We start from the raw sequence: 288,358 nt of genomic DNA on the forward strand, positions 1-288,358 counted from the left end.
AGAGGCTATGGAAGTGGGTGAGGTTCTTCAATGAATATTTCTCTTCTGTATTGACCAAAGAGTGGGGCCTTGATGATGGTGAGGACAATATGGGTGGGGTTAATTGATATTAAGAGAGAGGATATGTTGGAGCAGTTAAAATTTATAAGAACAGATAAGCCCCTGGGGTCTGATGGAATATTCCCAAGGCTACTACATGAGGTGAGGGAGGATATTACTTTCCTCCACAGGAATGGTACAGGAGGACTGGAGGGTGGCAAATGTAATCCCCTTGCTTAAAAAAGGTCAATGATGACATCCCAGGATGTTAGTGGTGGGAGATTCAAAGATGACCATGTCTTTGACTGTAAATGACCTATCTACCAACTGTGTCACTTTGACAAGATGTAAGAAAACCAAAAATAAATGTTCAAAATACTTTAGTTGGAGAAAGCAGCCTCTCAGAACTTTTCTGTCAATCCTGTGTAACTAAACAAAGCTGCCTCTTAATCTTTTAAACTCTAGAGGGAATAGGAAAATCTTTCTCTCTTCCAAATCAAATGACAACGTGTTTGCCTTAATGCAAAAAGATGGTAATCAGTGCTGTACTAACTCCAAATGATGTAGATATATATTGCCCTTCTCATTGGATATATCCAATTAACTTTACTGTCATTGAACGAAATGAAAACCATTCTGTTTGCCACTTGTACACCTGCTCAGTCCGTTCTTGGTGGATTTTATGGTGGTAAGTTCCTCATTATAGCCTGATGCAACTGCATTAGCAAGGTCCTGTAAGGTGTAAGTGTTCCCAGCATTAACATGATGAAGCCCAGAGTAAACCTGACGGAAACATTAAACAAAAGCTTTGACAGCTGACTGATCCATGACTTCTGGCTTTATTTCATTGTCAAAACTGTTAAAAGCTGGGACTCTTTTTGATGTTCAGAAAAATTCAAAAGCAATCAAAAATCTTCAAAGGTGAAGCAGAATTAAAACACGGAAAATAAAATTAATTGATAAGAACCTGAAAAAGAATTCAATCATATTTAATTATAAACAATGTAAATTTCTTGCAGACATGCAGACTTTCTTCCATGTGGAAATCTCTAGAAGTGCAGATTCTTTTGTTGATCGGTAATAAGATGGATAAATATGGTGTAAAGATTCCATATGTATTAGATCAGTGGTTCTCAACCTTTTTCTTTCCACTCACATACCACTTTAAGTATTCCCTATGCCATAGTTGCTCTGTGATAGTAAGGGTTTGCTTAAGGTGGTATGTGGGTGGAAGAATAAAGTTTGAAAACAACTGTTTTAATTGTACCTAATTGACTCATTATAGCACAGTTTCATAACTCCAAAGGAAATGGGCCAATGACAATTTTTCTCAAGCAAATTATTTCAATAACAATTAAGACTAGAACAGTGATTCTCAATCTTCCCTGCCCACTCACATCGCACCTTAAGCAATCCCTTACTAGTCACAGAGCGCTGATGGCATAGGGATTACTTAAAGTGCTATGTGAGTGGACAGAAAAGGTGGAGAACCATTGGTTTAGACACTTGATTCACCAGAACAGTGGCTATCTCAATCTGATTGAAGTGATTTTATTTTTGTTGCTGCAAACAATTTGTTCACCTTTGCTTCTGAATTTCATATTGCTAATGGAGCATGCAATCACTAAACCATATGAATTGATGACCCTGGGCTTGGTAAGATAAGATCAGTCAATTTTATGTTAGCGTGGAATCAGTGCAAGTGGAATAAGAAAATATTGTTCACCTGATTCAAGTTCTGGAGTATATGACAAAACAGCACAGGAACAGATCCTTTGTCCATGATATTTGTGCCAAAAACGTATGCAAATGATCTTTCTTTCTGTCAAATTTATTTCCATAAATACACAACAGAATTTTGGATTCTTTAATTCCACTTTTTATTTAAGTTATTAACTGTCACAAGCCAGATTCAGAGTGCATTTGATAACTATAATTTCTGTAAATTATGTTTTGATTCTTCTGGCTGCAAGAATTGATGAAATTTTTTCTTCAACAATGCAATGGAAGCTTGCACAGATTTTGCATTTATTTGAGAGAGGCATCCAACCCCAGAACCTGGTATCCGCCAGTATTTGAGGATACAGTTCTGAAGGAGAAGTGATTTTATGATGAACTTTCACTTAAGAAAATGCATGCCATATTGGGTATCATATGATAGTGTTGGAATGAAACTATGTTTTGATGCAGCCAAAAGAAATATGCAGAGAAAACATAACAGGGACGAGTCTTTGGCGAAGTGACCCATTCATGATTTGTGTAGCATAACAAATAAAGGATTGATTTCATCACTTTAATTTACTTAATTAGCAGCCCTAAATATACAAACTCCTCATTTGGAGTCATCAATCATTCATCCTGATGTCAAACCTTCTGAGAGAGTTCAAAGATTATGGCACAAATTTATGTGACACGTTAGATATGCTCTTTAATGCTATGAGGCTGTTATGTTCTATGCAGTTTCATTAACTATTGATCATAGTTTAATTTTGTGCTCCTCACAGATATTGATATCAAATTTAAAATGCAAGATAAAGATGTTTTGTATTATGTGCAAAATCAGAATTTACACATGGATTTTAATTGTGTTGTTAATTAAAATTAATATTTATCAAATGTGGTAAAATTGTTATGCAAATTTACTATGAACATATTTGCCAGATATTCCTTTGTCTTACCAAAGACATTATCCATTGCAACAATTACACAGAAGAACTTTGATTAAACACTTCCCAGAAGTCGATTTCTTGTGCATTATTATGATAAATAAAATAAGTGATGAAAACAAAAAAAAAGAAAAAATATAGATTTCTTGTCTAAATCCCATGCCCTCTGTGATTTACTTCATGGACACTGCTGGAACTCATTACTTAATATAAAAGGTAAACCTACAGTGAACATATAAGAGTCAAGAACTAGATATTAATATCTACTTTCAAAAAAAATCAAATATACCCTTCCCATTGTTGCTGTTGGGCTAGTTGAGTATTTCCTGGATTTTCTTGGGTTTTTTTTCAGAATGCCAGCATCTATTACACTTTGCTCTTTAAAACACATTTTTCTTTTCAACAAAGTGAAAATTGTGGCCTTTCACGAGTATATACGTGTTTGGAAATTTTTTTTATTAACAAATGAAGTTTGAATAATGGCCAGAAGGAAAACTACAGCAACAATAATGAAATACAGCATCGTAGATATAGATCAATAGCTTTTGTGACAAATGGGACTGAAGGGTTAACTGAGTCCGTATCCAGATCAGCCACAACCTTGTTAAAAAGGTACAGTAGGCTCGATGGGCCAGATAGAACATAGAACATAGTACATAGAACATAGAAATCTACAGAACAGTGCAAGCCCTTTGGTTCACAGTGTTGTACCAATCTAATAATGTACTCTATAATGACAGCTGCCTTGAAGTTCCTAACTCCATAACCCTTTATTTTTCTCAGATCCATATACCTATCTAATAGTTTCTTAAAAGACCCCATTGTACCTGCCTCCACATCTTTGCTAGATTTCAGATTTATTGTGAGAGTACATACATGACATTACATGCAACCCTGAGATTCTTTTATCTGCGGGAGAGGCAGAATTATCTCTTATTGGTTATAAAAAAAAACTGTGCACAGCATATACATATAAGCAAATAAAGGACTGTAAACAGATGATGAATGTAAACAAACTGACTGTGTAATACACAGAGAATTTTTTAAAAATCAATAAAGTGCACAAGTGAGAGTCCTTAAATGAGTCCCTGATTGAGTTTCACATTCTCATTCATCAATAGACAATAGGAGCTGGAGTAGGCCCTTTGGCCCGTCGAGCCAGCACCGCCATTTTACAGATCATGGCTGATCACTACCATCAGTACCCCTTTCCAGCCTTATCCCCATAACCCTTAACTCCTTTGCCCACTACATCATCTCATTACTGGCAATCCTGCACTTTCCTTGCAAGTTAAGTCATATTGTTGAGGAGTCTGATAGAGGAGGAGTAGCAGTCATTCCTGAACCCAGAGGTGGTGTCTGTGGCAACTATACCTTTTACCTTATGGTAGTAGCGAGTATAGAGCATGTGCTGGGTGGTGTGTATCCATGATGATTGCTGCTCCTCTCTGACAGCACCGCTCCCTGTAAATGTTCTCTATAGTGGGGAGGATTTTCTCTGTGTTGTCCTGAGTTGTGTTCACTACTTTTGGAGGGCTTTATGCTGAAAGGTATTGGTGTCCCTTTACCAGACCATGATGCAGCTAGACAACACACTTTCCACCACACCTCTTTAGAAATTTGCCAGGGTTTCTGATGTCATACCAATCTGCCATAAACTCCTAAGGAAGTAGAGGCGCTGATGAGCTTTCTTCATTATGCCTTTAGTGTGTTAGGTCCAGGAAAGGTCCTTCGAGATAGTGACTTCCAAGAACTTAAATTTACTCACCCTCTCCACCTCTGATGCCTCAATGATCACTGGATTGTTTTCATCTGGCTTTCCCTTCCTGAAGTCACCAATTAGATCCTTAGTTTTGGTGACATTGAGTGAAAGGTTGTTGTTAGTGCACCATTCAGCCAAGTTTTCAATCTCCCTCCTGCATGCTGACTCATCACCTTTCTTTATACAACCCACTACCCTGGCAAACTTGGCAAATTTGTAGATGGTGTAATTATCATATCGAGCCACACAGTTGAAGGGGTCACAGGAATAGAGCAGGGAACTAAGAACACAGTCCTGTGGTTCTCGGGTTCTGATGGAGAGTATGGGTGAGATGTTTTTACCAATCTTCACTGATTGTGGTTTGGAGGTGAGGAAATCCATGATCCAATAACACAGTGGTGTGTTGAGTTCCAGGTCCTGGAGTTTGTTTTGAGGGGATAATGGTGTTAAATGTCAAACTGTAATCGATAAAGAGCATCATGATGAATGCACCTTTCCTGACCAGATGTTCCAGGGCTTTGTGCAGAACCAGTGAGATGGCATCCACTATGTTGACCTGTAACTGCAATAGGCAAACTGGAATGGATCCATGTCACCGCTCAGGCAGGAGCCGATCTGCTTCATCACCAGCTTTTCAAAGCACTTCATCACTGTTGATGTAAGTGCTACTGGTCGATAGTCATTAAGGCAGATTACTACACTTCTTCTTGGGAACAGGTATGATTGGCGCCTGTTTGAAACAGGTGGTACCACACCTTGCTGGAGTGAGATATTGAAGATATCCATTAATACATTGGTAATTTGGTCAGCATATGGCTCTCTAATCCAGGCACCCTCTCTATAGTATCCACATCTTTCTTGCAGTGAGGTGAACAGAAATAAACACAATGCAGTATTCCAAGTGGGGTCTTATCAAGGTCTTGTATAGCTGCAACATAACCTTATGGCTCTTCAACAATTCTATCAACCTGTGCAGCAGCTTTGCATGTTTTATTAATAAAGATCCAAAGATCTCTTAGATTATCCACACTGTTCAGAGTCCTTCCATTAACATTGTATTCTGCCTTCAAATTTCACCTACCAAAAGGAATCACTTCATACTTTACTGGGTTAAACTCCATCTGGCACTTTTCAGCCCAGCTCTGCATCCTCTCAATGTCCCTTTGTAACCTCTGGTAACACCCCCCCCCCCACCCCACTTTCATTTTATCCATAAACTTGCTCATACTTCCACTTCCTCATATTCAGGTCATTTAGAAAAATCACAAAGAAGAGGGGTTCCAGAACAGATCCCTGTGGAACACAATGGCCACTGACCTCCATACATCCACATCTACAGCTATCCTCTGCCTTCTCTGGGTAAGCTAATTCTTTATCCACAAAGCAAGGACTTCGTGGATTTCATGCCTCCATAACTTCTGAATGAACTTTGTATGGTGATCATTATCAAAAACCATACTGAAATCCATTTACACTACATCAGTGTCTCGCAAACTTTTTCTTTCCACTCACATACCACTTTAACTATTTCCTATGCCATAGATGCTTTGTGATTAGTAAGGGATTGCTTAAGGTGGTAGGTGGGTGGAAAAAAGTTTGAAAACCATTGTTTTAATTGTACCTATTCGACATGTTATGTGCACGCTTTCATAACTCCATAGGAAATGGGCCAATGACAATTTTTTTCATGTAAAATATTTCAGTAACAATTGGGTGTAGAGCAGTGATTCTCAACTTTTCCTTCTCACTCACATACTACCTTAAGCAATCCCTTACTAATCAGAGAGCACTGATGGCATAAGGATTACTTAAAGTGGCATGTGGGTGGAAAAAAGGTTGAGACCCACTGCACTACATCCACCACTCTATCTTCATCAATGTTCTTTGTTACGTCATCAAGGAATTCAATCAGGCTCATGAGACATGACCTTCTCTGACCAAAACATGATGACTCTTTCTAATCAGATGATGCCTCGCTAAATGCTTGTAAATCCTGTCTCTAAGGATCCTATCCAACAGCTTGCCCACCACTGAAGAAAGGCTTACTGTCTATAATTTCCTGGGTTATATCTACTCTCTTTCTTAAACAGGGGAGCAACATTTACAACCCTGCATCCTCCAGTACTTCTCCTGTCCCTAATTATGACATGAAGAACATCGGTGGTGACTCAGGAGTCTCCTCCCTCGCCTCCCACATTAGCCTGACAATTATCTTTCATTTTAAAATATTTTTGTTGATTTTAATAAAGAATTTATACAAATAAAAAGGTGCAATTCAATAAGATAGTATGTACAGTTACATAAACTAAATAAGATATTCCATATATTGTAAATCATATCCATAATTCACATTCTAAATAGTATATACCTTTTTAAAAAAAACTTTAGTAGTATAAAAAAAAGGAAGAAAGAAGAAAATGGTAGCGGAGAAAAACTCAAATCCCTTACCTAACTGCGTTGCCAGATGCTATATCTGACTAATATTTAAAGAAAATCTAAGGTTAAAAAAAATTAAAAACATGTAAAAGATACAAGTCGGACAATTTAATTACATTGGAGTAAAATTATAAAGAAAGATAGTGAGTCATAAATGACCCCATAAATTGAATAACAAACCTTTTCCATATTCAAACAGGACGTGATGCCATGTAACCATTGATCATGAGTAGGGAGCGCAGCATCCTTCCATTTAAGTTAAATTGCTCAGCTCATCAAAAAGGGGGAGGGGGTGGCAAAAGAAGTTGGGCCACTCTGAACCAGAGAGAAAGAAGAATAATTTCCTCCCGTTGTGCCAAAGAGGACCACCAAAAGATTCCGTGTTAAATCTATATTTAAACTTTTTGACAAAAGTATGGAAAACCACTCTCCAGCATTTTTCTAGGCCAGTACAAGTCCATAACATATGAATCAATGATGTTTCTCTGCTTCAGTTTTTGGTGGTGTGGATCCATGATGATTGCTGCTGCTCTCTGAAGGCAATATTCTATGTAGATCTTCTCGATGGTGAGGAGAATTTTGCCAGTGATGTACTGGGCTCTGTCCACTACTTTTCATAGGGTTTTCTACTCACAAATATTGGTGTTATTATACCAGGCTGTGATGCAGCTAATTAGCTCACTTCCACTATTCATCTGTAAAAGTTTGCCAAGGTTTCTGATGTCATACAAACCTCCGCAAACTCCTGAGGAATTGGAGGTCCTAACGACCTTTCTGCATGATGGCATTCGTGTGTTGGGTCCAAGAAAGGACCTCTGAAATAGTGGCTCCCAGGAATTTAAATTGGCTCACCTGCTCTGCCTCTGACTCCCAATGATCACCTCTAGTTTTCCCTTCCTGAATTTCACAATCAGCTGCTTGGTTTTGGTGACGTTGAGTGCGAGGTTGTTGCTAGTGCAAGATCCAGCTGAATTTTCAATCTCATCACCCCCTTTGAACAACTTACCATCATGATATTGTCAGCAAATTTGTAATTGGTGTTGTCATACTGAGCCACACAGTCATGGGTGTAAAGTGAGTCGAGCAGGGGGCTAAGTATGCAGCTGTGTTTTGGTATTGAATGAGGTATGCTTTGCTAAGGAAAGATAGTCCTTCATAATTTATCACTTGCAGAGATTTTGTGTTGAAAATCAAGCCGTGTAAATAATTGGCAGTGATCCACAACACTGGCCTGGGTTGTAAATTAGCCCAAGTGCATTCTTTAAGGAAAGGTGAAGGAAAGCAAAATAACTTGTTCTCTTTTGTAAAAAAAAAGAGATTCACCAAGAAATAAAGCAGAATGAAAGTTCAGATTAGAATGTAACAATCCAATTTCCCAAAGTCTATGATTGAAACTAATTTTCATTTATTTTGTGTCCTTAAAAAGATAGATTCAAGCAGGTTATGACAACAGATCATCCAACATTGTGGTATCCAGGCAAGATCTATATACTAATTTATGGAATATGGACAAAAAAATTATTTGTCCATTTTACATTGCTAGATGTTGTACATGAATTTGCCAGTGACTCCATGGTTGTTGGAAGAGTCACAGACAGCAATGAGGAAGCATATAGGAGTGAGATAGATCAGCTGATTGAGTGGTGTCACAACAACAACCTTGCACTCAATGATAAAAAAAAAACTAAGGAAATGATTGTGGGCTTCAGGGGGGAGAAATCAGGAGAACACAAACCAGTCCTCATCGAGGGGTCAGCAGTGGAGAGGGTCAAGAACTTCAAATTCCTGGGTGTCATCCTCTCTGAAGTTCTATCCTGTGACCTTCATGTTGATACAATCATGAAGAAGGCCCGCCAGTGGTTATTCTTCATTAGGAGTTTGAGGAGCTTTGTCATGTCACCAAAGACTCTTGCAAAGTTCTACAGTACTTGGGGGAGCATTCTGGCTGGTTGCATCACTGTTTGGTATGGAGGAGGCATTATACAGGACAGGAAGAGACTACTGAGAGTGGTGAACTCAGCCAGCATCATCATGGGCATTAGCCTTCTCTCCATTAAGGACATCTACAAGAGGCGGTGTCTCAAGAAAGCAGTCTCTGTCCAAGATCATGCCCTCATTTTTGTTACCATCAGGAAGGAGATACAAGAACCCTCAAAGGTACGAAACAGTTTTTCCCTTCCACCATCAAATATCTGAATTGGCAAGAACCACAGACAGTACTTCTTTTTTTTCTCTTCTTTTGTACTAATTTATTTATTTTATTAAAAAATGTAATTTATAGCAATTTTGCACCTGTAATGGTGCTGCTACAAAATAATGATTTTCATGACACATGTTCATGACAATAAATCCTGTTTCTGAAATACAACCATAGTCTGTTAGATAAGATGCTTCTGGATTTTAAAAAGTGACAATGACTAAATCCCTACAAAATACTAATTAGTCCCCAGCCAGTATGTTCAGTGCACAGTTCTGATTAGATGAATACAGGAAGCATGTAAAAATACCAAAGAAGATGCAGAGAAAATTTAAAAGGAACTTTTTCCATGGCTGTAGAATATTAGCTATGAGGAGATTGGACAGGCTAGGTAACTTAATGGACAAAATTATTACTACATAAGATTAGTAAAGAGGGCTCCTGTGGCAGAGGGGTTGTTAACTGTGCATGTGGAGTTAAGGAAATGGTTAAAAGATTTAGAATGAGTTGAGAACATTTTTCACTCAATATGTGATGGGTGTTTAAAGCTCACTGGTGGAAGAATGGCAGAGTCAGAGATCCTCATCTCAAAATATAGAGCACATCCAGTCCCATTAATATAGCAGGCACTGAGAAGCCACATTTGCTGAATTGGCTCTTTCTAATAATTGCATAGAGATGATCTGCCTCCTTCTCTGCCATAAAATCTGCAGTTTCATATATTAGTAGCCAGGACAGTTAGTGTAACAGTTTTTGAAGTACTGTTACATTGCCAACAAGATGAGGTCAAATCCACCGTCATTTATAGGGAGTTTGTATGTTCTCTTCTTTACCACATGGGTTCCTTCCACGTGCTCCAGTTTCCTCCTGAGTTCCAAAGACAGTAGGGGTTAGTAGGTTAATTGGTCACTTGAGTGTAATTGGGCAGTGTGGGCCAGAAGGGTCAGTATCTGTAAATAAAAAAAATACAATTTTTTAAAATGATGGAACAGACTTCTGAGACTGATTGGTCTACTCCTTTCCATATGTTAATCACATTAACTCCATCTGCCATACATTTCTCTACTCATTCTGTGCCTCAAAAAAACTTGCGGTCACCTACAGCAACTTCGTGAGCTGGATTTATCTTAACTTAGGTCACATCTTGGGCTTATTTCTCAATGCCACTCCTTCAGTGAAATCTCCATGCCATTTACCATTCACAGCTGCTTAGGTCCAATCAAGCTTGAAGCCTTGTCCTGTGAACTGCAATATTGTGGCAAACCCCAGGAATCAGCTGGGACTGATGTGATAGATGCCTGAAAACTTGTATTTCTCACGATCAGTAACATTTAGAAAACGTTGAAATTGATTTAAGAATGTAGAACATGAATTTCAAGTATTAGTGTCAATTATAATGAAGAAAAAATAATTGGTTACTTTCATTGACCTTTCTATCTACATCAGCGACCCCATTGAAAAAAATGTGGATATGTCAGCAATGAGGGGCTCAATTCTAATCTTTGCACTGTAATGCACAGTTGTGGAAATCAAAAATTTGTTGACCCAGACAATGCAGGAGGTCCCCTGGGCTTCATTAGTCGTAAAAGTAATCAATGCCATATGCAGTAGCTCAGTTGTAGTTTGACCTAATGAATGGGTGTTTCATTGATACTGTAGCGACTTTCTTCCTATTTACTTATATAATTATTTGTAGGCTAAGTTAAGGGTTTATCTGAGATGAGTTTTCAATCATTTCCAGTACAAGTTCAGTTGTATTTAAATCCTTTATTGTTAACGCATAAAGCTTGTAACCTTCTTTCTTGATATTCTATTTAGTAGATTCTTAACACCAAAATATTAATATAAAAGTTAACAGGCCTAAACGATGCTGAAATGGTTCTTAAATACTCAAATGATTCTTAAATGGTCAACAGAAATTGTCGACCCCTAACTTACCCTACTCCAGTTTCCAAACTGTAGATACACCCTAGCAAACTTCCTTTTAAACACCCAAAACCACTGCTCATACTCCTTTGAACGTGTTGACTTCCAGCTTCAATTGCTAACACAGAGCCAAGCATGCATGCTTATTGAAGGACACACTGCCACTCGCTAAACTGCTTTCTGCCAACACTGAGCCAACCACACATGTGTCGCCATGCTCCTCCGGTACTGCAATGATGGCGACCTGTGCGCATGCACCTGCCGGCACCTACACTCAGCAGTCAACATGGCTGAGCACAGCCTACTAATTTTCAGGATGTTCTCGACACCTGTGGGGACCAACGGGACACTGCCCAACCACAACCAAAGGTTCTTACACATGCCCCTAATTATTATAATATGATAGTATGGCTATAATCATAATAATTACTATGATAAAGAAAAACAAATGCACAATATATCAATATAATAAACAATTAACTACATTACATTCAGAACATTATGCGAGTCTTCTTTCTTTGTCTTTACCACCACCCTGAAGTCTGTGTATGGACAATGAACAAAACACAAAATCCAACAAAATAAAGTCAGTATGTGCTTATTTCCTCCATCTTGTGTAGAATCCATGAGCTAAAATATCAACCAGCAAACCTTAGATCCTCCACAGATGGAATAGACACATTTAGCTTAAATTTAACATGAGGTATTTCTTCAGAATGTCATTTGGATTTCTTCCTTTCTTCAGCATTCTTGCTCATCATTGAAAGAAGTTGAACTATTAAAACCAAATTTTGAAAATTTATCTGATCCTCTCAATTTTAATAAACGATCTCTTGAACCTTCCCTGCAACAGGTTTGTTCGTCTTTTTCTTTTTCAGCAGTTGGTTATAAATAAGGTTTAAATGACATTATTTCTTCATCTTGTTTGTCACATTGTTGAAATGCAATTTATTTTTCTTTCTGAATTGTTAGTAACTGATCCTTCAAATTACATACTTGTTTTTCTTCTGTCATCAACTGTTTTGTGTTTTAACCAATGACTTGTTCTCTTTCAAAAATGAATCTCTTCCTTCAGTCTTTAACATTTTGATAATACTGAATCTCTTTCCTCAATAACTGTATTCATTTCTTCAGCAGTTACTTTTTTCTTCAATTTTCTGACTGCAAATTTTATTTACAATTAAATCTTTCTTCTTGTCAATCTCTCTCTGGACCTTTCCCTCAGTCACTTTTGAAACTGAAGAATCATTGGATTCATTCACATTATTTTGAAATTCAGTTTTGTTATCAAGTACAAATTTAAAAAACATTCACTTCACTGTTTTTATGATTATCCAATATTTCCAAGCCCTTTTTCAATATTTTATTCTCTGAATGTAATTGCACCAAATCATCAGTCAAATGTTCTTTTATTCTATCAGTGCAATTCCCTGTGTTCACCAGTTTTACAGCATTAACTTTGTCTACTGTAATCTCTGAGCTACAAAAGTTACTATCAAATTTGTTTTAATCCTGCCTCAGATTCAATTACACGGATGTGGCCACTGGAATCACAGTGGTCATGACAAAATAACCACACAAGGTGTTTCTGGAGTGAATCAAACAGATTTACTCTTCATCACGCAATATTTTAAAAGCCAGAATCATGCGCTCGACACGTGCTGATGTCATCACGCACTGACTAAATGACATGGCCGGCCAGTTCAAGCCTCCTAGGAGTTGTAGTGCCACCATAGCACTGCCACTCAGCAACCCCCCTCCCACCCCAGAAATGGCAGAAAGGTTTATCTTTCTTTAGGTTGTTGACCTCTATAATGGAGGGTTGGTTGCTGCAGTGGAGAAGTCTTGTAAACATGAGCTGGTTTAAGCCTGTCATTAGTGAAAGACTGAGGCTTCCTTTCAATGTCCAAAATACAGGTCAACTTAGTTTGTCTGAGATTCCTATAATGTCCTTTGTAGGGCATCTGTAAAGGTCGACCAAGTGTTCCCCTTCAGTTGAAGACATATTCACAGTTTTTGAACTCTTCAGGTACAAAAGAAGAGTGTTCTCCATGTAATGATGGTGGTATAGGGGTCAATTTTCCTACAGTCTCCCTTAGCCTGCTCAACAGTTCCTTAGGATTATCACTGGAGTTGGAATGGTAGGGGACAAACTCCCCTAGAACCACCAAAGGTGAGCTGTACATGAGTTCCACAGATGAAGATTGAAGGTCCTCCTTTGAAGTTGTTCTAATGCCCAGTAATACTCAGGGCAGCTCATCAGTCCAGTTTGGGCCCTCTAACCGAGCCATCAAGGCTGACGTGAGATGTCGATGAAATCTTTCCACCGTTCCACTGGCCTGGGGATGATAGGCATTTGTATGATGAATTTTTGTACCGAGAAAATGAGACAAGGACGTCCACAGCTAGAAGAAAATGGTGGTCCCCTATCCAAAGTAACATGTGCCATTAAACCAAAACAAGACACCCAGGAACTGAAGAAAGCTTGAGCACAAGTGTCTGTAGTAGCATCTACCATAAGCAAGGCCTCGGGCCACTGTCTATTGCTGTAAAGAGATAGCGATATCCTCTTGAAACAGGAAGCAGACCAACGATGTCCATGTGGACATGAGCAAAATGCCGAGTAACTGCTGGGAAGGAGATATATGCCTTAGTATATAAAAAAAGAGAACTTTTGCTTTTTGGCAGGCAATGCAGGACCTCGCCATTTGTGTAATGTCTTTTTTAAGACCTTGCCACTCGAACCTGTCTGAAACCGTACAAACAGTTGATATAATTGATGGATGTGAGAGACCACGCACAGAGTCAAATACTTGACGTATCCATGATGCCGGAACTACTGGCATGGGTGTCCCGTTGATATATCACAGAGGAGTAGTTTGCTATTAAACTCCAAATTAGACATCTTTCAATTGCAGGTTGATGATTGCAGTCTGATAAGCATTCATCTCATGGACGTATTCTTGGCTTGTGACCAAATCTGTGTCATCAATACCTTGATCTACAGATGAAACCTCGAGTGGAGCAGAACAGGAAAGTGCATCAGCTACTACATTGTCTTTTCCAAAAATACGTAGTATTTTTGTAGAGAATGCTGAAATGAATGATAATTGCCATTGTTGTCGAGCTGACCAGGGCTCTGCGTCCTTGTAAAATGCAAATGTTAAGGGCTTGTGGTTGGTGTACATAGTAAAATCTCAGCCCTCCAAAAAATACCGGTGTTGAATAGGAAAGTAAATGGCCAAAAGATCCTTATTAAAGGCATTGTATTTTTCTATGCTTCACAAAGATGGCAGCAGAAGAACCCTAACAGTTTCCATTGCTCGTTGACATATTGATGAAGTGCACCTCCTACGGCCATACTGGAAGTATCTGTAGAAAGGGCGGTGGCTTCATTTAAAACTGGGTAGTTGAGCATAATGGCATGAGTCAGCAAATCTTTTATCTTCAAGAAGGCATTGTTTCCCTCTTCGTCCAATGGATGGCTCTGGCATTTCAGGACAGTAAATTGAAAAGAGACTTCATGAAATGAACTGCTCCCAGAAGAAACCAATGGTAAAATAATTGCTATCCCCAAGAATTTCTGCAGGCTTTTAACCGTAGCAGGTCTTGAATACTTGGTAATGGACTCAACTTTGGATGGCAGCAGAGTCTCACCTTCCTGAGTAATACTATGCCCCAAGAGATCAATAATTTTCTGTCCAAAAAAGCATTTATCCAGATTGATGGTCAGTCCAAACTCTTGAAGATGAATAAAAAATGTACAAAGATACTCTAAATGTTCTTCCTTAGTTGCACTGGCCAATAAAATGTTGTCAAGGTAAATGAAGACATTGGTCATACCACGTCCTAAAGCATCCATCACGCAATGCAATAATTGAGCAGCATTCTTTAATATGAATGGGATTCGTAAAAATTCGAACCACCCAAATGGGGTAATTATTGCTCTTGTTAGAATGTCTTCTAACTCTACTAGTACTTGGTTATGGCCACGCACCAAGTCTATTTTGGAGAAGATCTTCATTCCCTGCAAATGAGCCTAGAAATCCTGAATATGAGGTATCAGATAATGAACTGGGATGGTGGCATTGTTAATCCACCTGCAATCTCTACGTGGTCACCAACCTCCATCGTGTTTTGGGACCATATGTAATGGAGATGCCCAGGGACTGTCAGGCCTACGAATTATGCCTAGTTCCTCCATCTTGGCAAACTCTTCCTTAGCTAAGTGCAGCTTCTCTGGAGGCAAGTGACACACTTTAGCATGGATAGGAGGGGCCTTAGTATAAATGTGAGAAACACCGTGCTTTGCAGTGAAGGCAGAAAATTGTAGAGTAGTAATCTCAGGGAAATCTTCCAACATCTTTGAAAATTCATCCACTGGTTTACTTAATGTTTGAAGGCCCAGAGCAGGGGTTATAGGTGTCTGCCAGAGTGATAATATGAAAAGTAGTTCCATTTATTAGCTGATGCCCTTTTAAGTCAATGAGGAATGAATGAGCCTGAAGAAAATCTGCACCAAGCAAAGGTGGGATACTGCTGCTATAATAAATGGCCAAGTGTAGAGATGATTCTCAAACTTGACATTCAACTTCCTGGTGCCAAAGGTTGGAATGTTGGAACTGTCAACTGCTCATAGTTGCAGGTCTGGGGTCAGATGGTATGTGTCAAAACCAGTGGGCGGAAATACACTAACTTCTGAACCTGTGTCCACCATAAATTTTCATCGGGACAACTGGTCCTGTACATACAGTAGACTTGAAGGATTGTTGCCTACTGCCACAGCCGTTACTGGTGTTTCCCGCAAATGGGCAGGGTGGAAGCGCATGCAGCTGTGGTAATAATACCAATATGAGGTGTCCACAGGCTGCTTGCTTGTCTTGGGGTGTTGCTTGCCTGTAGGGAGTGATGTTCTATGAGCACTAGAGTGTGACATGGGGTCAATATTGGAGGGGTCGGTTGTGCAGACTAGTCTTTCCTCGCTGTGCTTTTTAGCCAGCCATAGAATGTCTGCCTCCGCTGCTATAGCCCTTGGGTCTTCAAATGAACACTTGGACAAGAAGAGCCTAATTTCCCATCTAAAAAGAGCTGCTCAATAACATATTGGGCCCTTTGCCTGCTGCCAGGAACAGCATTTCATCCATTAGTTCTGAAGGGGTTTGGTCTCCCAACCCATCAAAATGTAGTAGTTCAGCTGCCCTTTCCCAAGATCATATACACATAATAAAAGTGCTTTTAAAGCGTCAATATTGCTGGTACAAGGTGGATCCCGTATGAAGTTGCCGATCCTTTTAGCGACGGCCTGGTCCAGGGCACTGACAAGAAGGTAATAATGAGTGGTGTCCAATTCGACTTTGCGAAGGTGAAATTATACTTTAGCCTGTTGGAACAACAGTTCAGGCTCATCTGCCCAGTCAGGAGGTAGCTTCACAGCAACGCCTGCAAGAGTCCATGTTTGTCAAAAAATACTTTTTTGGACACATCGGGGTCACCATTTGTGGCCACTAGAATTGCAGTGGACATGACAAAATCATCAATCATCAAGGACAATATTAGGAAATACCTTGAGGTGCATGGCATGATAGACCCAAGCCAGCATGGTTTCATGAAGGGAAGATCCTGCTTGACTAACCTATTGGAATTTTTTGAGGAAATCTCAAATAGGATAGTCTTCATGCATGATAACCTAAAGGTTAACCACCATGTTGGATCGGCAGTAAAGAAAGCGAATGCTATATTGGAATTTTTTTCAAGGGGAATAGTACATAAGAGTAAAAAGGTGTTGATGAGGCTCTGTAGGGCACTGGTGAAACCTCATTTGGAGTACTGTGGGCAGTTTCGGGCCCCTTATCTTAGAATGGATGTAATGTTGTTGGAGACAGTTCAGAGAAGATTTCCCAGGATGATTCCTGGAATGTATGGGCTAACATATAAGGAACGCATATTCATTGGCGTATAGAAGAATGAGAGGGGAATCTCATAGAAACATTTCAAATGCTGAAAGGTTTGGACTGAATAGATGGAAATAAGATGTTTTCCTTGGTGGGTGAATGCAGGACAAGAGGGCCCAGTCTTAGAATTACAAGGTGTAGAATACATCGAAAGAATCAAAGGCTTGTTGATCCAAACCAAGGCTTTTATTAACTAGAAGACTGGAGCATATCACATGTAGGTCGACCAGTCCGGAATGATCTGGTCTGGCTAGGAGTAACCCTTTAAGACCTGCCAGTAGGCGTGGCTATGCTCTCAGCCAATCACAATCATCCTACACTACAATCTATACATATAGACATTGGTGATAGAATCTGTACTATCATACAAGGTACCCATTTAAAACAGAGATTAGGAGAAATTTCTTTAGCCAGAGGGTTGTGGAGGCTGGATTGTTGGGGGAGTTTAAGGGGGAGATTAATAGGTATTGAATTCGTCAAGATATCAAGGGATATAGGGAAAAGGCCATAACTTGGAACTAGATGGAAGAACAGTTTAGTTCAGGATGGATTTGCGGAGAAGACTTGATGGGATCTTATGATTTTATGAGTATTTTCCACATCTTCTGATACTTCATTTTCATCTATTTCTGATGAAAATAATTCCTTCAAAATTGGTTTAGATACCTTTGATTTATTTTCACATTGATTTGTTTGCTTTCCTTCAGCAGTGAATCTCTTATTTACAATCTTTTGCTGTTCCCACAACTCATCAAATTTCACAACCGAAATCCTGTTGACCCTTGTCTCTAACTGTTACTGAGCAATATAATTATATCCAAAGCTAATTTTAACAGCATAAAATCCATCTTCCCTACTTTGTATTACTTCTAGTGGTTCCAAATCCTTTGGTACATCTGAACCAATCAGCATTTCTACCTCAGATCAACTTCAGGTATCTAAACATTCCACAGATAAGAAAACTGATGGATCTCATTATTATGTGGGATGTTTCCTTTGTGCACAGGAATAATCCTCTGAGTGTATAAAATTGGAAGATCACAAAATTCTTTGTCACGCAATCCAGCAACCTCTATGCCTGAAACAATGGTGGTTTCAATGACCTTTTCCTGTCCATCCTTTTCAACATAATCTTTGACTTTGTTCATTAGTCCCACCATGGAAAAAGATGCAATACTGCCTGGGTCAAGAAATACATGAATAGCCTCTCTTGACCTTGACTTGTACAGACACTATTGAGAGTTTGTTGTGACCTTACCGGCTCCATTAAGACTATTTGTCTGAAGAGAGGCTGTAACATTGTTTTTGCTCCTTCTTTTGTTTCTGTTTGCTCATTTTCCAGTTCCTTATTCCTTTGGTGAATATGCAGCGTTCTTGGATGCTTCCTATTGCATGCATCATAGTTGAGTCACTTCTGGCAGTTTTTACTGATGTGTCCTCCAGCCAAACAGTTTTATTTTAGAAAAGCAATTTTGTCATCACGCGACGTCTTTTCAAACTGTGCTCATTTTCCAAAGTATGATCATCTTGATAGAACAGACAGTTTTTCTCAGCAGGCAAACTCTCGTTTGCCTCAGTTATTTTGTCCTTTTCCTTACTTGCAACTGGCAAATTAGTGGCAAAGATACTCTTTCTCAATTTCAGACTAGACTGTGGCTTGAACTTCTTTACAATGCTCATTGCTGGAGTGTCCTTGATGTTCCCATATGCTGCTACAGTTGTGATCTGCACATGCCATTCAACGAAATCCACAATATCCTTCAGCCTTTCTGTTTTGTCTGGTTTGCAAACTCTTGTTCTCCACAAATTCTTCAACTTAAAAGGCAATTTGTTTGTGATTATTAACATATTAGAGGCTAAGTTAAGCTTGCTCATGTAGCTGATATCTTCCGTAACATTACAGCATCCTCTTATAAAGGGGGCATATGCTTGTAAAGCTTTTGCATCCTCCAATTTTATAGATGACTGTAAAGGAACCTTATCTATATAGGCCCTGGCAAATTTATGCTCTTTTACAAAATGATCCTGTAGTAGTGCCTTCACCTTTGCAAATCCCCTTTCTTGGTCCATATGCAAGCAACTCCTCACTAGTTCTTTTGGCCATTCTCCAGTCTACTGTTCTAGGTAATAAAGACAATCTCTGCCATTTTTATTCTTACTTTTGATATTATGTTCAAAAGATTTAATGAATGATTGATACTGAAGTGGATTTCCATTAAAAACTTGAATGTCTTTCTTGGGTAAGGAATGGAGACCTTGTTGTTGCATTAATAAAGTGGTAATTTCATTTTGTTTTGCCCTGATTGACAATATATTGCTTTGTTCACTGTGGCTTATGACCTGATGGTAGTGAATGGAATTCTGGGTGGATAGACTGAAATCCACTCATAATCTCTGTCTAAGGTGGTGACCATTGGTGATTGAGCCCCGGCAACATCATGTTCAGGGGGGAAATTCATCCATATATATTTATGCCTTGTGACCATGGAACAAAAGGTTCTGCTTTAGCATCAAATGCTCTCATTTCACGTAATGACTTCCCACCATCAGACCTCCTAGATAGATCGTTTCGAACAACAGATCCTTTCAAACTTGTCTGTACCTTCTCTTCACCCTTTTTACCAACAAGTCTTGATTTCAGATCCCATTGTTCCCTTTTTTTTCTTATCTTCAATTGTTGCTTCATTTGCTGGTCCCCCTGTTCTATCCTGTTGCTTCCTTTGCCACTTCGTTAGCAACTCCTCTTCCGCATATTTCTTCTCAAGTGCATCGTGCTTGTAAAACAGCTAACTCAGCCTGAGCCCTTATACATTGAGATGAAGTGCTTAAAGAGAGGAAGCCCCAGAGCCCACCTTGGAAACTTTTTTGCTTCTTCTGCTTCCAGCATTTGACACACTGGATTTACTTATGTTGCCCCGAAGTCTCACTCGAATTGTACGCTTTCTTCCTTTCCATCCTCTTTGCCGACACATCTTTAGCCATTTCCGTACAACTGACACTAGAATAAGCTGACGTCATCCGCAGTTCTTTCGTGAAGTCTTTATTCTCATCAACCAAAGATGTCTCTTTTTCTTCTTTAATTGTCAGCCTCAGTCCATCAATGACAACATTTTTTACACCACTTGTATCTAGTTCCCAATGCCGCAGTTCTTCTCTGAGATTCGCATCTTTCGTGTCTTGAACGCGTTGCTCCGCAACACCGAAGTCAGCAGCTGCTGTGGCCATTTTTACTTGCCCTCTTCTACCATCCATCAGGCAGATAGAACACAAGCCAAATCAACTGTCCCCAGAGGATAAGCAGCTGCAAAATCCAAACTGTGTTCAAACTTTCCACAAATATACAGGAGTCCACACATGTTTGCCTACTCTTCTAATGGCTCTAATGTTCTGCTATTAACAAGCGAGTTTCCACCACAGCATCCATCAATCACAACACTTATTTTCAAGAAATTCAAGAAACTTGGCTATTAGATTAGAAGCTCAGAATCCCTCTCTGTCCATTACTCAGGGCAGATAGATGTGGATTACAAACTGCCCCAAGCTTAAGAAATTTCCAAGATGGCCACCATATTATTTTCTATCTTCCATTCTTCTATTTTCCTCCTTCTGGTTTCCAATAATATTTCTTCTTTGACTAAATACAACAGTTTCTGTTGACTTAATTTCTGTCTATCTATTACAACAAATTTCTATCGACTTACTGTAACGACTTCCTTCCTATTCACTTAAATGGTCACTTGTAGGCAAAGTTAGGGGTTTGTTTGTGACACGTTCTCAATAATTTTCAGTACAAGTTCTGTTGTTTTTGAATCCTTTATTGTTAACACGCAAAACCTGTAACCTTCTTTCCTGATATTCTATATAGTAGATTCTTAACACTGTTTCGCCTCACCAGCAGCAATTGAAAGATGCATAAGTTTAACTCAAAATTTATTAACAATTATCAATAATATAATTATCTCAATAAACTCAACTCCCAAACATAAGACTTTATGGCAACTATATACTATCAATGGATATTTATAGTTTGTACGTGGAAAAAAATACTCAGACCATTACAGTCTAAGCTGAAATGACAATAAATTCCCACAACAAAACCCCAAGTTAGTCTTGCCAAATAAGTCAGTCAAAAGAACAGTTCACAGAATCTGGTCTCCAGGCTTAAAGTTCAGTTGTGCACAGGACTTTGAGTTGATCGTGAGGAAATATGACTGTTGTCACTGAGCAGGTGAATACAGGAGACTTTCCTTAGTTTATCAGGTGGTAATGACCACCTTCAGTCTTCTCACTAGGGAGTTTCTCACCATGACCTCTTAGTAACTAGCACAAAGTCCGCTCCTCTGAAAGCCTCTTTGGGGTTGCAAAAGTGATCCTCTGTCACACAAAGTCTTCTCCGCCAAAACCCTACCATGTGACTTCTGTCACACAAAGTCCTCTTCTCAAAAGGGGACTGGAGAAGCACAGGTCGGACACACACTCTGGGAATCAGAGTGTAAAATCTGCTGTGAGAACAGTAGTGCTGGCACCCGTAAACAGGGCAGCTCGGCCTCCTGCCTATTTGCAAGAGCTGTTGGATGAACACACTGACAGTTCATTCCTCAGCACACTGGATAGTTTTAACTGCTGCAGTGTGTGTCTTCAGCACTGATTGGAGGAGAGGCATGGACAGCAGCGGGCATTCTCTCAGCAAGCCCACCGGCTTCAACACACATCTCTTGGGCTCCACGCAGAGCATGCTCCTTTTTTCCTGCTGCACAGTCAGTCACTGTCACTGGTCAGAAATAAAACTGTCAATGGTTCATAACAACACTAAAACATTCATATAAAAGTTAATGATACAAATATTTAAACGGTCAACAGAAATTGTCGACCCCTAACTTACCCTACTCCAGTTTCCAAACTGTAGACATGCCCTAGTGAACCTCCTTTTAAGTGCTCCCGAAACCACCATGCATACTCCTTTGAACCTGCTGGTTTCCGGCATCAACCACTAGCCGCAGGCACAGACCCAAGTGTGCATGCTTATTGAAGAATGCGCTGGCTCTCACTAAACTGCTCTCTTCCGACACTGACCCAACCATGCAGGCGCTGCCATGTTCCTCTAGCACTGCAACAGTGCCGGCCTCCTCGCATGCACATGTCGGCACCCACACCCAGCAGTCAACATGGCTGAGTGCAGCCCACTAATCTTCAGGATGCTGTCGATGCCCATGGGGACCAATGGGATGCTGCCCAGCGACAACCAATGTGCTTTTGGTTCTTACAGGTACATTTTCTACAACTGCTTTAGAATAGTTGTTAACATATTGTTAGTTTTCCATGGAACCATGAACTAACCATGAGCACAATCCACCCGATCAAATCTCCATAGTCCATTTATTTAGTCATATCTTTCTAAACCTTAACTGATTCTTGATATATAAATTCAATAAAGATTAGATCTTTAGCAAAAATATGTGAGCAATCATTCTAAAGCAGTTGTAGAAAATGTCCCAATGAAACACTAGTCCAATAAGTTAAGCTACAACTGAGCTACTGTAAATGATGTTGATGACTTTAATGACTAAAAGGAACCTTCCTGCATTTAGTCCATCATGCAGGAAGCAGTTTTAAAAACCTTCATCCCATTAGCATTAAAACCTTCCTTAAATAGTACAAACAGTTTTGTAGTAGTTCCTCTACATGAAGGAGATCAGTCGAACAAAAGCAACATGGTTTATGGAATAGAAGAGTAAAATGGAAATAATAATATAGAATGAAATTATACAATTAGTAATTTCTAAGATCTTTCTTTCAGCCACAGTATCTTCTGGAGCAGGGGTAGCCAACCTTTTAATTTTTAATCTTTAATTTAGACATACAGCACGGTAACAGGCAATCTCAGGCCACGTGTCCATACCAGGAGTGCAGGTTAATTGGGCTCCACGGACACATAGGCCGAAATAGCTTGTTACTGTGCTGTATGCCTAAATTAAAAATGTAAAATTAAAAGGTTGGCCACCCCTGTTCTGGAGACATGACATTGAGTTGAGAATCCTGAGGATCCTTTCATCACTTCTATGTACATAAGGCTCATTTGCTTCAGAATCATTGAGACACAGCAATGGCCTTCTGACAAAGTCAGTTTGTATCCCTTGATTCTTTTCTCAGCATCTAATTCTGAGTGAAAACAAATTAAAACATCATTAGGAAATCCAAGATCAATCTAATGGCCCAGATAAAAAATATTATCAATTCCTGAAGGTCAAGATTAGTGAATTAATTGTGTCCAGTATTATTAGGAACATTAGCCTTTAGCCTGCATAATCTATTTGCTACCAAGCAAATCAAATCCAAACTGAATATTGGTGCTTACCTCTTTATATTTTACTTACGTTTACAAAAATATTTTATATAATTTCAGAACTCATAATTCTTAAAACACTAATTCAATTGTGTCACGGAAAGCACAAGGGAGAATTTGAAGTGGAATGTAGGATATGTAGGGTCCTGTTAGCCTTGAGTGTCTCACCTAACATATCCTTGCAGCTTGTAGTTAAATCACTTTTTAAATCAGAAATACCCATAGATATGAAGATAAGGGAATCAGAAATTCTTGTTAGGAGCGCCTTGAAGGAAAATGGAGGCTCAAATTACTGCAAGTATAATGAAGGTGGGCTGCAGTCAGCATTCAATTATTGTGTTGAGCAGGAAATGTCAGCTTGAAAGCCACAGAAGATAAGGCTCATTAATAAATGTACTAAGCCATTCCGTTTCTGCAATAACTTATGCCTGCAATTGCTGATTCCATCAGGTTAATGTTATTCATGTCAAGAAGCACAGCATTTGCAGGTTTGATAATATATTACTCACTGCATTAAAAATGAATATATAATTGAAACAGTTTTTGTTCATATACTGGGTAACATCTGGAGAGATGGAGGTGCATCATTATATTATGTCGAAAGGTTAACTGTGAAGATTATCTCTTTGGGGCCAATTAATCATTAAATGATGGAACATCTTTGATACATTCTGATAAAAGTTTCTTGGTTCCTGCAATACCTTTCTCATGGTAGTAACAGAAGGTAAAATGAATACACAATATTCTTCATAAGACTGTTGAATGATAAACTTCCTTACAATTAAAAGGACACTGTTGATTTACTACATAAGCAATCTGCTGCAAAGGGCACACTATAGCCTACATCTAACAGAAGCAGAAATTATCCAAATTGCAGAGGGTTAAAATTCTATTGTAAGAATGATAATCAAAATCTCTTGTAATTTGGTCAAATTATAAAAAACAAATCTAGTCCTGGCAGCTATACCTTAGATTGCTAACATAAATAAATGCAGTTTGACTTTTTATTCAATCCTCTGTGAATATTAGATGGAGGCCAGAGGACTAAATATTTTCAGCTATATCATATTCAAGAAGGAAGAAGATGGTAGATCATGAAATTACCAACTAACCAGCCTAAATTTAAAATATTTTCTGAAAATGATACCTGAAAGAGAATTGAAAATATTCACTTTGATAGGTGAGGTCTTCCAGCAAAATATAAATACTTTGTTTTAAAATCTAAAGGAAAGCCATGCAGAATAGATGTTTTTAGTTTTACTGATGTGCCTTATCATTAAATTGTAATGGCCAACTAGTCATTCAGAATAAATGGGAAAACAAATCCTGTTTTCCTTCCTATTAATATCATGTTGCTTCTTGCAAAATGCTGGAGGAACATAAAGGTCAGACAGCATTTGTGGTAGGTAATAGATAAATTACATTTCAGGCTGTAATCCTTCATCAAGAATAGCCAGAAATGGGCTGAAGCCCAAATAAAAGGGTTGAGGAAGAGAAAGGAGCACAGGCCATCCGGTGATAGTGAATATAGGTGGAAGGGATAAGAAATTGGAAAAATAAGAATCTTGGACCTGAGAGGAGGAAGAAGCCGAGGACTGAGAAAGATGAACTCTGAGAGGAGGAAGGAAGGGTTGGGGAACTGGAAGGTGTGGGTGACAGATGAGTCAAGGATGGGAAGGGGGAAGAGATGGAAAAAAGATGGAGGAATGGAACCAGAAAGATGGGGTAAGCAAGGAAGCGGGGGTGTGGGGTGGTTTACGAGCAATTAAAGGTTGATGTTGATACCATCTGCTTGGAGACTGCCAAAGGAAACATAAAACTTCACAGCATAAAAACTGGCCCATCAGCCCTTCTAGACTGAGCTGAACTATTTTTCTAGTCTGTGCTGAACCACTTTCTTTGCCTAGTCCCATTGACCCTGCAGCAGGGTCATAGCTCAACCATACCTCCCCCATCTCGGCACCTATCAAAATATTTCTTAAATATCAAAATTGAGCCCACGTACATTAGTTCAGCTGGCAGCTAGTTTCACATTTTCACCACTCTCTGTGTGAAGACATTCCCCCAAATGTTCCTTTAAGCATCTCACCTTTCATCTTTAATCCATGTTCTTGTCTTACTTAACCTCAGTGGAAAATGCCTCCTTGCATTTATTCAATCTATACCCCTCATAATATTGCTTACCTCTATAAAATCTTCCCTCAATCTCCTATGGTCCATGGAATAAAGTTTTAACCTGTTTAACCTTTTCCGGAAACTCAGTACCTCAAGTCCTGGGCACATCTAAGTAAATCTTGCCTTGTAAATATTCCAAGACAGAACTTAAGGTGCTGTTCCTCTAGTTTTAGCTGTAAATAAAATTAATGAAGGTATGTTATCTTTGTATTATCCTCCCAGCAAGTTGCTGACTGGACTTCCTCAAAAGGGGTTTTAATGCTAACATCTCTGAGAGGTTTCTAATCTAAGGAACATGTCAAAGAGACATCATTTAATAATATTGGACATTCCAAACTCCAGCATCTTTGATGAGGAGCTTCACTGACTGGGAATGGGTTTTGGAAATCATGGGCAACCTGTATGTAAATGAGTGAAACACGAGAATCTGCAGATGTTGCGATTGTAGTAAAAACACACAGAAATTCTCAAGGAACTCCTATGGAAGCAGCGAAATCAGCTGAGTTCCTCCAGCATTTCTGTGTGTGTGTTTTTAACCTATAATGTATATTTCTGCTTAGTTAAGCAAATGGACAGAAATTCAGTTTATTAACAAATGTTCTGCCCTCAAGAATCGACAGAAAACACCAGGTAACCGTCACTCTCTAGTGAATAAAAAAGTAAGTGCTGGGTCACTTTCACTGGGTCATGAACAGCCAGGAAAGCCCAAGTCCCTGATAGTTACTAGGACTGCAAGTTCAGTCCTTGAGGGTGGAATAATTTATAGTAAATGTTTTCCAACACAGTCCTGCTATTTCTGAACCAAGACTCTCTGTGCAAATTCTTGTTCAAAGTATTTATCCAACCAATCATTCCACAAAATAAATCAGAGAGATCTTTGAAATTACTGTTCACTTTGATATTTGTAACTCATTATTAATTTACTTTATCATTATTATCATATGTACTTACATATTTTGCATATCTTAAAACCAATAAAAAAGATTGAAAAAGAAAGAAATGACCTAAGCATGCAAAGTTTAGAAATAATTAAACACACTTCCGTTCACTTCAGTTTTTGTTGTTAACAGGATGTTGCGCAGACAGTGTTTCCATTCAAAGGGGTATTGATTTTCCCAAGGTTTATTTCTCCTGGAGTTCATTCTATTTTCCTTGCCCTGTAAATTTGAGATCAACTATCAGTTTGGCAGTAATCTGTTGTTGTATACACCCTGCTGCCTCCCTTGTCTGAGTTCTTGTTCCAAGTTTGTAGGGGGGGGGGGGGGAAACTTCAAGCATTCTTTCATCTCTAAAACAGGAGTTAGTTACCAGCCCTGAATACAGAGAGACAGCACAAAACCATCAATCAATGCTCAGGAAATGCTCTATTACAAACAACAAAGTTTTAGGAAAATCTACTATGGGAGTGAGGGTACTAAGATTCTATTCAGTTGTTCATTTAAAACAATTTGGTCTATTTTTCTTCTCCTGTTTCTTCTACTGATTTAATAATGACAAGTCCAATGAGTGTTGTTCCATTTAATTTGTTATTAGCAGTGATGTTTCCATCATTTCTGTTTCACATAATTTAAATGGTGTTATATGAGAAAACATGAGATCTAGAATTTGATTATGTTTTGTAATCAGATGCTTCTACCATTGGAGTTAAAGAAAATGATAAGCATACTGTATCAGATTCTTTACAATGTTTCTCAGTCCACAGTGACAGGACTACTTTATTTTCCAGACCGTCTTAACCATTTTTTCATAACCATTATCACTGAATGAGATAGCACCTCAGTAAAAGTGCAGAATAAGTATGTTATGCTTAAATGCACTTTATATTCAGACAAATTAGATAGGACACTCCTCAGTCGTGGTGTAAAAAACAGACCATTATGAACAAATAAAAGCAAAACTAGGTATTCCTTTGCGAACTGACAGTGCTAATCCAGCATTTGTTAACAGATTAGGATGAATGGGGTAAGAAGTAATGCAGACTTGAATGCAATACACAAAAGAGCTGGAGAAACTCAAGAGGTCACACAGCATCCAGAGGAAGCAAAGTAACCAGTGTTTCAGGCCTGAGCCTTTCATCAAGGTATGAGTAGAAAACAAGCAGGTGCCTGAATAAAGTGGCAGGGTAAGCAGGGGAGGTGCACAGGCCAACTGGCAAGAGGCCATAAGTGGAGGAACGTTGGGCTGAAGGACCTCTTCAAAGTGCGGTCAAACTTTATAACTCAGTAGGCCTTTTTACATAGAAACCCCACTTAATTGGCATGTGAATAACCTGTCTTTAAAGATAGCTCTGGTCATTCATACTGAACCAAGAAATGCTGGGTCAGTGCAAACTTTTACATAAGCAAGCCGGCATCCTGGAGCAAAAGAAGGTGACCTGTAGCATTACAGTATCAGTGTCCTGTGTGATGTTACATTAGAGCACCAGCATTCTATGTGAACTCTTTTAGACAGAAGCCATTTCAAAATGCATTGGCTCCTATACTACATACCTTGATCTTGTCAGACATGGGATGAAAATGACCCCCCATCCTACCTTTGTTGCATTTATACAGGTAGGGGAAGTGGTTAAAAGGCAGTTAATTCCTGTCTTAATAGCTGTGTAAAAGGGGCTTCTGACTCTCAGTGATTGATTTTAGTAAAATACTTTCATATTTGCAGGTTACAATGTTTACCATGGAATTGGGCATATGGTGAAGCAAATGGTATGCTAGTTCCTAAAGGAAGACATATATGGAAAATAAAATGATCATCGTTCACCTAGATGTAGAAGGTTGAGAATATACAACATATCCAATGCAATACTACCTACATGCTGGAATCATACGATGAAGAGAAGAATTCTTCTACACTCCAAGGCGGTTTAATCTTTCCCTATAACCCAACTCCTGAAGACCTGGAAACATCCTAGTAAATTTTCTCTGAACTCTTTCAATCTTATTGATATCATTCCTGTAGCTCAGTGACCAGAACTGCATACAATATCCCAAATTTGGCCTCGCCAATGTCTTATACAACCTCAGCATAATATCCTAACTCCCATACTCAGTACTTTGATTTATGAAGGCCAAGATGCCAAAAGCTTTCGTTACAACCCTGTCTACCTGTTACACCATTTTCAGGGAATTATTATCTGTATTCCCAGATCCCTTTGTTCCTCTGCTCTCGTCAGTGCCCTACCATTTACTGTGTATGTCCTACCTTGGTTAGTCCTTCCAAAGTGCAAGGCCTCACACGTGGCTGCATTTAAATTCCATTTGCCATTTTCTGTACAATGTTTCCAGTTGGTCCAGATGCCTCTGCAAACTTTGGAAACCTTGTCCACAATACCTCCAAACTTGCTGATCCAATTTACCACATTATCATCCAAATCAATGAATATAAAAAAACAAACAACAAACAATAATTGTCCCAACATCGATCTCTGAGGCACACCACTAATCACAGTCCTCCAGTCTGAAAAGCAATCATCCACTACCTCTCTTTGTCTTCTCCCATTCAACAAATTTTGAATCCAATTTGCAGCCTCTCTCCATGGATGTGTCTGAACCTTCTGAACTGACCTCCTATGTGGGACTTGTCAAAAGCCTTACTAAAGTCCATATAGACAACAACCATAGATTTTCCTTCATCTACTTTCCTGATAACCTCCTCAAAAACCTCTACAAGATTTGTTAAACATGATCTACCATGCCCAAAACCATGCTGACTATCCTTAATCACTCCTTGGCTGTCCAAATACTTGTAAATCCAATCTCTCAGAACACCCACCAATAATTTATCTACTACTACCGGCCTCTTATTTCCTTGTTTACTTTTGGAGCCTTTTATAAACAACAGATCAACAGGAGCTACCCTCCAATCCTCTGGCACCTCACCCGTGGCTAATGTGATGGATTATACCATATTTTATATTGAATATAATTTTGAAGGTGATAGATTGTAAGTACAGGCTCTGAGTGCCTTTGCAAAAACTTTGAATAATGCTTATAGAGACTTCTGAAGTAGGTGTTAATTGGACATGCTGTGGAGTAATGGATTATTGTTTTGAAAGCAATGGATGAATGGGCTCAGAAGTTCAAGTTCAGTGCCACGATTTGTCTGGTTGCAGTTTACTGTTCTAAGGAGGTCATGTGATTTTGCAAGCAGCGAGAGAGAAGAGACTAAACAGGCTTTCTCTGAGAGGAAGAGAATCAATTTTCTGCAGTGGCTTTTGGAGGATGCCAAATAGCAAGCTGGAAGGCTTGTTTAAACCCCAATTTGAAGATGGGCTATGAGTTCTGATTTCAGCCTGTTGAAAATCCTTGTGGTTCATACGAAAGGAAATGGCTCGCTAGAGTGTTTCACCTGAAATAATGGAAACAAAAGTGACTCTGTGGTGATCTGCAGAAGAAGAGTTTATCATTTGGAAAACCATGAAGGGGCAAGTTTCTTCAGCAAGACACTGAAGTGGCTGATGGGAGGGAATCAGTTTGTGTGTGTCCAAAGAGCAAGAAATCTCTCTCTGAAACCAACAAGAACCTTCCTGAGTGATATCCAATTACCTTTAAGCACCATAGCTTGGTGAAAATTTATAAATGTTAAATTCTGTGCACAGTATAAGAAAATTACCTGATACCGGTGAACATGGAGGAGAGAGAAGTGAGATTGGACTGTGAATCAGAGAACTTTTCTGAACTTATACACATTATATTCATGTACACTTAGAATTAGAAGGGGGTTAAGTTAAGTTAATTGTAATAAGTTAAAGTTTGATCCTGTTTTTATATTTAAATAAAATTAAAAATGACTTTTGTTTAAGTAACCATTTGTTTTGGTGAATTTCTATTGCTGCTGTTGGGTTTTGGGGTCCTTTGGGTCCGTACACCAAAGACATTTTAAATATTTTTGTTAGGGCCCGCTGCAATTTTTACACTTGTCTCCCTCAAGGTCTGAGGGAATATCATGTCAAGCTCAGGAGATTTATCTACCTTTATTCACTATAAGGCAGCAGGCACCTCCTCCCCTCTAATCTCTATATGTTCCATGACACTACTGATTGTTCCCCTTCCTTCCTTATACACTATGCCAGTTTCCTGGTAAATACTGATACAAAAAAACTGTTTAAGATCTCCCCATTTATGAGGCTCCACACATAGACTAACTTAGACTAAACATACTTGTAGAAACCCTTTGTGTTTACCTTCACATTATTTGCCAAAGCAACCTCATGTCTTCTTTTTGCCTTTCTTATATTTTCTATACTCTTCTAGTACCTCATTTGCTCCTTATTGCCTATACCTGCTATACAACTCTCTTCATCTTAACCAGATCACCAATATCCCTTAACAATCAAGGTTCCCTATGCCTGTTAACTCTGCCTTTAATCCTGACAGAAACATGCAAACTCTGCACTCTCAAAATTTCATCTTCCACTTACTGAACACATCCTTGCCAGAAAACAACTTATCCCAATCCACTCTTCCTAGATCCTTTCTCATTTCCACAAAATTGGCCTTTCTCAATTTTAGAATCACAACTCGAGGACCAGACCTATCCTTTTCCATAATTAACTTGAAATTAATGACATTATAGTTACTAGACACAAAATGTTCACCTACACAGTCTTCTATCACCTGATCTGTCTGGTTCCCTAATAGGAGATCAAGTATTGCATCCTTTCTCGTTGGTACCTCTATATGTTGATTTAGAAATATTTCCTGACTGCATTTGACAAACTCCAAGCCATTCAGCCCTTTACAGTATTGGAGTCCCAGTCAATATGTGGAAAGTTAAAATCTGTTTGATGTGCGATCAATTACGCAAAATCTGAAGTTAGTGGAACTGAAGGCTTTTATTAGCAAGAGATGGACGGCATCCCTTGTGTTGCTGGCTTACACTGACCTGGGTTCAAACTGGGGTCAAGGATGTGGCATGATAGACTTTATAAGGGATAATGGGGAGGAGTCACAAACCAGCCTGTGAGAGTGGGGTGAAACATAAAAGGTCATATCATTTACATACACAATAGTGGTTTCACCACACTGCTATTATCACAACTTCCTGCTTCTTACATCGGTCTGCTAGCTCTCTACTGATTTGTTCCTTCAATTCTCTCTATTGGGCAACCTATAATACAACTCTATCAGCTCCACCCATATGGCCTCTGTTGTCGAGCCCTCTGGGCTGTCCTGTTTAAGCATAGCTGTGACATTTTCCCTGACCAGCAATGCTACTCCTCCCCCTTTCAACCCTTCCCGTCTTCCCTCTATCACATCTGAAACAACGGAATCTGGAACACTGAGCTGCCAGTCCTGCCCTTCCTAAAATCAAGTTTCACTAAGAGCAATAATCCCATGTGCCTACCCATACCCGCCTATCCACACCCTCAAGTGTCTGAAGCTGCTGCCAAATTTGGGCTGTTGTATCAACCTCGCAAAATTAGACTAACTGCGGTGCACTGAATTCACAGTAAACACCAATTAAAATAATGTATAATTCTGCCTATCATAACAGTTGTTGACTGTGTTAAATGTTAAACTGTGCATATTTAAATGAAAGCTTAATGCAATATCTGTGGACAGACAATGGGCTCCAAGGTGTGTTCCTTTTTAAGGGGAAGCAGTCCTGTATATAGGGCATGGGGGTACTTTTAAGAACTCTGTCAACACCTATAGTATCATTTTTGATACCAGACAGCACATATATAGTTATTTGAGGGTTGATTACCCTCTGTTAAGGATGTTTTTGTCAGTAACTCTATTCTTGGTACTTGTCATGGCAAATAAAAACAAGGAAGAGGCCACAAACACTATAATCAGTGCATGTTGGCTGGAAGTAGGCTGGATGCAGGCTCAAGCTTTAACTGGTGCTGTAAACTTGTGGTATTATCCCTTTACTGATGTGTCCAGCAGTGAAACTAACACTCCCTTTCACACTGATACCTTGTCCCAGTAATTGACGGCCAATCTACCAAGGGTCTAGTGTACAAACTCCGTAATCGGCACGCAGGGATTAAATCACACTGGGAGTGATACTACTTAGGTAGGTAGTATCATCCCTGGTGTCAGATGAAGCCTGTGTGCCCATTAGCCTCATGTGAAAAGGTCATAGGGTGTCCTGGGATAAAGTAGTGACATGTTACTTTTTTTGTGTGAGTGCAGAAATGTGAAGGTAACATTAGATTAAAAAGAAGGTATGAACATTGCTGACCTATATAAACCTTCATAAATTTCTAAAAGATCATGGGAAAGTCACAACAGGAGAGAGAGATGGTGGATCTGCCCTCCCAAAATTCCGTGTGGCAGAGAAACCCCTCCGTGAGTGCTCCATGAGTACTCCATGCATAGAGGCCTTTCTCTGCCACATGGAATTCTGGGAGGGCAGGTCTGCCATTGCTCTTTTCCACATTCTTTCTTAATTTTTATGCGCTATTGACACTCGGACTTTCCTATGTCTTTATAAATTGTGTGATTATGTGTTTTATGACTTTTCTATGGTTTTTCATAAATTTTAAAAGTTTTATATAGGGGCTGAAGGGCTCATACTGTGCTGTACATTGCTTAATTAGGTATAATTAATTTGGTTTAAATGCAGAACAGAAAAATCACATAAGTTCTATGTAAAAAATGTGTCTCAGACAACTGAAAAATTCACATATCTAGCATCTGCCATCTTGAAATAAGCACATTTCAAAGCCTTCAACTGATTGAATTTATGTTCCCTCCACTGCCTGTCCTTCCTCACCATCTCACTGTATATTGCATCAATCTTCCCATCATCTCCCCTATTCTCTGCCCAATAATTCTGTTGAATTTCCCCGCTAAATTAATTTAAAAGCTCTTCAACTGCTCTAGAAAATCTGTCTGCTAGATCAGGTGCAGCCCATTCTTCTTGTACAGATCATACTTCCCCAGAAGAGAACCCAGTCATCCAGAAATCTGAACCCCTGTCCCCTGCATCAGTCACATATTCATCTGCCATATCATCCTATTTTTACCCTCACTGTCACATAGGACAGGCAGAAATCCTGAGATTACTACCCTGGAGATACTGTCTTTCAGCTTCCTACTTAGCTCCCTGTATTCTCCCATCAGGAGCTCATCTCTTTTCTTATGTACGTCATTGATCCCAATATGTACCACAACTTCTGGCTATTCATCCTCCCTTTTCTGGATGGCACGGACCCAATCCGAGACATCCCTGAGAGGCAACAAATAATCCAGGTGTCTTTATGTTTACAGAGTCTCCTGTCTGTCCTCCTCTCTATACTGCTCTCCTTTCTCCATCTTTCCATTCTGAGAAACAGGGTTCAATGCCAGAGACCCAGTCACTATGGCTTTCCTTGGTACGTCAACCCCCACAGCAGTATACAAACCAGTATACTATACAACTGAGGGGTACCCTGCACTACCTGCCTGCTTGACTTTCCTTTCCTTCTCCTGACAGTCATGTAGCTTCCTGCTTTTACGGATTATGTTATATTTTATATTGTATATAGATATGTTTTAAAGGAGATAAATTGTGTTTTTTTTAAGTGTAGATCACAAACAAACACAAACACTTCACAACACAGATCTCATTTTAAATGCCAGAGCTCTGATCAAGCCAGACAGTCCAGGCTCCCAATGCCTAATGGAAGCTGCTTTGCTGAAGGACTTCACAAGTAGGTGTTAATTGGGCATACTGTGGAGTAATGGATTATTGTTTTGGAAAGCAACAGATGAATGGACTCGAAAAATTAGGTCTGTGTTCAGTTTACTTTTCTAAGAGGGTCATGTAGTAGAGAGCGAGAGAGAGAGAGAGAGAGAGAGAGAGAGAGAGAGAGAGAGAGAGAGAGAGAGAGAGAGAGAGAGATAGAATTCAGTTCTACAGTTCAGCAGCAGCTGCAACTGGAACAATATGGATTGCCAGTTCTTAGTTCAGCCTGTTCAAAGCCCTTGTGATCCATACAAAAGGAGAAGACTGTCTGCATAATATTTCACCTGAGATAAGAGAAACAAAAAGGAACTCTGTTGTGAACTGAAAGAAAAAGGTTATCATCTGGAAAACCATAATAGGGCAGGTTTCTTGGGTAAGACACTGAAGTGGATGATCGGAAGGAATCAGTTTGTGTCCAACGAGCAACAAATCATTCTCTGAAAACCAACAAGAACCTTCCTGAGTGGTAACCATTTAACTTTCAAGCACCAAAGCCTGGTGAATATTCATAAATGTTAAATTCTGTGCACAGAATAAGAAATGCCTAATACTGGTGAACTTGGAGGAGTGAGAAGTAAGATTGGACTGTGAATCAAAGAACTTTTCTGAGCTTGTATACACATTACATACACGTGCGCTTAGAATTAGAAGGGGGTTAAGTTAATAGTAATAATTTACAGTTTGATCCTGCTTTCATGTTTAAAAATTATTCAAAGCAATTTTGTTTAAGTAACCATTTGTCTTAGTGAATTTCTATTGCTACTGGGTTTTGGGATCCTCTGGGCCCATCACACTGCCTCCTGCAGCTTTGGTGAGACTACCTCCCTGTAGCTCCTGCCCATAAACTCCTCATTCTCACGCATGAGCTGAAAGTCACAAACCCCACTTCTAGTTCCCTAATGCTGTCTGAAAGGAGCTACATCTCAATGCACTTCACACAGATGCAGCTGTCAGCAAGATGGCAGGTCACCCAGAATTTCCACATTTCACATGTCGAACACTCTACTAACGCCACTGCCATGCTATCTACTCCACCTTGCCACTAACACGAGGTCAAGGAATAATTAATAATGAACTCAGATTCTCACCTTAGCCTTCACCTCTTCTTGTTAAAGCCTCTAGAGCAGGTCACGCAGCATCCATAGCTGATTTTCTCCAGTTCTTTTGTGAGTTGCAGCCTAAATGTTCTACTTTGATCCCATAAAGATAGCAAAAAATCAGGAGGCAAGATTAGCTGAGATTCCCACTGTCCCCCACTTGGCCACATTCTCACCATGTCACCATAGTTAATTCTGAGAGTGTACAGCAAAAATGAGGGGGACGATAAATGACATTAACAGGTTGTAATTAAATCAGAATAAAGAGAAAGGAAGAGTATGGCTGTCTCCATTTTGACACGGAAGATATTTTTCTCTCGAAATGCAACAAAAATATTTTGAGTTTGTGCTGATCACTTAACTTTTCATAGTAAATTTTTGTACATGTTCAAGGCTTCAGGTCAAAGAGCTTTCTGTGCTGAATTACGTGCCAATAATTTGGATGAGAGAATGACATATTATTTCTAAGTTGGCCAAACCCATCTGCAGATGATGCATTAGCCTTGGACCCCCCCCCCCCTATTTCTGTCCTGACCCATCAAGGGAACAATGTCAGTCTGTTGTTCATTGATTTTAGATCTGTGTTTAACACAATGTAGCGTGAATAAAAGTTCCATGAAGGGAGAACAAATAATTTTATGGGTAGGGTTTCACAGTAGACTTTCGAAGGGCTCTGGGTTTAGACGGGAAACCAGAGTTATATGTGAGCAGATGGAGATGGAGCCATCTGCTCATGGAGCCATCAATACAACACACGACCAGTGAATCCCAGTTCACTGCACACAATCAAACCTCAAATCCCATCACAGTGAACTCTTGTGCACCTCTGGGCTGTGTGCTCAGCCCACTACTGTTCTCATTGATAACTCATGTCTGTACTGCCAAATTCAGCTCTAATAGAATCATCAAGTAGTTGGCCCTCATCGTCAGCAATGATGAATTGGCTCACAGGGAGGAGGTTGAAAGACTTGTAGTTAAGGCAACTGAGATGATTGTGGACTTCAGGAGGACCAAGGACCATTCCCCACTACATATCAATGGTTCCTTTATAGAGAGAGTGAAGAGCATAAAGCTTCCTCTCACAGCCAGTGAGAATCTTGAACAATCAAAGGTACTGCAGACTCTAACCATCCGAGCATTTGAACAAAACATAATTATTTATTTATTTTTAGAGATATAGTAAAATAGTTGTCCTGAATATGTATTATTTGTCTAACGTGCATTATCTCCAGTTGTGTGTCTGCATGTTTTGCACCGAGGACCAGAGAACGCGGTTTTGTCAGATTGCACTTGTACAATCAGATGACAATAAACTTCATTTGACAAAGTTCCTTGGCATCCATTTAAAGGACAACCTATCCTGAACTCAAAACACCTCCACATTACAGCAGTGCTTACACTTCCTAAGGACATTGAGGGAAGGCAAAGCTACCAGACATCATCTTAACCGCATTCTACATGAGCACAAAAAAGAGAGTTCTGGCTGGCTGTATCATAGCAAAGTATCAGATCAGAGCTCAGTACAGACGGGTGATTAAAAATACAAAGAAGATCACTTCCTTCTAACGATGATATCTATAGAGAACAGCGCTTAAAGAAGGCTCGAAGTATCATTGAGGACCCTTACTATCCAACCCATGGTATCTTTGAGACAGTACCTTCAAGGAAGAGGTACGGGAGCATAAAAACCAGGACTGCCAGGCTTGAATCTTCATCAGACAAAGAATTGATGGAGGAACTCAACAGACCAGACAGCATCTATGGTAGAAATGCCCATGGAACATTTCAGACACACAGTACATCCTATTTTCTTTTTCTTTCTTTGGCTTGGGTTCGCGGACGAAGATTTATGGAGGGGGTAAAAGTCCACGTCAGCTGCAGGCTCGTTTGTGGCTGACAAGTCCGATGCGGGACAGGCAGACACGGTTGCAGCGGTTGCAGGGGAAAATTGGTTGGTTGGGGTTGGGTGTTGGGTTTTTCCTCCTTTGCCTTTTGTCAGTGAGGTGGGCTCTGCGGTCTTCTTCAAAGGAGGTTGCTGCCCGCCAAACTGTGAGGCGCCAAGATGCACGGTTTGAGGCGTTATCAGCCCACTGGCGGTGGTCAATGTGGCAGGCACCAAGAGATTTCTTTAGGCAGTCCTTGTACCTTTTCTTTGGTGCACCTCTGTCACGGTGGCCAGTGGAGAGCTCGCCATATAACACGATCTTGGGAAGGCGATGGTCCTCCATTCTGGAGACGTGACCCATCCAGCGCAGTTGGATCTTCAGCAGCGTGGACTATATACAAATGACATACTACATTATATATACATCAGTCATCACTCAGATGCTTTGCCTTTCGTTATGGCCGATCATGACTCTCCATCCATAATGATCTCTGCCCCACCAAATTGTAGTTGTTGCCTCCCCTTTTCTTTGGTAAAGACCCCATCTTTGAGCTGAGACTATAGTTGATGTTGAGTTCATGATTATACAAGGGAATAATATTGAAATAGTTTCCTGTTGCCTTCTTCAGTTACAGTGTCCATACTGGATGGGTAACTCTGGCCATTGATCAGCAGATTCAACTGCCCAGCGATTTTAGTTATTTTATTGTGTGGGACTGTCCCTTTAAGAGAAAAGATTAAACAATGTCTGCAGGATTTAGAGTGACTGAAAAGAGCAGCAGGGTTTGAAGACATTTTGTTCCTAAATGGATACATTTGAAGAGAAGCAAGGCAGTGTGTCCAAAAGGCAGGTCCAGAGACCATGTGGCCAATAGATTAAGACAGAATAAAAGGGATTTTAAAGTTTGCAGAAAATACTGCACTCTACTGATCCATGAAAAGAGTTCTAATTGCTGAAGAAGGCACTCATCTAAAACAGACATTTCTCTGAAGCTCCTCAACCAGGGTATCATGAGTAATCAACCTTCTGTCACCCCAGTCTCTTTCACCCACTTTAGGAAATGCTGACTTCATTCTATGGCCTGTGTGCTTCAACCATTTAAAGTCTGCGTGTCTCACCATTCATCTAAGGTCTGCATGCCTCAACCATCTAATGTGTTGCATCAATCTCAAACCAACACATCATCACCAAATTTCTGAACTTTGAACTTTGAACTGCCTTCCCAGAATTGACCCTTGAGCTGTAGTGGCTTGGGGTATTCCACACACACACACACACACACACACACACACACACACACACACACACACACCAATGTATTCACGCATAGTTAAAGTTTAAGTTAGATAATTGTATATACCTTTAGTTAAGTTGTTTAGATAAGTTAGTTAAATTAGATTAGGTATATAATTGTTGATTAATAATTTAAAATATTATTTTAAATATAACACAATCTGGGCTAATTTTTAATCGCTGCTGTCGTGTACATAACAGGAGAAGACTTTTATTATGCAACCGGAAAGCAAGTGTGTCCCAGAGAACGAGCTGTGGCAAAGACATATGGCAATGAGGGGTTTTTTTGGTTGAATTACAATAGCTTTGATGCAATGGAAAGACCGCGAGATCAAGCAATTTATTATATCTACCATCACCAACATCTCCAGTCATTTTTCAGCCAAAATATACAACATGTACTGCACTAAAGAAAGAAATCAGTACTAGTAAAGGAATCTACCTGTGACCTCCAAAGATTGTATTATATCCTTCACTGTGTCGCAACACATAATGTTCAACTAGATTTTTATCCTGATAGTAGCTATGCATTCTTTTATAATGGTACATGGAGAAAGAAATTATTCTAAAAGTTCAAAGCTCAGCACCAAAAAAATGCTTTTGCAAGGAAATAAAATCTAATCTTTGGTCATCCTGAAAATTTTCCATTTGATATTTTAAAATGGCTCCTTATCAACCTGTAAGTATTTCAAATAATGTGTGGATGAAATTGTGAAGGTAATATCAAGTGGGAAAAGACATTGGTTCAAACTCTATTAAATTATTAAAATACTTTGTGTCAGTTGAGGTGACAGTAATTATCTTTATGTCATCTTTGACATTCAGCACACTATAATTTTATCCTGCAATAATGAGTGTTTTCATCTTTCAATTAAATTGGAAAAGGATAATAAAGCTAAAATAAAATCCCCTTCCTTGTTGACTTATCATACCATTATTGATATATGTTGAAATTAGTGCATATGAAATTTAAATTTTCTTGTTAGGTTTCCAATATTTTAGTATTTCTCAAGTTTACATAGAATGTAATCATGACATGCTTCATAAGAATTGTAATATAATAGGATTTTACGGCATGAAAAGTAGTCCCTTAAGGCCATTCTACTTCTAAATTGAACCATTGTGTTAGAATTGTTCTTCTGTCTTTACACTTCAAATTTCATCCTCATTTATCACACAATCACATGTCAAAAAATCATACTTTACCTATGAAGGATTGCAGCAAGTCACAGCAATGTTTTATTAATGCACACAACAAAAAAACAACCATAAATTTCTTCTCAATTTCAGATGTGAATGAATTGCAGTGATCTGATGGTGCAGGTTCAAGGGAATGATGGCATAGAAACCATGATTCCAACCAATAGGTCTACATCAGGTCCAATTTCAGTCCAGCAAAGCTGCTTTATCATCCTGACTCTTCTTTCACAAGTCTGCATCCCATTGAAGTGAAACCAATCTGGAGGATTGTGGTACGCTGTTAGCCAGAATCAGACACATACAAGGTAAAGACTGTTCAACAGGCTTTAATCCACAAAGACTTCCACAGAGCCAGGCTGGCTGTAGCTGCAGTAACTCTGAGTGAGGCTTCAGGAGGCCGGCGCAGGCTTATATCCCGGAGGGTAATTGACACCCGACCGGGTGGGGCTTGATCCATTCAGGCCGACTGATTGACAGCCGGCCATTTGTTGTCCTGTCCCCTTTACACTCCTGCAGGTACAGAGGTTGCCCCCTGCAGTAGGCTGGTGGTGTACCACCACAAGGATATGTGAGAAATTATCCAACTTAAGTCACCTTCGCTTCAATATTGAGATCACCCCACGTGAGTGGTCAAAGCTGCAGTGCACAGACAACCTTTGCATTTGCGCACATTTAGAGGCCACTTTCCAAGTCACCACCAGCTACTCACTGAGATAGAGGATAAGCCTTATACTCAACATTCACAAAGTAAGGATGCCTCATTGTATAACACTGAGCTCCAAAAATAAAGATTCCTGATAAGGCCCTGGAAAAAATAAAACAATTCCCATCTTATAAGCCATTTTTCTGTAAAGGCAGAGAAATTCACCATTGTCTTCAGTACACCAGCATGTACTTGCAGTGAACTCGCTCAGATACCTGGCTCCTCCCCTGGCTCCACCCTCACCCAAATATAAACCTTGGTTTTCCTGCCTTACCTCAGATTCACATAAGGACTATTATATCTACCGGCCATTGATCGTAAGCTATTAAAAGCGTATTTGTTCTCCTCACAAGTCTCTGAGTGCAATTAGTCGCATTACAGTATTTTCAGAAAAGTATGTTCGGTGATCAAGACCATAAACCCACTGCAAAGTCCAGGGTGATTCCTGCCCTCCTATGTGTTTCTCAGACTTGACATCCTCAGCATGTACTTCAAAGTATTGGAGAGAATTCACCAGGACTATGTCTGCAAAACTCTCAAATCCACCTTCAGGATAAGTGAACCAATTTCAGCAGCTTTCTCGCAATGAAACCCCCGTTATAACTATTGACATTTCCCCAATGCACACCTTTATTATTACATGTTCTAATTAGTGTATGTTAAACATTTTTCTTCCTAAGTTTCCTGTATTTCAGTATTTTTCAAGTTAATATAGAAAGTAATCCTGATTTTCTTAAGTAACATTATAATACCATAAAATTTTACTTCATGGAATGTAGCTCATAAAGGCCACACAGGGCAAACTGTATTGTTCACCAACCAACACCAGATTTCTGAAACAGATAATGTGTTCTGAGATTTGTTACTGAAAACATTGGTTGTTTGTCAGAGGAAAAGATTCTCAAAACCTATGGTCATTGACAGATCAGTGGATTGGACAATTTGGCCCTTGAAGAAGATCTTGATGTCTCAAGAAGCAGCTGTGTAGGGAGTTTAGCATGTGTTCTCCTGATACAAAATGTTGTAATAGAGGAAGTACAAATGAATTCCTACATTTAGTTTCAGTGCAGCCAGTGTTTATTATACTTTTATAATACAGCCCAATCATCTGTACATAGCTACCAATATATTAATTCCAACGATGCTTGATTGACAATAATTGTTGCATCATTAACACCAGACAATATCAATAAACCCACCACAGGAGGTCATTCCATTCCTGCCACAGTCCAATTGTGCAAATGTTATGGAACTGATCCAATATTGCAGGCATTTTCTGAATGATCAGGGAGCTGAGAGCAGTCTACGCCATGTTAGAATTTATTACAATTAACTGTCTGCTCAAGTGACAAATGGCTGCAGCAAAAAAAGACTCATGTCCTTGCTGATAGACAATATATTAATGTGATCAAGTGCACATTCATCCATCCTTATTTTAAAGGCTCAAAAATGCTCAGATTATAATTAATTTCATCAGTTCAAATTTTTAAAAAACAAATAAAAATTGATTTTGTGCTGAAGACAAATGGATTTAATTTTTATTTAGAGCATCAGTTCCTGACTTTGGTCACGACCTCAATATTAGAGGGGCCAATGTAATTTCAATGCCAAAGTGTAACTGACTGCATTTTTGCAATGTCGTGAAAAATATAGCTGACAAATTTATTATGTGTCTCATCACACACCTTCAGGTCAGCAGTGAGCTGACAAAGGGGAAAAAAATATGCAAATTCCCTCTGATACTCATGACATTATTTTCGTGACTTCTAAAGACAGCCAAAAAAACTAGGATTTCAGAAATATATTCATTTATTTTCATGGAATTTATATATCATTTATCCATTTCTACAGTATTATGCTGTATGGCCAACACCAAACGGTTCAAAATTTAAATAAATCATCCAACTCCAGTTAAACTGACATTAAAATGGTTTTACCCAGGTTTGTCTTGGAAGGTATTTCAGTTCCAAACAATTAATCATGTTGGTAAAATCATTGCTTTTATTATGTCATGTTAAATTCTTGTGACATCTACTGCCAAAGTGCAAGTAACAGCAGAACTTGAATTCTTCTCCACAATTTTCCCTTCAAATGGAATGGATTGAAGCAGAGGACAAAATAAAATGCAGCCGTTAATTTCATAAATTTTGATTTTGCTCCCCTTGGTCCTGGTGGGATCTTTGCATACCAATCTTTTATAGTTACAAAATGAAGATGGGGGGGGGGGGGTTGATTGTAGTGCTGTATTAAGTCCTGGAAGCAGCACTAAAAACCGTGAGTATTGATAGGATGTTGGTTCTCAATTGTCGACATTTACCGTTTGAAGAACTCTATTTTGTCCGGAGCTATACTGAAAAGACAGATTACAAGGCCTTTCCAAGCTTTTAAGACCCTCAGTGATCCATTTGACTATATCTGTTCTAACTTGGAACCAATAAGGATTTCCATTCTTAAACTCAAATTAAAGGCAGGAATTCAACCACAACATATGAAATGAACCTTAGCAGGAATCTGAGCTGGTGCTTGGCAAGAGTGTTGTCCTATCAAATCTCTGAAGACAAGAGAAAAATCTCCCAACACTTGGAAAATTTGTAACAATGGGACAAGATTGGCATCTTTACAAAGTTTAACATCTGTATAGGGTCACATTGCAAATTACTGGCATCTTATGTACTCAGGATAACCGAAGAAGTGAAATAAATTGAAGTTTTTTTCATTAGCTAACACAATGTCTACAAATATCTAGGTGCTCAGTGCATTTGAGTTATCAATCCAATATTTCTCACATGAGAACAAATATGCCTTGAGAAAATATTATTTTATAATCACATTTACAAATTCACTTTTTATATATGAAATCTTCTTGTATACCTTTTTATGTGATTATTCATGTATAGTCATTAAATTCATATCAAATATTATAACTTAAACTGCTTACAATGTACTTATTTTATTTAAATGTCATGGTCCTGAAAGTTTTTCAGAACTTTTTAAGAGCTGCTTTCTCATTGGCTGACAATCTTGAGCGAGGAGCTTTAAGACAAAGTAAATTTCACAACTGGAAGTACATGCAAACAAGTGAGAAAATTTAAAGAGACCTTCACAAGGGGCCTTTAAAACCTTCATTTGACAGAACTGAGTAAGCCACAAAGACCAAATACTTATGAACTTAGCCAAGAAACATGAGCAAAATTCTCATAACTGCACCGATAGCCTTTTGAGAAATGTATTGAAAATACCCAACATTTTCATCATCATCCAACAAAAGAGACGTTCATTGTTTGGCCACAGATTTTGAAGAAGGAGATTAAGCAAAACAACATCGGGTTTCTTTCAGATCTACTGTGTATTTTTGGCCACTTGATTTCAATGTAGACTTTTTCTATTTTAGCTTTTTCTCTTTTTATTAGTGTTTTTTTTTTAATCATCGGCAAATGATGGGGAAAAAAAATCAGTTTCAAATAAACCACTTTTTCCCTGGGGAAAGTGATAATATTTATGAGAATAAATGGAAAGAAGTCATGACATACCTACATTCTCTTAAATTTTAATCCATTTTAATCATTTCAAGCCAAAGTCTTCTCAATGTTTAAATCCAATAAACAGAACAGTTCTCCACAGCAGCAGATGTCAGGATGGGGAAATGATCCATGATATTTGTCTTGATAAAATTGATTTAGGAGATTTGCATTATTTAATCAAATATACTGGGAGCAATGAAACAGCACAAATCAAAGATCTGCAGCAACTGATGATTAAGTTTCAGATGACTTGAGGTATTAAGCAATCCCTTGTGCCCAGATGCAGCCTGATGCATCAATATGATGCACTTTTCTGGTTCCTTGTAACATAACATAGCATCCTAAATAGGAAAATTCTCCTGTAAAGTAAGAATAAATATTAGGGCATATTTATGCAACTCACAGGCAAAGGCAGAATAGAGTTCATAATGAAATGAACTTCGGGCCAATGACAGATGTTTAATCAGAATGTACAGAAAATGTTCAGCACAGACACAGTTGTTCTGTCTGTAATTTTTCTTGTTATTTTAAACCCAGAGATTAATTTTATCTCATAAGTGCATGTTGGTTCAGTCTAATGGCACGTGTCCTAGTTTAAAGAATTTTATTATGATTTTATTTAAATGGATGCATTTATTTCCATGAGTGGGAGTAATCTGATTTTTTTTTTAATTTAGAGAGATACAACAAAATAACAGGCCCTTTCAGCCCACAAGCCCACACTGCACAAAACTAGTGTGGTGGCCATTTCAAAAGAGGGCATGGTCATATGTTACTATATATAAATAACGCACACATATACACAGTGCGTTTGCATTTGTTGTTTTTGCAATACCGTTCAATTCAAAAGGTACTTCTAAAACAAGGTAGCCTATGACCATGTCCTTCTTTGGAATGGTCACCCAAACAAAGACACCCATGTGACCAAGCAATCTACAAGCTCTTTGGAATATCAGAGGAAGTAGAGCACCCAGGTGTGGACACAAACTGCTTACAGACAACACTGGTTTCAAAGCAACTGGCAATATAATATAGAGTTGTGTGAACTGCTACACCAACTGTGACCCCTCAAACCTCAGGTACAGCAGGAACAAAAGGACATTTTCTTGGTGTTTTAATGTGAACCCTCATAGTCCATTCAGCATTTCTCCTCATTTCGACTTCACCAGTATCTTCTGATTGTGAAATAAACAAACTATTCAATCTATTACACTGTCAGACCAGACGTTCCTGGTTCACGAAAGATTTTATATTTGTGATTGTGCAAATTTCAAGTGAAATTTGAAATTTCATATGGAAAACCAAAAATCTATAGATTCTGCTCATCTTCTAGTACTGGCTGCAAATAGGAATGAAAATCACAAAACTAACTTTGCTCTTGACTATTACTTGCTCTTCCAAAAATCCTCAATAAGCTTAGTTCAATATTTTCTAAACTAATGGATGGAAAGTCATGGGATTATGCAGCAACATTGATTATAAGGCATTGCACTGAAAACAAGCATCAAGAAAATTTGCTCAATCATTTCAAATGGAGTCTAACCAGGTCTTAATATTTTCGGAGAATTTTTAAAAAAATTCTTTATATGGTTTATTTCTTGCAATGAAATTCTCTTTGATCATTATTTTGTATCTATGAATCCGCCTTCTTTGTATATGTGCACAAAATCTCTGCGTTGCACTTCCTCGGTTAATTATGAATTTCCACCTACTTCTCTTACAACAAAAGGGTTCTAACGCACATTTTGTTGGGATTAGTTATATCTGTCATTATTCAGCCAACTCACTTTAACTAGCTCCCCAGTTCCAATTTTCAGCTTTAATTTTCACACATCTTTTACTCTGCTATCATTCATAAACTTGGACAAACTCCCATCTATTATAAATTCTGACAAATTATATTGATTATATTATTTCTCAAATAGCACTCATTCTAGGATGCTTGAAATCAGTGGAGGAATGAGCAAAAGGTGCATGAAGTATTATGGATACCCAGAATAAACCAAGACTCCACCACTGATCTTGAAAGGTGCTGCTTAACATTTTAAAATTGGCCCCTTTCTTAATTAAGTTCCTTACCTCCAGACTCGCTGCAGTCAGCCGCTCCTATCCATTGTAGCTACTGTACTCGCCACACCACTACTGCACATGTGCAAGTCCCCACAAGGTGTGGCAGTTAAAAACAGAGCTTGGTTGATAGCAGACGCCATTATGAGAACCTCCCATCATGCATAGTGTTATATGAGTTTAACAGTAAAGTGTTGACTAAGATTACCACTTGCTTATTCAGTGTAATAACAAACATGGTGTCAGAAGTTGGATCACGTGCATCCCAAGTCTGAAATCTTCAAGGGAAAAGTTTGTAACTGCACCGTAGAGCCGGATGGAGATGTTTGAGAGTAATATGGCTGATAATTCATGTGTATTCAAATGAGAATATTACATTTTCATTGCAGAAATGCATATTTATAAGTCTGCCCGAGTCAGTGTATATTTTATTAAATTTGGTGGGCTCTGAGGCCATCACAAAGCAAAGGCCATTCATAGACACAAATGAGGTGCATGAAGGGGGTATCATTATCAGCCCAGCTGAGTCAAGAGAAGGACCCGAGTGTTTAAAAAGAAAATTTCGAGAAATGTGGAATCCACAAAGAACTTAACGATGGAAAGGCACAGATTTCATTCCAGAAACCAGTGCCCTGGTGAGTCGATTCACTCATGCATCAGCAACCTAAAAATCAGGGCAAAGACGTGACTTCAGAGCGCTCTGTGAAGAGCTGATTAAAGACGAGATAGTCTGCGACATCTGCTGCTTGACAGTGAACTAAGGCTCGCAAAGGCCATCTCCAGGTGTCTGGCCTATGAAGCCATAGAGAACAGCATAAAACTGCAAGGCACGAACATAGATGCAGTCCAGGCAGGACCTGCAAACAGGCATTGGCCGAACCCAACTACTAAACAGAAGACTAACACAGAAAAGGTGCTACAACAGAAACAGCTAACCACTCGAGCCATTAGTAGAAGGGTACATCATAAGGATGCAGACTCCACAAGGTTATGACTGCATGGGCATAGTCAAAAGGAGCTGCCAAGACCCAAAGTCATACTTTGTAAAATCAGGAAGAAGGCTGCATCAGAGAAACACATCCTACCTGTAAGGGAGCCATCCCTATCCCAAACAATTCCTGATGAGACTATATACCAGGATCTGAAATGAGAACCCAGGGTAGGCGGAGCTCCCTCAGCACAATCCATGAAGCAAATGACCGCACCCCTGAGACCACGGATGGCTCATCCTCTCAAGATGAAGGATCCCAAACATCCACTTCCACCAATAGCTACTATGTACATGCGCTGGACATATTTGTAAGCCCAACCCAAAATATCAGGACTAAACTAGACTGGCTGTTGATTGCTGAACTGTAACTATTGCAATGCTCAGCTCCAACTTGAATTGTGGTATGTGGGGAGTTGCTCAAGAGAGTTGCTCCCATCGGCTGCTTTGCACCCACTGCAATGGTGTTGCAGCCACTGAACTTGTCACAGCACTACTGTGAATGTGTGAGACCCTGTGAGGCATGGCAGATAAAAACATGACTTGACTGATAGCAGACTCCGTTACAAGAACCTCCCATTATAAATAGTGTTGTTTGAGTTTAACAGTAAAGTGTGGACTAAGGTCACCACTTGAGTTGTATGCTTATTCGATGCAATAACAAACTCTCACAGACTTTCAATTCAGAGTTTGGAGGGGTTTCTTTACATAACTTGTGTCCTAATTTTAAAGAGAAAACTCTTGAATGAAAGTTTGTTGAATGGAACATAAGATAGTAGAAATAGTTTGGGATTGCTTAATGGACTAAGTTCCCTGTATGACTCCAATATTTTGCTTATACCAGTTTAGCCATGATGTTCAACCTGGGAATGGGATACTGAGGAGATTCCCTGTCTGCCAGGGGAAGGATATGATGGATTTTTGCTTAAAGATAAAGAGATTAGAACTATAGAATGCTACAGCCTAGGAAACAGGAACTATGTGGCTCTTTTAGTCTGTGCCAACCACTATTTTGTTAGTCCCACTGACCTCCTCCCATTCCATAACCCTCCAGTCTTCTCCCATCAACGGATCTATCCAATCTATTTTTAAAACCAAGATGGAGCCCACATTCACCACATCAGATGGCAGTGCATTCCACACTCCCACCACTCTATGTGAAGAACTTTCCACTAATGTTCACCCGAAGCCTTTCCCTTTCAGCTTAAAACTAGGACCCCTCATAGTCATCTCCCCTAATCTAAGTGGAAAAAGCCTACTCACATCCATTCTGTCTATACCTCTCATAATCTTGTAAACCTCTATCAAATCTCCCCTTTTTCTTCTTCACTCAAAGGAATAAGGTCCTAACCTGTTTAATCTTTCCCTGTAACTCAACTCCTGAAGACTCAGCAACATTCTAGTAAATCTTCTCTGTACTTTTTCAACCTTATTGATATCCTTCCTATAGTTAGGTGAACTGCACACAATATAGATTTATGTCTACTTATCTACAAATTCAAAGGTTTTAGGGCAAAACAGTCAGCTCAGGGTGATGTCATGCAAGTTCTTGCTAAGAGGATCACATGAGATGTAGTTGTTTCAGAAGTTAAAATTTAGTTCAAGGCTGTGAATTCTAGTTTGTAAACTCCAAAATAAATATTGACAATTAAAAGGTGACATTATCATTTATTTAGGAAAGAAGAGTGTGGCAAATGGTTGTGTTAGTGGACTAGAAAATACAAGGTGCATAGTGCATGTGCTACCCTGAAGTATGGGGAAGAATGACACACACTCAAGAAGTCAAAGACTGGTTTATTACACTGGAAACCTGGCTTTTATTATCTCCACACCACTGAAGACAGGAGTGACATCACGGCAGAGCTGGCCTTGGATTGGATAGCATTCCTGTCAGCTGGGACAAAGGTCATTGGCCCCCGCAAGGCTTGCGCGGTTGCTGTGTTCATGAGCCATCTTGTGTACTGGGTCGCATCTTGGTTAGCGGGCCACTCCACATGATTAATGTGCAAGTGGATTTTCTTGCACCTCATGCTGGTTAAGGACAACCAGTCCAAATATTCCTCAGATTTAGAAATTCAGAAGATACAAATTCAATCCCATCATGTCAATTTGACCTGATTTTTTAATTCAAAAGACTAGGAATAAAAAAGTTGATATGGAAAAGATGGTGTCAGTTGTTTGAAAAAAGGCTTCTGGTTAGTTGGGGAGAGGAATCAGGCAAACTTACATGCGACTACAATTGAACATTAATATGATAATTATTATGTGGCACCAGGCAGAGAAGGATGTGCTCTTCTTGACACTGTCTTACACGTGATAGGGGTAAGAAAACCAAATGTTTTGTCTTGTCCTTTGCAGAGTGAGGAATTGAGAGAAAAAAAATCTGTTGGTTGGAAAATATTTCAAAACTTTTGCACCCAATACATTCAGAAACAGTGTTCATGATAGGTAAATTCATGATGAGAAGATGAATATTATTTGTCTCCATTATTATTATTGGACTCTTTCAATTTACAAGGCTGGTACTCCAGTGGGAGTTCGCATTATGTGAGAATAGTTCATATTCATGCAAAGTATGGGAAGACTTGGATCTATTATATATATAACCTACAGGCTTCTAAGGACAAGGTAATTGTATAATTTTACAAATACCATATGTGTGAAATAATGTATTCTGTTGAATTTTATTTTAAACTATCTTGCCTAATATTCTTGAAATGCTAAGTGCATACGATATTAATGCTATATTCTTAGAAATAAGATGAGACAGAAAGGATACTACAGTATTAATCTTATTATCATGAGAGTTGCATGCATAGTTTCACCATCTTCACAGTAAAAACTATTTCTTGACAAGCACAAAAGCATTGTAACTGGATTTAGTTGTGATTTATTGAATAATGTTTAAATTCACAGGGCTAAACCCATACCAGAATGTTTCTCATGTGGTCCCTGAACTATCACACGGTATAGAGCAGCACCATGAGATGTGCTGAGATCATTTAGGAGTGATAGATGAGAGAAAAAAAGACTTTATTGCCAGCAATGAGAAGTACACATGAGGTGGAAGAAGCCTGGGATGTGGGAGAATTGAGACTTCAAGAGCCATTTCAGGGCAGGTAATGTCATGGTCAGCACAAGAGGAGAGGGTGGGGGCTGGGATCACTACTGGGAGAGCATTCAGGTCACAACGATAGCCAGAGTAGAGAGCTCAAGACAGGAGTGATAGCTTTGAATGTTTTTATTTACTTAAAGCTGCCTCCCAATGCTGGAGCTCACAGGCTGCTGAGGGCTTTCTGCTTTAAATTGTGTCAAAGCATGTTATATGGGACCTGCACTTGCAGGATGGTCTGTGCTATCTGCAGGGGCAATTCAAGTTCATGGAATTGTATATCATGTTGAAGTGATTTAGTGCTCTGGAACACAGAGCAACTTCAAGGAAAATTATAGATTTGATGAACCATACAGTAAATACTGAAAATGGTTTTGCAAAGAAATTTTTTTCACAAAATGAAAGTATATGTTTGTCCCTTGACTGAAATGAACATTAATTTTGAAAAAGCATTTTGCATGGCTCTGCTCCATTCATCATCTGAAGTACTTACAGTTTGGAAGTAGCCTATTCAGCCCATTCTTCATTTAATTCCACTAAATGGCCTTCTGTTCCTTTCTCTGTTAAGTCCTCGTCCAGCCTCCCTTTGAATGCTTTAACGTCAGAATGCAATTTGGTTTGGAAAAAAATATGCGCAATAAACATGATTTAAAAATGAGTTTATCCCCCACTAAAAAGGAGCATGTCACAAGTAAACATTGAAATTTTTTGGCAGAAGTTCAGTGCCACAGTTTTACAGCTGGAAAGATCATTGGAGGAAGTTTAAATTTAAATTTAGACATACAGTCATTTTGGCCCATGAGTCCGTGCCACCCAATTTACATCCACACTACCTATATGTTCCAAATGGTGGGAGGAAATCGGAGCCCCTGGGGAAAACCCACGTAGGTCAGAGCAGCAAGTCATCCACAGGCGCAATTTTCGACTGGAGCAAGGCTGGTGTGGACTTTCTTCCATCAAAGTTGGGAGCCTGTTTTCAAAAATATTAAAGTACACAGTTTATTTTAAATAATTAAACAATAAAACAAATTTAAAGGATGAAAATATAAAAATACATTAAATTTTAAAAAATAAAAGTGCGAAAGAGAGCAAAAAAAAGGAACTTACCTTTGCTATTTAATCTATAGGTTGGGGAATCTCATCTTTGGCCTGTGAACCAGATGTTTTGCTGTGTCTGTGCCTGTGCCCAGAGAATCATCTTGAAACCTCAAATGTGAGAAGAAAATAATCTGAAAATGCTGAAAATAATCTGGTCAACTAGCATTTACACAGAAAATCAATATTATGTTTATTTTAGATTAGTATGTTTAATTCCTGAATGGTACCACATTTGTAATGGTATGGTGTGCAAAGGTGGGAAACATAGAGGTACACACACACACACACACACACACACACACACACACACACACACACACACACACACACACATACACACACACACACACACACACACACACACACACATACACACACACACACACACACGCACACACATGCACATACACACACACACACACATGCACGCACGCACACACGCACACACATGCACACACACACACACACACACACGCACACACATGCACATACACACACACACACACACGCACGCACGCACACACGCACACACATGCACACACACACACACACACACCTCACTTTTCTTTTGTACTATTTTATTTATTTTTAAAAAGTGTTATTTATAGCAATTTTGCATCTCTAATGCTGCCACAAAGCAATGAATTTCATGACACATGTTAATATAACCATATAACCATATAACCACTTACAGCACAGAACAGGCCAGTTCGGCCCTACTAGTCCATGCCGTAACAAATCCCCACCCTCCTAGTCCCACTGACAAGCACCTGGTCCATACCCCTCCAGTCCTCTCCTATCCATATAACTATCCAGTCTTTCCTTAAATGTAACCAATGATCCTGCCTCGACCATGTCTGCCAGAAGCTCATTCCACATCCCTACCACCCTTTGCGTAAAGAAATTTCCCCTCATGTTCCCCTTATAATTTTCCCCCTTCAATCTTAAACCATGCCCTCTAGTTTGAATCTCCCCCACTCTTAATTGAAAAAGCCTATCCACGTTTACTCTGTCTGTCCCTTTTAAAATCTTAAACACCTCTATCAAGTCCCCTCTCAATCTTCTACGCTCCAGAGAAAAAAGCCCCAGTCTGCACAACCTTTCCCTGTAACACAAACCTTGAAATCCTGTCAACATTCTCGTGAACCTTCTCTGCACTCCTCTATTTTGTTTATATCTTTCCTATAATTTGGGGACCAAAACGGTACACAGTACTCCAAATTTGGCCTCACCAATGCCTTGCACAATTTCATCATAACCTCCCTACTCTTGAATTCAATAGTCCGATTTATGAAGGCCAACATTCCAAATGCCTTCTTCACCACACCATCTACCTGAGTATCAGCCTTGAGGGTACTATTTACCACAACTCCTAAATCCCTTTGTTGCTCTGCACATCTCAATAGCCTACCATTTAATGCACATGACCTATTTAGATTTGCCTTTCCAAGATGCAACACCTCATATTTATCTGTATTAAATTCCATCAGCTATTTCTCAGCCCACACCTCCAGCCTTCCTAAATCACCTTTTAATCTACGGTAATCTTCCTCACTGTCCACAACACCACCAATCTTTATATCATCCGCAAACTTGCTTATCCAATTCTCCACCCCAACTTCCAGATCGTTAATATATATAACAAACAATAGTGGACCCAGGACTGATCCCTGAGGAACTCCACTAGTCACTGGCCTCCAATTGGACAAACAATTTTCTGCCACTACTCTCTGACACCTCCCATCCAACCATTGCTGAATCCATTTCACTACCTCCTCATTTATACCTAATGCCTCCACATTTTTTCCTAACCTCCTGTGGGGAACTTTGTCAAAAGCTTTATTAAAGTCTAAATAGACAACATCCACAGCTTTCCCTTCATCAACCTTTTTTGTAACCCCCTCGAAAAACTCAATCAGGATTGTCAAGCATGATCTACCCCTGACAAAACCATGCTGATTACTCCCTATCAATCCATGTACCTCCAAATATTTGTAAATACCATCCCTCAGAACACTTTCCATCAACTTGTCCACCACAGACATCAGACTCACGGGCCTATAATTCCCACATTTACATTTAGACCCTTTCTTAAACAGCAGAACCAGATGCACCACCCTCCAATCTTTTGGCACTACCCCCGTGGCCAGTGACATCCAAAATATCTCTGTAAATGGCCCCTCTATCTGTCCACTAGCCTCCCTGAGTGTTCTTGGGAATATTTTGTCCGGTCCTGGAGATTTATCCACCTTTATCTTTTTCAACACAGCCATCACTACCTCCTCGGTTATCCTTATATGCTTCATTCCCTCCCCACTATTTTTCTTTACCTCAACTGGTTCAATATTTTTTTCCCTAGTGAATAGCAAGGCAAAGAAATCATTCAAAATTTACCCCATTTCCTCTGACTTCTCACTTAGCCTACCCTCACTATCTTCAAGGGGTCCAATTTTATCCCTCACTAATCTTTTACTTTTAATGTACTTATAGAAACCCTTTGGATTTATTTTTACTCTGTCAGCCAAAGCCTCTTTGTGCCTTTTTTTGGCCTTTCTAATTTCTTTCTTAAGATTCCTTTTACACTCCTTGTAGTCCTCCTTCAAATTGTCAGCTCCCTGTTCTTTATACCTCTTGTACACCTCCCTTTTTCTCCTAATCAAATTTCCAATATTCCTCAAAAATCAAGCCTCCCTATGACTTCCAGCCTTTCCTTTGATCCTCACTGAGACATAACTACTCTGTACCCTCAAAATTTCTTTTTTGAATATCCTCCATTTTTCATTTACACCCTCACCTGAAAATATCCTGTCCCACTCAATACTCCCCAAATCCCTTCTTATTCCTTCGAAATTTGCTCTTCTCCAATCCAGAACCTCAACTTTAGGCCCCTCCTTGCTCTTCCCTAAAACTATCTTAAAACTAACAGAATTATGTTCACTAAACCCAATTGGATCTCCAACATTAATATTTGATATCTGACCTAGCTCGTTCCCTAACAGGAGATCCAGTATTACACTGTCCCGAGTCGGTTCTTCTACTAATTGATTCAGAAAACAATCTTGAACACATTTAATGAACTCTAGCCCATCCAGCCCTCTAACTGTATGGGTATCCCAATCAATGTGAGGGTAGTTAAAATCTCCCATGATCACTACCTTATGATTCTTGACCCATTTGGTGGTCTGTAATACACCCCTATTAGCACCTTCATGCCTCCTTCACCCCTCAATTCCACCCAAACAGCCTCACTGGACGATCCCTCCAGACCATCTTGCCACTTCACGGCAGAAATGTCCTCCTTAACAAGCAGAGCAACTCCTCCCCCTTTTTTACCCCCTGATCTATCACATCTAAAACAAATGTATCCTGGAATGTTAAGTTGGCAGTCCTGCCCCTCTTGTAGCCAGGTCTCACTAATTGCCACAATATCGTGTCCCCAAGTATCTGTCCATGCTCTAAGCTCATCTACCTTGTTCACTATGCTTCTTGCATTAAAATATATGCATTTCAGAGAATGACCCTCACATACATTCTCTTTTCTACCTTCTGCCCTAATCTCCATCCTAGCTTTGTTATCGTTTGTATTCTTTTCTAGGTGACAACACATTTTGATTCTTATTTTGAATTCTGAACATTGAGAAGGTTAGAGAGTGCCTACTGGGAAAAATAACTATAAAACAGAACAAAATAAAGCAATATCTTTTGTGTTAAGTTATGCCAACCTCAAGAAAATAAGTGTATGGATGAGGGCAACTTGATTATTTAAGGCCTTGTACATTAAATCAACACAGACACAATCCACCTTGGAGCTCCATATAAAGAACATAAGATTCGGTATATAGAACAGTGCAGCACAGAACAGGCCCTGAAGCTCAGCATGTCTGTGACAACCATGATGCCAATCAAATCTAATCCCTTCTGTCTTCACATGATTTGAATCCCCTTATTTCATGTTCGTGTGTCAGCTTGCTGCCTGTTCAACATTGCTATTGCATCTGATATTACCACCTCCCCTTGCAGCACGTTCCATTCTCTGTGTTAAAAACTTGCTTCATGCATCTCCTCCATTTATTCATCAGCATGCCTTAAATCTATACCTTCTAGTACTAGAAATAATGAAAGATCAGTGGTGTGATTGCAATTATATTGTTATCAGGATTGGATCAGACAAGTCCTAAATCATAGATAACAGCAGAATATGGATAACTATTGCCCAGTGCCAATATTCATGGCTGCTGACCTCAGCAAGACTCCCAACCTGATAACTGCAATACTCTCTGGCTCAAAACCTCACCACTATGCTGGTCACCATTCTGCCATAACACAATTTGAAGGAGGACTACAAGGAGTGTAGAAGGAATCTTAAGAAAGAAATTAGAAAGGCCAAAAAAAGGCACAAAGAGGCTTTAGCAGACAGAGTAAAAATAAATCCAAAGGGTTTCTATAAGTACATTTACACAATGTATTTTCATATCATGGTGCAATCTAATTTTTTCATTTGCAATTAAATAAAAGATGTCCAAAGATATTTTTAAATGTTTAAATAAAAAAAGGAATTGTATCTGATTCTTGTGACTGAATATTGGAGGAAAGTTTTCTGGAAGTGTTTTTTATTTGTTCAAATCTGTGTTGGAATCATTCACGTAAAGTAAATGCATGTAAAACAATCAGGCATGATTTTACACTCTGATGCTTCTTTAATAATAATCTTGGCTGAAAATAAATCCTTCATTTATATTGGAATAACTGCAGCAGTTCAAGGTAGTGATTCATTATTCTCTTCCTTGGGCAATTACAAAACAGTAGTTATGGCCATTCCATTTTCATCCTAGTCCCATAAATGAGTTGCAATATCAAAAAGAAAGTCACCAAAAAATCTGCTGGAAACCTGGAATAAAACGAGAAACTACTGCCAAAACTCTTCAGGTCAGCCAAGTGCCAGTGGAAAGAGAAACAGTAATGATGACTTGGATTTGATGAAGGGTGTCCAACCTGAACTGCAAACTGTCTCTCTTGACAAATGTCACCTGGCCTGCTGAAGTGTTTTCAGCATTTCCTGCACTATTGAAATGCAGTCCTCAATGAGGGGGTCAACAGTGGAAAGAGTAAAGAACTTGAAATTCCTGGGTGTCAACATCTCTGAAGACCTATCCTTCATGCCGATGCAATCATAAGGAAGGCTCACCTGCAGCTATACTTCATAAGGAGTTTGAGGAGAGTTGGTACATCACCCAAATTCTGCACTGTGGAGTGAATTCTGTCTGGTTGCATCACTGTCTTGTAAGGAGGTGCCAACGCACAAGATAGGAAAAGGCTATAGAGAGTTGTGAACTCAGCCAGAAGCATCATGGGTATTAGTCCACTCCATTAAGGACATCTAAATGAGGCAAGGTCTCAGGAAAGCAGCCTGCATCATCAAGGACCCTCACCACCCAGGCCATGCCTTCTTTACACTGCTACCATCAGGAAGAAAGTGCAGGAGCCTGAAGACAAATGACCAATGGTACAAAAACAGCTTCCTCCCCTCCGTCATCAGACTTATTAACAGACAATGAACCACAGATACTACCTCACCTTTTCTCTTTATTTTACATTCATTTATATTTTTTAAAAAAAATAATTTATAGCCATTTTGCACCTGTGATGCAAAATGAATGAATTTCGTGAAATGTTCAAGACAATAAATTCTGATTCTGTTTCTGAAAAGGACACTACTCAATCAAAAGAGTCAGTAAGATCCACTCCCCTGCTTTTTCCCTATGTTCCTGCAATTCTTCATTTCAACTATACATCCAGTTCCCCTCTGGATCCTGATCAGACTGTGCATAACATTCCATCACAATGTTTAGCACAAAGATTTTCCTCATGTCATCTCTGTTTTTCACATACCTGTCTCTGCCCCTTATTCTCTTCTCTCTCTTTGGCTTGGCTTCGTGGACAAAGATTTATGAGCCCTTTAAACACCAATAACAGTAAGCACAAATTATCAAAGCAGTTCATAGGGTAAATGTCCAGACATTTGTCTCTGTTTGGTAGCACTCAAGTAATGATCTATTAAAGGCATTACCCTCTGCTGTCAGAAAAGTTCCATTAAGTTCAATGAAACTTGAAAGCAGCACACCTACCACCAGACTGAGGATGAATTCCCATGCTATGGAATTTAGTGTTGCTGAAACAAATTAAAATCATAATTTATTCTCTTGATCATGTATCACAAAATTTGTGGTTTTACAGCAGCATTACCGGTGCATAAAACTGATATATATTACATTTTAAAAATAAATCAATTCATGGAGTGAAGACTAATGTCCATGAAGGCACAGGCCAAGTTCTTCTTCTTTGGCTTGGCTTCGCGGACGAAGATTTATGGAGGGGTAAATGTCCACGTCAGCTGCAGGCTCGTTTGTGGCTGACAAGTCCGATGCGGGACAGGCAGACACGGTTGCAGCATTTGCAGGGGAAAATTGGTTGGTTGGGGTTGGGTGTTGGGTTTTTCCTCCTTTGTCTTTTGTCAGTGAGGTGGGCTCTGTCGTCTTCTTCAAAGGAGGTTGCTGCCCGCCGAACTGTGAGGCGCCAAGATACACGGTTTGAGGCGATATCAGCCCACTAGCGGTGGTCAATGTGGCAGGCACCAAGAGATTTCTTTAGGCAGTCCTTGTACCTCTTCTTTGGTGCACCTCTGACACGATGGCCAGTGGAGAGCTCGCCATGTAACACGATCTTGGGAAGGCGATGGTCCTCCATTCTGGAGATGTGACATACCCAGCGCAGTTGGATCTTCAACAGCATGGATTCGATGCTGTCATCCTCTGCCATCTCGAGTACTTCGATGTTAGGGATGAAGTCACTCCAATGAATGTTGAGGATGGAGCGGAGACAACGCTGGTGGAAGCGTTCTAGGAGCCGTAGGTGATGCCGGTAGAGGACCCATGATTCAGAGCCGAACAGGAGTGTGGGTATGACAACGGCTCTGTATACGCTTATCTTTGTGAGGTTTTTCAGTTGGTTATTTTTCCAGACTCTTTTGTGTAGTCTTCCAAAGGCGCTATTTGCCTTGGTGAGTCTGTTGTCTATCTCTTTGTCCATCCTTGCATCCGATAAAATGGTGCAGCCGAGATAGGTAAACGGGTTGACCGTTTTGAGTTTTGTGTGCCCGATGGAGATGTGGGGGTCTGGTAGTCATGGTGGGGAGCTGGCTGATGGAAGACCTCAGTTTTCTTCAGGCTGACTTCCAGGCCAAACATTTTGGCAGTTTCCGCAAAACAGGACATCAAGCACTGAAGAGCTGGCTCTGAATGGGAACTAAAGCAGCATCGTCTGCAAAGAGTAGTTCGCGGACAAGTTCACAACTCTGTCAAAACGCATAAATAATGGAGGAACCCAGCTGGTCTCGCAGCGTCCAGAGGAGGCCAGAGGCCTTTCTAATTTATTTCTTAAGATTCCTTCTACACTCCTTGTAGTACTCCTTCAAATCGTGTTATGGCAGAATGGTGACCAGCATAGTGGTGAGGTTTTGAGCCAGAGAGTGTTGCATTTGGGGTCTGAGCCCTTCTTCAAACTATGAGTGAAAGACAGGTGTCTGAATTAAAGGTTGGGGGAAGAATGTGAGAAGGAGAAGGACAGAGCAACAGACGAAAGGTGTTCGTTGGATACGATAAGAGAAAAGGTGAGAATTGATTTTTGCTCTGTGAAAGGAAACAGAGGAAAAAGGGAAGAGAGTGAGAGCCAGAGCTAGAGGAATGGAGAAAGGAGACAGGGGAAGAAGATTAGGGAGAGTGGGGGGGGGGGAGTTTCAATGGAAATCGTTGAAGTCAGTGTTAATGCCATCTAGTTGGAGGGTGCCCATTCAGAAGATGATGTGTTATTCCTCCAATTTATAGGTGGTAGTGCATGAGACCATGGACAGACATGTCAACTAGGGAATGGGGCAGGTCTGCAGCTTCAATCTGTCCTGTGCATTGGCACCACCATACCAGGCAGTGATGCAACCAGACAGAATGCTCTCCATGGTACACCTAGGAATTTACAAGAGTTTTTAGTGACATACCAAATCTCCTCAAACACTAACCAAAGTATAGCCACTGGCAAGTCTTCAACATGAAGGAACCAGGCGAGATCTTCAGAGATATTGACACCCAGGAATTTGAAGTTGTTTACCCTTTATACTAATGACCCCTTGATGAGAATTGGTTTGTGTTCTCCTGATTTCCCCTTTCTGAAGTCCACAATCAGTTCCTTTTTAACAAAATTAAACTTAGACATACAGCAGGGTGGCAGGCCATTTCAGCTCATGAGTCAATGCGGCCAAATTTACACTCAATTAACCTTCACCTCTGGTACGTTTTGAATGGTGGGAGGAAAACGGAGCCCCTGGAGAAAACCCATGCAGATATGGGGAGAATGTACAGACTCCTTACAGACAGCATGGGATTCAAACCCTGGTCCCAATCGCTGATGCTGTAAAAATATTTCACCAACCGTGTTGACTTTAAATTTGCTAATGTTAAGTGTAAGGTTGTTGTTGTGAGCCTACTCAACTCACTGATCTATCTCGCTCCTGTGCGCTTTCTCATTGCCATCTGTGATTCTGCTGATGACCGTGATGTCATCGGCAAATTTGTTGATGCCATTTGAATTGTGTCTAGCCACACAGTCATGGGTGTAGAGAGAGTAGAACAGTGGGCTAAGCACACATCTTGTGTTGATTGTCGGTGAAGAAGAGATGTTGTTATCGATTCACACTGACTGTGGTTTTCCGATGAGAAAGTCAAGTATCCAGTTGCAGAGGAAGGTGCAGAAGCTCTGGCTTTGGAGCTTGTTGACGAGAACTGAAGGGAGGGTGGAGTTGGCAGTTGAGCTATAATTGATGAAAAATAGCCTGATGTATGTGTTGCTGTTGTCTATGTGATCCACGTCTCAATAGAGAGCCAGTGAGATTGTGCCTACTGTAGAGCGATTGTGGGATAGGCAAATCACAGTGGGTCCAAGTCTTTAGTTAGGTTCAAGCTAATTCGGGCTAGTATTTCATCACAGTAGATGCAAATGCTGCTGGGCAATTGTCATCAAGTTCACTCTGCTCGTCTTGGGCTCCGGTGCGATTGATACTTTTTTGAATCAAGTGGAAACCTCCGACTACAACAATGAGAAAATTATCCATGAAAACTGCAGCTAGTTGGTTGGCACAGATTTTCAGTACCCCACCACATATGCCATCAAGGCCTGATGTCTTGCGAGGGTTCATCTTCTTGAGGAATGTTCTGTCATTAGCCTCAGAGACAGTTATCACAAAGTCATCAGCTTCAGCAGGGATTCTCATTGGTAGCGTTGAATTCTCCTTTTCAAAGTGAGTATAAAAGATGTTCAGCTCATCGGGTAGTGAAGTATCATAGCCATTAACAATGCTTTGCCTTGTAAGAAGTATTCACCTGCAAGCCCTGCCTTAGCTGGCAAGTATTTGGCTCTGTTTCTAGCTTCTCCCCAGAATGATGGAATGCATCAAAGCGCATCTACCAGAGACACTGGACCCATTTCAATTCATGTATAGATGGAACCATTCCAATGATAATGCTATAGCCTTGTCCCCAAAGGTGCAGTGCTAATTTTTAGGTGCCAGAGATCCCCAAAATGGCAACGAGGTGCAGAAACCACTGAAGGAGGTGACAGAGCTGCCCCCTGAGGTGTCAGAATGGCACTCTGGTGAGCTCCGGCAACACTGCATCCCTGTTTGTCCCTCCACTCCATCCTGTCCCACCTGCAGTATGACACCTCTTGTGCCAAGCTGCTGTTCATAGACTTCATCTGTCCATTTAATACAATCATGCCCCAGAGGCTTGTGAAGAAGCTGTCCTCACTGGGACTCAACTGCCCTCTCTGTATCTGGATTCTGGACTTCTCTAACAGAAAGACCCCCCCCCCATCTGTTCAGGTTGGCAGCAGAATGCCAAGCACCACCACGCTGAGCACTGACGCACCTCGGGTCTGTGTGCTCAGCCCGCTCTTGTTCACGCTACTGACCCACGACTGCAATGCCAGATCCAGCTCCGAAAGAGTCATCAAATTTGCAGATGACATGATAGTAGATGGCCTCCTCATCAACAACGATGAGTTGAACTTACAGAGGAGAGGTGGAAAATCTCTGCAGTGGAGAGAGTGGAGAGCACCAAGTTCCTTAGAGTCCACTTAAGTGACCTACCTTGGACACACAACATTTCATTTCTCAGTGACTGCACTTCCTGAGAAGGCTGAGATGGGCAACCCATCTGGCCACCATCATGTCAACTTTCTACAGGAGCTCTACAGAGAATGTCCTGGCCAGCTGCATCAGGGTGTGGTATGGTTGATGTAGAGCATCTGATTGGTGGTCAATCACAGCGGCAAAGAGGATCATTTGGATCTCCCTCCTCCCTATCAAGGGATATACTGGGATCATTGTCTAAAGTGGGCTCACAAAATCTGTGAGGACTCCTACCACCCTGCATGCACCATCATCAGCTACTCAGAGCCAGAACCACTAGGCTGAGAAATAGCCTCTTCCCACTGGCAATGTGACAGTTGAACAACTGATGAACTGCTCATACAAACCCTCCATGACTCTACTATCTATTTAGCAATATTATTTATTAATTTTAATATTTGTAGATGCATACTGAGTATATGTGCTATGTCTGTATGTGTTTTTGCATTGTTTTGCATTGAGGTCTGGAGACTGCTGTTTCGTCGGGTTGAACTTGTCAATCGGATGACAAATAAATTTGAACTAATTGGAATATCCTTTAGAATACCTAGCAAAATCATAATGTTCTGCATGGTTATCTTCTAATCTATTCAACTGAATCTATGTTCTGTGTTAAAGTCAAGGACAGTCTCCCACTGTCTAATCAAGACCAGAATGATATTTGCAGAAGCATATCATGTGAGTAAAATACAAAAATCTGCAGACACCATGATTAAAGTAAAAACACAAGGCTGGAGAAGCTCAGCCGGTCAAACCGTGTACTTTATATCTTAAAGATAAAGATACATAACCAGCATCTTAGGCTTGAGCCTTTCATCAAGGTATCTCGCTCTAAACGGTGGTTATGTATCTTCATCTTTGCGATATAGATTACACGGTTTGGCTTGCTGATTTTATCCAGCATTGTGTTTTTATGCATATCATTTGAACCTTGCAACACTTTATTTAATCACCATTCAACTGTATATACCACCACATCTCATCCTCCTTCGATATTCACAGGGGCATTCTTCTGCCAATTCAAATCACTCAACATGCAGTCAAGAAATGGCCAAGAACACTGGACACACCAAGAATGCAACTTCCATCAACAGGCCAGCTATTGAAAGTCAATTATCACATCCCAGTACAATGTCTCAGGCTCCAACATCTCCAGCTGCTTTCCATCCTGATGATGGATTCCATTTGCCTCAGATGGAACTGCGCTTCATGTCAGCTTGCTACAAATCTAAATAACATTCAGATCTCAATATCAGTCTCAAATAAAGAGTCACAACCTGAAATGTTGACTGGCCCATGAATGCTGCCTGACCCGCTGAGATGGTCAGGTGTAGACTGAAAAGTAGCCAGTAACACAAGTATCTCAGAAGTGCTGGGATATGACTATTTCCAGGAACAAAACAAGGTGCAGTGGCACGATCATTACAGAATTCATAGCATCAGCATCAAATACAACTGGAGCACTCCATTAAAACCTTCAACTGCCACAACTCACTTCTTGGCACCCAGAAGTCTAGTCAAGTCAGAATCCAGCAGAATATTTTTGACTAAATTGTATGAGTGCAGCTCCAACAACGCACGAGTAGTTCAATTGCATCCAAAACAAAGCTGCCTGAGTGATTGGCACCCTGTGTCTCCCTACCACCGCACCCCCCCCACCCCCAACTTGACTTGCACAGAACGAACCACCAGTCCACTGCAGCTTGTGTGCCTGTCAAATGCAAAATGCCTTACAGAAACTCATTGAGACTTCCTTGATAAGAACCCCCAAACCTGCAAAATGTCATATTCCAAGGACAATGGCAGCAGGCATATAAGAATTTAATCTTTCAATGATACCTCCAAATGACACATCCATCAACCACAATGGTTCTTGCATATCTTTCATGACATTTGCATTTGCCGCTACATCTCAGCCTGCAACGTGTAGCATTGTCAGGATTAGCAGTAGTTGTCCTTCCACAGTGAACACCACTTAATCTACACTTCATTCATAGCAGTCATAGCTTTCTCTGGAACACTGGCGAAATAGATATTAATTGCCATTGACACTTCATTAAATAAAAAAAATCTCAGGGACAGCACTTTCTTTCCGTGGCTTTCTCTGTGGAGATAGATAATCTCTGGCAAGTTTTACACTAAACAATGCTGCGAGAACATAAAAAGCAGTCAGATCAATGAAGATGGCAAATGGCACATACATTATAGAAACATAGAAACATAGAAGATAGGAGCAGGAGTAGGTCATTCGTCCCTTCGAGCCTGCTCCGCCATTCAACGAGATCATGGCTGATCTTAAAGTTCAGTACCCCGTCCCCGCCTTCTCTCCGTAACCTTTAATACCCTTATACTGAAGAAATAGATCTAATTCCCTCTTAAATATATTTAATGAACCTGCCTCTACTGCCCCCTGTGGCAATGAATTCCACAGATTCACCACCCTCTGGGTAAAGAAATTCCTCCTCATCTCGGTCCTAAATGGTTTGCCTATTATCCTCAAACCATGGCCCCGGGTTCTGGATCAAACAATTTCACAAACAACATTAGACTGTTGCATATCACACCTTTAATGCCCCAAAAAATAGTGTAGAGCAATTTTGAGTCCAAAATTCAAAGTTCAAGTTCAAATTTATTGTCAGGTCCATTGAAAGATTCTTTTTCTTGTGGGCCAGGTAGACTTTTTACTTAGCTGCATTGAAGAAAAAAAAAAGTAAGCAAAAAGAGAAACGTGAACAAATAGTGTGCAAATGCACACCAAAAAAAAAATCAGTATTTATATATTCTATTCAAAGTATGAATCTGAAAATAAGTCTCTGATTGAGTCTGTTGTTTAGGACTCTGGTGGTGGAGGGGTAGTACCTGTTCCTGAACCTGATGGAACAAGTCTTGTGGCTCTTTCTTAATGACAGTAGCAAGAACAGAGCATGTTCCATGTGGTGAGGATCCTTGATGATAGCTGCTCCTCTCTGACAATAGCATTCCATGTTGATTTTCTTAATGGTGGGGAGCAATTTGCCTGTGATATATTGGGTTGTGTCCACTACCTTTGGAGGGCTTTTTTACTCAGAGGTATTGGTGCCCCAATACCAGGCTGTAATGCAGTCAGTCTGTTCACTTTCTACCACACATCTGTAGAAATTTGCCAAGGTTTCTGATGTAATACTGAACTTCCACAAACCCCTGAGGATATAGAGGTGCCGACATGCTGATGTGCTTTCTTCACATTTAGATTTGTATATTGGGTCCAAGAAGAGTGCTCAGAAATAGTGACACCCAGAATTTAAATTTTCTCACCCTCTCCACCTCTGATCCCCTAAAGATTACTGGATTGTACACCCTGATTTTCCTTTCCTAAAGTTTATAATCAGCTCCTTAGTTTTTGTGATATTGAAGGAGTACACCATTAGTACACCATTAGCCAAGTTTTCAATTTTCCTTCTGTATGCTGACTCATTGCCAGCAAATTTGGAAATGGTGCGGGTGTACTATTGAGCCACACAGTTGTCAGTGTATAGTGAGTAGAGCAGGAGACTATGTAATCAGCCCTGTGGTGTTCTGGTTCAAAAGGAGATGGCAGAGGAGATGTTCTTGCCAATCTGCATTGCTTGGGGTATGGAGGTGAGGAAATCCAGCATTTAATTATACAATGGGGTATTGAGGTCCAGGTCTTAAAGATTGCTGATCAGATTTGAGAGGATGGTGATGTTACATGCTGAACTTTAGTCAAAACTGAACATGCTGATGTATGCATCTTTGCAATCTAGGTGATCTAGGATTTGTGTAAAGCCAGTGAGATGGCATCTACCATACATTTGCTTTTCATTTTTTATTTTAATGATCGATTTTAAAAGATAATGCCTCAAAAAACTTAGAGTTTATAACTATGTGATTATTTTATCAAGTGCCTTGATATATACACTTCAAACATAGTATTCTCAGTGGCCACCTAAATGAAATGACTCACCTTATCAAATTTTCATTTATTTGAGCACACATGTTCAATAACTATGACTTTTCTTTTAGATTACTGTTTCAAAAGCTATGCCAAAGGGAACCTTGTATGGCTGACGATAGCTATGTTTACTTCCTCTTTTGGAGCAGGTGTTTTGCTGGCACTTGATTTTTAAAAAAAAATAAAGCACATTAACTGGCCCCCCAGTACGCTTTGAATGGCGGGAGGAAACCAGAGCACTGGACATGGGGAGAATATACGAATTCCTTACAGACAATGCTGGATGGGCTTATTACGAAAAAAACATGAGCGACGTAATTTATAGGAAATGCAATTTTAAACTAAATTATTGATCGAGACTTAAAATCAACTATTTACAATTTTATTTCACTCTCTGTAGACACTCTCAATAAATTAAAGCTTGTAAAAGGTACTTCAAAAGTCTTTGCACAATAAGAGTTTCAAAGGCCAATAGACAACTCCAATCAGCAAAATTTCACCAATAACAATTAACCTGGAGCCTGATAAGTTTGTGGGTGGGCCAAGTTTCCAGTATAAATCCCAACCAGCACAAGCCATGATGGATTCTTGATCTATGCCAGCTAAAGGTTATGTTTTAAATTCCTTCATGTTTTTTATTTGCTCTGTTTTATTTTAATTTCCCTGAGAAACCTATACAGTTCTTACCTCCCTCATTCCCTCGAAGTTCCTTGAAGTTTGCTGCGACAGAACATTTTTTTCATGCATGAGTTGATGAATATTTCTCATGCCTTTTTGAAAAAAACGTTCCAGTGTTAACAATGTGCTATTAAGGTTTTAGCACCTCCACTGCATGAAGAATTTTCATAGCCAACAACATGATAGAGAGAGAGCTAGGCTGCAGGTGGAGAAAACACGAGAGCAAATATTTCAAACAGCAACAGCTTGAAAAGGTAATGGAAGCCAATTCAATTGTCACGACGATATGGAATTTTGATATCAGTTCGGAAAAAAAAGGTAGATCTGACATGCTGAAAGTGTAAAAAAAAATAGTAAACTGGAAAGAGAAAGTCAGTTTTCTGTTTGAGGACTTATGACAAAGCACAAGACTTGAATGCTCAGGCATCTGTTGAATATATTTGGTTCATAAAAGTTTTGGAAGCATTAGATCTCTTTTTTTTCATGCAATGTGGGTATTTAACCATATTTAATAAAGGAATAAAGGCTTCCTGCAAACTAGTTAATAGTTACCATAATGTCAAATTATACTGGATTTCCCCACTAATATCCTTTGCCATGTTTTATAAATAAGTGGAGTACACACTTCAAGTACTTTCCAATATTTTAAAATTTTAACAATTAAAAAAATTGAAACCAAGTACTTGTGTATTTCAGAATCTGTGAAAGAACAATGGTCTGGATCTTGCAGTTGGCCAAGTCTACCCTGGAGTTCAATGGAGAGACTTTGAGTGACAGCAGGATCTCTTGTAACCTATGGGCAAATCAACAAGCCGCATCTACAGATCTCCTCTGAAGGTTTTGCCTGATGCCAAAGTCCTTTCCACAGATTTGTTGTCATTTACAGTGTACATAATGATTTTGTGTTCAAGCAGGGTGCTGAGTCAATCACAAAATCAATAACAAGGTTGAATGAAGTCTGCTCCTATTGAGAATATTGTCAGTGCTTTCCTTAAAAAAAAAATTATTTTGTGCTCAAACACTAAAATACTCTAAATGATATCTCCCATAACCTTGTCTAAATATTCATTCAGATTTGAGCAACATGGTTAGTGTAGTTATGCCACAAAAATGTTATAATGCCAGCAACTGGGCTTCAAATCCCACACTGTCTGCAGAGTTGAGACATTCTTCTCTGAATGCTATTGTTTCCTCCCACCGTTCAAATCATACTGGGGGTTGCAGGTCAATTGGGCGGCACAGAGTCGTGGTCTGAGAGGGCCTATTGCTGTGCTGTATGTCTAAATTTAAATGTAATTAAATTCAGCAGTTTAGCTAGTAACTTACGAGCAATCACCTTCAAAGGGAGTTATGGAGTCCCTGGCAGATTTGGTGGCAAAGGTTTGATCTGCCCAACATTTTGCATGATTCTCTGGGCTGAGTTCAAGATTCCAGCTCTGGCTTTCTTTATTCCCTTCATATTTCTTTCACTCTTTATTTCTCCTTTATTGCTGAAATATTTGTCTTCTGTCACTTCACTCCAGGACCAGAAACTTATGAACTTGCACTACATATGCCAGATTTCTTAGATGAGGGAATGAGGTGAATTTTTTTTTAATGTTTGTTTCCTGCACAAACAAATAAAAATGTTTTAGAAAAACAGGCAATATTCTCAACTAGATTCAGAACTTCATTTCACTTGATGACATAATTAGTCAGCATCTTGATTGATTTCATAATGAATTCAGTAAATTGCTTGAAGACAGTCATTATGAAGTGAGGCTAACTTGGAATTTCAAAAAAAGTCTCCCAACCTCAAGGCACTTATTTTGCCAAATCTGTGCATTATTTCTGTGCTTTAAACTTCATCTTAATGTTTTTTTAAATTTATACATGCAGCACGGTAACAGGCCAGCCCGGCCCACAAGTCATTGTGCCCAATTTACCCCGAATTAACCTACACGCTGGAACATTTCTAACGGTGGGAGGAAACCAGAACCCCTGGGGGAAAACCACACAGGTATGGGTACCACGTACAAACTCCTTACTGTCTTGCGGGATTCGAACCACAGTCCCGATTGCTGGTCCTGCAACAGCATTGTGCTAACCTCAACACCAACCATGCCACTCCTTAAGAATATTAGTTTACTGCTTTAAAAATATAGGTATTGATGATTTTTCCTACTTTCTATCAAGCCACTTGAAACATATGAAGTACAACTTGTTTTAAGTTAGAATATAGAACATAAACCAGCACCACACAGTAGAGGCCCCTCAGGCCACAATGTTGTGCCAACCTATATGAACTACTTCACATCATTCCAACCCTTCCCTCCCTCAGTCCATATCCTCTACTTCTATTGTATCTATGTATCTCTCTAAGAGACATTTAAATGTCACTTTTGCATCAACCTCCACCACCTTCCTTCGCAATGCACTCTGGGCTCCCACCAGAGTTTAAAAAAACCTTCCTCTGACATCTCCCATAAACTTCCCTCCACTTATTTTCAACAGGTAACCTTCAGTTTTGGCTATTGCTATCCTGGAAAATAGGTGCTAGTTGTCTACTCTATCTTTGCTTCCCATAATCTTGTACTCCTCTATTACTCCAAAGAGGAACAATTCATTCGCTCAACATTTCCTTATGAGACATGTTCTTTTTAATCCAGGCAGCATCCTGGTAAATCTTATCTCCAAATTAAACTTCAATACCAATATACTAGCTCCATGACTTGAAGCAGCTGCTTTCTTTCACAGTCTCCTAGGTTCTCACAGGTTCAGTTGGTTGTCTGATATCCAATTCAGGACTCTGTGGCCTTCTAGCTGTAGGAGGTTTGTCCCAATCATTGACAAGAACCAGGCAGCATATGTTGTACAGTCTACATTTATCTCACGACATCAGTTGTCATGTTTCAAAAACCTCATTGGTTATATACTTAAATGGCTGAAATAACTGGATAATTCATAATTCAACTTCTGCCCCTTGCTACCCTAGTTACTGTATTACCTAGTTCACTGTATTAACCCAGGTCACCATAATTTGGTTTTATGATCCCCTTCAACTTATTTTTTTAAATTTTACCTTTTAATGATACAGCATTGGAGAATATCCTTTTGGTCCATGAAAGCCATGCTGCTCAATAACACCCAATTAACCTACCATCATGTATGTTTTGGAGAAGGGGAGGAAACCAGAGCATACATAGGACACCCAGGCAGGTCAAATGGGGAACATGCAAACTCCCGACAGATCACATCTGATTTAAACCCAGGTTGTTGGCACTGAAATAACATTGCTCTAACCACTACACTTAACTGTGCTGAAAGGAACGGAATTGCATATCTATTTCTGTGACATCTAACCTATTAATTGTGAATATATATCCTGCTCCTCACAACTCTATCATGCCCCTTTTTCCTCTCCTTTCTTCTGTCCTGAACTCACCATGAATGACTTGCCTATAGAGTAGATGTTGGAAAAGATTATTCATACGGTCCCGCACAATACCTAAGGAGTTGTAAAGCAGTCAGGCTAAGAACTCCCTGTCACTTTGCCTTGGTAAACCTACTCAATGAGGCTATTGGACCTAATGGATATTATAGCCAAGATCAAACCACCCTCTCTTATATCAATATGTACTTTTTGAAAATGGCATCGATCACTTTGTAACTGGATGTGGAAAGCAATTTATTAGCCATCTTCATTTTTTTCATCTATTCCTTTGTTTCTCTAGTCTCCTGAGGGATGCTATAAAGAAATAATAAGGCTACATGTTAATTCACGCTGAAGCAAAATCCAAATGATGGAGTGAGCATTTAGCTCCAACACCATAACTTCTAGCATGTATCAGGCAATGTTTCCATTATTGTAACTCCATAGAAGTGGGATAAAGATTGGTGAATCTTGAACATGTGAGTTGAGTGAACAACTGCCTGACTAATGTGAGAGTACTGCCCACTGAACCATGATGCCTCAGCCTGTTTTAGAGAAATACAGCACTGAAACAGGCCTGTCAGCCCAAACTTGTCTATGCCGAACAAGTTGTCTACCTGACCTAGGCCCACTTGCATGCATTTGGCCAATACATGCTAAACATGCATATCATTTATGGCCATTCTAAACCTTTCCTATTTTAAAAAAAATTATGTCATAATTGTACCTGTCTCTAAAGGATCCTGTGGTGGCTTGTTCCATATACCCAACACTCTGTGTGAAAACTGGCGCCCACTCTGAGACAGATTCCTGATGAAGGGCTCAGACCCAAAACGTTGATTTCCTTTTACTTCCTATGGATGGTGTATGACCTGCTGAGTTTCTCCAGCTCTTTTGTGTCTTGCACCCACAGTGTAATCTGTAATACACATCAGACAAAGCATTCTCTAAGGGATTTCCTGTTGGTCCAGAAGATTCATTATTTTTAATCCATAGCGATCTTACTGTGAAACTGCAGAAAAAGAAGACATTAAATCTGTTATTGCTGCCATCACCCTTGCCTCCTCTATCTTGACTGACTGTCCTCCCAAATAAATCCTCTCAGACCCTCAGCCAACCTCTAAGCTGATCAATCACATTCTGTTCTCAGCACTCTCTATCTCATCCCCAACAACCACTGAGTTACCATTGGGGCATTGAAAGGTGTTTGCTGCTTGCTTATGCTGTCCTGACAAGTTACAGAGGTGTTGCCACCTGCCTCATTAAGCACGATGAGCTGAATTGAGACTTTGCCCATGTTTCAACTCCTATTTTAGTTGTTGGTGGAGCTTTTGATAATGCTTAATATTGCAGCCACTACTTTAATGCTCAAGATAGGAAATAATATAAATAAGGCGTAAGCCATTTAGAATGGATTTGAGAAAGAACTTTTTCACCTAGAGAGTTGTGGATCTGTGGAATGCTCTGCCTCAGAAGGCAGTGGAGGCCAATTCTCTGGATGCTTTCAAGAAAGAGTTAGATAGAGCTCTTAAAGATAGTGGAGTCAAGAGTTGTGGGGAGAAGGCCAAGCAGTGGGCCTGAGTGGAAAAATGGATCAGCTCATGATTCAATAGCAGGGCAAACTCAAGGGGCTGAATAGCCTATTTCTGCTTTTATGTCTTTATGGTCAAATGTTGAGAGGCTGCAGAGCTCCAAAATACAGAGGGATTTGAGTATGATTCGGCAAAGACTGGAACACTAAGTATTTATGGAAACAAACAAAATTTTATTTTTGTAAGGGGAAATGAATGTAGAAGTAGGAGGTTATACAGTATATAATATTGGTATTACCGTATACAGACTAATGGACACAATATTGGATTGTCTATGTCAAAAAAATTCACAGTTGATTTATTTGATTATTATATAGAATACATAAATTGTCTTTTAAGGAAAGGCTTGACATGATATGCATGTTTAGGAAAACAAGGAGTAATTAGAAAGATTGAACCATATATTATCCTCAAGTGGATTGAAAGGTTAAATGAGGATGCATCTTCTGGTGGCATCTAGAACTGCTTAAATATGAGGCAATTTTTACTTCTTGCATAGGTTGGTAAGTCCTCCGAATTTTCTTCCTGAAAGGGCAATGGAAGCAGGGTATTTGAAGAAATTTGAGCTAGAGATACGTGAATTCTTGATAAGCAAATTGGGGGGAAGATTATTGTGCAAAGAGGTAAATGTGGAAAAATTGGAATTGGATCTGCCATGATCCCAATTAATGGGGGATAGGGTCGAATGGCCTGCTCCTAATTCATAAGCACACAGAACTCTTATTTGCATTATTATTGTGACCTCAATAAGCTGAGTAAGCAGATCGAGTTAATAAGGAGTGTTCATCTGCAATAAATGTTAGCATTTTCAAAATAAGATGTTTAAAGTTGAACACCAGTTCTTTAAATTGTCATGTGAATCTGGACTGCAGCTCAGAATGATAGTATAAAATTGCAGTTCTATTTTTCCTTGCTCATTCATTTAAAATAAGTAGGGTTAGACCTTAAAAGCAAATACAGGAGCCTGCAGGCAAGCATCAGCCCTTTGACATTACAAAATATGAATGCTGTCAAGGATAAACAGAGTGAACTAAATCAAAGAAGTGTCCACATACAAAGTGCATGATGTATTCATGCATCAATGACTAATAGTCCCTTGGAAAGAGCTGTAATAATGGAATGAATGACCTTGAACCTTAGGGATGACAGGCCCTCTGTGGGAGAAACCAGTCAATTCTTCCAGTATTACCAACTGTGCCTTAACCTTATCATTTTACAGTAGAAGCAATTCTTTGGTTGTCATTGGTGCTCACCAAAAGTAATTCCTTCTGAGGTCATAGCTTGGTCATAAATACAGATTAACACTAAGGTGAAATGACACTGGTATTTCTGATTAGCATGCAAGTTATCAATATTTTATAACCATTCTTGAATGATGGAGTTTAACCTGCATAAAGGCACGCACTGAGAAAAAAAATTGAAGCCTACATTAACTAATTAAATTTGTTAAATTATGTTGGAATATCTGAGAAATGCTAGAAATACAAAAACTACAAACTTTGAATCTTAGGCAAACAGGGAGAGGCTGGAGGGACAAAATGCATCTGGCAGCATCCATGGAGAAAAATGGTCAGTCAACATTTTGGGTCAGGACCAGTGCTCACAATCTCAATCTCACATTTCCTTTTTTTTAAATATTTTATTTATAAGAAAAACAACCATGATTACAGACAATACAATAAAACAATGTATCAAAATTCAAACATGGTTTATATATATAGAAAAAACTAAAGAAACTACAAAAAAAACCCCAAACCCCCTCCTCCCAACCTAAAACTAGACCATCCCTCCAATCTTTCCCAAAAATCCCTAACTACCTAAAAAAGAAAAAAAAAAGGAAAAAAAGAGAATACTAAACACAATTCACTTAATGTGAACTAAGGAGACTCTTCTGCACCCAAATCCCCATCTTCAAATTTTCAAATTGAAATAATCCAAGTATAGGCTCCAAATCTTTTTAAATACATAATATTTATCCCTTAAATTATAAGTATTCTTCTCCAACGGTCTTAGATCCAAATGCCATTGGTGTAAATTTAGGTCCATCTGATCTTTCCACGAAATCGCTAAACATTTCCTTGTCACTGTTAATGCTAATCTCAAAAAAGCTAATTGAAATTTATCCAATTTATAAAACAAACCTAATTCCCTAATAGCTTCAATTAAAAAAATGTTTGGATCTAAAGAAAATTTTATTTTAAAAATAATCTGTAAACAATCTGTTACTCGAAACCAAAAAAATCTATACTTATCACAAGTCCATACTAAATGTAGAAATGTACCTTTCTGATTATTAAAACAAAAACTCAAATCGGAAACACTCAAATTATATCTTTTCTAATCTTCTTTGGCTTGGCTTCGCGGACGAAGATTTACGGAGGGGGTAAAAGTCCACGTCAGCTGCAGGCTCGTTTGTGGCTGACAAGTCCGATGCGGGACAGGCAGACACGGTTGCAGCGGCTGCAGGGGAAAATTGGTGGGTTGGGGTTGGGTGTTGGGTTTTTCCTCCTTTGCCTTTTGTCAGTGATTCTCCAGAGTTAAATACAATTGATGTACACAATTATAAGTTACAAGCCTATATCTAGCATTTATAATTTTTGTCATACTCTCTCTGCAATCTCACATCTCCTGATGTAACCTTGTAAGGAGAGATAGCTAAGTGTGCATTCTCCAGAGAAAGCTTCTCAACACAATAAGGTTGAGTAACTTGGGAACTGTTACATCCCAAACTTAAAGTATTATTTTTTTTCCTGTATAAATTCCATTTTTACTTTTAACTTTCCCTCATTTTTAGGGTTAAGTATCAATGGGTAAACTGAATGTTTGTAATCCTTTTCTTTCTTCATTTTTCTCTATATTGCTAAACATAAATTACTTATCAAATAAAATATCCAAAATTAAGGCACGGATGCTTAATCTACCATCAGTCCGCTAAATGTCTGACTAAATACTAGTGGATTTTAGCAGAACCCTATGGTTGTCTCTGCCCATGGCTCAGCCCTGCATCCAGGTTTCTCTGAGGTAGCAGGGATTTTGGATTTTGAGACCACTTGCATCTGTTTTGGAGTAAGGATGAATTGTACAGGGGGACAGGTTGCACCATAACAGGCAGGGTCCAGCATTCTGGCAGGCAGGCTACATGGGTGTGTTTAAACTAAGTCATTGGGTGGGGGGGTGGGAGGAGATGAACTGGAATTATAAAAATGGAGTTAAAGGGAAAGAGAGAATAAGAACAATTAAGAAAGACAACAAAATTAATGGGCAAAAACCTCGAGAAGGGATCAAAGAGTATGGCCAAGTGCAATAGGAATTGATGTGAAAGAGGAGGGGAGAAATGGATTATAATTATTATATATGATTGCAAAAATTATAAGAAATAAAGTGGATGAGCTTGAGGCTCCATTGGAAATGGGCAAGTATGATATTGTAAGAATAACAGAGACATGGCTGCAAGAGGACCAGGGCTGGGAAATGAATATTCAAGGGTATACCAAACGGATAGACAGTGAGCAGAGGGGGTGGGGTGGCTCTGTTGGTGGGGAATGAAATTCAGCGCCTTGCAAGGGGTCACATAAGCAACTTTTTCACTGGCACCTTGTCCCAGAAATTGACGGCCAATTTACTGGTTAAGGGTCGAGTGGAAAAGCGAATGAATTGGCATGCCAGTGTAAAATCAGGCAAACTCATGCCAGGGATTAATGGCCTTGACCCCTACTCACATCCTGTTAGGTCTGCTTTGTTCATGAATGAGTGAGACAAACACCAGGCTGAGTCGAAATCAGGGTTCTTTGTTCTTTATTACCAGATTGTAACACTTGCGACTAAACATGTTAGTCGGAGAATGCATTCTGCCGTTATCAGCAAAATGGTGATTTTTTTATACCCTTGGATATGTGCTTAGAACATCATCATATCATTACTTGTCCAATGACTAAAACTGTTGCTATCCTTTCCCTGCTAGCTTCCTGCCTCTCAATCCATCAATGTCTCTCTTATCTTGTAAGTACAAGGATGCATTTACATCTTGTTACAGCCCTGTACATTCCCATCTCATGATGTTTTACCTTACAGGAGTACAAGGACACCTCCCCTTCTTGTTACTGCCCTGTACAGGGTAACTCCCTACACATTCCCATCTCATGATGTTTTACCTTACAATCCCTCCTTTGTCCTCTTTAGAGGACAATCTCGCCCTGACTATGCTACCACCGCGTTACATTAGTTCGCCTATTATTTCCAAGCTCTATACGGGTTCTGTTCACAGGGTAGTTCGGCTGGTGGGCGAGGGCTCCCCCAACCCTCCTTTGCGTACACCCCCCATCCGTCACCCCGATCCCATTGCCCGTTTACAAGTTTCATCCCATTTGCCCCCAAGCAAAAAACTAGCTAACCCCCCGTACATTAGTAAATACCCAAGTTAACATATGGTCTACAATCTGATTAATAATGTTTGTGTTACAATCAATGTTATAATATTTGTTCTACAATCAAGGTTATAATATTTAGGTTACAAGCAAGGTTAAAATTATATGTGTAACAATCTAATTCACAATCCCTCCTTTCCATCACATTCCCCATCAGACTCCAGATCGATCTCAGCAACTTTCTCCGCCTCCTGTAATGTGAGATAGTCTTGCTCCACAGCCTGCACAGCTTGATATTTCGGAGGCAGTTCATCACGGTCAGCAAAGGCTCTCTCTATGGTCCTCGTGACCAGCGTTCGAATGCATGGAATACAACAACAGCCACAAGTGATAAAAATTGATACAGAAATGAACAAACCCAGCAAAAGTTGTCCTAACAATGTGCTCCATCTCCCAAACACTCCCTGTAACCAGGATAAAACAGGATTGGAGACTCCAGACTGGGCTTTTAATTCTTTCGCCAATGCCCTAAGTTTCGTTAACCCCTTAGTGAGTGATCCATCTGGCCCTGTGTTATTAGAGATAGAAGTGCAGCATAGATCTCCAAACATAGCACACACTCCACCTTTCTCTGCCAGGACCATATCAATCGCTATCCTATTCTGAAGTGTCATAAGGGAAGTTTCTGACAGTTGTTGATGTATTGCCTCAACAACGTCCCTGGTCAAATTTGCAAGGCGCTGGACATTATAGTGAATAAGGTTGATCCTATTAACATTCTTATTTACAGTGATGGGAAATATTGCACTAAAAACCGGAAAGCTTTCAAACCCAGCTGCAATCTCATCGGCTAATTTAAATTCGTCCGGAATATTCCGGGCTTGGCCAATGGCATCAATCCATACCCCATCAGGGTTCCTTCCTCCCGGCCCCAAGAGTCCAACACTCCTCCTTTTTCTCCACAGCCAACTCTCTGTGTGGCGCAATTCTAGGGAATCCTCGTCTCCCTCCTGCCTTTTGACAATCAGCACTGGCGCATTAAGGGTTACTAGAGCACACCGACCATCCCAGTTAGCGGGGAGCCAGTTGTACAGCACTCTTCCTCCACAAAACTCATCTGTGTAGTCATTCAATCTGCTACAAGTCTCCTTAGTTTCAGATTCATTTTTTTTTTTGTTATGGGACCTCAAAATCATCCCCTGTATATGTTCATGATAACCAGTAACCTGTTTGGCTGCCCTGTCAGGCACCCATGTGGCATTTTCCCTGCTAATAGTAGGTCGTCTACATACTGAATCAGTGTAACATCTTCCGGGAGCTTTAATTTCATTAGGATTTCGCTAAGGGCCTGATTGAACAGTCCTGGACTGTCCTTATAACCCTGAGGTAATCTAGTGTATGTGTACCGATGTGCTTGGTAAGTGAAAGTTAACCAGTCTTGCCATTCCTCAGCTAAATTCAAGCAGAAGAATGCGTTTGCCAGATCAATGACAGTATAGTATTCGTGCTCCGGACTCAGAGCCCTAAGTGCTACATATGGGTCTGGGACTGGTCTCCCGATGGTCTTGGTAGCCAAGTTAATCTCCCGGAGGTCGTGTACCATCCTCCAGTCTTTTCTACCCGGTTTGGGAACAGGCATGATGGGCGTGTTCCACATACTGTCAGGTGCCGCCCTTAAAACCCCTGACTCCATTAACCCTTCTATCGTTCCTTTAATACCCTCCTCCTGACTGGGCGACAAGCGGTATTGTTTTCTCCATATTGGTTTCTGCCCGGGGTTGGCCAATTCTAGAAATACCTCTCCTTTTATTACTCCCACATCATAGGGCCCCGTTGTCCATATATGTGGACTCAGATTAGAAAGATATTTGTCTGAGTCTCTGTGATCAATATTTTCTCCTTCTATGGCTCGGTCTCTTTCTACTTTCTCATTCACTACCTGGTCCCATGCTTCAATATTCAGTCTGACAAATTTTCCTCCCTCCGAGGTGGAATATCCCGGGATTTCTGTCTGCCTGTATTCACACCCTATCGCTTCCTTTACCATCGGACCCAGCTGTCGAGCGTGATGATCTTTGGCAATACCCAAGGTCACATGAGGCACACTTTCCACTCCTAAGCAGAACCACTCCATTGTTCTTCTGTCATGACAACCATAGCAGCTATTCCCTCCTTACCTACAAAGATAAATGGACAATGTATCGTTTCTGTCTTCCCTTCTTATTGTATCCCCTGGGTATGTTAACCGAAGGCCCTTCTCAGAACATTGTATGGTTATTCCTAGTTTGGTAAGAATGTCCCTTGCTAATAAATTAATGGGGCAACTTGGCACAACCAGGACAGGCGTTTTAACCCTTTGTCGTCCAAATGTCATGTCGATGTTATCTGTATAGGGCTGTGTTTCCCTTATCCCGGAGAATCCTATTGTAGATAATGTTTTGCCCGAAAATGTGCTCCCTGGGGGTTTTTTAATCACTGTCGTAACTGCTGCCCCTGTGTCAACCATAAATTCAATTTTTTCTCCATTTACCGTCCCCCAAATTTTTGGTGGCTCCCAGGGAGGCGTGATTTTTGATTCTCCTGGGCACCTTCAATAATCAAATTCAGCACCTTCCTCAATATAGTCATTACACTGAGGTGCCTGGACTTGTTGATCACTCTGCCACCCCCCGATTCTCTGGGGCCCATCAATGTGTCCACCCCTACCCCTTGCTTGTCCTCTTAAGTTTCCTCCTCTTCCCCGATAGCCTCTCATAGAGGGTAATCTTTTTCCCCTTGCTCTCCCAGCCTCCGGACAGTTCCGCTGGTAGTGTCCAGGATTTTGGCAGTACCAGCATACTGCATGTTCCCCTCTATACATTGTACCTAGCTGTCTTTCCCAACCATTTCTTACTTGGGGTCCCGGATTTATCACTGGCCCCATGACCTGTGGGACTATCTGTTGGGCCGCTAATTTAACCCCTATATGTTCTATGGCTCTCACCAATTTATCGGTTGTTTTGTCCACCTCCTTCTGGGACACACTTTCTGACTTAGCATGCTCTGATTGACGATGTCGTTTGATTGCATGTGTCAGGTGTCTTTTCCACAAATCCTCTGACATTGTCTCTAATCCCACAATGTCCCTTAATTTTGCTTGAACCGTAGCAGGTAGTCCGTTTATTATCCCATTACGAAAGTGAGCCCTTCCTAAGGGGCTGTGGTCGGGTTTTTCTCCAGTCCCTGTTTCCCATAAGTCCCATGCTCGAGTGAAATACTCGTGTGCAGTCTCTCCTTCCTTTAGTTGAAGGGTTACCAAGGCATCCAAACTATAGGGTGTAGGAAATGTTTCTCTAAGTGCTTCCCAAAATTTATTCCGAAGTGGGTTAAATTCTATTTCATCCCCCAATTTACTGCTTCTTACAATTTTCTCTATTTGCTTCAGGGCCCCTTCTGCCTTTAATTTTATCATGATAGTTCTGACATCTGCGAGTGCTAATTGTTCTTGGCAGGTTTCTCGCTCAAAACAAGAAATCCATGGACTAGCCCCATTACTCAACGGAGGTAGTTTTTTCATTAAACTCTCTAAGTCCATTCGTGACCAGGGTACATATTTTTGAGTTCCCCGTCCCGTGATCAGTAATGGGCATTGATATCTCAATTTTGGGGATTTCTGCTCCTTCTTTACTCTTGGCATGCATTTATTTATCCCACCTTGTTCTGACTCTTCTTTGTCACTGTCACTGTCCCTATCAGCTTCCAATGTCTCAGGGTCAAAGGTATATTGGTCACGTTCATCTCTAAGATAATCTTTTCGGCCATAGTTTAGTTGTTTCACATCTTTCTCTTTTGTTCTAACTATGTCCAGGTAGGCATGTCTATTTTTCTCCCTCCCGAGTCTTTTCCTTTTACTTTCCTCCCATGGTGGATCGTATCTCGTTTCCTCATCTGTACTACACTTTTCGTCCTTTACTCCTATTACCATTCCTTCAGCTTTAATTTCTCCTGACAGTGTTGTAGTTATCTTTTCCACTTCCTTCAATACACCTACCATTAATTCTTTTTGATCCTCACTGATCTGCCCCAGCACATTAATATCTCTGTTTAAGTTTTTAATGTTATCCTGAACCTTTTTCATGTTCCATTTCTGTATCTCTAACTCCTTTTCTATTTTCTTGGACTCCAGAGGGGTCTCTACATCTATTACTCCCCCTTCTATTTTTATTAAAGGGGCCTGTACCTCGTCTGATGTGTCCCTATTCCCGAGGTTCTTGTCACACCCCAGTGTCTCAATATCTGGATATAAGGGACGTGACTCCAGGATCCCATCTGGGGTGCCAGGGGCACCTTGTGACTCCACATATGCATAGGGCGGGGGTCTACAAGCTATTTCTACAGGGGCAGTAACAGGTGGGTTACCAGGGAGACCAAATTCTTCAAATAGAGCTAGGACATCGCGGTACTGAATCTCCTTGTCTCTCACCCTCTTTTTTGCTGACTCGCGATTAAAGATTTTCCTTTCTATGTCCCGTTTGTATAATAGTATAAGACTCACTTATAAATGATTTATTGTCAGAGTACATACATGACATCACATACATCCAGAGACTATGAGAGAGAGAGAGAGAGAGAGAGAGAGAGAGAGAGAGAGAGAGAGAGAGAGAGAGCATAGCGAGAGAAAGAGATAGAGAGGCAGATACACAGAGCACAAGAGATAGAGAGAGAAAATGCCTTGCACTGGCCCCACTGGGAGAAAAGTCTTCAGATTAACACTTTCATTTCAAAGGTTTTAAAAGGTTCTCATCCTGTGATCACTGGTCTGGATCAGATTGGGTCTCCCACCACTGGGAACTATCACTCCTTCCTTCCCTCCCACCTCGAGTGAGCTACACGTCAGCCCACAATGTCTGCCCTGATCCCGCAATGGTGGGGGTGCGGGAAAGAGGGAGGGAGAGAGGATAAAACAGGATCCCATTTGATGCGGAGCTGAAATTGTGGGCACAAAATTAAAACCAAATTGTATTTCTCTGCCCTGCCCAACCTGGGGATTTCAGGGCAGCACCGCCACAGATTGGGATTGGGAGGGGGAGTGGGTGAGAGAGGAGGGGGGGGGAGAAGAGAGAGAGGGGGAGAGAAGAGAGAGGGGGGAGAGAAGAGAGAGGGGGGAGGGTGAAAGGAGGGAGGGAGAGAGCAAACCCGGACACTTCGTGGCTGGAAACTGGAAACAGGCACTTTTCCTTTCCCTTCTGTGTTTTGTTTCTTCCAGCTTATCTAAGCCTCTACGTTTTAAATTTTTTTTTCCCTCACCTGTCAGGAACATCTCAGTGCCCCTGGGTAACCAACCCCTCTTCCTCCAGCGGTCTACACATTTTCGGAGCATTTTTTGTTTTTCCAATGCCGCATTACTGGTATTTCGCTCCTCTAATTCCTGATTAATTTCCTTAATAACTTGGTCAAAAGTCTTAGCAGGCAACTGTACAGCCATAGCTGCGGGACCGTTTTCTAATGCCTGTTTTAATTTAGGTTTTTGTCCGTTTAGGGGATCTATGTCAACGAAAATTGCTTTTAAAAATGTCTCCTTGCAAGCTGGATGACTAATATCTTTTAAAGGAACAGTCTAAGTCTTGTCCTCCAATTGACTTCAGACTGTCCTGTATACTCTGATTGCTCGTTTTCCACTCTCTGTTTTCCCAAAGGGGTCTGAAAGTTAAATTACAACTAGAAAACCAAATATTTGGGCTATACTTTTGTCCTGTTTCCCTGTACCAATCTATGAATTTACGTAACTTTATCTCTTGGTGATGTTGGGAATACCCTCATTTAACTTATCAAAAGTATTTCGAATAAACTGGGTGTCTCTTAGGAGTTTGTCAACTTTTTCATTAATATCTCCTACCTGATCCGGACACAGCTGTCGCAGCCTTCTGTCGTCGTTCTTGTTCACCAGGCAGGCGTCCCTGAGTACTTTTTTTTGTTGTCTCAAGGTCTCTAGTGTCTGCTGTGGTATTCCACCACGGCGAATTGGGGAAATAAATTCTTAACTTCTCAAGTGTACAGACATTACCATACCTACCGGACATTTATAAGTCAGTCTCTCAGATACAATTGAGGCCAATAAGCCTGAACCTTTGTTTTCTTTCAAAGCCCAACCTTCACGTGGGAGATTTCTCCTCTTAATAACCAGTTTAGGGCAGAAAACTCAGGTCCTCAATTGTTTATAGACCACCTTCTCACTCTATTGGACTTTGCAACGACACAATAAAGACTTTTAAACTCTAGTAGTTTCTTGCGAAGCACTTAATAAATGTCATTCAAACACCTTAAGGACTTTTATCTTGTCTGTAATCACTTACGTGTTACAATCCTGGCATGCGACCTTCAATTGTGGTCGTCTAATTTGTCCGATCTCCAGTTCTTACTGACAATCATAAAGATTTAAAAAAAAAGAGAATTTTGTTAAAACAGGCTTCTCTGGACCTTTTTATCAGCCGGCTGAGATGATTGTCAGAAAAAACAGAAACCGTCGTCCAGTGTTCACTCACCCATCACGTCAGGGTCACCAAATTGTTAGGTCTGCTTTGTTCATGAATGAGTGAGACAAACACCAGGCTGAGTCGAAATCAGGGTTCTTTGTTCTTTATTACCGGATTGTAACACTTGCGACTAAACATGTTAGTCGGAGAATGCATTCTGCCGTTATCAGCAAAATGGTGATTTTTTTATACCCTTGGATATGTGCTTAGAACATCATCATATCATTACTTGTCCAATGACTAAAACTGTTGCTATCCTTTCCCTGCTAGCTTCCTGCCTCTCAATCCATCAATGTCTCTCTTATCTTGTAAGTACAAGGATGCATTTACATCTTGTTACAGCCCTGTACATTCCCATCTCATGATGTTTTACCTAACAGGAGTACAAGGACACCTCCCCTTCTTGTTACTGCCCTGTACAGGGTAACTCCCTACACATTCCCATCTCATGATGTTTTACCTTACAATCCCCAGGATCAGCATGCTGATTAACCCAGTGAAAAATGGACAAGTTGCATCGCAGGACTATTGTTGAGGGAAAACTCTCCAATCCCCAAGGGGTCAATGGGAAAGCAGATAGCGTCCAGGTTAAAAGTGGCCCAGTGGGGATAGCAAAAATGGCTTCTTTAACCGGGACAGTCAGTATGGGTAGAACTGAGAAATTATAAGGGCAAAAAGACTTTGATGGAAGTTATCTACAGGCCACCAAACAGTAGCCTGGATATAAGGTGCAAGCTGATTCAGAGTTAAATTGGGATGTTGGAAAGGTAATGCTATTAAGTCCAAGTATAGGCTATACATTATTAAGTCATAATGCTGGTAGACTGGGAAAATCAGGTTGATACTGGACCCCATAAAAAGGAGTTAGTGGAGTGCCTCTGAAATTAATTCTTAGAGCAGCTTATACTAGAGCCTACCAGAGAGAAGGCAATTCTGGATTTAGTGTTGTGAAATGAACTGGATTTGATAAGGGAACTCAAGGTAAAGGAGCCATTAGGAGGTAGTAACCATAATTTGTTAAGTTTTAATCTACAATTTGAGTGAGAGAAGGAAAAATCAGAAGTGTCATTATTACAGTTGAACAAAGGGGACTGTGAAGCCATGAGGCAGGAGCTGGCCAAAATTGACTGGAAAGATACCCAAGCAGGGATGGCAGTGGAACAATAATAGCCGGTATTTCTGGGAGTAGTACAGAAGGTGCAGAATCAGTTCATTCCAAAGAGGAAGAAAGATTCTGAGGGAAGTAAGAGCCTACCATGGCTGACAAGGGAAGTCAAAGACAGGATAAAAATAAAAGTGAAGAAGTATAAAATCGCAAAGATGAGCAGGAAGCCATAGGATTGGGAAACTTTGAAAGAACAATATAAGATAACTAAGAAGGCAGTACAGGGAGAAAAGATGAGGTATGAAGTTAAGATAGCCAAGAATATAAAGGAGGATAGCAAAAGCTTCTTCAGATATGTGAAGATGAAAAAATTAGTTAAGATCAAAGTTGGGCCCTGAAATTCCTTTATTGTTCTCTTCTGGGGAGGTGATATTGTTCATTTCTCCTTCCAAAATCATTGACCATTTAGTGGCATTGACCACTTCCCATATAGTAGAGGGAGATAGTATTGTTTCACAGAACATTTTTTCTTATTGTTTTTTTTTTTCTTTTTTATAATTTCTTTTATTTTAGGTTTATCTTTTAATTTTTTCGTAAGGAGATGGAATATTTATTTTAGATTGGAACATCACCATATCAGGCATGGAGGTTTCATGGTGTAGATTAAAATGTGGTCTAATTTAAATTTTGCATAAATATTAATATTAATATTAATGTGCTCAATAACCAAATTAAGAGGAAGATGTGTTTTGACTTATATTAAAAAGTTGAATGTTGATATTGCTTTTTTGCAAGAGAAGCATTTGACTGAAAAGGAACATCAGAAATTAAAAAGAGATCAGGTTGGCCAAGTTACAGCTTCTTCTTTTAATTCTAAGACAAGAGGGGTAGCTATTTTGATTATTAAGAGGTTATCATTTAAATTGGAATCAGTAATTGAGTCAGTGGGTAACTGTAAAACTTATTCAGAGTCTTGAGCATTGATGAATGTTTATGCCCCCAATATTGACAATGAGAAATTTATTTTCTTAATTTGATGAAGGCATATGAGTAAATTATGATTGGAGGAGACTTTAATTGCTGCTTGGATCCATTATTAGATAAATCCCCAAAAATGGTCATTAAGATTAAAATGGCTAAGAAACTGTCAATGTTAATGAAGAAAATGAACTTAGTTGATATATGGAGAAGACTAAACACTAAGGAGATTTTTTTTGTTTTATTCGATTCGATATGGTTTTTATTCTAAAATAGATTTATTTTAATATCGGCACAGTTGCAAGGTCATGTAATATCTGCGGAATATAAAAATAGAATGTTATCAGATCAATCTCTCTTATTAATAACATGTATAGGTTCAAAAAAGTTAGATACTGTATATCAAATGAGATTTAATTCTTTATTGCTAAAAAATTTTGAATTTTATAATTTCATGAGAGATCAAATACAGCAATTTTTGAAAATAAATATAAATTCAGTTAATAGTAAGTTTGTTTTATGGGATGCTTTGAAGGCAGATTTAAGATGACAAATTATTAGTTTCTCATCAAAGATTAAGAAACAGTATTCTTCTGAGGTTAATAAATTGGAGGACAGATAGAATTATTAGAAAAAGATGTACAGCAGAATTCAACTGAGATTTAAAAGATACAATATATTAATAAGAAATTATGGCAAAATTCATTACAAATTTATGTTTGAAAAATTAATACAGAGAACTAATCAAAGATATTATGAATTAGGGGAAAGGGGACATAAGGTTTTAGCTTGGCAGTTTAAGTTGGAACAGGTTTCCAGAATGATTAATGTGATTATGAAAGATTCTAAGATTACATATAAACCCCAAGAGGTAAACAATATATTTAAGGAATTTTATGCAAAATTGTATACTTGCAAATTAGACAAGGATGAACCTAAAATTGATAATTTTTTAAAAATCTAATCTTAATCCACCTTCTTTGAGTAATCATGATATTAAAGATTTTGAAGCTTCATTTACTTGTAGAGAGCTAATTGAAGTGCTTCAATCCATGCCTAATGGGAAATCTCCGGGTGAAGATGGATTCTCTGTGGAATTTTATAAAATATTTCAGGAATTGTTAATATCTTTGTCACTGGAAGTATTGAAACAGATGATAGAGTTTCATTCATTTCTGTAATCTTTTTCACAAGCAATTATTACAGTTATTCTTAAAAAGGATAGAGTTCCTTTGAAAGTTGAAACTTATAGACCTATTTCATTATTAAATGCTGACTATAAGATTGTAACAAAGGCTTTAGCAAATTATTGGTGAAATATTGACCAACTTTGATTATTTTAGATCAGTTAGAGTAATTAAAAATAATCATTCTGAAGATAATATTGTTAAATTAATCTTTTGATTCATATTTCTTGGGAGGAATCCATGGTTTTTCCTTTGATGCTGAAAAAACATTTGATAGAGTAGAATGTTTTTTTTTTGTTTAATGTATTGTAAAAGTTTAAATTTGGACTTGTATTTATTGGTTGTATTAAGGTTATATATAAATATTATATTGCTAGAGTTGTGATGAATGGGCAGATATCTTTGCTATTTGTACTGGGAAGATCTACTAGACAAGGTTGCCCATTGTCACCAGCACCTTTTGCATTAGTTCAAAACCCTTTGGCACAATTGATAAGGCAAGATGATAATATTAAGGGTATTAAAGTGAAATCTGATGAGTTTAAAATTAATTTGTTCATCAATGATGTTTTGATAAATTTAACGGAATCTCATAAATCTTTAAAACAGTTATATGATAGATTGGAATGATATGGAGAAATATGGGGTTATAAAATTAATTTGGAAAAAAGTGAAATTATGTCATTGTCTGAGGTGGATTATACTTCTTGTAAAGATATTGTTAAATTTAGATGGTTGGATCAAATTAAGTATTTAGGAATTAAACTAGATTAAAAAAAATTCAATCATTTGTATGAATTAAATTATTCACTTTTATTTTATAAATTTAAAAATGATTTAAATCAATTGAAAGATTTACTGATTACATTAATAGGTAGAGTAAGCAGAGAGTGGGAGGCGGCGGCCCCAGTCCGGGCACAGGGAGAGCAGCAGCGGCCCCGGCCCCGGTCCGGGCGAAGGGTAGGCGGCGGCCCCGATCCGGGCAGGAGCAAGGGGGAGACGGCGGCCCCGGCCTCGGTCGAGTGAGGCAGACGGAGGCCCCGATCCGGGCAGAGAGTGGGAGGCGGTGGCCCCAGTCCAGGCACAGGGTGAGCTGCAGCGGCCTCGGCCCCGGTCCGGGCAGTATGGACCGACCTAGGAGGGGAGGCAGGCCCCTCCAGCCCGGGTAAGAAACCTGCATAGGAGAAGGCCACTCCAATATAAAACCTACGACCCAAGGACCTCGCTGCCACGTCCCAGCTTGCTTGGCCACGGCACACGAACCATGGGTGTAAAGGGTGAGGCCAGTACTGCGCACACTGCACTCCACCTAAAAGCTCCTTTGCGCAGGCCCGAGGACAGGTCCACGTCCTCCCCCTCCATGTCCTCCCCCTCCATGTCCTCCCCCCTCAAAAATTGTATTAAGATGAATGTTTTTCCTAGATTACAATATTTTTTCAGTCTATTCCTTGTAAAGTTCCTAAAATCAAAAAAAAAGATATTAATTCTATTATAAGGAATTTTTGAGGAAAAATAAGATCGCAAGGGTGTCCTTACATAAATTAACTTGGAAATATCAGTTACGGGGTTTACAGCTTCCAAACTTTCAAAATTATTGTAAAATGGCACAATTAAAATTTATTAATAGAATGTTTGCTTTGGAAAAATCATTGGTATGACCAAATATTGAATTACCTCACATTGGTGAAAAGAAGATGAATCAATTTATTTATAAATGGAATTCTAAATCACTACATCATTATAAGTCCCCGATTTTAATACACTTGATGTAATTGTGGAATGTGGTAAATGAAGAAATAGGTACACAAGGGAAAATTTTGATAAGATACCTTTGAATCAGAATAATTTTTTCCTGTTTATGCTTAAAAATCTGTTTTTGAAATTATGGGACCAAAAAGGAATTAAAACTGTACAAAATTATTTTGAAGCAGGCTATTTTATTTCTTTTCAAAGAATGAAAGAGAAATATGAAATACCAACAAATACTCTTTTTTGTTATTACCAAGTTAGAATTATTGGATAATTTTGGTTATACTTTGAGGTTATCTAGACATTTCAAAACTTTACTTATAAAAGGCAGGAAGAAGAAATTTATATCTGAAATGCATTTGTTATTGCAAAATAAAATGCTAAAGTTAGATTTGCAAAAGTCTAGGTTAAAATGGGAAAAAGATTTAGGGATTGTGATTAATCAAGATGATTGGAGGAATTCGTGTAGAGATAGTATGACTAAGATTATTAATGTGAGATACATATAAGTTCATTATAATTTTATACATCAATTATATTTAATCCCAGAAAAATAAAAGAAATATAATTTATCTTCAGAATTCTGTTTTAGATGTTGGAAGGAGGTAGGTTCTTTTTTTTTACATTCTACTTGGTCATGTGTGATACGCCATAGACATAGACCAGACAAGTGTTATACTAAAACTGGGATCCGAATCATGGGTCCTCTACCGGCATCACCTACGGCTCCTAGAACGCTTCCACCAGAGTTGTCTCCGCTCCATCCTCAACATTCATTGGAGCGACTTCATCCCTAACATCGAAGTACTCGAGATGGCAGAGGCCGACAGCATCGAATCCACGCTGCTGAAGATCCAACTGCGCTGGGTAGGTCACGTCTCCAGAATGGAGGACCATCGCCTTCCCAATATCGTGTTATATGGTGAGTTCTCCACTGGCCACCGTGACAGAGGTGCACCAAAGAAAAGGTACAAGGACTGCCTAAAGAAATCTCTTGGTGCCTGCCACATTGACCACCATCAGTGGGCTGATATCGCCTCAAACCGTGCATCTTGGCACCTCACAGTTCGGCGGGCAGCAACCTCCTTTGAAGAAGACCACAGAGCCCATCTCACTGACAAAAGACAAAGGAGGAAAAACCCAACACCCAACCCCAACCAACCAATTTTTCCCTGCAACCCCTGCAACCATGTATGCCTGTCCCGCATCGGACCTGTCAGCCACAAACGAGCCTGCAGCTGACGTGGACATTTACCCATCCATAAATCTTTGTCTGTGAAGCCAAGCCAAAGAAAGAAAGAAAGAATAACCACCTCTAAAATAGCCAGTGGGAAAGCATCTCTATCTGTTATACCAGTAGGGTGGAGTATCTCTACAGCCATAGCCAATAGCAAGCAGTCAGTATAATATTCCCCCCTTCCCATTACATCATCACATTCACCACCCCCCCCCCCACAAAAATTGACTAATTTTAATAAAATACAATAATGGCAAAAGCAAAAGCAAAAGAAAAGAATCACGGAAGATCAAGGGATACAAACAGAATTAACCATAACCATATAACAATATAACCATATAACAACTTACAGCACAGAACAGGCCAGTTTGGCCCTAGTAGTCCATGCCGTAACAAATCCCTACCCTCCTAGTCCCACTGACCAGCACCCGGTCCAAACCCCTCCAGTCCTCTCCTCATCATGTAACTATTCAGTCTTTCCTTAAATGTAACCAGCGATCCCGCCTCAACCACATCTGCCAGAAGCTCATTCCACATTCCTACCACTCTTTGCGTAAAGAAATTTCCCCTCATGTTCCCCTTATAATTTTCCCCCTTCAATTTAAATCATGCCCTCTAGTTTGAATCTCCCTCTCTCTTAATTGAAAAAGCCTATCCACATTTACTCTGTCTGTCCCTTTTAAAATCTTAAACACCTCTATCAAGTCCCCCCTCAATGAGAAAAAAGCCCTAGTCTGCACAACCTTTCCCTGTAACTCAAACCTTGAAATCCTGTCAACATTCTCGTGAACCTTCTCTGCACTCTCTCTATTTTGTTTATATCTTTTCTATAATTTGGTGATCAAAATTGTACACAGTACTCCAAATTTGGCCTCACCAATGGCTTGTACAATTTCATCATAACCTCCCTACTTTTGAATTCAATACTCCGATTTATGAAGATCAACATTCCAAATCCCTTCTTCACCACACCATCTACCTGAGTATCAGCCTTGAGGGTACTATATACCATCACTCCTAAATCCCTTTGTTGCTCTGCACATCTCAATAGCCTACCATTTAATGCACATGACCTATTTAGATTTGCCTTTCCAAAATGCAACACCTCATATTTATCTGTATTAAATTCCATCAGCCATTTCTCAGCCCACACCTCCAGCCTTCCTAAATCACCTTTTAATCTACGGTAATCTTCCTCACTGTACACAACACCACCAATCTTTGTATCATCCGCAAACTTGCTTATCCAATTCTCCACCCCAACTTCCAGATCGTTAATATATATAACAAACAATAGTGGACCCAGGACTGATCCCTGAGGAACTCCACTAGTCACTGGCCTCCAATTGGACAAACAATTTTCTACCACTACTCTGAGAACACATAGCAGAAAAAAAAATCAAGCTGTGAGCTTTAGATAATACAGGGTGACTACACTCACTTAATTGTGGCTAAGATTAGAAATCGTCATTACAAAGCCTCTGCGGGGGCTTTGAGATTCATACTGAGCTTCATAAGGGCACAGACGGAGGAGTCTTAACTCTAACCAAAGGACTTCTGTGGAAGGGAGTCGAGAGTGCAAGGAAACATCCCCATGAAGAGGGTATTGTTTCTTGAGTGTTTCTTGTGACATGAAGGGTAGAGAAGAAGTCAGTGGAAGAGCTAGCAGGCTGTAGACCAGGCGAGGCTAGATCCCTAAGGGATCCTTTCTTCCATCAGGAAAAATAACATGAGCATACTCCAGGACATCTTTGCTGGGTCTAACATGTTTTCTTCATAAAACTTCTCTGGGCTTAGATATCTGCCATGCAATTGCCCATTCATTCAACCTGTCCAAGTCATCCAGTTTTCGATTTTCTAGGGAAAAGAAAAAGAGACTGGTGATGAGTCTCATTGGAGCTGGACAAAGCCGTGTATGATAGAGTTAAATGCTTCAGGCAGTATCTCTTGCCAGTGGCTGGTGGGGAGACCTTTCGATTTTAGCTTTCCAGATTGCACCATCACTGCGCTCCACTTGACCATTACCCTGCGGGTTATAGCTTGAAGTAACAGTGTCTTCATTGTTGAGGTCTTTTATGGCTTGGTTCAGCATCATGCTGAAGAAGATTGAAAAGAGGGTTGGTGCGAGAACACAGCCTTGCTTCACGCCATTGTTAATGGAGAAGGGTTCAGAGAGCTCATTGCTGTATCTGACCCGACCTTGTTGGTTTTCGTGCAGTTGGATAATCATGTTGAGGAACTTAGGGGGACATCCGATGCGCTCTAGTATTTGCCAAAGCCCTTTCCTGCTCACGGTGTCGAAGGCTTTGGTGAGGTCAACAAAGGTGATGTAGAGTCCTTTGTTTTGTTCTCTGCACTTTTCTTGGAGCTGTCTGAGGGCAAAGAACATGTCAGTAGTTCCTCTGTTTGCGCGAAAGCCGCACTGTGATTCTGGGAGAATATTCTCGGCGACACTAGGACCTCAACAATGAAGACGCTGTTTACATCCGGTACCGCACGGATGGCAGTCTCTTCAATCTGAGGCGCCTGCAAGCTCACACCAAGACACAAGAGAAACTTGTCCGTGAACTACTCTTTGCAGACGATGCCGCTTTAGTTGCCCATTCAGAGCCAGCTCTTCAGCGCTTGATGTCCTGTTTTGCAGAAACTGCCAAAATGTTTGGACTGGAAGTCAGCCTGAAGAAAACTGAGGTCCTCCATCAGCCAGCTCCCCACCATGACTACCAGCCCCCCCACATCTCCATCGGGCACACAAAACTCAAAACGGTCAACCAGTTTACCTATCTCGGCTGCACCATTTCATCAGATGCAAGGATCGATAATGAGATAGACAACAGACTCGCCAAGGCAAATAGCACCTTTGGAAGACTACACAAAAGAGTCTGGAAAAACAACCAACTGAAAAACCTCACAAAGATAAGTGTATACAGAGCCGTTGTCAAACACACACTCCTGTTCGGCTCCGAATCATGGGTCCTCTACCGGCATCACCTACGGCTCCTAGAACGCTTCCACCAGCATTGTCTCCACTCCATCCTCAACATTCATTGGAGCGCTTTCATCCCTAATGTCGAAGTACTCGAGATGGCAGAGGTCGACAGCATCGAGTCCACGCTGCTGAAGATCCAGCTGCGCTGGGTGGGTCACGTCTCCAGAATGGAGGACCATCGCCTTCCCAAGATCGTGTTATATGGCGAGCTCTCCACTGGCCACCGTGACAGAGGTGCACCAAAGAAAAGGTACAAGGACTGCCTAAAGAAATCTCTTGGTGCCTGCCACATTGACCACTGCCAGTGGGCTGATATCGCCTCAAACCGTGCATCTTGGCGCCTCACAGTTTGGCGGGCAGCAACCTCCTTTGAAGAAGACCGCAGAGCCCACCTCACTGACAAAAGGCAAAGGAGGAAAAACCCAACACCCAACCCCAAGCAACCAATTTTCCCCTGCAACCGCTGCAACCGTGTCTGCCTGTCCCGCATCGGACTTGTCAGCCACAAACGAGCCTGCAGCTGACGTGGACATTTACCCCCTCCATAAATCTTCGTCCGCGAAGCCAAGCCAAAGATAGCTTGAAGTATAACTAGTAGCTATTTCCCTATCAAGAAGGTATTACCTAAGTTCAGAACTCATGAAAGCTGACCCTTTGTCACTATGAATGAAGTTAGGATATTTGAAAATACTAAAAATCATATCAAGGGATTTAATAACAGAATTAGCAGAAAATAGTACAACAAAAGTAAAACAAGAGAATTCATCATTAATATTAAAAAAGTAGGAATTCTTATTATTTGAGGGTAGTGGTCCTTTAAAATCCACTCCAAGGCATTCAAATGGTCTAGCCACCTTAATCAATTGGAAGGGGAAGGTTTGTTTTACCATGGTTTACACTCCACACAAACTGTACACTCGTTAGTCAATTTCCTGATGTCTTCTAGTGAGTAGGGAAAATTGAGGGACTGCACATAATTATAAAATTTAGTGACCCCCGGGCGACATAATTCATCATGAAGGCATTTCAAATGGTCTAGCTGCAGAGTTGCACAGGTCATACGAGAAAGCGCATCCGGAAGGTTATTGAATTTTCCTGGGTGATAAAGTATATCATAAGTAGAAAGCTCAATTCGCCAATGCATGATCTTATCATTTTTAATCTTGCTCTTCAATTTAGTGTTGAACATGTAGGCAACAGATTTTTGATCTGTCAGTAAAGTGAATTTCCTTCCGGCTAAAAAGTATTTTCAATAGCAAATGGATTCTACAATAGCTCACATTTCCTTTTCAATAGAGGATTTCCTGACCTCTGGCCTTTGTAATATCCAAGAGAAAAAGGCTACTGGTCTACCAGCTTGATTTACTGTAGCTGCTAAGGCCCAATCTGACACATCAGATTCCACTTGGAATGGTAAATCCTCATCAATAGCTGACATTGTCGCCTTGGCTATATCCTGTTTGATGTTTTCAAAAGCATGGAGGGCTTCTTCAGACAGGGGAAAACTAGTAGTTTTAAATAGCGGCCATGCTTTATCTGCATAATTGGGCACCCAATAAGTGTAATAGGAGAAAAACCCCATGCAACGCTTGAGGGAATTTTGTGTCACAGGTGGGGGTAGCTCCATGAGTGGTCTCATTCTCTCTGGGTCTGGGCTGATCTCACTACATAGCCTAGTATAGCCAGGTGTTTTGTGTGTTATACACACTTGTCATTGTTAAGGGTTACGTTCAGATGCTTGGCCACCTGGAGGAATTTTTGTAAGTTCCGATCGTGATCATTTAAGTCCTTGCCACATAGGGGTATGTGGCTTGCAAGTTATGAGCATCTACTTGCTTATCCATCTCCCTTTGGAAAATGGATACACAGTTGGTAACTCCAAAAGGAACTCTTATAAACTGAAAATGTTTGCCATCTGCATCAAAAGCGGTAAACTGCCTTTCATCTTTGTGAATAGGCACCTGATGATAAGCTGATTTCAGATCAAATGTGGAATATAGTTCGTATTGCACAATCTGGTTCACCATGTCTGAGATACAAGGCAGGGGATAAGCATCTAGTCGCTTAAACCTGTTCATAGTTTCGCTGTAGTCCACGACCATTTTGTGTTGTGCCATTTTTGACGACCCCAACTTGTGCGCACCAAGGACGTACTGGGTTCAATTATTTTTTTTTCTTTCAATAACTATCTAACCTCGTCCTTAATAAAGAGTCGCTCCTCTTTGCTATAGCACCTACTCTTTGTAGCTATAGGCTTACAATCCAGGGTTAAATTGGTAAAAAGACATGGAGGTTTAATCTTTAGAGTTGATAACTCGCAAACAGCCTCTTGGGGTACGGTGATCGATAGTAATGGGCCATTAAACACCATTGTGATACTTTTCATTGGGCACTGGAGATCTAATCCTAAAATCATCAGAGCTCACAGACCGGGGAGCGCGTGCAATTTGAAATCTTTCTATTAATTTCCCTGGACCTTCAAGGCTATTTTACAACAACTTGTAACATCTCATTTTAGTCCAGAACAAGCCATGGAAATTTTATATTTAGACGGGTATAAGGTAAGATTCAGGCGCTAGCAGTCGCAGAGTGAATATAGCTGTCAATATCACCCGAATTGAACAAACAGTCAATAGGTTCTCCATTTAACTCCACTTTCATCGTGGAATGCATCAAGCCAGGAGGTTCATCTTGATTTATTGTCCTCGACGCCAGAACCAGGTCTCCCCATGGACAAAATCTGTCAGAATTTGTCACGTCGCTGGCAGTTCCACTTACAATTTTAGAAGAAGAAAAAGGAGGAGAAGAGGAAGAAGAACTAGATGAACCATTGGCTCTCCAGGGCAACACAGCAGCTTTGCCGTGGAACCCCTGCTTATTAGTAGTGCTTGAGCACTTCTTCTTACTCTTCAATGCATGGAGTGAGCTAGGCAAGGACTCCCATGCCCAGCAGGTTATGGCCCAGTACCCTCGCTTTCCGCAGTTAGCACAATTGGCTTGCTGCGCAGGGCACTGAGAGTGAACAAGTAGCATCAAACGGCAAAAGTAGGATCTTCTGTAGTGGCTTTTACGCAGCAGTTTTGTGGCACACAGAAGTAGATCATCACTGCGGGTCGCCTTGGTACTGTCGTTTCAGCACCTCTTTCTTTCTCAAGGACTTTAGCACTTTGTAGTGCAGCCCTATGGGTCTTCACTTGTTGTAGAGCAGCATTAAATGTTAGACCCGGGATCTCCAGTAAACATTGCCTGAACTACCCCGACTCCAATCCGCTTATGAATGCATCCAGCATCATAGATTCTCAGTGGGCTTCAGCTGTGACAGCAGCACAAGGACAGACTCTGGATAGCCCTTTTAGTGCGTGTGCAAAAGCATCTTTACTCTCTCCGGCTTGTTGTCTTCAAGCGTCAAACTGATGTCTTGCAAACAATGTGTTTTGTGGGATATCATAATAAGTTCTGAGGAGATTCCACGCATTTTGGTAGACAGCTGTCTCCCTAACCACAGAGTAGGATACTTCTCTGAGGAGAACCACAAGATGGTCCATTTTCACTGCGTCTTGCACAATATTGTTCACTCACATATATGCTTCAAACACTGGAACCAGTAGTGAAAAATTTCTCCAGCTCAGGTGGCATATTGATCTATCTCAAGTCTTTCCAGGTTTTAGGGAATTATCCATGATTGAAAGTCTGTTAATAAAATTAATATGCCATAGACATGGACGAGACAAGCTTTATTCTATTACTGGGCTTTCATTAACAGTCTATAACCACCACTAAATTGGCCAGTGGGAAAATATCTCCGCCTGTTATACCAGTAGGGTGGAGTAGCTATACAGCCATAGCCAATAGCAAGTAGTCAGTATAATACCCCCCTCCCCCCTCATTACATCAACACAATGTGATATGGTAACATCTTTTTGGATGTAACTTAAAGAGTTATTCGAGCATATTTTTAAGGTTAAAATTTCATTGGATCCATTATTATTTTTGTTAGGTAGTATGAAAAAATTGAATTTGGAATTGAGATTGACTAGATTTCAAATAGCATTTTTGAGACTGGCATTTGCTGTTGCTAGAAAATGTATAGCGATTACATGGAAAAATTAGGTTGATTTGAGTTTACGTAGATGGCCTATGGAATTGAGATCTTGTATTCCAGTGGGAAAAAAAAACACATAATTTACATGATAATTATTTTTTATATCGGAAATTTGGAGCCCTTAGTTGGATTATATGGGCATAAAATTGTGAATTCTTCGGCCATGTTGTGGTGGTGTTGTTCTATTCCATGGTACCTAATTTTTCTTTTCTTTATTTCCTTAGTGGTAGATATAGATGGCAGGTATGGGAATGTTATGGGAGGACAGGTTGGAAGGAGGTAGAGGGTTGGGGTGGTTAGGGTGGTAGGGAGGGATATATATAAATCATATATTTCTAGTTGGACTTTAAAGATAGAACCGGGTGAAATTATTATGGGGACAAAAAAAATGGGAGACAAGTTGACCAGGTACTTTGGATCTGTCATCACTAGGGAAGACACAAATAATCTCCAAGATGTAATAGTGGACAGAGGACCTAGGGTAATGGAGAAACTGAACAAAATTCACATTAGGCAAAATATGGTGTTGGGTAGACTGATGGCACAGAAGGCTGATAAATCCCCAGAGCCTGATGGTCTACATCCCAGGGTATTAAGGAGGTCACTCAAGAAATCATGGATGCATTGGTAATCATTTTCCGATGTTCTCTAGATTCAGGATCAGTTCCTGTGGATTAGAGGGTAGCTAATGTTATTACATTTTTTAAGAAAGGAGAGAGAAACCCAAGAATTATAGACCAGTTAACCTGTCATTAGTGGTGGGGAAAATGCTGTAGTTAATAATAAAAGATGAAATAGCTGCACATTTGGATAGCAGTAACAAGATCAGACCAAGTCAGCATGGATTTACGAAAGGGAAATCATGCTTAACTAATCTTCTGGAATTTTTTGAGGATGTAACTATGAAAATGGATAAGAGAAAGCCAGTGGATGTAGCGTACCTGAACTTTCAGAAACCTTTGATAAGAACCCACATAGGATTAGTAGGGAAAATTAAGGTACTGACATAGATAGAAAATTGGTTGGTAGACAGGAAACAAAGAGTAGGGATTAACGGGTCCCTTTCAGAATGGCAGGCAGTGACTAGTGGGGTACCGCAATGCTCAGTGCTGGGACCACAGCTATTTACAATATGCACTATTGATTGAGATGAAGGGATTAAAAGTAACATTAGCAAATTTGCAGATTACATAAAGGTGGGTGCCAGTGTGAAATGTGAGGAGGATGTTATGAGAATGCAGGATGACTTGGACAGGTTGAGTGAATGGGCAAATGCATGGCAGATACAGTTTAATGTGGATAAATGGGAGATTATCCATTTTGGTGGCAAGAACAGTAAGGCAGATTACTGAATGGTGTGAAGTTAGGAAAAGGTGAAGTTCAATGAGATCTGGATGTCCTTGTTCATCAATTACTGGAAGTAAGCATGCTGGTACAACAGGGAGTGAAGAAAGTTAATAGCATGTTGACCTTCATATTAAGGGCAGATGAGCATAAGAGCAGAAAGGTCCTTCTGCAGTTGTCAAAGCCCTGGTGAGACCACACCTGGAGTACTGTGTGCAGGTTTGGTCTCCAAGTTTGATGAAGGACATTTCTGTCACTGAGGGAGTGCATCGTAGGTTCATGAGGTTAATTCCCAGAATGGCAGGACTGTCATATGTTGAAAGATTGGAGCAACTGGGCTTGCATACTCTGGAATTTAGAAGGATGAGAAGGGATCTGATTGAAACATATAAGATTATTAAGGGATTGGACATGCTAGAGGCAGGAAACGTTCCCAATGTTCGGGGAGTTCAGAACTAAAGGCCTCAGTTTATGAATGAGGGGTAGCCCATTTAGAATAGAGTTGAGAACAAACTTTTTCACTCAGGGAGTTGTGGATCTGTGGAATGCTCTGCCACAGAAGGTAATGGAAGCCAATTCTCTGGATTCTTTCAAGAAAGAGTTAGATAGAGCTCTTAAAGATAGCAGAGTCAAGGAATATGGGGAAGAGGCAGGAATGGGGAACTGATTGTGGATGATTAATCATGCCCACGGTGAATGGTGGTGCTGGGTCTAAGAGCCAAATGGCCTACTTCTGCACCTATTGACTATTGTCTATTGAAATTTACCACCTTGCCTCTTTCCTTCTATGCCTTGGGCCATTTTCAAGTCGAGAAATATTCTGTTCATAGTATCTCTTGTGGCATTTAGCAGAACTTTTATGATCATTCTTGGTGGTTAAGATTTGTAACAATGTAAAGGGCTATGAATACCTAAAATGATTCACAACCTCAACAACCAGCATACTTTGGTACATATAAGACACCTCTTGTACATTTCCTGTAGAAGTGGCACTTCTGTCTTTTCAAAGTAGTGGCGAGGGAAACACCAATGAGAGCACATGAAGCATGACCACTACCTCCATTTTCAACCTGTCACTGAGCACAATCTCAAACAACAATGATAGTCTTCCCCATGGACTGACATTTTTCAATGGGCTAACAATGCCAGCAGAATTGCATCGAAAATGATGCTGTCATTTTTTGACACGCTAATTTTTTGTGTTAATGCATAATGTTATTATGTGAAGACTTTTTTTCAAAACTCTCAGTATTCCTCAAAGGTCAATATCTTACTAGCTTTCATTGAGAAGTAATTTGTCATGTATTCCTAATTCTAGATTAACAGTAGCCCATAAATGCATAAATCTGCATAACATCAAATATAATTACCCAAAAGTAATAGCACACAATTGGATGGATTCCAGATTTCAGGTTGTGCAAGAATATTGATGAATTCTTGGAAGTGACAATATAATGCTTCTTCTTAATTACCTGGCTGGAATTTTGCAAAACAAATATTATGGTGCAATCATTTTGTGTGGGCTTTTGAACCTGCTTGGCTAGAACATTTAGGTTTCTTGTTGTTGATAGTATGAAGTCAGGAAAAATAGCTGTGCTTAATTTTGTATGCAGTCCATTTAACATTACCATATGGAAAGATTTTCTGAAGTTCTGACTATTTGGGATTGTTGGAAGTTCATGCATACTATGCAACAGGTTATCCTGAGAACATAGGAACTAAATTCCAGTGATCTTCATCCAATCAGATAGCCAGTCACGCTAAATCAAAATCAGATTAATCTGATTGGATACTTTAGATTTATAATTCTCTCCAGACATTGTGCTCTAAACTGTCAGTTTAAATTGTAGTAGTGTCACATCAGACTGGTCTGTTCGTGAGAATCCCTTATGTAAGCTAGATTCTGGAAATGCTTCAATCTCTCAGACATCCTGCACCAATTTTGCATCATATCTTCGATCTTTCCTTCAAGATTATTTATTGGGGAAGAGGTTTGAACTCCCATTCATCATAATAAACAGATAAATTATGTCAACAATTACATATGTATATCACACATACATTTAAAAGCTTTCATTTATGTTATTAATTTTTAGATTGCTTGATCGGAATTGGGATGTCTTCTAAAGTAGAGAAAGATGGCATCATTAACAGAAGCATAAATGTTTGTAGTTCTTTATAATGATGGTATTAAATGGCACCAATAATGCACTAACCGGCATGCCTTACAGCTGATACATGTGACAGTCTTTCCACCAGTTAAATTTAGGTCAAGTCATTACATAATTTATTATTGGTCAAGGGATTGCATGCATAAGGGTCGGGAGTGCTGCATCATTGCTGCACAGCTGAGAAGACCAATCTACACGCCAGCAACTTTCCCAGCAAGGACAAAAGCTTAGCAATCTTCAAGGCATACATAGAAGGACAACATGCTTCAGTGGTCAGGGACACTTGGGGAGGCAAATTCTTTAAATATCTTATTGCTTCCTATTTCAGCTCCTGCTCCAAATGGAACAAAAGTCTTTGACTGTCACTACCTACAATCAGGCCTGCAATGCACAAGGACAAATTTGAGACTTGGGTTATATAATTCTAGTTCCCTTGTATTATAAGCTTAAGTGTTTATATTTATCTTAAATTTTGGGTTAATGGTCTTTACAGGAGAGCTTGTTTCTAAAAGAAAATGACCTCTGCAATCCTGCTGGTGTTACATTGAGGAAATTACAACTATTTCTTCTTATCTTACATGGAGGGATGGACATTCTTATAGACTCAATTTCCTGCTAACTCACCTTGCGGGGCAATGTGCAGCCATAATTTAAATCCAGGCATTCAGTGCAGATTGTAAATGCAATTGCAGGTAAGACAGAGCATAGAAGCACAGGACAAGGATGAAGGTACTTCACCCCTCAAGCTCTTCTGCTACTTAGTATTGGATCTGTAAATTTCAACCAATTTGTCTTGTTGGCAACAGTCCAAAGGGAAGTATGTTACAGGAATAAGAGACAAAAAAAAGAGTATCATAACAGGAACTGATCAATTGAGTTGCAGCCTTGGTATCTATAGAATAAATTCTTGGAAAAAATTATAAGATCAAAATTCCCAGAGAGATAAGAAAGCTTGAAATCAGCCATCAGTGCTTGGTATTCATGTTAGCCTCAACACAGTCATTAGATTATTCAATATAGAAAAAAGTTTCATTTACAAATATAAAGTTCCAAATATACATAAATGATTCAAATAGTTACATTATAAAGTCTTAAGCAGAATAGTTACATTATAAAGTCTTAAACAGAAAGCTCATACAATATCAGGTGTATCTTGAGTCGATGCCTAAAACAGGCTTTTGTGTCACATGTTATGTCCCATCTTAAATAGTGATGTGCTTCCATTGTAAAACCTGCAGGATTGCAGAGGTAATTTCTTTTAGCACAAATTATATAGGGCAAGATCCCACTTAAAACAGAGGCTCAATGAAGGTTTTCCTCTGAAGGTATTTATTTGGGGATAAATAGTGGACCAATATCGATCTTATATGGTGACTGAATGCAGATTAGACCTCAGGTTAACCACTTGTCCAATTGGGTGAATCTACAAGGTGCAGAGCTCTCTGGGTTCTGCAAAATAGTGTCATCAGTGGTTATGTGCTCAAATTCTTGATATGGGACTTGAACCAATACCTTATGATTCAGAGGCAAGAATGTTACCCACTGAACCTCAGTTGCCACTAATATCCATCACTTAGAAATATCACAAATGTTTTATCCATAACATGTATTATAAACTGGTAAATTACATTTCAAAGAACCCCATAGAATACTTTGGTCTTTGCTGCTTAAGACATTTCACACTAGTTTCACATATTCAATTTCTCATCACAAAAGTAATTTGCAACATTGCAGCCTCAGCAGTAACTGGTAGAACAATTTTCTGTGGAACCAGGCGCAAAATACATTTTTATTAAATGTAAAAAAAACACACTGGTTTGTTAAAGAGCATTGGATCTGCTCCACCAGGAAGGAAAGTTGAAATTCATTCCCATATCTCTCAATGCCCTTTCTCTCTAGAATCAAATCAATTGTTTCCTGAATCTATTTAGATTTGGTCCATTGAACTGGCAACTTATTTTATGACTCTATTACATTTTGGATGAAAAAGGTTATGCTTGACTTCCCATTTTATTCCTAACTTCCTCATCTTGTCTCAAATTCCCTTGGCAATTGAACAAATTGCCACACTGAACAATTTACCCAAATTAATTCTGTCAATTGCTTCATAATTTTGAATACTGCCCTGAGTTTACCTCAAAGTAGTCTCTCCAAAGTAAACAAATGCAATTTCCTTAACATTTTGTCATAATTGAAATTCCTAATACCTGAGAACATTTTTTGGTTGCTGAGTAACCTTTAAAGGACAATAATTTTCTTCATCTAATTAGGACGTGAATTGCAAGCAGTAATCCAGATGGAGTTTAACCAAGGCATGTGCAGTAACAATAACAAGCCTTATTTGATTTGTCCTCTATCCATCTGTTAATGTCAACCATTATATGATTCATTGTGTACTACTGCATTGTAGCGCTATGCTTATAGTTTCACAGCAGCAGTGAGAATACTTGCTGTAATGATGTGGGATGGGATTGCTTAACAGGACTAGTGTCAAATAGACTTGACTGACAGATTTCTTACATTAAAGAACATTAACAAATCAGTTGAGCTTCCACAACAAGACTCTTCACCTTTACTGACAGTGGCTTCTTATTTAATTGAATTTAACTCTGCCAGCTGCTGCAGGAGAATTTGAACTTTGGTCTACAATCAGTTACCTATGCTTCCAGGTAACCTGACCTCTATACTAGCTTGGTTATGGAGATTAACTTACTTGGAAGTTAATTAACTTACCTGGAGCCTTAAAAGTAAAGAATAAAAGAAGTTTGAATTGCATCTGATAAACATTTGGAATTAATACAAAATTAAGGGTTAGTGGGGAAATATTAAAATTTCAGAGTTCAATGCCAGATGGCCGCCAAAAATTGCTTCATTGATCTAAAAATACAGTTGTATCTAATGGAATTTGTCACTGAATTTTTTCTACAAGGGTATGGTCATTTTGGTTTAATGCAATAATGTAAAAGAGATAATGGAAGTCATCAACTCTTTTCACATCTTCTTATTTCCAATTCCCCTGGGATTTATCACAAGCACAAAATCTAAATGTACAAAAACATACTAAACTAGATTCAGCTGGGAGCTCCTTTGTCTCATGACTACATGATTGTAGGTTCCAAGTCTTGTTTCATGGCCTCAGATCCTATTGGGTGAATATTTAGAAAACTTCTATGGAGGCGCTGAAATCTGAATGGAGATATGGTTGGTACAATGGTTTTCAAACTGCCCTCCTCAACTCACATTCCACCTTAAGTATTCCCTACGCCATAACTGCTCTATGATTAGTAAGGGATTGCTTAAGGTGGAATGTGAGTCGAAAGAAAAAGTTTGAAATCCATTGTTTTAATTGTACCTCATTGAGTTGTTCTGTGCACGGTTTCATAACTCCAAAGGAAATGGGCCAATGACAATTTTTCTCAAGCAAAATATTTCAGTAACAATTGGGTCTAGAGCAATTGTTCTTAACCTTCCCTTCCCACTCACATCCCACCTTAAGCAATCCCATACTAATCACAGAGCACTTATGGCACAGGGATTGCTTAAGGTGGAATATGGGGGCAGAAAGAAAACCACAGGACTTTAAGAGAAGGTCAAAGATCACAGTGAGCTATCAAACTAGGTGGTCATTGATGTCATTGATGGTCTTGTGATTGTGATATGAATAACATGACTGATATGCACACTCACATATCAACTCTGCCAAATTTAACATACAAAACACTTTGGGATATTTCTGAGCAAGTTAATAAATTTCCATGTTATTATTTAATGGCTCAGAGTGAATTATAATCTTCCAAGATATTGCTTGGGCATTTAAATGAGTCACAATAACAACTAATTTATAAGCAGTTTCCAACCTCTATACATTTGATCATTATTCTGCCCAGCAATTCAATCTCAAATGCATTGTTGAAGGAGCAGGCAATAATCAGCAAGATATTCTTTTACAGGCTCCTTATTAGTCTTATTCAATTTGGAAAGGATAGCATGACCAGACAAGATGAATGGGTGGAAAAACCGAAGAAGCCTCCTTAACAACAAATGATTTTATTATTAAAGTATAACTCATTCAACAAATTGTAAGTAGAATAGAAAACATTAACCACAGATCTAGTGATATTTTAATTTGAGGGTACTATAATGATAATTAGGTTACATTCATCAAACTTTCTTTTAACTCAGTCAGTGGTTAATGACTTAATTACTTTGAAAGTTACAACTTTTTTACTTACTGTGATCATCCATGCTCAGCACAAATTTGACAGCCAACCCCTAGCGTTTATCAGTTCCTGCTTTCATTCAGTCAGCTATCCTTCATGCATGGGTTCAACTTGCCTGTTAATCTCAAAAAAACATTTGTAGCAGCGTCAAATTTGAGATATCCTGTACTGAAAATTGGATCAGTACAGCAACCCAAAAACTGCAAATTGTGGAACTAAACATGACGTTGGGCAATATTTGTGGAGAGAAGAAACAGAGTTAATGCACAAGGACAATTAGTGATCTATTTACTCAAGTAATAACAGTGGCTAACTAAAGGAAGGCAATAGTTTTTAGCTAAGGAAGAATCATACCTGTGAAGATCAGGAGCGAGTGCTAGATGCCTGAAAATTGGCAGTATTGTCCTTGGTCCTTCCACACCGTATAATTTGCCTCAAAGACAAAAGGAGACTTGAAATGAGAACTGAGTTACTTAGCCATCAAATCAAGCTGCTGCAGCACTTGAATAATGTGAGAGAATGCATCAAAACCTGATTCATTGTCAAGTGATTTCATAAAACCTCAGCATGTTTACTGATTCATGCCTAAAGTGTTCCATTTTTTAAAAAGTGACCACCATCATTAAAAATAAACAGCTTACACTTCCATCAAATATTTGTGAATATGTGAACTGCTGAAGCAAACTGCAAACGTGTTGACTTTGAGAAATCAGGCTGAATAGCCAAGGCCAACTGGAATATTAAAATGAATAAAATTAATGTAATAAATTCATTTGACCTTCTCATCATAAATGAAGGAAAGTTTACCGGTACTCTCTCTGGTTTCCTCTGACTTCCCTCCAAAGTTAAAATAAACTATTTAGAGAACCTCTTGCAAATTCCCCTCCTGAACTGAATTTGATGGGAATCTGGGGAACCCCTTGCTGGATAGAATCATATTCAGCAGAAAGAAGATGGCTGCAGTGGTTGGAGGTGAATCATTTCAACCACAGGACTTCTCTGCAACAATTCCTCAGGATAATGTTCGAGGTTCAACCATCTTGAGCTGCACCTTCCTTCAGTCAGCACCATTAATGTCTCCTTGTATAATGAATCCATCCACAATCCAAATGCAATAAGACCTACAAAATATCAATGCCTGGGCTGGTAGATGACAAGTAACATTTGTGCTACTCAAGAATCAGGCAATGAGAAATGCAGTTATCACCCTCTAACATTCAAAGACATCACCATCCCTGAATCCATTACCATCAATATCCTGGGGGATTATCATTGACCATAAACTGAGCTGCATAGCAATATACTCAAAGAGGCTACAAAACCAGGTCAGAGGCTAAGAACTCTTTGATGAACAACTCATTTCCTCTTCCCAAAGCTTGTTCACCATTTAAAGCAATGGTTCCTGACCTTTACTTTTCCACTCCCATGCAACCTTAGTAACCACAAAGTACCTATGGCATGGGTGCAGGACATAGCCATCTCCACAACCATTCACTCACCTCACTACCGATGTACAGAAATAGCAATTTTCACCTTCTACAGGGAGAATTGTGGCAACGCACCAAGACTCTTTGGACAGCTCCTCCCAAGCCCACCACCTGCACCAGCTGGAATGCAAGAATTACAAAAGCATGGGTACATCATCTGAAGGTTGCCCTTCAAGCCACACATCACCATGACTAGAAATGTATTGCTGTCACGTCACCAGGCTAAGATCCTGGAAACCACCCCACCCCAACAACCTCAAAACCAGGTGTGTCGTTTTCTGTGGCTTGCAGCCATTGCAGAAAGCAGCTCACCACCACTTCACAAGGCAATTAAGGATGGACAAATGAATGCTAGCTCAGCCTATGAAGCCCAAACATTTGAATGATTTTTTTTTAAATACAAAGCTGCAAATGTTAATGTCAATTGGGGAATCCAATAGGGAATTGAAATCCCTATTTACTCAATAACAAAATTAAGATGTCGTTTAGTTTACAACATTTCATTATGAAATAAATGAAAATGGCAGTTTACAAAGCTTGAATCTCACAATAATTAGTAGTATTTTTCAGTTGTTACTTTGCTTGCAGCACAATGGTGTTATCGTCAGAATTAGAATTTATTGTCACAAACAAGTAACAAAATTCTGTTTTTTGGCAGCATCATAGAGCAAACGTTCATGTTATGAACCATCTTAAAACAATAATATAATAAAATAAAATAAAAATAGTAGAGCACAAAAAGTGAGGCAGTGTTGTTTGTTCATTGATCATTCAGGAATCTGATGGCAGCGGGAAGAAGCTGTCCTTATGCCACTGAGTGTCTGTCTTTAGGCTCCTCTACCTTTTTCCTGATGGTAGCAGAGTGAAGAGGGCATGGCCTGAGCGGTGAGGATCTTTGAGGACAGAGGTTAGAGTGAAATCTGGTGCCTGTGATGTCACAGGTTGAGTTAACAAAACCTCTGGAGCTTATTCTTGTCCTGAGGGTTGGCAATTCCATACCAGACATTGATGCAATCAGCCAGAATGCTCTCCACAGTACACCTGGAGAAATTTACAACAGTCTTCGCTGACATACCGAATCTCCTCAAACACTGGCGAGACTTCTTTGTGATTGCATCAATGTGGAGGCTCTAGGGCAGATCCTCAGAGATTTTGACATCCAGAAATTTGAAGTTCTTGACCCTCTCCACTACTGAGCCCTTGATGCAGACTGGGTCGTGTTCCCCTTCCTCCTTCCTGAAGTCCACAATCATCTATTTGGTTTCGCTAACGTTGGGCACAAGGTTGTTTTTGTGACGCCACTCCCATAGCAGAATAATTGAATCTCTTTGTGCAAATCACGGATAGATGTGATTAGACATGGTACTGATCACACAAATGATCATTTCTGGGTAGGATCACGTCCTTCAGGAAATTGACAAAAATGCTAGAGTAACTCAGTAGATCTTGCAGCATCCATAGGAGGTAAAGATATATAATTGACATTTCAGTCCTGAGTCCTACTTCAAGTAAAAGCCAGGCATGTGCCTGAATTAAAAGGCTGGGAAGAAGGGAAGAATGGACAGGGGGAGGAGTACAGACTTGATGAGCTATCAATGACTCAAAAGACTGGAGTTACAGAACAATAGACTTTTATTTACAATAAACTTAAAGATCATCCTGTGCTGTGACCCAGGCTTTCTGGGGAGGGGTTTATGATGTTGGAGCCTTGACACAGGGCCAAGAGGGAGGAGCCACAAGTACAGTTACTGAATGGGCAGAGCCAGATTAATGAGTGTACAGCAGTTCACATTTTCATCCCTTGTTATTTTTTTTTAATTTTCTCCAGCAGGATGACATGGGGGCACAAAGTCTTACAGGTTAAGTCCGTCCAGTGCCCTGGTTTTTCATTGTGACTGGCGGAGAGCCAGCTTCTATGCTGTAGCTGGGGCCATTGTTTCGTCCTGGGCCTCCAGCACTGTGTCGACCTGATAGGGGCGTGGTGACTTGACCAGAGTGACTAGAGCTAGGAAGTGATGGTATGTAGTGTGTGTCCATGGGTGAGTATGCTCCTCGGGTGTCCCCGTGTGTGTGAAGTCCTAGATGGAGACAGTTTCCTTGCGCCCATCCAGGTAGGCCATGTATGCATATTGGGGGTTCACATGGAGGAGAAGTGGATCAGTTTTATGGCCCCTTGTGTGCTTACGTAGCAGGACCAGCCCTGGGGATGTCAACCAGGATGGCAGGGTGGTCCCCAATGTATTCCTCCTGGGGAAGGAGAAAATTCGCTCACGAGGGATAGCATTGGTGGCAGTACATAACAGCGACCTGATAGCATGGAGTGCCTCGAGAAGGACTTCCTGCCAGTGAGAGACCAGCAGCCCCCGGGACTTGAGAAAGGCAGATGGCCTTCCACATGGTGGCGTTCTCCCTCTCCACCTGGCCATTCCCTTGTGGGTCATAACTAGTGGTCCTGCTAGTGGCAATACCTTGGCCAGCAGGTATTAGCACAGCTCATTGCTCATGAACAAGGACCCCCAGCTGCTCTGAACATATGATGGGTACCTGAACAGGGCAACCAAGCTGCACAGTATCCTGATGACCATGGTGGTGGCCATGTCCAGGCAAAGGGGAAATGTCAATACTCATCGATGACTGTGAGGAAATACACATTTCGGTTAGTGGAAGAAAGGGGTTTGAAAGACCGTGTGACTTTTACCAGGTGTGCTCTATCTGGTTGGTAGAAGTGCGATTTGCACTCTAGGCAGATCCCGCAGTCCCAATGGAGTACAGCAGGTTACAAGATTTGATGAAGTGGAAAGATCTCATGACACCAGGGTGGCAGAGGTTATTGTGGAGGGATTTGAGGCGGTCTTATTCGGCATTGGCACATGTGTCTCGGGACAGAACATCTGGGGCTCGTTGAGTTTCCCCGGCCAAAACAGAATATCATTATTCTAGATGAAGAGTTTGAACCTCCACCTTCAAATGTTATCATTCTTTATTTTACCTCACTGTTTGTTGTTAAGCATGAATGCCACAGCCCATTGGTCTGTGAGCAGGGTAAAATGTCTGCCAGCCAGGTAATGTCTCCATTGCTGCATTGCCTCAAATATTGCCTGAGCCTCTTTCTCAATGGAGGAACATTGGACTTCAGAGCCCTGGAGGGTGCAGGAGAAGAAGGCCATGGGCTGACCTGCCTGATTAAGCTTAGTAGCCAGGATGAAATTGGACACATTGTTCTCCACCTGAAATGTGAGTATGTTGGGGCCTTAGTGATGTCTTCTTTTATGCGACAGAAGGCTGCCTGGACCTCTTTTGCCATGGGGAAGGATGTAGACTTGATAAGGAGTGAGCTTTTTCTTCATAATTATGGACTTACTGGGCATAGTAGGAAAAGAACCCAGGCATCTTTTCAGGGCCTTGAGGATGTGGGGGAAGGGTGAACTCTAGCAGGGGGTAGATGTGGTCGGGGTCAGGGCCATTGACTCCATTCTCCACATCACAGCCAAGGATCGCCAGGTGGGTAGAGTGGAAAACACATTTATCCCTGTTGAAAGTTATTTTGAGACTTTTGGCAGTTGTGAGGAATTTCTGGAAGTTGGCATCATGATCTTTCAGGTTATGGCGCACAGGTCATTTTGGTCTACCATCCAGTCCATCTCCCGCTAGAAAATGGGGACACCTTAGGTAACACCAAAGGGAACCCTGAGGAAATGGTAGAGGCGGCCATCTGCCTTGAAGGCAGTGTACCGGTGGGATGGGGAGCTGGTGGTAGGCATATTTCAGTTCAATCCTGGAGAACACACAATATTGGGCAATTTGATTGACCATGTCTGCAGTGCAAGGGAGGGGATACGTATACAGCTGCGTATAGAGATTAATGGTCTAGCTATAATCAATCACCTTTCTGTATTTTCCCTCACTCTTGATCACCACTACTTGAGCTCTCCTTGGGCTGGTACTGGCCTTGATAATCCTCTCAATCAAGAGACGCCGCACTTCCGCTTTAATGAACACCCTGTCCTGTTCACTGTATCGCCTGCTTCTTCTAGCAACTAGTTTACAATTAGAGGGAGGGTTTGCGAACAGTGGTGTGGGATCGATAAAGAGAGTAGAGAGACCGCAGGTTAGTTGGACCAATGTGGGGGGTGTGTGAAGGGGGGAGCAGAGTGCCCAGCTGACAAAATGTGAATTGCCATCCGTGGGTGGCGGGAGGGGACCGTCATATTTCATCGTAACACTTTTTTTTTAAATTTTATATTTTTCACACCATACATCACATTAGCCATGATATACACTTTTTCTTTTTCACACATATACAGTGACTTTTTCTCCCCCCCCCCCCTCCTCCCAAGCCACCCCCCCACCCCCACCCCTCTCATCCATTTTAGGTATACAATCTAGGTTGCATTAAACCAGTCAGACAATGTTGTCATTCAACAAAAATACACCAGAAATTCTACTGAGTCCATTCTTTTCTTTCCTTCTCCTTCCATCAACTTAGGTAATGTTTGTCCCCGGTAGGTTTTCGCTATTGTATTTAATGTAAGGCTCCCATATTTGTTCGAATATTTCAATATTATTTCTTAAACTATATGTTATTTTTTCTAATGGAATACATTTATTCATTTCTATATACCATTGTTGTATTTTCAAATTATCTTCCAATTTCCAGGTTGACATAATACATTTTTTTGCTACGGCTAGGGCTATCTTAACAAATCTTTTTTGTGCATCCTCCAAATCAATTCCAAATTCTTTGTTTTTTATGTTACTTAGGAGAAAGATCTCTGGATTCTTTGGTATATTGTTTTCTGTTATTTTATTTAATATCTGATTGAGATCTTCCCAAAATTTTTCTACTCTCTCACATGTCCAGATTGCATGAATTGTTGTTCCCATTTCTTTTTTACATCGAAAACATCTATCAGATACTGTTGGGTCCCATTTATTTAACTTTTGAGGTGTAATGTATAGTCTGTGTAACCAATTATATTGTATCATACGTAGCCTCGTATTTATTGTATTTCTCATCGTTCCAGAACATAAATTCTCCCATGTTTCCTTTTTTATCTTTATATTTAAATCTTGTTCCCATTTTTGTTTAGTTTTACCATTTGTTTCCTCATTCTCCTTTTCTTGCAGTTTAATATACATATTTGTTATAAATCTTTTGATTAACATTGTATCTGTAATCACATATTCAAGGTTACTTCCCTCTGGCAAACTCAAATTGCTTCCTAATTTATCCTTCAAGTAGGATCTCAGTTGGTAATATGCCAGCGCTCTATCTCCAGTTATATTGTACTTATCTCTCATTTGTTCAAAGGATAAGAATCTACTTCCTGAAAAACAATTTTCTATTCTTTTAATCCCTTTTTTTTCCCCCATTCTCTAAAGGAAAGGTTATCTATTGTAAAAGGGAGTAGCTTATTTTGCGTCAATATTAGTTTTGGTAATTGGTAATTTGTTTTATTTCTTTCTACATGAATCTTCTTCCATATATTGAGGAGATGATGTAATACTGGAGAAGTTCTATGTTGTACCAATTTTTCATCCCATTTATATAATATGTGTTCAGGTATCTTTTCCCCTATTTTATCTAATTCTAATCTCGTCCAGTCTGGTTTTTCCCTTGTTTGATAAAAATCTGATAGGTATCTTAATTGTGCGGCTCTATAATAATTTTTAAAGTTTGGCAATTGTAAGCCTCCTTGTTTATACCATTCTGTTAATTTATCTAGTGCTATCCTCGGTTTCCCCCCTCTCCATAAAAATTTCCTTATTATTTTCTTTAACTCTGAAGAATTTTTCTGTCAGTTGTATTGGCAATGCCTGAAATAAGTACAATATCCTTGGAAAAATGTTCATTTTAATACAGTTTATCCTTCCTATTAGTGTTAGTGGTAGATCTTTCCAATGCTCTAAATCGTCCTGTAATTTTTTCATTAGTGGATTATAATTGAGTTTATATAATTGGCCTAGATTTTTGTTTATTTGTACACCTAGGTATCTTATTGCCTGCATTTGCCATCTGAATGGAGATTCTTTCTTAAATTTTGAGAAATCCGCATTATTCATAGGCATTGCTTCACTTTTATTTACGTTTATCTTGTAACCCGACACTTCCCCATATTCCTTCAATTTCTTATATAATTCTTTTATTGATAGTTCTGGTTCTGTTAAGTACACTATAACATCATCCGCAAATAGACTGATTTTATATTTATTCCTTTTATATTATTATCTCTTCTTATCAATTCTGCTAGTGGTTCTATAGCTAGCGCAAACAATAAAGGTGATAGTGGGCATCCCTGCCGCGTTGACCTGCTTAAGTTAAATTACTTTGATACATGTCCATTTACTGTCACTTTCGCTAACGGTCCCTTATATAATGCTTTAATCCAATTAATATACTTCTCCGGTAAACTGAATTTTTGCAATACTTTGAACAAATAATTCCATTCTACTCTGTCGAAGGCCTTCTCTGCGTCTAAAGCAACTGCTACTGCAGGTGCTTTATTTCCTTGTACTGCATGAATTAAGTTAATAAATTTACAAATATTGTCTGTTGTGCGTCTTTTTTTGATAAATCCAGTTTGGTCTAAATTTACCATTTTCGGTACCTGTTCTGCTAATCTGTTTGCTAATAGTTTAGCTATTATCTTATAATCTGTGTTTAGCAAAGATATTGGTCTATATGACGCTGGTGAGAGTGGATTTTTCCCTTGTTTTAGTATTACTGTAATTATTGCTGTTTTACATGAATCTGGTAAGCTTTGTGTTTCATCAATCTGGTTGATTACATCCAGGAGGGGCGGAATTAATAAGTCTTTAAATGTTTTGTAGAATTCTATTGGAAATCCATCCTCCCCTGGTGTCTTATTATTTGGTAATTTTTTTATTATCTCTTGTATTTCTACTGTTCCAAATGGTTCTGTTAATTTATTTTGTTCCTCTATTTGTAGTTTTGGTAGTTCAATTTTAGTCAAAAATTCATCTATTTTCCCTTCTTTCCCTTTGTTTTCAGTTCGGTATAATTGTTCATAGAATTCTCTAAAGTTTTCCTTAATTTCTTTTGGATTATATGTAATTTGTTTGTCTTTTTTCCTTGATGCCAATACCATTTTCTTAGCTTGTACTGTCTTAAGCTGCCATGCTAGGATTTTGTGTGTTTTTTCACCTAGTTCATAATATTTCTGTTTTGTCTTCATTATATTCTTCTCTACCTTATATGTTTGTAATGTTTCATATTTTATTTTTTTATCCGCCAATTCTCTTCTTTTAGTTGTATCTTCCTTCATTGCTAATTTTTTTTCTATATTTACTATTTCCCTTTCCAACTGCTCTGTTTCCTGATTATAGTCCTTCTTCATCTTGGTTACATAACTTATTATTTGCCCTCTGATGAATGCTTTCATTGCATCCCATAGTATAAACTTATCTTCCACTGATTCCATATTTACTTCAAAATACATTTTTAATTGTTTTTGAATAAATTCTCCAAAATCCTGTCTTTTAAGTAGCATGGGGTTTAATCTCCATCTATACATTCTTGGAGGGATGTCCTCTAGCTTTACTGTCAATATTAAGGGTGAATGGTCCGATAGTATTCTAGCTTTATATTCTGTTTTTCTTACTCTATCCTGCATACTAGCTGATAACAAAAATAGGTCTATTCTTGAGTATGTTTTATGTCTAGCCGAGTAGTATGAGTATTCCTTTTCTTTTGGGTTTTGTTTCCTCCATATATCCAAAAGTTTCATTTCTTGCATTGATTTAATTATAAATTTGGTTACTTTGTTCTTTCTGTTAATCTTTTTCCCCGTTTTATCCATATTTGAATCCAAATTCAGGTTGAAATCCCCTCCTATTAGTATGTTCCCTTGCGTATTAGCTACCTTCAAAAAGATATCTTGCATAAACTTTTGATCTTCTTCGTTAGGTGAATATACATTAAGTAGATTCCAAAACTCCGAATATATCTGACATTTTATCATAACATATCTCCCTGCTGGATCTATTATTTCCTCTTCTATTTTAAATGGCACATTTTTACTAATTAATATAGCCACTCCTCTTGCTTTTGAATTATACGATGCTGCTGTTACATGTCCTACCCAATCTCTCTTTAATTTCTTGTGCTCCAATTCAGTTAAGTGTGTTTCTTGGATAAATGCTATATCAATTTTTTCCTTTTTCAGTAAATTTAGTAGTTTCTTCCTTTTAATTTGGTTATGTATTCCATTAATATTTAAAGTCATATAGTTCAGCGTAGCCATTTTATACTTTGTTTATCTTCTCTTTCCGTTTTTCCATCATTACCTTTCCTCCTTTTCCATTTCTGTTTTCTTAATTTAAACTCTTTATAAGACAACATTGCTACAACATCAAACATTTTCCTTATTCTCCTATTTATATCTTCTTTATCCCCAATCTCCCCTTCCCCTCCTGAGTTGTCCTTTATCCCTTGTCGGACAACCACATCTCCCCTCTCCATTTGGGTTTGCGAATTCACTCGCAAGCGTCAACTGATTTTGCAGTGACCGCTATTTCCCCCCACTCAGACCCCCGAGAAAAGATTTTGCTTTTCATATGTAACAAAGGTCACTCTTTTAATTCCCTCCTTATTCTCTCTATTCCATTACCTTCCCTTATTAATTCTTGTCTATACTATCTATATTTTCCTCTAAGTACAGATACATTCACGTATGCACATTGTATTTATTCACTCTTATACCTCTTTACCCACATACATATCAATCGTGGTCTTTTTTACTCTCATTACCCGTCTTCATCCCTCAGTCTATTTTTGTAATTGTTCTGCAAATTTTTGTGCTTCTTCTGGATCCGAGAATAGTCTGTTTTGTTGTCCTGGAATAAATATTTTCAATACCGCTGGATGCTTTAGTATAAATTTATACCCTTTCTTCCATAAAATCGCCTTTGCTGTATTGAACTCCTTTCTCTTCTTTAGGAGTTCAAAACTTATATCTGGATAAATGAAGATTTTTTGCCCTTTATACTCCAGTGGTTTGTTGCCCTCTCTTACTTTTTCCATTGTCTTCTCCAGTACCTTTTCTCTTGTAGTATATCTTAGGAATTTTACTAAAATAGATCTTGGTTTTTGTTGTGGTTGTGGTTTAGAGGCCCATGCTCTATGTGCCCTTTCTATTTCCATTTCTTGCTGTAGTTCTGGACATCCTAGGGTCTTAGGGATCCAATCTTTTATAAACTCCCTCATATTCTTGCCTTCTTCATCTTCCTTAAGGCCCACTATCTTTATGTTATTTCTTCTGTTATAATTTTCCATTATATCTATTTTTTGAGCTAGTAGTTCTTGTGTCTCTATAGCTTTTTTATTAGATTCCTCCAATTTGGCACGTTTAAAAGTTTTAAGTCCCCATATGTCATGCCCCGCATGATCAGCATCACAGTGGATCTTGGCTAAGGGGGCCTTTGAGGCCAAGGCGACTTTATATCTTACTGGCTTTGCTTTAAGGGAGTAACGCTGCATTGTATCAGGGTGGATAAAACTCTCAGTGCTCAGAATGCAGAAAGAAGGGACACTATGCAAAAGTATGTCGCTAACAGTGCTTCCACTATCAAAAAGATATCTTGTCAGCTGATTGTCCATCATAAATTGGGAGAGTTGATGTGGACTGTTTTGATCCAATGCTTTGGAGGCCAGTGTAGGTTTGTGGTCTAGTCCGTGTTGACTCAGTCTGGGACCATAATAGTGGCACCCATGTGGCGGCATGGTTATCCCTGGAAATTGACGGCGTCCAAAATGGCAGCCCACATGTTGCGGCGTGGCCTACTCCAGAAGAAGATGGCAGCCAAGATGGTGGCCCCCGTGCTGTACACATAGCAGTGCTGGGACTGGAAAGCGACTGTTATTGACATACTTTTGCATAGTGTCCCTTCTTTCTGCATTTCAAGCACATTGCATCTTTCGCCGGGCAGCTTTTCGGGGCTTATTTGGTTGGCCACAAAAGTAGCACTTTGGGAGCTCCTGGGAGATCGCAGCTCTAGTGGGCTCGCTTGTTAGACACAGTAGCGGATTAATGGCCTGTAAACCCGTGTCCCAAGATGGCGGCCCCCGTGTGGATCCCATGCCATTCACTGAATAAGCTTCCATGTTTAGGCAGGGTGCTCCCCAGCATTTCCCAAGGTCAATCGCCCCTTTTAAGTCAACTTACTCTGCTTGAGTAGCCCCTGGTGCACGTAGACACACCTGATGTCTGTGACATGGGCATCCCGGATCACGTCTTCAGTGTTTTGGATGGCCAACACCAACTGGAATTTGCACACTCATGCGAGTCCCTGCAGGGGACTTGATTCACCCAGTTGCTGTCTGTGGGTGGCCAGCATGTGCCTGGCATTTACTTTGTTGACTTTCTCCCTGTAGTGTTCCTTGAGTATGTTCATTGCTTCCCTGTACACTGAGGCATTGCTGATCATCAGGAAAACTCGATGTCTGACCCGGGAGAAGATTAGGTACAGCTTGTTTGCCTCTGTAGCCATGATTTGGAGGAATTTTGCAGAAAGACCTCAAACCAGTGTAGCCATAGTTCAAAGCAGTTTGAAGCTTCTGGTGATTGTGTGTCGATCTCCAGCTTATCAGGCTTCGAGAGTTGTTCCATCGTTGGGAAAAAATATTGATGCACTATCAATAACTCCAAAGACTGGAGTTATAGAATAATAAGTTTTTATTTACAATAAACTTGTAAGTAATCCTGTGCTGTGACCCAAGATTTCTGGGGAGGGGTTAGTGTTATGGTGTTGGAGGCTTTATACAGGGATAAGTGGGAGGAGACACAGTACAGTTACTGAATGGGGTGGAGCCAGATAAATGAGTGTACAGCAGTTTACCACAAGACCAATGGACAAAAGGTGTTGATTGGATGTGGAGAGGAAGACAGGAGAGAGGAAAGGTGAGAATTGATTGGGGAGGCGGGTGTGTTGGATGCTCTGTGTAAGCAGAGCGGGGAAATGGAGACAGAGGGGAAGAGAGACAGAGTGAAAGGAAAGGAAACATAGGGAAAGATGAGGTTGGGGGAGATATTAATGGAAACCAGAGAAGTCAATATTGATGCCAGACAGAAGATGAGGTGTTGTATCTGCCATTTGCAGGTGATCTCAGTCTGGCACTGCACAAGACCATGGACAGCTAGGTAATCACAAGATCATAAGATAAAGGAACAGAAGCAGGCCACTAGGCCCATCAAGTCTGTTCCGTGACTCTACGCTAAGCTGAACTATGCTCACCCGTAGTTCCAATTACCAGCCTTTTCCCCATATCCTTTGATATCCTTACTAATGAGATACTTATCCATTTCCTGTTTAAATGCTCCCAGCGATCTGGCCTCCACTGCTTTGTGCGGCAGTGAGTTCCACAAATTCACGACCTCTGACTAAAGAAGTTCTTCCTCCTCTCTATTTTAATTGGATAACTTCTAATTTTAAGATGATGATCCCTTGTCCTCGATTCTCGCATCAAGGGAAAACCTTATCTGCATTCACTCTGTCAAAACATTTCAATATTCAAAATGTCTTTTTGAGATGCCCCCCTCATTCTTCTATACTCCAATGAATACAACTCAAGAGGTGCCAAACACTCCCTATACGCTAGCCCCTGCATTCCAAGAATCATCCAAGTAAATCTCCTCTGCACCCTCTCCAACAACATCACATCCTTTCTAAGATAGGGGGCCCAAAACTATACACAGTACTCCAAATGGGGTCTCACCAGTGCCCCAGAGAGTCTCACCAGTGCCCCAGAGAGTCTTATTAACACCTCTCTACTCTTATTCCTCTGGAAATTAACGCTAGCATAGTATTCGCCTTCTTCACTACCAATCCCACCTGGTGTTGCCACTGGGAGATTCATGCTATTGCAGCCAATGGAGCCCAGGAAATTGACTCAAGCACTTCCATGTGCCATTTATTTTAGTGTGTCTGACATTTTACTGGCATCATATACCACCCGCCGCCTCCAACTCTCTGCCTGTATCGGGGCCTCCGCCTGCCTCACACGACCGAGGCCGGGGCCGCCGTCTCCCCCTTGCTCCTGCCCGTATCGGGGCCGCCGCCGTCTACCCTTCGCCCGGACCGGGCGATAAACGGTCTGTTAATGTAGCTGACGGTGGCTTGATTTAGAAGTTCTGAGACCACAGTGGTCTGCGCCCAAGGTAGAGGCACCTATGATCAGCAGCAGGCATGAGGGATTGCAGACTCCGGGAAACTGAAACCTGGCACAGAGCACCAGAGAAACAGAGAGAACAACCCCATTTGCGAAAGCAAAGAAGCGAGCTGCCCACCAGGCTCACCTTACAAAGCCGTCCTGTCCAGAGAAGAAACAAGCCTTCCGTCGCGCATGCAGCCATCTTCAGCGCAAACTCCGGGAGATCCAAAATGAGTGGTGGACTAGCCTCGCCAAACGAACACAGCTCAGCGCGGACATTGGCGACTTCAGGGGTTTCTACGAGGCTCTAAAGGCTGTGTACGGCCCCTCACCCCAAGTCCAAAGCCCGCTGCGCAGCTCAGACGGCAAAGTCCTCCTCAGCGACAAGATCTCCATCCTCAACCGATGGTCAGAACACTTCCAATCTCTTTTCAGTGCCAACCGCTCAGTCCAAGATTCCGCCCTGCTCCAGCTCCCTCAACAGCCCCTAAGGCTAGAGCTGGATGAGGTTCCCACCCTGGATGAGACATATAAGGCAATCGAAAAACTAAAAAGTGGCAAAGCAGCAGGTATGGATGGAATCCCCCCAGAAGTCTGGAAGGCTGGCGGCAAAACTCTGCATGCCAAACTGCATGAGTTTTTCAAGCTTTGTTGGGACCAAGGTAAACTGCCTCAGGATCTTCGTGATGCCACCATCATCACCCTGTACAAAAACAAAGGCGAGAAATCAGACTGCTCAAACTACAGGGGAATCACGTTGCTCTCCATTGCAGGCAAAATCTTCGCTAGGATTCTACTAAATAGAATAATACCTAGTGTCGCCGAGAATATTCTCCCAGAATCACAGTGCGGCTTTCGCGCTAACAGAGGAACCACTGACATGGTCTTTGCCCTCAGACAGCTCCAAGAAAAGTGCAGAGAACAAAACAAAGGACTCTACATCACCTTTGTTGACCTCACCAAAGCCTTCGACACCGTGAGCAGGAAAGGGCTTTGGCAAATACTAGAGCGCATCGGATGTCCCCCAAAGTTCCTCAACATGATTATCCAACTGCACGAAAACCAACAAGGTCGGGTCAGATACAGCAATGAGCTCTCTGAACCCTTCTCCATTAACAATGGCGTGAAGCAAGGCTGTGTTCTCGCACCAACCCTCTTTTCAATCTTCTTCAGCATGATGCTGAACCAAGCCATGAAAGACCCCAACAATGAAGACGCTGTTTACATCCGGTACCGCACGGATGGCAGTCTCTTCAATCTGAGGCGCCTGCAAGCTCACACCAAGACACAAGAGAAACTTGTCCGTGAACTACTCTTTGCAGATGATGCCGCTTTAGTTGCCCATTCAGAGCCAGCTCTTCAGCGCTTGACGTCCTGCTTTGCGGAAACTGCCAAAATGTTTGGCCTGGAAGTCAGCCTGAAGAAAACTGAGGTCCTCCATCAGCCAGCTCCCCACCATGACTACCAGCCCCCCCACATCTCCATCGGGCACACAAAACTCAAAACGGTCAACCAGTTTACCTATCTCGGCTGCACCATTTCATCAGATGCAAGGATCGACAATGAGATAGACAACAGACTCGCCAAGGCAAATAGCGCCTTTGGAAGACTACACAAAAGAGTCTGGAAAAACAACCAACTGAAAAACCTCACAAAGATAAGCGTATACAGAGCCGTTGTCATACCCACACTCCTGTTCGGCTCCGAATCATGGGTCCTCTACCGGCACCACCTACGGCTCCTAGAACGCTTCCACCAGCGTTGTCTCCGCTCCATCCTCAACATCCATTGGAGCGCTTTCATCCCTAACGTCGAAGTACTCGAGATGGCAGAGGTTGACAGCATCGAGTCCACGCTGCTGAAGATCCAGCTGCGCTGGGTGGGTCACGTCTCCAGAATGGAGGACCATCGCCTTCCCAAGATCGTGTTATATGGCGAGCTCTCCACTGGCCACCGTGACAGAGGTGCACCAAAGAAAAGGTACAAGGACTGCCTAAAGAAATCTCTTGGTGCCTGCCACATTGACCACCGCCAGTGGGCTGATAACGCCTCAAACCGTGCATCTTGGCGCCTCACAGTTTGGCGGGCAGCAACCTCCTTTGAAGAAGACCGCAGAGCCCACCTCACTGACAAAAGGCAAAGGAGGAAAAACCCAACACCCAACCCCAACCAACCAATTTTCCCTTGCAACCGCTGCAATCGTGTCTGCCTGTCCCGCATCGGACTTGTCAGCCACAAACGAGCCTGCAGCTGACGTGGACTTTTTACCCCCTCCATAAATCTTCGTCCGCGAAGCCAAGCCAAAGAAATATACCACCCATCCTTCCTTCCTAATGGAGACATTGGGTGCAACTATTGCTGATCTCTTACAGAAGAACCAGGAGCACATTGTGAACTCAATGAAAGAACATCAGTTAAATGATCCACACTTAGCATTTGCCAGTCTCAGTTTCAATGACCAGAGTAATAAAAGATTAATAAAAGGAGCCACTGCTCCTTTGCTATTCACAGCCCTTTTGTACAAATTGCCTGAAAGCTTCCAGCTCTGGTCCCAATAAATTTGCACCTCACATGGCTTAGAGCCATTGTGGCACAGAACTAATATGGACAGAGTGCCCTCACATGCAGGAGGTGAATACATCTCCCCTCGCTCATGTTTTTCCTCATCTCCAATGGAAACCTTTTATGTACCTGCCCTGAGATGATGAATGACGTCTTTTCAGCACTGGCTCACTTCCCAGCAGTCAACACAAAGCAGTTGAGAGCTTCTCATGAGGCTGCTGATAGGAAATAGTGAACAGGTCCTATTTTTGTGAAGGATTTGGTGCACACCCTAGTCCTCTTTCAAAATATTATTGGCCAACTTCACAGATTTGGCAAAAGGATTTGATTGGGGGTTGTTGAGTGCATTGAAGGAGAATGGAATCCAATTTCTTGGAATTTAATTAATTTAGACATAAAGCACAGTAACATCCCCTTCCCACCCATGATCCTGTGTCATCCAAATACCTTAATTAACCTACGACCCCCATACATTTTAAAGGCTGCAAGAAAACTGGATAACAAACGTGGGGAGAACATACGAACTCCTTACAGATAGTATCGGATTCGAACTTGGATTGGTGGCACAGTAATAGCATTGCACTAACAGTAACATTAACCAAGACACCCATTTGTTTGTAAGGATAGGAGAAAAACTTGTCACAGGATTTGAATAAAGTTTTTAAAGGACTTCTTTCTGTCAGACACCTTTTTAAAATCAACCGTACATAACCTCTACCCAGATTCCATGTAGATATTGCCTGAACAACGAGTCTGATTTTTCCCTGACAACTCTCATATCACTGATATCGGAGAAGAATTCAACCTCAAGTACAAGTTCAACTTTATGGTCACATGTACCAAAGAGCACTGAGGAAAACTGTGTGAATTAAGGAAATATTTGGTTTCTGATCAGGAATGGGAATACCATAAATTGTTCTGCAGGTTTCACACCTTGGAAATGAATTGCCTTTAATTTATCACTTCCTCATGTATTTCTGGAAGACTCTTTCCAATCACACTGTGGTTATGCCTTCAGCAGAAAGGCTCCAGTGTTCGAATCAACTTGACAACATATTTCAAGGGCATTTGGGGATTGGCATTAAATTCTGATTTTACTAGCAAAGCCACATCTTCAAATTCATGAATCATTATTTACCCACAAAATAGAAAAGGATTCTTACTTCTACAGTTCAGAATCAGAAACAGAATTTATTGTCATGAGCAAGTCACAAAATCCGTTATTTTGCAGCCACATCATAGTCTAAACATTCATATAAACCACTTTACAAATGTTTTAAAAGTGCATAAAAAATAAGGCAGTGTCTTTCGTTCATTAATTATTCAGGAATCTGGTGACAGCGGGGAAGAAGCTGTCCTTGTGCCACTGAGTGCTCGTCTTTAGGCTCCTATACCTTTTTCCTAATGGTAGCAGATTGAAAGGGTATGGCCTGGTGGTGGGGGTCTTTGAGGATAGAGGCTGCTTTTTAAGACACCGTCTCGTGTAAATGTCCTCGATGGAGTGAAGTCTGGTGCCTGTGATGTCACAGGGTGAATTAACAACCCTCTGGGTTTTTCTTGTCCTGAGAGTTAGAACCTCCATACCAGACATTAATGCATCCAATCAGAATGTTCTCCACAGTACACCTGTAAATGTTTTTGAGAGTATTTGAACATGATGTCCTTGACATTTTCCCTACTGGGTTGTATTCCCCTGACTTCCTCCTGAAGTCCACAATCATCTCCTTGGTTTTACTAATGTTGAGCGCAATATTGTTGGCAAACACCATTCAACGAGCTGATCTATCTCCCTCCTCTACGCTTCCTCATTTCCATTTGTCATTTTGCTGACAACGGTGGTGTCATCGGCAAATTTGTAGATAGCATTAGAATTGTGCCTGGCCACAGAGTAGTGGGTGTATAATGAGTAGATCAGTGGGCTAAGCACTCATTCTTGAGGTGGGCCTGTGTTGATGATCAGTGAGGAGGGGACATTGTTTCCAATTTGTACTGACTCTGGTCTTCCACTGAGGAAATCAAGGATTCAGTTTCAGGGTGGGGTATAGAGGTCCAGAGTTGGTAGCTTCTTGACCAGCTCTGAGGGAATAATGGTGTTGAAGGCTGAGCTGTACTGGATGAAATGCATCCATATGTATGAGTTGCTGTTTTCAAGGTGATCCAGAGCTGAGTGGAGAACCAATGATATTGTGCCTGGTGTAGAGCGACTATGATGATACGTGAATTGCAGTAGGACCAGACTTTGCTTAGGTACATGCTAATTCAGGCCATGACTAGCTGCTCAAAGCATTTCATCACAATAGAAATTATTGTAACTGTGTGTTAGTCATTGAAGCAGCTCACACTGTTCCACTTGGGCACCAGGGTGATTGATGCCCTTTTGAAGCAAGTAGGAACTTCCGTGTACACTCCGGCTAGTTGGTTGGTGCACATTTTCAGTACCCTGCCAGGTATGCCATCAGGGTCTGATGTTCTGAAATTGACCTCAGAGAATCCCTTTGTAGGGATTCTAATAGGTACTGATTGGTTCTTCTTCTCATAGCAGCATAGAAGATATTCAACTCATCTGGTAGTGAAGCATCACAGCTATCTATAGTGTTTGCCCTCGCTTTGTAGGCTGTGATGGTCTGCACTCACTGCCATTGCTGGCATGTATGTATCTTTGTCTCTAGCTTCCTCTGGATTTGCCACTTTGTTTTAGAGATGGTCTTCTTGTAGATATCTAGTTCCCCAGCCTTAAATGCCTTTGATCTTGTTCTAATAATGGCTTTTAGTAAAGTCTCATATGAGATAAGAATTTTTGTGTGTAGTTTGGACACTCCAGTCCCTGGTTCATTGCAGGCATGGTTAGAACAATATTTCAAATTAGACTTTTGTAAGCAATATAAATGATAATTTGGAACAATTGTAAATTGTTAACTTGTGTTACAACAAAACAAGGTTATGAGGTTAATGGGAGACACAGTTCTCGGACAAAAAATTTCCTGACTTATGAATACCTCTAATCTAATCAGAATTCTTTCACATCCACTGCCCATGCACTAGCTTTATCAAGTGTTTTCTCATAATTGTTTTAAAATATTTGATCTTGTAAAAACCTACAGGGCATTTACAGACTAATGAACTTGAAACATTTTGAGTTTAAACAAACAATAAGCTGCTCTAACCTCTTTTGAGGAAGTCCACCAACATTTTTATATGGTTTGCATTAAAACAATCCAGGGTTAGAACTGAGGTTGAAAAGAAAATTTAAGATAAGATTCCTAAACTAACCCTCTGCTGAGAGCTCGTGAGTTGGCTGTGGTGTCATTGAAAGGCAACAGAACATCGAAGGAGTAAGGATGAATTAGTATTCTTGCTGTTACAGCTGGGAGAAAATGACTAAATGGTGAGTGTCCCTATTTCTCAATCTACAAAGTGGCATTCCTTTAGCTACTTTTCCCAGCAGATCATATCCCAACATCCATTACAACCATTCTACTATTTTAAATCTTAATTCTAAGCACTATATTCTGTACTTTACTTTGCAACGCTTTGTTGTACTTATGTAGGGGTTGATTTTTCTGGCTGGCAAACAAACAAAGAAACTAACTGTGTCTCGGTGCACATGACAATAAAAAAAAACAAGTCATCAACAAAAGAACATTCATGTCTGCTTTAATGAGTTTATTAACCATAAATGTTCATGGATTTGGAAATTTCATCACAGCCCAAGGGAATAAAAACAAGTTGAGAGGGACCCGAAGGTCAGGATCAAAAAAAAAACCAATGATCTTAATTATATCTGGGAGGTAGAGTGGGCACTGGGGTTCATCAACTTACCAATAATCATGATGTGCATTGATTCTTCAGGGCTGTCAACCTCATCTATAGCTCAGATAGCAGGTGCTTACTCTACTGAGAGCCAAGAGATGAGGAGAGTTTATCAAGGACAGAGATGCTATAGGCACCTACCAAAAAGAGCAATCCCAGAGGTCCTTGATGTGGGTGTCCTTGATTCGATCCCAATTATCCATTTCACACTTGCCACTGCTCCAGACTGACAATATACCAACAATGCCACATATCAACTTAAAAACAAGCCCTTGGGAACAAATATTATCTTGCTGTGATTTTATAAAGGAGCAGAAAAGGATTTGGAATACAAATTCACAGCCTCATCTCCCACATGCAGGAAAAGAAGGACATGCCAAGACACTATAGGGTTGCTGTAAGAGTTGCTATTTTAAAGAAAGGAGGCAAATCTCATTGAGATCATCACAGCCATCTGCCACAAGGAATCAGAGGAATCTTCCTCAAAAGCCCCGTAACAGTGCAGTAGAGTCATACCCAAAATCATAATGTAGATCGCATCCATCCAAAGGCAGACGGACATGAAATTCACCAGCTGAAAATGTCAAGAAAAGAAACAGCATTCACAATATGTGCCTATTTTTGATCTCTCAAGCACCTTTGACTCTATTGACCTAAGTGAGATTGCAACAAATATTTCTCAAGCTTTCCTATTATCAGAAATGTATTATCAGTGCACACTGGGATCAGGTAAGTCTGTATCAGCATCGCAAGCCATTCCCATCCTTCCCACCACATTGTCTGTGTATGGCAATTCAAGGTCACAGGATGGAGTGAGGGGGGTTGTGATGTAGGTTCAACAGTTTCCTAACAAGCTCCCAACTGAATTTTGTTACTTTTCTCCAGGTTGGCACAAAAATCTCCTTGAAATCCATTATCTATTCATAGAAACCCCAATGTATTCTGATAGTATGAGCAAACTTAAGTTCAACTATCTTCCAGAAAGGAATTCTATTTGGTGGAAACACAAGAGATTGCAGATAGTATAATCTGGAGCAAAGAAACAAACTGCTGGAGGGTCTCAGAAGGTCAGTCACTATTAGCAGAGGGAGTGGTTGATATTTTGGATCAGCACTTAGTGCTGTGAGTATAAAGGGGGACATCTGATCGATAGAGGTGAGGGGGGGCCAAATCAGGCAATGGATGCTCCAGATTAGAGGATATGGAGTCTCTTGTGTCGCCTTTTGATTGTTTAATTACAAAGTCACTTCAAGGTATGCCCACTTTAAAGAAGATTCCCTCACCTCTTTTACTGGACATTTGTGAGTTCTCTTTCACTGGTTCACATTTCTACTGTGTTCGGCTTTTAACTGTGTTCTTACTAAAACCTACTATTGAAGCCGTGTCTCTATCTTCAAAATCAATCTGCTCTCTTCTTTCTTTCCTTATCTGTCTCCACCGATCATTGTCTCCCAACTTCACCTCTCAGCTCCCTTATCTGCTCATCATTCCCTTCCTCATCTCATTCCACCTACCATTTACCAACCCCTGTCTCACTTCCCCCTTCTCACTTCTTAATATTGGCTTATTGCCACTCTGCGCTCTTGGTTCTGAAGCAAAGACCCCAATACAATAAAGTCAACTATCCCTTTGCCTCCATGGATGCTGTCAGAGTCATTGCATTCTTATAGCAGTTTGCTTCCTGATTATTTTTGTGATGTTTTACAGTGTTTTTTTAACAAAAATATATGATGATAGATTTTCTTTCAGAGCAATTCATCCAGTCATCAAAATGTCAAGTGTTCGAGGCCAATTCAATATATAATGATGAGGGACTGCCTGCTTACTTGCGTTGTACAGTATACTTCGAGAAATGATGCATGGAGAATAACAAATCATTGAGCGTATCTCTGGTGTCAGGTGTCATTCCAATAAAGCAAGACTGGCAAGTTTAAAGCAGCTCTCAAGTAAAGCAGAAATTAAAGCAGAGATACCGGACAATTTGTCACCATCTAAAAAGAAGAAAAGGGTAAGTTTACAAGGATGATACCAGAGTTGAGGAGTTGCAGTGATTAGGAACCCTTGGACAGCCTGCAGCTCTTTTTTTCTCAGAGAGAGCTAGTAAAAGACTTCCAAACTATGAAACAGATCAATGTGAAGAAAATATTTTGACTTTAGGAGAATCACGAAGTAAAGAAGAAAAATATAAAATGAATCTCTAAAATTCAGTAGAAATAGTTCCACCCTGAGAGAGGTCTGACTGCAGAAATTGACAGCACAGAAAGTAAAAATGGATGGATTATGGAGAAGTTGGATACGTGCATGAGGGGAAAACTGAGGTGATAGGATTAAATTAAATATAATAGGCAGGGTAGAGACAAAGATATAACATGGAAATAGGCCTTTCGGCTCAACTAAATGCGCCATTCACATTAGACGGGTGAAATGGGCCCATATGTTATCAATAACCATAAATGTTATCAATGTATCCCTCCAAATGTATCTTAAACATTGCAACAATATCTGCCTCAGCCACCTCCACCAGTAGCCTGTTCCATGCGCTCACCACCCTCTGTGTAAAAAATTTAATTCTCAAATTCCTATTAAATCTCTCCCCCCTTACCTTAAACCTTTGTTGTCTGATTACCGAATCACCTACTCTGGGCAAAAGACCTGACAACATCTTCTTGGTTGAGCTTTAGTATTGATCTAAATACTTTCTTGTACTACATTCTCAGAGCAAGCTGAAACCAGAATCATTTACTAAGGGGGATCCTCATTGCAGAATATCCACTGGCAATTTGTTAAAACTATCATCCATTTCCTGGATATAATTACAGGATGTTAATCATGGTAGATTTAACTTTTGTGCCACTAACAGCACAGGAAAATTCAATGGAACAATTTTTTTTTTCTTAAAATTATTGAGCTGGAAGTCTGCCATATAACACAGTTATTCCCAGGATTCCCAATCTGTTCCATTTTTACTGGTGCTCACCATGTGGCCCAATATCATCACTTGCACACACAGTGTTTCCCAGGTGAGGCCATAACAGAGGTAGTTACACATAGCTACAGATTATAATAGCAACATGTTACATTATAAAATGGAGACCTGTTGTCTGAATGTAAGGCATTGTTGGACTTCAGTACATTCCTGAGGATAGTGGAGATACAGGCATCCAGAAAGGATTCCTTTTTTATCAGCTCAAAAAAACCCTGACTATTGTATTGGGATTCATAGTACAGGCAAAAGGGTGGTTGAAAAGATGCTTGGTAGATATCATAGGATGGCTCAAAGCTATCCATAAACTGATCAAATAACCACATAATGCCCAAATGTTAACATAGATATAATAAGTAGAATCAATTGATACAGGCAGTTCCTATGATATGTAAGGGTTCTGTTCTGAGAACCATTCATGAGCTGATTTCTCCAGATGTCAGAAACATCCATTTTCTGTTGTTTCCAACATTGTATTGCTCCACATGCACTTGCTAGAATTCTTTCAATTCATTGAATATTCATCCTAACACTAACAATCATTAAACTAAATGGAATATGTACTATATCCAGGCATTAATGAATACTACAAAACTTTGAAAATGTATGGAGAGAAAAAAAAGGAAAGTAAGAAAGATGAAATTATAAATTAGTTTCAAGGAAGTTATAAAATTTATTTTTATAAAAAAAGGTTTACAGTTCTCCTTCCTTCTCCTTCTATAATAATTTGATCAATGTTGACATTATTCGCAGTTGAACAAAACTGTTATCTATTATACATTCAAAATCAAAAGAAAGAAAGAAAAATGAAAACCCTAAACAAAAAGAAAAAAAAACATACAAATCAAAACCCCGATCACTAAACAAGGTTAACAAAAAAGGCACATGGGAACCAAATGACACCAACCCGAAACCAGACAGCACAGCACCAAAGAATCTAAATGCCCTCATCCTTTAGGTTATGATAATAAATGCATAAATGGTTCCCACACTTTTTGGAAGTTAATATTTGAATCTTTCTGAGCATATCTGATTTTTTTTCTAGACTTAGATAAGATATATCACTTCACCATAATGTGTGTGTGTAGGTCCTTCAATTTAATCAAAATTGCATGTCTGTCCTATCAATGAGGTAAAAGATAAAATTTGGTTTTGAGTTGGAGTCAGTAAAACATCATCTTCTTGAAATGATCCAAATGAAGCAATTTTCTTTTCTCCTTTGGCTTGTTTTTTTTTTATGTTATGGCTTTCATATACTATTACCAATGTGCTCTGGATTTTTAAATTGTGTTTATATTTGAAAAAAATGTTTTTTTTCCTTTTTTTAATTATGTTACACATTGTATAATTGTATTGGTCAATTGTTTATATTTTAAATATTAATAAAAATAGTTTAAAAAGAAAATTTTTTGGAAGGAGAATTAGCAAAAGTTGGATTTCTATGAGTCAGGTCATCCATAACCAGGGAAACCTCTGTACTGTGATAGGTCTGTGGCCAGACAGGATGGATTGGAGAGTCTGTAGAGAGGTACAGGTTTCCCTTCATTCAATACAGAAGTTGTCAGAGAAATTCAACAACTTTGCTCCCTACATGTGTCAAATGATGAGCTCTTGATGATCGAGTGTCAAGTAATTCTTGGATCATTCCCCGCACTGCTGAAAGTTGGATGAATATTAATTCATTATATGTGCTGGAAGAGCTATGCCTGAGAGCAGGATGTGAATGAAGATAATGCATCATCTAGTCTCTTCAGGCTGAATATTGATGTGTTCATTTGGGACTAATAATTGGAGTGTTGAAAGAATCGTTTGCTTTGACTGCAGGCTGCTAAGAAAAATATATCTATTTCTTAGCCATCTCATCAATGCTTCTGAAGTGGTGGAGGTTGAATCAGGACATCAGCCACATGCCTTCATTGTCCTTCAGCTCACCTTCTGATCGTCAGTGTCTGCCTTGTGCTTGTCAGACACTAGGTCTCCTTGTTGCTTTTACCCCAGCACCAGCTGCCACCTGAGGTAGTCCTTTCTCTGATTGAGTTTGTCATTGAGGGAGTCTGTTGGTGGAGGGATAGCAGCTGTTCTTGAATCTGGTGTGTGAGTATTGTGCCACTTAAGGTGTATGTGAGTGGAAAGAAAAAGGTTGAGAACCACTGAACTAATCACTGAATTACTGTAAAGCTCTTGTCCCTAAGGATCATCCCTCTTTGACATCACAATGCTAAAAATGTCCACCAATATGAATATTAGGGTGAAGGACTTGTGAGGCTGCCAGGAAATGAGGAATTCACCATGAACATATTTTCTCATGAGCAACAAACAGCTGCACAAATAGGGAGTGGAAATCTATACTGTTGATAGAAATATTTGGCTTATTAATAGGATGTCTTATGGGTACAAGAGTGTAATCAGTAGGTGCCTGGGCTCATGCAAAACCAATAGTGCTGACATCATAGCTCAGCAATGCCACCAGCTCATAGCTGAAATCAGAAAGGTAAAATCACTGCAACATGAGTGCAGGGCCTCTGTGACCTCCCTGCTGCTGCCATGATAAACAAACTGAATTTGGCATTGTTCTGCTGTAGCTGCCTGGAATGAACCAGTGACCAAGAAGCTGGAAGCCACTATAACTTAGACTTCCACAGAGAATGGTCCAGCCACAGATCCTCCTGTCACCTGTCACATTTAACTGTGATCAGAGTCTGTGAAATATTGAATTGGCCATTATATTGCTAATCAACAGGGTCCAAGATTTTCTAGAAGAAGACCCACCCACCAATTGCGAGGAAACCAATTGCCCCTCTTTGCCTACCAAGCCTTTCCTGAAGGTTCCCGGAAATGAATGCACATATCTTCATTACCATTGAGGAACACATTGAATGCTGCAAAGATTCTGCATTGTCAGCTTGAGTACCCTCTGTAGATGAAGAGATGGATAAGCAGATTGCAGCAGTTCTGAAGCTGTCCAAGGGAGTATCCCAATGTTAACAGAATGTTCCTTTAAATTGAAGGTGCAGCAAGATGATGCACTTTCTAGAGGCTGTTACATGGAGATCTGAGTTCCAGCCTACACACTGAACCTGGATGGCATTGCTCAATCATTTACCTCATTAGATGGGTGCACAATGCTGGGAAAACATCATTTAACATATAACTTAAAATGCTCAATCTATTTTTGGCAATAGTATGATTTCACCCTGAAATGATCTCTAAGTAAAATTGATCTTAGATATTTTGTTAGATTAGGTTAGTTAGATAGGTTAGTTAGGAAGGTTAAATCGTTTGGTGTGAATATTGAAGTGGTAAAACAGATTCAACAGTGGCTGGATGGGAGATGTTAAAGAGTGGTGGTGGATAACTTTTTTGTCAGATTGGAGGCTGGTGACTAGTGGTGTGCCTCAAGGATCTATACTGGGTCTGTTGGTGTTTGTTAATGAACTAGATGATAGGGTGGTAAATTGGATTAGTAAGTATGCAGATAATGAAGAAGGTTTTCAAAGCTTACAGAGAGATCTGGACATGTTAGAAGGGTGGGCTGAAAGTTGGTAAATGGAATTTAATGCATACAAATGTGAGGTGATAGAGTTTGGTAGGACTAATCAAATAGAACATACATAGTGAATGGTAGGTAATTAAGGAATACAATTGAACAGAGAGATCTAGGAATAATGGTACATATTTCCTTGAAGGTAGAATCTCAAGTGAATAGGGTAATGAAGAATGCCTTTGGAATTCTGGCCTTTATAAATTAGATCATACATTGGAGGTAATGTTAAAATTGTACAAGGCAATGGTGAGGCCAAATTTAGAATATTATGTTCAGTTCTGGTCACCAAATTATAGGAAGGATGTGAACAAAATAGAGAGAGTACAGAGAAGATTCCCCAGAATGAGACCTGGGTTTCAGCACCTAAATTATAGAGGAAGGTTAAACAAGTTAGATCTTTATTCATTGAAGTGGGTGAACAAGATACCCTCTGAAGAAATTATAATGTCCACTGTGCAACAATATTAAAGTGATTTGTTATGGGTCCTCACAATATCTTCTGCAACCTGACATCTAAAGAGATTTTCGCATGGAAGATCATGAATGGCCCATGTAGGTAGATCTCCAGTTTACAAGCATGAGCTCCATTTTTGCATCTGATATGGGCAGTGCACTTGTGATCATGTACATGAAGGCATTTATGTCTTCATCCATTTTGGTGTTTGCAGGTTCTCTTGTGTCAACAGACAATGTGTCTGCTGTATACATTAGCTTACCCAGAGTGTACGCCACATTCAGTGTATAGCTTTGCAGCCTAATCATCATTCTTTGAATTATAAGTGGACATTCACTTAATGGCTTTTGGAACAATGCAACCAGGGCTTATGGTCAGTCTCTACATCGATTGCTTTTCCTGACATAAATTGATGAAATCTGTCACAGGCGTATGTGATGCTGAGCAGGTCCTTTTCAATTTGAGTGTATCATGACTCTGCATCTGTCATTGAGCGTGATGCATACCCAATGGGACATCATTATTTTGCAGAAGAATTGCACAGATCCCACTCTGTGATGCATCTGATGATATCTTGATGGTTCTCGCTGGGTCATAAAACCTCAGAACTGGTTCCTCTGTGAGAAGTTTCTTTAGTACACTCCATGACTTTTCATGCACATAATTCACTTTTCTCTTAGTCTTTTCAATGGAGCCATCTTTTCTGAGAGGTTGGATATGAATTTACCCATATAGTTGACCATTTCATTAAAGCTCTGTACATCCTTTTTGCATTGTGGCTTTGGTATGTTCCCAATGGCGGACACCTTTCTGGGATCTGGTCTGATGCCCTCACTGCCAATAATATCTCCTACAAATGTTCATTCTGTCACCCCAAGCTGGCATTTCTCTCTATTCAGCTTCAGGTTTGCTTCCCTTGTTGCTTCCAGCACTTTCCTTAGTCTCTCATCATGCTCCATTCTCATGGTTCCCCATACTATGATGTCATTTATTGAGGTATCAACTCCATCCAGGTGCTCATAGACCATATGGATAGTCTTGTGATACATTTCAGGAGCTGAGGCAATTCCGAATGGTAACCTTAGGAATCTGTATCTGCCAAATGGACTATTGAACATGCACAGTTTTGCACTTGCTTCATCCAATTTCAACTGCCAAAATCCTGATGATGCATCTAATTTGCTGAAAAACTTTGCATTTCCAAACTGTGACATGATTTCTTCACGCATTGGAAGCTTAAAGTGTTCTCTCTTTATTTCTCTGTTTAGATCTCTTGGATCCAAGCAAATTCTAAGCTTTCCATTCTTTTTGTCCATAATGACGAGTGAACTCACCCACTCCATTGGCACATCTATCTTCTGAATCATGTTCAGGCTTTCCATCCTGTCCAACTCTACTTTTAGTTGTTTTTGAATTGCAAATGGAATTTTTCTGCATGGATGTATTATCAGTGGCACACATTTATCCTCTCTGATCGTGTGTTCTCCTGGAAGGCAGCCTATAACCTGAAATAGGTCATTGTAATCTTTCATGAGTACATCATAGAGTATCTCTCCTTTGCTTTCCACAACAAGGACTCTTTTTACCAAGTTCAGATTCTTACAGGCTGTTAAACCTAATATGGCCTGTACATTCTTTGGTTCCATCATGAATGCTAGCATGTACTCTTTGTCCTTGTGTTTCACATTCTCCTGGTAAATCGGTACCTGAATATCCTGTCACATTCTCTTTTGTTCCACATATCTTTAGTCTCAGTCTAATCTTCTTAAAATCATCTCTGATATTACATTAATTTGTGCTCCAGTTTCCAATTTCACTGAAATGTATATGTCACTCACTTCTAATCTCATCATCCAGTCTCTGTTTTCTTTCTTGTTTTCAGTCACAACATCTACATCGAATTCCTCTATCTCCCTTTCCACAAACCTTGTTTTGTTGCACATATAGCATGTTTTACCATATGCTGGATACATTTTTTGGTAGGTGTTGTGTACCGCCTCGATGACAAGGCTTTTGATAGTCCCTTTCATTCTTGTTTGATGGCCACATCTCTCTTTCGACTTTGGCGTGCTTTTTGTTAAATGGTTTATGCCTGTTCTTGCTCACTGCAGCTAGTTTCACTAAACAGCTCTTTTACCTGCAATTTTACAGTTTCTGCCATCCTATAGAGTGCTATATCTTTTTCCAGGTCTAGATTTTGCCCTCTTATCAGGCTTTCCCTTGGACTGTTATCTAGAATACCACGCACAAGTCTTTTTTTTATCAATGAGTCAGTCAGTCCACCAAATTCACACGTTTTGCTTCTGTTTGTCCATTTAGTTACATACTGATCAATACTTTTTTCCATTTTCTGTACTCATGAAAAATCTGTGCTTCTCAAACATCACATTATGCTTAGGCATTCAGTATGCCTCAAACTGTTCCATTATTTTTTCCAGTTTCATTTTGTCTCCTTCAGCAGCAAATGTGAAGTTCTTATACACCTCCAGAGCTTCATCATCCATGACATGTAAGAAAACTGATGCTTTCACTTTATCACTTTTGTCGTCAGTACTGACTACCACTAAATACAATCCAAAATGCTGTTTAAATCTGTTCCAATTTTCAGCTACATTGCTTCTCATAGAAACATAGAAACATAGAAGATAGGAGCAGGAGTAGGTCATTCAACCCTTCGAGCCTGCTCCGCCATTCAACGAGATCATGCCTGATCTTAAAGTTCAGTACCCCATCCCCACCTTCTCTCCGTAACCTTTAATACCCTTTAATTCTCAGCTGAAGTTTTACTGGTGGATGTAATCCTTCCATTTTTCTCTTTGTTGGCTTCTCTTCACTAATCAGTTGCTGTCTTTAGATTTTACCTTTAAAAGTATTTCCTTCTAATTTCCTTCATCTTACTTCTGACACCATGTTTCATCTTGTATTTGTATGTGTGAATTCTTAGATAATACATGGATGAAGAAAAAGGTTCTTTACTTTAAAGTTGATGTAAACAGCACCATGAGGAAGGCCATGAGGCTGCAAACACTATTAGAGATCAGCATACTGCAGTGCCCTGCTCTGTGTCAGCCCCTGGTGGCAGCCAAGTATAATCAAATGGTAAAGCATTACTAGTTGCATTGCAACCACAATCACTATCATTATAAAAGGCGGCTGTGGAGGCCGTCATTGGGTCTATTTAAAGCAGAGGTTGACAGGTTTTTGTTGAGTACAGTTGTCTTAGGTTACGTGGAGAAGGCAGGAGAATGGAGCTGGAAGGAACAGTGATTTGAATGGTGGACTGAATGGCCTAATTCTGATCCTACATCTTATAGTTTTACTTGAAATTGATTTGAAACAAGATGACTGACAAACACTTGTCTTATGCCAACTTAAACAGCATTTCATTTTAAATAAATCAACTCTAGCTGCTCCTATGTCTCTTTTTGAAGGACATTTGTGTTTTGGAGCATTTTGATAATCTTAAATTACCTCCAATTTATTTTAATTTTGGTTTATTTTTATTATTTTAATCACCACTTACACACTCAAAACATGCTGTGACTTTCGACTTCCTGCTGTATAGCACACCAATGACACATTTCAGGATGATAACACCCCTCCTGACTTTCCCCATTGTCTGTGACCAGCACATTTTTAGAACACAGTGGATATATTTGGATAATTTGTGTAAAATAATAAACAGGGTACAATTGACTGAGGCAGCATCCATAAAATTTGTTTTACCTTTCCATTCAAATTGTAAAACAAGCACCAAAAGAAACTATCAGATGGAATCCAAACCAGCTAAAAGCTGGATAGATAAATAAACAGACATCTTCTTCCCCAATTCCCTCCCCCCTCCCTTTCTTATATTCCTGTGGAAACAGCCACAACTCAATGGACTTACAAATCTCTTTCGTGTGAAATCCCTGCCATCTAGTGGTAGAGATTGTTTCTTTCTCAACATCCTCATTGTTTCATAATCAGGACACAGTCATATTTTCCAAGTGTTTTAAAATGAATGCTTATGTTCAAGAAATGTCAGTTATGCTTGCAAGTATGGATTGCTTGAGCAAAACTTGGCTGCAACATCAAAGGAATATTCTTTTTCCCAGAAGTAATAATCTTTCCAAAACATGAAAATTGGTTTTAATTTTGAGATCCTGAGTCATAAAGATTGGATCAGAATTCCAAATCTTTGAGGCAAATACATAGCTAGACCTTATGAAAAGCATTAGAAGTGTGCAATATTTTCATTGAAATCGTCTAGCATGGTCATGTATGATTTATAAAGGAGATCATTAATTTTCAACTCACATCTACTCTTATTTTCCAGAAAGAGCAGGAGTTAGAATATTTGACGCTGATGTGCAAAAGAGAGCTGAGGGATATGGGGGAGGGAGGATTGGGGTCAATGTTCCTGAGGTCATTTTCAGGAAGGGATGGGAGTAGGCAGACAACATACCTACCTCTGCCAGCAGCAGGAATTTGTTCAATTGTATGGATCAGGGCTCTATTCTATTAAAGAACCTGGCTGCAATTTTGAAGTCAAAGTGCAGAGAGAATACAAGACCCATTTGCATCAGGTTATTCAACCCCTCAGATGTTTCCATAGGAGCATAACATGGCTTTGGCTTACCCTCTCACACCACCTTCAGCCAGTTTACAAAATACTGTGTATAAATTCTTAGCGGAATAATATCTACAGAACACTAGAAGTTTCAAAGCAAAGGTGTAATCTTGATTTTCATTAACTTTGTGTGTGTGTGTGTGTGTGTGTGTGTGTGTGTGTGTGTGTGTGTGTGTGTGTGTGTGTGTGTGTGTGTGTGGTGTGTGTGTGTGTGTGTGTGTGTGTGTGTGTGTGTGTGTGTGTGTGTGTGTGTGTGTGTGTACAACACAGCTTTACCTTTTTAAAAACAAGTTTGTGAACATTCTTCACATGAATACATAGTCATTCCAGAATATATTTATTGATTGGATTTTACTGATAGAGAAATAGTTTATTGAAGTCCAAACATTAACCAAACCAAAACATTAACAGACTATATCTCTCCCTGGATTCTGCTTGACCCATGAACACAGAGAGGAGGGTCAGCTAGATGGTGTAAGTTGTTGACTTATTGTGAGAATTGAAGTGAGTCCTGGTCATTTCTAAAATAGGAGTCAATCTGCTTAATAACAAACCTCTCAATGTATTTCATCATGATAGCCATGAATATCTTGTTGAGGTAGATCATCTTGAGATTATTGAGTACAAGTATATAATGGACAACATTATGAAGCAGGTGGGGATCTTGAGCCGTTGTAGCCAGAAGATGAAAATGTCCGCAAAATCTCCACCTATTTGGTTTACGCAGGTTTTAAGGACATAGCCAGGTTCATCATCAAAGGGCCAGAGGGTTTCGAGGATTCACCCTCCTGAAGGATATGAACATATTAGCCTCAGAAACTGGGAGCACATAGTCTCCAGGGACATGACAGTGCATGTTTTCTCTTTCAAAATGAGCAAAGAAGGCATTGAGCATGTCTAGAAGGGGTGTTTCATTGCAAGAATCCAGTGAGCTTCCACATGCCAATATGCCATTGGAATGAGGACTGCTGGATTAAGACTGGTAATGTCTAGTTCACATGCCTAGAAACAGAAAAGAAACCTGCAATTATAGTCAGTCCATTGGAGATGATAGAGGTCCAGAATTCTTGACTTCCTGGATTCTTAACTTCCTGTCATGGAGACCTCAAGCAGTCCAATTTAGTAACAGCACTTCCAAGACTATCACACTGATCATGGGGGCCCCCCAGGGCTGAATGCTTAGTCCATTGGTGTTCACTTTGGTGACCCACAACTATGCAGCTAAACACAGCTCAAACCACATCATCAAGTTCACTGATGACACAACCATGGTAGGCCATATTAGTTAGTATCAGGAGACTATTGAGGTCATCAAGAATATCAAGTTCCTTGGAGTGCACTTAGCAGAGAATCCCACTTGGTCTCTTAACACCAGCTCCATAGCCAAGAAAGCCCAGCAGCACCTCTAATTCCTCCAAAGGCTGATGCAAGTTTATCTCCCACCTTCCATCCTCACTAAATTCTACAGAGGATGTATTGAGAGCTTCCTGTGTAACTGCATCACCGACTGCTTGGAAGCTGTACCTCCTTGGACCGCAAGACCCTGCAGAGGATAGTGAAGTCAGCAGAAAAGAACATTGGCGGCTCTCTTCCTACCATGAAAGAGACCTACAACACTCAATGCAGGTGAAAGGCAATAAACATTGTGAAAGACTCCACACACCCCTCGTGTAAATAGTTCTCCCTTCTACCATCTGGAAGGAGGACTTGGGCCCTTATGTCCAGATTGGGAAACAGTTTTTTTTCCCCTAAAGCATCAGGTTCCTGAATTCCCAGAACATATGTGGATAATGTACTGTGGATTTATACTGTATATGTCTTGATATTTCAATGTTTTTAATTTCTATTCTAACATATTTATGTAAATATTCTCTTTGGACCTGGAGAATTGCTATTTCATCTTTACCGTGCGAGCATGGTATGAACGATAAATAAAGGTAACTTGACTTGAATATTTGTGTGGGATTAGAAAACCATTCCCACCAGATTTTATTCAGTTCAGTATTGAAAAGGGTATCTGTTCAAAATGTTTGCTTCCAAAACAAATGCTGTTAAATTTAATGGCAATGTGGGTTTTAGTTGAAAGAGGCTCCCAGAACAATTTTAACACTACTACCTCATATTCCTGACAGTGAGTATCATTTATAGTTTCCTCTTTTCTAATCTTCATATTCATTTATTGTTAAATGAAGTGTGCATCCTTATTTCAGGCACAATAATGCTCAACATTAAAACATATATTTATAGAATGTTCATGACTATAATTAAAAGAGTAAATGTTTACAAATGAATACATTTCAATATATTAGGAGTTCAAAGCCAGAAAATTTGCAGATTCCCATGCATTCCTCTACAATAAGTCCTTGATTCAGCAAAGAGATATTTTCACTTCCCATTCTTTTCACCCTTGAGGCAACCTTAAATGGTTTTATGCTAATTAGTGCTAATTAGTGCTGAATATCGGGGTGGTTTTGTTCTTTTGTACTGTATGTACAGGCAATATCTATGACGACCTGAACTCATTAAAGATCAGAAGCTTTCTCCATTTCATATCATCTTAATTTACTTTATTAGAATTTCACTAATATCCTTGCCTGGCAATTATGAATGGCACTAATCCCAAGGAATGATTTGCTTGTTAAATGGTGCATTTAGGGAGCACTAACTTTGCATAAATATGAAATAGTTTAACTGTGCCCTGACACTAAAGCTATAAGATTTAATGTGACAAGTTTTACTCAATAGCTCGAAGTATTAATGGCAGGTACTGTAATACAATTTAGCAGTTTATAGGAAACCTGTCCATGATCTTCCATCAATTCAGTAGCTGAAATTTTCCCACAGGTGTGACGTGTTATTTCAGCACATGCAAGTGGCACTCATTCAGTCATCTGAAATTTAGCAATAACCTCAATATTGGAGGAAGAGCGTGTGAAATCAATCCCAGCAACACCGTGCTATTGGTGCCGTTTCGCACAAATTTTAAAACTCTCAAACAGGATCAAGCGGATAAATATATCTATCATTGTTCTTCAAGGTGTCAAAGACCTGGAGAAATTGGCAATGTGTGGTTTTATCTAATTTATACAGGCAAAAGACACCTATTGATCATCCAGCCAACAGATCACAAGCAGGGTCAATTGTTGGTAGGAGAAGAGACAAAATGAAAGTCCTGGCATATGTGTCATTAAAGTTGTGTTAAATTTCCTTCCAGATATTAACAATTCCTGGAGACCTTCAGAACTTCATGTTCAATTAAAGGTTTGCAATATGAAAGATCACAATGATTCAGTAATTGGAACACGACTTCCAAAACCTCATCTTTTCACAGTTGTTTTATATGTTAAAATACATGATATTGCCTGTGAGAGATCACCCCCAACATTTAGAAATTGTAAATGGTGATTTTAAAGGGTCCGCAAGCAGGAATCTTAATCCTGCATGCACATTCTGAGAGAAAGATTTTCGTAGTTGTGAACATCAGCCCCTACTGTGAAAGTCAGCCCACGCCGTAATAAAACAAACAGCAGAACACAGCAGAACCAATTAAGTGTACAACAGTTCCTTTATCAACCTTGATAACGCTAGCAGGAGTGAGGGTTACAAAGAAAGAGTTCAGTAGCTCATTCTCTACACTGAGGTCCAACTCAAAGCATACCGAGCATTCACCCCATTTTATATACTCATTTAGGCAGGTGTCTGTATGAGACCCTATAAGCTGCACATGAGTTTTACACACCTGGCGATTCTTGTTTATACAATAATGGCTGGGAAATGTCAGGGTGTCCTTACTCTTGGTTTATCTACTATTACTACATTCTTTATGGAGTTAGTTACTATCTCACTACAGCACCGGGAAGGACATGTTAGAAGCCAATTACATTCCCACCATGTTACAAGGCAACTATTCTCTCACCCAACTCATTAACCCTTTCTTAAGCATATTTGTTAAACTTATTTCTTCACAGCACAAAGGCACCCTGAGTTCAGCTCTACAGTGGGGCTTGGATGTCTTGGACAAATTATTGTTACCAGTCACATTGCACAGAAAATCCACAATAAAAAGGAAAGCTGCTAAAAATACACAGCAGGTTAGATAGCATCTGTGGAGAAAGGAACAGATGTGAGAAAATAAGAAAAAGAAGAAGGATGGAAGTAAACAAAGGAAGGGTGGTGGATATGTATTGGAGAAGATGTAAATAAAGGGAAATGGATGACAATAGAGGAGAGAGAGAAAATATAAAGAAAGCTGGGACTGAGTTTCAGATCACAACAGGTGGTGAACATTTGCAAAATAGCAACGGATGCTGGAAATTCTCAGCAGGTTTGACAGCTGACAAATGTTCAGCATAACTCTGATTTCAAATTTCCAGCATTTTCAGTTATTTCACTTTTAAATTCACCTATCAGGACAACTCTGGCCCAAAGCACCATAGCACAAGAAAAAGGAACACAAATAGACCATAAAATCTCTCAAACCTGCTCACCATTCAAATATGTGCTTTTTATCCTGGTTTCTGCTCAGTCTATTTCTTTTGAGATTTTCTTGATTTCTTGAAATTTGACAGCTTCCGATTGAAATCTCAATGGCCCAGCATCCACGGTCCTCTGGGATTTAGTGTTAAAAAACTTCACAATCTGCTCATTCAAGAAAGTTATTTTCAATACAATGGTTATCTCCTTATTCTCACTCCATAATGCTCAGCGCTTCTGGCCTGCCACAGCATCTTCGAATATTATGATCTCATGTTTCCTCACTCTGAAGGTTCTGACTCTGAAATATGTGGCCTAGTGGGGGTGGGGCAAGGTCTAAGATCAGGATAGCAGTGAGGGATGCAATGAACACTATTAAGAATCAGCCATAGAAGACACAAGATAGTGGTGAAGGGATTTTTTCTCTGATAAATATATATATGCGTAAACTTTATCAGCTTGGTATTAGCTCATCTCTTTCTAATTGGAACTTGGACTTTCTGACTAACAGATCCCAATCTGTTAAGTTAGGCAATCGCTTCTCTTCCATTCTCACCTTGAACACGGGGTGTGCCCTAGGGCTATGTGCTGAGCCCTCTCCTATATTCCCTATTTACCTATGTGGTGGTACACCACTGGCCTACTGCAGGGGGCAATCTCTGTACCTGCAGGAGTGTAAGGGGACAGGACAACATCTGGCCGGCTGTCAATCAGTCGGCCTGAATGGATCAAGCTCCACCCAGTCGGGTGTCAATCATCCTCTGGGATATAAGCCTGCGCTGGCCTCCCGAACTCTCACTCAGATTTACTGCAGCTACAACCAGCCTGGCTCTGTATAAGTCTTTGTGGATTAAAGCCTGTTGTACAGTCTTTACTTTGTGTGTGTCTGATTCTGGCTAACAGCACACCACAACCTATGACTGCATTCCTGTATATGGTTCTAATTCCATAATCAAGTTTGCCTAATCGGAAGTCTATAGGGACAAGGACCAGCACCTAGCCACGTGGGTGCTGACAACAACTTGGCACTTAATACTCAGAAGACCAAGAAGATCATTGCGGAGTTCAGATGTGCTAGAAGCCACACACATGTCCCTATTTACATCAATCAAGTTGTGGTGCAACAAGTATCAAGCTTTAAATTCCTGTGTCCACATTTCTGATGATTTCATCTGGTTCTTGAACTCTTCCATTTGGATCAAAAAGTCACAATGGCATCTTTATTTCCTGCAGAGCATGAAGAAAGTACATCACTGTCCCAAGATATTGATGGATTTTTGCCACTGTACCATTGAGAGCATACTTGCCTATGGCATCTCAGTGTGATATGGCAATTGTCTTGTATCAGACCGAAAGCACTTCAGTTGGTGGTGAAAACTGTCCAGCATATTAATTACCCACCATTGAAAACATCTATCAGGAATGTTGTCTGGGCAGGGAAAAGAGCATCATCAAGGATGCATCACACCCAAATTATGGACTTCTTACTCTTCTTCCATCTGATAGGTGCTGCAGGAACCTTCACTCTCGAACCAGCAGGCTCAAGAGAGCTTTTTTCCTGAGGCCTTGACCCTGTTGACCCAGCCTTAAATCACAGTACTTTTGTAAGTACTTTTGTAATTGTTTGCTTGCTGAATGCGCTTGTTTTTATTCATTTAGTTATTTTGTATATATTCCGTCGTGCATGCAGCCATCTTCAGCGCAAACTCCGGGAGATCCAAAATGAGTGGTGGACTAGCCTCGCCAAGCGAACCCAGCTCAGCGCGGACATTGGTGACTTCAGGGGTTTCTACGAGGCTCTAAAGGCTGTGTACGGCCCCTCACCCCAAGTTCAAAGCCCGCTGCGAAGCTCAGACGGCAAAGTCCTCCTCGGCGACAAGATCTCCATCCTCAACCGATGGTCAGAACACTTCCAATCTCTTTTTAGTGCCAACCGCTCAGTCCAAGATTCCGCCCTGCTCCAGCTCCCTCAACAGCCCCTAAGGCTAGAGCTGGATGAGGTCCTCACCCAGGATGAGACATATAAGGCAATTGAACAACTGAAAAGTGGCAAAGCAGCAGGTATGAATGGAATCCCCCCAGAGGTCTGGAAGGCTGGCGGCAAAACTCTGCATGTCAAACTGCATGAGTTTTTCAAGCTTTGTTGGGATCAAGGAAAACTGCCTCAGGACCTTCGTGATGCCATCATCATCACCCTGTACAAAAACAAAGGCGAGAAATCAGACTGCTCAAACTACAGGGGAACCACGCTGCTCTCCATTGCAGGCAAAATCTTCGCTAGGATTCTCCTAAATAGAATAATACCTAGTGTCGCCGAGAATGTTCTCCCAGAATCACAGTGCGGCTTTCGCACAAACAGAGGAACTACTGACATGGTCTTTGCCCTCAGACAGCTCCAAGAAAAGTGCAGAGAACAAAACAAAGGACTCTACATCACCTTTGTTGACCTCACCAAAGCCTTCAACACCGTGAGCAGGAAAGGGCTTTGGCAAATACTAGAGCGCATCGGATGCCCCCCAAAGTTCCTCAACATGGTTATCCAACTGCACGAAAACCAACAAGGTCAGGTCAGATACAGCAATGAGCTCTCTGAACCCTTCTCCATTAACAATGGCGTGAAGCAAGGCTGGGTTCTCGCACCAACCCTCTTTTCAATCTTCTTCAGCATGATGCTGAACCAAGCCATGAAAGACCTCAACAATGAAGACGCTGTTTACATCCGGTACCGCACGGATGGATGTCTCTTCAATCTGAGGCGCCTGCAAGCTCGCACCAAGACACAAGAGAAACTTGTCCGTGAACTACTCTTTGCAGATGATGCCGCTTTAGTTGCCCATTCAGAGCCAGCTCTTCAGCGCTTGACGTCCTGTTTTGCGGAAACTGCCAAAATGTTTGGCCTGGAAGTCAGCCTGAAGAAAACTGAGGTCCTCCATCAGCCAGCTCCCCACCATGACTACCAGCCCCCCCACATCTCCATCGGGCACACAAAACTCAAAACGGTCAACCAGTTTACCTATCTCGGCTGCACCATTTCATCAGATGCAAGGATCGACAACGAGATAGACAACAGACTCGCCAAGGTAAATAGCGCCTTTGGAATACTACACAAAAGAGTCTGGAAAAACAACCAACTGAAAAACCTCACAAAGATAAGCGTATACAGAGCCGTTGTCATACCCACACTCCTGTTCGGCTCCGAATCATGGGTCCTCTACCGGCATCACCTACGGCTCCTAGAACACTTCCACCAGCGTTGTCTCCACTCCATCCTCAACATTCATTGGAGCGACTTCTTCCCTAACGTCGAAGTACTCGAGATGGCAGAGGCTGACAGCATCGAGTCCACGCTGCTAAAGATCCAGCTGCTCTGGGTGGGTCACATCTCCAGAATGGAGGACCATCGCCTTCCCAAGATCGTGTTATATGGCGAGCTCTCCACTGGCCACCGTGACAGAGGTGCACCAAAGAAAAGGTACAAGGACTGCCTAAAGAAATCTCTTGGTGCCTGCCACATTGACCACTGCCAGTGGGCTGATATCGCCTCAAACCATGCATCTTGGCACCTCACAGTTCGGCGGGCAGCAACCTCCTTTGAAGAAGACTGCAGAGCCCACCTCACTGACAAAAGACAAAGGATGAAAAACCCAACACCCAACCCCAACCAACTAATTTTCCCCTGCAACCGTTGCAACCGTGTCTGCCTGTCCCGCATCGGACTTGTCAGCCACAAACGAGCCTGCAGCTGACGTGGACATTTACCCCCTCCATAAATCTTCATCCGCGAAGCCAAGCCAAAGATATAGCACTATTTTTTAACCTCAGGTTGGATGCCAATTGTATTTCATTTGCTTTGTATTTTACTGGTATAATGACAATAAAGTTGAATCTAATCTAATCTAATCTATATCTATATCTATCTATCTACGGCCATCACATCCTGGTCACAGTCTACTTTCTGTCCCAGGCTAACATTAGGCTGGCACTGCAGGGACTGGGCACTGTGATTAACAGCCATGAAACAGCACATTCTGATGCCTTGCTGATCATTGTAGGGGACTTCAATCAGGCCCACCTGAGGAAGACTCTGAAATACTACCACCAACATGACACGTGAGAGACCAGGGGAACCAACACACTCAACCACTGCTACATTACCTTGAAGAACCTCTACAGAGCCATACCATGACCGCACTTAAGCAAGTCTGATCACCCCGAGCTGTACTTCTACTCCCGGCATACAATCAGAAACTTAAGACCACAGCATCAGTGGTGAAGACAGCTATTGTTGAGGGAGGCGGAAGAGCATCTGCAAGACTGCTTTAAGTTGGTGGACTGGAACATATTCAAGAACTCATCCATAGATTTGAATGAATATGCAACAGGTGTCATAGACTTCTTCAAGACCTGTGTGGATGAGTGTGTGCCCACATGCACATACCAGGTGTTCAAAAACTAGAAGCTCTGGATGAATCAAAGAATTTGCTGAGAATGAGATCAAGGGAGTTTAAGGGCGGGATCAGGATTGTTACAAGAAGTCAAGGTATGACCTGCGGAAGGCCATATCTGAAGCAAAGTGGCAATTCCAAAGGAAGCTAGAGACAGATGCACACCAGTTATGGCAGGGAGTGCAGGCCATTACAGCCTACAAAGTGAGGGTGAACAGTATAGATGGCCGTGATGCTTCATTATTCTATGAGCTGAACATCTTCTATGCCCACTTTGAGAAGAAGAACCAAACAGTGCCTACTATAAACCCTGTAAAGGCTGAGGACCCTGTGATATCTGTCTCTGAGGGCAAAGTCAGTACATCATTCAAGAGGGTGAACCCTCGCAAGGTGTCAGGCCCTGATAGAGTACCTGTCAGGGTACTGAAAATCAGCACCAACCAATTAGACAGAGTGTTTACAGACATTTTCAATGTCTCATTGCTGCAGTCAGAGGTTCCTACTTGCTTAAAAATGACATCAATGATCCCAACACCCAAGAAGATTAGCGTGAGCTGCCTCAATGATTATCGCCCAGTAGCACTAACATCTACTGTGATGAAATGCTATGAGAGGCTGGTCATGGCCAGATTTAACATGTACCTAAGCAAAAATCTGGACCTGCTGCAATTCATCTAAAGTCACAATCCCTCCACAGCAGATGCAACATCGCTGGCTCTCCACTCAGCTATGGATCACCTGGAAAACACAATTCATACATATAGCTGCTCTCCTCTACTACAGGCCGGCCTTCAATACCATTATTCCCTCAGTCATGGTCAAGAAGCTACAAACTCTGAGCCTCTGTACCATACTCTGCAACTGTATCCTTGACTTCCTCAATGAAAGACCACAGTCAGTACAAATTGGAAGTAATGTCTCCTTCTCACTGATCATCAACACAAGTGCACCCCAAGGATGTATGCTTAAACCACTGCTCTACTCATTATACACCATGACTTTGTGGCCAGGCACAATTCCAATGCTATCTATAAGTTTGCTGATGGCACCACAATTGTCGGCAGAATCACAAACAGCAATGAGGAAGTGTATAGGAGGGAGATAGATCAGGTCGTTGAATGGTGTAACATCAACAACCTTGTGCTCAACGTCAGTAAAACCAAGGAGATAATTGTCGACTTCAGAAGGAAATTAGGGGTAAATGACCAAGTATTTATTGATGGTTCATTAGTGGAGAGGGTCAAAATCCTAGGGTGGGGGGTGGGGGGGGGGTCAACATCTCCGAGGATCTGACCTGGAACTTCCATGTCGACGCAATCACAAAGAAAGTTAACCAGCAACTATACTTTGTGAGGTGTTTGAGGAGATTGTTCGTCACCAAAGACTCTTGTAAACATCTACAGGTGTACCGTGGAAAGCATTCTGGCTGGTTGCATCACTGACTGTTATAGAGGCGCCAACTCTCAGGACAAGAATAGATTCCAAAGGGTTGTTAACTCAGCCTGTGACACCACAGGCACCAGACTTCACTCCATTGAGGACATCTACATGAGGCAGTGTCATAAAAAAGCAGCCTCTACTTTCTAAGACCCACCACCACCACCCAGGCCATGCCCTTTACACTCTGTTACAATTGGGAAAGAGGTTTAAGAGCCTAAAGATGAGCACTCAGCGGCATAAGGACAGCTTCTCCCCCACTGCCACCAGATTCCTGAATAATCAATGAACCAAAGACACTGCCTTACATTTCATGCAATATCATTTTTATTTTATTATAGTAAAGTTGTTAGATGGTTATAATGTAAATGTTGGTATTATAACGCTGCCACAAAATGTTGAATTTCATGACTTGTTCATGACATCAAAATTCTGATTCTGATCTCTATCTCTCTATATCTATATCTATATATATATAGATATAGATATCTATATATATATATATATATATATATATATACTCTTCTTTCTTCTTCTTTGGCTTGGCTTCACAGATGAAGATTAATGGAGGGGTAATGTCCACGTCAGCTGCAGGCTCGTTTGTGGCTGACAAGTCCGATGCAGGACAGGCAGACACGGTTGCAGCGGTTGCAGGGGAAAATTGGTTGGTTGGGGTTGGGTGTTGGGTTTTACCTCCTTTGTCTTTTGTCAGTGAGATGGGCTCTGCGGTCTTCTTCAAAGGAGATTGCTGCCCGCCGAACTGTGAGGCACCAAGATGCAGGTTTGAGGCGATATCAGCTCACTGGCGGTGGTCAATGTGGCAGGCACCAAGAGATTTCTTTAGGCAGTCCTTGTACCTCTTCTTTGGTGCACCTCTGTCTCGGTGGCCAGTGGAGAGCTTGCCATATAACACGATCTTGGGAAGGCGATGGTCCTCCATTCTAGAGACGTGACCTACCCAGCGCAGTTTGATCTTCAGCAGCGTGGATTTGATGCTGTCGGTCTCTGCCATCTCAAGTACTTCGATGTTGGTGATGAAGTCACTCCAATGAATGTTGAGGATGGAGTGGAAACAACGCTGGTGGAAGTGTTCTAGGAGCCGTAGGTGATGCCGGTAGAGGACCCATGGTATAAATATATATAATACACACACACTCAGTGTGTGTGTGTGTGTGTGTGTGTGTGTGTGTGTGTGTGTGTGTGTGTGTGTGTGTGTGTGTGTGTGTGTGTGTGTGTGTGTGTGTGTGTGTGTGTGTGTTTTTGTGTGAGAACATAGGAAATAGGAGCACGAGTCGGCCATCCAGTCTGTCAAACCTGCTCCACCATTCAATAAGATCATGGCTATCTGATCATTGACTCAACTCCACCTACCTGCCTTTTCCACATATCCAAGAGAGAGACAGAGAGAAGAGAGAGAGAGAGAGAGAGAGAGAGAGAGAGAGAGAGAGAGAGAGAGAGAGAGAGAGAGAGAGAGAGAGAGAGATAGAGAGAGAGATGGTACATGGTAGGTTATAGATAGGTCAATTGATAGATAGATATATACACTGTAAACCTCTGGTATTCAGCACTTACAAGGATTGATAGATGCTGGATAAGTGTATTTTCTAGTAATACAACTGCATTAAGAATAAACAGTTTAAAAAACAAAAGACAAAAATGCTATACTGCACTTACACTGAACAAACTTCACTTGTATGAATATATAAACCTTAAAGCATTTTACTTTATTTTCAGTCACATTCTTTGAAAAAATTTAACCATCGCTACATCTGCAGGTTCCTCCCTCACCACAGTTCTGGATCCCAAACAGGGCTTTAAGTGAAGCAACACTTCATTTGTGTATCCACAGGACTGATTTACTGCATTTAGTGCTCCTTTTGTGGCCTTATCTACATCGGAGAGACAGGGCACCAACTGGGAGATCGCTTCACTGAACACCTTCACTCTGCCTGCACCAGCGACAGGGATGTCGCAGTGGCCAACCATTTCAGTTCTGCGTCCCACTCATATGTCTGCCCATGGCCTAATGTACTATCCCACCAAGACCACCCATAAATTAGAGGAACAACACCTGATTTTCAATCTGGGCACTTTCCAGCCAGATGGCATTAACATTGACTTTTCGGGTTTCTTTTTACCTGCTCTCCCTTCCGCTCCTCCCTTCCCTTCCCCAGTCTTTTTTCCCTCAGCACTCCACCCCCTTCCCCCCATTCACCTCACCAACCTTCATGCCCTTGCATACGGCTGTGTCCTCCCTCCTTTTTCCACCTATTATCTCCTGCTTTTTCTACCATGCTCCTCCTCCTACACCTCTCCACTTACCTCTTTATTTGGACGCCTGCCAGCATTTGTCCATGCCTGAAACGTCAATTAAGTATTTTTATCTTTGCTCTATAAAGGACACTGTTTGACCTGTTGAGTTTCTCCGGTTTTGTGTTTTTACTTCTTGTAGGCATTGTATGCACCATTGAATTTTGTGCTTGATATTATATGAACATTGTTTGCCATTTTGAGTTACCTCTGACATTTAGCATCATCTGTGCTAGCATGCCATATTCATAGAGGTGAAGAATAGTTGCTGTCTGCAGTTTTCTGGTTCTATCTAACAACAGGCTTCCAAGTCAAAAGATTTGGGCACGTCTAAAAATAAGTAATTCTTGTGCATGGCATATTTCCCAAAGGTGAATATCCACAGCTCATAATTACATCCTGAAGGTGCCCTTGTTGAACTAACCTCTTGCATTGCTGCAGCTGTCCCTCATGCAAAGTGGTCTGTCAGCAGTGACTGACCCTCAAGCAGCCAGTCCTCTGACCTTGTACCACAGACTGTACCAGGATGTCCCAACAGCTTGTACGTCCAAATGGCTTATACATTAATTTTCTATGTTCCTAAAACAAATTGCCAGTAATAAAAATGGAAAATATATTAAATTAATCTGGAAATACATGTAAATAATATATATTGGTTAAAAACATTAATATTAATGAAAATAAATTAATACTAAACACTAAACCATTCTACCAAGATGGATGGCTCCAGTCAAATAAATGGGATCATGTAAAGAATGACAATTATGGCTGTCAAAGCTGTAGCGTCAGACACTAGGTACATCAAGTCTCTCTGCTCAGGAGTGAAGTGTGACTGCTAACCAACTATTCAGTACGCTACCGTCCGTGAGATCAAGCAGAAACTATTAAATATTTTTCAGTGAATATAGCAAGATTGCTTCCTTGTGAATATCATTTAAAAGACCAGGATAACATTACCTTGCATAAGACCAATACAATGCAAATAAATAACTAAATGCAAACACCAACTTTTCACTGCACAGTGCTAACATTAACCTTGATATACTAGTATTAAGAAATACAGTTGCTGATCCCACCATGTGAATATAATCTGAAAAACATTTCTCTCATTTATTTTAAAAGAAAGAGAAGTTTATTTATTTTAAATAGATCAGCACTTACATTGTCTTCATTTTCAGCAGGTATATTTTTATTTTCCAGTATTGGGTTTGCAGTCAATCTGAAACTGCTTATCAATTAAAACATGTGTGCAACAACAGGTAGACACTACCAAACTGTTTATTTCTGGTTACTACAAGATTTCAGCAGGAAACCTTAATTTCTTTGATTTATGTATACATCTGCCAGTATCATTTGCTATCTATCTCCAGTTGTAACAACCAAGGCCAAGAGAGTTGCATCAAAGTATTGTAAAAATGGATGTATCTGAGTGCATAATAATGCAAGCATATGCAAATTTCAAAGTTTACATCGCATGACGTTGCTATTGGATATGGGTCATATCTACTGTATAAAGTTGCTGCTTTCCTATAATTTCAGAACTGATGATTATTCTGATTTCTGACGACTGACCATGTAATTTTTTTCATTTTTTCTGTGAACCCTATCAATAAAAATACATACAAACATCAGTGAACCGTTGCGGACTCGAAAGGCCAACATGGCCTGTTTCCGCTCCGTAAATGGTTATATGGTTATATGATTATCAGTGTATACAGTCTGGTTGGTTTTCAACCTCTGGCACTGTGTGTAGCAATATTTTTGAAGGAGTCTTTCTCTTCCTAGCTTTATGGAAATAAGTGTGTAAAATTAAGTTTTGCCTTTTTGTGGGCTCTTGGAGACTGTTAGGGTTAGGCTGCTGGGGGTCTGGAAACATTGAGTGAAACTGGGGCATCTCAGACTGTGCCTCAAATCCATTTCGGGCGTGAACTCTAAATACATGGAATACGCTAAATTTCAATTTGCTAGCTTTCCACTCACAGCCAGTTTCTGTGTTGGTGAATTTCTCCCAGTTGCAAAAACCTGCTTTGGCTCATTAATGTCATTCAGTCAAGGAAACCTACCTGATTAGATCTTTGCACAAGTCCAGATCCACAACAAAATTGACTTAAACTGTATGCTGAAATCACCTAAATGTGTCATCCATTTCAAAGGCAATTGACATTCAAGATTCCATTTATTGTCATGTAGACAAAAATCCTTTTCCTTTGTGCTGTGAATACACAAAAGAGGTGCTATAGCACAGCACCACTATCAAGACAAGAGAAGCAAAAGATGGTCCCTTTTGAGACATAAAATGTCCATGGTTCCTGCCACCTCCTCTGATGCCACTGCCTCCTGTTCCCCTTGTAATGGAAGATTCTAACCTGTTTTTTTAAACTTGCAGCTCTGGGTTCTGCAAGGCTGAGAACCTGCTTGTGTTTTAGAATCAGCAGACATAAGCTAAATTCCACCAAGGGGCCAGAGATGTTGTTGTCTGACGAAAGGACATCTGTGTACCAAGAACATTTAATCTTCCTGCTTGTTTTGGTCACAGACTGTCAGAAGCCTAGCCTTGATGCAAAATAAACCATTGTATTCAATGTGATAAGCTGAAAATTATGTTATTCGTTAGAAGCCTAGCATGCTTGCTTATCTTTCTTGCTGTGCTGGGAATAGGTGCTTGGGTAAGCAGTTTTTGGGTAATATAAGTCATGGTCCCGCTGCTGAAGTTTGAGACTCTCCGAGAGGTGGCAACATCTCTCAGCAAGAAGAAGAACTTCTGGAGTCCAGCCAATGTCCCGGTCAGGGGAGGTAGAGAAGCTGCTACCGGTGCCCTGACAACCTACTACAAGTGTGCAGTCGTTGCCTCGCTTCGGCAGTTGGGACCAGTCCAAGCATTGATAAGTATAGTTGGGAAGGGCTTGCATATTGTAGTGTGAAATCAGCTTTTGAATTTGTAATAAACATTTGTATAAACTGAACTGCTCTCAGTGTGTGTGTCTATTTTCTTTCGGTAGTCAAACACTGTGACCAATCTAAAATGAACAAAGTGAGAGGTACAAGTTTACCCAAGGCACCCCTGTAACCTCCTGTTGGGTCCAATGCTGTACTACCGGAGCTCAAGGCATCCAAGCCAACCTCCCCAACCCCTGTTTCCAATCTGCTGAAGCAATCAAGAACCAGTGATCCACTATTATGAAATGCTTCAAGAGGTTGGTAGCGGATCACATTAATGACAGCCTCCCAGTGACCCTCACCCACTCCAGTTCACATGCTGCCAAAACAGACCATTCCAGACACCATCTCCCTATCCCTAGAATCAGTTCTGGAATACTTGGAGAAGAAGGACTCCTACGTCAATCTATTATTTATCAACTACAGTCTTTCAAAGCAATAATACCAAACAACTAATCTCTAAGCTACCTGACCTTGGTCTCAGTGATCCTTTCTGCCACTGAATTCATGATTTTCTATCCCGCCAACTGAAATCAGTGAGGATTGGTGACAGCACCTCCTCCACAATTATTCTCAACACAGGGGAACCACAAGGCTGTGCACTCAGTTCCCTGTACACTCACAACTGCATGACCAAACATCACGCCAACTCCATCTAGAAATTTACATATGTCACCCCCGTTGCAGGCACAAATCTAACAACAAAGTAGATTATTGAAGAGAGAAAATGGAACATGGGTTGTTGTCAGGACAAACTCTCCCTCAATGTCAGCAAGACCAAGGAGCCGATTATAGGGTTGTGGAAGAAGGGTGGGGCTCAATCCTCAGTCCACATTGGGCGGCATGGTTGGCATAGCAGTTAACACAATGCCGTTACAGCGCCAGCTATCAGGACTAGGGTTCGAATCCCACTCTGTCTATAAGGAGTTTGTACATTCTCCCTGTGTCTGCGTGGGTTTTCTCCAGGGCATCCAGTTTCTTCCCACCGTTCAAAACACACCAGGGTATAGGTTAATTGGGCGTAAATTGAGCAGCACAGACTCATGGGTCAAAATGAATGTCTAAATTTAAATTTAAGTTTTAAAACTTTAAATTTAAATCAACAGTGCTAAAATGGAAATGATAGGCAATTTGAGCTCCGAGGAGTAAACATTGCCACTGACTTGTCATGGTCCACTTACATCAACGCAATGGCCAAAAGAATATGCTAGTGCCTCTACTTCAGAAACTTGAGGAAATTTGGAAACATAACCTACATCCCTTAACAACTTCTCCAGGTGAACTGTTGAAAGCATCGTATCAGGGTGTGTCACTATGTGATATGGGAACTGCTTCACCCAAGATTACAAGAAACTGCAGCAGGTCATGCCATTATATATAAACTCATCCCCTCCATCAACTCCTTCTCTACCACCCTCTGCCTTGGAATGTAGTCAACATATTAAATAACTCATCCCACCCCATCAATACTCTCTTCACAGCCCTCCCATCAGCAGTATGAGATCACACACCACCAGATTTAGGAACAGCTTATTTCCTGCCATTATCACACCCTAGCTCCATAAAAACTGATCTCATTCTGTAACTCTGCACTGTGTCTTACTTGTCATACTATAGAAGAGATGTCTACTGGTCTGCTTGCAAAACAACCACTTCTGTCACAACTTGCTACATGTGATAATAAATTATCTTGAACTAGTTCTCTGCAACAATAAAAACAAGGTTTACTTTCATTGATTTAATTTTGCATGGGAAAGGTAACAGATTATATAATTAACCTGTATTTAAAGAGCAAAGGAAGTGAGAACAAAACTAAAAAAAATTGTTATTGTCTCAAGTTACCTTTCTCTCTAATATTAAACCAATGCAAATGAAGATCAAATATTTATGAAGTAATTAAATAACATCAGCATGCAATGAATGAATCCAGTCAGTAAAAGACTTCATATCCCTTAGCAATAATTTTTTTTAAAACTGGTAAACTGGACTATTTATTCACCAGACGTCACAGTCAGTCACCTTTTCAAGGACTAATACAATAGAATTAAACAAAGTTATGTAAATTTAAGATAATTTATCACAACCAATTAATATTAATTATTTTGATCGCCTGCATGGATTGAGTCTTCTATCATTTGTCTAATAAGGTAATGACAGAAATTAGACCTTATCTGGAATGAGCTGCCAGAGAAAGCTATTGAGGTGGGCAAAATCTTGATGATTATAAAGATATTTTGACAGCTATATAAACAAGAAAACAGAAAGGTTCAGAAGAATATGAGACAATTGCAGGCAAATGGGACAAGCCCAGAATGCCAACATGATCAACTTGGATGAATTTGGGTGAAAGGCCTGTTCCATGCTCTATGTTTCTATGATTCTAATAACCTAGAAAATGCTACATGTTGCCCTGATGCTACGTTCACTGAGATTACAGCAGGTTGCTTTTCAAGTTACCACTGAAAGAATTCACCTTCTCTATGGAATTTGTTGGATTCTTTTGAAAGAAGTTCTCATATGGGAAATTTGCCTTTATTGCTGAGGTAAATTCGGACAATTGTAGAAGTGGTTAAGGAAGGAACAGGCAATAGTGCTATTAAAGACTGGAGAGAAAAATGAAGAATGTTTTTACAGCCGTAATAATAAATCTGTTGCCACTAATATGACTTATAGAGATAAAGGTCAATCATTAAGTCAGTTGCTATATTATATACTGTAATTTATGTACATGGTCATAACAATGTGTATATTTCTTCAGATTTTTTTAATCTTACAATCCACTTCTATTAATTATGATTATTTGTTAGTTCTGTTTTCTTTCAAATGTTACTTTAAATTTCCTATGTTAATTAAGCTTCATGATTCAGACTATTCAGATAATTTTTAGAATAAAATATTTATGAATATACTACAGTTATTTTGAAGCATTTCTTTACATGTATTTTTTTTCTTTCCTTCTCTCCTTGAAAGTGATTTGGTTATGTGTCTGCTCCATTATTATATCATCTATAATTTATTCCTTTCCTTTTTTCAATGCCAAGGTTTACTAACAATCATGCTATATTTCCACAGAAAGTTAGACTTAGCCCCATAACACAAGAACATTATTTCCTGAGAGACTTATTGATCTAGAGTTTAGTTAACTACACATGTCAACAAGCATTCTAATCAGCCAGCTACATTAGTCCTATGTGATCTCTTTAAGAATGCTTCAAAGAGCATTCCAAAGAATTTTGTATCTCTGAACATGTGTGGAAATTATTCACCATAACAATTTTTTGTATCTTATTTGTAAAAATTACAATGGATGCCATAATGCTCTTCCAACCATGACATGCATTTTGTGCATGTTTAATCTTTCTTTTATTTTTAGACAGAGCCTGAACAGACTATCCAACACATCATGCTCGTTTGTTGAAATATATACATTAGTGCCTTCTCCAACATCTGCTCGGCAAAGATTTTTGATTATTGCCATGTGTACAACATCTGTTCCTATCAAATTTAATTAGAATGGCAGCTTGCAAGCAAGCTAATTTGCAGTAATGGGCAATTGTTATGGTCAGTTTATCATTTCTTTAAATCCAGTTTGTTATTCTGTTTTGACAATGCCTAAAACCAAAACATAGCAGAGAACTGACTGTCCAAAAACAGATGTGGCATTCACATGCATTCAGAAATAGAAAGCGAATGCATGCAATTGAGGAGGAAATTTTAGTCTCATCATAAGGGCAAAATGTACCTTGCAATTGGTCCATCCAATTATATTTTAGAAACAAAATGCTCCAAAGTATATTAATGTTCTTAAAAATTTTTAAATTTAATTTTTTTTTAAAGATCACCTGACATATCCACCTTCTAGACAACCACATATCCTTCATTATATCCCTCCCCCACTCTTCTCCTTCCTCCAACAGCTGTCTTCAGCTTCATCCTGTTTCAACTACCTTTCATTACATATTTTTCTCTTCCTCACAGCCCCCCACCCCCCCCCCCCCCCACAATTGTTTGTTTCCAGCTATCTTGCTTCTAACTCCCAAATCCACCTCACTTTCCCACCTGACTCCAACTGGTTGTCCTCCTTTATCCTCCTCAGACCAAGACCCTTCCCTTCTGCTCTCTAATACTGCACGTATCTCCTCTCTCTATCCTGATGTGGGGTTTTGATCTGAAAAATTGAGTGTCCATTTCCCGCCGTGGATGCTGCCTGACCTGCTGAGTTCCTCCAGCAATTTGCTTTTTGCTCTAGATTTCAGCATCTGCAGTCTTCTGTGCCTCCATAGTTCTTATTATTTAACCAATGGCACTCGGCAAAAGAAGGCTATACCCCTAAAGATTAGAGGGATCATAGTCTGTGCTTTGTCTTATAGCCATAAGGAGTGGGTGTGGAATTAACTAAACTGAAACAGAAATGAGGAAGCCATGATGAATGCTCTTTGTTTGGTATGTAAAATAGAGACATCTGACCTGCTGTTAGTGGAGATGTGACCACAAACAGTAGATTGGAATTCCACCCTTGCGTCAAGCAATGTTCTTTTAATATACAAATTGATCATTAAAAACAGATAATGTATGAAATTCTCAGTAAATCAAACAGTACCTGAGATGAGAGAAACTAAGTTAATATTTCTTGTCAATGACTTTTATGATATCAGTCACCTTTCTATATGAAGAAATAGAAAGGTGACTGACATCATATAGAGACATCTGACCTGCTGTTAGTGGAGATGTGACCACAAATAGTAGACTGGGATTCCACCCTTGCGTCAAGCAATGTTCTTTTAATATACAAATTGATCATTAAAAACAGATAATGTATGAAATTCTCAGTAAATCAAGCAGTACCTGAGATGAGAGAAACTAAGTTAATATTTCTTGTCAATGACTTTTATGATATCAGTCACCTTTCTATATGAAGAAAGCAAATCATCATTTTGGGTGATCATTTGATGGGAGTTTTCACAAAGTTCAATCCACATAGTGTCATCTAGCAAACCAGCCAAAGGGGAATACAGCAATTGTTTATCTTACTTCTGTTCTCCCCTGAACTCCAAAAGAACAACTCGGGGTGCTACAATGCTTGCCTTCCTTCTCCCTAACCACATTCCATCCCAACTATTTCCTGTCCCTTACCCTAATCCAGCCAACTATCTGAGAGCATTTTCTTTTCCACTGAAGCCCATTGGTTTTATGCTGATGAGGTTCACCCCTCAAAAGGTCCAGTAGGAAATATTAGGTGATCAGCTGGTGTGCACCACAGCCAACTCTGAGCACTGTTGCAAACAAAGACATCCTGAATCAACCTAAATAGCATAATTTTGATCATTCTTAGCGTTTTGTTCTCTTTAGATAATTCAGGAGCAATTTTTAATTGGACAATCTGATTTTCTTAATTGGAGTAAATTTCCATTGGAAGTATTCATATTTGACTATTTTATCTCATAATGAGATGGCCTGAAGTGCAGAGCTACCTGATGTATCTGATCCTTCATCTCCATGGTAAATAAATGGCCACATTCCATGCATAGGTCTGCCCATTGAGACACAGGTCATCACCCAGGAGTCCAGATACCTTCAGTTTTGGAAACACTGTTAAAACAGGAAAAGACCTCCAAGGTTTAATGGAAATAAACCTAGCAAATTTTCAAACTAAAAGAACAGAATAATCATTTTCTTTTGTAGAGTTAATTTCCAACATGGCAACTGTGCCTCCCATGCAGTGCCTATTGGACGAGCAGCGAATGCCTGGAGTAATGTTTTGCCACTTTGACCACGTTACGGGACTCTGAACTCATTAGTGGTTTTCTCCCATTCTTAATGATTCCAGCACACAGCAGGTGCAGAGGTTTCATGCCCTTCCACATTGTAATAGGAAGCACAATGCACAACGGGTGCTGAGTATGTTTTTTGACCTGATAAGACAGGGCACCAGCACCCCATGGACAGCATTATTAACTCCAGTGTCCTCTTTAAACTGAGCCCTTAGAGTTTTGTTTTTGGCAATGCTGACAAAACACCTCCTACAAGTCATTAATGTGTAAAACAGAAATGTTAGCTTCATGGTCACCACATTTTAAAGCACATATATCAATCCTCACAAAAAATAGGAGCAGAGACAAATTTTAACCATGTTTGATTGAAAACTCTTAGATTACATTAATTGACTGGTAAAATGGCGATTCTTTGTAAATAAGACTGTGGAAATTTTAACTTTGAATCAATTAAATATTTTCCATACATTTATCAATGTCAGAAATCTGTTAGCTTCTTCATGTTAAGGTTCTCCTAAATTTGTTTAATGCAATTCTGATTGAATTATTTCAGCAACTGTCTACATTTTATTATTTTGCTCGACTCAGTCAGTTGTGACTGAATGATATTTTCCCATCTTTATTCTGAATAAAGATCTGTTAGTCAAAATAAATTTAAAAAAAAGATTCTGTATTTTATTGGCATCTGAGATTTTAGGTCTAACACAGTCAGAAAGGACAAGAACAAGAAAGACAAAACTTCATAAAATACAGAGAATGTAACAGTTTTCAAACACTGATTTCTTTTTGACAAACAGTTGTAATTAAAAATGAATTAGGTGAATCAAATCAAGGGATTCTTTTCCAGAATTTAATCAAACTTAATATGACATGCTAAACAAGAAATACTGCAGCTGCTGGGTATGATGCTTCTTCTATTGCAATAAAAAATCTTGGGTTCTTTTGTATTAATTAAATTTTATTAACAACTCACAACCTTGTGGAACATCCATTTTGCATCTAATCCGAGGTGGAACATTCATCTCTAATGTCCTCTAGTAGTCAGGAGGATCATCAACTCCCAATCACCACATCCCCTTTTTTTAAGATGTTCAATCTAGCAACATTACACAGTAATACAGTATTAATTTCATTTCAAAGTTAAACATAATCATTGACATCAATACCACAAACTTTTTAAGTATACAGTTATTTTTCTTTTAGAGATTCAGTCTGTTGGGTGCTTTGAATACACATATGGATGTGTCAGCTCCATTGGTCCACTACTGTCTAGCACTGGTAGCGTTTCCTTTGTTATGGCACAGGCTGTATCTTCTGCATTTTTTGTTTTTGCAGCGCCATTTACGTTTTCAGCAGGGTCTTTCAATTCCTCCTAAGTATTTGACCATGCTTTGTTCTGACAGTGCAGGATCTTGGATTTACATTTACATCCTCGAGAACAGTGGCCTTCTTGACCCAGATGTTGGAATCTCTAAGTCTCACTGTCTGGAGTTGTGCCAGTGGCCTTAATTTTCTTGCTGACTTGTCATAGGTGCTTTTTGTCTCCTTTGAAGATGCTTTTTTTTCTGTTTGACATCTTTGTTCTTTGGGTCTGCAGGGTAGGGAAGTGTGGTGCATAATCTATGTTTCATCAGGAGCTCAGCAGGTGACATGCCATGTTTAAGTAGTGAACCTTGGTAACTCAACAGAGCTAGATACGGATCTGAGCCACTGTCGTGTGCAGCTGTTTAACTATGTGAAATCCTTTCTCTGTTTTACCATTTGACTGTGGATGCAGAGAACTTGAAGTTACATGTCAAAAATCATACTCTTCTGCAAAGTTCTGGAATTCTCTACAACTGTAGCTTGGTCCATTTTAATTGTAGATGATTTGAGGAATTCCATGTCCTGCAAAAATGGATTTCATAAATTTGATCACACAGGCAGTAGTTATGTTGGGAAGCAGCACCATCTCAAGATAGTTTGAAATATAGTCAATAACCAGCAAGAAATATTTTTCATCCAGGTGGAACAGATCAGTCCCGACTTTCTGCTATTGCTCCTCTGTAAGTCAGTTATGATCGTGGGATTATTTGGCTGCTCTGCCTGATGTTTCAGACAGGTCTCACAGCTTGAAACCATCCTGTCATTTATCCCTGGCCATTAAACAGCAGTTCTGGGCCTTTTCTTGCATTTTTCCATCCAAGGTCCCCCTCAGGCAACCTTTTCAACATTTCTTATTGCAGTGATTGAAGAATAATAATTCTTCTTTGTCTGAGTAGAAGCCCATGGACAATGCTCAGTTCTTCTCTGATGTTGTAGTATTGCTGACATTCAAGTTTTAATGTATTGTCATTGTAATAAAACAGTGTCATATTAAATAAAATTGCTCTTGCCTGTAAGGCAGACAGATATAATATTAGCAGAGAAAGAGAAGCAAAGGAGAGTCCACCCAGAGTTACCAAGTGTCCATAGATTCACCTCCAGTGCTTCCGTAGCCTCCGCAGCCACACAGGGTCCAGTCCAAACTATTTGCAACATGAGCTCCGGATCTGAACCTTGGTCAGGAACCCCTCAAGAACAATCATCACTAGGCTGTCCATTCAGATTCTTGATGACCTTCTGTAGAACTGTGTCCTTTCTGTTTCAGCTGTGATCTGCTTGGATTCCATGTCAGATATGGAAAGAGATTCACATCTGTCTCCATGAAGTTCTCATTGTGTGCGTCACTCCGCATCATTGCCCTGCACAATGCATTAGCCAGCATGCTGTTTCCCTGGTGTGTACACCAATTTAAAGTCATAAAGTTGTAGTTTCATCATCAGTCTTTAGATTTGTGGTGACATCTCACTAAGATTTTTCTTGATTATCGCTATTAATAGCTTGTGGTCTGTCTCTGCCATGAATGTTGGTAGACATTCTAACTGTGGAATTTCTCGAGTCCATAGACAAGACCTAGACACTCTTTCTCTATCTGCGCATATCAACATTCACACGTGGTCATCATCCTCAATGCGTATGCAGCTAGCCTCTAATCTTCTCCCACAGCCTGAAGTAGATGGCACCTATTCCATCTTTTGAAGTGTCCATTGAGATTTTCATCCTTCTGGATGGGTCAAAGAATATCAATAACACTGGTTCTGCAGATAGAATATTATTAAGTCAACTCCATTCTTCCTCATGGTTGGCCATTCATTTGAATTCATATTTGTCATATAACAACTTCTTCAGGTACATTGTTTTGGAAGAGAGGTTTGGTGTGAATTTACCAAAGAAATTGATCATTCCCAGCACTCTCAATATGCCCTTTTGTCAGTGGATTTGGGCATCTGTAGAATTGCTTTCACCTTGTTCTTATCTGGTTTCATAGCTGCCTCCGACAGCTTATCTCCCAGAAAAGTGATTTCCTTCACACCAAACTGACATTTTGCTTTTTATAGCTTTGATCTGTACTTCTGGATGTAGCACTTTGATAAGCCTCTCACTGTGTTGCTTCTGTGTGGATCCCCATGAGATCATGTCATCCATGTACACACGTACCCCATTTTTGCCTTCCGTGATGTGTTCCATTGTCCTGTAGAACTCTTCCGGACCTGATGAAATTCCAAAAGGTATCCTTAAATAGGAGTAATGGCCAAATGGTGAACTGAATGTACAGTATTTTGTGCTATCTTCATCCAGTTTTATTTGCCAGAATCCCTGAGATGCATCCAATTTGGTGAAAAATATTGCACTGGCCATTTCACTAGTAATTTCATCACTGGTTGGAATCTGATAATGTTCCCTCTTTATATTCAAGTCTTTTTGGCCCATATACATTTCCCAATTTATCTCCCATAAACATAGCCATATACTCTGCCACAATAGTATACTAAAATCCCTGATATCTGGCACTTGTGGGGATTGGTAGATGCCAGATAAGTGTATTTGCCATTTGCATGAGAATTACTCTCACAATGCATAATTAACATTCCTATATTAAGAATAAACAGTTCAAAAGATAAAAAATACTATACTATACTTAAACTAGACAAACTTCACTTGCATGAATATGCAATCCTTAAAGCATTTTACTTAATTTTATTAGTGTTAGGTCTGCTTTGTTCATGAATGAGTGAGACAAACACCAGACTGAGTCGAAATCAGGGTTCTTTGTTCTTTATTACCGGATTGTAACACTTGCGACTAACCATGTTAGTCGGAGAATGCATTCTGCCGTTATCAGCAAAATGGTGATTTTTTATACCCTTGGATATGTGCTTAGAACATCATCATATCATTACTTGTCCAATGACTAAAACTGTTGCTATCCTTTCCCTGCTAGCTTCCTGCCTCTCAATCCATCAATGTCTCTCTTATCTTGTAAGTACAAGGATGCATTCACATCTTGTTACAGCCCTGTACATTCCCATCTCATGATGTTTTACCTAACAGGAGTACAAGGACACCTCCCCTTCTTGTTACTGCCCTGTACAGGGTAACTCCCTACACATTCCCATCTCATGATGTTTTACCTTACATTAGTCACATTCTTTGAAAGCATTTAACCATTTCTGCATCTGCCTCTCCCTTCACAGAGTCACCTGAAAGAAGAACAATAACATTCTAGAGAATTAGCACCCCTCCCCCCTCCACCAAGAATAAGGAGTCCCTTTAAGAAAGTCTCCCCAATGGCATGGCATCAACCTCCTCTTTGTCCTGAATGATGCCATTGCTGTTTCACACAACTTTATTCAAACTGCTGCTATGAGCAAAGCATGACCAAGGTACTCCACTGGCTTATTATTTACTACCATCTTCACCAAAGGTTTATGTGTTACTTCAGAGAACATTTACTTTTACAATTTTAAACATGTATTTTTAACCTATTTTATTCTTATTTATATTCCCTGGGCTTTTTTTTTGCTCCATGCTTGAGGCTGCCAGTTGCTTGAATTCCAGACAGTAGGGATTTTATTGTTATTACTAGTCATCTGTGGTTCGACGCAATAGAATGGGGGAGGAGCAGCATTGCTTGTCAGGAAAAATATTAAAACTGTGCTCAGGCAGAACAATCCAGAGGGCTCGTCTACAGAGGCTATATGGATGGAGCTGAGGAATGGATGGCTTGGAGTTTGTCAAATGTACTTAGGAACGTTTTCTCAATTAATTTATAGAGGTACCAACTGGAGAGAATGCAATATTGGATCTCATATCAGGGAATGAGGCAGGGCAGGGGACAGAAGAATGTGTAGGGTGTGGCTAACTGCACAACTCCATTATTAAACTGACATCCATAGTTGCAGGTCCCCGCAAAATCAGAAGTTCCCAGTGGCCAGGGGCACAAAGAGCTCTGAGAAGTGCATGAATTCAGAGGTCAGGTGATTGAGATATTATGCCAACTGTAATTATTTAAACTCCTGCAAAGATTCCATTAAACAATTCTGTTAGTTTCGCTCACAGACAACTTCTTTATTCACTGCACCACTTGCTACAAGGGGAACAGTTTAAGTCCACTGATCAAAATGTCATTAGTTTCAAGTTAATTATGGAGAAGGATAGGTCTGGCCCTTGGGTTGAGATTCTAAATTGGAGAAAGACCAATTTTGAGGAAATGAAAAAGGATCTAGATTGGGTGGATTGGGATAAATTATTTTCAGGCAAGGATGTGTGAGGTAAGTGGAAGACATTCAAAGGTGAAAGTTTCAGAGTTTGTTTATTCCTATAAAGACTAAAGGCAAGGGTTTCTTTTTGAAATATTTTATTTTTGATTTTCAAAGACTCATACAAATCCAAATAAACAACCAAATTTCTTTTAATAATAGTATATAACATAGAGAGTCAATTTTCCCCTACCCTCTCCCCTCTCTCCCATACCCTAATAAAACAAAGAAAAGATGATATAAATCAAACAAAAACAAAGAACCAAATATCATTAAAATCACAAACCCTTAAGGGATGAGAAGAAAATCCTAAAGAAACCTAAATTAAAAAAGATAAGGAAAGAAATACAAAAGCACATCAACTGCACCACGACCCACTTCATTGATCTCAATCATTTCACTACTGGCATGGATTGTTACATTTCCTTCATTCAGAAGGGGTATAATTAAATCTGCATACCAATGTGTTGCAGATACAGTTGCCATCCTCTAACAAATGTGGCATATTTCCTCCTTAAATTGTAAGTGACTTTCTCCAGGGGAATACAACTCTGTATTTCCATATTCCATCGTGTAATAGTTAGTCGGGAGTCGGACTTCCATGTGATCTCTATACACTTACTGGCTACCGCCAAGGCAAATTTCACAAACTGAATTTGGTATCTGGACAGTTTAAAATTCATAATCCATAATGTTTCCCAAAAAGTGCAATTCCAGATCCTGTGAAAAAACCACTTTTGTAATTTTTTTTTCAGAATGTTCCCCAGGTCCTCCCAGAAGGATGATTAAAGGCAAGGTTAGCAGGTATAGAGACACAGATCCTCCCAGAAGGATGATTAAAGGCAAGGTTAACAGGTATAAAGAACCTTGGTATTTGAGGGATATTAGGCATCTGGTTTGGAAGTAGAGAGAAGTGTATAACAGGTATAGGCAACATGGAGCAAATGTGATACTTGAAGAGTATAAAAATGCAAGAAAATCCTCAAGAAATAAATCAGGAGGCTAAAAGAAAACATGAGGTTGCTTTGGCAGACAATGAGAAGGAAAATCCCAAGGGTTTCCTCAGGTATATTAAGAGCAAAATTGGTTCCCTTGAAGATCAGAGTGGTTGATATTTTATGGAGCCAAAAGGGAGGAATGGCTAAGAAAGAAATTAAGTTCAAAGCCTATGAGGTTCAATAATAACTGTTGGATTTTCATACAGTGCCCATATGCATGAATAAATGATAAGAGGAATGTGGACATGCCATTTTATGACTGTTGCACCACCAGCAAGAACACTTACCATGCCATCCTACAATCCCACTTTGGCAATTCTGATAACCTGGCTGTACTTCTACTCCCTTGCATCCAAGCAGAGACTGAGGACTGCACCACCAGTAGTGAATACGATGAAGATATGGTTGAGGGAGATAGAGGAGTTCCTGCAGGACTGCTTTTAATCAGCGGATTGTACTATATTCAAGGATTCATCTTCAGAGTTGAATAAATATGCAACAATAATCACAGATGGCAACGAGAAAGCGTACAGGAAGGAGAGTCGTGTCACAACAACCTTGCGCACAACGTCAGTAAAACTAAGGAATAATTGTGGATCAGGAAGGGGAAGCCACGAGAATCAAACCAGTCCTCATTGAAGGGTCAGCAGTGAAGAGGTAAGGTTCCTGGGTGTCAATACCCTGTATCTCTGAAAACCTATCCTGGGACTATCATGATGATGTAATCATGAAGAAGAAACACTAGTAGCTATATTTCATTAGGAGTTTGAGGAGATTTTCTAGGTCACCAAAGACTCTTACCATTTTCTACAGATATTCCATGGAGAGCATTTTGATTGATTCCATCACTGTCAGGTATGCACATATGAATGCACAAGATAGGAACAAGCTTCAGAGGGTTGCAAACTCAGCCAGCACCATCATGGGCATTAGTTTTCACCCATTAAGGACATCTTTAATAGGCAATGCCTCAAGAAAGCTGATTCTATCATCAAGGACCCTCATCACCCAGATCATGCCCTTTTCTCATTGCTACCATCAGGAAGGAAATACAGGATCCTGAAAACATAGAGTGAACATTACAAAAACCACTTCTTCCCCTCTGCCATCAGATTTTGAATGGACAATGAACCTATGGGCACAACCTCACTTTTTCTCTTTTTATGCACTGGTGATTAATTTTTTTTAAATCTTGTATTTACAAAATTGTAATTTATAATAATTTTTGCACATTGTTCTGCACAATACCATTGCTGTAAAACAACAAATTTCATGACACATATTCACAACAATAAACCTGATTCTGATTCTGAAGTGAAACAACTGAAGGAGTTAAAACAAAGTCAAAATGTTGGAGAAACTCAGCAGGTCACACAGTGTTCAGTACTTGTATAGCAAAGATAAGAACACTTTCAGGCTTGAGCCCTTCATTGAAAAATGTTGACAGGCGTCTGAACAAAATGATAAGCGGGTGGGGTGGAATACCAAAGGCAGGATCCAATAGGTGAAGAAGGGAGGGAGAGCACAAGAGTAAGCAAGGAGAGGAGGGATGTCTTTTTTTTAATACTTTATTTAATATTTTCTAAACAAAAACTTTTACAAAATCCATAATATAAAAATTAGAACTACAACTATCCCACCCCTTCCCCCCCACACTCAACAGTCCCCACAAGGGAAGCATTAAAGAAAATATTTATCACAGTTTAAGATATTACTAAATTCATACATTTCAAATAAGGCGACCACATCTTAACAAACAAAATCATAATTATCATTCAGATTATATGTTTTTTTTCTCCATATAAATACAGGTCCTCAACTCATTATGCCAACGATTTACATTTATCTCAACTTTGTCTTTCCAGGAAGTCGCAACACATTTACGCGCTACCGCCAATGCTAAACGCAGAAATGCTGTCTGAAACTTATCTAATACCAAGTCCATAAATGGAACAATATAACACAACAAAAAAATTTGGGGATCTAATAAAAATTGAATTTAAACAAATTTTGAAGAAAGTCCCTGATTTTAAACCAAAATGATTGAACTTTATCCCAAAACCAAACCGAGTGTAAGAAAGTTCTCGCACATGATCCACATCTAAAACACAACTCTGATTCACTAAATCCATATTTTCTCAATTTCTCAGGGTTTAAATATAACTGATGCAAAAAATTATAATTGATCATACTGTATCTTACATTAAACAATTTATTCACACCCTCAAAACATCATTTCCCAGTCGGCCTGACTGTATCACAAGTTAAATCATTTTCCCATTTAATCCTGGATTTATCTAAATTTATTTTATCCATAGTATCTTGTAACAACACATACATCTCTGAAATAAAACCCTTATCTGAAAAATGAGAAATGATGAACTCAAATTTTGTTGACTTGGGAATTTTCATTTCTCTTCCAAAATTTTCTTTCACTAACGCTCTAAATGATAATAAACAAACAAAGAATTCCCTGAAATTCCAAATTTCTCTCTAAGTTGGTTAAATGATAAAAATTTACCCTCTTAAAAACAATCCAGTAATAACTTTATTCCATCAATCTGCCAATTTCTTAAAAATCTATTATTCCATGTAAAAGGAATTAATTTATTTTGATATATTGGAGCCTAAACCGATATTTTACCTTTTGAGCCTATTAATAAGTTCCTTTTAGCCCAAATCCCTAATAAATGTTTCAAAACCGGTACATTATATCTTTGTAGTAAAACAGAATTCCATTTAAGTACAAATTGATGTCGACAGGGTTCCATTATACCAGCCAATTCTACCTTGGCCCAACTAGGGGGGACACAAAACATCTAACATATGATTAATAAATCTTAATTGAACTGCCTTATAATAATTTTGAAAATCAGGTAATTGCAAACTTTCCAAAGTGTACTTCCAAGTCAATTTATGCATCGCTACTCTTGCTAGTTTTCCCTTCCATAAAAAATCCTCGGACTACTTTATTTAAGTCTTGAAAATAAGATTTTGAAAGAAAACAAGGAATCGATTGAAAAAGATATTGGATTTGTGGAAAGATATTCATCTTAATACAGTTTACTCGACCTGTTAATGGCAAAGGTAAATCCTTCCATTTAATCAAATCAGCTTTGATCTTTCTCATTAACAGTACATAATTTAAATTATACAGTTATTGAATATTTACATCAATCATTATCCCTAAATATTTAATTTTATCAGTCAAACAAAGTTCAGCAAATTGTCTACACTGGTCATAATTTCCTTCAGAAATTGATAATATTTCACTTTTATCACAATTCCCTTTATATTCTGATAATTTACCACATTGTTCTAAACATTCTTGCAAGTAAATTAAAGATCATTCTGGATTAGTTTAATATATCAAAACATCAAATAAATTAATCTTATATTCCTCATCTGCTAACTTTATACTTATAATATTTTCATTCTGTCTAATAGCCTGAGCTAACGGTTCAATGACCACTGCAAATAGAACTAGTGACAGAGGACGACCTTGATGAATTGAACATGATAATTTAAAGAAAGAACAGGTTTGACCATTTGTCACCACCCTAGCTACAGGATTATTATATAATGCCTTCACCCAACCAATAAAAAAGGTCAAACTTTTATTTCTCCAACACTTTAAATAAAAAAATCTATTTGACCCTATCGAAAGCTTTTTCAGCATCTAATGCAACTACCGTTGGTAGGTCAGGTTGCTGTCGTGAAGCGTTGATCAGTGAAATCACTCTAAGAATATTATCAGAAACTTACCTATTTTTAATAAAACCAGCCTGATCAGCATGTACCAATTGTGGTAAATACTTAGCAAGTCTATTGGCCAATAATTTCACTATTATTTTATAATCCACATTCAATAAAGAAATTGGGTGATATGAAGCTACTTTCAAAGGGTCTCTATCTTTTTTTTTGTATAACTGTTATTATTGCACTTAAACACGAATCTGGTAAGGCTTGTTCTTGAGTTAGCTGATGAAGAACGTCCATAAATGAAGAGGACAGATCATCATAAAAAAAACTTTATAAAATTCAACAGTAAACCCATCATCTCCTGGGGATTTCCCATTCTTTTTCTTTGGCTTGGCTTCGCGGACGAAGATTTATGGAGGGGGTAAAAAGTCCACGTCAGCTGCAGGCTCGTTTGTGGCTGATCAGTCCGATGCAGGACAGGCAGACACGATTGCAGCGGTTGCAAGGGAAAATTGGTTGGTTGGGGTTGGGTGTTGGGTTTTTCCTCCTTTGCCTTTTGTCAGTGAGGTGGGCTCTGCGGTCTTCTTCAAAGGAGGCTGCTGCCCGCCAAACTGTGAGGCGCCAAGATGCACGGTTTGAGGCGTTATCAGCCCACTGGCGGTGGTCAATGTGGCAGGCACCAAGAGATTTCTTTAGGCAGTCCTTGTACCTTTTCTTTGGTGCACCTCTGTCACGGTGGCCAGTGGAGAGCTCGCCATATAATACGATCTTGGGAAGGCGATGGTCCTCCATTCTGGAGACGTGACCCATCCAGCGCAGCTGGATCTTCAGCAGCGTGGACTCGATGCTGTCGACCTCTGCCATCTCGAGTACCTCGACGTTAGGGGTGTGAGCGCTCCAATGGATGTTGAGGATGGAGCGGAGACAACGCTGGTGGAAGCGTTCTAGGAGCCGTAGGTGGTGCCGGTAGAGGACCCATGATTCGGAGCCGAACAGGAGTGTGGGTATGACAACGGCTCTGTATACGCTTATCTTTGTGAGGTTTTTCAGTTGGTTGTTTTTCCAGACTCTTTTGTGTAGTCTTCCAAAGGCGCTATTTGCCTTGGCGAGTCTGTTGTCTATCTCATTGTCGATCCTTGCATCTGATGAAATGGTGCAGCCGAGATAGGTAAACTGGTTGACCGTTTTGAATTTTGTGTGCCCGATGGAGATGTGGGGGGGCTGGTAGTCATGGTGGGGAGCTGGCTGATGGAGGACCTCAGTTTTCTTCAGGCTGACTTCCAGGCCAAACATTTTGGCAGTTTCCGCAAAGCAGGACGTCAAGCGCTGAAGAGCTGGCTCTGAATGGGCAACTAAAGCGGCATCATCTGCAAAGAGTAGTTCACGGACAAGTTTCTCTTGTGTCTTGGTGTGAGCTTGCAGGCGCCTCAGATTGAAGAGACTGCCATCCGTGCGGTACCGGATGTAAACAGCGTCTTCATTGTTGGGGTCTTTCATGGCTTGGTTCAGCATCATGCTGAAGAAGATTGAAAAGAGGGTTGGTGCGAGAACACAGCCTTGCTTCACGCCATTGTTAATGGAGAAGGGTTCAGAGAGCTCATTGCTGTATCTGACCCGACCTTGTTGGTTTTCGTGCAGTTGGATAATCATGTTGAGGAACTTTGGGGGACATCCGATGCGCTCTAGTATTTGCCAAAGCCCTTTCCTGCTCACGGTGTCGAAGGCTTTGGTGAGGTCAACAAAGGTGATGTAGAGTCCTTTGTTTTGTTCTCTACACTTTTCTTGGAGCTGTCTGAGGGCAAAGACCATGTCAGTGGTTCCTCTGTTAGCGCGAAAGCCGCACTGTGATTCTGGGAGAATATTCTCAGTGACACTAGGTATTATTCTATTTAGTAGAATCCTAGCGAAGATTTTGCCTGCAATGGAGAGCAACGTGATTCCCCTGTAGTTTGAGCAGTCTGATTTCTCGCCTTTGTTTTTGTACAGGGTGATGATGGTGGCATCACGAAGATCCTGAGGCAGTTTACCTTGGTCCCAACAAAGCTTGAAAAACTCATGCAGTTTGGCATGCAGAGTTTTGCCGCCAGCCTTCCAGACTTCTGGGGGGATTCCATCCATACCTGCTGCTTTGCCACTTTTCAGTTGTTCGATTGCCTTATATGTCTCATCCAGGGTGGGAACCTCATCCAGCTCTAGCCTTAGGGGCTGTTGAGGGAGCTGGAGCAGGGCAGAATCTTGGACTGAGCGGTTGGTACTGAAAAGAGATTGGAAGTGTTCTGACCATCGGTTGAGGATGGAGATCTTGTCGCTGAGGAGGACTTTGCCGTCTGAGCTGCGCAGCGGGCTTTGGACTTGGGGTGAGGGGCCGTACACAGCCTTTAGAGCCTCGTAGAAACCCCTGAAGTCGCCAATGTCCGCGCTGAGCTGTGTTCGTTTGGCGAGGCTAGTCCACCACTCATTTTGGATCTCCCGGAGTTTGCGCTGAAGATGGCTGCATGCGCGACGGAAGGCTTGTTTCTTCTCTGGACAGGACGGCTTTGTAAGGTGAGCCTGGTGGGCAGCTCGTTTCTTTGCCAGCAGCTCCTGGATTTCCTGGCTGTTTTCGTCAAACCAGTCCTTGTTTTTCCTGGAGGAGAAGCCCAGTACCTCTTCAGTGGATTGCAGTATGGTAGTCTTCAACTGATCCCAGAGGGTTTCAGGGGACGGGTCCGTGAGGCGGGTTGCAACGTCGAGCTTTGCTTTGAGGTTTGCCTGGAAGTTTCCTCTCGCTTCGTCTGACTGCAGTTTTCCAACATTGAACCTCTTTCTGGGGGCTTTATTGTTCCTGGGCTTTGGCTTGAAGTGAAGGTTGAGCTTGCAGCGAACCAGCCGGTGGTCAGTGTGGCATTCCGCGCTAGGCATGACCCTGGTGTGGAGCACATCTTGTTTGTCACTTTCTCGCACCAGGATGTAGTCCAGGAGGTGCCAGTGTTTGGATCGGGGATGCATCCAGGTGGTCTTAAGGCTGTCCCTCTGCTGAAAAAGGGTGTTTGTAATGACAAGCCGCTGTTCTGCGCAGAGCTCCAACAGGAGGCGCCCATTGTCGTTGCACTTGCCGACGCCATGCTTGCCCAGGATTCCTGGCCAGGTTTCTGAGTCTTTGCCGACACGAGCGTTGAAGTCGCCCAGGATGACAACCTTGTCGGCTGTAGGGGTACGTTGGATGAGGTTGCGCAGGTCGGTGTAGAACTTGTTCTTTTCTGCTGGTTCCGCCTGGAGGGTTGGAGCATAGACACTGATGAGGGTGATGTGACGCTTGTTTTGAAGTGGGAGTCGCATGGACATGATTCGGTCCGAGAGGCCTGTCGGAAGGTTTTCGAGTTTGGAGGCAATGAAGCTCTTGACCATGAAGCCTACACCAGATAGGCGTCGTTCATCCGAAGGCTTGCCAGACCAGTAGAGTGTGTAGCCCGCGCCGCGTTCTTGGAAGCTGCCTACATCTGCCAGGCGGACTTCACTGAGAGCGGCTATGTCGATGTCAAGTCTGAGGAGTTCATGTGCAATGAGGGCAGACCGACGTTCAGGTCGATGGCTGTCAGTCTTATCTAGCATGGTTCTGATGTTCCAGCATGCTAAACCCATCATCTCCTGGGGATTTCCCATTAGGCATTTGTTGAATAACATCTTTTATTTCTAAATCTGTAAAAGGAGAATCTAATTTCCTCACATCATCTTCCCCTAATATTGGCAAATTTAATTCTGACAAAAAAGATTCAATAGAACCATCTTCTCGAACTCCCTCAGAAGCATATAATTTCTGATAAAATTATAAAAATTGGTCATTGATTTCCGGAGGTTTAAAAGTAATTGAATTACCTTTCCTCACAGCATTAATAGTTCTTGATGCTTGTTCTGTTTTCAATTGCCAGGCTGAAACTTTATGGGCTCTGTCCCCTAACTCATAATAACATTATTTAGATCTTTGAATCAAACATTCAAATTAGTGTGTTTATAATGTATTATATCGTAACTTCAACTTTGTCAAAACTGCCTTATTATCCTCCGTATAATTTCTCTGATATTCGTTTTCCAAATCAGCTATCTGTTTTTCCAATAACCAAGTCTCTGCCAAAAATTTCTTCTTTTCCTTTGCTGCATAGCTAATAATTTGACCACGTAAAAATGCCTTCAAAGCATCCCATACAGTAAAATTACTCTGAACTGTATTCCTATCCAAATCTAAAAAAGAAACAATTTGATCCTTAATAAATTTTACAAATTCTGTTTTTTTCAATAACATTACATTAATTCTCCAATGAAATGTTGATTGAATAACTTCCAGTCCAACACAAGAAATTAGTAGAAATGAATGATCAGAAGTTATTCTATTCTTATATTCAGCTTGAATAAAATGTGATTGCAAATATGCTGATACCAAAAAAGTCAATCCTTGAAAATGTGCCATGGCACGAGGAATAAAATGAAAAATCTTTGTCAGTAGGGTTTAACCTTCTCCAAACCTCTATCAAATTTAAGTCTTTCATCAAAGAAACCAATTGGACCGCTGCTTTTGAATTTTTCACAATTTTCAGAGATTTATCTAATAGTGGATCTAATACACAATTAAAATCTCCCCCAATCAAAATATTTTCTTTAGCTTGGCTTAAAGTTAAAAAAGCTTCAGATATAAATTGTTCATCATGGACGTTAGATGCATCTTTGGCTTGGCTTCGCGGACGAAGATTTACGGAGGGGGTAAAAGTCCACGTCAGCTGCAGGCTCGTTTGTGGCTGACAAGTCCGATGTGGGACAGGCAGACACGGTTGCAGCGGCTGCAGGGGAAAAATGGTTGGTTGGGGTTGGGTGTTGGGTTTTTCCTCCTTTGCCTTTTGTCAGTGAGGTGGGCTCTGCGGTCTTCTTCAAAGGAGGTTGCTGCCCGCCAAACTGTGAGGCGCCAAGATGCACGGTTTGAGGCGATATCAGCCCACTGGCGGTGGTCAATGTGGCAGGCACCAAGAGATTTCTTTAGGCAGTCCTTGTACCTTTTCTTTGGTGCACCTCTGTCACGGTGGCCAGTGGAGAGCTCGCCATATAACACGATCTTGGGAAGGCGATGGTCCTCCATTCTGGAGACGTGACCCACCCAGCGCAGCTGGATCTTCAGCAGCGTAGACTCGATGCTGTCGACCTCTGCCATCTCGAGTACTTCGACGTTAGGGATGAAAGCGCTCCAATGGATGTTGAGGATGGAGTGGAGACAACGCTGGTGGAAGCGTTCTAGGAGCCGTAGGTGATGCCGGTAGAGGACCCATGATTCGGAGCCGAACAGGAGTGTGGGTATGACAACGGCTCTGTATACGCTTATCTTTGTGAGGTTTTTCAGTTGGTTGTTTTTCCAGACTCTTTTGTGCAGTCTTCCAAAGGCGCTATTTGCCTTGGCGAGTCTGTTGTCTATCTCATTGTCGATCCTTGCATCTGATGAAATGGTGCAGCCGAGATAGGTAAACTGGTTGATCATTTTGAGTTTTGTGTGCACGATGGAGATGTGGGGGGGCTGGTAGTCATGGTGGGGAGCTGGCTGATATTCAACAAAGACCATGACTCAGCAAAGAGTTTACAATTAATCATTAAAATTCGGCCAGCTGATTCCACCAAAGATTGAAGTTCGAATGGTATTTTCTTATGAATCAGGATCGCCACTCCTCTCGCTTTTGAATTGAAAGAAGATGAAAATACATGACCGACACAATCCCTCTTCAATATCAAATGTTCTTTTACAGTTAAGTGAGTTTCATGCAAAAAAGCAATATCAACTTTCATCTTTTTTACATAGGCCAAGCCACGCTTTTGTTTAATCGGGTTATTTAAACCCTGCATGTTAAATGTTGCAAAATTCAAATTAGACATTGTTATCAAAGTAAAATAAAAACAGAATCAAAATCTCTCTTTCTATTCCTTCTATTCACTGAGAAAATAAACCCCTTCTCCGATAACAAAATTTAAAGCTCCCCTTGCTAAGTGATCTAAATTAAACAATCACTAAACCCCTCTCTAAACAAAGTAAAACACTAATAAAAAGGTATTTTTTTAGAAAAAGAAACTACAAAAGTAGGAACTCCCCACTTAACTGGATGTGGAAAGAAATAAAATCCCTCCCACTAGTGGCAGACGACTTCTGAAAGCTTCCGTGAATTCCATCCCCCCCCCAACTGGACTTAAAATTATGAGTCTAAATCAGCTTACAACTCCAATGAATTCAATCCCAAAACTTGTTCCGGATCAATATCAATCAAGCTCTTTGACATATTTGTCTTCCCGTTCCCATTTCAATTCTTCTTATCAGATGTCTTCCTCTTAGGTGAAGAGTGCCTTTCAGTCGCCCTGTCTGGCAAAGAATTGGCAAAAATTAAAGCCTCATGATCACTGTCAAAAAACTGTGATTGGAAATTCCCATGAAAGATCTTCAAAACTGCAGGGTATCTGAAAGAAAATTTATAACCCTTCCTCCAAAGCACTTCTTTAGCAGAATTAAATCATTTATGCCTTTTAATAATTTCTTGAGTTAAATCTGGACAGAAAAAAAAAACCTTATTTCCTTGTACCATCAATGGGGATTGATGTCTGTGTGCATTTTGGACTGCTACTCTCAAAATAGTTTCCCTATCTTGGTATCGTAAACAATGAATCAAAACAGCTCGTGGAGGTTGACCCGGATATGGTTTACTTCTTAAGGCCCTATGTGCCCTATCTAATTCCAAACCTTCTGGAAAAAATTCCAATACCAGTGCTTCAGGGATCCACTTTTAAAAAAATGTTATTGCATCCAAACCCTCAATTCCTTCAGGAATTTCCACTATTTTAACATTATTCCGACGGCTTTGATTTTCCAAAGAGTCTATTTTCTTCAATAAATCCTTCTTCTGAATTTCCCATCTGACAAAAGAATCTTCCACTTTTTATTTATTATGATCCACTTGTTCTTTACAAACTTGAAAGGCACCTTCCATCTTCTTAAAGTTGTCTTGAACTGTATCCACCATATTCAAGCATCTATTCACATGAGCTTTAACAACAGAAATATCTTTCTTAACAGAAGAAACTTCTTCACAAATATTATTCATTTTTTCAGTCATATTCATAAATCCATGTTCATTCTGGGAAGACATTTGTGTTGACATATTACCCATTTGATGAGCTATGGATTCCAAAGTTGTAAAAACAGCATCAAAGGTAGTATCACTAGTCTCTCCATGAGGCCTACCTTCTTTCCCTTCAGTAGCAGTCAGTGACCCTTCTTCTATTTCTTCAGTTTGGCACAAAGCTTTATCTTCTTGTTCTTTTGATTCTGCCATTTTCATCACTTTGCTTCTGGTCTGCACACCTGCAGACCCAGACCCGACATGTTCAGGTCACTGCCGGCCGACTTCGCTGACAGCCCAGACCCTATCCAGAAGATCCAGAATCTCAGCATTGCATAGACGTTCTTAACTATCCAGAAGATGCACCACGCATGCCCGGCAGCGCGGGCCATCTTCTGATGCACTTCCTCGGGCCTCCGCGCCACTGGGATGCTAAGAGGTATCGCACGTCAGGCCTGACACTATTAACTCCGGCGCTTCTACATCATGGGCGCTCTGATCAAGATAAAAAGAAAAAATTGGAAGTCCAGCGCCATCTTGCAAGGGCACCAGGGTAAAACTTAAACGAGCTGGAGTGCGTTGCTGCTTAGGTGGCTGTCCAATCGATTCCATGGATTCCACTTGATAAGGAGGCCTCATTTCTTCTGTACTTTTAAAAGGAAGTTTCTTCTGAATCTGTGCTTTTGACTTCTTTGTATTAGCAGCCATTATAGTCTTTTAACATTCAGACAACTTCCAAGCAAACTTTCTAGACTTTTTTTAAGTGTTTTAATTTGGGTATTTATTAGTCCAACTGGGGGAACGACGGAATTACACTTCTTCTTGCTTCGCCATCAGGCCACGCCCCGAGAGGAGGGATGTCTCTGTGAATAGAAAGAGTAGAGATGGAGAGCTGAGGGAAAAAGTCAAGGAAAAGGGAAGGGAAGGAGCATGTCAGCAGAAACCAGAGAAGTTGATGTTCATCCCATCTGGCTGGAGAGTGCCTAGATGGAAAATCAAATGTTCCTCCAATTTATGGGTGGTCTTGGTGGGATAGTACTTGAGGCCATGGACAGACATGTGAGTAGGGGAGTGAGATGCAGCATTGAAATGGTTGACCACTGGGAAGTCCCTGTCACTGATACAGACAGAGTGAAGGTGTTCAGTAAAGCAATCTCCCAATCTGCGCCCAGTCTCTCCGATGTAGAGAAGGCCACAAATGGAGTACCAGATGAATTTCTCCAGCATTGTGTTTTTACTTCAACTACAGTATCTGCAGCCATTCATGTTTTACAACTGGACGAGTTGTCGGCACCGTAAAATGCCATAGGGTCTTCCCAAACAGGTAGGACTAGCTTCTGTATTCATGTTTATTCAAATTTCTGAATATGCTCTGTTCATCTGGAGAGCAAACTGACAAATACTGTACTAATCTCATTTATAGATCATCCAAAGCCATGGGCCTGAATTTCAAACCAAAAGTTTTGTTCACCCACCACAATATGTTGTTGGAAGATATTTAATTATGACCTCCAAATGTAATGACCTGACTTGGCATGCATCCAAGACTGTACTCTGCAGTTTGGTAGATATAGCTATGTTAGAACATGGAACAATATAGCACAGTACAGGCCATTCTGCCCTTGATGTTGTGCCAACCCATATATCCCATCCTTAAAAAAAGTACTAAACTTTCCCTACCCGTAACCCTCTATTTTCTTTTTATCCTTGTTTCTGTCTCAGAGTCTCTTAAATGCCCCCAATGTTTCAGTTTCCACCACCATCCCTGCCAAGGCATTCTAGGCACCCACAGCTCTCTATGTAAAAAACTTACCTCTGATGTCTCCCCTAAACTTCCCTTCCTTAATATCATATATTGGTGTTTGCTGTTCCTTCCCTAGGAAACAGGTGCTGTACTTTTCATAATCTTATAGACCTCTATCAATTCACCTCTCATCTTTCTACACTCCAAAGACAAAAGTCCCAGTTCTGCTAACCTTATCTCATAAGACTTGTTTCCCAATCCAAGAAACATCCTGGTAAATCTCCTCTTCACTCTCTCCATAGCTTCCACATCCTTCCTGTAATGAGGTGACCAGAACTGAATCAAAGATTTGTAGAGTTGTAACATGGACTCTCTACTCCTGAATTAAATCCTTCCATTAATGAATCTCAGCATTGCATAGACGTTCTTAACTATCCTATCAACCTGTGTAGCGATCTTGAGGGATGTATAGATTTGCACCCCAAGGTCCCTTTGTTCATCCACACTCCTAAGAAACTCACCATTAACCCTATATTCAGCCTTCTGGTTAGTCCTTCCAAAGTGCTTCACAACGCACTTAGCCAGATTGAATTCCATCTTCCATTTTTCTGCCTAAGTCTGCATCCTGTCTATATCATCTTGTAACCTTCAACAACCTTCAGCTCTGTCCACAACTCCTCCAGCCTTCATGTCATTCACAAACTTACTGACCCATCCACCTGTCTCTTCATCCAGATCATTTATAAAAATCACAAAGAGCAGGGGGTCCCAGAACAATTCTTTATGGCGCTCCACTAGTCACCAACCTCCACTACTACTCTCTGCTTTCTTCCTACAAGCCAATTTTTTTATCCATACAGCTAATTTTCCACTGATCCCGTGGCTCATGGCTTTCTGGATGAGTCACTCATGGGGGCCTTGTTAAATGCCTTGCTAAAATCCATGTACACCAAATCTACTGCATTACCCTCATCAATTTATTTTGTTATCGCCTCAAAAAACTCAATTAGGCCCATGAGGCATGACCTTCATTTCACAAAGCCATGCTGACACTCCATTCCTGTTCTTGCTAAACCACAAGCAATGCCATAAAGGCATCTCTCATGTTAATTCTGGCATCCTATCTGCTGTCAGCTGCTGAGTTTCTTGAGGTCTAGAGAAGTTGAAGAGCTTCATATTAAAATATTGTACACCTGGTAAAATGAAGGCAAGCAGCCTTATCTTAAGAAACTCAGCACCATGTTCCAGCAGCATTAAGGCGCAGAGTAGGTTGAGCAACGCAAGTTCAGTTCTTGGTTCATATTTTTTTAAATTTTAACTTCTGATATGACCCAGCCCTTTTGTTCTTAACAGTTAGATTTCAGCCCCTGGATCCAGACTTTAGGCACATTGTAAATCTGTTGCATTGTTATACTAATTATTCATAAATGTCAAACTTTTTCCAACATTTCCGATAAAATGTGTAGAGCATTGCCTATAGAAAATTGGTTATTAAAATAATATACTTCATTAGACATATGAATTAAAAGTTTGAAAATACCTTGAGATATAGATTTATGCTAGGAACCAAAAAAATACCAAAATATATGTAACCCTCAGGATAAGCTGCTCAGCTGTTTTTTGATAATTCTTTTTAATTTTTTTTTTGTTTGAGTGGGTTAGGTGGGGATTTTATATAATACTTTTGATTTTTTCACCCATTGCAGTGGAGGGAGGACCGTTTATACTGTTTGAAGTTTTATCTTATTCATATATATATATATATATATATATACATATAAAAAACACACACACACGTGATATTGTATTTTTAGTTTTGTTCCCTTTTATTCACTGTATTGCATTTCCTATTTAAAAAAATAATAAAATATTAAAAAGAAAGAAAATACCTTGGGAAGATTGGATATTCACACAAATGGGCAGAAATTGGACAACATTGAAATTGACTTTCACACTTGCACACAATTGAGCATGTATTTATCATTGAAAGAAATCATTCTTGCTAGTTTCTTGTGCCTCCAGGCACCTCCCATTAGGTAATATATTATTACTGTCTCTTTTGCACTTGAATCTCAACACACCCGAAATTATGCCAATCCCTATGAGGCACTCATTCCAAAGCACCATCAGGGAAATTAGACCAAAGGGATCTAGGAGCAATGATCATTGTGCATCCTAGAACAATTGCATCATTATAGTAGAGCATGGGACCATCCATCCAGACCACCAGCAAACAGACCCACAGCCTCACAATCATCAGTCTCAACCTATGCTCCCCCTTCATCTTCCAATCTCAGAAGGCCCAACTCTCACACTCACTGATCTCTTCTCCAATTCCCTGAGTTCCCCATTATCCTCTGATCTGCCCCAGATCATGGTAATCCATGATTTCCCAGTTCCCTGAGAACTATGTTAGAGGCCCTGATCATCACTCCCACTGCCTACATACCTGATGGGTGATAACCTTCCATACACCTCCATTCAGTCACAGCTGATCTCCACCCAACTAATTCCATGATCAATGACAAACTCTCCCACAATCTAGCACATCGACAGGTCAAAATGCCATCCTTCACACAACCCCTGCCCTCCATCCTCCTACCAACCATGGATTGATCTTCAAACCAAGTTTATGGCCATCAACCTCTTCTTCCCAACCTCCTGGATCACAGTCAAGCCTAATGCAGAAGATTCATTTGCAATATTGTGTCATGTTTATCCAATACCTTGACTCGCAAGACTGGAGCCAGAGAAGGGTGGACTATAGAACTTCCAGCAAAGGATGGAAAATGGAAATTCCAGGCAAAGAGGCAGAAGTTCCAATATCTACTGAAAGTAGTATCACAGACTGCATTAAGAAGAATTTCAATGTGAAGTCTTGAGGCTCTCCATGAATGAGGACCAGCATTTATATTAATTATAACATATCCCAAGTGAAGATGGAGGGTTATGGAGGGTTAGGGAGGGTTATGGAGGGTTATGGGCATTGTGCAGGGAGGTGGGACTAGAAAGGGGTGTTTGGTTTGGTGCAGACTAGAAGGGCCTAATGGCCTGTTTCCGTGCTGTAATTGTTATAATCAAATATAATCAAAGATCATTGCTGCTTAATGCTGTTGGCTCGGAAAACAGGGTCAGAGCTTAGTGCAGCAGGTAGTCACATAAGTCAGACTGCAAGTGAAAGGATGAAAGGATAGCAGATGTTAAGAAAAGCAAAACAGAATTTACTGTTAAGCTTTCTGTGGTGTTCCTCTGGCAAGTAGAAATGAACTGTGAGTAGTTGCTGCCCAGCTTTTCCATGATCAGATTTTATTTATTTGGAAGGGTGTGTGCAGAAATTTGACCCTGGCTGCTTTTAAAAGGCAGATCAATAACTTTATGTACTTATGGGTCTCCTTCTCATATTTATCAGCAATTAATTGGCAAGAGGGAGAATGATCCAATGAGCCCTCCCACTCTGTACATGCTCCTGTACTAGTTCATGGGCTATATTAACCCTCAACTTACTGCCCCAATTAAATCTTAAACCTTTGTACTGTGATATTATTCCTTCCCTGACAAGCCACACACAGCCTATCTATTTTAACAAACATTTGTTTAAGCACACAACTTGTTAAGTTAGACAATGCGGAAGAATCGGGTTAGTAGTAAAGTAGATAGAATTGTAAGCATTTGGCTTGTGAAAATCTTTCAAATATTTTGCTTCAACAGTTTTTTTGATAATACTAACAACTACTTTAATTTTTGGAACAGCTCTAACATCTTACTGTGCTTTGCAGGGAAAGATTAGACTAAGAACCTAAAACATGGAAAGAATGGAATGTAATCTAACTGATGTAGCTATAAATTGGAGATTAAATTACTGGGCTTACATCAGGTGATACACAAGCAATCCTGCAAAGCAGCAGAGAACTGCAGGAATTAAATTAACTTGGGAGAACAAGGTGGCATTTTTAATAGTAACCATGAAGTTTGCTGTATTATCACAGAATCACCTCTTTTAAGGAGGAAAATTTGTCATACCCACCAAGTTTGTTCAATCTAGTACTCCAAACCCACAGATGTAAAAAAGTTTAACAGCTATCCAAAATAGAACCAGAGAGTTCAATGCAGGGAAACAGGTCCTTCAACCTGTTGACAATATTGTCTACCCAAACTAGTCTCATTGGCCTGTATTCACCCATTATCCCTCTAAACACTTTCTATCTAGGTACCTGTCTAAATGTTTTTTAAATGTTACATTTGTCACCACTTCTACCATTTCTGGTAGCTTGTTCCATATACCCACCACTCACTATTTAAAATAAATGTCTCCCAAATCCATTTTAAATCTTTCCTCTCTCACTTTAAAAATATGCGCTTGTAGCAGTCCGCGAACCAACTCGTGAAACATCTGACAAAATGGACAGCAACGTAGCTGTCACAAGGGCCCCACAGGGACCAATGGCCATCAGTCCGCGTGACCTTCTGCACAATGGAAAACAGCGGGCAAAGGAGTAAACACTAGCCAGTCAGAGGCCGGCACTGCGATGACATCACTCCTCTCGTCAGAGCCAAGGAGTGAATATAAACAGAGCTGGCAGAGCAATAAATCAATCTTTGACCTCGATGACTGTATGTGTGTCATTCTTACTCCATGCTTCATGTAGCATGCAAGCTACATTGGTGACCCTGACAGGTCCAACCAACAGTTGGTCCCGAAGTTGATGGACCAAGCAGCTCCCCACTCGGTCTCGCTAAAGCTGCCAACATTCTGGGTGTTGCAGCCACATGTGTGGTTTGAACAGGCTGAGGCCCAATTCCACCTTTGACAGATCGCAGCCTCTAACAACATCCGCTACTACTGTGTAATGAGCTCACTTGACCAGGACATGGCAGCAAGAGTCGTAAATTTCCTATGGCAGCCTATGGAACAAGGCAAGTACAAAGAGCTACAAATCCACAATTTAGGGCGATCACGGTGCGAGAGCACCGCCCATCTGCAGCAATTGGATGATGTGAGGGACAGGGCCGCATCTGCCCTCATGAGTGAGATGCTTGAACATGCCGAGGGGCACAAGCCTTACCTGCTCTTTGAGTAGTTTTACTGGAGCAGCTGCCCAAGGATATTCAACTCTTTCTCACCAACGAAGACTTCAGCAACCTGAGGAAAGTCACAGCCCGGGCAGTCATGCTCTGGCACCTCTTTGGAACATATTGCCAAGCCCTGACCCCAGCCATATTGCTATTGTCACCAACAGTGGGGTGCGGTGGCCCGTTGGTGCTGCCCATCCTGCACATTTCCAGGAAACACCATGGTCAGCCATCATTAATGGCTATGGTGGTTGGCCAACATGCCAAGCTCCTGTACGTGTAGGACCCTCTGTCGGGAAGGCAGTTCCTCATGAACACTGGTGCCGAAATAAGTGTCCTTCCCTCCATGGCCTATGACACCTGGAATGCCAAGCCAGGCCCGGTACTGAGGCCAGCGAACAGCACCTCTATGTGAACTTACAGCACCTGCACCAGCCCCCTACGATTTGCTGGCCACCGATTTAAGTGGACTTTTACTGTCATGCAGTGGCGAAACCATTCCTGGGAGCCAATTTCCTGCGCGCCCACTGTTTGCTGGTAGACTTCAAAGGGTGGGACTTGATGCATGCCAGAATTTTTCAAATGATGCCCCTGGGGGAAGATAAACTACAAGCCTTCCACTTTGACTCCGTCATTCTATCCGACGATGCCTTCACACACATCCCCGCAATCATTGCACCACAATTCTCCTCTGCAGAACCAAAGCACAGAATAAGGCACCACATCCTCACCAAGGGCTCCCTCCTCCATGCCATTTAAATTTATTTTTCATAGGAGCCCATCTTTCTGCTCGAGTGATGCAGGACTACTGCTAATGTAGAATGAACTGACAAAACAGGGATCACAGTCAATGTTTCCCATTGTGTGTCTTGTCAATTTATTGCCCTGCAATTTTAATAAACTTTTTTAAAAATTCATCAGTAGTTATCATATGCTGTTTCATAAGATGGCACCAGTTAGAAATACCTGAACAGATGTTGTTCCAAGTCATCAGCTTAAGAATGCTAATTACTTTTAACTTTAATGAAACATATTTATTGTTCTTTATATGTAACAAGATTAACATGCAATACTGCAACTGCTAAATTGCAATTCCCCACTTTAACCACTGGGTATCAGCATGTCCCAAAACTGAACAGCAATTGTAACTCAGGAGTAATACAATTTCATGGAATTTTAAGAAATGATACCTTCTTAAAACATATTTCAAGCTGCCACTAGATCAATTTCTAAATCATTTTGTTTTGCAGGTCATTTATTTTGCTGTCCTGTCACAAGACTTTTTTCTATAATGCAGCACTATAAATATCGAAGAATTTGAGTTCTGTCAGTTTCCCATTCATCTCTATTAAACTCAACCAGGATTGTTCTTCAAATACCAAATGCTGAAAAATCGCAAAAGTGAAATCTGGGGAATGATGGTTATTGCAATATATTTCTCAATAAAATAAATGAATTGTCACAATTTAGAATCAAAATAATTAAATTTGAAATATGTGCGTGTAAGTCATATGAATGTTTCATTTCTAAAACAATATTTATCATTTTGTTGAAGACTGCCAACTTCTCATGGTCCTGTGTTCTTTCCAGTACAGCATGTTATTTTTGATTGCATGACTTCCTCTTCTTGGTTTTTTAATGTGTGAGAGATTGATTGGATAAAGTACAAGTGGATCAAAATTTGCCAGATGCGACTCCCTAACTAAAAGATTTTGGCAATATGTGATTTGAGTTAAAAGATTCCTTAACATACTTCTGACAGCTCGTATCAGCAGGGGACAGTATGTCTAGTGTTCAACTATTTGCATAAAATCTATTAACAAGGCCTGAATGAGACATGCATGAACATTAGATATGTTACAAAAAAGTAGGATGTTTACACCTAAAGAATTTCAACTGCGCACATTACACTATAATTCCCTAAATGATAAAATAAGTTAATTTAAAAGAGTCAATGCATGATATATTTGATTCAATATCTGTGATTGCAAAATTTGAAGATTCTAGAACAATACAAATTTATTTTTAAGACATTATTGTATGTCATTCGCAGAAAATCCAAACATGTGGAAACTGACCAAGTATAGACCATACTTGGAGTATTGCATTCAGTTCCGGTCACCTTATTACAGGAATTATGTAGGTGCAAAAGAGATTTACCAGGATGATGCCTGAATTGAAGAACGTCTTATGAAGGAAGAATGATGGAACTAATTCTTTTCTCCTTTGAGTGATGGAAAATGAGTGGTGTAACATTATGAGAGGCTTGATTGACATTTTTTCCCCCAGAGGATGTCCTTTTAAGGAGAGTGGAGGAAAATTTAGGGGAGGTGTCAAATGCAGGGTTTTTTTTTTGTTGTTGCTTTTCTTTTGCACAGAGAGTGGTGGTTCCTGGAATACATTGCTAGTGGTGGTGGTGGAGGCTGTTACAATGGGGACATTCAAAAGGATGTAAGAAAAATAGAGGGCTATGGATGTAAGGTAGGGAAATTTTTATTTTTTATTGATTAGGTTTGCATAGACCAGAACCTCATTGTGGACGTAAGTGCCTGTACGTTCTAAAGTCTTCTTTGGCTTGGCTTCGTGGACGAAGATTTATGGAAGGGTAATGTCCACGTCAGCTGCAGGCTAGCTTGTGGCTGACAAGTCCGATGCGGGACAGGCAGACACGGTTGCAGCGGTTGCAAGGGAAAATTGGTGGGTTGGGGTTGGGTGTTGGGTTTTTCCTCCTTTGTCTTTCGTCAGTGAGGTGGGCTCTGCGGTCTTCTTCAAAGGAGGTTGCTGCCCGCCGAACTGTGAGGTGCCAAGATGCACGGTTTGAGACGATATCAGCCCACTGGCGGTGGTCAATGGGGCAGGCACCAAGAGATATTTTTAGGCAGTCCTTGTACCTCTTCTTTCGTGCTCTTCTGTCTCGGTGGCCAGTGGAGAGCTCGCCATATAACACGATCTTGGGAAGGTGATGGTCCTCCATTCTGGAGACGTGACCTACCCAGCGCAGTTGGATCTTCAGCAGCGTGGATTCGATGCTGTCGGCCTCTGCCATCTCGAGTACTTCGATGTTGGAGATGAAGTCACTCCAATGAATGTTGAGGATGGAGCGGAGACAACGCTGGTGGAAGCGTTCTAGGAGCCGTAGGTGATGCCGGTAGAGGACCCATGATTCGGAGCCGAACAGGAGTGTGGGTATGACAATGGCTCTGTATACGCTAATCTTTGTGAGGTTTTTCAGTTGGTTGTTTTTCCAGACTCTTTTGTGTAGTCTTCCAAAGGCGTTCTAAAGTAAAGAATGAGTAAATCTACGCACAAAGTACAGGTATTGAAATGCTGGCAATGTGCAATATTTTATATTCCATGTGATACTTTTTCCTATTTTTTTAACATGTTACGGCAAATACAATAATGAATAGGCCATTCAACCCATTAATCTGTTGGCTCCGAGATGCATGCACAAGCCCCATGAATTCCCATCTTTTATCTTTCCCCTCTTGATCTCAAATACATCAATCTGTTGGTAAGTAATTTCTACCTTCCTTCAAAGATTTCTTTAGTTCACTAACATTTCAGCTAACAATATATCAAAATCCCTTAATCTCATCCATCAAATACAATCTTTTCAGTGAAGTACTGTTAGCATTATAGTCCATTGTTCGCTTAACCTTCAACATTCAATTATTTTTTTATTTTCTCCAAAGAACTGCAATTATGTCAACAAATATTTTTCTACAAAAATACTAGAGTGTAGCCGCAGCTACACTGCTAACTGAAGGATCGCACAGCCAGACGGGTTGAGTTCAGTGAGGCTACGTGGCTGGACCTGGCTGAGAACCGCGCTGGGTGGCCCCGACTCCACCGGAGCACCACGTGAGTCGCCAAGCGTAGGCTTCTGAGCCCAGTGCCAAGGTCGGGAGGAAACCCCCGGCGGCGCCATTTTGGCCGGCTGCCCTGCCACCTGCGTGACAAGTGGGGCAGGTTTCCCTGCCTAATGGCATACCACCACAAGAGGTCCATTGTAACGAATGACTGTTTTTTATTAAAACATTTTTGGATAAGACAGGCTTTCCATGAGTAGGACTATGATCATTCAATATGCATAGACTAAGGAAGAAAATAGAACATGCAGCTACGAATTTACCCACCCCTCTCCCCTTTCTACTCCTTTCGTTCCTCCTACTACATCAATGTTTTGTGACCTAATGATGTTCTGTCTATTGAGTGCATCCTTGAGTTTTGTAAGAGAGCACTTTGATTAATTTCTATCATTGATCTCATATGGCAGAATCGTAAATTATATTAACACAGAAGGAAACAATTTGGCCCATCATTCCCTTCCCAGCCAACCCAGTATGGGCCCACAGTTCAGCTTTTATTTCTGGTTAACCTAGCAAACTATTTCTATTCCAGTTTATGTAGAACTTGTATGTACCATTCATTCTAATTGATATGCAATTACACCACTAGGTCACCAGGGGTCATCCCAGTGACCTTGTATATAAAGCAGTCCAGAGGTACAGTCTAGCCTTGCAGGTTTGTCTTGCAGAGAGACAAGACCTCTTAGTGCACATATTAGTTTATTAAAGCTGTCTTATACTCGCACTGCTGGTGTGGTTATTGTCAGTACAAACCCTGTGAAAAACTGCTTTTCCAGGCTATTTTGTATTATGATCCTTTTACCAGGAAGTATCTACACATTGCTTGCTGTACAAAAGCTAATGAATGCCTCCTTTCACATTTGTGAAGATCACACTGATTTTTTGATCAGTGGAGAACAATTCCAGTTTTCCCAAGGCCTGCACACAACCTAAATTCTATCATTCCTCAATAGTAGTGCCTATATTTTTATATAGTATTTTATTAGAATATATAGAGATTAGTAGCATTTTGAGAATTATAATTTTAATCATATTATAATCAACACAATATGAATGGTTATGACCAGTGATTACACTGAAGATCATCTTTAAGCTGCCTAATAAGTAGTGTTTTCTTTTTCCTAGCTCCCATTTTGCATTTTCAATTTCTTCATCATGTTAAAAAGGAAACAAGTGTTTTGATCTTAGTCCTTTGGTTTCATCGTCAGGTAATAATTGCTTCTGATCTGTGATATCAATTTAAAGAGAAGCCAACTGCAAATATTGCAGTCTGTTGCTATTCATTTTTCACACAGATATTGTGAAGATAAATGGACAGACAGAACAATTTAATTCAAAAATCAATGTACTGCAGATGCATGATTGATGTGTGCAGAAGTCAGCGTTGAAAACTAAACAGGCTGGGTTTTAGGTTGGCACCACCAACACCGAATTCCTTTCAGGAAAAGAGGAACTTCAATTCTCCACAGATTCTGGCTAACTTGCTGAGTATTTCCAGCATTTTCCGTTTTATTTTGGATAGAATAACTGATGGATTTCCTTTACTATCTGTTAAAGATACCACCATAATCATTCGCTTTGTCCCCTCCAACACAGGCAAGGCTTCAGTACTGTTGTCAATACGATCTGTGTCCATGAATATTTTCTTTCTTTGGCTTGGCTTCGCGGACGAAGATTTATGGAGGGGGTAAAAAGTCCACGTCAGCGGCAGGCTCGTTTGTGGCTGACAAGTCCGATGCGGGACAGGCAGACACGATTGCAGCGGTTGCAAGGGAAAATTGGTTGGTTGGGGTTGGGTGTTGGGTTTTTCCTCCTTTGCCTTTTGTCAGTGAGGTGGGCTCTGCGGTCTTCTTCAAAGGAGGTTGCTGCCCGCCAAACTGTGAGGCGCCAAGATGCACGGTTTGAGGCGTTATCAGCCCACTGGCGGTGGTCAATGTGGCAGGCACCAAGAGATTTCTTTAGGCAGTCCTTGTACCTTTTCTTTGGTGCACCTCTGTCACGGTGGCCAGTGGAGAGCTCGCCATATAACACGATCTTGGGAAGGCGATGGTCCTCCATTCTGGAGACGTGACCCATCCAGCGCAGCTGGATCTTCAGCAGCGTGGACTCGATGCTGTCGACCTCTGCCATCTCGAGTACTTCGACGTTAGGGGTGTAAGCGCTCCAATGGATGTTGAAGATGGAGCGGAGACAACGCTGGTGGAAGCGTTCTAGGAGCCGTAGGTGATGCCGGTAGAGGACCCATGATTCGGAGCCGAACAGGAGTGTGGGTATGACAATGGCTCTGTATACGCTAATCTTTGTGAGGTTTTTCAGTTGGTTGTTTTTCCAGACTCTTTTGTGTAGTCTTCCAAAGGCGCAATTTGCCTTGGCGAGTCTGTTGTCTATCTCATTGTCGATCCTTGCATCTGATGAAATGGTGCAGCCGAGATAGGTAAACTGGTTGACCGTTTTGAGTTTTGTGTGCCCGATGGAGATGTGGGGGGGGCTGGTAGTCATGGTGGGGAGCTGGCTGATGGAGGACCTCAGTTTTCTTCAGGCTGACTTCCAGGCCAAATATTTTGGCATTTTCCGCAAAGCAGGACGACAAGCGCTGAAGAGCTGGCTCTGAATATACAGTACTGTAATTTACCATTACATCTCTTGGATAGCTATTTGTTGAATATATGACATTTCTTTGAAGAAGATCTAATAAACTAAAAATAAAACACAAAGATTTCTTCTCTTCCAACACTTTCAGCTATCAGACATCCGTCAGTTCAATAATATCCTTGGATATTGGCTCTGGCATAATTCATCTTGCTAACCAAACTAGCTAAACAATAATCTTATCATGTAATTCCATTGAAGAGCAAACCAGAGTGTATTTGTTTATCTTCCGTCTCACTATATTGAAGACTGAGGATTCAGTATTGCATTTATTAATTTCAAAAAGTTATCCATATTATTCTGTCTTTTCATTTCACTCTGTTTCCTTTGTTCTCGCTTCTCTCTTCAACTGCCAGTTTTTAATCTAATTATTCTCATGACAACTTTGGCCTTCCCGCTATCACAGATAGCCCTACCCTGTTCCCTCTTAAAATACACTTGTTTTCTTACTTTTCCAGTTCTCTGATGGCTTCTTAAACCAAAATGTCACCTGCTTCTCACCACAAATATACTACTTAATTTTTGTTTTTGTTTCAAACTTCCAGCATCTGAAGGTTTTATCTACAATTGTAATTTTTTTCAAATTAATTTATAGAAGGTTCACATTATAAATATTTACAGAGAGCTGAAAATTCAGGATTTACTCTTTATGATGGATGTCTTTCAAAAAAATCCCAAAGTTGGCATCGGTTTTAATGCTGGCCTGAGCCATTCTTAGCATACTGATAACATCAAGGAAGAGTCTATTAATTAGTGGATGCAGAATGCCATATGATAAAAATGCACAGCGAGAATCTTACTGCTGAGATCAGCATGCCCACTAGGCCTTCCCGCTGTAATAGCGAGAAGATGTTTAGGACACACAAGTCCAAGTTTCAGAACTCTCAATATATGCACTTCACACAGGATAAATTTCACAAGTATTTCTCCAAGTGACACAAACAGATCAAGATAGACTGAACATGGTGTAAATTCTCAATATTTGTATGGAGTGCTTATTCAGCTGACAATGCGTCGAGTTTTTAAACAGAACTTTAGCGTGACAAAATATATTCTTCCGTTGATATTCTTAGTTTTGCAATTAGATTGTTAACTAATTTTGTTGATAATTTTGGCAAACTAATGAATGGCCTCAGGGAATTATGAATATAATTGTTCTGTGTGAATGTGGTTTGTTATTACAACAATTTAATAATAATCTAATTATGGAATAAGTTGCAAAGAAGGATTCAATTTCTTTGTGCCCTGCAATTGTTCATAGAAGCAGCACTTGATTTAACATCTTATTCAATTAACTTTTCTTACTTTGCTTAAGACTGATAATTTTTCTCTTCAGGTATATACATGCTCCATGCTGTGATGCAGCTCGTTGGTATATGCATAATTTTATCTTTATATGTTTCTGGAAAATTAAGAAGGGTATGCATAATAAAGTTGGAAGTGAGTAAAATAAGATACTTGCTAAATCTTTGATTCAAATCCACTGCAAATAAATAAGATAAAATTCTCCAGTACACTAACTGCAGGACACTTTTCATGTCTATCACATTTAACCGAGAGGCCAATAAGTGAAATTTTTACTTAATATAGACAGAGATTCACAAACAATGTCAGTTGTCCATCTTAGATTAGATCTCCGAGAAAAGAGCACTCAAGTTGTTCTTATCATGTGTATCAAATCCAAACAATATATGAAATGCTTTTTTTGTCTTGTCGGCAAAGTGTACACATAGAAAGTGGATCTAATGACATTAAGGTGTAGAAAATCTTTAGTCCTGAGAAAAACTTGGTACTTTATTATTCCTCCTTCTGAAAACATGAATGAATGCTGAATATCACATTGTAGTAAGGATAATTGTCAAAGGTGGAGTTTGTGAAATTCTTCTGTGATTGTGCCACCTGGAGGAAGATGTGAAGGGCAAGTCCACATATTAAGGTTATTACCATAGACTCACCCAACCTGTTAATTTTGGATGAAACCTTTGATATTAATGTGTTGACAGCTCCTTGCCACATTCTTTCTGCCAAGAAGGGTTGTGGTGAAACATTGAAACATTAGATAAAATCAATCCCAAAATTCTTTTAATGTGCTCTACAACCTCAGCTGTTCATTTCAAGCATACCAATGACTATTAAAAGAAATCTTCCCTCATTTAATCATTTAAAGCTGCACAGGAGTTTACTGTTTTTTTTTATTTTTCTGATAATATCTCCAGACTTTTTGTATCAACCTTGTTAATCATGATTCTCATTGATCATGCCGGATCATAATTTACCCACCCACCAGAAGTTGGAATTGAAATGGTTCTCCATTTGTTGACTATTAAGAGTGATTATATTACTATGGCCTCATGGATTGTTATCAATTCTTGTGAATCAGGGAAAAAAAAAACCAAAATGCAGAACATGACTCCTTTAAACTTTTTCCATCTATGAAAATAAAAATAATTCTGTCTGAATTGGACCTTCAGAATAGGCATGGCAAAAATCTAGACATTACCTCAATGGTCAGCTTGGGCCATTGAATCTAACACCAATACAGAACCAATTCAGCAAGTCAGGTCCGACGATAATCAGAGGAACGAGAGAGCTATTGCCTCACAACTATGAGGTTACGTCAGGGTAGATGGTAATTAAAGTGGACAGGTTCCAAGCTAGAAAATGGTACTGAGGAAGAACAAAGGGAAGAGTTGTGACATGGTGTGCGTGGTGAATGTCTGCCAAGCTGCCTGTCTCCACTCTGGCGAGCCTTGCTGTACTAACATTGGCTGTGCATTATCTCTACTGTTAAGAACACTCGCCTTGGGTATAACTGTGTATGCACCTATTGTCTTTCATTATTGTACCATGAGTTTCTGCTAATAAAATTGAAGTGCCAGTTGATAACATAACATAACATAACAATTTACAGCACGGAAACAGGCCATTAGGCCCTTCTAGTCCGCACTGAACCAAACACCCCTCTCTAGTCCCACCTCCCTGCACAATGCCCATAACCCTCCATCTTCCTCTCATCCATATACCTGTCCAACCTTTTCTTAAATAATACAATTGACTCCGCCGCCACTATTTCTCCCGGAAGCTCATTCCACACGGCTACCACTCTCTGAGTAAAGAAGTTCCCCCTCATGTTACCTCTAAACCTCTGCCCCTTAATTCTTAACTCATGTCCTCTTGTTTTAATCTTTCCTCCTCTTAACGGAAATAGTCTATCCACATGCACTCTGTCTATCCCTTTCATAATCTTAAATACTTCTATCAAATCCCCTCTCAACCTTCTACGCTCCAAAGAATAAAGACCTAATCTGTCCAATCTCTCCCTATACTCTAGATGCTTAAACCCAGGTAACATTCTGGTAAACCTTCTCTGCACTCTCTCCACTCTGTTTATATCCTTCCTATAATTAGGCGACCAGAACTGCACACAGAACTCCAAATTAGGCCGCACCAACGTGTTATACAATCTCAACATCACCTCCCAACTCCTATATTCCATGCAATGATTGATAAAGGCCAGCATACTAAAAGCCTTCTTCACCACCCTATTCACGTGAGTTTCTACCTTCAGGGAAGGTTACTCCTAAATCTTTCTGCTCTTCTGTATTCATCAATGCTCTCCCATTTACCACGTATGTCCTGTTCTGATTATTCTTACCAAAATGAAGCACCTCACACTTATCAGCATTAAATTCCATCTGCCATTTTTCAGCCCACTTTTCTAAGCAGCCCAAATCCCTCTGCAATCCTTGAAAACCTTCTTCATTATCCACTATTCCACCTATCTTAGTATCGTCTGCATATTTACTAATCCAATTTACCACCCCATCATCTAGATCATTAATGTATATAACGAACAACAATGGGCCCAATACAGATCCTTGAGGCACACCACTGGTCACCGGCCTCCAACCTGACAGACAATTATCCACTACCACTCTCTGGCCTCTCCCTTTCAGCCAATGTTCAATCCATTTGACTATCTCAAAATTTATACCTAAAGACTGCACCTTCTTAACTAACCTTCCATGTGGTACCTTATCGAAGGCCTTACTGAAGTCCATATAGACAACATCCACTGCGCTACCCTCATCCACATTCTTAGTCACCTCTTCAAAAAATTCAATCAGATTGGTCAAACATGACCTTCCTCCCACAAATCCATGTTGAGTGCTCCTGATCAGACCCTGTCTATCCAGATGTTTATAAGTACTATCTCTAAGAATTTTCTCCATTAATTTACCTACCACAGACGTCAAACTTACAGGCCGATAGTTGCCAGGCTTCCTCCTTGAACCCTTTTTAAATAACAGAACCACATGCGCAATGCGCCAATCCTCCGACACTATCCCCATATCTAATGACATTTGGAAAATTACCGCCAGAGCCTCTGCTATTTCCTCCTTCACTTCTCTCAATGTCCTGGGGAAGATCCCGTCTGGTCCCGGAGACTTATCCACCTTTATATTCTTCAAAAGCCCTAAAACTACATCTTTTGTAATCTCTATATTCCCCATATTTACCCAATTTGCTTTTTTTTATCTCACATCTCCCAATATCCTTCTCCTTAGTGAATACCAAAGAAAAGAAACTGTTCAATATCTCCCCCATTTCTCTAGGCTCCACACACAGTTTTCCGCTCTGATTCTCTAAGGGACCAATTTTGTCTCTAGCTTTCCTTTTACCATTAACATATTTGTAGAACTCTTTTGGATTAGTTTTCACCCTGCTTGCCATAGTTTTCTCATACTTTCTTTTAGCTTTCCTAATTCCTCTCTTAAGATTCCTCTTACATTCAATGTATCTTTCAAACATCCCCTTAACTCCATGCTTCTTATATCTAATGTATGCCTCCCTTTTTCTTCGAACCAAGTTTCCAATATTCCTTGAAAACCACGGCTCTCTCAAACCTTTTGCCCCTCCTTTTAACCTAACAGGAACATAAAGCTTTTGCACTCTCAAAATCTGATCTTTAAAAGACTTCCATCTCTCTACTACATCCTGCCCATAAAACAAATTGTCCCAATCCACACCCTGCAAGTCCTTTCGCATCTCCTCAAATCTAGCTTTTCCCCAGTCAAAAACCTCAACCCTTGGCCCTGACTTCTCTCTTTCCATAATGACATTGAAGCTGATGGCATTATGATCACTGGACCCGAAGTGTTCGCCAACACTAACCTCCGTCACTTGACCCATCCCATTTGCCAACAGTAGATCTAAAACTGCTCCTTCTCTGGTTGGCACCTCTACATATTGTTGTAAAAAACTATCTTGCAAGATAGTAAAAAACTATCTTGGATGAAGTAGACAAAGATGAGGTGGTCAAATAATAGTCATGGCTCTGGCAACTCTCTTGTGGATGTAGCTATCAGTACTCCCTGAGTCTATTAGACAATCAAGAGTGTCACCATTGTGCATGAGTAATTACAAGGTAAAGTGATGTACTGCTGGCCAAATGGGGAAATGATACAATAAATGTAATAACTGTAGGCAAAATATAGCAGAGGTGGAAGGAAACATGGAAAGTAGATCCAAGGGAATCAATCTAACTTGTGCATTTATATATTTGTTGCAAAGTTTCTGCTTTCCATTCTTCAGAAAACAATATGATGGAGTTGGAGGTACAAAGGACTGAAGTCCAAAATCTCTAAGTTCAGGAACAGCTTTTTCCCGATGGTATTCTTCAAAAACATTGTTTCTAGTACCATTTGAATCCCTCAATATGTCCTTGCAAAAAGGAAAAAAATGAAGCTCTAATTGTATTCTGGGGACCAAAGATTTCAGCAAACACCAGGAATAATTTTACATTGTACTTTTCAATATATGTGAATTGTTATCGAAGCAAAACCATCCATTTATAATCTCAGGGAATCTGCACCTCTACTATAACTCCTCTGACATTATTGCCTTTCCAGTTAGACAACTCTGTCTTGAACAAAATGAAAGTCTTACAAATCCTTGAACTTCATTTAATTGAATAAATGCAATCTTAATATTCCCAATTTTAGCATTTGACGATATGTTGGAAAAAACTCAGTTATTACCATATGCAATTCAAAATATCTCCTTCAAACTGTTTTCTAATAGGGCCAAGGTTCTGTGCACACCACCTGGAAGGAATACACTGCTCATTCTCCAATGCACTATTTCTTTCCCTCCCCCCACTCCTGCCGCCCCATCGACATTAACAGTCAACATAAGCAGTTAAAGTGACTTTGCCACAGTGTTACTGAGAAACAAACATTAGCCAGATGATCCAGATTTTAGCAGTAAAATCATCACCTTAATGATCACCTGGAGTAAACTCATGCAGACATGGGGAGAACATAAAATCTCCTTACAGACAGCATCGAATTCAAACCCAGGTTGCTGGCACTGCAATAGTGTTGAGCTAACTGCTACACTCAGCATATTTTGCAATGATGGTTTGGGCCAAATGATTAATGTTATGCATGCTGTGAAGACTTCATTCATACCAAACTTTTCAACATAGAAAAAATATCACTTAATAGGAAGCTTCTCAATTTTTTTTTAAATGATGCCATGCTACATAGATTTAGAAGAATGTCAACAGACTGGTAGGCTTGAATTACAAGGAGAGATTGGATAGACTTTCCTATCTAGAGTTCAGAAGGCCAAGGTGGGTGGACCGTATAGAGGTTCATAAAATTATGAGTGGCTGTGGTGGTGAGGATTCAGGTGAGATTCAAAGGTTTCAAAGACTTACAACCCTGGACATATGAGAGTATCAAAACTCAAATTTCATTTACTACCGGGAATAAATATGAAACCAGATACAAAGGGTCTGATCTCGCAAGCGTGCAAGGTAACTAATCTACAAACATCAGAGAAGGCATTTAGAACTACTGAGGGTTAGAACAAACTGTATCTGCCACTCCCTGATGTACTTGCAGGGCACAGGATTAAAGAAGCTATATAGCTACAGATTTGAATGTACAAATTAAACCAGGTGAACCATGGTGGTCCCCCAGGGGCACACCACAATTGACTACCCCCGAGTTTGTATGGCACATACCTCATATTTGGTCCTCTTGACCACAGCCAGGAACAAGTTCGGGATAACAAAGAGATTTGCACATGCTACTTTTTTTTATACTCCTGGGGCTAGAGGCCAGCCCAGGTATCAAGTGACTTCAAGAGAGGAGGATGACAAATCAGAAGATGGCTGTCTGTGGGTGAGTCTTATTTTGATTAGCAAAGGGGAAGTGATCTTCAACCTATTACCTCTGACCATTGAGTAGAGGGGCACAGATAAGGTAAATTGTCTTTTTCCCACAAACATGGGAGCCAGAAACCAGAAGACATATATTTTAAGGTGAGAGGAGAATTATTTAAGAGAAACCTAAGGGAAATTTCTTTTACACAAAGGGTGGCATGGTTGGTGTAACAGTTAGCGCAACACCTTTATAGCACCAGCAATTGGGACTGGACCTGGGTTAAAATCCCACACTGGTTGTAAAGAGTTTGTACGTTCTCCCTGGATTTTCTCCAGTTTTCTCCCACCCTTTGAAAACATACCAGGGTGTAGGTTTATGGGGTGTAAATTGGGTGGAACAAACTCGTAGGGCTGAATTTGGAGCAAGCTGGCAGAGGAAATGAAAGAGACAGGTACAATTGTAATCCCTAAAAGATATTTAAACAAATACATGCATAGGAAAGGTTTAGAGAGATACGGGCCAGATGCAGGCGCATAGGACTAACTCGGATAGACAATTTGGTCAACATGGATAAGGTGGATTAAAGAACCTGCTTCCATGCTGCAGAAATATATAATACTATGAGGTGGAATCTGTGTGGGCAATCGAATGATAGTTGGAGTGAGTCTCAAATTACAAAGCTCAAATTACATTCAGTCTGTTGACAGCATTCATAGAACCTATAAATCTACAGCACAGTATAGGCCCATTGCCCCACTGTGTTGTACTGACTTGATAACCTACTCTAACAACTGCCTAGAATTTCCCAACTTCATACCTCCATTTTTCTCAGCTCCATTGACGCGCAGTAAATAACTCAAGAAGCTGAGACTGATTCACTGATCTACAGGCAATGGACAAGGACCTCATCCTGTGTCGTGACCTAGGCTTTCAGGGGAAGTGTCAGGGTGATGGAGGCTTTATACAAGGTCAAAGGAGGGAAGGGCTGCAGGTACAGTCACAGTACGGGGCAGAGCCAGGTAATTAGGAAATCAGGAATACAATGCAGTTCAGCAGTTCACCATATCCATGTACTGTGGTGGGTCATGTCGATCCTTGATCCAGGTTTTGGGATGAGGTCGCAATCAGCAGTTTACTATCCTGAGGAATGAAGGACTCAGACTTTCCTTTAGCTTTAACTTTTCCTTTATTCTTTACACAGGCCTGTGGGAGGCCTGTCACCTGAGTAGAAGATCAAGGAGATCCCTGAATATACAAAGCATGGGCTTGTATCCCTGCCACAACCTTATGTTAACCAATCACAAAACAGGCTTCTCTGATGTCACAAGCATTACTTAACAGCATTAAGTCACTGGTGCGAAAGGTGACTAGACACCTTGCAGGATGAAAAACAAGATGTGTCAAAGGGCGGACGAACCCTCTTGTAGGGTCAGCAGCTATCTAGCAAGCATATACTGTGAAGAGCGGAAAGGGCATCCCTTACATCAAAGGTTGGTCTGGCCATTCACTGCAACAGAAATTCCGCCAGCCATTTTAAACCTCACCATGGTACTGGATCCAGGAGGGGATGTCGAGAGGGTGGTTCTGGACCTGTGCAACCTGCTACTCACCTAAACTCCATTCATTCACACACTGTTCCTTTCTGAGGAGTAGGGTGTCCTCAACACACCCAAGTCCTGCAGTGATGGACAAGTGGTAAAGCAATAGGCTTGACCAGCTGGGAACTGTAGTCACAGGTCTGCCTGCAGGCAGCAGGGGAGAGTAGTCGGACATGGATTCAAGCAGTACCTGTCAAGGATCAGCCTGTAGACCCACTCCAGGCCACACATATCAAACCCCACAAACTGACTGAATGGAGCCATCATCCTACTGGGTGGATAACCAGAAGAAATCATCTACAAATTGTGTAATTTTTTGGACTAATCACAGAAATAAGTTCCCCCTTTCCTCAGGCATTGGTCTCACAGGTCTCATGATCTGGGAATCTTCAAGCTAATGAAAATTTACTAGCTCAGCTGGGGTTGCCTGGCAACACATGTCATGGGGCCCCTCACTTCTCTGAATGTTTTCAACCTTCTGCATTCTTATACAAAGCAGCAAGGCACGGAGGCATTAATTAACATTCATCAATTTACAGCAGGCAGATCCATCTAATATTCTCTCAAAGGTCCTATTGTACCTATCTCTGCCACCTTTGTTGACACCACATACCATGCACCCACCAATCTCAGTGTAAAAATTCTCCCTCTTGCACCACTTGAACTTACCCAAAGCACCAGAAAACTATGACCCCTGGTAGTAGCCACTTTAGCCCTGGGAATTAAAGCTGCGGCTATCGACACAATTAATGTCTCTCATCATCTTTTACATCTCTATCAGGTCACCCTTCATCCTCCATCACTCCCAGGAGAAAAGACCAAGTTCCCTCAACCTATCCTCACAAGGCATGCTCTCCAATCTAGGCAGCATCCTGGTAAATCTCCTCTGCACCCTCTCTGTAGCATCCACATAATTCCTGAGGTGAGGTGACCAGAACTAAACACAATATTCAAAATGGTGTTCAATTGGGTACCAATTAAAACTTGCTGATTGAACATTGTCTCCAAGATTCTTAGCAGGAATAGGGTGGTATTACCATAAACATACTGAAGAGTTTTCAGGTTTCAATTGACATGTTTCAAAATTACTTTGCCAAGATCAGATGTTCATTAATGGGCATTACTTCATGAGTAAAACATGAATGTCTGCAGACCCCATGATTGAAGTAATTCCCTCCCCTTGTTTCCTGGTCTCCCTCCCTTCCTCCCTCATCCACTTTCTCCAGCATTGTGTTACTATGACTTACTTTTTTTGAATATTTTATTTTGAAAATTTTCAATCAAATGAAGAATAATCAAAAGGAAAGACATCAATATCAATTATATTAACAAAATGATACAAATATTGATCCGTATGTCAATATTAAAGAAAGTGAGAAAAGAGTCAACATGTGATTCAATTATTATAAAGAAAGAAAAATTACAATAATATTACAAAACTGAAAATTCAATGTCCATGTTTGAACCAAAGGGAGAAAAAGATAATGGAGAGAAAGGACAAAATAAGAGCAACCTTCCCCTTCCCCAAGAAGAAAGAAGAAAAGAAAATATAAGAAAACAGAAAGAATAAGAAAAAGAAAAGATTGGCTTCATCTAGGATAAACCCCAGTCCCATCAAAGGATAAATAACCTGAAATTTACCCTAATGTACCTTAGGTATGAATTCCACATTCTTGAAAATACATCATACCTGTTTCTAAGATTATGGATGATCTTCTCTAGGGTACTATGACTTACTTCATGACACTTTGATGATTATGCAAGTGTGTTCTTGTAGTCTAATTACAATTCCAGCAGACCATTTGGTTGACTTGCCTCTCCATTTAATTTTGAGCTTACTGCCAAGATTTTATTTCCGACTGGAATGGCCTGGAACCAGATCCTATTTTTTTTATTCCAAATTGACATGGACACTGATTGGCACCACAGACTTCACATTGTTGACACTGAAACAAACAGCATGGTCCATAACAAATATTCGTTTAGAGTTCAAATGGAGGAATGGGACACATGAATCTCAAGATAGAATTGCACCCAAATTATTCCAGAGCAATGAATCTGACAAGTCAGGCAATTATCAGGACTAGGTTAATCACATTGAGCTGTAGACATTAGTGGAGATCCCCAAAATTTCACTGATTGTGGGAGGTAAAAGTATCCGGCTGTCTCTTTTCCTCTTACAACTTCCTTTATGAAGGACCTGGCTGTCAAAAGCTTCAACTGTCCACTGTGATGTCTCCTTACACTATGCAGCATCATGTTTTTGGTTTGATAATCCTCCTGCAAAGTGGTTTGGGATGCTTCTCCTGTGTGAAAAGTTTGATGTTAATGGAATTTGTTGTTGTTCCATTCTCTATCCTATGCTTATTTGGCATTTTAAAGATACCAATACTATTCAACTCTAACTTTACAGATAGGTGCAACATACCAGTCCGGGTCCTATCCTTATAATTCCTAATGCAAGTTCAAGTTCATTATCATCTGACTGTATATGTTCAAAAAGATTGCACATTATTTCTTTGGACCACAGTGTACACACATGCACACACAACGCACGGTACATAATCATTTTTTTCAACACTATCAGCCCCTCAAATCTAATCAGCAAACTCCAAGACCTGAACCTCAATACTCCTCTGTGGAATCGGATCCCAGATATCCTCACCTCCAGACTCCAATCAATCCACAATGTCTGTCACCACCAGCGAACCATAAGGGTGCATACTTAAGCCATGTTCTACTTATTTTACACATTTGATTGTGTGGCTCGGTACAACAACACCATTTACACATTTGCAGACAATATCACATTAGTGAGCTGGATAAAAAGGCCAATAAGTCAGCACTGTCACATTTGTGGCCCGAAATGTGAAGTTAATAAAACATCGAACACAAGTTTTATCAGGTAAGCTTCTCAGTGGCTTTATTCTCCAGTTTCCTTTGTTCTCCTGCTTGTGCTCTTATCTTATCTCTCATACCACGTGACTTCCGGTACATCTCATACATATTCATTATCATGACATCCCTCCTTTAATCAGAAATAAACTTTACCTTCACTTACCAATATCCCTCGGAAACATACAAACATCGTAACTGATGGTAAGACTATAACAACTACAGAAAATTTACTTCCTACAGCACTCATACATGCACTTTAAGATATAAGATTAAAATACTGTCCCAAAGTTCTTATTAAAACTATGGCACAAAGTCTTCGTATCGTTTGGGCACTTTCCAGTTTCGTTTCGGCCTGCCTGCGATATTGTCGTCGCTTCTCGGTTGTTCACTCTCGGCGTCGGAAATACTGCTCACCACGGCTTCGGGTGTTTCTGGCGCTCTAGTCACTTCATCAGGAGTGCTGGTAACTGCCTCTGGAACATCATCAGGTCTCTCAGTTTCAGCATCTCGTATTGGCCTTTCAACCTCTTCACTAGATGTATCTCTGGACTGGTACCTTTTTACACATGATACATTTCTCTTATACAGGACTCCAGTCGGAGACTTGACTGTCACCATACGCCACTTCTGGATACGACAGTATAGGGTTGATGGTAATAAGGTGTGTCTAGCTTACCACCAGTTACATGCCTCACTAGAACATTATCTCCTGGCATGATGTCTGAGTACTTGGCTCCACATTTCGAATCTGTGTACAGCTTTGCTGCACCTTTCTTTTCAGCATCGTGGTCCCTCATCTCCTGGTCGTCTCGGATTTCCTTTATTTCTGGCATTTTTGTGCGGATTTTTCTCCCAAAAAATGCTTCTGCAGGACTTTTTCCAGTGATTGCATGAGGCGTTGCTCGATAGACAGCCACATAAGATAGCAATGCTTCTCGCCAATTTTGTCCTTCTGCGTGTGCAATCCTCAATCGTTTCTCAATGGGCTGATTCTGTCTCTCTACTTCCCCGTTGGCTTGCGGCCATTTCGGAGTTACTTTATGATGGTGGATACCTGAGGTCCTCATGTATTCCGCAAATTTCTCTGAAATTAATTGTGGACCATTGTCAGAGTATAATGTAACAGGTAATCCATATCTTGCGAATATCTCTGCTAATGCTTGTATTGTTTTTTCAGTAGTTGCGGACTTCAACACCACGTACTCATAGTATCTGCTGTAGTAATCTATCACTACCATAATTGATTCACCCGTCGGTAAAGGTCCAAGAAAATCAACAGCTACGTCGATCCATGGTCCTGTCGGGAGTTGCATACTCCGGATCGGTTCTGGTGGATTACTCCTACTTGTGATTTGACATCCATGACAAGTTTTAACAAATTTCTCTGCGTCGTTATCACAACCTGGCCACCATACCTTGGTCCTGAGGTTTTGCTTGGTACCAACAATACCTAGGTGTCCTTCATGCGCTAAGGATACGATCTTCGGTCTCAATCTTTGCGGTATCACCAATCTGCAACCTCTTAATACACACTGTCCGATGCAACAAAGTTCGTCTCTAATGGGAATGTAAGCCTTGTGAGTACACTTGTCCCATTGTCCACTCTGTATGCATTCTCTTACTTCCATGAGTTCTGGATCACGTTCGGATTCTCTCTCGACTTCCTTCGTAGTCACAGATTTCGGTGTCGACTGAATAGCTACGAAGCGTACAAAGGTCTCTGTTTCTGTTCCCAATTCTGACTTGGATTGTGGACCACCAACCGTCACCAATCTGGACAGCGGATCAGCAATGTTTGCTTTCCCTGCAATGTGGATTACTTTATATTTGTAGGGTTGTAGTCTGAGTACCCATCTCTCTATTCTGGCACATGGTTTGGATCTAGGTGCATAGATCACCTCTAATGGCTTATGATCTGTGATGAGTTCAAATTCAATGCCGTATAAATATGCATGGAACCTCTCACAGGCCCATACAAGTCCGAGTGCTTCTTTCTCTGTCTGAGAGTATCTTCTTTCCACATCTGATAATGATCTGCTGGCATAGACAATGATTCTTGGTCCTCCATCATGCATCTGGACCATCACGGCTCCTAAACCAACCGGGCTGGCATCCGCTATGACTTTGGGTGATGCCGCCGGATCGTAATATCCAAGAGTTTTTGCATCTGTCAGGCTTTGCTTCAGCGCTGTGAACGCTTTCTTCTGCTCAGATCCAAAATGAAAATGTACACCTTTCCTGGTTAGTTTCCTTAGTGGTTCTGCCACTTTAGCGAAATTAGGAATGAACTTTGCACAAAAATTGACCAATCCCAGGAAACTCCTCACCTCTGTTGCGTTCTGAGGAGCACGTGCCTCTGCAAAAGCTTTCACCTTGGCCTCTGCAGGGTTTAGTCCTTCCCGTGTAAGTCTGTGTCCCATGAAGTCCATTTCTGACACACCGAACTGGCACTTGTTTCCATTCACGGTAAGGCCTGTCTCCTGTAGTCTAGATAGTACACACCTCAACCATTTGTCATGCTCTTCCTTCATTGGTGCATGGACTATGATGTCGTCAGAAATGTTGGCAACTCCAGGAATGCATTGAATCACTCGATGGATTTCATACTGGTAGATCTCCGAAGCTGCATTAATTCCAAATGATAGTCTCTTGTAACGATACAATCCACAGTGAGTCACAAATGTTGTTACATCTCGGGAACCTGGATCCAGCTCTAATTGACGATAGCCCCATTTCAGATCAATTTTTGAGAATACCTTGCTGGTAGTTAGTTCTTGAAGTATTTCCACCACTGTTGGTATAGAGTGTCATTCTCTAATTATAGCTTCATTGGCCATTCTCATGTCAACACATAGTCTTATGTCACCCTTTGGTTTGGGCACAATCACTACGGGACTGACCCATTGTGTCGAATGTTCCACCGGTTCAATAATGTCTTGTTCAATCAATTCTTTAATTTTGGCTTCGACTTTCCCACAAAGTCCAAACGGAGTTCGGCGCATTGGTTGTGCCTTGGGTTTGACCGTTTCATCTACCGCTAGCTTCAATTGTCGACCTTTCAGCTTTCCTACTCCTTGGAAGACTGCGGGGAATTCTTGCTTCATATCCTCGTATGACTGAATTGAATTGACACAAGCTCCAATATGAAGTATTGCCAGGTCTTGCGCTGTGCTTCTACTCAGCAATGGTTCTCCCCTCTCTTCTATGACCATAAACTCTGCTTCCATGTACTTATCTCCAGCTTCAACAGTTGCAGTAAAACATCCAATGGTCTGCATTGGCTTGGTTGCTGTGTATGGATATAGTTTCTTGGAACACTTCTTTGAGGTACAGATGATCTTTTTCCTTTTCAACTTCTCCCATAAATGTCGATCAATCACATTATTGTCACTGCCTGAGTCTACAATGACCTGCACTGTCACTCCACCAATGATCACTGGGACCTTCTCATGATGTACTTCATTCAACGTAAATTGGTAACAACTCTGTTCCTCCTGGGTATCATCATCGTCACCGTCTATCTGGCAAATGGTATCTTTCTTTCCAGGATACTTTCCTTTCCCCCAGGCTTTGCCTTTGGAAGTTGTACTCTTCCTCTTCTGGTCTGCATTGGACTTGCTTTTGCACTTCTTTGCAAAGTGGTCCTTACCTCCACACTTTCTGCAAACTTTGCCATTGGCCAGGCAATATGGGTCTTTTCCAAAGTGACCTCGATTTCCACATCGATAACACTCCACGTCCTGTTTCGACGTATATCTTGGCTGGTTATGGCGATGTGAGAGCCTCTTAATTTGCTGACTTGAGTTGTCTTTCAGGGTCATGGTATGAAATTGCCCTTCAACAGCCTCTAATGCAGCAGCAATGGTTAAAGCATCGGTGAGTTCCAACTCACTCCCTCTTTCCAGTAGACGTCTTCTGAGTTTATCTGATCTGCAGTTCTGTACAACTTGATCCAATAATTGGTTGTCCAAATCAGCTGGCATGTAATTGCATCCAACAGCTAGCTGGCATAGTCTCGTCACATAGTGAGCAATTGTCTGGTCATCTTCTTGTCTCGTTCTCCGAAACAAATGGCGTTGAAATGTAGCATTCGGTGTCACTACATAGTGTGCATTTAATGCATCTACCACTTTCCGGTACTCATCTTTTCTTCCAGTATTCAAAAGTGTCTTAAATGTTTCCCGAACTGCGGGTCCAGCAGTGAAAAGAAGTAACGCCCTCCTCTGCGCTTTTTGTTCAACTGTACCGGTATCTAGAAATAGGCCACAACTGTCGGCATAGGATTCAAATTCTTCCAGCCATGCCTTCCACTTCACACTTACAGTGCTTGCATCACCCGTTGGGTCAAAATGAGCAATTCCACTATGTGTTAGAAAGTTACCGTCTGCCCCAGCCATGAGGAAATATTCCAGCCCCAAAAGTACTGAGTCACAGAGAAAATTCTTATCACCTTGAAGTTGTCTGTAATCCTCTGTAATCCTCTTTAGTCTTTAATTTTCTTCAAGCTTATCCCATCCTCGTCGCCAATGTTACATTTGTGGCTCGAAATGTGAAGTTAATAAAACATCGAACACAAGTTTTATCAGGTAAACTTCTCAGTGGCTTTATTCTCCAGTTTCCTTTGTTCTCCTGCTTGTGCTCTTATCTTATATTTCATACCACGTGACTTCCGGTACATCTCATACATATTCATTATCATGACAAGCACTACAGGAGGAGATTGAAAAGTTGGCTCAATGGTGCACCAATAACAACCTTTCACTCAATGTCATCAAATCCAAGGAGCTGATTGTAGACTTTAGGAAAGGAAAACCAGAGATATACGATCATTGGGTGATTAGAGGTGAAGAGAGTGAGCAAATTTAAATTCCTGGAAGTCAGGAACCTAGAATACTAACATCATCATGAAGAAACCACATCATTACCTCTACTTCCTCAGGAGTTTGTGGAGGTCCAGGATGACATCGGAAACCTTGGCAAACTTCTATAACTGTGCAGTGGAAAGTGTACTGAGTGGGTGTATCACAGCCTGGTAATGAGAGCACCAAAATCTCTGAGCAAAAAATCCTGCAAAGTTAGTGAACACCGCTCAGTCCATCACAAGCAAAGCCTCCCTCACCATTTAGAAAATCTATATAGAAAGCTATTGTCGGAGAGCAGCAGCTGATCCACATCACCCAGAACATTCTTTTCTCACTGCTTCTATCAGGTAAGTGGTATGGGTGCCACAAAGCTCATACTGCCAGGTTCAGGAACAGTTACTACCCCTCTACCATCAGGGTCCTAAACAACACTCAATCAAATGCTCATTTCAGGACTCTTACTTTTCACATTATTTAATATTTATTTTTTCTGCATTGCACAATTTGTTTACATGTTTCTCTTTTGTAAATGTATTTTTTTGGTGTACAGTTTACAGTTCCTGATAAGGAGAAATTCTGCTTAGCCTGCAGGAACACAGGAAAAAGAACCTCGGGTTTGTATGTTGTATGTACTTTGACAATAAATTTGAAGTTGAATACAAATATGCATATCTGCATGAATAATAACCCAGTCCATTCCATTCATGCAGCTTTAGTATGGTCTAAGATCATTATGGACAGAAGAGAAATATGAAGTCTGTACATGTGGGAAACTAGTGATAATGTGTAGGAGACATTCAAATCAGTGACATTTCAAGCCCAGCATAAAGGGTTTGCAATTCAAGTGTGGTTTATGTAGCAGTATTCAGCAAATGAGAATTCAAGCTCCTTGGCAGCAGCTGAGATTTTTGCACAACTACAGATCAAGAGAAATAAATACTTCATATCTGCATAATTATATTTGACTGAAGCAAAACATTGCCTGTTGTTTCTAACAAAATTGGTTGTCATTTTGAGATTCCACTGGTCCATGAAATATAAGGAAAGGGTCCAATGACCTTGGAGGAAGATGTACATCTACATTATTGATGACTATTGAATATTTTCTTGGTAAAAATCTGCATTTAGTTGCGGATAACACTACTGACCCACGACTGCAACACCAGATCCAGCTCCAACAGAGTCATCAAGCTTGCAGATGACCCAAGAGTAGTCGGCCTCATCAGCAACATCACCACAGAGAAGAGGTGGAAAATCTCGTGATATGCTGCAAGAATAACAACCTGAGTCTCAACATAGATAAGATGATGGAGATGATTGTGGTCTTCAGGATTATCAGGAATGACCACCCTCCATTACACCTTAATAACTCAGTAGCAGAGAGAGTAGAGAAGTTCCTCAGAGTTCACTTAACAAGTGACCTATCATGGACATTCAATATTTTACTTGTCAGGAAGGCACAACACTGATTGCACTTTCAGAGAAGACTGAAGCAGGCAAGGTGACGAGCCACCATCATGTCAACCTTATTAAGGAGCTCCATGGAGAGTGTCCAAACCATCTGCATCACAGTGTCCTAGGGTTGCTCTAGAGAATTGGATCGGAAGTCAATCCACAGAACTATGAATAGGAGAGAAGATCACTGAGGCCTCCCTCCTGTTATGAGCCCAGAGGACCCCAAAACCCAGCAACAATAGATATTCACCAAGACAAATGGTTACTTAAACAAATGTTCCTTTTAATTATCTTTAAACATGAAAATAGAATCACATTTTATCTTATTACTATTAACTTAACCCCCTTCTAATTCTAAGCGCACGTGTATGTAATGTATGTATGTATGTAAGTTTAGGTAAGTTCTTTGATTCACAGTCCAATCTCACTTCTCATTTCTCCAAGTTCACTGGTTGCAGGCAATTCTTATACCGTGCACAGAATTTAACAGGCTTTGGTGGTTAAAAGGTAAATGGTTACTCTTCAGGAAGGTTCTTGTCAGTTTTCAGAGAGAGATTCATTGTTTGCTGGACACCCACAAAACTGATTCCTTTTTAATCAGCCACGTCAGTGTCTTACTGAAGAAACTTGCCCCATCAGGATTTTCCAGATGATAACCTCTTTCTTTCAGGTCATCACAGAGTTCCTTTTTATTTCTCTTATTTCAAGTGAAACATTAGGCAGCCAGTCCTCTCCACTTGTATGAACCACAAGGTCTTTGACCAGGCTGAACCAAGCACTCACAACCAGTCTTCCAAATGGGGTTTTTCGACAACCTTTCCAGCTTGTCCTGTTCCAGTCCCAGCAGTTGCTGAATTGTAAAATTGCAGAACTAAATCCTCTCTCTCACTCTCTCTCTCTCTCAGAGAAAAGCCTGTTTTACTCTCTCTGCTTGCAAAATTACATGACCCTCTTAGAACAGCAAGTTCCCCTCCAGACAGCCTGCAGCTCTGATAAGTTCTTTCATCTGTTGCCTTTTTATAAACAGTAATCCATTAGTGAAGTCTCTTGGGCACTCTTCAAAGCTTTTGCAAAGGCTCTTGAAGCTGGCCTGTCTAGCATGAGCAGAGCTCCAGTATTTTAAATAAGATCTATTTTAAAGTTTTTTTATGTGACCTACACTAAAAAAAAACCTTCCCCAAATTTATCTCCCAAAAACATATCTATAATCTTTCACACTCCCCACCCCCACCCCTCCCCCTCCCCCATCGATGGGCATTGTTATCCGAAGAGGGCATGCAAAGTTGTTGAGGGACCCCTTCCACTCTGCATAGAGTGTCTTTCAACTACTCCTGTCAGAAAAGAGATACAGGTATTCCAGAGCCAGCACCATCAGGCTGAGAAATGGGCAGTAAGAATGCTGAACTAAAGGAACTGCTCAGACTAATTATCCAAGGCATTACTAGATCTTAAACAATATTTATTTATTTTTATATATGTATATTTGTCCTACGTACATATTACTTGCCTGCAATGTGTGCAATGTCTGGTTGTATGTTTGCATATTTTGTGTTTCCGAAGACCAGAGAAAACTGTTATGACAGCTTGTACTTGTGCAATCAGATGATAAATAAATTTGACTTGAACTTGAATAATGTAGAATTAGTTGCCATCAATACATTTAAATGGTAATATACCCTCACTCACTACAATTGTGAAGTAATGTTGCAGCTCCATAAATCTCTGGGAAGACCATACACTTAGAACATTGTGTTCAGTTCTGGTCACCTCATTTCAGGAAGGATTGGAAGCTCTGGAGAGGGTGCAAAGCAGATTTGCCAGGATATTTCCTGGATTGGAAAATATGTCAAGATTAGCAGAGGTAGTGCTTTTATCTTTTCAGCAAACAAGGATGAGAGGTGACTTAATAGATGTCTACAAGATTATAAGAGACCGAGATAAGGTAGACAGTCATCACTTTTTCCCAGTGTGGTAGTTGCAAACACCAGAGGACATCTGTACAAAATGAAGGGTGGAAAGTTTAGGGAAGATGTCGGGGTAATTCTTTTTAAAAAACAGAGTATTGTAGTGCCTGGAATGCATTGCCAGGGGTGATGGTAGAAGCAGGAACAATGGGGGCATTTAAAGATGAAAGAAAAATAGAGGCTTATGAAGTAGGGTGGGTTTAGTTTTTTGGGGTAAGTATATTTAGGTCTGCAAAACATATACTGTGCTAATTTAAACTTGGGTTTCTCTTCAATAAATACTGTATTCATCTATTGATTTTTACATTAATTTGCCTTACTTTATTTTAAGTTACGTGTGTTTTTTTAAAGCATTAAATAATCTCACAATGCACATAGAAGCAAATAGATCTCATGTATTTAATCTTGGAATCATTGAGCTGTAATTGTGAAACATCACTGTTTTCACAGTTCATTGCAATGAAATATACTTCATTCAGTGAATAGTATTAATATGCAAGGTGTCTTTAAGAATTGAAGTTTGTCCCATATGTTTTACTTCAACATCATTGTGGCCAAAGCCAGTTAGTTAATCAGTGTCTTGGATAAAAGATGTGTTGATTAAACTCTACCACAACTTAAATGCCTATTTTATACAGTTCTGAGACAGGCTCTCAGCATTGAGGATGACTCGCATCCATTCTGTTCTTTTGGTTCTGAGGGTGGCTAAAGAGGACAATGGAGGCCAATACTGCAGACCATTCCACAGACAGGGCAGGAGATGGCCAATGGAATCATTTGTAAGGTTGTCTATTCCTTCCACCACTACCACAGTAAGCTCCCATTGCATGGTCTCAAAACCATTTTCACTGATCCACTTCCTCTTTAGTTGTCATGGGCCCGAATTTTCCACAATCACTGGGTATTTGGCAGTAAGTACACCCTTTAATCTTTTCTTTGAATGCCCTTTTAGAGCTCAGAATGGAGTCAAATAAGCGATGGAACTGACATGCTCAAAATGTTCCGAGTGCAACAGTGGTTTTACTGCTATTGGCCTGGGAGAGGAAACAAAACATTATGGTACCAGTAAATATGAAGAGGCATCATTTGTGGTATTTTTCCAGTGTCTGAGATGCCTGTTGAAGGTAATTCTGGTCCCAGAGGCATGTAAGAGGTTACAAAACACTTCTGCCCAGTGGACCAGGTTAACTCTGACTTGCAAGCTTGTTTTCTACAAACTGCCTTGGAATATTTGATCTGAGGTTCTCAAACATAGGTGCACTTGATATTAATGGCAAACAGTCTGAAGGGTTGAATCACAAATGCTTTCAGAACTGGAATAGAAAATCAAGGACGAAGAGATTTTCTTTACCAGTGATTTAGAAAGAATTGAAGTTATATAAAATATCTCATCTGATCATTTGTAAGGGATAATTGTGGCTTATCTAAAAAAAAGATTAAAAATATATTTGATGGCCTCAATGAAGGACACAAAAACTTTCTTTAGTGTTATTTTTTCATGTTAGAGTTGCTGCAGGCCATTGTCTATTTTAATCCATTGTTTTCTTTACAATTATTGTCCTTAGTTCCATACAATTTTCCTCCATACAATGCAATATATAAAATGTCAAGGATCCTCAATATTATTGTGGCTAAATGTGATGAAAACAGCCATCTCATAAAGCAGGAATCTTCCGGCCAGGATCCTGTTACAACTTGTTCAGCCCTTTACATTCTGATGAGATTGAGATACCAAATAGAGGCCTCATCTCATCTCAAATCAAAATGTTAAGCCAAGAGAGTACCTGGTTGACATGGGAATTCTGTCCTTTGGCTGGAAACTGAGTTAACATGAAGCCACAAAATTACCTTTTCTGCAAAAATTATGAAGTTGATGAACCTTCCTGAGTGATTCCCTTGTTCCAGTGAATGAAGGCAATGTAAATAGAAGAGCAATCTTCAATGTCTGCCAAAACAGGAGCAGTAAAAATCAAGAATTAGGAATTATGGACTCAGACAGAATGTTAACCAGAAAGATTGCCATCATTCATTTTTTTCTAGACTGTTTCTTAATGTATAAGGAAGTATTGAAGTGTAAACTAATAACCAGAACCTTCAGTCAAACCAGAACACTGATATTTATTCTAGCCTATCTATGGTACCACAAAGCTAGCATTGTCAACATAACATGCTTCTGCCTTTTATTTATCTGGTTTCCCTTCACTGTATCTATTGCAATTGGGATATCTATAATCTCACTGGCCTAATAAAAATAATAGCCTTTGGTTTTGTCCTTCCACATATGAAAACTATCTGGCTGTTCCTGCTATTTGGGTGCCAACAATTCTGATTTACTTCCAGATTGACAGTGGTATTTCTGCCAGTCCTGTTGGCTTGATAAACACAAAGTCTGCAGATTCTAGGATTGCTCTGCTGGAGAAACTCAACTGGTCATGCGACATAAATATGGAGCAAAGGGTAACCAACATTTCAGGCCTGGGTCCTTCATCAGCTATAAGGACAAGCAGGTATCTGAATAAAAAGGTGGAGAGTATTGGTTAGAGGGAAGAGAGGAGGGAGGAAGAGAAGAAGGGGGGAAACACACCTAACAGGTGAGAAGTAGACAGATATGGGAGGAAAGAAAAGAAAAACACTGAGGACTGATGAGTAGAAAGTAGCTCTGATAGGAGAGGGAAAGGAAAAATGTGGGGAGTGGAAGAAAGGAGACAGAGGGATAGGGAAAGAGGGAGACAGAGGGAAAGGGGTTAAAAGAAATTGGAGGCCAATGTCAATGCCATCAAGTTAGAGGATGTCAAGACAAAATATAAAGTGTTGGAGACCCACACTCACTGCAGCAGAAATGCCTTTGTGGACCAAACTGGGCCCTGGAAATGGAACTGGAAAAGTAGTAAAATGGTGGCAGAGACAAGAATTCAGGAAGGCTGCCATAAAAAAGGAATGTAAGAAAATACCCTACTAAAACCTACAGACTGTATATTTATTATCCAGATATGTTTAAAATCATTATCTTTTTAATTTAATGTATATTATTGTAGTTGTTTTCTTGTGACAGAATTGTGCTATTATTAATATTTAATTATAAAATATATATTTTTAGTAAAGTTATTTTACTAAAAATACAGATACACAATTACACTCAGAGAGAGAAGCCATTTTTGGAGTCACAAAGTATGGTAATCAACCCCAATAAAACTAGAAGTGTTTGTTCATTGAAATATTTCAGTCAATGGGATTCCTTAAGGAAGGCAGCTAATTAAATAAAAGCTCTTTGCTTGTTTACCTATATTGTTAGAATGGAAACTCAGATGGCAACTGTGTATACAAGGAAGCCATTTGCTGGTTGGTCAACAAACAGGCCGGAGTCTTTTTCTTATGATGCATACTTTTGAAATAACTTTAAAGAAATTTCAAAAGAGAGGAATGATGCCATGTCATATGATAAAGTCACTTTAAGACAGAAAGAATTTTTGAATATTAAGGAACTAATTAAGGAATCATAACTGTTGTAATGTTTACTTCATCGGAGTCATACTTGGGTTTGCAAAATCATAATGGAAGAGATCCAGGTACTGAAACCGCCATGCAAAAGGGGAAATCATTTGTATGAAGAAACAATTCTCTAAAGACTAAATGAATTTTGTGAGCTGACAAGTCTGATGCCTCACACCTACTTATTAATTGTTATTAAGCAACATTTTAAAGAATCTGAGTTTCAAAACAAAACTAAATGAACTTTAAAATCATTTCTTCAGAATGATAGCTGAACTGTTTTGGTTTTGCCACACACACACACACACACACATACACACACACACAGATTTGCACATAGTGGGGTTAAGTTAGAGTTAAATTTAGAGATGTATGAAGTGTTACGTTTATTAATAATTAAAAATAAAAATTATTGTTTTTGAAAATACCATTGTCTTGGTGAACTATCATTGCTTCCAGTCTAGTACTTGACACATGAAATGCCTCTCAGCTGCAGTAAGCAAGAATTTCATTGTATATGTACATTGTAGAATGTGTATGACAATAAACTCATTATCATTAAGTGGTTCAATTATTTTGAGCATTATCTCAGGAAAGTTGGTAGGACAAGAGGGCACAACTTTCGGATTGAAGGCTGTCTACTTAGAATAGAAATGTGGAGTATGTGAGACAGGGAGTGATTCAATTGAATTCACAGATTCAGACAATAATGCTTTTCATGGTAATAAGCTTGGTATTATTTGTGTAGTGTGATACAACATTGTATGGTGTGAGATAGTGGTAAGTGTGTGGTACACCATATGAAGGCCTGCGTGTGAGTTATGAAAACTTTGTGAGTGGTTGATGGGGCTATAGTGCATGGAGTGGCATGTGAGGCTTGCAGCACAGCTAGTGGATAGCCATGAGTAGGGGGAATCACTGAACTCTGAGCCGCCACATATCCAGACCCTGGTGGTTTGCTCCTAATATTGTGACCTACCCCAAACTACCTCTACTCACTGCCATTTCCGTATGCACCTGGAAGGCCTGTAATCCCCTTGAATGGAAGATATCTCTGCTCCTCTGAGGATTCATTTTGGAGCATCTGCACTAATGAGAACATTGTGGATAATGCATATAGTGAGTTTGTCACACTGCAGTTTAAGAGCCCAAGGAAAGACAGGGAAGTGTGACCAAAAGGCATAGCAGCACCAGGAAGGGAGTGCAGAAGTTATCTGCGGTCATATCCCTCCAAAACGGATGTACCTATTTGGATACTGTGGGGAGATGGCTCATCAGGGGAAGGCAGCAGTAGGTCTCAGCACCATGGGTGGCTCTCTGCAGAAAGAGAGGCAAACCTATAGTGGTTGGAGATTCCATGGAGAGGGGAACATTAGATCGACATTTCTTGTAGCAATAATAGGGATTTCCAGATAGTGTATTCCCTGATTGGTGCAATGGTCAGGAAGGTCTCAGAATGGCTGTGGGGCTTTCTGAAAGGGAACAGTGAACAGCCAGTTGTCACGGTCATGTAGGTATCAACAATATGGGAATAAAGCAAGAAGATGTTCAACAATCCAAATTCAGAGATAAATTTATAAAAAGGACCACAAAGATAATAATCTTAGAACTACTACCTGAATGTGAAGAAGGAAGACCATGAGACATAGCAGCAGAAATAGGTTATTCAACAAATCAAGTCTGCCCTGCCATTTAATAATTTTCCCACTCAGCCTCACTGCCCAGCCTTAAAGCTTTTTCAGGTGCATTCCCCACTAAGAATGCACCTGAAGAAGCAGAAGCAGCCCTTTAAATTGCCATTCAGGTGGCAGCATTGAAAGCTCAATGCTGGCCACCTGAAGGACACAGCTGCACCAGATGCACCTCTGAGCAGACTCCGGCTCCTGCTCAGTGTCAGCTGTGTTCCTGCCCACTGATGTGATGTCATTTTGAGTGACAAGAAGGAAAACAGGACCCTGTGCAGACAGGAGACATAATGATGATGATTTCAGCATTTCTGAGTGTTCAGAATGAGATACGGCAGATCCTTGGTAAGGCTATTTGTGCCGTTGAAGCTCTTCAATCATCCTTGAGATCTGAAAATCACATAGGTGCAATCAGGAGAAGGTTCCTGCAAAGGTTGAGGGCAAGAAGACAGCAGTTAGCAGTCGAAAGGCGCGCAGAGTGTAAGCGCTGCAGATGAAGGTGAATGCTGCTGGTCAGTCAATTAGCTATGGTGATACATCGATCTCTCTGGAGGTCGAACCGACCTCAGGGTACTGAGTTCTGGAGTAATGTCCTCACCAAATTTGATGATGCTGAGTGGAGGAGACACTTTCGTATGTCACGTGGCACCTTTCACTTTGTGCTGGATCTCTTAGAACCTCACCTGAAGGCGCATAGACTGGACTTGCAGCGACCATTGGAGCCTGGACTTCGATTAGCTGTGACCTTGTGGTGGTATGCCACCCCTTGTGGGTATTGATCCATCAGTACCATCTTTGGAATAGGCATCAGCACTGTGGTGGTGCAGGAGGTGACTGCCCCCTTGAGGAAGTCCCTCAGTAAACGTTTCATCTCCCTGCCAAATGGAACACATTTCCAGGAAAACATTGATGGCTTTGCGCAAAGGGGATATCCATTGTGTGCTGGTGCCATTGATGGGTCACACATTCCCATTATCGCACCCAGCATGGATGCTGCAGCCTATATAATCACAAAGGGTGGCATTCAGTGGTTCTGCAAGCTGTGCTCGACCACAGATTCTGGTGAGTTAAGCCTCTATTGATCCTTATCACATCACATCTCAAATGACTATAACTTCACTGTAATTTCCATTCGTGTAACACCTTCTCAGATGTGCTTGTGGGGTGGCCGGTCCACACGCATGATGCCCAAGTGCTTGCCAACTTTCCTTTGTATAGAAAAGCAAAGGACCAGGGCGGATACCTCTTCCCAGGTGACATAACTGTTCACCCTTCAAACCTCTGTGTTTCAAATGTTATGCATGCTTGCTGTGTCAACGTTCAGGTGCATGAATTAACTACATGTCTGCATTGTTGTACCTGCAGGTGTCCAAGGATGTTGAAGGAGTGGAGGTTCCATTGTATCTTGTGGGTGATACGGCATACCCCCTACGAAGCTGGCTGATGAAGGGGTTCGCGCAACACAGATTACTAGATCCAGATCAGCGAAGATTTAACAAGGCCCTTAATTCCACAAGGCTAGTGGTGGAACATGCGTTTGGCCGTCTAAAAGGCCACTGGTAGTGCCTGTCAAAGCATCTAGATATTTCTACCGCCTTAGTCCCAGATGTTGTGTTTGCCTTCTGTGTTCTACACAATATATGTGAGATTAACAAGACTTCCCTTCAGAGTGAACATTGGTTGAAGCAGGTGGTCCTGCACCCAATAACGCAGATTATTTTGATCAGCAGGCTCATGGGCACCAGGCCATCCATTCTGCCATTATGTCCATCCTGTAAGGGTACGTTTCTGCTACCCAGCTCCACATTTTCCACAACTTGTTCCCCCCTCCACTCTCCCCACGCAATGCGGTGACATGACCCTGGTGCCTGGCATGTTATGTGCTCTTGCGAATGAACGGGTGCATATAAATGAAACATATAACTTGTATGCTTGTCAAAAATGTAATAAAAGACGCTCTTTGAGAAATCACACTGCTTCATAAATATCTGAGGTAGATATTGCAACGCTAACATTTCACATCATGTTTAAACTTGAAGTAAACCATGGAATGGACAAATAACAGTGCAAATTCACTCCACACTCGAACACCGCAGAACAAACACTAAAACAATAAACATAACAAACATCACCACCCGGCACCATAGCATCTCACTGCTGAATGTTTACATCCCTAAAGTGTTGCACAGAACATGGCACTTATGAGGGGCTTCATGAACAACAAAAGAGTTAGCAGCATTAAGGATGTTTAGTCTGACACAAACCTCATTCCTGCATTGAGAGGAACGAGTTGGAGGGGGGGCAATAAGGAACCTGTCCCGGACCCCAGCATCTCAGTCATGCCAAAGCATCCACTACTGTGATGCACTGGTGTGGAATGAAATGGCATGCTGGATGGAGGGGCCAGGTACATGGGATGAGGCTGACCATATATGACTGTGGGAATGGGGATGGGGAGACCTCCATTCGCATGACCAGTCTGTTGAAGATGACTGACATGACTGCCTGTCCATTGAGGCGCTCAGTCTCCGCAAGGAAGCTGCAAACTCAGACATCAACTGGGCATGCTCCTCCACTTCAGAGCGTCACATTGCTTCCTCGTCCTCCATCAGGTCGGTGAGCATGACTCTCTCATGATCCAGCTCCTCCTCTGCACGCTGGCGGTCTCTCTCACTGTCCTCCCTGTCAAGTGCCAACATCATCGCCTGCAGCTCCTTCATAAGAACCTGACCCTTGGTCAGTCACTGGTGCTTGTGTCTGGAACCAAAGGCTGTGGGTGGAAACAGGAAAAGAGCAGCAGCATTGGACTTAGATGCTTCTCCATAAACACAACCTCAAATACCTGTGTTCTCTGTTGAAAGTGCCATCTCGCCACTTCCAGGGTCAGTGACCTCTGCGCTTCCACTCTCGGGGGCATCCAAACCTGTGGCTGCCAGGTCCTCAGCGGTGGCCTCCTCCTCCTGGACCGGCATGTCCCCTCCATTGCCGCTAGATGAAACCTGAGATTCCTCAACGATGAGCTCTGGGGAATCAGGGCTCTCCAGAGCGCTGGCTACATTCAAGGGAGTAGCTGAGCAGCTAGCTCCCCAGAAAGTGTGGCACTGGTTGAAGTACTGCCACTCCTTGCACCCATTGCCACTCCTCCTGTTGTGGTCCAGGACCATGTGGAATTTCTTCCTCATGCTCTTCAGCTTTGTGATCACCTGGTTTTTACTGCGCTTGTGCCTTTGTGCTGCGAGCACTCCAGGCAGCTGCTCAAAAGTGGAACCATCCTTAACTGTCCCAGTGAGCTCCCTTTCCTGCGATTCCTGAGTCAGATGGTCTAGAAGCAGTCTTACCTCTTCATCAGACCAGTTGCAAGCTTTTTTGGAGCCATTGTTCAAATGCACTGTTTTCCTGCACTGCTAAAACAAATCGACTGAATCTGCACTAGCCTGCCTGCACAATGTGCTTCAAGATTCGCGCCAGGTGCTTCAGGCTGACGACATCACTGCCACGTCAGCAGCCTGACTCTTTGACAGCCACTTCAGCCAGCTGCATTCAGATGGCTGGGGGAGCCACTGTGCTGTGCTGATTATCCCTCTCAGAAGAGGGTTACCAAGCTCACCTCAAAGGCCTCCCATTCACATGGCCTCCCCATAGCCGCATATTGCCAAAATATGCGGCTTTACATGCGGGGCAATTGGCCACCTGAAAGTGCTTTGTGCCTATAACCTTCAAGGTCCTGGCTAATCAAGAATTTATCAATCTCTCAATCTCTGCCTTAAATGCACCCAACGATAGCCTTCCCAACTGCTTGTGCCAAATATTCCAGATTTATCACCCTCTGGCTGATAACATTCCACCACATCTCTGTTCTCAGTAGTCACCCTTCAATCCTGAAGTTGGGTCCTTTTGTGTCATCATGGGAAACAAACCTGTCTACATATATTCTGTCCTTGCCTTTCTACATTTGAAATGTTTCAATGAGATCCCCCCATTCTCAAATTCCAACAAGTGATGGCCAAAAGCTGTCAAAAGGTCCTAATATGATAATTCCTTCAATCCCAGAATCATCTTTCTGATCCTCCTTTGAATCTTCTCCAATGTTAGCACATCTTTCTTAAATGAAGAGCTCATAATTTCTCAGAATACTCCAAATGAGGTCTCACCAGCGCCTCATAAAGCCTCAACATCATATTCCTGTTCTTATATTCTATTCCTCTTGAAATGAATCCCAGCAGTGCATTGGCCTTCTTCACCATTGACTCAACCTGTTTAACTTCAGGCAGTCCTGCATGAGAACTCCCATGTCGCTTTGCATCTGAATATTTTCAATTTTCTCCATATTTAAGAAAATTGTCTGCCTGTTTATTTTTTTCTACCAAAGTACATGATCGTACACTTTCTGACAATGTCGTTCATTTGTCACTTTTCTGCCTATTCTCCTAATCTGTTCTTCTACAGCCTCCGTTTCCTCAACACTACCTGCTACTCCATCTACCTTCGAATCATCTGCAAACTTACATAAAGCCATTCATTCCACAACCTAAATCATTAATATACAACATAAAAAGAAGTAACCCCAACACTGACCCGTGCAGAACACCATAGCATCGGGCAGCCAACTGGAATATGCATTGTATTCTGACCCTGCCAATCAGCCAATGCTCTACCTACACTAGTATGTTTCCTGTTACACTATGTGCTCTTATCTTGTTAAGAAGCCTGGTGTAGCCCTTTGTAAAGGATTTCTGAAAATCAAAATGCATATCTTCTGCATTTCCCTTATCAAGCCTGTTCCACTTCTTCTAAGAATTCCAATAAATTTGACAAGCAAGATTTTCCCTGAAGGAAACCATGCTAGTTTTGGCCTATCTTCTCATGTGACACCAAGTATTCCATAACCCTTTCATATCTTTCCAAAAACTGACACTGAAGTCAGGCTAACTGGTCTATAATTTCCTTTCTGCTGCCTCCCTCTCTTCTTAAATAGTGGGGTGATATTAGTGATATTCCAGTCCTCTGGGACCATACCAGAATCTATTGATTCCTGAAACATCATTATCAATGTCTCCACTATCTCTAAAGCTATTTCTTTCAGAACCCGAGAGTGGAATCCATCTAGTCTGGGAGGATTATCCACACTTAGACTATTCAACTTTCTGAGCGTCTTCTCCCTTGAAATAGTAGCTGTGCTCATTTCCCTTCCCTGATACCCTTTGACATCTGGTACACAGCTATTGTCTTCTACAGTTAAAACCGATGCAAAATACTCATTTAGTTCAATCTGCCATCTCCTTATTATTATTATTATTATTATTATTATTATTGTTCCATTATTAAATCCCCAGCTACATTTTCTAGAACTCCTATATCTCACCTCTCTTTTATAACCATATAACCATATAACTGTTTACGGCACGGAAACAGGCCATGTCAGCCCTTCGAGTTCGCACCGGTTCACTAGAACAACTCCACTAGCTTAACCCTCCCGCTCTCTGCCCATAACCCTCCAATCCCCTCACCTCCATGTACACAACCAACCTTCTCTTAAATGACAGAAGGGAACATGCCACTACTATCTCATTTGGAAGATCATTCCATTCTGCCACCACTCGATAAGTGAAAAAGCATCCTTTAATATTTCTCCTAAACATTTGCCCCCTTACCATTAACTCATGTCCTCTTGTTCCAACCTACCCTACCCTCAGGGGAAAGAATGTGTTTATGTCTAGTTTATCTATTCCTTTCATAATTTTAAATACCTCTCAGTCATCTACGTTCCAATGAATAAAGTCCCAGACTCCTTAATCTCTCCCTGTAATCCAGATGCTGTAAGCCAGGCAACATCCTTTCAAACCTTCTTTGCACCCTCTCCACCTTATCTTTATCCTTTCTATAATTTGAAGACCAGAACTGAGCACAGTACTCCAAACAAGGCCTCACCAACACCTTAAACAGCTGCAGCATCACTTCCCAGCTCCTATACTCTATACTATGATTTATGAAGGCCAGCAAGCCATATGCCTTCTTAACCACCCTGTCTTCATGGGAATCCACCTTCAGTGAACTCTGTACATAACCCTCAGGTCTCTCTGCTCCTCTGCATGCCCTAATGCCCACCCCTTAACTGCATATGTCCTATTCTGGTTATTTTTTCCGAAATGCAACACCTTGCATTTGTCTACATTGAATTCCATCTGCCATCTTTCAGCCCACTCTTCCAAACAAACCAAATCCTTCTGTAATCCAAGAAAACCTTCCTCAATATCCACCATCCCCCTATTTTCATATTATCTGCATATTTGCTTACCCAGTTAACCACACCCCCCTCTAAATCATTAATATAAATGATAAACAACAAGGGACCCAGCACCAATCCCTGAGGCACCCCGTTTGTCACAGGCTTCCCACCTGACACAGTCTATTTTCCAGCCACCCCTGAACCCATGTCACAATCTCTCTACTAATTCCTAGTGACTGAACCTTCATAATTAACCTTCCAGTTCTTGAAGAAGCTTTCTGATATTACTTGCAATCTTACTTACATATTTCATCTTTTTCCTCCTTATCAGTTTTTTAGTTACCTTCAAGCTTTTAAAAACTTCCAAATCCTCTATCTTCCCACTGCAGTGGCTTGTTGTGGGGACCAACGACCTTCGACACAAGTGACAACCCACACAGCAGGAAACAACGAGCAAAAGCAGCAATGCCGACCAATCCGAGGCCAGCACCACTGTGACATCACTCCCGTCATCAGCAGCAGGGAGAGAATATAAGTAGAGCTGCCAGTGCAATAAATCAGTCTTTCACTTTGACTTCTTGGGTGTGTGTCATTCTTCCCACACTTCATGGTAATGCACACGTTACACTGGTGATCCCGGCAGGTCCAACTGCCAGTTGGACCCAAAGATGACAAACAAGGCAGTTCTTCAAGTGGTTTAATTGAAGCTGCTAACATCCTGGGCATTGCAACCATAAGTGTGGTATGAGCAGGCTGAGGCACAGTTCCACTTCCAACAGATCACCTCTGACAACACACATTACTACTACATGGTGAGCTCTCTCGACCAGGAAACAGCAACAAGGGTAGTCGACTTCCTGCAGCGGCCTCCAGATCAAGGGAATTACAATGCCCTCAAGGATCTATTAACCCACACCTTCAGGCTCTCACGGCATGAGCACGCCGGCCAATTGTTGCATATGAATGGATTGGGGGACAGTGCCCCATCCACCCATGATCGAGGGCTCGCCCTTGCTAAGGGACACATGCCTTGCCTATTCTTTGAGGAGATTTCCCTTGAGCAGAGGATATATAACTCTTGCTCACTGATGAGTATTTTAGCAATGCTATGAATGTTGCAGCCCAGGCGGACATGCTCTGGAGAGTGAAGAAAGAAAATGGTGACTCGGTGGAGCAGATCCTCAAGTTATTCAATTGGTGAGGTATTGCCTGATCCAGGATGACTGATGCCAGTGCTCTGGAAACCCCATCACTCCTCATGCTGATGTCAACTCTCTCCTCTTGGCCCGTGGGAAAACAAGATGGCATTGACCACAAGAAGCGGCAGTCATCTTGAACCAGTGACGCACTAGGTGGTGCCGACCATGAGGCATGGCAAGATGTCCGCCTTCCTTCTTGATGACAAAGGACTAGGTTGTGTCGACCTCGAGGCATAGCAAGACTGCCATAGCTTCCTGCGATGCTTCACTTCTGATGGTCGGTCATGCCACGAGGTGCAGCAAGACGCTGGCACTGAACAACATGAAGAGGCAGGGGCCAGTCCTTCAGGACTGATGTATAGGTTGAACAAAGAGTCAAGGGTTGCATAAGAGGTTGCCCTCTTTGGGTTCCCTTTAGCCCACCAGACCTTCACCCAGTGCCCTCACTTACCATATCCTGAGCACACGGAGTCCTTCGCAAGACATCAGGTGCAGGGGTGCTGTGCCTGTCCACAGAAGTAGCATGGCCACAGTGGTCAGCCCTGGGGCTGCGTGGGTCACAGGTGCTCCAATGACCTGGTATTCTGAAAGAGCCCCACATTTGCCCGTGAGGTCATCAGCTCCCAGTTGGGCCTGTTCGAGCACTTTCACCAGCTCCAGGGTGCTGGCCAAGACTTTCTTCCCCAATTCCAGCAGTCGCTGCCTCGCGTTCCTCGACCTCACTCCTGCCACAAAGGTATCCTGGGCTTGTTCCTCCTCTCTCACCAGGACACACTTGTTTGGCCTCCTCTGGCCACTTTGTGGTGGCATTTTCTGGTCAGGTCCCACGGTTCAAGAATATAGTCGTCCAGTGACTCACCCAGACACTGCCAACATTGAGATAGTCATTGCCTCACCAGCACATTATTCTGGAGCCTCGTATAGCAGTCCTTCAAGCCTTCTATGGCCGACTCATAGGTAGCACAGTCTCCGATGTCAGCGAACTCTTTGGGGACTCAAAAGAGACGTGCCAATCTCCATAGACCATCTGAGTTGACGACGTCTTGTGTGGCCGTCAGGTAGGTCTGTGAACACTCTAGCCAGTAGGTGAATTTCTCTGGGGCCTCAGGGGACAGAGGGCATGCCTGGCTTCAACAGGGCTTCCATCCTGTTTCAAAGTTAAGCTATTAAAATTGTAATGCGACTGAATGCACTCAGAGACAAGTGAGGAGTACAAACACGCTTTTAATAGCTTAAAATCAATGGCCAGTAGACACAATAGTCCTCAGATAAATCTGAGGTAAGGTGGGAAAACGAGGGTTTATTTTGGGGTAGGTGAGTGTGGAGCCACGGGAGGAGCCAGACATCTGAATAATACACAGACAGTGAATTCCAGTTACCTGTTTAAAAAAAGGATGGAGGCAAAAGGTACATGACTCTAGACCACTTAGCTTAATGTCTGTGGTCAGGAAAATGTTTGAAGCTATCAAAAAGGAAGAAATAGCAAGATATCTGGATAGAAATTGTTCTATCATACTGATACAGCTTAGATTCAAAAAGAGCAAGTTCCTCTTGACAAATTTACTGAACTTCTTTGATGACATAATGAGCACAGTGGATAGAGGGCAACTCTCTATCCACTGTGCTCATTATATCATGTTGAATGTTGAAAACAAGGTTGAAAACTTTGGATGTTGAAAACCTGGATGCCAGAAGGCATTCGATAAGGTGTGGCATGGATGAGATGAGTCAAAAGGCCATTTCTGTACTGAACAGCTCGATGACTCTGTGACAACCTGGTGCAAATTAGTGGAGGAGAGTTTTGATAATAATTTTAATAAAGTTTTGATAATGTCAGAGCAAGTGTGCAGATTTAAAAGAAATGTTGCAGATTAATCATTCACTCTTGGAGAGCACCATTTCCATATAAATAGCATTTTTTTAAATAAGAGAGTATCTTAAAAACTGCAACAATTTATGTTGAGAAGTGAGCAATAAATTCATGGTCTGCATCTAAATCTGCATGTTCCCTCTAATTTTTAGTAGTCAGGGTGTGCAAAAAATCTTATGTTGTGGATTTTTCCCCCCTGTGACAAAAGTATGTTTTGCAGTGAAGACTCAAAAATGCTGTTTTGTCAGGTTGTACTTGTACAATTGGATAAGAAATAAATTTGATCTTAAACTTGAAGCTCAGCTGAAACTCATTGTGACATCAGGTCATGAATAATCACAAACACAAAGGATGTCATTAGTGACTGATCCTTGAATTGTTGATCAGAAATGATATGGATAATATAGTGGAGTGGTTGCAAATTGAACTGTGGTGTTAGGAAATAAAGAAAATAAATTCTCAAGGAATAAAACACTTTGAGGATTAAAACAATCTACAAAAAGTAAAGTACCTGAACTATTGGGAAATGCTTCAGAAGATATGGTCATTTTATTGTTCAATCCCGTAAAATGCATTATATTTGTTATATCGCACTGGTCACTTCCACAGAAGAGAAACTGAAAATGCATTGGATGGTGAGTTTGTTATTTCCCTTTCAATGCTAATACAGAGTTAATATTGTTCCAGGATAGTGGTTTTCAAACTGCCCCCACTACAGTCATGTTCCACCTTAAACAATCCCTATGCTATAAGTGCACTCTGATTAGTAAGGAATTACTTAAGGTGGTATGTGAGTAAGTAGGAAGAAATTGTTCACAAGCATTTCCCCCCCCCCCCCCGTGACAAAAGTATGTTTTGCAGTGAGGACTCAAAAATGCAAACGCACATAGACATAACACACTTACAGACAAATAATACATATGCACAGAGCCGGATTAAGGCCAACTGATACCCTAAGCACAGCCCAACAATGGTTCCCCCTCAACCAATGGAGTGTTGTCTAACTGACAAGACATTAAGACTCAATAAGTGCAGAATGTGAAATAATAAATTAAAAACTCAGTTTTCTTCCAGTCCAGACACCACAATTATATTAACTACAACCTGTATATATATATATATATATATATACCTTTTTTCATTTATTGTGGTGAGGGGGCCCTAGTTCAGGTAAATTAACTTCAGCACCTGAAAAACCTCTATGGTATCCCATTCCTTTGGACTCCCTAAGTATGTGCTTAATTTGTTTAATTGTTAATCCAGACTTGCATGTATACATGTATACAAACATTAAAATAAACATTATTATTAAATAAATAGAAGAGTCATAGAGGGATGGTATGAGCAGTTCAGCCAACCAATCTACACCTTCACTAAGATCACAACTTACTCAGTGCTGTTATGCCTTGGCATTAATATTTTCACCTTTGCCTCTCTCTGAGCTGTCCTCTAGGCCTATAACTTTTTAAAATTATCTGCACTCTACATCTTGTCACTTGCTCATCTGAGATTCATTTGTTTCCTCATTGGTGGGCAAGGACCTCCTCAAATCTTTCCACTTACTCTCTTTCTTTCCAACAATAAATGATCCTTAAAGCCACTATTTTTGTTTGTATTTACAATAAGGCAAAAGATTCTGGCCATTGATACCCCTGCTGCCCAATTACCCCAAATTAACCCACAACCCTGTACTTCTTGAAGGATGGGAGGAAACTGGAGTACCCATGGAAAGCCCACGCAGGTCACAGGAAGAATATATAAACTCCTTACAGATAGCGCCATCTAGTCATCTATGTTATTATCTCCTTTTATGTCTTGCTGCCATTTTTTCTTTGATAATGCTACTGTGTAAACTTTCCTTTAGAACAGATATGAAGACGATTTTCTTTATCCAGAGGATGGTGAACCTATGGAATTCATTGCTGCAAACAACTGTGGGGGCCAAATAATTGGATATATTTAAGATAGAGGTAGATAAATTCCTGATTCGAAAGGGAACAAAGGGTTATGGAGAAGGCGAGAGAATGGGGTTGAAAAAGATTGTGATGGAATGGCAGGGTAAACTTATTGGGCAAAATGACCTAATTCCACTCTTGGTGATGTAACAAGGGCTGCTTTATTGATGCTAAAAGCTTGAAGAAGGTGGAATGTGAGGGAAGGCTCTAAAGTTCAAACCCAAATTGAATTTTCCACCCATTAATGGGAATCAATCTGTGATCTTGATTTGTACAGTATAGAGCTCCAAGTCACTGTAGCCTGTTAAATCTTACTGTACTGTCAGCTACAAGCCAATGACTCCATGCATTCCATCTGGGAATCCAATAGCTCATCAGCTTTTGCTTGATTTTGTAATAAATTCAAGCCAACACCGATGAGAGTTTTTGAACTCTATTAGTGCTAGATAGTCTCCTCTTTCCAAGATTCCAATGACATATTTTCCCAAACGAGAGTTTGCAGATAGTGTAAACAAAATAAACTTCTGCTTCCACAGCCATGTTCATGTCAGTACAGATACAATGGACGAATAACTTTAAAGTTCTCTTTAACAAACAGATAGAATACATTTACAATGCTGGCAAAATAGAAAATTTAATATTCAAAAAGAATTGAACAGCGTCAATTCTGTCACGCTTACAGCAAGCTGTGGGTACCTGACACACCTCAAGGTATTTATTATTGGCTTGGATGCTCATTGTTCAGACAAGAACAGGAAGAGATCAATTCATACTGCCAGGTGCATGCAATTCAGTACCCCAACTCAATCTGATGGTGGAAAGGTGAACTTAAACTTTCAATTTTCATGATACCTCAACAGTGATTTTAAGGACCCTGTGATCGGGGAGGGGTGGTGCAATTCTCAATGTATAGACCCAGCAGTAGGTCTTTAAGCTTCAAATATAAAAGAACCAAAGCCCCATTTAGTCTTGTAGCAATAAGGCTGCACACTAATGTAGGGACAGGTCTGTGTGAATAATCTGAACAGGAAAACTTACATATTCAAGCCAGATCTCCCAAGGCACTCTCTATCCTGAGATGTTTTGTATTCCTTCCTTGCCAAAAATAAACCAAAAATGTGCAACTGCACTAAATTCCAAAAGGATACCCAACTGCTGTGTTCCTGCAGCAATAAAACTAGAGTTCCCAAATTCAGCCTTTCTGTAATTGTTCTGAGCAGGGAGTAAGAACTAGATAGTGCAAGTTATTGCTGTTGGTGACACAAGATATGATCATAAGAGAAGTTTCTTCAATCCAGCCTGCTTCCAGACAGCCAGTAAGAGTGAAGACTATCATATGGTCATTTTAACATGGAGTGAGGGACTACATGCAGAAGACCAGCATCCCGAAATAGTTTCTCATGGAAGAATCTGTCCTTGGTGTTCCTGGGAGAGAGATGAGAAACCAGAGTGTAAGCTAACATTGGAGGTCTTAGGAAGAAATGTAATGTAGGGACTGTCGCTGGAGAGGAAGAGCTTCGGACTCAGAAGAGCTGTAAGTGTCAGAAACTAGCTTTAGGTAGGGTGTTTAAAAAGGGGAGTGGAGAGCATTTTAAGGGTTAAACAGAACAGTGATTGGTGGGAGTGACTACTTCTGATAAGATAAGGGGTAGTGACAAATAAAAAGAGACGAAGATCAAGTGAGGTGTCCAGTGTGTGTGTGGTTCAGTGTAGGACTTGGAGACTTTGGCAAGCATAGACTGAGGATGAGCTTGTTTCCAGTAAGGTAAGGTCAAGTAAGACCTTTGTATTTAAATTAGGAATTGCCATGCTATCAATAACTCACGTTAGACCAGAAGTCGTGATTAATAGGCTTTAATCATCATTAACTGCAAGCATGTCTCACATGTTGCTGGCCCAGTTCCAAGGCAGGTACTTTGGGTGTGACTGCCTTTATGGGAATTCTAAGGGGAGGAGTCACAGGTACAGGGATGGGCCAGCCCATACAGTACACTTGTATTAGACAGTACTAACAGTTAGTTGTTCTGTAGCTGACTGATACTGTAATGTAGATAAATATTGGGATAATTTGGTAAAATTAGAGTAGGTTACATACATACACACATTTTAAAACAGATCTTATTTGAAATACTGAATAATTCATATTCAGTGGACTTTACAGAAACTATGGAGAATGCTTTGCACATTTCACAAGTAGGTGCTAATTGAAATGATATCATTAAATGAATTGACTGGAGATACTCTGGCTGTTTGCAAGTATCTTCAAAGTGCTCACAAAAAAGGTCACTCCTGAGTTCTTGTTTATCTAAGACATCAGATGGGAGAAAAAGACTAACTTCTATTGTTTGCTGGAGAAGGTGGGGGTTTTGTGGCAAGTGAGAGAGCCACATGGGCTTTCTAGCAGTTGGAAGATGAAGAGAGAGGGAGAGAGAGGGAGAGAGAGGGAGAGAGAGGGAGAGAGAGGGAGAGAGAGGGAGAGAGAGGGAGAGAGAGGGAGAGAGAGGGAGAGAGAGGGAGAGAGAGGGAGAGAGAGGGAGAGAGAGGGAGAGAGAGGGAGAGAGAGGGAGAGAGAGGGAGAGAGAGGGAGAGAGAGGGAGAGAGAGGGAGAGAGAGGGAGAGAGAGGGGAGAGAGAGGGAGAGAGAGGGAGAGAGAGGGAGAGAGAGGGAGAGAGAGGGAGAGAGAGGGAGAGAGAGGGAGAGAGAGGGAGAGAGAGGGAGAGAGAGGGAGAGAGAGGGAGAGAGAGGGAGAGAGAGGAGAGAGAGGGAGAGAGAGGGAGAGAGAGGGAGAGAGAGGGAGAGAGAGGGAGAGAGAGGGAGAGAGAGGGAGAGAGAGGGAGAGAGAGGGAGAGAGAGAGAGACTGAACAGTCACAGCTGAAGCAAGCAGGAAAAGTTTGTTGGAACTGAAACACAAAGCTCCAGAGCACCAGATGGCTGGAAGTGCTATCTGACTGATGTTTCTCTTGGAATAAGTGGAACAGAAAGGAACTCTGTGGTGGTAGCCTGAAAGAAAGAGGTTATCATCTGGAGAACCCTGATAGGGCAAGTTTCATCAGCGAGACATTGAGGTGACTAATGGTGGTACCTCAGTTGTGGAAATCCTGGAACAACAAATCTCTCTCTGCAAACCCTACGAGAACTTCCTGAAAGGTAAACATTTACCTTTCGAGCACCAAACCCTGGTGAACTTTATATATGTTAAATTCTGTTTACTGTATAAGAATTGCCTGCAACCAGCGAACTTGGAAGAATAGAAGTGAGACTGAACTGTGAACCAAAAAACTTCTCTTAAATTTACACACACGTTACATACACGTGAACGTAGAATTAGAAGAATGTTATGGTTAGTTAAGTTAATAGAGATAAGTTAAAGTTTGATTCTGTTTTCATGTATAAAGATAATTTAAAACAATTTTTGTTTAAGTAACTACTTGTCTTGGTGAATGTCTATTGCTGCTGAGATTTCGGGCTCGTCACACACACACACACACACACACACACACACACACACACACACACACACACACACACACACACACACACACACACACACACACACACACACACACACACACACACACTTCACTCCTTTATTAGGGCTGGAAAGGCTGCTTTTATACTTGTTGGGCACTACTAGTTTACTAGTTGCCCCAATAATTACAAGGACAAAGAATGAGGGGAACAATAGGCTTTATTGTACATAAGACTTGAGCTGGCCCGTATCCAAGCTAGTGAAGGGAGGGGTGGCCCAACCTTTATGGCCTGGGACCCAGGGGAGGAGTCCAGATGAGTGTTATCAGGGGGCGGGCCAGCCCGAGCCTTTACCGGCCAATGAGTACATACAATCCATACCATTACATTCACCCTCTCTTTTTAAACAGAAGCCCACCCCCTCTTTTGACACAAGAGAGAGGAGAGGGGAGAGAGGAGAGAAGAGAGAGGAGAGGGGAGAGAGGAGAGGGGAGAGGGGAGAGGGGAGAGGGGAGAGGGGAGAGGGGAGAGGGGAGAGGGGAGAGGGGAGAGGGGAGAGGGGAGAGGGGAGAGGGGAGAGGGAGAGGGGAGAGGGGAGAGGGGAGAGGGGAGAGGGAGAGGGGAGAGGGGAGAGGGGAGAGGGGAGAGGGGAGAGGGGAGAGGGGAGAGAGAGGGGAGGAAAAAAAAATATCTAACTAGACATTTAGTCACACTGGCCTCCCTTCTGAAAATAAATAACATGCTCTTTGTTCTTGGTCACGTTGAGAGCAATATTGTAGTTCTAGCATCTCACAACCAGATTCTCCATCTCCATCCAACAGTCTGGCTCATTATTCAGCCATCAACAGAGGTGTCATCAGCAAATTTAGATTGTGTTGGAACCGAACTTGGAAATCACAAGTGAATTAATCTGTGGTCATTGCCATTTCAGCACCTAATAGCCTGTATATACCTGGGAATGTCTGATCTCAGAAGCTAAGCAGGCACAGAACTGGTCAGTACTTGAAGGTGAGACCGCAGTCGGGCACGACCAGTTGCCCCAATAATCGCAAGGACAAAGACTGAGGGGAACGATAGGCTTTATTGTACATAAGACTTGAACTGGCCCAGATCCAAGCTAGGGAAGTGCAAGGAAGGGAGAAGTGGCTTGACCTTTGTGGCCTATGCCACAGGGGAGGAGTCCAGGGAAGAGTGTCATCAGGGGGCAGGCCAGCCTGAGCCTTTACCGGCCAATGAGTACACACAATCCAAACCATTACTGTTCAAGTTTCTGCTGTTTTTGCTGATTGACTGAGTCATCCATATGAATAACAATAATGGGCGGGAACATCCATGCATGTGAATGCCCTTGTTCCTCAGCCTGGTTCTCCTGAGTTAGCTGGGCAGCTTGTCCAATGCCATTTTAGGGCTGTTGGTCTGATGGTGTCCCAGTTTCTATCCCCGCTGGTTCGTTGTCCTGGGAGTCGCTTTAGCGATCTCTGTCTGCGTCTGCTGCCACGCGATGTGCCGGCCCAATCTCCTCAATTGTGGACTGCCACAGTTCTACCACAGGAATACTGTAGATAATTGAAACTGCAGCTAGGGCAGTGCAATGCTCAGCACAATTATCCTCGCAAGAGGTGCATCCAGCTGCAGCTTCCAGAAGACCAAGTTCGGAAGATGGATGAACACCAGATCAGTTATGAGGCAGAGGGACTGATAGACAGGAGCTTCTGGGAGAAAGTTGCCTCCAAAAGTCAAGAGACAGGTAGCTGGGTGACCTTTAGGAGAGGGAAGGGGAATAGACAGAGAGAGCAGAGAACCCCTGTGGCTGTTCCCCTCAACAAAAAGTCTACTGTTTTGGATACTGTTGGGGGTGGGAAGATCTGTGAGGGACAAGTTGTAATAGTTACATCTGGCACCGAGACTGGTTCTTGGGGGTAAGAGAAGGCCTATGGTGATTGAGGCTTGTTGGTTAGATAGGAGGTTCTGTGAACGAGATCAAGATTCCTAGATGGTATGTTGACTCCCAGATGCCAGGGTTATGGATGACTCTGAGTTCACACCATTCTGAAGGGGAAAGGTGAGCACCCAGATGTTGTGGTCCACGTGGGGACCAATAAAATAGATAGGAATAGGGATGAGATCCTGAAGAGGGAATATAGAGAGAAAGGGGGAAAAAAAGTTTAAAAAGTAGGACCTCAAGGGTGGTAATCTTGGGATTGGTGCCTGTGACTAGTGCCAGAGAGGGTAGGAATAGGAAGATGTGGCAAATGAATGTGTGTCTAGAGTTGGTGCAGGGGATAGGGGTTCAGATTTGTGGATCACTGGAATCTCTTCTAGGGAAGGTCTGACCTCCACAAAAAGAACAGGCTGCACCTTAACTGGAGGGGGACCAATATCCTGGCAGGTTGGTTTGCTAGAGCTGTTGGGGAGGGTTTAAACTAGTTCAACAGGGGAGGTAGAACCAGAATGTGAGTGCAGAGAATAGGGCGGAAGGTCAAAAGCATGATGCCATGTGCTCAGAGTTTGTGAAGAAGGACAGGCAGGGGACAAAACATAAATGTAGCTAGTTAGAGGGTTTGAATTATATCTATTTCAACTCTAGGAGTATTAGGAATAAAGGAGATGAACTTAGAGCATGGATCAGTATATGGAACTATGATGTTGTGGACTCAGTTGAAGGAAGGGCAGGATTGGCTGATGTAGGTACTGGGGTATAGGTGTTTGAAAAGGAATAGGATGGAAGGTAAGTGAGGGGGGAGTAGCATTACTAATTAGGGATAGCATCACATCTTTAGATATGGAGGATGCTGCTGAGAGAGGGTCTACTGAGACAGTGTAGGTAGAAATAGGAAGGGAGCAATTGCAGTCAGTCCCCGGGTTTACGAACAACTCGCCTACTTTCCCAATTTGTGCGTGTGCATAAATGTGCATAATATTACCTCAAAAATGTTAAATACATGTAAAGATGGTGGTGCGGTCAGTGCCACTGTAGCGGCAGCGCTGCCACTGGTGTAGACCTGTGGGGAGCAAGGGAGCTGAGATGGAGCATTCCCGCAGGGTCCAGTTGCCCTGTCGAATGCCGGATGGGCTTGGAATGGCCTGCTGAGGGAGCCAACGGTGGTTTTATTTGAGATCTTGCAGCCTCAGGGTCTGCGCCCAAGATGGTGGCGCCTATTAATCGTCAGCAGCCTTGAGGGGTTGCAGACTCAGGGGAAGTAGAGGACTGGAGCAGGGCACCACAGGTTGGGAAGATCACCCTCCCCCACCCCCCAGCCTCCATCTGAGAAGGAGAAGCAAAAGAGATGGACTCTGCAGCTGAGAGACCAGTGCAAGCGGTCGGCTGCTGGCGACTTGAGGAGAGGAACCCACGAAAGCTGCAGGTTACAGGAGACTACCGTTGGAAGACTCATGCCTGGCTGCAAACTGCTGGAGTCTGGCTTGAACTAGCCGGAGGAGTACCAGATATTGGAACTGGGATGTGAGGGGGTGCCGCAGGGTTCCTAACTGTGTCAGGTTCAGATATGGAGCTCAGGTTGCCAATGGTTTGGACACGACTCTGAGTCTCTGGAGGCTGTGGAAGTGCTGGAGGTGCATCTATGGACACCCAATGACTCTGGGGGGCGGGAGGGGGAGAACTCTTTTACTTCTCTTTGACTGTAAATCTTGACTTTATGAAATATAATAGGTCCTTAGGCAGTTTCTGCCAGTGGCAAATCTGCCTGCCTTTCAGCGGAAAATAAGGAATTTCATGTAATAGGACACTGTTTTATACTGTGACTATAAGTTGAATCTTGAATCTTAAATAAGACCTGTAAGTAACTGTTCAGCTATGTGTACAAATTTGGCTTATGGACAGACCCAGGGGACGGAACTAGTTTGTAACTTGTGAATTGCCTGTTCTTTACTAGAAGTAGTGTATAGGGCCCCACATAATCCACTGGGACACCGAAGAGCAGATAAGCAAGAAGATTTTGGAATGTTGTGGGAAATAGAGGGTTGTTGTTATGGGAAACTTCAACTTCCCTAATATTGACGGGCACTTCCTGACTGCAAGATGGATAGATGGGACTAAATTTGTCAGGTGTGTTCAAGAAGGATTCCTGACACAGTATGTGGACCAGCCGATGAGAGGAGAGGCCATATAAATCTAGTTTGAGGTAATGAACCTGGTCATGTGACAGACCTCTCAATGGGTGAGCACTTCTGTGAAAGCGACCATGGCTCCCTAAGCTTTAGCATAGCCATGGATAAAGATAAAAGCACACAAAATGGGAAAGTGTTTAATTAGGGAAGGGCTAATTATGATGAGACGAGGCAGGAAATAGCAAGAGTAAATTGAAAACAGATGGTAAAAGGATGTTTAGGGACCACTTGTGCTGGAATCAAGATAGGTTTATCCCACTGGAACCGGGAAAAGATGGTAAGAAAAGGGATCCGTGGTTGATCATCTGTTTCATCAGCTGTTAGTCAAGAGGACGAAGGAAGAATACATTAGATACAGGAAACAGGAAGGGCTCATGAGAAGTATATTAGCCAGGAACAAGGTTAAAAAAGGACTTCAAAGACCTCAAAGGGGCATGAGAAGGAGTTGTCATGTAGTAATACAGAGAACCCAAGGCATTCTATGCTTATGTGAAGAGCAGAAGAGTGATGAGAATGAAGGTGGGGCCGCTAAAGATAAAGGAAGCAACATGTGCGTGGAGGCAGAGGAAGTTGGGACGGTCCTAAATTAATACTTTGCTTTAATATCCACAAGGGAAAAGGACCTGGATTGGGCTGAGGCTGAAATAGAACAATGTTCTGGACAATGTGAAGATTGAGAAAGAGGAAGTGTTGGGATTTGGCATTTCTGTTTTTCTACTACAATCATGCCATCTGAAGACTTTATACACATACACAAGGCTACTTCAGTTCAGTGTACAACATGAACATACCTCAGGCTGGTGGATAAACTGTCCTCACAATAACGAATCACATTTCAGAGAGGAGGTTGAAAGTCTCATAAAATGCTGCAAGAGCAACCTGAGCCTCGATGTGGGCAAGACAAAGGAAATGATTGGGGACTTCAGGAGGAAGATGGTCGACCATTCTTCTCTCATGCCAATGGTTCTATTGTGGAGAGGTAGGAGAGCACAACGTTTCTTGGGGTGTATATAAGGGATAATCTATGCTGGACTCTCAACACTTCATTAGTCAGGATGGCGCATCAATGCCAATATGTCCTAAGGAGGCTGAGGAGAGCAAGGCTACCAGCCCCCATCTTGACACCTTTTTACTGGAGAATGATTGAGTGTATTCTATCTGCCTGCATCATTGTATGACACAGTAGCAGACAAGAAGTCTATCCCAAGGATCATTAAAACAGTTGAGAGGATCACTGGGTCTTTCTTTCCTCTATAGACAACATTTACTGGAAATGTTGTCTAAATAGTGCTCAAGGAATTACACAAGTCTCTTTCTATCCAGCGCACAGTAGCTTTAATCTACTACCATCTAGAAGCAGTCACAGAAGCATCAAAATCAGGACTGTCCAGACTGGGAATAGCTTCTTCCCGCAGGCTGTGAGATTGATGAAAAGTATCTCGTAACCATATAAATCATCCCAAATATTTATGTTTATTTTGCTTGATTGTTTGTGGTTGTGGTGTTGTGTGTTTTTTGTTTGAGCACCATGCTCTGGAGAGATGCTGTATATGTACAATCAGATAATAATAAACTTGAACCTGAACTTAAATTACTGTGCAGAAAGATAATAAATGTAAAAGACAAATAATAAAGAGTCACTGCTACAGAAGTGCAAGAAAAAAGGGATGTTTCAATAGTCCAGATAGATCTTTTGAGTTTACTACTAGTCTAGCAGGGGAGGTTCAAGAACCTGATAGCTGTAGGGGAAAAAATACTGAGGAATTGTTAAAGAACCCCATGACATCCCTATGTTTTCCTTGCAAAATGGATTGAAAGGAATTGAAGAGTGAAGCGAGAGTAAATCATTCAGTCCATCAAAGCCTGTTCCATTATGTGATGTGATTTTTAGTTGATCTGTGACCTTGCTCCAAGGAAACCAGCTACTATTGTGCACGGTGCTCCTGTCAATGGACAAATGATAGTACATTAAACTTTGCTTCAGTTCTTATTTATAAAGATAACAGAGATATTAGGACCTGATTATTTCATCTTGTTTAAAAATGGATGACTGCTGTGGACTTTAACTGTCACCTACTGGAGCTCACTAGTGATTATATGTGCTGATATAATTTGATTTTGTAACTATGACTCCGAATGAGCAACATAATTGGATTATGGGAGCAAATGCAGTCTGCTTCAGGCAGCCCGAGAGTGTATCTTGAGCATAATTAAAGTATCTGAAACTCATTTTTCCAGATATATTTACATTTCTCTTCCATAATTTTGCATATCATATTTGCATCTAAGATGAATGTATTTGCATGATCTTTCCAAGTTCTGAGCATTATTAATCGTATTAAAGTAAAAGTGGGTAGTTGGAGATCCTAGATTAACAATAATGTAGTGTCTCATTGCTCTGAGGCTTAAAATGAAACTTGCCTTGAAGTAACTATACATTTTCTTAGAATTGTACTTTCCCCTTTCCCAAATTATTTACGAATGCAGCTTCCAATGAGACAAGCTATTTAAGACTACCAATGAGAAGTTTCTAATGGTTTCCATAATATCTCTGATATTTCTTGGGAGGTACTGTCTGTTTCATGCTGGTTTGTCAAGAGTCAGGTGGAATTTCATCACCCCCAACCCTTACTGGTAGTTGGGAGCTCCGTGTGTACAACAGAAAAGCGAGTGTGTCGATGAAGCTAGAACAAGAGCTCTAATGATTTTATTAATAAAAAATCTGTTTATTTTCCCAATAGTTCATCACCAAACAAATCATATTTGTTCAGAATGCATGATTTATTTATTTCTCATTGTTTCTGCAGTTTGTTAGGAAATTGGTAACTTCAGAGGAAGACAAAACTATCTCTCCTTTACAAAACCCTGGGGAATTACAGAGGACCTAAAGCAAATGAATCAATTCAGCCTGAATTACTTCACTGTCATACAAAAAGTGTGTGTGTGGGGGGGGGGGGGGGGGGGGGGCAGGCTGTTGGAGGACCTCAGTGAGTCAGGCAGTGTTTTGGGCTGAAGATTCGATCCAGTCCTGAAACATGGTTTTGATCCAAAATGTCTACTGTCCATTTCCCTTTATGGATGCTGCCTGAACCATTGAGTTCCTCCAACAGATTCTTTTTTTTTGCTCCAGATTTCTGCATCTGCAGTCTCTTTTGTCTTTACGAAAAGCAGCTTTATTCTAAGATTAAACGTTTGTGTTCTTAGCAGTATATATTTCATGGGATAGCACAAGATCTATTCAAATAATGCATCCAGTCAAGATGTTGCCTGATATTTGTATTATAGAATCAGGTCAATTAGCACAAATAGAATACTGCCCAGAATTCCCCTTCTAACTAGCTTCTTAGTATATCAATGTGTTCCTTCGTTCCTTTATCATTCATCTATCTTCCTCTTAAGAGCCTCAATGTTATTCACCACAACTACTTTAATTATTTGGTTCACTTATTAATTAATTGGTTCAATTTAGCTTGTCAATTTTCTTCATCATATACTAAACTAATTCCAGAATTTTCACTACTGTCCTTGGAAACAGTATTCCAAGCTTTTGCTTTTTCTTTACATGAAAATCTACCTTGACATGTGTTTTAAAAGTGTTATAGTTAAGCTCCGAATCATGGGTCCTCGACCGGCACCACCTACGGCTCCTAGAACGCTTCCACCAGCGTTGTCTCCGCTCCATCCTCAACATCCATTGGAGCGCTCACACCCCTAACGTCGAGGTACTCGAGATGGCAGAGGTCGACAGCATCGAGTCCACGCTGCTGAAGATCCAGCTGCGCTGGATGGGTCACGTCTCCAGAATGGAGGACCATCGCCTTCCCAAGATCGTATTATATGGCGAGCTCTCCACTGGCCACCGTGACAGAGGTGCACCAAAGAAAAGGTACAAGGACTGCCTAAAGAAATCTCTTGGTGCCTGCCACATTGACCACCGCCAGTGGGCTGATAACGCCTCAAACCGTGCATCTTGGCGCCTCACAGTTTGGCGGGCAGCAGCCTCCTTTGAAGAAGACCGCAGAGCCCACCTCACTGACAAAAGGCAAAGGAGGAAAAACCCAACACCCAACCCCTACCAACCAATTTTCCCTTGCAACCGCTGCAATCGTGTCTGCCTGTCCCGCATCGGACTTGTCAGCCACAAACGAGCCTGCAGCTGACGTGGACTTTTTACCCCCTCCATAAATCTTCGTCCGCGAAGCCAAGCCAAAGAGTTAAGTTGAACTGTTCCCTTTTTTTTCTCATTGTTTTATTTGGAGATGTTTTCTAAGTTGGTCTTTCAATCCAATCCAATTTACTGCTTCTCCTGCTCTTTTGGTTGCTTCGCTGATTGAGTGCAAAGTCCGTAATTCTTTCATAACTCAGACCTTTTGACTTGGACATCAGTTTTGTGGCTCAATGCTCCCACAGCTTTAATGATGCTTGAATGTCAGCAACTCGAAATGACTAAGGTGTTCATGGTTTCATCTAACCAGAAACTACCACTGATTCACCTTGTAACTAGATATATTTAAAAGCATTATTTTATAAACAAGTTGAGCACAACCTAGAGATGGCACATCTAATAACTCTTACACAAAATATTAGCCTGTTTTTTTAAATGTCAAAGTATATATTGTAGTGGTTGTGTAGTGGCTGAGCGGGTGCACAGTGTGGCGATGCAAATTGTTCCTGGTGCAGTTCTGCGGATGTGCGGAACCATAATGCAAATGTCTGCCTACTCACCAGGACCGCACACAAGAGATACCAAGTGCCGAGGAACAGCACGTTGAGCCATTGAGTCTCCTGCCGGAAGGTGTGGGACACTTACAAGGCCAGATTTAACCTGGAGGTCCCGTGGATCGACAGCAATCTCATAATGGCATCCCACCTTGTCTCATGGAGCCCAGGACATGCAGTATATAAAAGAAGCCTGTAAACCCTGAATAAATCAGTCTTCAGTTGACTAGTCTGGTGTGTGTTTTTGTATTATTTCAGTAGCTCTACCATAGTAGCCACTACAATATGATGTTTTCAACAATTTACCAGGGAGGTCACTACGCAAAAGGATGTTCACTATGCTCAATCTGGATTGATGTAGGCTGCTATATATTTTTTAAATTTTAAATTTAGACATTCAGCACATTAACAGGCCATTTTGACCCACCCTTCCCAATTTACCTACACCCCTGGTACTTTTTGAACGTTGGGAGCCACCAGGAAAAATCCATGCAGACACAGGGAGAATATACAAACATCTTATAGGCAGCATGGAATTTGATCACTGGCTCTGCAAAGGCATTAAGCTAACCGCCACACCAACTGTGCTGCCCCAATTGTCATAAAGGCAATTTATTTCCACTTCAGACCCTTTAAGATGACAATAGTTATTTTAATTGGATCAGTCTAGATCTGGAAGCCATCAATATTCAATAATAGAATCGGGAATCACCGGCACAGTCAGCATTTATTGCTAATTTGTGTTCACTCTGAAATTAAATAATGTTATAGGACAGCTGAGAGTCAAGTTCATTATCATCTGACTGTACATATACAACCCAACGAATCAGCATTCTTCCAGACCACAGGGCACACACATACACACACAATATTTACATATTTACATGAAGTTAGAATTTAAAATATTTTGGGATGGTCTACTCAGTCACATGAAACCGTTCATCATTTTCACAGCCTATGGGGAGAAAAAGCCATTTCCCAAGCCGGCAGTCCTGAATTTAATGCTACTATACCTCCATCTTGATGGTAGCGGGTCAAAGATACTGGGTGCTGATGGAAATGGTCCTCAATAATTCTTTGAGCCCTATTTAAGCAATGTTCCCAGTAAATGTCATCAATGGAGGATAGTGAGATTCTAGTAATCTTCTCAGCTATTTGATGATCTTTTGTATTGACAATTGGTCCAATACTTTGCAGCTTCTATACCAGACAATGATACAGCCAGACAGGACATTTTTAGTTGTGTTCCTGTAAAAACATGTCAAGATGGGGCCTGTAACCTTGCCCTCCTCAGCCTCCTGAGGAAATGTAGGTGCTTTGAGCCTTTCTGTCCTATAGCAAGTCAACCACATACGATAAACACAAGTAGGACAGACCAGGTAAAACTAGCAGATTATTTCCATGAAAGAGAATAATTTTATGGTCATGGTTAATGATCCTATCATTGTTATTCTAACTTATTTAATTAGCTCATTTGTCAAAATTTAAATTTTCCACTCACCATTTTAATTTTTTTCATAGATTTTTACCGAGTCTATGCCAGCTCAGAGCAGCCATGATCGTATTGAATGGCGGAGCAGGCTCGAAGGGCCATTTTTGGCCTACTCCTATTCCTACTTCCTATGTTCCTATGTTTTTCCCTATAAGCTATTATTCCATAATTTTATAAACTTTAATGCACAAAAGTGCTGAGAAACTCAGCAAGGTGTGCAGTATCCACAGAAAGCAAGAGCTAACCAACGTTTTCGGTTTGAGTCCTTATTTCTATAGAGTCTTTATTTCTATCAACTCCAACCCAGGTTCTAGTAGATACCAGAACACAGAGCCTACCAATGCAGATCCCTTCTGGATATGGGAAGAAACCAGAGGACCCAAAGGAATCCCTCAGGATCAGAGAGAGTTGATGTAAATTCCCCTCAAACAGCACCAGAGGTCATGATTGAACCTGTACCATTAAAGCTGTAAGGCAGCAGCCAGACCAGGAGGGCCATTGTAGAGTCCATATGGTGGGGCTTGAACACTTATCTCCGAATTATTTTTAGTCAACAGCCTCTAAATTGTTATGCCATCATGCTACTTAAAAAGTTAATTTTATTCAGTAAATATGGGTTTGCACACTGCATCTTTTCTATTTTTTTAATTTTTTTTATTTTTAACACTATAAACCATACTGACCAATACATACAGACATTTTTCTCTTGAATATATAGTGTCATTTTCTCCCCTTTTCCCCCCTCCCTTCCCTCCCTCCCTCTCCCCCTTCCCATTTATTCAAAGTTCAATCTATAAGATACATTCAACCCGTTAAACAATGTCGTCACTTAATAAAAATAAACAAGAAATTTTTGTCTGTTACTTTTATATATTGAGTCAGTTCATTTTATTGTCTTCTCCTTCTGTCATTTTAGGTGGTGGACGTCCATGGTAGGATTTCTCTATTGTATTTCAAGTATGGTTCCCATATTTGTTCGAATATTGTGATGTTATTTCTTAAATTATATGTTACTTTTTCTAATGGAATACATTTATTTATTTCTATGTACTATTATTGTATTCTCAAGTTGTCTTCTAATTTCCAGGTTGGCATAATACATTTTTTTGCTACAGCTAGGGCTATCATAATAATTTTTTTTTTGTGCTCCATCCAAATCGAGTCAAAATTCTTTATTTCTTATATTACTTAGAAGGAAGATCTCTGGGTTTTTTGGTATATTGCTTTTTGTGATTTTATTTAATACCTGGTTTAGATCTTCCAAAAATTTTTTCACTTTCTCACATGTCCAAATTGCATGTATTGTTGTTCCCGTTTCCTTTTTACAGCGAAAACATCTGTCTGATACTGTTGGGCCCCATTTATTTAACTTTTGGGGTGCGATGTATAGCCTGTGTAACCAATTATATTGTATCATGCGTAACCTCATATTTATTGTATTCCTCATAGTTCCAGAGTATAGATTTTCCCATGTTTCATTCTTTATCTTTGTTTAGATCTTGTTCTCATTCTTGTTTAGGTTTACAGTTTGTTTCCTCGTTCTCCTTTTCTTGCAGTTTGATGTACATGTTTGTTATAATTTTTTAAATTATCATTGTGTCTGTAATCACATATTCAAAATTGCTTCCTTCTGGTAACCTCAGACTGTTTCCCAATTTGTCCTTCAAGTAGGTTTCCAGTTGGTGGTATGCAAACCTTTTATCGTGAGTTATATTATATTTGTCCTTCATTTGTTCAAAACATAATTTATTTCCCGAAAAACAATTTTCTATTCTTTTGATCCCTTTTCTCTCCCATTCTCTAAAGGAAAGATTATTTATTGTGAAAGGGATTAGATGATTTTGTGTCAATATTAATTTTGGTAGCTGATAATTTATTTTATTCTAATCTGGTCCAATCTGGTTTTTCCCTTGTTTGATAAAAATCTGATAGGTATATTAATTGTGCTGCTCTATAATAATTCTTAAAGTTTGGTAGCTGTAAGGCTCCTTGTTTGTACCATTCTGTTAATTTATCTAGTGCTATCCTCGGTTTCCCCCCTTTCCATAAGATTTTCCTTATTATTTTCTTTAGCTCCTTGAAGAATTTCTCTGTTAGGTGAATTGGTAATGATTGAAATAAGTATTGTATCCTTGGGAAGATGTTCATTTTAATACAGTTCATCCTTCCTATCAGTGTTAGTGGTAAGTATTTCCAGTGCTCTAAGTCATCTTGTAATTTTTTTCATTAATGGCTGATAATTTAGTTTATATAGATGGCCAAGATTATTATTTAGTTGTATACCTAGGTATCGAATTGCTTGTGTTTGCTATCTAAATGGTGATTCTTTCTTAAACTTTGTGAAATCCATATTATTCATTGGCATTGCTTCACTTTTATTTGCATTGATCTTGTACCCCAGTACTTCTCCATATTCCTTCAATTTCTTATGTAATTCTTTTATTGATATTTCTGGTTCTGTTAAGTATATTATAACGTCATCTGCAAATAGACTGATTTTATATTCCTTCTCTTTTATTTTTATCCCTCATTTTATTTTCTGTTCTTATCAGTTCTGCTAGTGGTTCTACAGCTAACGCGAACAGTGAGGGAGAGAGTAGACATCCCTGCCTTGTTGATCTGCTTAATTTAAATTGGTTTGATATATATCCATTTACTGTCACTTTCGCCAATGGTCCCTTATATAATGCTTTAATCCAATTAATATATATCTCTGGTAGGTTGAATTTTTGAAGTACTTTGAATAAATAATTCCATTCTACTCTGTCAAAGGCTTTCTCTGCGTCTAAAGCAAGTGCAACTGTTGGAGTTTTGTTTCCTTGTACTGCATGGATTAAGTTAATGAATTTACAGATATTGTCCATTGTTCGTCTTTTTTTAATAAATCCAGTTTGGTCTAGTTTTACTATTTTTGGTACACAGTCGGCCAATCTGTTTGCTAATAGTTTAGCTATTATCTTATAATCTGTGTTAAGTAGAGATATTGGTCTATACGATGCTGGTGTTAGTGGATCTTTCCCCGTCTTTGGTATTACTGTAATTATTGCTGTTTTGCATGAATCTGGTATGTGTTGTGTTTTTTAAATCTGGTTCATTACTTCCAAGAGAGGAGGAATTAATAAGTCTTTAAATGTTTTATAGAATTCTATTGGGAGTCTATCCTCTCCCGGTGTTTATTGTTCGGTAGTTTTTTTTAATATCTCCTGTATTTCTTCTATTTCAAATGGTTTTATTAATTTATTTTGCTCCTCTGTTTGTAATTTCGGTAGTTCAATTTTAGTTAGAAATTCATCTATTTTGTCTTCTTTCCCTTCGTTTTCAGTTTAATATAGTTGTTCGTAGAATTTCCTGAAGTTTTCGTTGATCTCCGTTGGGTTATGTGTAATTTGTTTGTCATTTTTCCTTGATGCCAATACCGTTCTTTTAGTTTGTTCTGTCTTAAGCTGCCACGCTAGTATTTTGTGTGTTTTTTTTTCTCCTAGCTCATAATATTTCTGTTTTGTCTTCATTATGTTCTTCTCCACCTTTTATGTTTGTAGTGTTTCATATTTTATTTTCTTGTCTGTCAATTCTCTTCTTTTAGTTGTATCTTCTTTTATTGCTAATTCTTTTTCTGTATTTGTTATTTCCTTTTCCAACTGTTTCTCAATTGTAATCCTTCTTCATCTTAATTACGTAACTTATTATCTGTCCTCTGATTAATGCTTTCATTGCATCCCATAGTATACATTTATTTTCACTGATTCCGTATTTATTTCAAAGTACATTTTAATTTGTTGCTCAATGAATTCTCTAAAATCCTGTCTTTTAAGTACCATGGAGTTTAATCTCCATCTATACATTTTTGGTGGGATGTCCTCTAGCTCTATTGCCAATAACAGGCATGAGTGATCCAATAACAATCTAGCTTTATATTCCGTTTTCTTAACTCTTCCTTGAATGTGGGCTGATAACAGGGATAGGTCTATCCTTGAGTATGTTTTATGTCTACTAGAATAATATGAATATTCCTTTTCCGTTGGGTGTTGTTTCCTCCATATATCCAAAAGTTGCATTTCTTGCATCGATTTAATTATAAATTTAGTTACTTTGTTCTTTCTGTTAGCCTTTTTTCCAGTTTTATCCATGTTTGAGTCCAAATTAAGGTTAAAATCCCCTCCTATTAGTATATTCCCTTGCGTATCTGTGATCTTCAAAAAGATATCTTGCATAATTTTTTTATCTTCTTCATTAGGTGCGTATACATTGAGTAAATTCCAAAATTCTGAATATATCTGGCATTTTATCATTACATACCTCCCTGCTGGATCTATTATTTCCAATTCTATTTTGATTCGTACATTTTTATTGATTAATATAGCTACTCCTCTGGCTTTTGAATGATATGATGCTGCTGTTACATGCCCTATCCAATCTCTCTTTAATTTCTAGTGTTCCACTTCAGTTAGATGTGCTTCTTGCACAAATGCTATATCAATTTTTTCTTTCTTCAGTAAATTTAACAGCTTCTTCCTTTTGATTTGGTTATGTACTCCATTAATATTTAAAGTCAAATAGTTCAACATGGACATTTCATACTTTGTTTATCTTTCCTTTCCATTTCCTCATCACCACCTTCCCTTATCAATTTCTGTTTACTTTTTTTGAACACATTGTAAGACAACATTTCTAAAACAAAATATTTCCACTATTTCCATATCTAAAATTCCTTTAACCCCAATAGTCCCTCTCCTCTCTGAGTTGCCCTTTGTCCCTTGTTGGGCAACCACATCTCCCCTCTTCATTTGGATTTGCGAACCCGCTCTCAAGCGTCAGCTGATTTTGCAGTGACTGTTATTCTTCCCCACCCAGCACCCCAGAAAAGATTTTAATCTTCATATATAACAAAGCTCACTCTCTTAATTCCCTCCTTACTTCCTTTCTTCCCTTTCTTTCACTTTTTAGTTCCTACTTATTCTTTATTCTTCTTCTTTATATATATTTTGTTGTCATTTTTGTTCTTGTTATATCTCTTCATCTCTCTGTCTGTTCTGTAGGTATTCTGCAAATTTTCGTGCTTTGTCCGGATCCGAGAACAGTTTGCTTTGCTGCCCCAGGAAAACTATTTTAAGCACCGCTGGATATTTTAACATAGATTTATAACCTTTTTTTCATAGGGTCATTTTTGCTGCATTAAACTCCTTCCTCTTCTTCAGGAGTTCAAAACTTGTGTTTGGATAGAAATAATTTTTATTATTTGTATTCCAGTGGTTTTTTGTCTTCTATTATTTTTTTCATTGCCTTCTCCAATATATTTTCTCTGGTCATATATCTTAGGAATTTTACAAGAATGGATCTTGGTTTTTGTTGTGGTTGTGATTTAGGCACTAATGTTCTGTGTGCCCTTTGTATTTCCATTCCTTTCTGTAATTCTGGCATTCCTAGGACCCTGGGGATCCATTCTTTTATAAATTCTTTCATATTTTTGACTTCTTCATCTTCCTTAAGGCCCACTATCTTAATATTGTTTCTTCTATTATAGTTTTCCATTATATCTATCTTCTGAGCTAACAGCTCCTGTGTTTCTTTAACTTTTTTATCAGATTCTTCTAATTTCTTTTTTAAGTCATCTACCTCCATTTCTATGGCTGTTTCTCGTTCTTCCACCTTCTCTACTCTTTTTTCCTATTTCTGTCATGAACATCTAATCTATTCACTTTTTCTTCTGTACCTTTTATTCTTCTTTTTATTTCACTGAATTCTTGTGTCAGCCATTCTTTTACTGTTTCCATATACCCTTTAAAACATTTTTTATCCATGTATTGTCCCTTCCCTTCATCTTCCATTTCTCTGTGTAGAGTTTGATGTTCTCCCTCCTCTTCTTCTGAGTCCACTCCAGGATCTGTGTCCGTTACCTCTGTCTCTTCTGATTTTCTTGTTGGGTTGTTGATTTTATTTTGTTGGGTATTTTTGCTTTATTATTTTTATTAAAGGTGTCTGGGTGTTGGTCTTCTTCCTCTGGGTTGGTCATCTGTTGTTTCTCTGATTTCCTTTTTTTATTCTCTTCCTTCTTGTTCCCATTATTTTCTATGTTTTCCTGTTGGGAGTCTTGCTGTCGTGTTATACTTGACTGTTTCAGCTGTGGAGATTTGCTATTCAACTGGTCCCCTTCCCTTCAGTGTTGTTTTTGTCTTGTGCATCGCACATGCGCGGTTGCGCACTTTTGTTTGGCTCCGTGAGCCATCTTTGTAGTTCTGTGTTCGGGGTTTCCACTGACCTCAGGGAGCGGCCTTCTCTCTCCACGGCGGGCCTCCTCATACAGGTAAGGCCTTCACCTTTCTCTTCCGACATCTTTCCTTTTTCTTTTCTTCCTGTTGTTTTTGGTTTTTCTTTCTTTACTGCCATTTTCTCCACACTTTTATTTTTAATTTGTTATGGTTTCTGTGTTTGTGGCTTTGCTTATTCTTTACTTTTTTAAACTTTTCTGGAGAGGGCTGGTATTTTCTTACTGGTCACTACTCCATCACATGATTTCCTCACATCTGTTCTATTTGATGTAGCATATGATCAGAAAATTTCAATTGTGGCAGCTCATTGGATACTGAACAATATAACTGTAAATATAATGGAAAACCTCTAGATAAATACATCTTTAAACAAAATCATTACACATTGCCAGCACCTGAGATTGCCAGATTTACAAAATTACTGCATTTTCATACTAAAAGTTAATTTAATTCTCCTAACTTTGCTTTAAATCTGCCTTATCTGTCTTTACTGAGCAGTCCTAGAAGCTTTTTCACTATTTATATCTTTTCTCTTGTCATTTGTACATGACACATCAGGGGATGAAACAGAGCTATCTGTCATATGTTACCCTTTCTTTCAAACTAAAGCAGAAATGACAACATGAGAAAAAAAAATCCAACAGAGGAACAGGTCGATAACAGTGCAAATTATATCGTGCAGCTGTTGAAGTGGATAGTGATTTATTAATATGTTATTTTGGCAGGGAGAAAATGACATGACACATTTACCCATTGAGTGCTTTAATCAGTCCGTGAGTTCAGGCATGCATTTCCTTCATTGCTGTTAAATTCAGATCCTGAAAATGATTTAAGACTAAACCTTAAATGTAAACTCTGTTTTTACTGAACCCTTGAACAATAAACAATCAGTAATTCAAATCTGCAGGTTTATCTCTGACCTTCATTGTTGTAAATTTCTTTGGATTCTCATGTGCAACTGTGATGTACTGGTGCAGACTTTCTTCTTTAAAGTGGAATATTTAGGAAAATAGAGAAGTATATTTTTGGAGACTCCATCCAACATGTAGCTACATGGTTACTGTAGTAGTTAGTGCAGCCCAGGTACAAATCAATACCAGTGCATGTGGACAAGCCACATCAGCCACATGGTCCACACCAGCCACTTGAAAGCAAGTGTTTTATTCCAAACTCTGTATCAGGAAGATAATTCCCCATAGATATCCTCAAAGCCTTATCAGCCCATACATGCCTGACAATGGGTGAACCATTCTGTGCATTGTTCATTCATTCAATGAATTATCACTTCTTAAGGAGACGAATGGAACCAGCTCAGCTCCTAGGCTCTTCCTACATTGGTCCTAGCAGATCTAAAACCTCCCACCCAGATAAATCTTACCTATGACCTCCTCAGTGTGCCTTTCACAAAATCACAGAGCTCCCCTGAAGGAATCTCTCACTCCTTCACGACAATCACAATGTGTTTTGCTGCTGTCTGGCTGCCACCAGGATCATGGCTTCAAGGTGACAGCCTTCTACAATGGCAGTATAGAAAAATGTTGGGAGCTGGAGTGTGGACAAGTATGGAATTGCCCAGGATGTATTTTAAAAATTCTGAATTTGAGGCCCTGTGACTCAATTTGGACTAGTTTCACATATTTTGAGGGGATCAACTTTGACACAACAAAGAAGTTGCAGTCAAATTTCTAGACTTCATGATTAGATGAAATTTCAGAAAAACAGGCTCAATTTATCAGTTCTTTATTTCCCACAGACAGTGAAAATTCTCTAGCATATAGTTGCAGCAGAAGAAAAACAAAATTATTTCTATTCCTTTCAACAACTATTAATTATTTTTACTAAATATTATTTTCAAGTAATTGCATCTGTGTCTGAGATTTAAAAAAAGTCAAATGTCTTGACTCATTTGAAGATGTTATTACCAAATGTAAACAATAGTACTAGACTTGGACAATAGTAGAAGTTCTTGGAAGCAGGATGGTAGAAAATTAGAATTGCACATACAAGTGCTCCCCTACTTATGATGGTCCGACTTACAATTTTTCAAAGTTACGATGGTTCAAAACCATACTTTCAATTTCAAATTCCGTTTTGTTCCCGTACTTGCAATATGCGGTACATTAGTCCCTCACAATGCTGGGCGATGGTAGTATCGCACAAAAGTATAGTTCAGCATACTATCTTGCGATGCTGACTCAACCACGCTTGCAGTCTCTATAGTGATCACGTGAATGAGTGCAGTATAAACAACCTCTCAGGTCACTAAATGTCCATGTATGTCTCCTCACCATCCATCAATTAATTTTACTTCAAAGCTTTAAACATTTTTCATGTCCATTTTGTTTTCAGCTGCCTATGTTGATGGTTTTCTTCAGTGTGGAATAAAGGTATTCAAAATTTAAATATAAAAAAATGGTATGTGTGATATTCTTTTTTGACGTGATTTTTCCATTTACGATGGGTTTGCTGGAATGCAACCTCATTGTAAATTGAGGAGCACCTGTATAAGGACAGATTAGTCATTCCAAGCTCATGAGGTACGAATGCTTAGAAATAGGCGAAATGCAGAAGGTTCACACAGAAGTGGACAATATTGTTTCTAAACTGGTAACTCTCCCGATAATATTGATTGGTAGAGTGAATTGTATTAAAATGAACATATTTGCTCATTTACAGTACCTCTTCCAGTCTCTTCTGATACCACTACCAGAGAAATTCTTTCAAAATTTGAATAAATTCATTACGAATTTTTTATGGAAAGTTTTCTAGAATCTCCATGAAAAAAATTAACTTGGAAATACGATATTGGATAATTACATCTTCCAAACATTAAATACTATGATTTAGAAGCCTAGATGAAATTTGTCACTTCCCTCTTTGATGGGAGAGACGAGCCTTTATGGGTAGAAATTGAACTGTACAAAGTAGGGGAGAGAGTGGCAGAAGAATTTGTATATAATTGGCCTATTAGTTTTATTTTTACTGGAAAAGAAAGTATCACCAATAATAAAACACATTTTGAGCATTTGGTATAAAATGAATAATTTAATTGGAACAAGGAAAAAAATAATGCCAAAACCCCGCTAATTCCTTTAACTATGGATAACTTAATTCTACATGCCTAATTCCATTAAAGGATCAGCTATGTAAAAGATTATTATGTACAAGGGCAATTAATTTCATTTGAATAATTTAAAACATAAATACAATATTTATAACAATACAATCTTCCATTACTTCTAATTAAGAGCTTTTCTCAGAGTAGAATTAGGATCGACATAAGATGTTGCCAGAGTGCAATGAAATGGAGATTCTAAGTTGAAAGGGGACCACAAAGAAATTCACATCAGTTATGTTTTCTTTACTTTAATCAGATACTCCTAAATAGGAGTTATATAGATCAAAACAAAGATGGGAATCAGACTTGAATATTGGTATTGATGATAAGACCTGGTCGAACACATGTCATGATTGCATGACTAATATAATTAATGTACGATATAGGCTGGTGCAATATAATTTTTTGCATCAGCTATATCTTACCCTGAAAAATTACATAAATTAACCTCTAATTTTTTCTGATATATATTTTAGATGTGGGGAAGAAACAAGTACTTTCTTCTACCTGGTTATATTCCCAATTGAAACCCTTTTGGGAAAATGTAAGTTTTACTAAATCAAATTATTGGGTAACAACCATTTCTAAGTCCAGAATTGTTTCTCTTGGGAAATTTTGTGGCTGTAAGACCTAAGTATCATTTAGAGTAACTTAAAATTGCATTGGCAGTGGCCAGGAAATGTATTGCAGATACCTGGAAATCTGATTCTCTCTTGGAAATAGCCCATTGGAAAACTGAAATGCATAGTTGTGTCCCCCGGAGAAAATCACTTTCAATTTAAGGAAAATGTACAACTTGTTTTTGCAAGTATGGGAACCTGAATTTTGTAGGGTTGAATACATATTTATTCTATTTATTTTTCTTCCATTTATTGAGATTTAGACAAAAATAATTGGGCTCTTTTTTAATTGGATTCCAGATCTCGACAATTCCTTTTTCTTCTTTATCTTTTCTCTTTTCTGTCCTTTTTTCTTTCTTTTTTTTCTTCTTCTTATTTAAGGTTTTGTTTGAAAACTAGGCTTCTAAAAAAAATTTTAGCATGAATTTATCAGACCATTTCCCATTCTTCGGAGTACTAAAAAGCTACTAATTTCATTGCAATATGTGTACTTTTTGATAAAATGGAGTAAAACAATAAAGTCTATAAATGCTGTGATTGTAGTTAATGCATAAAAATACTGGAGAAACTCAGCAGATCCCTTGGCATCATGGGAGGCAAAGATGTATAACCAACATTTCAGTCTTGAGCCCTTTGTTAAGGTATGAGCAAACACCAGGCAAGTACCTGAACAAAAAAAGCTGTGGGAGAGTGACAAAAGTGCAGGGGGAAGGAAAACAAGCCAAGAGCCAAGATGTCATAGGTGAATATAAAAAGGAGAGAAGAGAAAAGCTGATGATTGATCAGGGAAGGGAAGTAGCTTCATAAATGCAGAGCTGGTGGAAAGGGGAGAGAGAGACAAAGGAGACATAGGGAAAGGGAGAGACAAGGAAGGGAGGTGGGGAGCCTCGCAGAAACTGAAGAAGTTGATGTTAATGCCACCTAGTGGTTGGAGGGTTCCTAGGTTGAATATGTAAGAGCTGGGTTTATGGTAGTGGAGGGGAAGCCATATTTTTTGAAGGAGGCCATTTTGAATGATCTTGTATCGATGACCGTGTCCTGGGAGCAGATGTAACAGAGACTGAGTAATTACAAGTCAGGAATAGAAACCTTACAGGGACAGGATGTGAAGAGGTGTAGTCAAAGTAACTATGGAAGCTGTTAGGTTTGTAGTAAATGTCTGTCGAGAGTTTGCCTCCCGAGATGGAGACAGAGAGAGATCAAGAAGGGAAAGTGGGAGCAGAGAAGCAGGAACTAGCCAGCGATAGGTGTATCCAGTGGAGGAGGGCATAATAGATAGACAAAGCCAGGTGGGGAAGAGAAGGTTGGAGACAGCATCCTGCTTCCAAGAACTTCTACTATTGTCCAAGTCTAGTACTATTGTTTACATTTGGTAATTGCATCTTCAAATGAGTCAAGACATTTGACTTTTTTAAATCTCAGACACAGATGCAATTACTTGAAAATAATATTTAGTAAAAAATAATTAATAGTTGTTGAAAGGAACAGAAATAATTTTGTTTTTCTTCTGCTGCAACTGTATGCAAGAGATCTCACTTTTGGCAGTGCATGAAACCATGTCATGTCAGTATGGGAATAGAAAGGGGAATTGAAATGGACTACCACTGGGAGATCCTCACTATTGCAGCAGACAGAGCAAAGGTGCTCAATGAAGTGATCTCCCAGTCTGCATCCAGTTTCTCTGATGTAGAGAAGGCTACATCAGGCGCACCTGATGCAGTAAATGACATCTGCAGATTCATAAGTGAAATGCTGCTTCTCTTGGAAGGACTGTTTTGGGACCCAAATGATAGTGAGAGAGGAGGTATGGGCACATGTAGCATTTTCTACAGCCACATGGGTAAGTACCAAGAGTGTGTTTGGCAGGATGGGAGGCATGGACAAGGGTGTCATGGAGGGAATGGTTCCTGTGGAAGACAGAGAAGAGAGGAGAGAGGAAAACTTATCTGGTGGTGGGATCACATTGTAGGTGGCAGAAATTATGGAGAATGACATGTTGGATCTAGTACAGGTGGGGTAGTAGGTGATTCAATGGGAAATCCTGTCCATATCAGGTCTTGGGGTGAAGGGAAACCAGGGAGATGTGCAAGAAATAGATGATATGTGTAAGAGCTGAGTTTATGGTAGTGGAGGGGAAGCCATATTTTTTTAAGGAGGCCATTTTGAATGATCTTGTATCAATGACCGTGTCCTGGGAGCAGATGTAACAGAGACTGAGTTATTATAAGTCAGGAATAGAAACCTTACAGGGACAGGATGTGAAGAAGTGTAGTCAAAGTAACTATGGAAGCTATTGGGTTTGTAATAAATGTCTGTCGAGAGTTTGCCTCCCGAGATAGAGACAGAGAGAGATCAAGAAGGGAAAGTGGGAGCAGAGAAGCAGGAACTAGCCAGTGGTAGGTGTATCCAGTGGAGGAGGGTATAATAGATAGACAAAGCCAGGTGGGGAAGAGAAGGTTGGAGACAGCATCAGGTGAGGTGGAGAGAACAAAGGGCTTGAGATTTATAGAATCTAATAAGCAAGGAGACTGGTGAGTGGATCACACAAGGGAGGGATGGGTGGGTAGAGATGAAAAGTAAGAGGATGGAAAAGGGGAACCAGTGGAATGAGAGAATGTGATGGGGAAGGTGGGGGGAGGAAGTGAAAAGTAATAACTTTGCTGGAACTGAAAAGATTTCAAGCCATATCAGTGTGCCGGGCAAAGTGAACATTGTGTTGAGCAAAGCTTGGAACAAATAAAAACATTGTTGGCTCCACGGACTTAAGTCAGTTAAATGAGATTCTAGTACACAAGGGCAGCAAATTCAATATTCTGAAATGTGGGCACTGGAGTGGTCCCCAAGTAAGACTTAAAGGTAGGAGTCTGTGGCCCCCTTCCCAGCATCCATCTAGCCAACGCAAAGTTCTATCAACACATCTGGTGTCGCACCAGAGATGGCAACACCCTCAACCACTGCTGCACAACCATCACAAACACTCCATTCCCCACCCACACTTCTGTAACTCAGACCAGTCAGCATTTCTCCCACCAATTGGTGGGAGACATAGGACCAGCAGTAAAGGTCAAACATTGATAGATGCAGGGCACAGATGACATCTATTTGATTGCTATGAGTCTGTATACTGCTCCACCTTCAAGGGCTCTGCAACCAATGTCAATGAATACACCACCACCATCACTGACTTAATCAGCAAGTTTGTGGAGGACTGCATGCCAAAGAGGACAATCTGTGTGATCCTGAACAGGAAACCATGGCTGAAATGCAAAGAGCACTCAACACTGAAGGCCCGGAGTGAGGTGTACAGGTCAGGTGACCCAGCCCTATACAGTAAAACCCTTGGTATATGGCACCTATGGGGATGGGTAGATGCCAAATAAGAGAGTTTTCCAGTTGCTTGAGACTCACTCTTACAATGCCTAACATTAAGAATAAACTGTTTGAAAGACAAAAATACTATATGTACATACACTGAACAAATTTCACTTGCATGAATATATAAACTTTAAAGTATTTTACCTTATTTACAGTGACATTCTTTGTAAATATTTAACTATGACTCCATTATCCCCTTCAGGGAGCCATCCAAAAGACAAACAATAACATTATAGATAATTAAAGAAAAAAAGTTTACAGATTAAAATTCACCAATATACTTAATAATATGCTAACAAATACTTATGAAGCAGGATTCAGGAGACAGCTCTTCATCCTGGGCGACGCCATTTCATTCAAACACGATTTTATTCAAACTTTATTCAAACAGCTGCTATGAGCTAAGCACGACCAAGGCTGGCTGAATATTTGCTCTTATCTTCACCAAAGATCAGAGTTACAATTTTAAACCTTTATTAATTCTTATTTAATTTTTTTTAATTTACTTATTTTCCTCAAATTTTTGCTGGTTGCTTTTTGTTGCCAGTTGCTTGAATTTCAATTAACAGGGGTTTGACTATACAAGGCATCCAGGAATGTGGTCCAGAAGGCGATCAGTCATGTCAAGAGGCAATACCAAACCAGATTGGAATGCTGAAAATGAACCTCACAGACACCAGTCATTTGTGGGAAGGCACACATGATGTCATGGACCAGCAGGCAAAACTGGGCAGAATAGCAAACAACAATGCATTCCTTCCCAACAAATTAAATCCACTCTTCACTCATCTTGAATAGTAGAACAGCAAGTTAGCAACGCATACACTTCCACCTCAGACACTGGTGCAAACATCGGATTGACCTTCCTGAGTGCAAACCCTGAAACCTGCCATCCAGCCTCAGCAAGGTAGACTACATTGGCACCACTCTTGTCTGCGAGTCTGATGCCCATGTTGGGTTGGTGTGGAGAATACAGCGAGCTAAATGTTCAAGATGCAGTTTAGAGACAATTGTGTGATGAATGACGCAAATCAAATCTTGATATTAGTTCTGCTTGCCCATTTTAAATACACATCAAATCAAAGAACTTTCCCAAAGCTGACAGCATAAGGTTTCTCTTTCTGTTGCTAACACAAAGAATAAGGAGCCTCATTATCAAAGGTTTATTATTTTAAATGCTACTCTTTTATCTGCAGGTATCATGCCAATAAACATTGTCTTGTTATCATGCGAACAAGAGCACATTGTATGGTTCTTCTCCATATATTCTTCTTTCCCACCAGTTGAAGATAGATTTGGCCCCACACTGAACAAAGTTCATTAACTTGTCCTTGACCCTGGCAACTTTTCCAGTGATATGACACCAAGGTTCCAATTGATAACTGTTGAATCTCAGGTGTACATGCATGTATTTGATGCTATGGCATATAGCCAAAAAGGCTTATATTCAGGTCTGAGATCAAGGGAACAAATCTTCCAATGTCCATTATATATATATATTTTACTGGAGATTCAGAATTATGAATATAGCTTCCTTAATATTTTATTCAGAGGGGTCATGTCCATGCGATGAGACTGACCAGACATATTTTAAAGAAAGATAGGGATCCATTGAAAGTATCTTCATAAAGGCCTATTTCTTACTAAATGTAGATTATAAAATTATGGCGAAAGTATTAGCGAATAGACTTGCTAAATATTTACCTCAGTTGATACATGTAGATCAAACAGGTTTTATTAAAAATAGAAATGCATCTGATAATATTCTTAGATTGATTACATTGGTCCATGCATCTAGACAGCACCCCAACCACTGGATGCAGAAAAAAGCTTTTGATAGGGTTGAGTGGAATTTTTTTATTTAAGGTGTTAGATAAATTTAATTTTGGCCCCTATTTTATTGGTTGGGTTAAAGCTTTATATAAAACCCCAATTACTAGGGTGGTGACAAATGGTCAAACTTCTTTACCATTTAAATTAACGCGGTCGATCCAGCAAGGTTGTCCATTATCACAAGCCTTGTTTGCATTGGCTATTGAACCGTTAGCTCAGACAATATGACAGAATGATAAAATCAAAGGGATGAAAATTGCAGATGATGAATATAAGATTAATTTATTTGCTGATGATGTGTTGGTTTATTTGACAGAACCGGAGCAGTCTTTGAAATATTTGCAAGATTGCTTAATGAAATTTGGGGAGATATCTGGCTATAAGGCAAATTGGGATAAGAGTGAAATATTACCAGTTGGGGAAGGAGATTATTCAAAATTTTAAAATATTATAAAATTGAAATGGTCAGATAGAAATAAATATTTGGGAGTAACAGTAAATGCAGATTACCAATCTTTGTATAAATTAAATTATGTTCCTTTATTAAAAAGGATTAAAATGGATTTGATTAAATGGAAAAATCTTCCATTAACATTAATTGGTCGAGTAAATTGTATTCAAATGAATATTTTTCCTCAAATCCAATATTTGTTTCAGTCGATACCTTGTTTACTTTCCAAGAGTTTCTTTCAGGATTTGAATAGAGCAGTACCGTAATTTTTATGGAAGGGGAAATTAGCTTGAGTAGCTTTGCATAAACTTACATTGAAATATGCATTGGGTGGTCTTCAATTATCTTGTTTTCAAAATTATTATGAAGCAGCTCAATTGAAATTTGTAAGTAGATTGATGGATAGGGATCAACCTCTGAGTTAGGCGAAAGTGGAAATGGCTTGTATTTCTGAAGTTGAGGTACATCAGTTTATATTTAAATGGAATATGAATTTATTGTGGGAATGTAATATGCTGGTATTAAAGCACTTGTGAAAATACTTTGAAATATTTTAAATATTCAGTTTTGTTTGTATTTTTTACTCCCCTTAAGGGAGCTGGCTGAGGGGTTGGGAGGGTGTGAAGGGTTTTCTTTATGTATCTAAAAATTTCTTGCTGTTATTTGATTGTATTTTGTTTTTTAAAAAATCTTTTAAATAATATTTGAAAAAAAAAAGAGACTGACCAGACGTGCTTTGGTCGAGATCTCCATGAAAAGATTTAAAAGATGGCTCAAAAGTACTTCCTTGAGTTTTTCTGTTACAAAAGTTTACTTCTCTTCTTTTCTTTGGCTTGGCTTCGCGGACGAAGATTTATGGAGGGGGTAAATGTCCACGTCAGCTGCAGGCTCGTTGGTGGCTGACAAGTCCGATGCGGGACAGGCAGACACGGTTGCAGGGGAAAATTGGTGGGTTGGGGTTGGGTGTTGGGTGTTTTACTTCTAATGATAACCTAACAAACATGACTGGAAAAAAATTGAAACCAAAGTTGGAAAGAAACTCTGAATTCACCTGCATCACTGTTTATGATTAAATCTCTGGCTGAAATTATTAGAAGAGATCCTGAGATTAAGGGCTTCGTGGTCAGACAGGATGAGCATAAAATTAGTCTATTGGCGGATGATGTATTATTGTATTTCTCATGTCTGGAAGGGTCCTTGGAAAAGTTACAGGAGATTCTTAGAAAATATGCTACAGTGTCTGGTTATGAGGTTAATATGGACAAAAGTGAAATAATGCTCTTAACAGACCATGATTATGAAAGATTTAAAAGAGGCAGTAGGTTTAAATGCAAATCAGATGGGATTAAATATTTATTAGTAACAGACAATTTGCAAAATCTGTATAAGCTTAATTATCATCTTCTGCTTAGTAAAATAGAACAGGACTTACAAAATGGAAGGATTGGCCAAGAACACTAATAGGAAGAGTGAGTTATGTAGATATGAAAGTGATGCTGAGACTTCAATACTTGGTCCAATCATTATCTATAGCTTCAGCTAAGAAACTTTTAAAATTGTTAAACAATCAAGTAAGACTATTCCTATGGAATAAAAAGTGCCCAGAATTGCATTGGATAAAATTAACTTGGAATTATAAATTTGGAGCACAAACTTTTAAAAAAAAATTATCTGGCTGCACAAGCAAGATTTTTAGCATCCTTTTTTTGAAGAGAATTCACCAAAGTGGAATCATTTGGGGCTACATTCTATGAATGAAGCAACAGCTAAAGACTTTATTTATAAATGGAGCATTAAATCAATACAAAGGAAGACAAATAACCCTATCTTGGTATATGTAGAAACATAGAAACATAGAAGATAGGAGCAGGAGTAGGTCATTCGACCCTTCGAGCCTGCTCCGCCATTCAACGAGATCATGGCTGATCTTAAAGTTCAGTACCCCGTCCCCGCCTTCTCTCCGTAACCTTTAATACCCTTATACTGAAGAAATAGATCTAATTCCCTCTTAAATAGATTTAATGAACCTGCCTCTACTGCCCTCTGTGGCAATGAATTCCACAGATTCATCACCCTCTGGGTCAAGAAATTCCTCCTCATCTCGGTCCTAAATAATTTGCCTATTATCTTCAAACCATGGCCCCGGGTTCTGGATTTTCCCATCATTGGAAACATCCCATCTGCATCCATTCTGTCCAGTCCTGCCAGAATTTTATATGTCTCTATGAGATCCCCTCTCAATCTTCTAAACTCCAGCGAGTACAATCCCAATTTGCGCAATCTTTCCTCATAAGTCATTCCTGCCATTCCAGGTATCAGCCTGGTGAATCGCCTCTGCACTCCCTCCATTGCAAGAACATCCTTCCTTAGATAAGGTGACCAAAACTGCACACAATATTCCAGGTGTGGTCTCACCAAGGCCCTGTACAGCTGCAGTAAGGTATCCTTGTTCCTATACTCAAACCCTCTTGATATGAAGGCCAACATACCATTTGCCTTTTTAACCACCTGCTGTACCTGCATGCTCACCTTCAGAGGCTGGTGTACAAGTACCCCTAGGTCTCTCTGCACTTCCCCATCTCTTAATCTATTGCCATTCAAATAGTAATCTGCCCTCTGGTTTGTTTTACCAAAGTGGATAACCTCACATTTATCCACATTGTAGTGCATTTGCCACTTTTCTGCCCAGTCCCTCAATTTATCCAAATCACACTGGAGCTTCCTGACCCCCTCTTCCGTGCACACAACCCCTCCTAGCTTAGTGTCATTTGCAAATTTGGAGATATTACATCCAATCCCCTCATACAGATCATTAATGTAAATTGTGAACAGCTGGGGTCCCAGTACAGATCCCTGTGGAACCCCACTGTCACATTTGTGGCCCGAAATGTGAAGTTAATAAAACATTAAAAACAAGTTTTATCAGGTAAACTTCTCAGTGGCTTTATTTTCCCGTTTCCTTTGTTCTCCTGCTTGTGTTCTTATCTCTCCCTCATACCACGTGACTTCCAGTACATCTCATACATATTCATTATCATGACACCCACTGGTCACCGCCTGCCACTCAGAAAACGAGCCATTTATCCCAACTCTCTGTCTTCTACCTGCCAGCCAGTTCTCAATCCACATCAATACTTTTCCCCCAATCCCATGAGTCTTGATTTTGGAAGCCAGTCGTTTATGCGGGACCTTATCGAAGGCCTTTTGGAAGTCCAGGTACACCACATCCACTGGCTCTCCCCCATCTATTTTACCTGTCACCATCTCAAAGAATTCCAATAGATTTGTCAAGCACGATTTACCTTTTGTAAATCCATGTTGACTCTGTCCGATCCCTTCTCTGCTAGTCATATGCTCCGCTATTACATCCTTAATAATGGATTCCATCATTTTGCCCATTACTGATGTAAAGCTCACCGGCCTATAATTCCCCACTTTTTCTCTACCCCCTTTTTTAAATAGTGGGGTAACATTAGCTACCCTCCAATCCATGGGTACTAATCCTGATTCTATCAAGTTCTGGAAAATAATTCTTAAAGCATCTGCTATCTGAAAGGCCACTTCCTTAAGTACCCTAGGATGTAGATTATCAGGCCCTTGGGATTTATCTGCCTTCAATCCCATCAATTTCCCCAAGACCATGTCCTTAGAGATAATGATTTCTTTCAGTTCCTCCCTTGCATTAGTCTCTATGTTTCCCAACATCCTTGGGAAGTTATTTGTATCATCTCTTGTAAAAACAGAACTAAAGTAAGAATTTAATTGGTCTGCCATTTCCTTATTCTCCATTAAATATTCCCCTGATTCCGACTGCAAAGGACCTAATCTGGATTTCACCAATCTTTTCCTCTTGACATATTTATGAAAATATGGCAGGAAATTAATGAATTTATCAGGAAAAAAGTGGATATTTCACTAAGAGCTCCGTTATGTAACAATGGTTACATATGAATATTGGTGACAGAATTCTAAACATATGTTTACAAAGGGGTATGCATTGTATAGCAGACTATTATAAAGATGGTGTTTTGATGTCATTTGAACAAATGAGACAGACCTATGGTATACCTAAGGGTTCTTTTTTTAATATTTTATTTAAATCAACACATCTCTGATAATTATAATAGTATCAAATCACAATGTTACAATATTTGCAAACATGATTGATAAATAAAGAGAAAAAAGCTAATAAAACTACAAGAACTAAAAAAACCTTAAAAACCAACTAAAACCTCCCTCCTTCCCACAACCTGAATTATTATTGCTGGGAAATTTTGAGAATATAACTCTTAAATTTTCTGAATCAGGTTTTCAATTGGAATTTGTTTAATTAGTTTTGGTAATAGCAAGGGAAATGTATTGCAATTATTTGGAAATCAGATTTTTAATTAACGCTAGGAAGATGGCAAACAGAGATTCAAAGTTGTATTCCTAAAAAGTTACATATAATTAAGGGGTAAATATTCTGTATTTTTACAAGTTTGGAGCTCATATGCTAGAATAATGAGATTAAAATTATTTTTTTTTCTTTGTTTTGAATTCTCCAAACCAGTGAAGTTTTCCCTGAAAATGAGTAACAGTCTTTGGAAAAAATTTCTTTTTTGGATCCTCGAGCATCATCTGATGCAATCCAAATTAATTGTCATATTATTATGTATTTTAGATTTAGATTTTTATGTTTCCTTCAACTGAAAGCTTTGCTGAGGAAACGATGGGGACAGGCATTGACTCTTCCAGGAGTTAGTGAAATGGAACAAATGCTTTGGATGGGTAATATGCCCAGATTTATTACCAGAATGTATTTTGCTCTTCAGTTAGAAAGTGCTAACTTTCTGGTCTGCAGAGATTAAGGGAAAGGTGGGAGTCTGACTTAGGGGTTGCAATATCAGAACAATCCTGTTCTGAATGGAATGTGGATAGTGTAACTTCAACAATTAATGCGAGATAATAGATGGTTCAATATAATAATTTTTTTACATCAGATGTATCTCACTCCACAGAAGATGCACAAATGTAAGACAAAAATACCAGAATTGTGTTTTAGGTGTGAAATAGAGGAAGGAACATTCTTTCATTCAACTTTGTCATGTGTGAAGGTTAGACCTTTTTGGCAAGAAATTTTTGAAGTATTAACTAGAATTACAAGGATGATCTTCCCAGGTGATCCAGAACTTTATTGTTAGGCAATTCTATAGACATAAGTAATGAACTTAGAGTTTCAAATTTCATTTGTTAAAATTGCACTAGCAGTGGCCAAAAAATTAATTGCAATCACGTGAAAGTCGAGGTCTCCACCTTGGCGAGATGGATAGTGGCACACCAATGGAAAACAATATATACAATTTAAGGAACAAATATGATATGTTTTTTTAAAATATAGCAACCATATTTGAACTATGTTAGTGCTCCACTTTAATAATGCTGCTAAATTCAAAAGTGATCTCTCCCTGATACTTACGGTTAATTTAAACTGTGAGCTCTGACAGTGGATGAAAAGGTATTTAATAAAGGTGGGGGGGAGGGAACAAAAGGGGGTAGAGTTAATGTTTTTGTATGTGTGTCTTTTTCTTTTCTTTTATACAAAACTTAATATCTAATTATATTTTTAATTGAAATATTATAATTGTTAATTTTTTATGAAAAATATAGTATTTAAAATGTTTTTATATATTATTCAGAGAAGCCACAAGACAGGTTGTGCCAAATTTCAAAAAGCACTACCATTCCCCTTTAATAAAGGGTGCTGGTGTGATAGAGGAGAATGAGTTTTATTCAGAAAATATCTGTATAATTGGAAAACATGCCGAGGGTCACCAATCCCATTCCCAACATTGTTTCAATTATTATCTGATGGGCAATAAATATTTCTTGCATTGTTTAATACAAAAATATCCCACATGCAATACAAATGTGCATCCTGGTCCATTTATAAAAGTTTTCAAATGTCATTCTTTAGTTGTTTAAGATAATGGTGGCAAAGTGTCTGCCTATCATTCTGACAAAATATTCAGAGCCTTCAGCAAAATCACGGTTTTGATTTCTTTCAGTTATATCATGAAAATGGTTAAAAAAATTATCACATAAATCACAGAATAATGCTCTAAATTATTGAGACAGTGGTTATTGAATGTGGCACTGATTCAAGTATCTGAGGACAAATTAACTCATTCAGAAATCCATTCCTTTGTAAGTTCCCTCTGGGCTTTATTTAGACGTAATTCTCAGGAGAGGCTTATGTGGGACTATTACCCTTGCACTGGATCACTCTGCTTAATGAAAACCAGGCCATCAGAATGCTTCCTTTGTGGTTCGATCACCTCATTCATCTTAGCACAAGCTAAACTTTCTCCCTTCCATCCTAACAAAAGCCTTCAGTGTACGTCCTGTTAGGCACAAGAATTCCAGTTCTCACTTTTTCCCACTCGCATACCACCTTAAGTAATCCTTTACTAACCACTGATGTAGGTGCTCTGTAGTTAGTAAGGGATTACTTAAGGTGGTATGCGAGTGGGAAACACTGCGGTGCACAATGAAAGCAGTGGAACCATCACACAAGAATGGAGTCACAAGAGCTTGCAACTGCACATGCTGGAATCTGGAGTAAAAAGCAAAATGTTCCAGGAACTCAATGGGTCAGGCTGTACCTGTGGACAGAAAGAGATGGTTGCTATTTCAGGTCAAGACCCTTCATGAAGACAGTGAGTGTAAAAGAGGAGATAGCCAGTATTAAGATGTGAGGGGGAGAGGGGAGGCAGAAGCTGGATCCAGGTGAGGATAGTTTGATGAGTACAAGAGAAGAATATCTTTTTTGAGAAAGTGTGGCCCTGTCCTGGGTAAACTTGTACCTCTCACTATGTTCGTTTTAGGTTGGTCACAGTGCTTGAGCTACCGAAAGAAAATAGACACACACACCGAGAGCACTTCAGTTTATACAAATCTTTATTACAAATTCTAAAGCTGATATCAAAGTACAATATGCAAGCCCTTCCCAATTATACTTATCAATGCCTGGACTGGTCCCAACTGCCGAGGCGAGGCAATGACTGCACACTTTTAGTAGGTTGTCGGGGCCCCGGTTGCAGCTTCTCCACCTCCCCCGACCGGGACATTGGCTGGACTCTAGAAGTTCTTCTTCTTGCTGAGAGATGTTACCACCTCTTGGAGAGTCTCAAACTTCAGCAGCAGGACCATGGCTTATATAACCCAAAAACTGCTTATTCAAGCACCTATTCCCAGCACAAAAAGAGAGATAGCGAGCAAGTCAGCATGCCTAGGCTTCTATCGAATAACACAACTTTCTAGCATCACTTTGAATACAATGGTTTATTTTGCTTCAAGGTTAGGTCGCTGTCTGACAGTCTGTGACCAATATACTAACAAGCAGGAAGATTAAACGTTCTTGGTACACAGATGTCTTTTTGTCAGATAACTGTGTCTCTGGGCCCCATGGTCAAACCCAGCTGACGTCTGCTGAGTCCCAAAGCAGGCCACTGACTCTCAGCCTTGCAGAAGCAAAAGCACAGTTTAAATCCTCCAATACATTCCACCCCTTGGTCACAGTCTGTCACTTACGAGACCTAACAAGCATAAGAATACAGAAGGAGCATAAAAGAGAAACCAAAATTACAATAATCACAAAAATAAGCAATAATGCGAGCAACCAACCGAGAATAGTGTGGCCCAATCCCCTAAATGTACAAGTTAACCATGAAAAAGGATTCCAAACAAGGCTCAAACTATCGTTGTGGGCCACAATACCCAGACACTGAAGCTCACGAATAGATTTTGAAACATGTTGAACAATATCAGATATATTAGTGGATACATCGGGCCGTGTCCCCCACGGGCAACTCCCTCGGAACGTCCTCGACGTTACAAATCCAATTGCTGGCACCAAAGCACCTGTTAAGCCAGATCAGCAGGAGCGCAAGACGGAAAAGCTGGAACAAGGAAGCCTGACATATGTCACTCACGATGCCATAAGCGTTCAGTAGTTAAACAAACTAAATCATCCTATCCCTCAATAGCTACCCACCGAGTTTTATCCGAGGCAGGTGTCACTATTTCCCCTTTTACTGAAGGGCCACTACCTGGTGGTACCACCCAAACTTTTTGTCTGGCATTCTCTAGCTCAGGAATGTGGGGCAATGACTGTTTTTCCTCTGGAATAGAAGCGTGAAGAAGTCGGTGGAAAGGTGTACCTCCCTTGAAAGAGCGATAATTCAAATTGTCGACTGCCTGCTGCAGCACATGCCACCACCCCTTCAGGGTCCCCAGTGGTGTTAATAAACAAATTTGTTCCTTCAGTAAGCCATTCATTCATTCAACTAACCCAGCAGCCTGCGGGTAATAAGGAATATGGTGAACCCATAAGATACCATTGTCAGTTGCCCAATCACAGATTGCATTTCCAGAGAAGTGCGAGCCATTATCAGACTAAATTTCATCTGGTACATCATAACAAGAAATTGAATGGTTTAGTCCTTGGATAGTGCTAGGTTGGTCAGCCGTCTTAGGCCCGAAAAGGTGTCAACCATTACTAGGACGTAATGTTTACCCATAAAGTCTGGCATGAGGCCTATATAATCAATTTGCCAGATTGCAGCTGAGCGAGCTCCCCATCTTATTTGGCCATGCAGACCAGGAGGAACGGTGCGGGACTTCACAAGCTGACATGCTAGGCATATATGCACGACCATGCAGACATCATCCTGATGGACAGGTAAGGCATGTGTACGGGCCCACATAGCTAATCCCTTCTCCCCCAAATAGCCACTCTGTTCATGTGCCCATTGAGCCAGGGGGATGGTATCGGCGCGCTGATAGTGGCAAGCTGATCTGCTACTGCATTATGTTGTGCCATGTTCGTCATCGCATTGGTATGGGCGTCAACGTGATATATGGTTATCTCACGATGGTGGGAAGCATCCCACAACAGCTGCCACAACTGTTTGCACCATATTGGGCGGTCATGTATCAGCCAGTTGTTCTTTTGCGAATCAGGCATCCATACCACTAGTCCATTAGCCACAGCCCAGGAATCGGTAAACAGACGAAGAGGGTGATCATGGGGGTCTAGTGGAAAAGTGACCGTCTTCAACTCAGTATACTGGCTGGAGCCACCATCCCCCTCCTCCGATAAGTGAGTTCCCGACCTGGGATGGTAAGCCACCACCTTCCACTTTTGTTTTCCTTGCACCCACCGGCTGCTACCATCAGTAAACCAGGCATCCTCTTGTTCTGCTTCCTGTACCATCTCTTCTGTGGCCCCTTGGATCATCACATCATCAATATAATGGTGAATCGAGAGAGAAGGCGATACTGGCACCATCTCCAAATCACGGGCAATTAGGCTGTGGCAAATAGTGGGAGAGTGTACATAGCCTTGAGGGAGGCGAGTGAAGGTATACTGGCGCCCCTTCCAGATAAAGGCAAACTGATCCTGTGAGACCTCAGCTATAAGAATACTGAAGAAGGCATTAGCAAGATCAATGACAGCATACCACGTTCCTGAGTTCCCAGTAGCAATGTTTTCAATAAGGGTAACAATGTCCGGAACTGCCGAAGCAGGTGGGGCATGTTTGTTCAAAAAATGATAATCAACTGTCATTCACCATGAGCCATCCAGCTTCTGGACCGGCCAAACAGGGCTATTAAAGGGCGATGTTATGGGCCTCACTACCCCTTATTCTTGCAAAGCATCAATGGTGGCACTAATCTCTTGTCCTTCAGGGAGGTGATATTGTGGAATGCACACTGGTTTCGGAGGGGGGGGGAGGCACAATCACAAGATCCCATTTAGCCCGACCCACCACTAGTCTTTTTGTAATAGTCTGAATTCCAAATGTAAATCCCCCTTGGCTAGTATTAAGGGCCGTACCGGCCAACATATTAATACCCAGGATACACTTGTCAGTGGCAGCCACCAGGGCATGTAACCATATAGGGGAAGGGCCATCACCCACCGTGGCGCGGACTTTTATTTCCTTCAACAGGGTGATCGCTCCTCCCATCCCCTCTATTCGAAATGTTGGTCCAGTCCAGAGGTCGGGGTTACCAGGAATCACCGAGTGCCCCGCACCGGTATCAAGCAAGACCAAATATTGGCGGTCATTACCCTCACCCCAATGGATTGTTAACAGTATGTAGGGCCGTGGGTCCCTGTGTATCCATCGTATCTCAATGGAGTAGACATGGGAACCCTGCCCACACCCTCATGCCTTAGTAGGGTTCGGGGGCTTCCAGGCCCACATGCTACTATTATCCATTAGAGCCTTTTTAACCAATTGTTGCATCTCATCACGGGTAACTGGAGCAAGAGAAGCTGGCTTGATAGGAGCAGCAGTGGGAGCAGAAGGCATAGCTGGCCCAGGAGGACTCAGCAGCTGGGGATGATTTTCCCCTGCCTTCCTCTTATAAAGGATCGCGGTAGGTTTCCCATCAATATCACTTTTAGGTACGCCTAACCTTAACAAGGTTAGAAAAAGGACCTTTCTTGTCGGTCTGTTATTAGCAGCAGGCCTTCTCCTTTCATCCTGCTTGTCTGATTTAACCTGGGTGGACGTGAGTGGATTTTACCTCCCAACTCTAATTCTCTAAACCCAGATAAGGCAAGCACCACCTCAGACACAGGGTGCCCAATTAGAGGACTAGTTACGGACAGAACCAGTCCCCGTACAGTAAGTTGGACGGAACGAACCAATCGAGTATGCATTCCGGCAGTGAACGTCTCTTCATCAGGGCTCCCCCCATGTACCCACAGCCTCAAACGCCCTGCATACAAGGCAGAGGCCAGGGCCTGTTGTCAAATTACTGCTACACCCTCCTCTGGGGTGCCCCAATTATTCTGCAAATGTAAATCCCAATCTACTGGTGACGATAAACAGTAACCTCATAACAGGGTATCCCCTAGACTGGCAAGTAAGTAATCCATCCCTCTCCTTCTACCAGGTAGCTCAGCAGTGACCCGGATATCAGTAGTCAATGTTCCTAATCCCAACAATTCCTCAGGGGTTAAAAATACATTATCCCCTCCTTGTTCCCAAACACGCAGAAGCCAGGCCACCAGAGTTTCTCCCATCTTTTGCCTAAATCAATCTCCAATGGCGGCCAGCTCTTTTAAAGAGAAGTCACGTATTGTTGACTGCTCCCGACCCCTGTTACCACTTTGGCCACAGGGCCCTCTTCCCAGTCTACGGGAGGAGGCCGAGGCCATCCTGTAGAAGGGGTGGGCCATAGAGCATAAGCAGGGGTTCAGGTTTCTTCCCCTGGGTCCGCTTGGGAGACCGGGGTATCTATCCCTTCAATCTCTACCCTTACATCATCCCCCCTTCCGTCTATTTGGGAAGTCTGCTGCCTTACAGGGCGGGTGTGAACAGCGGGTGGAGAGGGTAGTATGTTAGGCACATGCTGAGGATTATCTGCATTATTACCATTGTCCAGATATACCATTGTCCAGATATTCCAGATATTCCTGTCCCAATCATCAATTACATCAGGATCGTCACCATTTCTTATCATGGCACGAATACGATGTGGATCATGTTCTACTCCATGCCTTTTCTTATCTGCACAGAGCTGCTGCCGGAGTTTAATATTATGGCAGATCGTTTGGGCATGCTTATCCTCCTATTCTTTGGCTCGGTCCTGTCCTGACTGGTGTGAACAATCTCACTCATCATGGAACAGTATTGTCGCATGGCTTCTAGCTCCTCTTATAGTTGCTCTCTCTTCTGCTGGGATTCTACTTCTTGCTGAACTAATTCTGCTTCACGCTCTACGGCGCAGTGTAAGGCTGTGGCCAGCAGCCAAAAACCGTCCATCAGCATCCCCTTTTTAACAGGAAATTTACTTTCTCGAAGGAGAGTGGCAACCCGCTCTCCCAGAGGTGGACTTGATGGATCTAACTTCTCATCCCAACTAATGGGTGGTCCCAACAAAGATAGGGTATTGGCCAACATGCCAAACCCATCTTCTTTGGATGTCCATCCCGGAATCAAGAACTGCTCAGGGCTCACCTCTTTCTTTTGGCGAAACATCTCGAGACCAATCTTGCCAACTACTCCAATTGTCCTGGGTAAACTTGTACCTCTCACTTTGTTCGTTTTAGATTGGTCACAGTGCTTGAGCTACCGAAAGAAAATAGACACACACACCGAGAGCAATTCAGTTTATACAAATCTTTATTACAAATTCTAAAGCTGATATCAAACTACAATATGCAAGCCCTTCCCAATTATGCTTATCAATGCCTGGACTGGTCCCAACTGCCGAGGCGAGGAAATGACTGCACACTTGTAGTAGGTTGTCGGGGTGCCGGTAGCAACTTCTCCACCTTGGCTGGACTCCAGAAGTTCTTCTTCTTGCTGAGAGATGTTACCACCTCTCGGAGAGTCTCAAACTTCAGCAGTGGGACCATGGCTTATATTACCCAAAAACTGCTTATTCAAGCACCTATTCCCAGCACAAAAAAGAAAGATAAGCGAGCAAGCCAGCATGCCTGGGCTTCTATTGAATAACACAGCTTTCTAGCTTATCACTTTGAATACACTGATTTATTTTGCTTCAAGATTAGGTCACTGTCTGACAGTCTGTGACCAATATACTAAAAAGCAGGAAGATTAAACATTCTTGGTACACAAATGTCTTTTGGTCAGATAAATGTATCTCTGGGTCCCATGGTCAAACCCAGCTGACGTCCGCTGAGTCCCAAAGCAGGCCACTGACTCTCAGCCTTGCAGAAGCAAAAGCATGGTTTAAATCCTCCAATACAGGCCCACTGAACAAAATTTCAATGAAAAATACAGGGATAGCATGGGGTGTCAAAGTTGGTGCTTTCTCTTCTGAGTTCTCCACAATTCTGGTTCACTCACACTGAGGAGCTAGAATGTATTATTAACTCATAGACCAGCAACAATAGAAATTAACCAAGACAATGGTATTTTTATTAAATATATACTAACAATATAGCATTTTTTTATTTTTTTTTTATTTTTCACACTATGAACCATACTGACCAAAATACATAGATATTTTTCTCTTGAATATATAGTTTCATTTTCTCCCCTTTTCCTCTCCTTCCCTCCCTCCTTCACCCCCCTCCCTATTTATTCAAAGTTCAATCTATATGATACATTAAACCCGTTAAACAATGTCATCACTTAATAAAAATAAACAAGAAATTTTTGTCTTTTACTTTTATATACTGGGTGAGTTCATTTTGTTCTTCTCCTTCTGTCATTTTAGGTGATGGAGGTCCGTGGTAGGATTTCTCTATTGTATTTCATGTATGGTTCCCATATTTGTTCGAATATTGTGATGTTATTTCTTAAATTATATGTTATTTTTTCCAATGGAATACATTTATTTATTTCTATGTACCATTGCTGTATTCTCAGGTTGTCTTCTAATTTCCAGGTTGACATAATACATTCTTTTGCTGCAGCTAGGGCTATCATAATAAATCTTTTTTGTGCTCCATTCAAATTGAGTCCAAGTTCTTTATTTCTTATATTACTTAGAAAGAAGATCTCTGGGTTTTTTGGTATATTGCTTTTTGTGATTTTATTTAATACCTGGTTTAGATCTTCCCAAAATTTTTCACATTCTCACATGCCCAAATTGCATGTATTGTTGTTCCCATTTCCTTTTTACAGAGAAAACATCTGTCTGATACTGTTGGGTCCCATTTATTTAACTTTTGGGGTGTGATGGATAGCCTGTGTAACAAATTATATTGTATCATGCGTAACTTCGTGTTTATTATAGTTTCTGAGCTTTTCCCATGTTTCATTATTTATTTTTATGTTTAGATCTTGTTCCAATTTTTGTTTAGGTTTACAGCTTGTTTCCTCGTTCTCCTTTTCTTGCAGTTTGATGTACATGTTTGTTATAATTTTTTAATTAACATTGTGTCAGTAATCACATATTCAAAATTGCTTCCTTCTGGTAACCTCAGACTGTTTCCCAATTTGTCCTTCAAGTACCTTTTCAGTTGGTGGTATGCAAACATTGTATCATGAGTTATATTATTTTTGTCCTTTATTTGTTCAAATGATAATAATTTATTTCCCGAAAAACAATTTTCTATTCTTTTGATTCCTTTTCTCTCCCATTCTCTAAAGGAAAGGTTATCTATTGTGAAAGAGATTAGTTGATTTTGTGTCAATATTAATTTTGGTAGTTGATAATTTATTTTATTCCTTTCTACGTGAATCTTCTTCCAAATGTTGAGCAGATGGTGCAATACTGGTGAATTCCTATTTTGCACCAATTTTCATCCCACTTATATAGTATATGTTCAGGTATCTTCTCCCCTATTTTATCTAGCTCTAATTTGGTCCAATCTGGTTTTTCCCTTGTTTGATAAAAATCTGATAGGTATATTAATTGTGCTGCTCTATAATAATTCTTAAAGTTTGGTAGCTGTAAGCCTCCTTGTTTGTACCATTCTGTTCATTTATCTAGTGCTATCCTCGGTTTCCCCCCTTTCCATAAGAATTTCCTTATTATTTTCTTTAGCTCCTTGAAGAATTTCTCTGTTAGGTGAATTGGTTATGATTGAAATAAGTATTGTATCCTTGGGAAGATATTGATTTTAATGCAGTTTATCCTTCCTATCAGTGTTAGTGGTATGTCTTTCCAGTGCTCTTGCAATTTTTTTATTAATGGCTGATAATTTAGTTTGTATAGATGCCCGAGATTATTATCTAGTTGTATACCTAGGTATCGATTTGCTTGTGTTTGCCATCTAAATGGTGATTCTTTCTTAAACTTTGTGAAATCCATATTATTCATTGGCATTGCTTCACTTTTGTTTGCATTGATCTTGTACCCCGATACTTCTCCGTATTCCTTCAATTTCTTATGTAATTCTTTTATAGATATTTCTGGTTCTATTAAGTATATTATGATGTCATCTGCAAATAGACTGATTTTATATTCCTTTATTTCCCTCTTATTTTATTTTCTGTTCTTATCAGTTCTGCTAGTGGTTCTATAGCTAATGCGAACAGTGAGGGAGATATGGACATCCCTGCCTTGTTGATCTGCTTAATTTAAATTGGTTTGATATATATCCATTTACTGTCACTTTCGCCAATGGTCCCTTATATAATGCTTTAATCCAATTAATATATTTCTCTGGTAGGTTGAATTTTTGTAGTACTTTGAATAAATAATTCCATTCTACTCTGTCAAAGGCTTTCTCTGCATCTAAAGCAAGTGCAACTGTTGGAGTTTTGTTTCCTTGTACTGCATGGATTAAGTTAATGAATTTACAGATATTGTCCGTTGTTCGTCTTTTTTTAATAAATCCAGGTTGGTCTAGTTTTACTATTTTTGGTATACAGTCGGCCAATCTGTTTGCTAATAGTTTAGCTATTATCTTATAATCTGAGTTAAGTAGAGATATTGGTCTATACGATGCTGGTGGTAGTAGATCTTTCCCCGTCTTTGGTATTACTGTAATTATTGCTGTTTTGCATGAATCTGGTATGTTTTGTGTTCTTTAAATCTGGTTCATTACTTCCAGGAGAGGAGGAATTTAATAAGTCTTTAAATGTTTTATAGAATTCTATTGGGAGTCCATCCTCTCCCGGCATTTTATTGTTTGGTAGTTTTTTAAATATCTCCTGTATTTCTTCTATTTCAAATGGTTTTATTAATTTATTTTGCTCCTCTATTTGCAATTTCAGTAGTTCAATTTTAGTTAGAAATTCATCTATTTTGTCTTATTTCCCTTCGTTTTCAGTTTAATATAGTTACTCATAGAGTTCCCTGAAGTTTGCGTTGATCTCTGTTGGGTTATATGTAATTTGTTTGTCCTTTTTCCTTGATGCCAATACCATTCTTTTAGTTTGTTCTGTCTTAAGCTGCCACACTAATATTTTGTGCGTTTTTCTCCTAGCTCATAATACTTCTGTTTTGTCTTCATTATGTTCTTCTCCACCTTATATGTTTGTAATGTTTCATATTTTATTTTTTTGTCTGTCAATTCTCTTCTTTTAGTTGAATCTTCCTTTATTGCTAATTCTTTTTCTGTATTTGTTATTTCCTTTTCCAACTGTTTCTCAATTGTAATCCTTCTTCATCTTAGTCACGTAACTTATTATCTGTCCTCTGATTAATGCTTTCATTGCGACCCATAGTATAAATTTATCTTTCATTGATTCTGTATTTATTTCAAAGTACATTTTAATTTGTCACTCAATGAATTCTCTAAAATCCTGTCTTTTAAGTAGCATGGAGTTTAATCTCCATATATACATTCTTGGTGGGATGTCCTCCAGCTCTATTGCCAATAGCAGGGGTGAGTAATCCGATAATAATCTAGATTTATATTCCGTTTTCCTAACTCTTCCTTGAATGTGGGCTGATAACAGGAATAGGTCTATCCTTGAGTATGTTGTATGTCTACCTGAATAATATGAATATTCTTTTCCCTTTGGGTGTTGTTTCATCCATATATCCAAAAGTTGCATTTCCTGCATCGATTTAATTATAAATTTGGTTACTTTGTTATTTCTGTTAGTCTTTTTTCCAGTTTTATCCATGTTTGAGTCCAAATTAAGGTTAAAATCCCCTCCTATTAGTATATTCCCCTATGTATATGCAATCTTCAAAAAAATATCTTGCATAAATTTTGATCTTCTTCATTAGGTGCGTATACATTGAGTAAATTCTGAATATATCTGACACTTTATCATTACATACCTCCCTGCTGGATCTATTATTTTTTCTTCTATTTTGATTGCTATATTTTTATTGATTAATATAGCTACTCCTCTGGCTTTTGAATTATATGATGTTACATGCCCTATCCAATCTCTCTTTATTTTCTTGTGTTCCACTTCAGTCAGATGTGTTTCTTGCACAAATGCTATATCAATTTTTGCTTTCTTCAGTAAATTTAACAGCTTCTTCCTTTTGATTTGGTTATGTACTCCATTAATATTTAAAGTCATATAGTTCAACATGGCCATTTCATACTTTGTTTATCTTTCCTTTCCATTTCCTCATCACCACTTTCCCTTCTTATCCATTTCTGTTTTCTTTTTTTGAACACATTGTAAGACAACATTTCTAAAACATAAAATATTTCCACTATTCCCATATATAAAATTCCTTTAACCCCAATAGTCCCTTCCTTCTCTGAGTTGCCCTTTCTCCCTTGTTGGGCAACCACATCTCCCTCTCCATTTGGATTGCGAACCTACTCGCAAGCGTCAACTGATTTCGCAGTGACTGTTATTCTTCCCCACCCAGCACCCCCAGAAAAAGATTTTAATCTTCATATATAACAAAGCTCACTCTCTTAATTCCCTCCTTACTTCCTTTCTTCCCTTTCTTTCCCTTCTTAGTTCTTATTTATACTTTATTCTTCTTTATATATAGTTTGTTGTCATTTTTGTTCTTGTTACATCTCTTTATTTCTGTCTGTTTTGTAGGTATTCTGCAAATTTTCATGCTTTTTCCAGATCTGAGAACAGTTTGCTTTGCTGCCCCGGGATAACTATTTTAAGCACCGTTGGATATTTTAACATAAATTTATAACCTTTTTTCCATAGGGTCGATTTTGCTGCGTTAAACTCCTTCCTCTTCTTCAGGAGTTCAAAACTTATGTCTGGGTATAAAAAAAAATTTTGACCTTTGTATTCCAGTGGTTTTTTTTCTTCTTTTATTTTTTTCATTGCCTTCTCCAATATATTTTCTCTTATTGTATATCTTAGCTCCGAATCATGGGTCCTCTACCGGCATCACCTACGGCTCCTAGAACGCTTCCACCAGCGTTGTCTCCGCTCCATCCTCAACATCCATTGGAGCGCTTTCATCCCTAACGTCGAAGTACTCGAGATGGCAGAGGTCGACAGCATCGAGTCCACGCTGCTGAAGATCCAGCTCCGCTGGATGGGTCACGTCTCCAGAATGGAGGACCATCGCCTTCCCAAGATCGTGTTATATGGCGAGCTCTCCACTGGCCACCGTGACAGAGGTGCACCAAAGAAAAGGTACAAGGACTGCGTAAAGAAATCTCTTGGTGCCTGCCACATTGATCACCGCCAGTGGGCTGATATCGCCTCAAACCGTGCATCTTGGCGCCTCACAGTTTGGCGGGCAGCAACCTCCTTTGAAGAAGACCGCAGAGCCCACCTCACTGACAAAAGACAAAGGAGGAAAAACCCAACACCCAACCCCAACCAACCAATTTTCCCCTGCAGCCGCTGCAACCGTGTCTGCCTGTCCCGCATCGGACTTGTCAGCCACAAACGAGCCTGCAGCTGACGTGGACTTTTACCCCCTCCTTAAATCTTCGTCCGCAAAGCCAAGCCAAAGATATCTTAGGAATTTTATTAGAATGGATCTTGGTTTTTGTTGTGGCTGTGGTTTAGGGGCTAATGTTCTGTATGCCTTTTCTATTTTCATTCCTTCCTGTAATTCTGGTCTTCCTAGGACCCTGGGGATCCATTCTTTTATAAATTATTTCATATTTTTTCCTTCTTCATCTTCCTTAAGTCCCACTATCTTTATATTGTTTCTTCTATTATAGTTTTCTATTATATCTATCTTCTGAGCTAACAGCTCCTGTGTTTCTTTAACTTTTTTTATCAGATTCTTCCAATTTCTTTTTTAAGTCATCTACCTCCATTTCTCGTTCTTCCACCTTGTCTACTCTTTTCCCTATTTCTGTCATGAACATCTAATCTATTCACTTTTTCTTCTGTACCTTTTATTCTTCTTTTTATTTCACTGAATTCTTGTGTCAGCCATTCTTTTACTGTTTCCATATACCCTTTAAAACATTTTTTATCCATGTATTGTCCCTTCCCTTCATCTTCCATTTCTCTGTGTAGAGTTTGATGTTCTCCCTCCTCTTCTTCTGAGTCCACTCCAGGATCTGTGTCCGTTACCTCTGTCTCTTCTGATTTTCTTGTTGGGTTGTTGATTTTATTTTGTTGGGTATTTTTGCTTTATTATTTTTATTAAAGGTGTCTGGGTGTTGGTCTTCTTCCTCTGGGTTGGTCATCTGTTGTTTCTCTGATTTCCTTTTTTTATTCTCTTCCTTCTTGTTCCCGTTATTTTCTATGTTTTCCTATTGGGAGCCTTGCTATTAGGTTATTTTTGTCTGTTCAAGCTGTGGAGATCTACTCCTCAGCTGGTCCTCCCTCCCGTCAGTATTGTTTTTGTCTTGTGCTTCGCGCATGTGCAGTTGCGCACTTCTGTTTGGCTCCGTGAGCCATCTTTGTAGTCCTGCACTCGGGGTTTCCACTGACCTCAGGGAGTGGGCTTCTCTCTCCACGGCGGGCCTCCTTGTACCGGTAAGGCCTTCACCTTTCTCTTCCGATGTCTTTCCTCCTTCTTTTCTTCCCGTTGTTTATGGTTTTTTTTTTCTTTGCTGCCATTTTCTCCACAACTTTATTTTTAATTTGTTATGGTTTCTGTGTTTGTGGCTTTGCTTTTTCTTTACTTTTTTTTAAATTTTCTGGAGAGGGCTGGTATTTTCTTACCGGTCACTACTCCATCACGTGACTTCCCCCCCATATAGCATTTTCTTAAATCAAATCTTAACCCCGACTGTGGGTGTGGGTGTGTGTAAATTACCCAAACCATTACAGCTTAGGCACAATTCTGAAAAGTCAATTCAAAGTTCAGTCTTAGAAACCCTGTGTTGAAACTCAAAACCTTTAAACTGATGTTCAGAAGTAATTAAAAAGTAGGAGGGACATCGATTCACCAGACTTCTCAAAACTCACGAATCCTTCACAAGTTGATTCCAAATGAATGATTAATCACAACTCCTCTCTTCCTTGCGTAGGGGTTAAGAAAATTGCAACTTCCATGATGCCTCTACGAACCCAGGCAATGGTTAAATGAAATGACCATAAGAATGATCACAATCCAAATACAGGAATGATCCTGTTTCCTTTATCCAGACATGGGTAAATCAAACTGACAATTACAGCAGATCCCTGACAAGGAGAAAACAACAGCAGTGTCCATCTCACACAAAGTTACTTCATCTCTGCCTTTGCATATGACTAGCTGATGATTCTGAATGCTGCTTCATTAAATGTCTCAATCAAATGACTTGCTTGATCATTAGTAGTTTCAGTTTCCATTTCCCAAAAGCATGAGTCAGAAACATAGAACTTCTCCTCTCACCAGATGTCTTTTCTTTTGATAAACAATCCATTGTTATAGCCTTTAGTTGAAAGCATTAACTCTGTTTGCAGCTTGGATTTAGATGCCTCTGCATCTGTTCAAAATGCTATAAATGAAATCTATGTGTGTTTGCACCCTGTTCTAACCTCCAAATTAACTCTCTAAAGAATAACAGAAGCCTGCAACAGTGCCCAGTGATGCCCTCCAGCAGGTAACTTTATAAATTTAAAACCACAAGAAAAATCATTTATTTTACTATAATGCAAGTCCATTTCAAATACATGATATATATAAGAGAAAAGAATGAATGAGAAAGAACCCCCCCCCCACTACCCTCCTCCCTCTAACCCTCTACTAAGCAAAAAAAAGGGACAAGAGATCGTCAACAGAAATGCTCCTTACTATAAGACATCTTCTAATATACAGAGGCCTTCAGGAGAAAAGGAATGTCTGAGAGCCATTTAAATATTCATACCCAGAATTTGTAAATATGGCACCATATTTTTCCAAAATATATGACATTTATCTCAAATTATAAGTAATTTTCTCAAGTGGTCTGCAACTCCAAACTTCCACATGCTATCTCTCCATTCCCAAGTCTTTGTATCAGACTTCCAGGTTATAGCAATATGTTTTCTAGCTATTGGTAAAGCAATTTGAACAAACTTCACTTGATATATACTCGATTTTAATTTAGGTTTAAGCGCTCTAATATCACACCAATAAAAATAACATTAGATCTTCTGGGAATTTAACCTCCATTATTTGTTTTAATAAATTACCTATTTCCAACCAAAAAGATTTAACCTTAGGACACTGCCAAGTAGAATGCAAAAATGTATGAATTTCCTGCCCACATCTGAAGCATAAATCCAAGAAAGTCTGATTTAATTTATTCAGCATTTGTGACTGATGAATAAAATTCTATTGTTCCAGCCTATACCTCACATTTATCGTACTTCTCATACTTTCTCTACACAACTCAATCCAATTGGTGCTCATCTATTTGCTTATTCAAATCTACTTCCCATCTTTGTTTTGAATTATGATCCCCTACGTTTTTTTGAGAATTTTATTTATTAATCATAATAAATCATTCAATAAAAGTACAAACCAATACATAATATTTTATCCCATATAACCCCCCACCCACCAACCCTAACCCACTTATCCCTGCCAACTCCCCTCTAAAAAACCCAACACAAAAAAAAATACTATAGTACTCAATTATATGGGAATGACAGATGCCACAAAGTGGCCAATGACTTCAAAAGGATCAGCAGTTGAACCACCCCCAACACCGAATGGAACAATCAAAGATTAAAATATAGAATCATTTCAAGTAGGAAATGCTTCCTCCAAATCTTGATTAATTTGATCATCAATTCTGATATCAATCAACTGTTGAGATTCCATCTCTCGCTTCCCATTCTTCCCTTTCAGAATTACCACAAGCTGTTGATAAAAGCTGTCTGGATTTTGACCCTGCTTATTCTTTCTTTGGCTTGGCTTCGCGGACGAAGATTTATGGAGGGGTAAAAGTCCACGTCAGCTGCAGGCTCGTTTGTGGCTGACAAGTCCGATGCGGGACAGGCAGACACGGTTGCAGCGGCTGCAGGGGAAAATTGGTGGGTTGGGGTTGGGTGTTGGGTTTTTCCTCCTTTGACTTTTGTCAGTGAGGTGGGCTCTGCGGTCTGCTTATTATCAGGTAAAGAATTAGCAAATGTAGGAGCTTCAGCATCATCAGAAAAAAAGTGAGATTGATATCTCCATAAAAAAACTTTAAGCTCAGCAGGATAATGAAAGACCAATTTATAGCCCTTTTTCCACAAAACAGCTTTAGCTGAATTAAATTATTTACAACATTTAATCACAGCTTGACTCAAATCAACATTTTTAAAAATCCTATTACTCTTAACAAGTAATGGGCCCAGATTACTCCTCATATTCTGTACCACAAGTCTTAAAATCAGTTCTCTGACCTGAGAACGCAAGCATCGAATCAAAATAGAATGTGAAGCGTGATCAGGAAGCAGCTTCCTTCATACTGTTCGATGGGCTCTATCCAACTCCAGACCATTCAGAAAATATAATGTTCCCAAAACCTCAGGAATCTACTTCTGAAAAAGCTGGACCTGGTCCGGACCTTCAAAGTCTTCCGGAAGGTTAACTATCTTGGCATTATTCCTCTGACTTTGATTCTCCAAAGCATCTATTTTCTTCAACAAATCATTTTTCTGAATTTCCCGGCCAGTAAACAAATCCTCCATTTGTCCCATCTTTCCTTTACACTGACCAACATCATCTTTGCAATCAATACATTTTCCTTCAATCTTCTTAAATTTATCCTGAACTTTATCCACTGCTTTCAAACATTTTGCCACATCCATTTTTACAGAAGCCATTTCTCCCTTCATTTCAGCAAACTGTTCCTTCATAATTGAAAATCCTTGATTACTTGTACAAAATTTTTTTTCATTTCATCATACCCTTAAATATAACTGTTTCCTCTTCCATCTGTTGTTGTCCCACCTCCTCTTCCATTCCAGCAATGTCCTCTTCTTCCTCCGTCGATACGGAAGTTGCCTCGACCCAAATGCGGGTACGGACACACTCCCCCATCAGCCCAGGATCACTGGACTGAGGGAGATCGGGCCCCCACCTCCCCCTGCAGCCTGGGCCATTTCGGATGTTACGCACGTACATGAAACTTCACGCATGCGCAGTTGGTCCTCTTGCTCGGGATTAAGTTGACATCAAGCACCAGCGGCATCTTGAGCAGCAATGCGCAAAGTCGGTCCCAGTGTGGTATACACCTTACCACTGAAGTGGCACTGCGGTTGAGGTTGAAGAGAAATCAAGTCCAGAGGCTCCATTTGTGAGGTAGGCAGAGATTCTTCGGTAGCAATTAACTGTTTAGTGGTTACTTTCTTTGTTGTTTGAGTTTTAGTCTTCCTCATAGTTGCTTGTAGAATGCTTCAATAATAGTCAACCGTTTTAAAAATAGTTTTAAAATTTTAATACGGGTTTTTAATAGTTCTGCAAGGGGGAGGTATTTTCCGTATGCCATCACACCACGCCTCCCCCACCCCACCTATTCCCCTACTTTCTGAGCTTTTTTTTTTGTAGCAACCTATACATTACTGAAATAAAGTTCTTTATATCACTATTACACAACAATGACTCCACTTCTGTCCCTGGTGGCAATAATGGATCTTGACCTAAATTTTCACATAAGAATCTCATAACCTGATAATAAAAAATCTGGTACTCTCAGATGCCTTAAACTTCTCCTTCATTCTACTAAAACTAATAAATTTCCCAGCTGCAAAAGAGTTCTCAATCTTCTTATTACCATGATGTTGCCAAATCTTTAGAAATTGATTTCCTATAGAAAATGGAATAAGTCTATTTTGAAATAAGGGCTCTGCTTGACATCAAACCTCCTCCTCCAATAGCTTTAACAACCTTATTCCAATACACAATTAGATGTTTTGATATAAAAGTTTTTCTGTTAACAATCTTGAATTCCATTTAGAAATGAAGTCCTGTGGGTTTATTTCCTCTATTTTACCAAGTTCTTTATTTACCCAAGCTGGTACTTATCGAAGTCATACATTATATTAATAAATTGCAACTGTACTGCTTTAAATTAGTTCATAAAATTGAGGAGCTGCAAACCTCCTAAATTATATTTCCACATTAACTTTTCCAAAGAAACCTTTGCCATTTTCCCTTTTCGATAAACATTTCCTAATTTGAGGAATTGCATTTGGAATCAATTGAAAAAGATACTGTATTCTAAGAAAAATCTTCTTGTAGCAGCATGCCGCTGCTAAAATCAGGCCGGCACTCCGGGCAGCGATAGCATCCATGAGCCAACAGTCCGCACAACAGCACTGGTCCCAGCTAAGGCAGTGTAGGAGCCATGGATCCCCACCATGGTGCTGGCCCCACTGCACACCCAACAGATAGGGACAGCATGCAGGGAAGAAGATATTGTAATGTAAGAATGTACCCACGTACGGGAAACCCATTATTGTTATGTGGGAGGTGACGTCAGCAAAGGGGAGCAAATGGCGGGAACACAAACGATATAAAAGTCAGGCTTCAGCCCCAATAAAGTAGAGATATACCTGACTCTGTGTGTGTGTGTGTGTGTGTGTGTGTGTGTGTGTGTGTGTGTGTGTGTGTGTGTGTGTGTGTGTGTGTGTGTGTGTGTGTGTGTGTGTGTGTGTGTGTGTGTGTGTGTGAGCGCACACTTACTTCAAGTAGCGCATGGCTAAAATTGGTGACCCCAACAGTTTAGATGGCACCCAAACCCCAATGATGAGCAATCCAGCAGCAGTCCACGCAGTCACCCTGAAGCTGGCAACCTTCTGGACAAATCAGTCACACGTATTGGTTCATCCAGGCTGAAGCACAGGTTCAGATCCAGCAGATCAAAGCAGAGTCCACCCGGTACCACCACATGGTGAGCACAATGGACCAGAACACGTCAAGCCAGGTGGGCAATTTCATCCGTGGCCCCCACCGGAAGGCACCTATACTGCTTTCAAAGACTTACTCCTTGAGACCTTCTGGCTTTCACAGTGCGAGAGGGGGGGCTCATGCCCTCCACTTGGGAGGGCTGGGGGAAAGGTCCCCGTTGGCCCTGATGAACGATATGCTGGCCCTCATTGCGAAGCATGAACCCTGCGTAATATTCGAGCAGGCATTCCTAGGACAACTACCTGAGGATGTCCAACTGTTCCTGGCAGATGCTGACTTCAATGACCCTCAGAAAGAGAGAGTGCTCAGCATCCATGGGGCTCATCGCTAAACCCCACAGCCAGACCCAGACTGGCCCTCTGAAAAAACAGCAACCCCACAAGGATGGTGAACCCAAAGACTAGTGGTGCTTCTATCATCAGCGATGAGGTTCTGGAGCCCGCCGATTCCGACCACAGTCCACGTTCCAGAGAAACCCCATGGCCAGCCATCTCTGATGACCATGGCAGCTGGCCAGAAAGACAGCCTCCTGTACATAAGGGACCGTCAATCTGGACGGTGGTCTTTGTGGACACAGCAGCAGATGTCAGTGTCCTGCCCTTGTTGGGGCAGGAAACCAGAAACAGGCAAATGGGCCCCATGATGATGGCAGCCAACAAAAGCATGATCAGAACCTATGGCACACGCAAGGTCAAAATGCAGTTGGGAGGCAGCCTCTTCTCGTAGGTGTTCATGTTGACAGCAGTGGAAAAGACACTACTCGGGGCAGACCCTGCATGCCCATAGCCTGCTGGTGGACCTGAAGGGTGAGAGACTGGTTCATGCACAGACTTTCCCCCTCAAGGATGTCAGGCTCCCGGCTTCCCACCTGGACTCAGTACAGTGATGAGTACGCCAAGATCCTAGCAGAGTTCCCGGCAGTGCTTACCCTGTCAGTTCACTGCAGAGATGCCCCGGCACGGATTGCGGCAACACACCCTCATCCAAAACCAACCGCTTCACACACGAGCTAGTCGACTTCCTCAGGGAAGCTCCAACTAGCAAAGGGGGAGTTCAAGAAGCTGGAAGAGCTTGGCATAGTACAGTGGTCAGACAGTCCATAGGCTTCTCCCCTGCACTTGGCATCCAAGGCCACTGGGGGTTGGAGACCATGCAGCGACTACAGCCATCTCAATGACACTACAAAGTCAAATCATTACCCTGTGCCGCACATCCAAGATTTTGTGGCCAACCTGCATAGGGTGAAAATCTTCTTGAAAGTGGACCTCATCCGGGGATTCCATCAGATCCCAGTACAACCTGATGACATCCCCAAGACCGCCTTCATCACCCGTTCGGCTTGCTCAAATTTTTGCGCATGCTGTTTGGGTGAGGAATGCAGGGAAAACCTTTCAGCGGCTGATGGACGCAATGGGCCGAGACCTGGATGACGCCTTCATCTACCTAGATGACATCCTCATGATGAGCAAAGACCTGCTACAACACTTGGTGCACCTCCACATCCTCTACACCAGCTGAATGACTTTGGACTGACGATCAACCCAGCCAAATGCCAGTTCTGGTTGGAGACCATCGACTTCCTGGGTCATAGGATAACAAAGGAAGGGGCCACACCACCACCCAGCAGGGTGAAGGCCATCTGGAAGTTTCCTAGGGGCAGCTTGACCAAGGAACTACAAGAGTTCATCGGTATAATCAATTTTTAATCACGTTCATCCCATCAGCAGCCAGAATCATGCAACCCTTGTTCGCCCAGATGGCAGACAAGGCCAAAAGCTTAATATGGGTCAAAAAGTCAGCAGAGGCTTTCATGAAAGCCAAGGAAGCTGCTTTTTTGACACACCCCAGAGCAGATGCTCTAACAGCCCTGATGGTGGACACCTCAGGAACAGTGATTGGTGATGTTCTGAAGCAGCAGATCTAAGGGAGTAGACAACTGCTGAATTTCTTCAGCAAACATCTGCAGCCTCCATAACTGAAGTACAGCGCTTTTGACAGAGAACTACTGGTGCTGTATTTAGCCATCCGCCACTTCTGGTACTTCCTCAAGGGCAGGACATTTACAGCCTTTACCAATCACAAACCCCTGACTTTTGCCCTGGCCAGAATCTCAGACCCCTGGTCAGCTCGCCAACAGCGTCATCTGTCATACATCTCTGAGTACACCACAGACATGCCACATGTCTCAGGCAAGAATGACGTGGTGGCGGATGCACTATCTAGGCAGAACATCCATGCACCATTGAAGGGAGTAGATTTTGTGGTGCTGGTAAAGATGCAGCAAGATGACACGGAGATGCCCCAGTACAGGACAACCATTTCTGGACTGCAACTCCAGGAAATCCCAATTGATACAGATAACACCAGCTTCCTGTGCAATGTGGCCACCGGACAGGCCAGACCTATTGTCCCAGTGGCTTGGAGACAACAGATTTTTGATTCCATCCAAGGGCTGGCTCATCCATCCATTAGGACCACAGTCCAACTGGTAGCCAGCAAATATGAGTGGCATGGTCTCCAGAAACAGGTCAGCGGATGGACAAAGGTGTGCGCGTAGTGCCACATAGCCAAGGTACAGCAGCATACCAAGACCCAAACACAGCACTTCGAGCCCATGGGGCGAATGTTTGACCATGTCCACATGGATATCATGGGATCCCTACCAGTATCCCAGGGGTTCCGCTATTTGTTCACAATGGTTGACTGTTTCAACAGGTGCCCAGAAGCAATCCCAATGGCAGACACTGCCATGACCTTGTGTTCCAGGGCCTTCATCTCCTTCTGGGTGGCACGGTTCAGCATACCCTCCCACATTACATCAGACAGAGTGGCCCAATTCACCTCCAACTTATGGCTGACGTCTCCACCGCTACACCACCGCAATCAAATGGGCTGGTGGAGTGTTTCCACAGGCACCTCAAATCCACACTCATGGCCAGACTACAGGGAGCCAACTGGATAGACGAGCTACCATAGGCACTACTAGGGATCCGCATAGCGCCCAAGGAGGACCTCAACACCTCTTCCACCGAACTTGTCTATGGAGTTTCACTGATGGTCCCCTGGGAATTCACACCACCTCCAGACAAGCAACAAAATGACACAGCAGCACTCCTCTCCAGGCTACAGAAAGGAGTTAGCAACCTGACCTCAACTCCACTGACAAGGCACGGACCAACATACCCAAAGACCCACAGAACTGTGAGTATGTTTTCATTCACAGGGGTCAACATTTTCCATAGCTACAGAGGCTGAATGAGAGTCCATTCCGGGTCATACACAACAACAGTGGCACATTTGAGCTGGAGGTCGGAGGCAAGATCACTACAGACAAATTAAAGCTGACACACCTGGACCTACACACCCAGTCAAGACGCCAGTACCACACAAGAGATGCAGGCCATCAAAGCCTACAAAGACATTGCTTTAAGGCACCAAAGCCAATACCGCTGGTTCTGGAGGAGGGGGGTAATGTATCAGCATACTGCCACGGCAATCCAGCTGCCATTCTGGGTGGCGAGCGCATCCAAGAGCCAGCAGACCATATAGAGGCACAGGCCCCAACAAGCAAACCGGTGGCTAAGGCAGAGTAGGGCCCAGCATGGTTCTGGCCCCACTGCACAGCCAACAGATAGGGACAGCAGGTGGGGATGAAAGTATTGTAATGTAAGAATGTACCAGCGTGTGGGAAACCCACTATTGTTATGTGGGAGGTGACATCAACAAAGGGGGGAAAATGGCAGGAATACAAATGATATACAAGTCAGGCTTCAGTCCCAATAAACCTGATTATACTTGTGTGTGTCTGTCTTTACTTTGACAAGTGCATGGCTACATTCTCTTATTTTCTTTAATAATAATGAATAATTTAATCTAACTATATTTTTAAATTTTGATTCAACACGAATACATAAATATTTTATTTCAACTTCTGGCCATCTAAAATCAATTGCTCTCTTACATTATGTATAATCCCCATTTACTAAAGGCATAATTTCACTTTATTCCCCCAACTGGTTTTATAACCATGTACCTCCCCATATTCTTTTAATCCAACTTTAAGATGGCAAAATGAATTTAAAGGATTGGTTAAATAGATCAAAACATCATCTGCAAATAAATTTATTTTATATTCTTCCTAATTCACCTAATACAGAAAATCTTTGAATCCCATCCTATTAATTCAGTTAAAGGTGCAATTGCTAAATAAATAAAGCTCTTCAGCGCTTGATGTCCTGCTTTGCGGAAACTGCCAAAATATTTGGCCTGGAAGTCAGCCTGAAGAAAACTGAGGTCCTCCATCAGCCAGCTCCCCACCATGACTACCAGCCCCCCCACATCTCCATCGGGCACACAAAACTCAAAACAGTCAACCAGTTTACCTATCTCGGCTGCACCATTTCATCAGATGCAAGGATCGACAATGAGATAGACAACAGACTCGCCAAGGCAAATAGCGCCTTTGGAAGTCTACACAAAAGAGTCTGGAAAAACAACCAACTGAAAAACCTCACAAAGATAAGCGTATACAGAGCCGTTGTCATACCCACACTCCTGTTCGGCTCCGAATCATGGGTCCTCTACCGGCACCACCTACGGCTCCTAGAACGCTTCCACCAGCGTTGTCTCCGCTCCATCCTCAACATCCATTGGAGCGCTTACACCCCTAATGTCGAAGTACTCGAGATGGCAGAGGTCGACAGCATCGAGTCCACGCTGCTGAAGATCCAGCTGCGCTGGATGGGTCACGTCTCCAGAATGGAGGACCATCGCCTTCCCAAGATCGTGTTATATGGCGAGCTCTCCACTGGCCACCGTGACAGAGGTGCACCAAAGTAAAGGTACAAGGACTGCCTAAAGAAATCTCTTGGTGCCTGCCACATTGACCACCGCCAGTGGGCTGATAACGCCTCAAACCGTGCATCTTGGCGCCTCACAGTTTGGCGGGCAGCAACCTCCTTTGAAGAAGACCGCAGAGCCCACCTCACTGACAAAGGCAAAGGAGGAAAAACCCAACACCCAACCCCAACCAACCAATTTTCCCTTGCAACCGCTGCAATCGTGTCTGCCTGTCCCGCATCGGACTTGTCAGCCACAAACGAGCCTGCAGCTGACGTGGACTTTTTACCCCCTCCATAAATCTTCGTCCGCGAAGCCAAGCCAAAGAAAAAAGCTGGTGACAATGGACAACCTTGTCAATTGAAAAGTTGCTGGGATTTAACCATTAGTCATTACTTTTGCACAAGGATTCTTATATAACATTTTAATCCAATCTATAAATATTGATCCTAACCCACATTTGTCCAAATTTTTTAATCTATAAAATGTTTTTTTCTGCAACTAAAGCCATTGCAACACTCAAATCTCACTTCTCTTAAGCTCAATGTATTAAACCTTGCCACATTATTTGCAGATTTTTGATCTTTAACAAGTCCAGATTGATCCATATGTTCTAACTTCAATAAATGCTTTGCCAATCTATTTGCTAACACTTTAGCTACTATCTTATAATCAACATTTAATAATGAAATTGGTCTATATGATGCTGGTTTCAATGGATCTCCATCCTTTTTTGGTATAACGATAATCATTACAGTTGAAAAAGAATCTGGCAGAGAATTTGCCTTCAATGCTTGATTTAACATGTCCATAAATGGGGTTTTCAAAATATCTTTAATTTCTTAAAAATCTAGACAGGAAAACCATCTTCTCCTGATGACTTATTACTTTATAATGAACTCATTACTTCACTAACTTCCCTTATCATAAAAAGAAAATTCAAATTTATTTGCTCCCGACCATTTATTTGAGATAAAAAATTACTAATCTTATTATCATCATGAATGGATTCTGACTGATATAATTCAGAATAAAAGTCCTTAAATTAATCATTTATTTCTTGTGGTTTTTAATTACATTAACTGTGCTAGATGCTTTCAATTGCCAAGCAAGAATCTTATCTGCTCTTTCTCCTAATTCATAATATCTCTGCTTTGTAGCAACTCTCTTGTGGCAAAGCGCCAGGACCCGATGCAATCCCTGCTGAGGTATACAAAGCAGGAGGTCCTGTCATGATGCAAAAGCTGACTGTACTCTTCCAGTCCATGTGGATAAAGGGACAGGTCCTGCAACAGCTGAAAGATGCCACCACAGTCCACATCTACAAGAGGAAAGGCAACCGCCAGTCTTGCAACAACCACCGAGGCATCTCCCTCTTGTCCATTGCGGGGAAGATTCTGGCCCACGTCCTGCTCAACCACCTTCTCCAACATCTTGAGCAAGGTCTGCTCCCAGAAAGCCAGTGCGGCTTCCGTGCTGAACGTGGGACCGCGGACATGATTTTTTCTGCGCGCCAACTCCAGGAAAAATGCCAGGAGCAACACAGTGACCTCTTAATGACCTTTGTCGATATATCCAAGGCTTTCATTACAGTCAGCAGAGAAGGCTTATGGAAGATCATGGAGAAGTTTGGCTGACCCAGCAAGTTCATCACAATCGTCTGGCAGATCCATGACGGTATGATAGTGAAAGTTCTGGATGATGGCAATGAGTCGGAGGCCTTCCCAGTGACAAATGATGTCAAACAAGGCTGCATTCTCACCCCGACTCTGTTCACTATGGTTTTCTCTGCCATGCTGACAGATACCTTCTGAACTATGAAGGAGGAATCCACGTCAGGTACAGGACTGATGGCAGGTTGTTTAACCTCAGGAGGTTGCAGGAAGTTACAAAGGTGCAAGAGACTGTTATCAGAGACTTCTTGTTTGCTGATGACTGTGCACTCAATGCCAGCACAGAGCAGAAATGCAACGTGAAATAGACTGCTTCTCACAAGCCTGCGACAACTTTCATTATTATCAGCACCAAAAAGTCTGAAGTTATGTACCAGCCTGCCCCTGGAAAGCCAGACCAGGAGCCGTGCATCATGATGAAGAGCCAGAACCTCCAGGCAGTTGACAACTTCACCTATCTGGGCAGCATACTCTCTCGTGCAGAGAACATAGGTGCTGAGGTCACCCAGAGGACTGCCAAAGTCAGTGTCGCCTTTGGGAGACTCCGTGAGAATGTTTGTGAGCAGCGAGGACTCAGCCTTACCACCAAGCTAAAGGTCTATTGTGCAGTGGTCCTTAACACCCTCCTTTATGCCAGTGAGTCCTGGACTGTCTACAGCAGACACGCCAAACAGCTCAATCATTTTCACCTGAGCTGTCTTCGCAGACTCCTCCACATCAGGTGGCCGGACAAAGTCCCCAACACGGAAATCCTAGAACGTGCTGGGCTCTGAGCATCTACACTCTCTTGCTGAAAGCTCAAGCCAGGTGGGCTGGACATGTGGTCAGAATGCCAGACAGCCAATTGCCTAAGCAGCTGCTGTACAGAGAATTGTGTCAGGGCAAGCGCTCAGTCAGGGGGAAGACGAAATGTTGCAAAGACTGCCTCAAAGTGTCTTTCAAAGTCCTGGGTGTCGACATCACCACATGGGAGACACTTTCCCTTTACCGTCCAGCTTGGCGCATCAAGATCACTACAGGAGTCCGTACAGGTGAAGTCAGGTGGATCATCGAGGTGCAAAGAAAGCGTGTGTGCGCAAGGCCCAAGCAGCATCCTCTGCCATGACAGCACCCACCCACTGCGTCCCACATATGGGTGAGCCTTCAGGGCCCCGATTGGCCTCACCAGTCACCTCCCAAGCCACAGCCACCAATCTTTCATTTGACTTTGAAGCCATGGTCATCTTCAGCTACGAAGGACCAAAAACAACAACAATATCTCTGCTTTGTTCTCTGAATTAATTTTTTTTTAGTTCTGTATGTCTGAATAGTATTGTATTGGAGATTTGTATTGGGTGGGTCACATCTCCAGAATGGAGGACCATCGCATTCCCAAGATCGTGTTCTATGGTGAGCTCTCCACTGGCCACTGAGACAGATGTGCACCAAAGAAGAGGTACAAGGACTGCTTAAAGAAATCTCTTGGTGCCTGTCCCATTGACCACCGCCAGTGGGCTGATCTCGCCTCCAACCGTGCATCTTGGCGCCTCACAGTTCGGCGGGCAGCAGCTTCCTTTGAAGAAGACCACAGAGCCCACCTCACTGACAAAAGACAAAGGAGGAAAAACCCAACACCCCTCCCCAACCCACCAATTTTCCCTTGCAACCGCTGCAACCGTGCCTGCCTGTCCTGCATCGGATTTGTCAGTCACCAACGAGCCTGCAGCAGACGTGGACATACCTCTCCATAAATCTTCGTCTGCGAAGCCAAGCCAAAGAGAATTGTCTTTTCTTCAGAGAATTTGTTTTGCAAATCTTTTTCCAACTTTCCTATGTCTTATTCCAATTGATTTGTCACTTCCATATAATTTTTCTTAATTTTAGCTGAGTAACTTATTATTTGTCCCCTTAAATATGCTTTAGGTGAATTCAATATAATAAATTTATTGTCTACTGTATTAGGATTTATTTCTAAATTAACCATTGAATTTGTTTTCTTGTACATCCACTCTTTTCAGCAACGTAGCATTAAGCCTCCATTTATAAGTTGAGGCTTCTTTCTCAGAAATTGAACATGTCCATAAAAGTGGGGAATGGTCAGATAACATTCTAGCTTTGCATTCAACATGATTAATTCTACCCTATAATTGAACTGATATCAAAAAGAAATTTATTCTCGAATAAGAATCATATCTGTGTGAATAAAAAGAATAGTCTCTCTCTTTAGGATTCAGCTTTTCCCAAATATCTATCAAAATTAATTCTTTCATCAAACTTGATATAATCTTCACTGCTTTAGCTCTCAAATTGATTTTGTCGATTTATCCAATATTGAATAAAGACAAAAATTAAAATCACCCCCTATTAATACCTTTTCTTGTGATTCAGGAAAATGTAAAAATGTGTCCCATATAAAATCTTTATTGTCTTCATTTTGTGCATAAATATTCATAAGTGTCCAAATTTCAGAACAAATTTGACAATGAACCAAGATGCATCTCCCCATAGGATCCATTATAACATCTTGAATTTTCACTGGTAACTTTTTTTTTAATCAACATTGCTACTCCTCTTGCTTTAGACCTAAAAGGTGAAGCTGCCTTTTGACCCACCCATTCCCTTTTTAATTTTAAATATTCTTTCTCTGTCGCATGAGACTCTTGTAAAAATGTAATAACAACTTTCATCTTTTTCATATAAACATTTTTTCCATTTAATTGTATTATTCAGCCTATTAAAAGTAAAACTAAGAAAATTTAATGCATTATTCCCATCCATTATCTTAGATCCAAATCTCTCAGTCCCATTCTCCCAGGCCACCTCAATCAAACCCAACTGACTCCTGTGAAAGTCTCTGTCCTGCAGAGAAAAATACAGAAAAAGAATAAGAAAATGAATTAACAATATATGACTTCCTACTAGATTAATCAAAAACAAAGTATAAACCACGCCCCCCCCCCAAAAGAAATGCTGAACAGCAGTACTCCCCTAGCACAATATGGCCCATAATAAATAAGGCAAGAAAGAAAAAAGCATCCAACTTCCCCTCCCCCTGAGGAAAATAAATTAATTAAAGTTCATCCGCTGCCTCAAGGTCAGTATTTACTTGATCTTCATCAATTATAACTGGTTTGCTCTGCTTCTCTGGATCACCCTGTAACTCCTGTTGACGGCTTAAAGCTTGGATGGATATGGCTCTCTTCAGCGCAAGATGTACCTGCACCACCTCTCTTTGTAGTTCTCATTGAGGATTTGCTTTCCACTCTCACAGTGGTTTCTTTAACAGAAGGAAGTGATTCTGCAAAGGCTCTTGCTTCTTCTACTTCCGCAAATAACCTAGGTCAGTTGTTGTCTAGAAACAAGCAGCTGGATGTCTGAAATTAAACTTCTAGCCTTTCTTCCAAAGGATCTCCTTCACTGAGATAAATTCTCTTTTTCTGTTCTCCTCTGCCTTACTGAAATCAGCATAAAATAAAATTTTATTTCCATCAATGATTTTAGGTGCTATATTTTGTGTTGCACTTTGAATCATTAATCTTTAAAATATTTTCTTTATCTTGATAACGTAGACATGGAACATCAAAAATTAAAGAAAGATTGGGTTGGTCAGGTTTTTGCTTCTCCTTTTAATTCAAAATCTAGAGGTGTGACAATATTAGTTAATAAAAATTTGTCATTTAGTTCAGAATCTGTAAATGAGTCAGAGGGAAAAGTTTTGATAATAAATTGTAAAATTTATTCAGATTTTTGGACACGTGAATATTTACGCACCAAATGCTGACGATGAGTTGTTTTTCAAGACATTTTTCTTAATCTAGCACAATCTTTTACCAAATTATGATTGGAGTTGATTTTAGTTGTTGTTTAGATCCTTTAGTTGATAAATCTGGCAAAATAACAACCAGAACAAAGTTGGCTAAAAAATTAATATCCTTGATGAAGGAAGTGAATTTGATTGATATATGGAGGAAAGAGAGAGATGATTCATATTATTCAACTCAATATGATACTTATTCTAGAATTTATTTTTTTGTTATCAGCTCAGTTACAAGGTAATGTGGTATTGGTTGAATAGTAGCCTAGAATTTTGTCGGATCATTCACTTGTTTTATTGACGTATGGAACAAATAAATTCTACATATCGTTGAAGATTTAATCCTTTATTATTAAAAAATTCTGAATTATATCATTTTATTACTAAACAAATACAACAGTTTTTAGATATAAATAGACATTCTGTGGATAGTAAATTTGTACTATGGTATGCATTAAAAGCATATTTGAGGGGTCATACTATTAGTTTTATATCTAAACTTAAAAAGCAATACTTAGCTGAAACAGAATCACTAGAGAAAGAAAGAAATATTTTGGAAAATGAATTACAAAGAAATCCATTTGAAAAGGGGAAAAATACAATTGACTTGTAAGAAATTGAAATATAATACATTACAAACTAATAGATTTGAACATTTATTGCAAAGATCTAGACAGAAATATTATGATTTTGGGAAAGGACACAAACTCTTAGCATGGGAGTTAAAATCTGAACAAGCATCTAGAACAATAAATGCTATTAGAAAAAAATTGAGAATTTCATATAAATCTCAAGATATTAATGAAGAGTTTACAGAATTTTATG

At 40.4% G+C, this 288,358-nt stretch overlaps 1 protein-coding gene and 1 long non-coding RNA gene across 36 annotated transcripts; one reads left to right on the plus strand and one right to left on the minus strand.

Moving 5' to 3' along the window:
- Window positions 1-50,680: 50,680 nt before the first annotated feature.
- On the minus strand, window positions 50,681-223,203 carry LOC138757551 (uncharacterized). Of its 34 annotated transcripts, none has more exons than XR_011353672.1 (8): window positions 222,922-223,202; window positions 208,531-208,627; window positions 103,317-103,395; window positions 81,701-81,765; window positions 70,140-70,331; window positions 67,337-67,607; window positions 51,146-51,244; window positions 50,681-51,008 (listed from the first exon to the last, which is right to left on the minus strand). XR_011353672.1 is itself a non-coding variant. In XM_069925081.1 (8 exons), the coding sequence occupies exon 8, from the start codon at window positions 79,483-79,485 to the stop codon at window positions 77,959-77,961; it is 1,527 nt and encodes a 508-aa protein (XP_069781182.1). In that variant the 5' UTR covers window positions 79,486-81,765; window positions 103,317-103,395; window positions 147,673-147,827; window positions 155,657-155,774; window positions 156,933-157,052; window positions 188,036-188,132; window positions 208,531-208,627; window positions 218,426-218,527; the 3' UTR covers window positions 74,826-77,958. The 34 variants fall into 34 exon arrangements, 16 of the variants coding, with proteins under 16 accessions (XP_069781182.1, XP_069781181.1, XP_069781183.1 ...); XR_011353675.1 differs by lacking the exons at window positions 81,701-81,765; window positions 222,922-223,202 and adding exons at window positions 57,026-57,090; window positions 218,426-218,527; XR_011353677.1 differs by lacking the exons at window positions 81,701-81,765; window positions 222,922-223,202 and adding exons at window positions 63,935-64,059; window positions 218,426-218,527.
- LOC138757552 (uncharacterized) lies at window positions 220,937-235,648 on the plus strand. 2 transcript variants are annotated; one of them, XR_011353690.1, is made up of 3 exons: window positions 220,937-221,786; window positions 223,016-223,121; window positions 235,432-235,648. It is a non-coding gene; the product is annotated as an uncharacterized lncRNA (long non-coding RNA). The 2 variants fall into 2 exon arrangements; XR_011353691.1 differs by lacking the exon at window positions 223,016-223,121.
- The last annotated feature ends 52,710 nt before the right edge of the window (window positions 235,649-288,358 follow it).

The sequence above is a fragment of the Narcine bancroftii genome, chromosome 3 (assembly GCF_036971445.1).
Source record: "Narcine bancroftii isolate sNarBan1 chromosome 3, sNarBan1.hap1, whole genome shotgun sequence".
Lineage (NCBI taxonomy): Eukaryota > Metazoa > Chordata > Chondrichthyes > Torpediniformes > Narcinidae > Narcine > Narcine bancroftii.

Coding starts and splice junctions, on each gene's coding strand:
- LOC138757551 (XM_069925087.1), bottom strand. CDS start 79,485: ATGAAAAAGGTTCAGGATAACATTAAAAACTTAAACAGAGATATTAAT.